The following is a 244664-nucleotide window of genomic DNA, read 5'->3' as shown; positions in this document are numbered from 1 at the left end:
TGTATTTGTGGTTGCCCACTTTGGGATGCCTGGCACAAACTTTTCTATCCGTTACTTTCAAATCATTCACACCTTGCAGACACAACTTTTTGACAAACATTTATTCAAAAAAAGAAATGACTAGTAAAGCATGAGGGTTACTGACGTGAAACTTTAAAATCACAGAAAAACTAATAAATATACTGCTTCTGAAATGCTCAGAACTAAAGTAGAGGATTAGTTAAACAATCTCTAAAAAACTAAAGAAAAAGAGGAATGAGAGAAAAGAGCTTTGCTCCTAACACTGAAAAAGAATAAAGTAGGTGGCAGAATTATTTATTTAGAAAAAGGAAGGAATTTAGTCCACCCAACAACTTCTCACTGAGATGGAGACATTTTTTTTATTGTGTTCTAATAAGCACAGTATTGCTTTCCAATTACAGCAAATCAGTATGTAAAGTTCCTACTTCAGTAATTTTTCTTTTCTACGCCTATCAAAGTTCATATTCAAATGAAAAATGAAAGCAGATCTTTTTTTCTCCAACTGCCCTGTTTAACAGAAGAAAGAGACAGAGTTTTCCCCGTGGAGTTTTATTACTTGCACTAGTAAAAGGAAGAGGCAACTGGATGTGTGGAAGTGGTGGGTGAGTGTGAATGCATTTGTGTGGCCAATCTGAATAAGCAACATGATGGTCTCACATCCATGGTCTTGGTCTTCTTTGGAGATGAGCTAGGGGATACTGAGATATTGTCCTAGCAGAAAAGAAAAAAACTAGAAAACTAGTTTTTCCAAGAGTTGGAGGATGTAGTGCTGAAAACCAGAGTATTTCTGTGGCCAAGCCACTGAAGTATGTTTACTTTTAAGGATTCAATTTGTCCCATTTATTTCACTTCTAGCACATGCTGAAAGAACACAGTCTCAGTGGGAACCTTGCAAATTGACAGATTTCAGAAGAAAAATATCTGCTGTGTTAAGAAGGTATGAAAGGAAGGAAGGAAAATGTCTATGAGGAACAGTATAGAATGAAGGATGTGCCTGTTTACTTTTCTAAGATGATACATTTTTCTGACAGTAACAAATAAAATAAGTTAGTTACTCCACAAAGACCAATATTAAGTAAAACGGATGCTTTTAGCAATTGAGTCAAGTATAACAAGATTAAAGTAATTCTTACTATAAATCCTGTAATTTAAATTCAATTATCTCAGGGACAAATCGCTCCACAAAGTTTTTCATAGATTCTATTAACTTAATGTGGAGTTGAAATTCTGGCATTGCTCTAATAGTCTTCCCACATTACTTTCAAGGGATCCCATCAGATGGTTTGCATAGCTATTTTTACTTTCTAATAAAGAAACATGACTTACCAGAATTTTTTTTTTTTTTTTTTTTTTTTTTTTACTTTAGTGTTATTTAAGTTCTATTTCTAATTTAATGAAATAGTCTTATTCCATGAAACAGCCATAGGGAATGGGAGAACTTACTTGGCTAGATGCAACCAAGCCTCATTTAGATAAATGAAAAACTAATCAAAAAGGACATTTCTCTATGTTTTAGATTAGAAGAGCTGAAATGTGCAGTGGTGAAGACTGGTGTTAATGGGTCCTGAAGACGGATATCATTGTGCCATTTACCACAGAAGTTGCATGTGAATTGTGTTTGGTTTTAGGAAAATATATTTTATTTTCTTACTAAAGAGTTGCACAGTTAAAAATTTTATATTATTAGTACTACAATGAGGTGTAATAAGCAAGTATGTATCACTATTAGGGACTTGCAGCTTTAAGGAGTTTATTACTAGAATTTACCAATCTGCATTACTGCTACCAAATAAAAGCATATCCAGGCATGTATACCTCTACCCTCTCCTTGATATTTTTGGACCAGCCATATTCCCAAGAACTTAGCTGATCCTAAAATCTTACTTCACAGTGTGGTGAAATAAGACTAGTCAGATTTTTCTGATGGTACTGGAAATCTCTCATCACTAGATGGAAGAATTGTGACTGCTGGTGAGGCCAGCCCAGTCCACAGAGTGTGTGGTGTGGTGAGAAAGGCAGGTTTTTCCATCCTGCTGGGATGCTGTGCAGCATGGGAGACAAATCTGTTTTCTCATGGCACTGTAAACAGATCCACCAGGCTGTGAAATACCTGAGGAGCTAAATTTGCCCTTGTGAGGAATGGCGTCATGAGGCAATGGGGACTACCAAATACATTTTTGGCCAGGTGAATAGAAAAAGGGCAAATTAAGGACAAAGTTAGAAGATGCTTTATGCTTTATGTTCTTCTGTACTACTACAATGTTGGAACAGTGTTATGATTTACAAGCAACTTTTTTTCCTGTGTGAGGTTTGTGAAACTTAGAGGGGGTTTCTTTTTTGTGACCTGGTGGGTGAAACTATGCCAGGTGGAAATGTTTGTGGTTTGTATGGAAAGTACCAATCTGATGAACCTAGAAGAATCTGAGCAGCTCATGGTCAGCCAGATTTATTAGGCAACAGTTTCTAAGATGAAAGCGTCTGAAACCTATGGAAACAAGCAGAGAAGGAGTTAAAGACAGGCAGGCTTTAAGTGATAATATTTGTAGACGTCATAAAGACCAAGGGGATGATAAACCATGAAAATGGCAAATCATTGGAAGAAATTATTTGGATTGACTGGTGAGATGAGCATAAGCAAATACATTTCTAAACAGAAAAATGCAAAGCTTTGCACTGAAATAAAAATTTTGTAGGAAATATATATCTTTATGAGGGATTCCTAAGGTCATGTCTCCATTTTGATGAAGTCATAGGGCTCGTGGTCGTTAATCAGCTGTGCAAGTTCTAGAGCCAGAATCAAATGGTAAATTTGATTTATGAGTAGAATTTCTGATACATGTGAGGAATATTTCCTGTGTACTCAGCACTGAGGTACGCACAGCTGAAACATGGCCTCTGGTTCTGTGGTCCACAATCCAAGATACACAATTACTGTTTAGGAAGGGTGCAGGGAAGACCCCGCAAAACACCTGAAAGACCTCAAAACATTCTTTATAGTTAAAGACTCAGGAAATCTGTCTTGATTAACATGAGAAGTTGAAAGATGATGTAAATCAAAGCTTGGAGGTCACAACACAGGAAAGAGAGCAAGGGGTTTCTTCAGTCTATGTATGGGCTATCAGAAACTCCATCTAAGTTTAAAAGTAGCACTAGAAACAAGGACAGATGTTAAGCCAATAATACAGTAATCATTGGAATAACACACCAAGGTTTGAGTTCAAAATTTTTAATCAGAAGACTGTGTATTGTTTCAAAAGAAGTTCTCATTCAAACTCAAGTGTATCTTATGAGTTGCCCCTTAGACAACTAAATAATCAACTGCCACTTTTCTCTTTATCTGTGTTAGGTTTACATGGCCAGATTTTGGTAGTGATAGGGCTAGAGGGGTGGCTTCTGTGAGAAGATTCCAGAAGCTTCTCCCATATCCTGCAAAGCCAAAGCCAGATGGTTCCAGGATGGATGTGCTGCTGGCCAAGGCTGGGCCAATTGGAAATGGTGTTAACACCTCTTTGATAACAGATTTAAGAAGGGAAAAAACAGCCATTGTGCAGATCTAATTGTGGCCAGAGAAGAGCAAGGGGAGGATGTAGGAGAGGAACAGCCCTGCAGACACCAAGGTCAGTGAACAAGGAGGAGCAGGAGGTGCTCCAGGTGCCAGAGCTGAGATTCACCTGCAGCTTGTGGTAAAGACCATAGTGAAACGTGTGTCCCCCTTCAGCCCACAGAGGTCCACAGGGATGCAGAGATCCACCCACAGCACATGGAGGAGCTCACTATGGAGCAGGTGGATGCTTAAAATGAGGCTGTGAACCCATGGGAAAGCCGTGGTGGAACAGGCTCCTGGCAGAGACTTGTAGACCTGTGGAGAGAGGAGCCCACACTGGAGCAGGTTTGCTGGTAGGACTTGTGACCCTGAGGGGGACCCACAATGAAGCTGGCTGTGTCTGAAGAACTGCACCCTGTGGAAGAGTGACCCACGTTTCAGTAGTTTGTAGAGAACTGTTGCCCATGGGATGGGTACACTGGAGAAGGCTGTGAAGAACTGTCTCCCATGGAGGAGACCCCACACTGGAGCAGAGGAAGGACTCCTCTCCCTGAGCAGCAGCAGGAACAACATGTGATAAACTGAACATAATCCCCACTCCTTGTCTCTTTGAGCCATTGCGGGAGGAGGTAGAGCTGGAAAGGAGGGACGGGTGAGGGCAAGGTGTTCTTAAGTTTATTTTACTTCTTATTATCTTGCTCTGATTTTGCTAGTAATAATTTCAATTAATATTCCCAGTTCAAGTCTGTTTTTCCCACAATGGTATTTGGTGAGTGATCTCTCCCTATCCTTATATTAAACCATGAGCCCTTCATTATATTTTCTCTCCCTTGCCATGCTGCAGAGGAGAGCGATAAGAGTGGCTTTGGTGAGTATCTGGCATCCAACTAGGGTCAACCCACCACAACAAGTAAAATCTGTAGCATATATGATGTATAACCTTTTCTGACCAGATAATCAACAGTGGATCTTCTGAGTTTAGAATCACAGAAATATAATATATTTTCTCTAGATTAGGAAAAAAAATCTATTTTATTAGAGCAAATAAGGGCATACAAATGTCCTTTTTCTGTCACAAAAGCAATATATTTTGTCATTAAAGGGGGTTACAGTAAAAACCAGAGACTAAGAATTCTACAACTGATGCACGTTTTCTGCATCTTTCATCTCATTCTTCCAATGATCTCCTAGATAGCAATGATTGAAGCTGTCTTTTTATTAGACATGACAGCTTCCACTGATGAGGATGCTTGTAATTCTCAGTGTAGAGTAGATGTTAAGATGAAATGTCTTCAATTCTCTAACCACAGAGTTGTTTCTCTGATAGACTACTCAGACAGTGGTTCTGTGATCATTAAATACCAGCTCTACACAGTTGTACATCATTTAGCAGTAGAAATTTGATAAAAATCAGGCAAGAGCATATGATTACATTTCAGCTGGTTTATCCAGAGCACACAGCACAGTGTTTACATTCACTTTACAATTTTATGTTGATTTTATGCTGGCTTCTGGAAGACAACATGAAGTTAAAGTTTCTTAGACAGAGAATTACTTGCTCCACATAAAATATACATTAATCTGCTAGGACAAATTCTCTTAAAATTCTTAACAAATCAGTGGAATGACTCTGCACCCGTATAATGAATTCTTATGATTACAGTATCTTTGAGATTTGACATTAAGTTCCCATAAACTTGATTCATTGTGTTGTTAAACCACAGTTTGAGGGCCAAGTTGGACTGAGAGCGTAAACAGAGATAGCAAAGAGTAATCTCATTGTGCCTCCTCTCCAGCAACAAATGCCAAGCCCTGGGATACCTTTGAATTTGCCAGTGATTTCTGAAAAGGTAAAAAAAAAAAAGGAAAGGAAATTCTTCAGCCATAACAGGAACACTTTCAGGAAAAGAGCTGGAGGTAAGGATGGTTTACTTTGAACTTGTTCTTTCAAAGTCAAGTTGTATGTCTTTAGATGTAGAGCATTATTTGGAAGAGGTTAAATTTCCTCCAGTTTGACCTGCATTGAGTTCTGCGGTTTGGGAGGATGCTGTGTGAGCTGGGCACAACAATTATTTTTAAGGATGGTAGTAGTCTTGGTAAAAGAATGATGTCAAAGAATGAATAACTTCTTTGTCAGCTGGCTGAACAGTTTTAGAAACCATAAAGGTGAGCTGGTTGGAGGTTGGGTCACAGTGATTATACTGTTATTAAAAGCCAAAAGAAGACATTGTGACAAAGACCTGCTTTGAAATTAGCTTGGGAGGGAGTGTTTCATAAAACCCAGGCAATACAAACATCCGTGTGGTCAGTGTAGAAATGGATTTTGGTGGACTGTTTTTTAAAGAAGAATGTCTTGGCCAGTCTGGGATTACAGTATCAGAATTAATGATGTAGGAAACATGAGAAACAAGAACTTTAAAAAGACTGGGCAGATAATGAGCACAGTCTTTGTGGTGTAATTATGGAATGAGACTACTCATCTTCATGGAGGCAGACAAAAATATCTCTGTGATAACCAGATCAAGTTCTGTGTCACTGCTCTACATTTTGAAAATTAATTTTAAAAACTCATTTCAGGGCATGAAATAGTCCAGAAAGGGGAATTTCACCCCTGATCTGCTGAATTTCACACATCTTTTATTATGTGAATCCACAAATGTTGATGTCTTTATGAAGAGCCATTGACCTCCAGGTAGATAGAACAGTGGCATGCCAACTCCTCAAAGCACAAAATTCAGTGCTACTAGGTAATCTTTGAAGGCCCTTGAAGGCCACTTAACAAAAATATGCAGGAAGTCTGATGGTCTTTTTCTTCTTTTACTTGGAGATTAAAGACCTCCATTCTCTTGTAGTTTCGAATGCAGAGTCTTTCATACACACATACAGTACCATAGGATAAATCTTGCCTGGTTTTTTTTGGCTTATTTTCATCCCACATTGAGAAAATACATAGCTAAAAATACTTTGGGATGCTTTCCAGGGAATACCACCCATGTGTCCCTCAAGAGACTCTTCTTTAATGTTCCTTAACCCAAATGGTATTCAACGTTTCCTGTGACAGACTGTGCCTCCACAAATAAGATGCATAAGTTCCCAGTATGAGCTGTGCACTGCATACAGTGGAATAATTGCCTTAAAAGAATGTTGAGGCTACAGAACGAAGCAGTCATAGAGGTAGGCAATGCCAAAATTAAGGCAGTCTGTGCAAACTCAATATGGTCGTTGTTCAAAAGCCTAGTCTGAGCCAGTGTCTCATCACATATTTTATCTCCTGATTCATTCCAGCTACAGGTACATCCAGCTATTCCGTGGATGAGAAGCCACTTGATATTTCTTGATATTCATCATTTGTAGCAACTCTTCTTAGTAGCTTATTACCTTACACTTGCTATCCAAAAAAAGAGAGGTCAGTCAGCATGAGCATGGCTTACTTGGCAAATAAAATTGACTCTGATCCTCTCTGGATACCTTCCCTCTGTGGTGTGGCAAAGCTGTGTTGATATCATCTGCACTTCAAGGAATTCCCCTGCTGTGTTTTTAAACACCTTCCTTCAAACAAGGCCCTGGTATCCCTAGCAGTGGAAAGCATTATGGAATCCAAACTACAAATGTTACCAGCAGTTTTTCTGTCTCACATAGTATTTCCTTCACAACTGCCATAGGAAGGAAAACTTGATTCTTACATCAGCAATATCTAGAGCAAGTTCTAGAGCTGTATGCCTTAAACTACCAGGTGGAGTTATTTTCTTAGGTGAAGCACAAAATCCTGCTTCTCAATGCACCAAAGCTCTTCAGTGAATATCCCTCCTTCCATCCTTCTTGGCTTCAGACAGCCAAATCCTATAGCACGGGTCCCAGGGAGAAGTAGATATTCATCTAAATACCAGGTTGGTGTTTTTTCTATGAGCCAGCAACCATAAGTACCAGGCTGCAGAAAAACATCCCAGCTCCCAAAGCCTTTGAACAGGGCATAAAAGACATTCTGTTTGAGGAATCAATGGAAAAACAGATGTCTAAATGGGTGCAAAGTGGTGCTGCTGCTATTAATGATGCAATTATTAATGATTCCAAGTATTTGGGATACGGTTAACCCTTTTCATAGACTCATCTAGGCATATAAATAGAACTTGCATGATTTGACTGTTTCCTAAGCCACACAAATGGCCTACTTTACATTGGGTTACAACAGATTCAGGGGCAAACAAGGCACTGACATGCAGAACTTCACAGAACCTCCCTTAGCATTAAAACAGGCAAAACATCTCTCCCACTCTCCCCTCTTTCAAACCTGCTGGGCTAATGGCAAAAAAAAGTAATACCGTAGCTTCAAGCAGCCTCAGACACTCTGCCCTGGTTGTTGCTATCTTTTGGTTTGGACTCTGAAGGGGTGAAGTAGCCCTTTCACACATCTTCTGTGGGGGTGTGAAGAAGACAAGTCCTACCAGCCTATTTTAAGTCCAGTGTCTTTGAGAGAGCGGAGGCTTTTTGGAGTAGAGAAGGAGAACTGCCAGCTTTGCCCTGAGCTGGTGTTTTCTACCTAACGATATTTCATGGATCTTCAAACAGGGCTGTGCAGAGGCTGTAAGATGGTTTCCCTCCCCACCACTATTTTCATAAGCTGGTTGTTTACTATGAGATCAAACAAGTTGCTTATTTGTGTCATACTAGCTCAGATATGACTCCTTCGAAGTGAAGCGGTTTACAAAGGTTATCCACAATTGTCTGTAGCCTCCACTTTCTTCAGGAGCCTGAGTAATCTGCAGTTACAGGGATAAGACTCCTGATAATTATCCCTCCAAAAAGACAGGGTAAAAGCATGCAGAGCCTGCCTAGTGCTGATAGCAATTTTACACGTTAAATCATTGAAGCTGAGGAAGCTGCAGCTGCCAAAAAAATGGGAACATTTTTAAATTAAGACACCACACAGACCCAGGAAAATTCTCACTTAGCAAATGAAATGAGGACAAACAGCAAAAGAGAGGTACTTCATTATTGATTTTAGCAACTAACTTTCTCTCAAGGGTGCATCAGGTTTCTTTTTATTTTCTAGCTGACTCTTGCTGGATGTAGAAGAGGGGAGAAGTGCAAGACCTCAGTCATCCATTCAAACCTGGTTCAGGCCATAGGTGTACATGGGAAGATCAGTCCCATCACTCTGATCCTTGTTTTGCCATAAAAAGGCAAGACTCCAGCGCTCTTCACCTTCTGTACTTAGGCATCTCCTTTCACACTTCCTCCTGCTTCCATGGAGCTGCTGCTTTTGAATTCTCCAGTGTATGACTGAGCTGCTGAGAGTTACCACAGGGGACTGGCACTACAATGTAAAAGTGGCACGCAGTTATTCAGCTATATTTATCCTGATGGGAAGGGAAGTGGAAGTAATGAGGAGAGGTATGTTGGCGGAACCGAGCAGCAGGAAGGACATGACATTTCAAAGGAGGGAAAATGCAAATGAGGATCTACTGAAGGCTAGTTAAAGGGAAGGGAAGACAGGACTGAATAGAGGAGGAGCGTATGTATCCATCAGACAATGCTGTGGTGTTGTTCTCTGTGCCTCTGCATAGCTTTCCCATCAACAAAGAATTGAAAAGAGTATATAGGTCTCTTTTTCACATACAAGTTTCTAATTCATTCAACCATACCATTCCTTTCTACCTCAAGCAAGCAAGAGAGTACAAGAAGACCAAAATAAATGAAAAAGTAAGAAAGACACTCTTTCACACTCTTGGCATCTTCAGATTAAATGTATCATTTCTGAAGCTCCATAGAAGGCAATGAAGCTGAAATTACTTCTTCATGCATGGATTACAGTATTGCATAGTGATTTTTAGGCATCCATAAAATGCAGTGTAAATAGTTTATGCTCAGTCCTAAGGGTGAGGTGCTTTGTTTATTTCTATTAGATCATGGTTATTCTGCAAGCTCAAGGAAATATCTGATTAAAAATTTTAGTATAAATGAGGGAATTATTTTGAAAAAAAAGGGGAAAATATTTGCAGAGTGATAAAATGAAAGTTTAAAATTACCTCCATTTGAAGAAAGCTGGAAAAATAGTTTAGAAATATACAATAGAATTGTGCAAGCCCAGGCAGTACAGGAAGAAATCAAGTTATTATACCCATTTTCATTTGTTCAAGACAGAAGAAAACCAGAATAACATGAAAGGCAGAAGACACATCATACCAGACAACTTTCTGATAGAAAATGGGCAATCCAAACTTGCTATCTTGTGTTCTTTCTTAGCTTATATCTGACATCCATCTGCTAGGTTTTGCTGTACATCACACCTACATAGGCTCAGTTCTTAGATTTTCTTCCTGAAGGAATAAAAAAAGTTCATTGGGGTAGAGGACAAATGGAAGTCAATAATCTTTAATATTGAACAGGCTTTATATTCAGGTTGTTTCATACCAAGTAATCAAAACAAAAAAACCACGAAAAATCGGATTAGCAGGATAGGAACATAAACATTGAACACAATAATAACAGATTTAAATTAAACACAAGTGCGTAAGGAGGCTAAACCTTTCAGTCACAATCTGTTGCGTTAGTGTAGATACACAGACTGGTAAATTCTGTGGTGTCTGGTTCTTAAGGAATAAATGTCACTTTGTGTCCTCTGACTGCATCTGAAGTCAATAAATCCATCTGCTGCCTTTCACGCATGTAGAATGCATTTTCATCCCCTCCAAGCCATGTTTGTTGGCCAGCTTGCTATAAATAAATGACCTGCACAACACATTCATATCTTTGAATTTCAGACATTAATTTAAAAATGCATATTGCGTCTCTCCCAGGTACAGGAGGAAAGGGAAGGACAATCAGCGATAGTCCTAAGGAGCTTCCCTTGCCATTATAGGTTGTCAAATGTGATTTTAAAATATTTGACAAATGATAAATAAAGACAACAGGTAATTTCAACAAGAGCAGTCTATTTTAATTTCTTTTTTGTGATACCTGCTCTAAGAGTTCCTGGTAGCGCTTCTGTAGACTGACAGAAATATGGAGAATAACACATCTCCTTCCATAAAATGAATGCAACATATTTATTTCATCATAATATGTTAACTTGTCAAAATTCATCTTCCTCATGCTACATGCCTTGATGCAACACAGTACTGTGTTGTCACCCAGCTCACCTAGAAGAAAAATTCCACATAAACCATTTTGTATCTTTTAATGCTTTGCCTTGCCAATTTTTCCTTTAAAGATGATGCCTGCGAGACATATTGTTTGGAAAAATTCTGAAGAAACCTCTTCCATTGAATCAGTCTTAACATACTAAACTATTTTTTATTTTTTACCTGTTTGCATTTTTCTTTTGATGCAAATCATATTTTCTGCCTTTTTTTCAGAGAAACTTGAATTTCATTCCAATTTTGAAGAAATTCAAGCCAACCAATTGTCAATAAAGAGTGTCCCATCTTATTAAAGACCAAAACTAAACAGAATTAGTGGTCGTTATAATATTGCTTCCACATGTAGTAGGGTTGCTTTTCTTCACTGATGTGAGCATGATTCCTTTTTTAGAATAATGCTATTGCTAAGACACCCACACAACTCCCCTCTTGACTTGCTGAATTTCGAACTTATGTTTTATATCAGGTTGTTAGGAATAGAAGCAGACTGAAGAGAGAATATTTTTAAGAGAAAAAGTGCTCTTATCAATCAAAAATATAAGGATGATCTGGGTACACTCGTGCCTCATGACTGAAGTTTCATCTCTTTGTTCGCATTTTTGGTGAGAACTGAAATATCCTTCACAAGAAATTGTGGATCTCAAGGGAGAAAAGAAGGGAAGAGACTGCAAGCTATTATTCACCAGGATGTTACAAAAATATCTTCCATGTGTCAAGTGGTACGATGTAGGTGGTGCAATTTGGTATTATCTTGCATCACTACTCGTCTATCACCACACTTTTAAAATCTATCCCTGTCCTTGGCATGGTGTTTACACACAAAGTGATTTCACTTTTTACTTTACTGCAAAACAAATCCAGATTTCAAAACAATTGAAGCAGCCCAGGATAGGACTAACTAATCTTTACTAAAATTTGTAGACTTACATATACATATAAAATGGGATTTCCAAATTTTTATTTCACAGACACTGATGGAGAGAGAAGTTTCTGTTTTAATAACCTAAAGAATAAGTTCGCAAATCTTTGCAACAAGGATTTAAAGAAAACCCATGCAGTAATATGGAACTGATTTTGGAGGTTTAAATTCAGTTATTCACAGAACTGGCTATTTTACAGCCTTCTCCTGAAAGTAGTAGGCAAAAAGCTCTCGTGGAACTTTGTCCTTCCATGACTGATGTAGCAATATGGGCTCTGGTTACCCAGGCAACTGATCAACAACTTCACCTTGGCTGTAAATGAAATGTTGGGAAGAGATTAAAGAAAGGAAACAGGAAGGAGGGAGATAATTTGAATAGAAAAAGTATAATGCCTAGGATCATGAGCAGGCAAGTAGTTTTAGTTTTTTGTCAATACAAGAAAAAGGACTTGATTCTTTCTACACAACAGTATAAAGTGGCATTTAAAGAGCTGCTAGGAGAGTTTCAAAGCCCTTACCTATTGAGTCTTACTGAAAATGCCAGATTTGAGTTATATAGAGGATAAAGGGAGTATTTTGTACAAAACAAAACATGCAGACATTATTATCTTCTGGCAGTAGGGAAGCTTTTAACCTGAGGAAGTCTAGATTGGATATCTGGGGCACAGCGTACTGTTGTGAAAATACTTAGTATTTATTTTAAAACTACTGGATAACACTGGAGGAAAACCTAGGGGTTTTTAACTTCATAATAGTGACTCTCTGATTCAAAGAGAGTGGATATACGTTATATATTTACTTGAATATTATCAAAGTTACAAAGATACAAAGATTAGGGACACAATTCTGTTCTTGTTTTTCATCTATTTTGTCTCCAGTCCACAAAGTTGGAATTGATTTTTTTTAACCCTTTTACAGCAGTAAAGTCCATGGGAACCTGTTTTTTACCTTGCACTGTAGAGATCCTTTGACCACTAGGGCAGAGAGGTGTGATGCTAGGAAAAACTAGATCTGTATGAATCCCAGTCTCCAACACTCTTCATGTTTCTAAGGAGACTAGAATGGGAAACAAGGCAATAATTACAAATAGTGTGGAATGAAGTCTTTAAGCTAAAAGCTCACAGAGCATGTGTGGATATGTGTGCATATTCTATAAGGCATCTCATCTGGGACACCTTGGCAAGGTAACTGAGAATTTAGAACAATAAAAAATTAAGATAATGATCAGTGGTTTAAAACTGCACTGATTGAAAGGTGCCTTATCTTTAAAGGGCTGCTTCAGGTGCTAAAGGGATTTGCTGTTATTCTCCACTATCATCAGCCATACTGTGTTATAACTGTTTCCAGATATAAATTTTTGCAGGAATAGCAAATACTGCAGAATACAGGTGACTGAGCCCTCTCAACTAATTGCTAAACTAACTATGAAAGTTCTAGGGCAGTCATGTGCGAAACAATATATTGAAGAAAGAAGGAAAGCATCTGAGGTCATGGAAGCTAGAGACTGAACATATGCTCTCAGCCTGATCCTCTTAGTAAGGGTGGACACTATCTTTGCTGTATAATAGGAAACTGTATCATCTCTGACATTGGTGGAACAATCACTATAATATAGCAGCCAGCACTGACACTGGCCTGAACACTGTGAATGTCCACTAGACTCACAAAAAAAGAATCAAAAGGTTCCAAAACAATTGGAATTATTTGTTCCACCTTTGAAGGTAGCCTTAATTTCTGATCATAGGAATTCCTGTCATATTTCTGTGAAGGAAGAAAGACTCTCCAACTGAATTATTCCATGTATAGAGAATTAGAAATTGTGATCAAGACAAGTCAAGATCAAGACAACTTTTTGTTAGGCAACAGTTGGAGTGTGCTTTGTTGTTACTGTTTTACAGCAACACCTGTTTTTTACTCTCTTGACCACTATAGGCTCCTACTAAATGCATTTTTTTTATTTTTTTTCTTGTGGGATGAAGAAGGCCCAAGGGGCTCTTTTCTGATATTTGTGTTTTGGCAATGGTTAATGCAAAAGTATCTCCTTGTGTCCCCAGTGAGGAGGAAAGCTGTGACAAAAAAGTGGGGCCTGTTTCTGAAAATAGTGCATATGTGTTTCTTTCCACTTTTATTAATTCAATTATTTTAGTGTGTGTGCTAGCAGACATGTAACTTCAGACTAAGGATTATCCTGTGACGGCACAAATTTGACTTGATGCACTGCAAATTCATAGACAAGATGTTCCTGCTGAGTATCACCAAGCAATCGTCTGTTCTTTGATCCCAAACTTCCCACCGTCTCTCTGTAGAACCTAGAATGCTGCTGCAAATACTGGTATTTGCATTAGAAAGCTTACCACACCTCAGTATGTAACCGAAAGTTAGCCTTGTCCCTTCTGTGTAGATTGGTTAAGAAGTTTTCTTGGGATTTGGGGAGTTTTATTTTAAAACTAAGGGCAAAACTTTGAGGAGCCCAAAGCATGGAGCTGACTTCTGCAGATTGTCTACTCTGAAACTGAGGAACAGTTCTCAGTGCACAGGCACAAAGTATTGTCAGCTGAGAGCACATTTGCAGGATCATTTCTCCTTTCTAACTCTGTTTAATTCTATCACTGAAATAAGGACAACGGGTCTATTTTTGGGTTTAAATGTAATTTATTATGTAATTGTTGCTCGGTAAATGAGTTTACGTGGGATACAATAGTACAGAATTTCAACTGTATTTTAAAGTCTGTGTTGCAAATCACTGTCATGTTTCTACTCGTTTAGGATCAGTGCTGTCAAATATTAACAATATACAGGAAATATGTCCTTCTTTTCAGGAAATGCTTGTATCATTGAGTCAGTAAAACTGTTTCAGCTTAAGAGAATCAGATTCAAATACCACTTAGAGACATGCCTAACATTTAAAAAAACAATAAATATTAGTGGTATATTAAGTGTTTGCTTAAATTTGGAAGCGAACAGATTAATTAGCTCTGTGTTAGTCTTCTTTCCATATACAACATGATATAACAGATTGATGAAACATTTGCTATTAAACATTTTTTAAAATATTTTCAGGACATGTATGTTCTGTACAATACAGCAATTTTGGGTCTTGTACAACACTGCACATAATATGTATCTGTATGTTCTTTGTATATTATGGGGGTGTATTCCTTGATAGCTTGGAGGAGAAAAAACAAACAAAAAAAAAGCTTATGAGGATAAACAACATTATTTCATTTTCATCAGCAGAGACCATGTTATTTGGTTTTGAATCCTAAACCACTTTATTTAAAATTTAAATTTATTTAAATTGAAAATATATATGGTATCACCAAACTGATGAAACTTATGATAGTAACCCTATACCTCAAACTGTCCCCTTTTCCTGCCTTGTAACTGGAGACAGGCTAGAAGATGTAGACTGGATTCTTTATTACAATTCAGTTTTGCTGGAAGGAAGAGGCTAATAGGAATGTCACACTTTCAGTTCCCATCATTAGGTCAGTATGCTATTTACTCTGCTTCTTTCTTTGTCCTTCTTGCCACAGGTTAATGGATGATTCTGGTCCCACTCTCCACTAAGTATTCAGTCCATTTATGCTTAGGAAGCTATATGAAAAAGAAATAGAGAATAACAATGTTGGATCTATGACAGCCAGGGATCTTTATTTATTCTCCAGCCAGTTTGGTGATTGATGCAATCACATTTATTGCTCCAGCAGGTATTTTCCAGATCTAAAGCAGAATATTTTCTGTCCTTGTCTTGCTTTGCAGAACCCCAACAGTAATTTTCCAGACATTATTTCCCTCTTGCATTTTTCTGTCATTTTGCTTCTCTTTCTTCCAGATTATTTCACATATTCTGACATAATCCAAGAAAACAACAGATGGCAACTTCATCCAAGTGGGTGTTATCCACCAGGACTGCAAAACAAGAGCTTGTTTTCCAGTAACTTCCTGCCTTTCAGGTTAAAAGTTGCAGAACCTACTGCAGTGCTCTAATGTGGGTCTCGAATGTGGGTTGGATTGTTTTAGGCAGTTAAGTCTGCTGTTTCCAGTAAAATGGGATGGAGCCCTGCCTTCCATCAAAATTTTGAATCCAACTTCACTGACTAGATTTAGATATGGGATTTCTAATGTGCAATGCATGAGTAGCAGTGATAATGCAGTCCAGCAGAAGAAACAGAGGTAGTACAAAGAAAAATAGAATGTTGAGAAGTTATGTAGTTATGTGGGAAACAAAAAACAGTTGTCAGATTAAAAGACTTGGAAGAGAAGCAGTAAGGGGAGGAAGGGAAGAGAGAAGGAACAAAGAAGGAAAGGAAGGAGGGTCAGACAAAGGAGAAAAGTGTTAGAGAAGGAAGAAGAATGGATATAACATATAGGAGATCACGCTGAACTCCTCCTGAGCAAAGTTCCATTTCTTCAAAACTTTAGGGCCTCCAGTTGTGCCAAAAAACCTCAATTAAAATAAATGCACTAAAAATTTCACACAATGAGGCACATTTTTATTGGATTTCTTTGGATAGAAGTGGGACAGTATCTGTGTTTTGTCCTGACAAACAAGTAAGGGAAGTTTTCCTTCTGCTCTTCAACAAAAAATATCCTTTTCATCAGCAAAGAGGGAGGATTGCAAATACTTAGAGCTACATATGGTGATTAGCTATTAAATGGGGAAGTAAGCACAGAAGCATGAGAAAATTTAGCTCAGGTCACAGATGAATTTTCAGCTTTTTTTTTCTTTTACTGGGCCTTCTCAGCCTACAGCTTAACCAGTACAGCAGGCTACAGCTAATATATGTAATAACTGCTACTGAAGAAAGTGGTATGTATTATTAAAAATAGTGTCAGAACACAGGAAAAAATTCTAGGATAAGGGGGAACTAGAATACAGGGCATGTCTATTTTGACAGCTGAAGAGGTTTCAAAAGGCTTACAAAAAAGAGCAATTCAAATTAGACAAAGATGTAAGCAGTTAGTTGGCTTCACCTCACCTGCCTTTGGGTGTCTAAAGAAGCCCATTTAAGCCTGAGTGAGTGAGGCAAAGTTCCCATGGGAAGGAAATAGATGTTTCAAAGTAACAGTTCATCTGAACTGTACCTGCCTTAGATTAAGAGGAACCGTTCTTTCAGGCTGTCTGTTTTTCTTCTCTAAGGTGGACCTTCTGCTGGCTGCTCAAACTTTGGTGACGTTTCTATTTGCTCAGGGTAGAGCAATACTAGGCAACCCAGGATATGCACTGTCACCACAGAAAGCATCAATACCTTGTTGAGATGAGGAAGACTATTGTACTGAGGTCTGTGGTGAGTGAACCCTAGCCAACACCTGAACACCCACACAGCTACTCATTTATCCTCCTCTCACATGAAACAGGGAATAAACAAGCATCTGTGTAGATATTTGCACTTGGCTAAGGTCAATTCACCACATAAAGTGGAACTGAGCAACTTTATGCATTGGTCAGTCTTGACTAAAATCCTCTATTTCACCTACTTGTCAAGAGGACTTTGTATGTTGATCAACCTGTTGAATAAAAAGATTGCTAAATAAATGTTTACGAACCCTGGGAGCTATAAACGCAATCTGAAATACTGCTATCATTAAACATATTTGTCACTACCATTTCTTCCATCAAGAAGCAGAAGGAATCTAAATGATGGCTCTTTGCTGTGGACTTGTTAATAATGACAAATCTTTACAGAACCAAGCAATAGGGTTTGTGAAATACAGATGTCATATTTTTAGTGGCAACTTTTTGCCTGAACTAACATACTTGGCAAGAAATTAAAATTAAATTACACATTCCCTGATACTGACAAGGAAGTAAACAAAGTAAAAATGATGATTTACTTACATACACATGCACAAAAAAAAGTTCGCTATATTTAGTTGTCTAAACACTTTTCCTGTTGGCCCCACTTAATTTCTTTGGTGATTTCAACTGCAATAGTTTGTTCAGTTTGTCTCCCTCTAGTGGATCGTGCCTTTTGTGTGTCAGTAGATACTTTTTTTCAATTTTCAATTTTTCCATCACTGGTACTGTGTGGCTATAATGTTATTATAATAATTGAATAATCTATACACAGCAATTACTCTATTTCATTCCTGATGACTGCATAGTTTAAACTTACATTTGTTCCTTTTGCCCCAGGTATCAGCTGTCTAGGCTACAATTCATGTAAAGTATTCTTCATCCTCTTCTCATTTAAAAAAAATACAATTACTGTATGGCTTTTTGGTCATTCTTCTGTCTTCTAGATGAGTTCAGGGACTGGATCAGTAGAGGCCTATGTAAAGCAGCCTTTTAAATGGTCTAGATTAGGACCTGGTGAAACAAAATAAAGCTAGGTACAGTTAAATCACTTCACAAATATGGAATGCTTTGTCTAAGCAAAGGCCTGTAGCAAGCATGATATTTCAGCAACAAAGATAAATATTCTATTGCTTGATGAATATAAGACAATATGGCCTAGACTAATCTTTCAAAGGATCAATATGTAATTTGGGGAAGAATATATTTAATTATAAACAACACAGAATCTGTCTTGGACTTATTTATATCATCTACATTGTGATCTTAGTGTTTCTGTGGTGGATAAGAGCCCTTCTGTGCTTAACATCTATTAACCACAGCAAAAAGGCTTATTTCCTTTCTCAAAGATCTTACACTACAAAAGATGGAGCAGCCAAAAACTGGACTTGGCAAAGGGAAGGTGGGAATGGAAGAAGCAAATAAGAATTGATAGTTGAACTGTTGCTGAATATTATTTGTATTAGCACAGGCTGTCAAACATCTTTGTGACTGCTGTATTTTATGGGCAAAGAAAAGTTTTCAGGTTTACAAACACAGATATGAAGAAGGAAAATCTCATGACCACCGGTACTACTATGTTTGAACGGGCACAACTCTTCCAGAGCAGAAGTTTCTTCCTGTGAATACATCCAAATTGTACTGTTTATTTTCTTTCCTTTTGTGCTTTGTATGCCAGATAGCACTGATAACAGATAACACTGTTCAAGTAGGACATAAAATAGATTCTGTTGTAATTAAGCAATTAACTGCACAATTAAATCTGAAGTTAGATAAGTGGTGTGAGCTGTACTTCACAACTACTTGTGAAATTACACCCAGGTTTATTTGTTCCCTGTTCACTGGACTCCCACCTTCCCTTCTTCAAATTCCTTCTAATACTTATGGGAATAATAATTAAGAACAACAGCAAAAACCCTCACCTCCAAGTTTCTGTATACTGAGATACTAAGCCACCACACTTTTAATTGGGCCCTTTCCAATTTTTGCCAATTCCCTCAAATGGCAGCAAGCTGATTCATCTTTCACCAGCTTAGAGAGTGGAGAAAGGAGCTCATACCCATTCCCACTCCCCTTGGGAGTCAACTTGGCAAGGGATTTCAGGGGTTGATCTGGATTGAAAAATTGTGTAAGAGGGCATTAGTACCTTGCCTTCCTTACCTACTGTACTCCCTGCTTCCATAGCACACAACACAGTGGTAATTAGATTGTCAGCCACTGTTTGTGTAATAGAAAACACAGCCAAAGCACTCTCAAGTTTTAACAAAAAAAAATCCTCTCTCCCGTGAACTTGTGTAATTCTTCTCCTTGGACCGATTCTGCTAACGCCTACCCACTTGAATAACTGTACTCATTCTTTGAAATCAAAGTATGACTGACTAGTTGCATGCAAACTGGCTTAAGCCCTTAAATTCTGAGCTTTTGAAGACAAAACTGCATTAGACATGCTTTGTGCTGCTCTTGAACTACTTTAGCACACTATGAAGCAAGGAAATAAAAGTAGAAATGGAGGTAAGGTTTTTAAGATGTCCTTAAACTGACCTTCAGAAAGAACAAACAATGAACACTGAGAGAAAATTTTTCAATGAAGAGGAATATTGTCCCAAGTGTAAACAAAAGCTCCACAATCCCATTTAAGCATTCTTAGAACATTAATCCATTTAAGATATTAGGACAGAAAAAGACCATTGCTGAGGACAGCAAGTGAAAGTTGAGATGAGTTGGGTTACTCTGTCCAACTCAGCGACATATAATATTTCAATTCTGAAAATACATTCAGAGGAATTGGAGGTCTTTTCTTATTTAAGAGGCTCCATTGTGGACTTAAAAAGTGCTTATTTTACCATATTGCCACTTGTAAAACACGGGAAAAAAATCCACCTCCTAATGTATGAGCTAACCAAGTACAGGTAGTTTAATCTCTTCATAATTATCATTTTCACATTTCTTTCACTTGTCATAAAATGGAATCTTCCCAGACAGACTGATAAAATTATATAGGTAGCTGCAGTACCTCAAAGAGAACAGGTGAAAGTAACTTTCATACTCATACACACTGAAACTCTGGTTGACCTAAATAGAAAGAGGTTTTTGTATCTCCTGCCTCTTTTTTTGAAGTCTATCCTCCTTTCATGCAGTTAATAACTCTAATTTTCAATTTGAAGTGTGTCATCTGAATGTAATGGAAAAGTAAAACAAAGAGCTGAAACAACAGCCAGATTGTTAAAGGTTTGTCTTTGCCTATTGCGTAAAAGATAATGCTGCTGTATTAAAAACACTAAGAGAATTCTAGTGAAGTTGGAGTTTTCCTGGAGGATCTGTGTCAAACAATCTTGTCCTGAGAAAGTGAAGATTGTACTTCACTTCAGATGTAGACTTTGAGAGATGAATGACAAACTTTCTCAAGGTCTTTTCTTTTAGAAAGAAAATCCTATCATGGCCTCATGACAGCTGGCTTGGCTTTTTTTTTTTTTTTTAATTTCTTACAAAATTTTTAGGCCATTCTTAAAAACAGAATTAATCAATTTTCAGTTTAAAATTCCCAGAAAGAAAGTAATCTCATTCATTCTAATTTATATTAAACACAAGAGATTATATTAATACTACTCTGTGGGATTTCAAATCTCAGACCAGGTCATTTAGAGCTATTTTAAATCTGTATTTTCTTACATGTATAGCCTGTGAAGGTTTTCATTCTGTGCTCATGTAATGCTAATGCAGTCATGACATGCAGGCCACAATTCCTCTTCCCACAGATGACAGCATGGAAGGCACAATTTCATGTATTTTATTTACATTGACAAGGTCGAGGAGTCAGGCTGCTGACTGTGAACTCTCCTGTTAGATGGACCCAGAACATATGCCAGCAGGGAATTCACTGGCAGCTCCCTCAAGCAAGGACTTGGGATATTAATGTCTAAATGGAACAGCTGGGTGCTCACCTCAGCTTTCCTTCTGGAATAAATATTTCACTGTGTGCTGCTCTGCCCTGTGACCACCCAGATGTGTTTACAATTTTACATAAAAGTAATGCCTACAGAGAGGTCAAAGGCTCAGGAATGAGGCAATAAGTATTTTCATCTTTTGGGAACATGTAAACTCCATAAAAGGCCTCAGGCTCTACTGCACTAATGTTGTAAGTTTTGCAGCTAGAGTATGGTAAAGCTGTATTCATTAACAGCAAACATGAGCTTGTGAGATTGCCTCACAGTTTATTGAAACTTAACCTTTGTGATACATTGAATTAACCTGCGCTTCACAGGGATGACACTGAATTATGGGGGAGCAACATTATTCCTGTCTTCAGGAAATCTGGCATTTTCTTAATGATTTTGGGTCAATGGCATATGCCACCAATGACACTTTGGAGGTTATTCTGTGCAATCCTCTGTAGACAGCATAAGGCAGTCTATGGAGACAATCATTAGGAAAAGCCAAGTTGTTTATAACTTAAGGAAAAAGGAAACCTACCATTTCAACATGAAAAGGGAGAATCATTGATCAGATTTTGCTTAGCTCTTAATGTATTAACAACTCTACTAATCGTTGTGGCTGCCTTTGAGCTGTGGGCTGCATCTGGAAAAGTTTTAGAATATAGGCAGATAAGACTGGGAGGGAACCAGTGTATTTTACCCAGATATTATTCCATTATACTGTCCATTCTGCTAACCAGCTTTGTGCACAGTTGCATAACACTCCAGCTATAAAGTCAAACACTAAATACAAACCTGTGAAGTTTATTTGGCAGATATCTTACACCAGTGTTGAGGTGGGTGAAGAAGATACCAGATTTGTTTTAGAGGATCACGACAGCCATGAAGGACACAGGAAGGACACCAGTGCCAGTGAACATATGTCTAATGCAAGAGCAGATTAATCAAGTAAAACACAAGCAAGTTGATACCCTACATTGATTATTAATGTGTATCAGAAATAGTGGGGCCAGCAGGACCAGGGCAGTGATTGTCCCTTGTGCCTGGCACTGGTGAGGCTGCACCTTGAATCCTGTGTTCAGCTTTGGGTATCTTACTACAAGAAAGACATTGAGGTGCTGTAGCATGTCCAGAGAAGGCAACAAAGCTGGCGGAGGGTCTGGAGCACGTCTTGTGAGGAGCAGCACGTCTTGTGAGGAATATGGAGGTCTTCAGCCCAGAGAAAAGGCTGCTCAGGAGAGAGCTAATTGCTTTCTACAACTGCCTGAGAGGAGGCCATAGCCAGGTAGGGGTTGGACTCTTCTCCCAAGTAACCAGTGATAGGACAAGAGGAAATAGCCTCAAGTTGTGCCAGAGGAGGTTTAGTTTGAATATTAGAAAAAAATTCTTCCCAAAAGCGCTGACAAGCCTTGGAACAAGCTGTCCAGGGACACAGAGGTATTCAAAAGACACGTAGGTGTGGTGTTTAGGGACATGGTTTAACACTGGATTTGCCAGTGTTGGAGTAAAACAAACACAATCTACAGGTCTTTTCCAACCTAAATTAGTCTATAATTCGAAAACACACATCCTTGAGTTCCTCAGATTATAATAGTCACTATCCAGGTACTGTCCTCTTTGGGAGGTGAGACAGCAACAGGATCTTCAATGTGTGGATTTTCTTGCTCACTTTTCTTGAAGGGGTCATTGTCCTGAAGTGTTAACACTATGCTAGGTAGTCCCTAAATCCACTAGCTCATACATGATCATTGTCAATGCATGCTAGGCTTTATCAATCTACGAATATCTGCGAAGCCAAAGAAATCCCAGTGTCTGGTCATCTTACTAATTCGCTATGAAAATTTTGTATCAATAGCAACAACAACAATATAGTTATATTTCACACATATTGTGATATATCAACAGTATTATCATATTTCATGTAACAATACCATTTTGGTATTTAATTCCTGAACATTTGACTTCATGCAGTTCTGAAATCACTAAACTGCTATATTAGTTTATTGTAACTTTTTTTTTCTAGAGTTAAAAGAAATAATAATTACAGAAATCAAATAAAACAACCCTCCTGCCTCAAAGTCCAAGTAATGCATTATCAGAAGAGCAGAGACGCCCCTACCACTTAGACAAACATCATGAGTGAATGAGTTCTACATATTTTCAGTGGATTTCATAACTATTTTTGTCAGTAGAAGAAAACTGAGGATTCCAGTGGTGCTCAGATGTAGAACACAGTGGTCATGGTCCTTTCAACCTCTGTCTTAACCTCATCCCTCGTTACTATTGAAAAACACCTGAAAGATGATAAAGTCATTGGTCACAGCCAGCATAGCTTCTTCATTACAGGAAAGTCCATTTATCAGACCTAATTTCCTTTTATAACAAGGTAATTCACCAGATTGATCAAGAGAAGCCTGTTGATGTAATCAAGAAGGTACATCAGAGTGTCTTTGCCACTCTGTCTTTGCCATTCTCTCTGGCCATGAAGGAAAAATAAGAGGGGGTAGCCTGGCTCAACCAGTGCAGTCTTCTTTTAGATCATCCTTCACATAAACAGAATATGTTGACCTACCTGTTAAACTATTATATATTTCCCCAGTTTTCAGAAGCTCGTGATTCACACGTACAAAAAGTGTCATCAAAAAGCATATTTCTGAAACCAGAATGACAGTCTTAGCAGAACTCTACTCCTTGATCTAAACCTCATGTTTGGTGAAGTATCTACTTTTAGAACTGTTTTCATGTGAGTAAAACTAGATGCAGATTTATCAAGCAGGACAAAGATTTTAATCTTTATTCTCCCCTCCACTCTCCAGTAACACCAGGGAAAGCAGTATGCATTTTCTTCATGTGATGTGGCTGCCCAGCCATGCAGCCTTCCCAGTTGCATAGGGCGTATGGCTGCTCCTGAATAAAACTTTGTCTTTTCTTTTTTTGAAAAGTGACTTAGCTATTTTTACCCAAGTTTTCAAAAGAAGCATTCTGCCTGCAGCAGAAATCCAGCATGAGAAATTTCTACTCAAACTGTTAAAGAATGGTAGGGTAACTACTGAAAACAGATGGAGTTTGGCATAAGAAATTGCAGATGCCATCATTCATGGCCTTTATACTCTCTAAGCATTCAAACTGCAACACATACTCAAATGTTCACTACCACTCATTTCTCATTTCTATTAACTTCTGTGTTCCTTAAAAAAAAAAAAATAAATACAGGCTTTTTGGTTGTAATACTGATCTTCAAGAAATGTACTTCCAAGTAGCTAGGGGCTATTAGGTCAACCTTCCACTCAGCAGCTAGGTGTCAAGAACCTCCCTACCTCAATGTCATTATTTCTTACAAAAATCAATGATGACTTTATGCTTACTCACGGTTTTTGTTCAGTGTAACAGTGCAAACAGCACAGAGAAACTCAGAGACAGAGGGGTATGAACTGACACCAAGAAAGCTAATGGATTGGATTTTAATAGAGACGGTTTTAATGTCTTGAAGGAAGTTGCCATACAAACAGATAGCAAAAATACTTAAATCCTTAACTAAAAAGGTAGTAATTATATATTCTGGAGTGAGAAATCTATCATAAACACCATTTGTAGAATGAATTATAGCACTGACTCTTGCTTATAAGAGTATAAGGAAAGAGGTGGATATTCTAATAACCATTACATTTAGAGAAAGGCATAATGAATGAAAGTCAGTTTAGCAAAAACTAGGAGATAAGACACTTTACATTAGAACCTCCACATCTTATTGGTGGATCCATTTCTTCCTTAATATCAACTTGTATTAAACTAGGGGACAAATTTAGGATTCAAGCCAACAAAGAAGCAGCTGTGCATTTCCATTTTTATCTGATTTATATTGTTACAAATCAATTTCATATAAGAGAAGCACCTTCTGGTATATCAAAGATTACTAATAGTGAATAATATTGGCTCCATGGAAATAATAGTTATATTTGTTCAAAATTTGTTCACAACAGAAGTCTGGCACTCTCTACATCTGCTATCTAAAGAAAGACATCAGTGGTTACAGCTAATTTGGGAGAACAACTCTAAGTTTTAATCCAAGGAAACTAATTCTGCCTAACTGAAAAGAAATTATACAGAAGTATCCTCTTCAATGGAAAATCAGTGGTAAGCAAGGCCTGCCTCAATGGCTTGACTTTCTCTGTTAGTATCACCAGATGGAACCCACACCACTAGGGAGTTCTCTGAATTCTAAGAGACTTCCCTTTTTTGTTTCTTCATATTCTCTGGACATAGTTTCCAAGGAGTTTAATGTTAGACCTGTGCTCTAAACAAAGCTTTAACAGTAAATGAAGACTGAATTACTCCTATTACTGCAGTCCAGCCATAAAATTCAGGCCTCAGTGCATTCAGTGGGAGATTTCCTATGAAGCTCAGATGAAGCTAGGATTTCATCTCAGCTTCTCTGTTCTTGTGTAGTAGAACTGACTACAACTAGGCAGAGGTGATGCATTGTTCTTTACAGTCTGCACCTGTGTCTAATTTAGTCTTGCAGCTAGAGCTACACAGCAAAATACTTGACAGCTACTAGAGAGAATAGTCTAGAAACTGTCAACTCAGAGGGATGCTTTTAGAGCTCTCACTCTGGAGTAAGTCCTTTTCTGTTTAATCAAAGAAAAAGTATTTTTGTTAAGAAACTTGACATTCTAAATAAGAGTGCTGTTAAGTCAGGGAATAAAAATATGAAATTGCTGTTTGTTACTGGTGCTGTAAATCTTGCTGAAAGCCTTCACAAACGCACCAGATGCAGACTGCTAAATCCTTCCACTTCATGACAGCACCAAACCACTGACGAAATCACGCATTCCACAGAGAGGATTGAGCAAGTACCAGATATGTAAAGCCTGTATGCAACAGTTACAATTAGCAAGTGAGGTGGATGCCATACTCCAGCAATAAATTACTATTGTACAGCCAGATAGAATTTCACACGTATACAAGAAAAAGCTTGATTCTATACATTCACACAATTACATTAAATTTTGAGTGCTGTCAGGACTGAGTGTATAGCCTAAAAACAACATTCAAGTTGTGAATCTAAGTGTTTGTGTGTACATGTATATGTGCAACAAAATTACCATCTGCATAATTATGCACAGAGATAACAATGTTTCCATTATATCTTTCACAGCAACAGTTTGAAAATCAGTAAGTATAGTTTTCTCTTGCTGCAGATGGAAAGCTGGAGGCTGAACTCCAGGCTGAATTTGAAGTTGTGTAAAAGTTGATTAATTCAGAATTTTAAGACAATGCTTTAAAAAGCAAAACATTTTATAGATACGTGACTCAGAAAGGGCTGAAATTTAAAGCATTTCGCTTGACAGGTGCATGTATATACACACACAGAGAGGTAAAAGGAGGCTTTGTACATTCACAGTGTGAAATTACTGTGAAAACATCGTGAATCTGTACAAAACTGAAATGTCTCCTTATTTTCAGCATAGCATAAACCTATTCAGCATTCAGGTGATGCACTGAATCATTTGCATATCTGTTGCTATTTATTCTTTTTTAAATAGCTATGACAAAGAGGAAAGATGTAGTCTTCTAATTTAATATCCCAGATTGCTGAGATATATTCATAAGCCACTCCACTGTTATTTTGCCTCACTGGCCTTCTACTCTGTTCCAGCAGACCTTCTTGTTACTTCGCCTATCTTTAGCCTCCAGCATTTGTGATCTCCAGCTTACAAGAAATTAGGGCAATATCCATAAAAGGATGTTTCAATTTAGTTTATCCTGCCTTAGACCCAGAAAACAGGTTCACAGACCTATATTAGGTACTAAGAATAGAAATTATACCTAACCAATACCCTAGCCAACAGGAAATGCTGAAGATGGTGAAATTTCACCTCTCGTGTTTAATGCCCCTAACGCTGAGCTACAGAAACATCTAGGACGAGACCAACATTCCTAGTTCGTAGTATCTTATGGGGATTTAGAAGTCTAGGTTGTCTATGTTTAAACTGATGCTTAGCTCCCACTTTAATGACTTTCCTTTGGGATAATTGCTCAGAGCTGGAAACATGCAGGAAATGGGAGGTTTACGGGAGCGAAAACCTCCCGGCTGAGACAGCCAAAACCTGAAGTACAGCTGATACAGGTGGTGGCTTCAGCTTTGTGGAAGCTTCTACTTCCACAAAGGTCCCTCTTTCTACTGGTGCCGAGATCCAAGTCTCAACTGGATTTTCCTTGGAAGTAGGCTTAGTTATCGTGAAAGCTTCGGCCTTCCACAAATTATTCTAAAACTTATTCCTGAGCTTTCACATAAATCCAAGAGCATTACTTTTAGCTGGAATAGGCCGGTTTTGAAGTCTATTTCTGCAACGTGACCTTTTACAAAAATCTCACATCTAAGCCAAACGTCACTCCGGAGTAACTCAAATTCCTCCTGAAGTACGACATGCCTGAATCCCGAGAAGGCAGGCGAGGGGCGGCCCTGGGGCCGGAGGGCCCGTGAGCTCAGCGGCGGTGGAGAGATCTGAGGTAGGAAATACCTTCGCCGCACGAATCCACCTCAGCCACCGCTGCCCCGCCTGGCTCTGCGGGCTGTTTCAAACGTTCCCCTCATATAAAAAGAGAACTCGCTGTCCTCGCAGCTGACCGGCACCGTCCCGAGGGGCCGCCCCGGGCTGCGGTGCCACGGCCCCGCTCCGGCACGTCCCCGCACCCGGCGGCACCGGCCCACGCCGGCCCGGCCCTGGTTTCCGGCGGGACTTTGTGCGGCGGCGCTTCCCTTCCCCCGCGCTCGGCCGGGCCGCGGCGGTCCCGGTCTCTGTGGCCCGGCTGTGCCCGTCTCCCCGCGGTCTCCATGCCGTCGCGGGTGCTGTGCCTGGGCGGCGGGGCCGGGGGTCCCGCTGCGCGCAGAGTCCGCCTGCTCCTGCGGCAGGTGGTGGGCGGCGGCGCGGCCGCGGCGCGGTACGGCCGCTCCGAGGTCAGGGCGCTGCACAGCTCAGGTAACTCACCCCGGCCCCCGGGTGTCTGGGCCCCCGCAGCCTCCCCCCACTGCCCCTGTTCCGGCCACAGCCCCGGCGCTGCCACCGGTCCGTGGGGAGGCCGGCGGGCAGGTACCACCTTGTGGGCTGAGGCTTGTCCAGGCTGCGCTGCCGCCCCTGTGTGTCATGCTCGTGAGTGCGGGGGGTCCGCAGAAGGGCAATGGAGTGCAGGTCCCATGAGGAGCGTCTGAGCGCGCTGGGATTGTTTAGCCTGGAGAACAGGAGGCTCAGGGGGGACCTTAGCACTCTCTACAAATCCCTGAAAGGAGGCTGTAGCCAGGTGGGGGTCGGCCTTCTCCCAGGTAACAACTGACAGGATGAGAGGGCATAGCCTCAAGCTGCACCAGGGGTGATTTAGGATGACTTTAGGAAGGATTTTTTCACAGGAGGGTTGATTAAGTATTGTAATGGACTTCCCAGAGACGTGGTGGAGTCCCCACTCCTGGAGGGGTTTAAGGAACGACTGCATGTGGCACTTGGTGCCATGGTCTGGTTGACATGGTGGTGTTTGGTCATAGGTTGGACTCGATGATCTCAGAGGTCTCTTCCAACCTGATTGATTCTAACCTGGCACGAAGGGAAAAGGGCAAGAGTTCAGTCACCGGCTTGCAGGGACGCTTACTGTGGCTCGTAAAAGCTCCTGGCCCAGGTGCTTCAGCCACAGTGAAGCAAGGGCTAGCCCTGCATCTCGTCCCTGTGAGAAGCGCCCTGCTCTGTAGTGCTTGTCTGCCACATCTTGCCTTGCTTTCTGTTCCTGCATCACATGGCTTCCTTTTTCGGCCGGGGCAGAGCCTCGGTGTTTGTGTCGGGGGCTGCCAGGGCTGGTGCGTGTCTGAGTGTGCTGGCAGCATATGGTAATGAGATAGAGGGTTGACCTTGAGCCTGCAGATGCCGTGAAGGATGACCTGAACTGCCCTGGAATATCCTCTGGTGACCTTTGAGACAGGTGATGGGCCTGTGCAGAGCAGAAGTGGCGTCTGGAAAGGGTGACATATGCCCGTGGTAACTGACACTTCTCAGGATGAACGCCAAAAGCAACAAAGCTCCTAAGTACAGAGTGAGTGATGAGCAGTGATCTGCAAGTGATTCTGATGGGGGAGTACTTGCTTAAGCTCTTAGTGCACCCCTTTAATCCAATTTCTCTCAATTTTAATATTTTTTTATCTGTTTATTGGTTGACCAGTTCACTTCTTTGTTTAGTTTCTGAAAAGTTACTCAAGAAGGAAGCCATTAAGGAATTGATAGCCATAAAATTTCTTCAAGAATTTGTGAATAGGTAATATTTTATTTGTGAAAAGTACTAAAAAGACTAGAGTTATTTAGCATCAAACAAATTAGGGTGAAAGAAAACAAGTTGACAGTGTAGTGAGTCAGTTAAACCTGAGACATCTCATTTTTTGTAGTGCTTCCAGTTTTTCTGTGAATTTGGGACCATGATATTAAGAATACTGGTGTTTTTTCCTGTTTTTGTTTTGGTTTTTAAATTAAGTTTTAAAATGTTTGCATGTCCTCTTGCAGACCCCTAGCATTTCTTTGAGGATACTGAAGTTATAAAGGATGATCTGAAATTTTTTGTGCTATATGTGATTTTACTATTTCTGTGCAGCTGCTGTAATTACAATTCTTGTTGTAAGCGGTGTTGAGATTGTATGTCTCTTCCATAAATAAACAAAATGTGTCTTAAAAAGCAGGAAGTTGTTAAGAGTCAACAAAACAGCAAATCGTTGTGTGTACAGTAATTTGGATGTAACATCCCTGCCAGGTCGGATTTACTGTCTGTCCTGGTACCTTTTGAGTGTAAAGGAGGAATTGTTGCCTGATGTTGTGCTGTTACATGTGAAAAAGCCATCCTTCTTAGCCTTTCAGCTCGGTCTTTGGAAAGAGAATGTGGCTTTCTGCTTCACTAGGGGCTGCGGAGGAATTGCTAAAGCTATCAAGCTGTAAAGCTTAAGAGAAATCTCAAAAGTGAAAGGGACTGCACGACAAAAGGGTAATGGGAATATCTAGGAAGTGTTCGGGGTTGCACAATGTAATTAATGAGGGAAACAATTTATAGTAGCAAATGTTGTAGAAGGCTGACTGTCGGAATAGTTTTTAGGGCAGGTTTCATGTTTCCTTCTAAAATACTAAAAAGTATCAAATTATTGTAGAATTACTTGTGATGAATTCATTTAAATGCACTATGAGCTGAACAAAGTGGAGTTCTACGTAGCTAAGTTCACTGTTATTTAATTATTTTAATCTATATGTAATATGAATAATTTTTAAAAAGCTGACAGAATACACAATATTGGAGTTGCTTTAAGGGGTTAGAGTGAGCAAATGCTGAAATTGATGTAAACTGAAGGGCTGGAAAAAAAAAAAGTGTTTCCAGTCAGATTCTACAGGCAAAGTAAGGTCTCTCCTGTGCTTTGCTGCTCAGTGTACATACAATAACTTATGCTTTGTCACTTCTGTAGACCAAAATATATACTAGCTACATTTGCTGTTTTCTGCAGCACTGCCTGTCCAGGTTCAGGACTCTTTCCTCCTTCCTTATATGAAATTTTTGGTCAATTTCAGTTCCTCATCAAACTTGTTTAAAGCCTAAAAGATCTCAGTAGTACATACAAGTGTATTTGCTGAGTAAAACACAGTCACTTGTGAAAATTGCATCACACTTCAGAATCCTGTATCGTTCATCATCAGTGTACAGGATCTAAATGATTGTGGTAAAAATCGATAATCTGAAAGAAGACTATGAATTTGACTGTGTGTGGGTTTTTTTCCAGGTTTATCATTGTCCAAAGACTAGAGAACTGGTTGATGATGGGTGTAAATGCTTTCTGGCACATTGCCTTTTCCAATTTTACCTGTGTCATTATCTTGTTGCAATTCACATGTTGGCAGCTGTGAGTGTATTTCTGATGATATTTTTTCACTGGCAAAACCTATTTATAAAGAGACTTAATTCTTTCTTCTTTCTCATGACATTCCTATAATTGTTCATTACCTCTGTAGTTGTACTTAGGGGGCTGCACTGTGGTGATTCCAGGGATTTGATTTATGGTAAGCCTTGTGTACGATTGTTCCATCAGCACAACTCAGAAGGCATCAACTGGAGATGAGAATTTTCAAAGCCAGTTGTCTGAAAGTTTGCAGAGTTATGCCTGTGTTATTTCAAATTATTCTAACATTTGGAAAAGAAAAGGTTCACGGTAAAAAAAAATTGTGAAATTGTGTATTTTATTAGACATGCTGATGTAGCTGGAACACAGAGGTGAAATGTCAGGTCAACTTCTGTAGGGCTTCACTTTTGGTATATGACTGGATATCAGTAAATAGTTTCTGAGTGTTAATATTTGCCAATTGTTTGAATTTTTTTTTTTTTTTCTGTTGAACAACAGTTACAGGCCTGATATGTGTTGATGTGTTCTACAAGTTGTGCCCAGCTCAATGCATAAGATTGAAGTTGTAGCTGCTTGGCATACTCAGGGACTCAGGATAGTTGTAGGCAATGTCATAGCTAATTTTAAAGCTGTTTTGTCAATTTTGGATAGCTTTTCAGTAAATGTGAAATTTTCAAAACATTTCTGTTGATTTTCAGTTGTAAATTCTTTTTGGTTGAAATACATTTTTAAAATTATACTAATGTATAATTACCCGTACATTTACAATTACAATGTAAATGTACGTTAACAATGTACTTGATACATAAGTTCAGTTTAGAATAGATAGTCTGTTTTTTTCTCCACTGAGCAAAATGTGCTTCAGAAATCTTTGTACAGTTTTAAAACACTCTGAGCTAATTTTTCACAAAAGTAGCACTGGCTACAGGAGATTGGAAAGGGAGCACTAGCGATGTGGTGGGCATCTGTTACCGTGTGACTGAGAGGAGCTGGTGGATATCGCTTTTTGCAGACAGCTAGCAGTAACCTCCCACGCATGAGCTTTCATGCTCACAGGGGATTTCAGCCATGCAGACATCAACTAGGAGGGCAATCTGGCAGTGTGCATGCACTCTCGGTACTTCCTAGGCTGTGTTGGTAAAAATTTTGTAATGCAGATGCCAGAGTCAGGGTTAATTCTTCACTCTGTCTGCTGCTTTCAAATAGGGAAGAGCTGTGACCAGTTTGGTCACAGGTGACAGCCTGGATCTCAGTGACTGGAGCACGACTGAGTTGCATATCTGGAGGAAGGTAGGGAAGGTGAGCAGCAGAATTAGGATCCTGGACTTGAGGACTACAAGCTTTCACTTATTCAGGAGATTGGTAGGTAGAATCCTTTGGATAACCACCATGAAGATGGAAGGTGCACAGGAAAGCTTGAAAATTTTTAAAGAAAACTTAATGGCAACTCAGGAATGAACCATGCAGCAGTAGCAGAAGTCCTGTTTGGCCAAGCAGAGAACTTCTCAATGACCTAAACACAAAAGTGCAATTAAGGACAGACAGGAGTGTAAAAGTGCAATTCAGTATGTAAGGACAAAATCCCTACCATCTTGCCAGAGTGCAGACACTTAGTCCAGAAGGACCCTGATGAACACGAGAGCTGGGACACCAGAAACCTCAGAAAGTTTAAGAAGTACAAAGATCTGCTAGTGGACTAAAGTGTTGTTGGGAAGGGACTGGCTGAGTAACAGCTTTGCTGAAAGGGCTGTGGGATTGCAGTGATGTCTTGTTGAATACAGCAGGGGAAGAGACTGCCTAGAGTGACTGTGGCACATCTGTCTTTGAAGGTTTTTGAGATTCAGTCAGACAGAGCCACAATCTTATCACTGGTCACCAGAGAGCAGAGATCAGTGTTAGATAAGATTCCTCCTTCATGTTGATGATCTTCTACTAATGCAGAAAAATGAATAAAAATGTTACCTTTCTGGAGTAAATTCCAAGGTTTTGGTTTCATGACACCTTGGACTGTAACCAGTACAGACACTCATTAGCCAGCCCAAAATAGACAACTGGAAAATCTAGTGTTAGCTTAAAACCTGAAAATTAAAAAAATAGAAGGTCTAAAAAGAACATTAAGTAGAGATTGAGTAATATTTAAATTTTATGTTTGAAGCAATTGCTTTGGTTTTTTAGAGGGAAAGACTTCCTTTTGTCCATAAAAAACCAGAACTTTAGTGGATGTTTTTGCTTAGCCAGGAGATAGATTTTGCCATGTCATTCATCTATTTCAGTCAGCAGCACCTGTCAGACTGCAGTGTCCTGTTGACAGAAGCTGAGCTCCACCTCATCTATGTGTGAAGGCATTGGTGGTCAAGGAACAATCCTAAGACTTGTGCGTGCAGGGAATAGGTTTCTGTCCCTCATATTCATGTGTTTGGGAGGTTTCCAATACTGATAGGAGGTGCAGAATAAGTAATAATGTTGCTCAGTGAATGTAGTGTTTGCAGCCATAAAGGCGGTCAATAAGAGCTGCTGTGAAATGTAAAAAAGAAGTTACAGGGCTGCCTTTTTTTTTTTTTTCCCCCCTGAATAGTGTATTTGGAAAAGTTAAGGAAAAAGGAAAAAATTGGAAAGAATAGTTTCTTTTTCTTCAAAATAAGTCAGCTCCTCAAGCATTAGTAAGAGCTGACACTCTTCTTTGTTTCTTCATGGAAGTGTGCTGGATAAATACCAGTTCAAAGCATAATTTTTTCCCCTCCTTCACATTAGAATGAAATTAAGACCTGGAAATACACATTTGAATATAATATAGATTTCAGCCTTTCCTTTGGGTGTGGTTTTATCACATAGAAATTATTATTAGCAGAGCTTAGCACCTTCACAGTTTTAATATGCTATTGCTGTTGCAGGCTCTTGAAACCAGATGGATGTCTGTGCACAAATGAATGTGTAATATACTAAAGAGAATGTGTTAATCTCACCTATTTTCAGGACTAAAGAGGCCAGAAGACAATAAATTCAGCAACCTGAAAACATAATGTTCCTGAGGCTTCATTTTAGTGTCTTACAAAGCACAGATAATACAAATATGATTTACACATGAGATTGGAAATATCTATGTTGTGTACTCAAAAATCTAAATACATGTATAGATGTCTTCAGGTTGTTTTCTTTTAGAGTAGGATTTCTTAATTTCTTTATTTTAAAATAACCATTTCAAATGTATTCATTTTATCCTTTTTTATTAATGTGTTATTTTACCAGAAAAATGGCAAGTAGAATAAAAGTCCTACTTTGTAAGTTCTTAATGTGTAGTTGATATACAATCTGTTTATACATGACCAGTGTTGCTGTCACCAACAGTGACACCACCAGTAGCAGTTTTTTATTTTCAGCATATAGGAATAAATAGTAGGATTAGGGAATAGTCTCTTCCTGGGAGGTGGAGCAGTGAGGAGGGATAGTTGGTGTGTGATACTTGCTAGCTTTTAAGATCAGTCAAACATGCCAAGTGCACAGTGAGACTGAATGTTCAGGAAGCCTTCTCACTGAGATTGTAATGTCACATCATCCATGGTGGGTCAGAACAAAGGTCCATCAAACCTACTGTTCCCTATTGGCCAACAGTGAGTAGGAGGTGCTGGGGCAGAGTAAAAGCACAGGGTGTTCGTGCAGGGGTCCCCTGCCAAACTGCCTTCCCAGCCTCCAGCTAACTCCTCAGCAGCGCAGGGGCTTAGAGCTGGAGGTGCTGCCTTTCTATTCAGACAGTAGAAGAAACAGACCTCAGAAAGAGGCCTAGAAAAGAACAAGAGCTCTAGAGCAAGCTCTTCTCAGTTACTGTAAAAAACAGATACAGACAATAATACTGTTTCTGTCTAAAGTGTAGGTCTAAAGAAGAGGGCATATAATTCTGTGCTCTGCAGTTACTGGGTAGCTATATGTCCATGTGTGAATTTCCATATTGCCAGAGGTGCAAGTCACACCTGTCTTTTTCAGATGCAGTAGAAAGAGCTCATTGCATGTATTGAGATTGTTTTCATATATATATTTTTTTTTTCCAGAGGGTCTTTTCAGGATCCTGTTACTGTTTTTGATCTTTATATGCTTTCAATTTTTGACCCCTATTGCATAGGCTCTCAAAAGACCTCTTGTGACTGCATCCTGTCTGCCTCATGAATAGGATGTCCCCTTTACCTTTTGGATTCTGGCCAATGTTGTTCTTGTTTTGTTTCAGCAGCCATATTTCTTTGTGTACATTGTGCGCTGCTTGAATCCCACTGTTTACCCCAAAGACTGTGGTATCCAAGGTCACTGTTTTCTCTGTGGGAGACAAGAAAGTGGAAGCACATCTTCACTGCAAGCAAGCATGATACAGCCTACAAAGTCTTCATCACAAAATCCTGTGGATATAGCTCTTGTCCACAATGGTGTGGTAGTAGCTGATGGAATGGGTTGGAGTATACATGGGTTGTTGCATAATTTGCTATGTAGTAAAACAATTTGTGATACTTGTGCTCAAATTATGTGTTTTGCTGATTTAACACCAGCATTTTACCAAGCAGGCTGTTATCAGTTCCTTGCCAGCTGGTGAAACACTAGAAAGAGCCTGTCCAGAATGACATCTCTGTTCAAAGTGTGTGGAAATGCAGTGGAAATGGGGTAACCAAACATGAGTTTTTAAACAAGTACAGAAGAAACAAATTGAGACGGGAAAATGTAGCCCAGGTGGAAGTGAGTGATAAGATTAGTGGGCTAATCCTCCCTGTGCTCATTTAGCTAGGAAAATGGACTCTGCTGTCTTGGTTTATTATTGCTAAGGTTCTATTAAACACTGCTAATATTTTTGCTTTTTGGACAGATGCAAGCTGAAGGCAACATTTGTCTCCAGGCAGCAACAAACCAATTAAAAGCTAAATATCCTTCATGCTCAGCTCTCACCACATCTTACATATAGTTCTCTCCCAGTCCATTTTTCATGAAAGTAGTGTCCATTGATGTCTGGAATACTTGTGGGATTTTTGAACATGGTTAGATATGTTGATCAAGGGTTAGCATGATACAGACTGACATAAATACCACCAGAAGTGATTTATTTTTCACCTAGATGAAACTTGGTTTTGGTTGTTGGGTTTTTGTTTTGTTTTAGTTTTTTTGTTTGTTTGTTTTTAAGGGAGTATAGAGAATCAACTAAGGCTTTAGTTGATTTAACCACACTAATAAACTAAGTAATTGGAGTTTTATCCTGTAGATGATATCATCATCCCAATGTATTGAAAAAGTTTGACATCTTGTTGTTCTGGCATCTTGGCCCTACTGGGTTTTGGAAGACTGTGTATGCATGAAATAGTATTTAGTATTGAGCTGAGGTGATTTCAGCTAGGAGCTAATTAATCATATACTCCTGTCTCATTGCATGTTGGCTGGGGAATTCTGCAAAAATAAATTGTCACTAATTTCTTAGGGATATGTAAGGCAACCCACTCTTTTTAGAATGTTAAAGTTGTTCCAGGCTGAGCTAATAAGAGAGATGGCAACTTTTGCAGGAAGCAATGGGCTCCTAAGGTGTTTTCATCAACTTGGAGGCATTTCCATAGACCCATAGATAAAGAGAATATCCTGAGCTGGAAGGAATCCACAATGGTCATCAACTCCTGGCCCTGCACAGGAATTTGCCCCAAGAATCCCACCATGTGCGTGAGAACATTATCCAAACACTTCCTGAGTTCTGTGAGGCTGTGACCATTTCCCTGGGGAGCCTGTTCCAGTGCCCAGCCATACTGTGGGTTGAAGAACCTTTTCCTAAATTTCGCCTGACACAGCTTCATGCCTCCATGTTCAACAGAGAGAAGAGAATCAGTTCTTGCCCCTTCCCTTCCCCTCATGAGGAAGCTGCAGACTGCAATGAGGTCTGCTCTTAGTCTCCTCCAGGCTGAAGGAGCCATGTGATCTCAGCCACTCTTCATATGGCTTCCCCTCATCCCATCACTGTGGGTAGCCCAGATTAAAAAGGTGTGATGGCAAAAATGTTGGTGCCCTGCCATGATCCCTATTAGTTGTTCCCCAGTGAGAAAGAGTGAGCTTGGAACTGCAGTAAAGAAAGGGGAAGGGAGATGATTCTTGGTAAAATAGTTTTTCTTTAAAACTCAGAAATGGGCAAAACACTGGGATGGCCAAAGACTAGATTTTAGTCCCTGCAGTGCCTGTGTCTGTTGTTCAGTGACTTTAATTTATTCAAGAGTTCCCAGAGACAGGACCAAGGCTCTAAGCTATTGCAGGACTTTCTTTTGGACTGTGTTTGTTTGAATGCTTCAGGCTGGAGAGGGCACAGTACTCATTAGTGCATTTGAAACAAAAATTTGGCAAGGGCCAGAAAAGGAGCTAAAGCCCTAGACAGCTGCCTAATTCTTAGCTTAGCCCAGCTCTGTTTGGAGCCATTCCATTTCTGGGCTCTTGTGCAATCAAAGAAGGGTGCTTAGTTCTAGCATGGTGAGTGTGAACTGCTTGGTTCTGCTTGCCCTGAGAGCCAGGGGTCAATCCTTGTCTGCATTTATATGGCAGTACTGCTGTTGCCTATGTCCTACTTTCTGACAAGCTGTATTGCTCCAACTGTATTGTTGCATAAAATGTATTATATTATATTGCATAAAATGTGGGAACAATCACCAGCTTACTACCTTTTGCCAATATTTTAGGGAAGAATGGAGGGCTGATTATTTAGACTCCAGAAGCAATGTAAAGATCCATGTGCAGGCATGTATATCGAGCTGTGAATCCCAGTCTCTGCATTCTAGTCAAGCCCTTCAATTTAGCAGGAAATCAGCTATAATTCTTTCTTCACTGCATCCTGTTTGTTACTGTAGGTGACTCTACTCTGGCTGTTATAAATCTAGTCCTTTCCCGTGAATTGTGTGAGCCATGTCAGAACCTGGGGATTCTAAGTCCTGTGAGATGAGCAGTAGCATCTGGGTATGCTGGAAGAGTACTGGATTTGAGTGCAGAACTAGAGTCATGGCTGACTGAAAGGAGAACTGCTGCATGTGTGGGAGGAGTTTTAGTTGCTTCTTTTAATTTGGACAAGCTCCTTCTCCAGCATCTCGCTTTCTGGTTCCAGCATTGGTCTTCCAAACTGTTTGGCTTCTTTCTTTGTGCTGGAGATAGACAATTATAGATTGGGTCCTCTTGGATAGAATAGACAAGGGACAGGTCTACAAGAGGACTAGATACTTGCTTGAGGTTGTTTGTTGGCTCTGTACTTTCTGCGGCTTACTTCTGATTAAAGCATAAACATGTGAGACCATTCCAAAACTTGGTCTCAGTTCGTGGAAAGGAGGTGTAATCATTGCTGTCGCAAAACTAAACACCTGGGCAGCAGTCTTACTCCAGCAATTCTCTCCATCCTCACACATACACTACAGTACAGTGGAGGTGGTGTTATCTTTAGCAGCAGTAATGGGAAAAATGTCATTTTGCTAGAGTCATCTTAGTTTCATGGTCTTGATGCTTGTGAACTCATTTGCAGGGCCCAAACTCTGGAAGGAGAATAGACTTTGGTGTACCCACCAGTCCAAACCCCATTTTCCTGGCTTTTGGTTGTCGTGCTGTTTTTCAGTGTGGCTACTGCTGTGTTGGTGCTTGCCCATTTCTGTACTGCAAACTATATTTCACTTTTGACTTCCATGAGAAAGTGCGCAGACCATGCCCTGCAATTTAATTCAAGCCTGTGGTTGCAGAAAGATAGATAAGACAGACAGGTCCTAGTGAAAAGACCATGAAGTAAAATGGCCAGATGCTTTATGTTTGTTGAAACCCAGAACAAGAAGTGTTTGGGACCACTCAAACTTTAGAAAGGTACCAGGTTCTGCAGCCATATAGTCAGGGGGTGCAGGAAGGGCCCACTGGCATGAATATGTCATTTTGTACCTCCAACAGATACTGTTCCAGGCTTCTTGAAAACTCAGGAAAATCATCACCCCTACAAGTGTTTGTCACTGATGGCTCTACAGGCAAACATGCTTAAGTTTTAATTTCAGTGAGTCAACAATGGTAGCTGGAATTGTGTTCTACACTGGGCTTGATTTCCATAGCTCCCAACAGCTTAAATTTCTAAGAGCAGCAGTAAAAGAAAAAACAGGAAAAAGTACTATTAATTAAATGTAATTTGTCCAGGTACCTGATCTACTTACTGAAAAGCAGCAGGGCCTAATTAGTAAACACAAACACATTAGAGGCTGCTTTGTGAACACATAGTCAGCCTCGCCACAGCAGGCCCATGGTTTGAATTTTAAGGACTTTAAATACTTCAAAGTATCCAAGTATGTAAGAACTAAAATACTTTATTTTCTTTATTTTAGGTGATACTGTCACTATTGGAGATGTGTCTTTTAAACTCAAAACACCGAAGAACCCAGAACTTGTTCCACAGAACTACAGTAAGGATCTGCTTTCCTTTTGAAGGAGTTTCAAGGCTTTATTCAAAAAATTTCTACTCACTCAGTCACCTCACTGTCTTTACTGAAATGATCAAAGAAATATATTTTGAAGAAACATGCAGTTTGGGGGAAGCTGTCTTTGCTTAGTTCATTACTGTATATCTGGTTCAGCTGGTTGTATAGGAATCCTAACTTTGAAGATAACCTGTCCCATAGGTCAATGGGACAGTAAGAGAATCATTTGTGTATGTTTAATTATTTTGTTCAAAAGGGTTCTTATCCAGGGATTACTTCTAAAAGTAATCTCAAGTTGTTTGGTCATAAAAACTGTGGCCATTTAGAATTACCATTCAATTGTGATACAATTATATGTCCTAGGAGTTTGCAGATGCAGATGCATACAGTGTTTTTCTACTTTTTTGATATTTATAAATCCCAGCTTATCACATAATTATTGTCAGCAAACATACAGATCTTTGTGATCCATCAAATCACAAAGAAATCAATCAAATTCATAATGAGAAGTCAGTTGCACAGTCATGAAAAATGCTACATGGAAAATACGCAGCCAATTATGCACATTAACAATGCACACACATGTAACTAAAATTGATTCACATTATCTTTTGATACCTTATTACAAACATCACTGGTTTGCAGCCATCCTTATTTCCTGACTGTTTTCATGTATTTCATGGAGAATACATCCTTCTTGAGCTTTTACTTTCGCACCATGGAACACAAGTAAATCATGCTTGTGTTGTGGCTTTTCTCAGTACACAGGCCAGATGTTTCCTGAGGATCCAAAATTATCAGTTGCCATTTGTTCAGTACTTTCACATGTAGGCTGCTGCATATCCAGAATGCAAGTTAAAAAACATCCACTAACAACTGATTTTTCCATTCAGATAAATTTGCAGACCAAAAATCAAGCACACATGGCATTCTAAAAGGGTATGCATATCTTATACTACTGTTTACACAGGGACAAGCACTGAGAACTTCCAATGACTGTTATTGCACAGTTATTTGGATGGAAAGTGGGTGGAATCATTAACTTCAAGTGGATTTGCTTTCCAGGAGCATGTCTAAATTCATTTCATAGCATTTTGAATCAAGAAAACTGGGGCACTGGTCTTTTTTGGATAGCATTAATAATATAAATAATAGACTTGCCACTGCACAGCTGGCAATATAAAAAGTTTATGTTGTTTTCTTAAGCAATAGTACTGCAGTTCATCAGACAGGCTTTAGGTGGTCCTGCTTGAGCAGGAAGGTTGGACAAGCTTGACATCAAGAGTTCCCTTCCAACCTCTACCATTCTGTGTTTCTGTGATTCCTGATTTTATAACTGGGATAGTAGACTAGTAATATCAGCATGTATAGATAATTGTTTCTTACCTCTGTTTTGTGACACAACATTTCATCTGAAATGTTTTCCCTTGGAGAGTTGTAGCAGAAATACAGAATCATAGAACAGTTCCAGTTGAAAGGGGACCTTTAAAGGTCATTTAGTCCAAACCCCTAGCAAAGAGCAGGGACATCTTCAGCAAGATCAAGTTGTTGAGGGGGCAATATTAAGAGGAAGATTTTGTTTGCTTTGACTATTTGACTGTTGTGAAATCTGCCAGTAGACTAGTGGTCCAGATCACTGATGTGCATCTGGACTGTGGGCTGCTGAAGTCTCATAGCACAGTAGGCATCACACTGTCACTTTCCTACCAGGTGATCCAAGGTACCAAAAATTTCCAGTGCCCTGTGCCAGCCCTTGTTACAGGGTAGCCTATGAAGAAAGGGTTATTGTTTTAGACTGTAACAACTCTTCCCAATCTTCATGAGTTCCCTGGGAATGCAGCCAAACAGTTGAGAAATACTGCACTGTATTATTACTTGTTACAGCTCCTTAGATAATAGCTTTTTGCTTTTCACCCTTTATTTTGTATGCCTCTTCTCTCATTTTGATCATCAAGAACATCAGTTGTCTATGCTAATCCACTTCACTTATTTATAATTCTGGTAGATTGATTTGCTTTCTTGTCTTCTGTGCTGTACTAAATGTGTTAATTATAACAATGCTTTACAAGTCACTATTACATATTTTGTTCAACCTGCACTTTTCAGCAAGTTAAATGTTGGCTCTAAGTTACGCTAACAGCATCTCTTTCAGTTCTTTGGATTGAGAAGGTAAGAGAGCTATGAAAGCATTTGGTAGAATCAAAGGAGAGATTTTTCTATTTAATGACTTTAGAAGGAAAAAGTAGTTGAAAACTGATAGTGAAAAATTATTAAGCATGGAACTGTAGAGAATAATGAGATCTTAGCTAAAATCTGATACCACATAATAATAATAATGTTATTGCTCCTAACATAAGTCTGATACCAAATAACAGTAAAATTTATTAGAATGTATGTGTTATTAGTAGTTTTTTGGGTTTTTTTTAATAATCATGACTGAAAGGAGCCTGTGTCATGTTTGGGATACTGTTGTTCATTAGCAGTCATCTACTGAAAGTAGGCTTGCTTAAGGTACAAAATTTTGCTTGTAAACCTAAGTTTTAAATGAGTTTAAATTAAGTAAGGTAGAATACTAATGTATTTCATAGCAAAAAATCTATTTCAAATACTTGAGTGCAGTTTCTTTGTGTATTTAAACTTTGAAATTTTTTTTAACCCTTAGTGTTTAAGTTCTTTGGTTATCTTACTATGGATAACAAAGATATATTCCTGTAGTGGAGTTAAGTAGACTGTATTGACTTCATGTTGATTATCATCTAGTTGTGAGATATTTAGAGAGTGTATGTGCATTACTTAACATATTTTTTTCTTCTTTTAAGAGTACTTCTCTTTTTGCTGTGTGAATGACTGCTGTAGGTACAAGCTGTTTTAGTGTAAACCAAATGGAAGTAATTGCATGTTTATACTAATTTATAAACAAAAACATCATATATTTTGAAAATTTATTTTAGTAATTAATATTAAATTTAAATTAAAAATGTACTTACCTAATTTATTTTAAACTAATATTAGAAATAATTATATCATTTAATTGGGAAATATCCCTGAGAAAGTCTCTGACATTGTAATGTTTGTAGTGGAATAAGAACTAATAGAAGGGGATTGAAGCAATTGCAATTTATTTACTAGTATTGCATATGATATTGTTTTCTAGCTCATCATTTATGTAGAGTAGAATGTTTCTGCTTTTGTTCTTCTGTCAGATAAAAGCCATGTTAAAATGTGGTGATGTTGAAAGTGCATATCTATAATTTGCAGCAAATTTTAGACATAACATAGTCTAAACTCAGCATTGTTTTCTAGGCTTAAAAAGAGCCTGAAAAATCTGAAAAAATCATAAACACAGTAAAGAATGTAAATGTATTATGTACCTACAAAACGTTGGATTTTTCATTTTGCCATATAATTGATACCAAAAGATTTCTTTGTGGTACCAAATTAGACTGATTTTAACTCCTTTATTGCACCTTATTAAATTTTGCAGTAATAGACAGGATAGGTACTGCTTCTTGCTCTATGTTTCCAAGTCTTTGCTTTTCAGGTTCTTTCCTAGATCCCTAGCAAGTTCGCTACAAAATGCTCCATTTTGTGTGTTAATGTGAAAAATTAGTTTATTTTGCTGTTGTTGGCAAATGGCTTTTTCTTGGAAGATGATAATTAAAGGTATATAAAATCTGAGTTATTTTTGTAAGTGACAAGTAGAAATGAGTCATGCACAAGGGAATTTTATTAATGGGATTTCTGTCATAACTGTGTCTGACACATTCTAGAAAGTGGGCACTTATTTTTGCACTGCTTTTTCTTTTATCAGTAAAAATAAGCCAAACACTTTAAAATTCTCACCATGTCTGAAGGCATGATTGTTTCTTTAATTATACTTTGCAGAAACTTTTTATGACTTTCTTTGGTAGTTTAGATCTAAGACTGAGTTGCAAGAGTGCACTTTTTTTTAAAATTTTTTTTTTTTGTTCATGACAGTGTACTGCTTTCCTTAATGATTTCTGGAAATGTTATGAAAATGACAATGTACTTGACATTTTAGCTATTTATTAATCTTGACAAAACGACTCCTAACACAGCTCTTCCAGAACATTTTGTTCAATGAAGTCCTCATTAGGGCTGGAAGAGGGATGTTCTTTTGGAACAGGGCTTTGCTGCTCTGTGAAGATGCAAGTGCAATTGAGAGAGTTCACATGCAACTGCATTGAATTGTGGAAGATTAATTTCAAACAGTGTCATTTTTGCCAGATATCCTCAATCTGAGCACCCCCCCCACACCCCTCCCAGTGTATGATCAGAAGTGACATGTGTCTAATACAAGGGATTAAGTGATGAATTTTGTAAGTTTTTTTTTCAGTTGAAATATATGAAACAGTAATTACTGTGAGGATTTCAAACAGAATGTTTGTGCCTGTAATAATCTCTATGTCCTCACAGAATAGTATGTGTCGCATATCGAAGCTGGGACTGGTGTATGTTTGGTTTTTGCTCTAAGTAGGCTCAGATTTTCACTGGAATGTGTGCTTGTTCTTTTTTGTGTTAACTTTACAACTGGGTGTCAGAGTGCAACACTTAGTAGAGACAGGTTGTATTGCAGGATGACTGTAATTTCATACTAACAAACACTTCAGTCATTGCATTTCTTCATTCCTAGCCTCAGGGAAGGTGTCAGAGATGATGATTATTTCAACAGTTTGAGTTTTCATGTGGGTTTCTAACTGTTCTACTATTTGGGTGTTACCACCTCATCCAGAATCTGAAAAAGGCTTTTTGTCAGTAGAGTTCTGGACATTTCACGTTGTTAACCCCATTTTGTCTGTACTGAGAGAGAGGCACAGGCATACATGGGGACATGGAAACATACAGAGGAGGTCTGGATGGAGCTCAGGGAGTTGTCCGAGCTGTTCCATGTCCTTCAAAGCAAGGTCAGCTGAACCCAAACTACTCCTGAGAGATATTTGTCCTCCTTGTTCTTAAAATGTGCTCATGATACAGATTTCAGAACTTCTCTGCACACTCTGCTCCAGTAATTAAGGATTCTTTTGTGACAAAAGCTTGTTGGAATGCTTCATTTAAGTTTTTTTGGGCATACTTTTAGTTGCTGGGGGTTTATTCTATCTAGCATAACCTTGGTGCAGAGAACTTCTTTTCTTCATGGTGATTCTGTCTTGCATATTGGAAAAGTTATTTCTTTTCTAGACTCAATTCAAATATCATATGATAATTTTTCTTGTTTTTTATCCTAGATTCTCTCATACATTTTGGTGCTGGCCTGAGCTGTTGTAGTCAAAAGCAGAAATACTATGTCACTCCAGTTGGAGTCTGAGCTATGGATAACTGTTCTATGTACTTTTCTGAGTAGCACATCCAGCTAGGAATAGTTTCACTTATTCCATGTCTGTGTTACAGGGAGAAACTTAGCCTTCAGAATCCCATTCAGGGCTTCTTCCAGAAAGCTATTTGATTTTACATGTTTCCTTTATATTATCTTTAAATTTCTACTCACATGGAGAAATATGATTTATCTGTGTGGAACTAATACTTTCCTGTGAAGTAATCAACTCAGAGGAATTGATAAATGAGTTTACGGTCTCATTCAAGAAGCAGCTTCTTCCTTTCTAAGCCCCTGCAAAAACTTGCAACTTGTTTCCTCAACACCGCAAGACTAAAAATTTTTGGAATGAAGAGTGTTCTCATGAAAAATTTATGAGGAAAAATAGTATTCCAGTGAAAACTGTCTGTGATGTAACCATGTTATGAGACTGAAAACTCTTTGGATTCTATGCATCAGCATAAAATGGAAAGAGCAGCAATGTTTTAGTTGCTAAATGGCAGCAGCTGAAGGCAGACCACATAGGAGTGCTTCCCTCTCTACCTTGGCCATGCTGCCTCCTTCACCCTGTCCAGGCCAACTCACTCACTTTCCTCATTGTCCCCTAGCCTGAACAAGCTGTGAAGTAAGTTTCAGTGGGGTAGTTTAAAAAATAAAATAAAAATTCCCTTTTTGAAATGTAATGTTTTTAGACAAAGACCTCCTTCTTTGTTCCTCCTTCCTTAGCTGTATTTTTCAGCTGCTGCTCCCTGTGTTGGATTTACTACAGACAGCCACAGACAGCTACAGGACTCCTCAGTTTTCAGATGGGAGAGACATCTTGTTCCTGTCATTAATTTTCAGCTCTCCTGAAACAAGGAGCCATTTTCAGACTGTGAGCATGCCTTGTAGTGAAGGTTCAGGGTATGCAGAGGTCTTTTTTTATTCTGCTGAAATTATGTATATTGATGTCTTGTGCCTGTTGGTTATTATGTGATTGACCAGAGTCACACAGGGACAGGAGTTCTGCTGTATTCTGTACTGCATCTGGAATAGGTATTCTTGGGAATCAGTTTACCTAACTGTCTGAACACTGGGAAGAGTTACATATTTCCTTCATTTATGGGATTTCTTCTGTAGGTGGGACACAAAGACTTGCCAGCAGATACTGTCTGGTATCTCCAAAGAATCTTATGGCTTCAGTGAGTGTGCCAGGAATTCAAATATGAGTGAACTGGAATATTTCCGAGGCTAGCGTAGCCATTTCAGTCTTGGCTTTATCAAAAGCTGATTTGTGGATCAAACAAGAGCAGCTGCTGTGTTTGCTTCAAAATCGATCTAAAATATTTTCTACTTTTCTTATTTGGGGATTTCTCTGTTCAGCTTCAGCTACTCCCTTTACAGAATGTTTGTGCAGATTCTGCTAGGTACTGTTCTACTTATCACTTATTACAAATCAATAGAATGCAATTTCTTTTGTTGTCTGTCCTTGGTACACAGGAATAGCAAATTGTAGCACCAACTACTCTCCTACATGTGCCAGATGGTGTCTTAGAGAATACACTGCAGAGGCTTGCTATGCACCATCCTGCAGATTAAGAATATAGGGCCTACTATTTAACTGCTGCAAATCAGCAGAGTGCCACTAAACAGATTGTGCAATCCCAGTTTGCTATTAGATGCTATCTGACTCATAAGGTAATTAATAAAAATTGCTGTAATATACTTGCTGATGCTTTCCCCAGTGAATTTGCCATGTCTTCTAAATGTCATAGAAAATTATTATATGATACTTGTGGTAAAGTTGGTATACAGCTCTTTAATAGAGAGGATTTTTTTTCAAGTCATATTAGAGAAAATCTAAAAGACTTGCAATGCAGAGAACACAGTACAAGTAGTCTAAAATTATATAAATGATATACAAGTTACTGTGTATATGCATCTGAGGCTGCTTTTGAAAAGCATAATGTGCTTTGGAAACTGCAGCACAGACTGCATGTACAAGAAAATATTACATTCTTCTAATTTAAAAAAGACAGCTAGGAAGGTGAAGTAGGTTTAGTATCTGAACAATGTACAGATATTACATGTTAGAACTGAAGGAACTGACAAGTGGAAGCTGCTCTCTCGACAGTTTACCTTAGGGAATGCAAGCTAGGAATTGTTGGTGTCATTTGTAACAGGCTTCCTTTGAGTTTGCAGATGCCAATGTGCTACTTTGTGATTGAAAACATGTATTATAATTGGTCTGGCTGTAATCTGTTTGTGAGGAGAATTATGTGAATGGGGAAGCAAGAAAACCTTTTTTCTACAAAACCTATCAATAAGGAATTGTCTTTTGTGATTTTTTCTCAAAAAAAGCAGGAAATTCTCAGACTATAAGTTGTATTTTTTAATAATGCTATTTCAGAGAATATTTGCACTGTTTAAACACAATGATGATAATATAAGTGCCCTTAAATTCCTTAATGTTTTAATTTCTAAAATTGTACATTATTTTGAGTGCTGTACACTCTTGCTGTTTTTACATGATAGTTTTTCTTGCAGATGCTGCTGAACATTCTAAAGTCCTGTTGCTATTTATGGTACTGTTTTGAAGTGTGAGCCAAGTTTTTTTCTTGAGACCATCCTAAAAATGAAAAAGATAGTTACACATATTAATGAGAATTATGCCAGAGGCATTTGTAGTCAGGCTTTGTCAAAGTAGGTTTTGTGTGCTTCTAATGCATGAATTTTGACATGAGAGATTTCCAAGCTTATTTTTCCACTGCAGCAAAGTACTTTTCCTCTTTTAAGAACAGCTATTGTAGAAATACACTGGAGGCACATTGGCTTCATCCAGGCAGAAATAATAATGGATATGAGATCTGTCCTAAAATTTTAATTGTATCTTAAAGATAATACTTTTTCTTTGTGTGGTGCTTTTCAAACTTTCATGCCTGTCCAGTAGCAAAGTTTGGATAATAATAATAATAATAATAATAATAATAATAATAATAATAATAATAGCAACAACAACAACAACAGTTATTCTGGTGTGATGTATTACCCTCTATATCCCAAAGAATATATCAAATAGGAACTTCCCTAATTGCCTTGAAAATCTTGTAGAAAGGAGCATGTTATTCCCTGTGAGGAATTTCTTTGCACTTGACCAGCTGTGTGTGGTATGATGTGCCTTGCTTTTGGAATACAGTATTTCAGTGAGGAAGACGAAAACATTTTACATTCATATGATCTCACCAACCATATATGAAAGATAATCCTGGACATGCTAATGACAGCTGTTCAGAAAACTGAACTAGACAATAAGGCAAACATGAAATGTTTGTTTACAATTAATCTGATAATCCTAATGCATAGATTGCTCACCTGCATGTGTATACTGTTTCTGTTCACACTGGTAGTAAGGATATTGTAAATTTCTCTGGAAGCAGATGATTTCAAATGAATTCCCTGAATGCCAGACCAAAGACCAAAACCTTCAGTTAGTTTTTGTTAAAGTTCTCCTTAATGTCCTTTATGCTTGAAAAATCTTGCTTGATTCTCACACACAGTCATTTAACGCTGTTCCTATGGTCTTACAAAAATGGATCTTAATTCTGGCTTGCTAAGATTCAGAAATGAACTGAACCTCTTCAGAACTGAGTGCCACTATTACCTGCTGTCCTTAACTCTGCCCTGCACACACTGGTTGCCCTGTATCAGATGTAACATTTGTTTTTGTAAATGTTGGCTTCTAATTGCACCCAGTAATTACACTGAGAAAAGGTAAATAACCAAGGATTATTTTGGAGATTTCATGGCCTCTTGCTCCTTTCTTACTGCATTTCAGCATCCCAGTCATTGCCCTTGAGCCTCCAGCTTCAAACCTCATCATTAATCTTGTCAGACTGTTCTGAAAGCAACCATACACATACATGCAAACATGAATCTCCCTCCTGACTTGCTTATGTTCACCTTCTCCTCCTGCAGTAGTGCTTTTTGCTTGTGACTGAGAAAGAGCCAGGCTTTGCTGGTGGGTATGTGAAGGACATTTCTGGGGATAGGGTGATGTATGGTTCCTTCAGTGTGCTGTCTCTGTATGATGCTTTCCAGTGCTGCCAACATTTGTATACATGTGGTAAAAGTTTTAATTTAATTATCATCAGGTTATTGCTTTTTAAATTAATGTGTATGATATTTCTTAATAGAAGCAAATTGATCTGCTTTGATTTGGATTTTAATTGTGATTTTGGAAACTGTATGGTATAAATGTAGTGATAGGACAAAGTATGGATTTCCTTCATAATTCCATGGTTTATTGTGTCAAAATATAAACAAGAGTGAAGTTGTCTTTTAAAAAATTAACAAATTAAGTTTTTCCCTGAATACTAGTCTTATTCTGGGGCAATCGGAGTTTTTTGGGGTTTATTTGAGCTTCACAATTCACAGATGGGCTGGAATATAGGCTGGATAAATATTTTACAAATTATATTTTTTACACATATTATGTAAATGTATTTACATATTATGTAAAATGTATATAATGTATTTATATTAACTGATGATGGGGAATCCACTCAATGTTGAATAATAAAAATGAGTCTCTATGTTGATCAGTTTAACGGGAAATACAAATCCACAACTTTTTTTCTGGTTTATGTTAGTTTTTTTTTTGAAGAATGAAGTTGTGCAGATTAAAAAAACAATGGGTAAGATAGATGTATAAACTTTTATATGTAAGTTAGGTAGTCTAATATAAACTCTGTGTGGAATTCTCTGCTTTTCAGCTGTCCATATTAGGGCAGTACAGCTTTGTGTATTTTAATTTTGGAGATAAGCTCAAAGAAAGTGTTGAATGGCTGGGCATCTAACAGTTTTCAGAATTTAATAACATGTTCTTATCTTTGTGCTTCAAAGTGACAGAGTCTCTGGCCCAGTCTGTAGTCCACCATTTAAGATGGATAATGCAGAAAGATCTTCTTGGCCAAGATGTCTTTCTTATTGGGCCTCCTGGGCCTCTCCGGCGATCGATTGCCATGCAGTATCTGGTGAGTATGTTGGTTTAAACGTGTTGGAGACGTTATTAATGTAAGTCATTCTTTTACTAGACAAGTAAATAAGTTTTTTCATAATGTTTCCTTTCTTAAAGGAAATGTCCTTTCCAAAGCTCAGTTTTTGTTATAGACAAATAGAAAGTGCAGACATTTTAATACATGTTTTTCTGCTTAAAATCCAGGGGAGAAAAAAAAAAAAAAGAGTTGGAAAACTGTGTTACCATATGCTATCACAAATGGAGAAACAGTTTGTTCTCAGCATTATGTATGTTAGAAGATTAAGATATCTGCCTAGTGCTACAGACAACAAATCGTTTTTGCTTCATTACATAAAAAAAGAAATGAAGGAAAGGATTTGGGAGGGAAGTGTTCTGAGTAACATTTGGGAACAGTTATTCTGAGTGATTAGAAAGAGTAGATGCATGTATGATCCTCTCTTGGAATGTGGGAAGGACGTGCCTACAGCCATCTGCATGAACCATGGCAGCACCATGTAAAAAATTTCATGTTTAATAAGTCAATGCTCTTAAATGATCAGGAGGGGAATGTCTGCCCTAAAATGTGATGTGGGTAGGACTTGGTCTGCCATGAGATATATCTGGATTCTGGTTGAACAGAGGAATCACAAATGGAGGCATATCAGTTGTCATAAAGATCAGACATTCTTATAGAAATGAAAAAAATGTTAATTCAAAGACTAGATCTCTGAGGTAAAGCATAGAAGTGAAAGCTACAATGTTTTGAACTTTGTAAAGGAGAGAAGATTTTTTAATTCAGCAAACTAGATGTACTATTTAACAGTTTGAATTCCTTAAAATAAATGGTAAAGAGTTTGGTATAACCTAAAAAGAGAATATGGAAAAACACCTGATATCTAGGCATAAGATATAGAATGTGTCTTGTTATTTATGCCACAGACTGTTTGCACTTGAGATCTATTAGAAAGGCTGAAGCTTACTGATTCAATGCCATGCCAAAAAGTTATTTGAAGGCCGGTCTTTCCATGTGAGCTGATACATGCTGTGGTGCCTTCAATGAAAATATATAAGCCTGGAAAATTTCTACTTTCTGTTGCTGAAAGCTACTCTGCATTGCTACACAGGGCTGATAGTTGAAAACCACTCTTTTTTCCACCTTTAATTAAAAGAAAGTGCAACTATATCTACTTGCAACATAAAGGAACTGGTGGCTTTGTAACCCAATAGGCACTGCAAAAGTGGAAAGGAAATAGTTTCAGTTGGGATTTATATCTTTGCTTTATTTTTTTCATATAGCTGTAGTTGAAAGCTGCCTGTTTAAGAGAGGTCTGTTAAATCAATGACATCTTTAATTGAGGAGTAAGGGCTAAGAGCATTTCATTGTGAATATGTTTCCTAAGCAGAATTCATGATAACCCAGGTATGGAAGTAGCAGAAATATCTGTTATAAATACATGGGGAATTGTTCTTATTCCTCTAAGATAGCAAATTCTATGTATACCTCATATTGAACCAAAACAAAGAAAACAATAACCTGAGGGTTCTCCTTTTTTAAATAGTGATGCAGAGTGCATCTCATGATAGCCAAGGAAGAGAGGGTAAGAATAATATATTTCATCAGTGTACTGGCAGAGCATGTGCAGGTAATAATCACAGCTGCATCGCAGTATAAGTGTTACTGAACTGTGAGAGTTGAATGTTTCAATCTTTTACAGAAAATTTCTGATTTTCATTTGTGACTTGGAGATGCTGGCTTTCTTTCAGAGTCCGGAACCAGAAGGTTAACCTACAGGATGTTACAGATGTTCAATGGAAAGAGTATATAGCTGATTATTTTGTTTTAAGAATAGGTTTGGGGAAAATAAAAGTTTATTGAGCAGAAATTCAAACCATTTTGTTTGAGGCGTAACACATTGTTAACATTTTAAAAATAAGAGATACTGGATTTTGTTCAGAGTTACTTCAGATCACTTTGCTGTTGCCTTTTTTGTACAATTTTACCATTAGGCATATTCTTAAAGTTCAGTCACTGGGGTTATAGTGTTATTTTGGCAATAACTTTAGACTGTTGTCTACAGGAGCTGACAAAGCGGGAGGTTGAATATATTGCACTGTCGAGGGACACCACAGAAACTGACCTCAAACAGCGACGAGAGATCCGAGATGGCAGTGCTTTTTATCTTGACCAGGCAAGTCACAATCACCTAGTCATTAATCACAAGTAGTTTGTAGGAAGTCATATTTTATGTTATGAAAAATCAGTATGTGGATTTACATGTTTCTAATCCAAGTAGAAAGTCTCTTGAACAATGATCTCATTATTATCATAAATGTTATCTTTACACAAACCTAAGATTACTCTGTCTATTAATAGTACTAGAGGGTTGATTTAGACAGACCATTTTTGATAAGAGTAAGATCCATTTTGTGCAAATCGGATAAGCACTACCCATCCTATGTCTCTTCCTCAACACTTGCAGCACACTAGATGTATTCCTGAAGTGAATCTTCTGATCTAGTTTAAAAGCATGTGTTTTATGACTGCTCTGTGTTGTGAAGCCCAAGCACAATAAAGGGAGACAATTTGTAGATCTGAATTGAAATCTCACTGCTGATCTGGAATAAAATAATGATTTAAACAGTCCTGCCATCTGTATTACCCCAGACCAGTAGCTGATTTACCACAGCCATAGAGTGACTCAGATTAGGTAAGATTTCTCTTTATAAGTTATCAATGGCATGTTTCCTTTCTGATTGTGCAGGTAAAATACACACTTCATGTGAAATGTCTGTTTTCCTAAAATTTTTATGGAAGTTAGGTTTCTAGTTATATAGGGTGGGTGAGTCTCTGTGATGTAGTATGAACTTAAAGGAGTTATCTAAAAGAGTTTTCGGTTGGTGATGCTATAGAGGTTAATGATATCACCATCATACAGGTGTTTCATGAGAAAAAAACAGAAAGCTTTGTTCTCTCTTTTAAATATTTTTCCTTTTTTTTTTTCTTTAAATTCCCAGTGATCACTTTTTCAGCCTCCAAACTTTGAAGAAACCTTTAAAAATATTTTCTTGAAACCACAATAAATGGTTTGAGCAGTGGAAGATCCTCAGAATGAAGAATTAACAGTTAATCTAAATATATTTCATTTTAGTTACTTCCTTCAAGTTATTTCATGCTTACCTGGAAATGTGAGGATTGCACAATAGGAGATAATTTGAAGCACTGTACTGTGTAGTAGGGCTGTAAATGGGTTCTCATTTACCAGAGGATAAGAGTATTTGTGTAGGTTGTGGGATTAACTCATGGACTAATGTTAGCTCCTCACCCGTCTGCTGTTACAGAAGCCTTATCCCTCACACTTGCTACAGGATAGTCAAGGTAATTGACCCATGGTGTAAGAGCATTAATTAACTAACATTTGTAAGAGCCACTGTATCGAGGACTGTAAGCAGCTAAAGATGTGAGATTGTCTGTTACCTCCACATATGTCTGTAGACTTTGATCCCAGTGTAAGTATGAGACAGCTTCACTTTGTATAATCTCTTTTGAGTCATCTCACTCCAGCATGAACACTTTAGGAAGATTTGCTTCTTAGGATCAAGGTCTAAGATGACCACCTTCCTCAATGAGTTAGAAATTTTCAGTTGAAACGTTTTTGCCAGAATCCAGCACAGCAGTACTTCAGACCAAGACTTTCCTTTAGCAAGATACCAAAGAACTAAAATCAGTAGGAATCATTGCATCTTTCCTGAGCTCATGTTTTACTCATCGTATTTATAACTAATGTATGTTTAAGCTCTGAATAGAACTTAGGAAAATAAATACTTGGTATTTAGATGAACAATTTTCAAATACTGGAAACATGAAAGATGAATCTCAGTGATATTCCAGCTGAAGTTTTCTCATCCTACATTTTAGTTAAAGATGCATAAAATATGGTACATAGTTATGTTTAGAACTATCATAGATCTAATTATTCCATTCTATTATTGAGCTGCGAAGTTTTACAGATTACACTGCTGCCTGAATTTCAATGAGTTTATTTAATGATTTTGAGGTTTGCAGATGCTAATTCAGAGCATTACAGAAGCCAAAGACTATTATTCTTTAAACTACAAACCATTAACTGAGAAAAGTATCAGTAGGAAGCCTTAACAAAATATTCTATAAAGAGCTCCAGTGGACATAGCTGAGACATAGAGAAGGTGAATTCATGTGAGGGACTGAAGATAGTAGACTCTGCTTTTCAAATTTTCATACCGTTTCCTTTCCTGTAGAATATCATGCTTGCTCTTCATGTCACCCAAGAGAAGATAGAAGAGCTTGAAAGTCTAGTTTCCAGAACATCCTGCATCTGAATTCTATAGGGTCAATAAAACTTACCTGTTGTTTAGGTTATATGAGGCCCTTTGTAAGGAAGTCATAATATGGAGATGTAGTTATTTTACACTTTGAATAATAATATACTGTAATAAAAACCTGGCATCTTTTGACCAGAAAGAACTTTAATTTAGTGGATCATCAGGTTTGCAGACACAGAAAGGTTTTCAAAGTTGTCTCTGAGTGACTTGAAGATGCTGTGGTTGTTTATAGCTCCACATTTAACAGTGACAGATTAAAAGCTGCAAATTATTATTTCAGAGGTTTCAAAACATCTGCTATATTTTAACATAAACTTATGGAATATGATTGCCATTACTTATTTAAAATATATTGGAGAGGTGTTGATTTGGAAGCAATTGTTGAAATTCCATATTGAAATATATATGGAAGGGCCAGCATATCAAACATCCTTGCTTATCAGCATTTCTTAGTACTAGAGTGAATCAAGTGGGAGCATTGGAGTTAGTTAGTTAGAAGAGTTATCTAACGAGGGAGAGAAAAAAAGGTTTTATTTCTCTCAGAAATAGATCATTAAAATAAAGGTAAACATTGAATTGTCAAATTCACTGCCACTTAAAATAATGTAAAATAAAGAACTTTTGATGAGATAATGGTGAATTATTTGTTTTAATTCATCTACTGACAGGAGAAGATTTGGGTTTCTTGTCTTTAGGGCGTTAATTTTGGCTTTCAGCTGGTAATTCACTGTTAAAAGCCTCAAAAATATCATTATTGCTGTTACTGAGCTAATTAAGTAACCTCTTGGTTTTATTCTCTAATTTATTGCATAGGTTAATTATATCATGTAATTAGTTAGAATTACTTTATATTACATAAATATTCAAATGGCACCTTCATATTTTACTTTTATTGACAGATGAGCTTGTCTTGCAAAGTGGTTTTCTGCTTCTATAACTCTAAGAGTTAAGCTGTCAACTTCATTGAACCAGTAAGAAGATTCTAATAGCCTATTGTATTTTCAAAAATTAGGGAATTTGGATTTATTTTTTTTATTTTGTTTTCCCTCATTTCTGATGTAGTTTTACTTTTTATTGTGTGTATACAGCTACATAAGTCACATCCCTGGATTCAACTCTTATTACTACAGCCTCTTAGATGAATAATTAATACATCTAAGGAAATCCTACATTCTTTTAATGTAGCAGGTGAATTTGAGAGAGCAGCTAAGCCACTTGGTTATGCTTGAGAGGTGTATTGCTCTAGGATTGTGTTGCAAACCACATTGTCCATAATTCCCATTTTTGTTTACCCTTTTTCTTCCAGCATTTATATTAAATGAAGGAAGCTCCCCAAACAAAACCATGTAATAAAGTGCACAGTCTTTTCTGTTCAAGACAAGAAGGCTAGAATAAGTAGAAAGATGTCATATGCTTATGTGCTGAAAAATTGAATATATGATGTCATGTTTTTGAAGATTTGCTGATTAAACTGTATCCATTAAGTGGATATATATGTATATCACTGTCATTTCTGTCTGTACAAAATTATCGCAGTATCTTTAAACTACGTAACATACTAATTTTAATACAATATTTTTGCATTCCTAACTGCACCAGCATCATAAGTTATACAATGGTAAAATGTAAATCTTGATTGTCAAGATACCAGAAGAATCATCTTCTGACATGGCTTGAAACACTTCATGTAGTAAACAATTAAACACCCAGAGTGACTGAAATGACAGCCTGAACTGTCCTGTGTGTAAAATGAACATAACATGAAATTCCCTGGAGTAGCACTACCCAGACTTGAGTTTGGCTTGGTTTAATCAAAGCAGATTAGAAAGGGAATTATAAAATAAGATGTGAGATTAATTGAATGAAATTATAATCATACTGGAGAGCAAGATTATAATATTTGAGAGAGTGTGTATATCTACATATGTATGTATGTTTGTGTAAACAGATAAAAAGCTTTCTATGTCTTCCTAAAAAGATGTGTAAGAACGATTCAGCTTTTAGTAAAAAATACCCACTGAGTGGAAATCATGTGATTTTGTGATTTATTAACTTTCTGCCTTGGAGGTAGCAGTGGGGTTTTGATGTGTTGGTAAGTTAGCCACAGCACATTGTCACAAAGTATAACTTCATGAACTGACTAACACTGCAGTATCTGTGTACCCAGAACAAGAAAAGAGATAGTTAAGGCTGTAGAAAGAAACAAGCAATGCACTCCAAAAGTGTGAATGTTTAATTTAATTATTTTCTCCAACACTGGAGACAAAAAGGGAAATATTAGGTAGAAATCAACATTAATCATTGTTGATGTTGACATATCTTTTATCTAAAAGAAGAATGCAAGTTAAGGACCCCTATATGGAAGCCTCTTAACTCGTAGAAATTATTTTGGTTTAATCATTTGCAATACTTCATTCATGCTTCTTAAAGTGTCAGCATTTAACTGGATTTGTTAGGCTAGCAGCTTGGACTCTGGTGTCTTATTTTGATGTACAGGGCATATAGATGAATGTCTGTGATGTAATGTGAGGAATATTAGGATTATGGATTTATAATTCGTTATAAAAAGTGTAACATTCTTTTTTCTTTTGTTTGTGTCTGTTACATGTATATTCCACTTCGTTTTCAGCTGTTATTTCCTACTATGGGGAAAGGAGAAATACTTCATAACATGTGGGTTCGTAATATCCATAGGCAATATGGACTTGATGGATGGTGCTCTAAGCAAAATGATTTAAGAGTGATAACTAACTTCATATTTTTTTTAGATATTTGTCAAGTATTTAACTTTATTTTTATTTTGCTACTCAGCAGGAAGAAAAATTTAAGTTGCCCTTCTCCCTTATTCCTGTACGGAAGATAAGACTTGCCTAGGTTGATTTATTTGTAGGTATTTTTACTAATAAATATGTTAAGAACTCAGTTTACTTTCTGCTGGGCCTGGTTTCTGGTCATGAGGCAAAATGTTTCACGTATCTGATGTAACTGTGCTCTCATAGGAGATACTTGGTGTAAAGCAGCTAAAATAGATGGACAAGGCAGGGACATAATTTCTTGTAAATACTGTTTGCTGACAATGTTGCAAAAACACCTGACTGCCGTGTTAGGGTAAGGGGTAATGAGAGTTAAAACAGATCACTTGATGTGTGGTACTTCAAAAATAGAAAATGAAATTGTCTGGAAGAAGTTGAAATCAGTGACTGGGGAAGCAAAAATCAATGACTGGAATGAAGGACTGTTCCAGTTCTTGTCACATTTACATATTTATGCTCTCATCATATGTTGATTCACTTCCTAGGGTAAACTTTTCTAGCCAAGTTTTCTGATTTGAAACTCGAATAAATTTAGGAGCTTGTTTCTTTAGCTGCTTTTCATTCTGTGCCATGGTAGAGCATCATGAAATAGATGTTCACCAGTTCAGGCCATTCATCCTCACTGAAACACTAACTACTGCAGACAGCTGGATTCCCTCTTTGGATACTAGCTAGCCTGGCTGACAGTACTCCAGTATACTGCAATTTCTCTGTCTTTTGTGGGTTTTTAAATAAAAAAAGGAGTGGATAACAGTATCTGCTCTGTAATTTTGCTAAACTCACAGGAGAAAAACAGCTATAAAATCTACCCAGAAAACACTTGATTAACTCAGTGGGGAGGTAGACTGAATAGTGAGGATGTAGTCCCCATCTCCATTACAGAGGGAGAAAAAGGTTGAATTATTTTCTAAGTTATCTTTTTAATTTGACTAATCATATTAGTTACTATTACACTGATTTTCATTAAATATGAACTTCACATTTGGAATATGTGGAACTCAGTATATTTGTGGCCTAAGTTGAAAAATGCAAAACTGTAGCTTATCATCATGTACAAAGTGAAAAATTTTGTAACAAAAGAGAGAATACACATTTTTGATGAATAGTAGGCCTGTTTGTCATCTCATCTTATACATTCATAGCTTTTTTATTGAATACATTTTATTTTAAACAACTAGTTTTAGTTTAGTTTTAAAAATATTTAAGGAAAAACATTAAGTTTTCATTAAAAGGTAACATTTTAGCTTTTCAAGTGGCTGAATGTTACTTTAGTAGGCCTTTATCTTACTACACAGTTTTTGCTGATACTTTTATTTTGGAGAAAGCCTATTCTCATATTCAGTCATTTACTGGCAGTCCTTGTTAACTCTGGAAGTCCCAGGTGACTGGAAATTGGCAGATGTGACACCTATCTCTAAGAACAGTCAGAGCAAATTTGTGATTGTAGGATTCTATTACTTCAGTCCAGTAAGTAGTCATCTAATTTAGTTTGGCCTAACAGGTTTCTAGTTTGTTCAGCCACTGAGGGAAAACAATAGCTAGGGAATTGAGAGGCCTTAAAACTGAACAAATACCTTGAAATAGTCTTTGATGGAAACATACCATTAGACATGTCTTTTACACATATCTTGAAAGCCTAGCAAAGGAGTTTCCTCAGTAGGAGACAGTAAAAGCTCCTAATATTCCATTCTGCTTCTCTGTCTTTTCCTGTTATCTTTTACTTGTTGAGTAGTTTTAACAATTTGAATTTTAAAGGTTTGATTAATTGTATTTGACTCATGGAAATTAACTTAGAAGATATCAATTTCCTCTGAGTTTTGTGATATTTGTTAGCATGGTAGGTTACAGGGACTCAAATCTCTCATCTATGGAAGACAGACTGTACCATGTATTTAACAGTTCAAGGTTTCTCAGCCTGCTGCAGCCAGTCTGCAATGTATTAGTTCAAAACCAGCCAAAGTTCTGTATTGTCTTTGCCAGACGGCTGCTCAGGATCTCTTTCATCATAAGTGACATCTGGACAGTATACTGTTGTGATGTTTATGAGAAATGAGTGGAAAGAATTGGGTAGATGAGTTTGTGTGGGATATTGTACGGGTGGTGGGAGCAAGATACTGCATTGGAAGGAACATCTGAAATGTAGGCTGCAGATGTAGCGAATCCTTACCTAATTAGTTCTTGTGTTCACTGAGTTGCTTGTGCTGTTGTTTTTCTAAGTTCTTATGGTTGCTGTGCTTGAGATGTCATTACAGGGATCCAATTTTCAGAGCAGGGGAAAGTCATCATCTAAAAAACCCCTAAAATGTACCTTTAGATGGCTCCTGTAAAAGACACAGTTACTGATTACTGTTGAGCAATTTCTAGCCTTTTAATTATAAAACAGTTCTGAAATGTAGCCTGTCCATCATATTCTGAATGATGCCTAGATTTAAAAAAGTCCTTTGGAGTTCCCCAAGAACCTTCCTCATGGATATCAAGACAGCCAGAATTTTCTGGTGTGCAATAAGCATTTTCCTGAGAGAAAAGAGCTACCACTTCAGTTCTGGTATGTGAAAACTATACTGTTAGAATTCCTGTGGCTTTACAAACTGTTTTGGTAAGCTATATAAAAATGTCTTCCTTTCTCCGATGTTTTTGCATTTCAGTGTGTGTGTTGCGGTGAGCTTTTTTCTCTTTCTTCCTGTTCTGACACTATATAACTTCATCCATATTCTTATACACTGTGATTTATGTCAAAATTGGGGTTTATAGCTTCATGCATTTGTCATATTTCGCACTGCTTGCCACGCTTAAGCTACAGAAAAGTCAATGAAAGGCTGCTTAGGGTTATCTTGGTCCTAAGGTCTTTTTGCCTTTAAAGACAAAATTTATTTCTTTGTAGGTGCAGTGTGAAACCATTGTAAGCATTCTGCGTAATACATTTGTTGCATAAAGGCATTACAATGAGAGCAGTGCTGTGTGGAGAGTTTCTGCTCCCAGCCTCTGGTAGCTGCAGGTATTCCCTGGAGCAGGTATCCAGGTTACCATCCTTCCAGAGCTCTGGGAGCACAGGTGGGAGGCAGCAGCATCTGTCCTCTGATGAGCAAAATAGTCCCCTTGCTGCAGTGAAAATCAATCTGAAAGTAAACGTTTAACAAATCCATCTTGGCTTTTTAACACGAATTAATATGTTTAATCTCAGATTTAGCAACAAGGTTACATGGTCTAAACCCCCCTTGTCAAATTTGTGGTTTATGTTGGACATTTAGAGTGAACAAAACTAAAGAGTGAGGGGGTCAATGCAAATCCCTCTGGGTTCTCATTATAGAATTAGGAAGATTTGTTTCTTGGTAGCATTTTTAAAAATGATTTTCAGCAACAGATTGTAAATTTACTTTTTTTCCTCTAATTTTTTAAAATATATTTTAGCTTCTATACCAATCCATCAATACACAGCTAAAACTGATGTTTTCAGAGGATGCCTTGTCATATGCCTAGCTTATTAGAAAAATTTACTACTCATTACCAACCAGAATGCAGAAATAGCATAATTCAGCAAGAGATATTTCAGCTGGCCTGGTCTTAAGAGCAGACTTTATGCTAGTTAAAACAAGAACTTTAGAGGTAGATGAAGTGTGCACTTACTTCATTGTATTATAGAGAACAATTTCCAGTGTTCAGGTATGCTTTGAAGATGGAAAAAGCACATCAGAGTAAATTAGTGCCCAGGGGGTGGTGGTGGTGGCGGTATCATTGTTATGAGGTGTCTTTGATTAGAATATAAAAAAACATGGCTATGCATTCAACCTTTCTGGAATCTTACTGTAAAAGGTGCATGTAGAAAAGCAAAAATAATTTGAAATTTTATTTTCCTGAGAAATAGAATTTTGAGTAAAAACTTCAAACAGTTTCCAAGTTCTGTACTTTTTCAATTTTGATCCTGTAAGCTGATGATCAGCAGTCAGCACAGTGTATGTAGTAAGCTGCTTCTCAAGTTTGCATTGCTAATGGAGAGCATTCTCTTTCTCAAAGTTAATGATTGTTATACACTTCCTAATATTTGCTGTCTACCTCTATAGCAGATTTTCTTCATATACCAGTTCAAGAGAGAGATTTTTGTTAGTACTGGAAGCCTGTTACTTCAGCACATCCATAGTGTGTGTGTCAACATGAGTCAAAAAGATTCTATGGATACTCAAAATATTTTGAAACCATATGAACAGAATGTGTATTTTCCTCTGGCTAGTAAAAATCAGTCATAAAGTCTTCATAGTCTTATAACATGCAGAATCCAACCGACTTGGCAAATAAATTGTTTGTAAAAGTTCTGCCTGTGTCTCCAAGCTGCATTTAGACAAAATAGCATTTTGTTCATGCCAGGTTTTGGACTGTCTGCTGGAGACTCAGGTTTTCTATTCAAGCAGGTTGGAGCAGATTTTTGACATGACTAATGACCTTCCTAGGGAAGAATGTTAGTAGAAAATTTGTTCTTTGTACACATTTTATGAGATGAGGAGAGAGGTGTTTTATGTCGCCTGTTAGGTAGTGTATGATGTCCTGAATTAAGAAAAAAAATTAATTACTTTTTAAAAAGAATTAGTGGTTTAGTGGAAGAGAAATAATCTGAGGTTTAGTCCTTGCTCAAGGAACTTATTCCAGGTTCCTCTGATACTGATTATGAGGCTAGATATAAAAATGGTTTCTTTTTAAGAAGGTCTTGATCTACATGATCTGGAGATCTGTACCAGGATTTATGAGTGCTGTTTTTCAGTAACATTTGCCTGAGTACAGATTAGATACATTAGTAATTAGGAATTGTTTCCATCTTAATAATGATGTGAAAAGTTCACTGTATAGTTAATTTGCCAGTTGTTAGTTATGCTTCTAAATTGCATAGCAGCATCTTAATTAGTCTTATGGTTTAGTGCTGTGGTGGTTTAACACCAGACAGAAATTAAACTGCAAATAAGCCTCTCCCCTTCCCCCTCTGGTGAGAGAGGAACAAAGTCCGAGTTATGGGTTGAGATAGCAATTTACTGAAAGCAAGCAGCAATGGAATAAGAAATGCACAGTAAAAGCAGGAAAACTAACAAATAAAAAAAAGAAAAAAAAAAAAAAGAAAAAAAGAACTTTATACACAAAAGGTGCTCACCACCTCAGCTTAGTTCTGGCTTCCCCAGACCAAGGCAAGATGGCGGGTGCTCCCACAGTCAGTGCTTCCCTTCCCTAGCTCTGAGACTGTGAAAAGCAATGATGGAAGGTCCCTTGGGAACTAGGTCACATTGCGCCGTGCCACCTGTTTCTTGACAGCTCTGCTGGACTCTGTTCCATGTGGCACTGCTGCTTTTGACCAGTCCATGCCTCTGGGGCTTGGTTTGGGCTGAGCTCCTCTCATCCTGGTTTTGCCACTTCCCACACTGGCACCGTGCCACACTGGCTCTGCTGAGGTTTGACTCTGTGCCAGCTCCACTTCCAGACTGCTTTTCCAGGCTCCACTGGGTTCAGCTGCTTTCATCACCCAGAGCTGTGCTCTCCTGAGGGATGGGAAGGGATGGGCAGGTGCGAGGGAGGGCAGGGTCCACAGGGCTGGTCCTGGCAACCGCTCCCAGGGAGAGAGAGTGGAGACAGTGTCCCACTCATGATGTGTGCTCACCTTTTACTTCCCCTGAAGCCATGCTTCGTGATGAGCTGTGTGATATGGAACAGCAGCCTGGCCATGCCCATGTGGTGCTGAGCTCTGACCCCTCTCCAAAACCAGGGCAAGTGTCTTCTGTGTCTCCTCAGATAGCTGAGTTAGTTGTATGCTCTAAACCCATGCAGCAGTTAATCTGTTGTGCAAAACTCATCTTTGTTTTTAATTTATCTGTATGCATGTCTTTTATACATCTTTTATATGTAATTTTTTGGTGGGCTATTTTTGTATTCTGGTGCTTCTTCATTATTCTCATATCTTCCTTCTTTCTCTCTGACCTATTTTTTTGGCATCTATTGTATTCATCAGAGATTTCCATCTAGCATTATATGTCAGGTTCTTCTGTAGGAGTTTATAGGAAACATGCTGGGAAAAGATTTCATTTGTTCTCACTTTGCAACTGTGCTTGTGTCTAAAATTGTGTTCAAATTATAGGAGTGAAAAAAAAAGACTTTGGTGTCTCTAACTGTTGCCTGTGCCCAAACCTGCTACATTATTATCAGCTTAAACCTCTGCAAATTGGAAGACAAAAATACATTGTATTTCAGAGTCTTTTACTGGGCAGTAATTATAAATATTAGATATCAAGTCTACTTAATGCACCTGAGTTAATGTCGTTGTAATAAAGTTGGAAAAAACCATCAGCACCAGGGGTTAATTTTACCTTTTGGCTCCACGTTAAGAAGCAGCCATATATAAACAACCAGTAAAGTAGAAAGGAACCATTTTCTAACTGCAAGTCTCCAAAGGATTAACAAGTTAATGGCTGCATTTTTATTCCGGTTTTGTACACCATATTCAGTCAGGGAATATATTTTTAAATTGAATTAATTCTTTTAATTTTATCACTCTCTTAAAAATCTGATTATTTGTGGCAATATTTTGCTTTCCTCATCCCTGTTTGGTTTCTACAGACTTAACATTCTACATTCTTACATTTAGTGAAACTAAAGAGATGTACCAAGGATGAGTTATGCTGGTGTATATTCAGAAAAATATAAAGAAATATTGGACTTTTTTCTAAACATCTTAATATAATCTTAAATGGGTAAAACCCCCTTGATTGTATGTTTTCTGTTAAAAATGCTATCCCAAAATTGTTTGGTGGTGTTAAAATACCCGAAAATGCAAAATACTATGTGACATCAAAAAGAAAGGATGCCACATATATTTATATATACTGTGTTTAGTTGAAAATTCAGCAAGGTTTTGTATCTTATTCTGTTGGTATAAAATACTGGAACTTATTTCTGTCAGTCCCTGTAATAGTTAGGCAGTAAAACTCCAGCTCATGAATGTGTAGTACTGTTTAGGTTGTCAGCTGTCAGCCTTCCTGATGACTACTGATATGTCATGTTGATTCTCACAGAAGTAAATGTTGTTTTGGGAAAGTTCTTGGCAGAACTTGGAGGTTCTTTTTCAACAGGATTGAATTAATTATGCAAAGTTTATTTCTATTAAAATGTGGGGCTTTATTTTTTCAAAAAAGTGTGCAGTTCGTGCAGCTACTGAAGGCAGAATCCTTGTTCTGGAAGGCTTGGAGAAGGCTGAGCGGAATGTCCTGCCAGTTTTGAACAATTTGCTGGAGAACAGGGAAATGCAGCTTGAAGATGGTCGCTTTCTCATGTCTGCAGATCGTTATGACAAACTTTTGCAGGTATGAAAACGCTATTTGAAATTTTCTTTTTTTTTTTTATCCCCTCTTCTTCTTGGTAGTGCTGGAATATTATTGTGAAGGAGAGAGTACTTAGGAGTCAAATGGGGGAAATCTCACCAAGGTTTCAGCATTTTTTTTTCTGTGTTGTCTATGTATGAAAAAGAATAGCCCGTGTTAACCTTTTATGAAGCCTGTTTGTTTCTAAAATGTGAAAGCCACTATGTAAGAATAACTAAAATGTCCTTGTGAAAAGATATTTAAGTTGAAATTGTTGCCATGAAGTTCAGGTAATGCTTGAGCATGGCAGTAGCCTTGTTGCTAAGCTTTTAAAATATTAGGATACCAAAAGAGTGAGTTCAAGACGAGTAACTGTATGTTCAGTCACTATATTGGTGCTGTTTCACCTCTAATTTACAGAAGTATACATGAACAGCAATCTAAACTATAGAAAATGGTTAGAGGCTTTTCCTTTGATAGGAAATGGGATTTCAGTTTCTGCTGTCATTACTGCTTTAAACCATTTTAATTTCTTTGGGCTTTGAGTCCCACTGCTTGGCTGGATATCCTTCTGGCTTTTTTTGGATAGTTTCAGTAGTACTTTGTATCTTAGTTCCATTTGCTGTAGTTTACAGTCACATACCTGTCAGTCTGACACCTGCTTCTTCACCTGCTTGCTCATGTTTCTGTTTGTCACACCTGTGGTAAGGTGTATGATTCAAACCCATGTGGCACAGCAGGGAAATTTGCAATAAGCCTTCAGTCACTGACCTCAATTGTATAAAGTTGCCTGCTGTTTTTAAGTACCATAGTGAATTTCTGAAAATATATAATTATTTCTTATGCCTTTCATTCGTGGTTAAAATTTTGCTGATCCATGCCTTTTAAAAAAATTTTTTGTACTATTTAATTAGTAGATGCAGTTACTAGAAGCATTATTATTTTTAAATTTCAAAAACTTTTAAAATACAGTTGTATTTAAAGAATGAAAATGAGAGTTCAAACTTAGATTTAATTGTAAAACATCTCTCTTCCTTTTAAACACTTTTTTAATGATTAAATATTTCAAAATGAGTACCTCAGGCACACTGATAATAGTATATGAATTAAATAAATCTCTTGCTACAGTACTAAATCTAATATTGTTATTTTATTGTTTGGGGACGATTGTATTATATAAACTAATGTTCAATTTCGCTTCTCCTGTGTGAATAATTACTGACCATTTAAGTCTGAAGGAAATGTATTCATCCATAGTCTCAGGGAGGACTTAACTGTGATGTGGATAGAGAGCATTTTTGTCTGCAAAGAATCCTTTGCTTGACATAGTACAACAATTAATGTCCTCACAAAGGAGACTATTTTTGTATTGTTTTATATAATAAATAATAATTTGTGGAGCTTCTAAAATGGAGATTTTAGCTGCCTTTACACTTAAAAAAGAGGGAAAAAAAAGAAGGAAAAAGCCTTGTTCATTGTAACACACTTCAAATACTTTAGAATAAAATGTATTTTGTGGTCAGTTTATTTTCTGTCCCTTGTAAAAGGAGTGTTGTATTTGTATGTTTTCACAAGATGTAATGCAATGTAACATCACAGCAGGCACCATAATTTCTAGGATTTTTGGTCAGAATGCTACAGGTCTGAAATTAATTAATATTTTTTATGAAAAATTAATATTTTTTTCTATGTTCATTTTGGGGCAACTTGTTTTTATCATCCACATATTTGACCAGTTCAAGTCTTCCTAGTCACTCTGCATGAAGGACAAGAACATTTGAGAACATTACCACATTTAGGCTGAAGGACTGGGGCTTTTAGTTAACTTGGAGCTTAGTCATTATTAAGTTTTTAATGACGCAGTGTGTATTTTTTTTTTCTTCCTGTTGCTTTGTTTTAATTTATTTAGGAGCATACAAAATCAGAGTTAGACACATGGAAGATTGTTCGGGTTAGTGAAGATTTTCGAGTGATAGCCTTGGGCCTGCCAGTACCTAAATACTCTGGTAACCCTTTGGATCCACCCCTTCGCTCTCGGTTTCAAGCGAGAGATGTTTATCATCTGCCCTTTAAGGTGAGTGTGGTAGCGGAAAACTGGATCGTTTGTATTGAGTAGAGATACAGATTCTGATGTTATGTTTTACTTACCTCACCTCTGAAAAGAATTCTTGGGTAATAAATTTATCTTAAAGTGCATTTTTTATATTTCCATATTGCATAATAAATTCCTGACACGCAGTCCTGGAGTTGCCATGGAATGCTGCAGCAGAAAAGTAACTTCCGTAACACAGCCGTAAAAGAAAGAATTGGATCTTTTTTGTTATCCTTAAATAAAATTAATTGTGTGGCAAGGAGCGAATAGAATCCTCATGTCTAAATTAGTGGGAAAGACAGAAAATTCTTCATATCGTGACCTGTGACCCACAGTATAATGCCAAAATTAATTTACTCTGTGATTTTATGTTCTATTTCCAGGACCATCTTCAGCTGTTATATTCAATTGGATCAAACATATCCCCAGAGAGGTAATTTTTCATAATTAAAAAAAGAAATAAAATTAATGAATGAAGAAGCTATGTCCTTTTAGGATTCCATGCTATTTTTGTGTCTCTATCACTGCATAGAGACCAGAAGTGAATATGTGTGGGCATATGCACGCACAGCTTTATGTATGCAGCCCTCATATAATGAATCCTTAGTTCTTTAGAACCTCAGTCACACCTTACTTGTGTGCACTCAGAAGTAGTTTCATCTTTTACTATGTTTAACTTTTGATGCTTTAGTATTTTAAATATGGATAGCATGTATAAAACTGTTATTATTTTTTCATATGCAGAATTTCTCAGCTCCTTTCTTTTGCTACAACTCTCTGCTCTGAGGAATCTTCTACACTGGGACTTCCAGATTTTCCTTTAGACAGCTTATCTGCTGCAGTTCAGATTTTGGTATGTGCATACACATTCTGTGAAACTGTATGGGTTTAAAATTTCTTAGAATTAGATCTAGTTTATTAATGTTTATTAATCTCTGGATAGTATTTTAACCAAACATATAGCATAATACTGAAGAACAAAGTATGGTATAACATAAGATTTATGTTGTTATTAAGTGTATCTTAGTGCTCAATTTATTTTTTTTCTCCCTCTGGTAAATTACCTTACCTGACTTCAGGACATCTAGGGTTTATCTGATGGCACTGAGGTAACAGATAGAGAGAAATAAAAACCACAACCTAAAAGTGCTTTGGATTTAATGTTACACATGTAAATCAGATTGATTGCATTACAAAGACACCTATTGCTCTCCACTGACACCTTAAAGGACCCAAAACAAATGTGGACATAGGAAGCAGTTAAATTGTATGAGATGAAGCTTACAATAGGTCTTTGGGCTGATTGGTGGATTTAGAGTAAACGGAAATGGAGGATTATGTGAAGATGCAAGCTGTGCACAATCTAAGTCCAGAGGGAAATAGGAATTGTACATCTGTGGGGTTCACAGTGACAGTTCAGGTAGGTCAGGACTAAAGCTGTGTCAGTCTTTCTGCTTTCCTGAACAGTCCTCTTGTCCCTTGGACTTTATGATTATGTGGTAAAATGTCAAAGAAGTCAACATGGGAAATGCCCCCTGAAGGAAGTCAGGGACATGAGACCTGAATAAAGAGAGAGGGGTTGGTGCCCTTTTGCATGCAGGAAGGTACGGTCAACCCAGCAGGATAGAATACCAGGAGTTTCTCAGACCCACTCTACCAGGTGCAGGTGTATGTAGAAGAAACTCTGGATAGTTCTCTGTTGTTTCACGTGCAGCCATTTTACCTATGGTACTACTCAGCTGCAGATCACTTCCTGTGTATTTTATTGGATTGTATACATTAAAGCATATAAATTATTTGTGTTACTGTGGTGCTCAATCCCCTCAGTAAGCTGGGTACTTACAGACAGAATTAGTTTTCTGAATTAGGAGTCCTACATTAGATATTAAGAAGTGAATAAAATTCAAGTTCAGTGAAATGAAGTAGTATTTGGAGGGCATTGGGAAAAAATATTGTTGGATTTTGAAATAAATTGCAACTTTTTATTCTTTGAGCCACAAAGTAAAAACTTATTTTTAAATGAATGCCAGATGGCTTTCAGAGTAACTGAAAGAAAATGAGCCCTAAGCTCTTATCTAAACTATGGAGTGAAGGAAGCATTTTATTTTGCATTAGAGGATGTGAAATGTTACCATTGTAGGACAGTGTCTTTTTTAGCTAAATGGAAACTGTTTATTTTAGAATTAGTTTTAATCACTTGGATTTCTTAGTTGTGCTCAGTGATTTCGGGACATCGTTTTTCCTTTGTATGCTGGGTTAGTGCCATACTCTGTTTCTAGCGTGTCTAACTGTTTAAAAGTGTGAGGAGAGTGCATTGTGATGAGTAGTTTCTTATGTTCTGTCATAGTCACACATTCACAAAACATAATTTCTTAGTTTGAGAACTGCTACCTGACAAAAGGGAAATTTTTTTATAGGGTCTTGTTCTGAAGAGACTTATTTTATACATTACATTGTAATTATTACTAATTTGAGATAATGTGGAAAAATTACATAGTATGTCTTTATACATAGATGGAGGGTTTTTAAAATGAAATAAAGGTTTTCTGGATCCTTAAAGCTGTACGTTTACTATAGTGCAATAAATGGTTTATTTCTACTGATTTTTTTTTTTTTTTTTTAGGTGGAACATTATAAATAGTGTTACTCCTTATAAATTCAATTACACATCTCATAAAATATGTGTCTTCTGGCTTCATTTCCAAGGAACTCTTCTTTCAGTTGTGTGCTTATGTAAATCCAAGTGTATAACTGAATATCAGTTAATTTTATTTTAGTTGTTTTATTTGCTTTGATGAAGGCTTAAAAAGATAGTGCCAGTCAAGTGACTGTTTTCCACTAGTGTTACACACAAGTAGTCCTTAAAAAATTTGCAAGTCATTATTGAAGCAAACAATCAATACTTAATTAATTAACTTAGGAAGTTTGAAATGCCTTTTTTCTACCAGGATAGGCTTTATGCATAGTGTCTTCAGTAGTGCCTTCAGTAGTCTTTCTTTATTGCTGCAGCAATATAGTCAAATATTTTTCTAGCTCAAGCAGCAATTGACAAAACAGTTAGTACTTAAATCTAACAAGGAAATAATAAAAAAAATAATGTTGGAGTTTTTTTCTGTAGAAAGTGCAAGCATACTCAGTTATTCTTTTAAAAACAAAACAGTTTTAATCACTGTTTAGAAATTTCTATGAACTGATTTGTTAAGTAGAATTGGTACAATATAATAGAATCAAAATTAAATACTATAAATTGCTGTGAATGTGTAGATCACTGTTGAAATACAGATTTCTTGTCATATGGTTTCTTTTCTAGTAGTACTGTGAAAATCTTTTGCCTGTGGTGGTATTTGTCTCTTGGTGATATTTGTCTTTAGATATATGAGCCAGCCACCATAGCTTCCATTTATGCACAGGAAAGAAAATAGTTCTTGGGACATAGTTCTTCTAATCTGCTTTAGACATTTAGATTATATAATGAGTTATATTATTATATATATTATTTAATTATATATTATATAATTAATATATTTAATATGATTAATTATAATATTATATATATAATTTAATGATATATATAATGAGTTACACCTGAGAAGTGCATGCCTGTTTCCACATCTAGTCAAATATTGCTTGTAGTGGTCTTTTGTATATTGCCCATACAGACTTATTTTGAGTTCAAAGCTGTGCAGAATATTTGGGTTAATGACTGGTGACAATAATGAGAATGAGAAGAATGAGCCAATAATTTTTTCAATTTTTTTAAAATTTGAATTAGGATTCCTTTCCTATGATGTCCGTCCAACATGTTATTGACCGGCTTTACCCCTATAATCTTTTCCTTGGAAAGGAAGGCAGGACTGCAGTCAAAGACATGTTAAAAGTAAGTATTGCACAATATATTTATATTATAATTCTAGGGAGTGATGGATTATGGCTAATGGTATGTCCTGGTTTAGGGCAAATTTTAAGAGGAAACTTCTGTAGTGGTCTTTTCTAGAAAGCAAATTCAAGCAGCCCCTTCCCCAGCTGGTTCGTGAAATAAAGCTCCTTTGAGAAAAGTGGAAAAAAGCCATTTATTTAACAAGCAAAGTACTCACAAGCATGGAAAAATGAATAATACTAAACAAGGGAACCTGTTGCTGCTCTGAAAAAATGGCAAATTCAGAGAGAGAGAGAGAGAGAGAGTCCTTGCCGTGGGGTGTAGTTCAGCTCACTCAGTCTATCGTCAGTCCCTCTTGAACTGGAAAATGCCGCGTCCTGAGCCCCGGTGGGCCACAGGTGTGAGCTCCTGGTGTTTGTTTCAGTCCAGTGCAGGACTGAACAGTTCCAAGGAAAAGAAAAACCACAGTCCAGGGAACTTCTCTGCCTCAACTGGCTAAAAAACTAACTAAAAGCAGAGAGCTCTCTCTCACTGTCCGTGCTATAGACAACACTGAAAGAGTGAGGAATGCAGGGGAGTGAAAATGCAGCTTCTGCACACACGAACTGCGCACCACCACTTCTCCCTCCCTTCATTCTTGGATCTGGTTTTAAAGGTGCAGAACTTATTTCTGGGCTAAACAGAAGAATGGGGATACAATTCAGCATCATTAAATCACCCCAGGACATGGTACTTCATTGTTCTGTGTAAAAACAGAAATCTTAGGTAAATTAAATGGCTACATTGTTGCTGATGCTTAAAACTTTCATAACATATTTAAAAAAACACACATAAATTAGTTAATTTCATTATAGTGAAAGGTGAAACCTCTAGGATCTTCGGAATATTTAGACCTCAGTTAAAGACTACAGAAAAGTTCTCATTATATAGTAAGTGGTTAATTAATTTGAAAGTAGTTACTTGTATGGTTAAGGTAGTCAAATGCTTAAAAAATCTTCCTCATCACTACCTTCACAAACTTACTATGTCAACAACTACATATAATCTTATTTGGAATTTTATTCTATTTGCATACTAAAAATCTTGTTAAGCAGTGAACCTTAAGAAACACAGAAAATAACTGGTTGTATTGAAGAATGTCTCTTTATAATGATGTTATAATAATAGCAGCTCCAAAACCGTATAAATTTTAATAGAGATTATTTTTTGCATTCTGTAAGAATGGTGAGGGAGAGCAGTCTAGCAGCAGCAAGACACCTCTTTTCTATGGGTCTCCTAAGAGTGTGCAGGTAATAACTGCCACTGAATACTTCTTTCTGTGTAAAAGGAAGGGCTAATCTTAACTGGGTGGTAGCAAGAGTTGAAAAAAAAAATTACTGGAAGTGTGCTGACATTGATGGATTAATTTGTGTATTCAATCATTTCTTAACATCAGATAACATTTAAAGAAAAAAACCCCAAATTTCAGAGGATGGAATGTAAAGTTTAGGTGTCAGACTCAGAGGTAGATATGGGGATGTAGTAATATAAGTGATAGCCTAATTTCAGGATATTTTCCCTTCCAGTCAGCTGTTGGAGCTGAAAAACGAGATAGGCAGTAGTTATGCCAAACAGGTAGTTTTGGCAGCTGTTGGATGTTGTGCATGTTTCCTGAAGATATCATATTCTTAAAGCACTGTCTTCCCAATGTTATCTTCAACTTTGAGAAATCCTTTTCTTATACACCTTGCTTACTGAGGCTACACCAGGATCTAATCATTACTTGTAATTCTTATTCTCAGTAATGAAATAATGTGACAAACTGACTTACACCTTCCCTGGGAATGAGGGTGGTTTCTTGGAAGTGTTTGTGGATGAGAAACTTGATATGACCCAGCGATGTGAGTTTTGAGCCCAGAAAGCCAGCTGTACTCTGGGCTGCATCAAAAACAGCTTGGCCAGCAGGTTGAGAGAGGAGATTCTGCCTCTCCGTTCCTCTCTGGTGATACCCCACCTGGAATAGTTTTGAAGAAAAAAGGATGTCTGTCAAACAGCTTTTTAATTTGATACAAATGTAACACCTTATTTCAAACCAGCATTAAAAAAGACATTTAAGGATTGCTTACTAATCCGGCATCATAAGTGGTCTTTAGAGGTGCCTAACACACAAAAGCGTTTACACAAGTGCTACAGTTCGAAGCATTCATTAGTTCACTAGCTTGCAACAGAAGTACTGCAATAAACTTGCCTGATGATCTGACTTTGTTTACCCTTATTTGAAGTTTCTGCACCTTGGCAACTGTATCAATTTATATTCTGATTCTTAAAGATGATCCTTACCTCAGAAGATCTGATGAAGGAAAATACGAGTTGGTTGGAATTTTGGCCTTCAGAATTATTCTGTACCTTCATGAAATACTAGCATGACAAATTATTTTGACTGACAGATGAACATTTGAAATATAATTGTAAAAATTAAGTAAAAAAGATATTTAAGGTTTTTCTCTGCAAGACCGAGATATGGAGATATCTCTGGTTTCAAGGAAAACAGCTTCCAGTTAAACATTGTCAAACAATAAGCTTGAGCATGTATGATGTGTTTCCTACAGCACTGGAGTTTCCTGTGCTCAACTGAGAAGCTCTTATAAAACTGATTGGCTTCATTTAGGCATGGTGGCAAAAAAGAGACTCCACATTTTCTATACTTATTTCTTCATTGTCCCATAAACTTTTAGTATTTTACTCCAGATTCATTGGCTGTTTTGGGTTTACTCTTCTAATTCTCACATGCTTTTTGTGTCTTTTTTCAGTGTGGGAAACACCCACAGTACTGAATGTGCTCGGTGGTTGTACTCTCAAAGCACAAATATTTTTTCCTTTGGAGCTATCAGCTTGAACATTTTATAGAGGAAGTTTTTTCTGGCTCAGCAGAAGTTTTTAGTGGGTTGTACATCCATTTTGTGCCATTCTGATTCCATTTCTGCCTATCGTAATTCTAAATGAAGAACTGTGTCAGAGACCTGGCTTGGTCTGAAAGCCATAGGCAGTTTTGTTTGCTGCACCTGTTCAGTTGTAAGTGTGGTATTTACTCACTAGTGTGAGGTTGTTTAAACTAGAGTATTCAGTTCAGCAATATCTATGTGATACATGTGGTAAGTTTTCAATTGGATGAATTTAAATTGTATAAATTCAGTAACAATTTGTGCATAGACATTCCTCTTCACTGTCCTGACTTAATGTCTAAAATGCTACAGAACCCTCAAGAACAACAAAGAACGCCCCACCAAAACAAAAAAATACCCAACCAATCAAAAAAACACCTTAGAAATTTTAAACTCCCAAGACCTTTGTGTACAAGTTCTGCTGTTACTGTCTCTAATTCCTTGTTACCCAGTATCCAGCATCTTTTGGTGCAGGTAATCCTGCTCACTCTGTTATTTTCTCTTTGTTGGATTTAGTGTACAAACAGTTGGCAATTTTGAATATATGCACCCTTGACTCTATGGAAAATGCCATTAACTTAGTAAGAATATTGGAATTTATTAATGAATATAAGAGTGGGAAGATTTGGTAGTTGCTTTCACAGAATTATAGTTGGAGTGTTTCTTGGAATCATACTTGGAGATAGTACTCAGTGGTAGTCCTGTCCTCTCTTGTTGTTTAAGAATTTAATGGTATCTGAAATAGACTCAAGTGTTATAATAAAAATGTTATTAGGTGTAGCCCTTTACTAGAGCACATTTAGCTTAAATATGTGTTTAAACATAGTATTTTTGTGCGCTTTTGCTCCAGAATGGAAATTTACAAAGTGATGAAGAGCAAAAGCTTTTATACAAATCCATCTCAGTTTTCTTTATAAACTTTAATAGGCAGTGCTATGAATCCTAGTAGTAACAATACTATATGCCTTTTAAGAGTGAATTTATATTAATGACTTCTGTTTAAAGAACTCTTAAGAAATCTGAGTTGGACAGTACTCTTTTTTCTCTTGCTTCTTACTCAGCTTTCATTCTGCTAAATAAAATGGCTCTATGAATTCAGTGGTTCCAGTTAATTTTTTTTGTGCATAAAGTCCCCACTATGACTCTCATTAACAAACAGTTTTTGAATGGTTTTGTGTTTTCTATGTACAGCAAAAATAAAGATTATAATGCTCAAAAGAGGATTGAGAAAACATATGTCCTGGTTTATGGCCTTGATATAACCAGAATATGCTGTAGGCTTAATTTGTACAGGTTGTCCTCAATTTTCATTCTATGAGGGAGCTATGAAACTAAGTAAATGCAATGTTTGCTGGTTATTTTTATTGGTAATGAGATGTTTAAATCTACAATTGGTTATAATGAGCTGCAGAGATAGGTGATCTATTATTACATGTGCTAAAGGTTATGGTTCATTTCTTGTGTTATTTTAGACTGTCAGGCTAAGACTTGGCAAAGTCACCATGTGACATTTTCACTTTACATCTGTCACTACAGTCTGAATAAGTAGTTGGTATACAATCTCTCTGCTTTGGTTTTAAATGTAAGATAAGTACACAGGTATCTGGAGTAAAAAGTTGAAGTAAATGGATTTAGGAATTCACATGCAATTGATCATGAGTATGCTTCCGGCATTATTTTTAGAAGGGACAGTTTTGACAAACAGAAAGTTGTATTTAATAATTAATTTCATCACCCCTGAATTTTACAGCGCTTTGAGCTTCAAGATTCAGAAAAACACTTGTTTCCCAGGAAGATTACTAGAGTAGAAAGTGTACATGGAAACAAACCGCTCAAGGCTGATGTAACTGTCCAAATTGGTGAAAAAGAAATGACATTCCAGGTATGAATTTTTATATTTATCCAACTATAATGTGTTTTTAAAAATCACTAACTTGTTTTCATCTCTTCAAGAATTCAAGAATTTGACAGACTTGGTACTAAAAGCCATTTGCATTGAATTTTTTTTTTTTGGTAGAATAGCACATGGTATTTATTGGTGATGCATTTATGTACTGGAACATTAGTGTATGGATACACATGATTTTATTTATAGATAAACTCATAGTTTCCTCCATGTGATTTATTACAGTTTGGATATAAAAAAAGCCTTTCAATTTCTCTTTTTTGTTTTATTGGATTGGAATAGCAGAGAGTACTTATGATGCTCTTAATGCTGCTTTCCCTTTTTCTTTTTGTAAGAAAATAGTCTGTCTTTGTTTACACTTCAAATAAAATCTAATGAGTGCTTGTTAATGTTCCAACACAGGATGTTGGGAAAATGGAACAAAGTAATCTCATCAAATATGATTAGTTTGAGTTTCTTCCAGTGAAGTTTATGACCTGCTAGGTGGTGAAATAAGTTCTTACTCAGGAAACAGATGCTGATCTGAGAATTTGAAGTTGATGTTGAATTTGGAGAGTCTAGAGAGTCTGTAAAGAAGGTGAATTAGTGGGAGTCAAGAGATTATAATATTGGTGAGAAATATCCTTAGAGAGTCTGTACCATGAAAAAATGAAGAGGGGAATAACAGCAAATGGGAATTTTTCAGGAAGAGTTGAGTCTGTAGGAACTTGATTAAATTCATTTCTGAAGCAAAGATTTTTATTTTCATTTGACATATAGGAAATAGATTCTGAAAGTACTATTGTGGAATGTCTCTCTTATGCTTTCTGAACAGGAGGGCATAAGAAGTTTGTAGATGAAACAGTTTCCAGACTAGAGCAGGAAGTGGAAATGGAGAGCAAGTGCCTTAACATGGTGAAAAATTGAAACTCCCTAAACTTTGGGTCAAAGTAGTTCCTTCATATTTTCACAATACTAATTGCTCTATCTCTTCCATGTTTCTCTGATGAGCAGTGAGTATTGGTGACGTTTTATTTGTCTCTTTCATGAACAGCCTGAAGTTCTTTGCATACCCCAATGCTGTAATTGTATTGATTCGCATTTTGTTAATTTTTTTTCATGAAGAGCGGGTGAAGGAATTTGTCTATTAGAAATTAGGTGCTTTAATTTTGTGACAGTTGACAGTTTCAAGTTTGATGGATGACAGTTATCATCAAAATATTACAGTAGCTTTGGACAAGCATAACCTAGTTCGCACAAAGCTTAGCATTATCACAGTATAGCTTATTTAGCATTTTGATTTACTTTTTTGTTCTTATAGGTTCCAGCTGGAACTGGAATGTTAAAAAATCATTCTCGATCAGATACTTTCATAAGGACTTCCAGCCATAATCAACTGTTGGCAGAAATGATGCAATCCCATATGGTTAAAGATATGTGTTTAATTGGAGGAAAAGTAAGAATTTAAATTTCTAGTCTCCGTTCTTCCCCGTGATCTTTAGAATGCAATCTAATTAATTTTTTTAACTTTTTAGGGCTGTGGCAAAACAGTTATTGCGAAGGAGTTTGCTGATTTATTGGGATACAGCATAGAGCCTATCATGCTATATCAGGTAAGGAAACTATCTTCTGATAATCATGCTTTAAATATGATCTCAAACAGAGACTTTCTCACAGCATTAAAGATGTTGGGTGTTTTTGCAAGTCCCAAGCTCTGTCAAGCTAAAGAGCGATGTCAAAGCCAGTAGTCACTCAGTACTTGTTTGGAAAGAATTGTCTGTCTTAGGTTGTAGTACACTCTAACCTCATGGCATAAGCTAAAAAATTCCAAGATTTATAAGTAGAATTAAGTAATTTTTTAGCTCTTCACACAGAGATCATATGTGTAAGGTTTTGTCCATACCCATGAGGAATGAAAGTGCTGAAATAAAATACGTAGTCAAGGGTCTCCTATGACCTTATGAGTCAACATAAACCAAATATAAAAGGATTTACGATTCTAAGTGATTGGCAATCCTGCAGGAAAACATTAGCATCACATTTAATGCAGCATACTGGTCTCTTTCTTCGATCCCTTTTCTGCTTTAATTTTTTCCCAGCCAGCATGGGGACCTCCAAAGGAAGACATGGGAGTGGCATCTGATTTGAAAGTGTACTGGCATGTGGGAAGAAACACTGACAGATGGGGGGTGAGGTTGATGGGTTGAAAAAGAGAGAGGAAAATAGAAAAGAGAAATATTGATGATGATGGTGATGATGATGAAAAAAGACAGTCCATTTTGTGTTTTCCTGCGCTGTTGAGAACCTCCCCAGACAGGATTCCGCTGCTTTTCCTTCCCCTCCTGTGTGGCTTCAGCTGATAAGGGTGAAGACTTTGTCTGCATAACTGGAGTCAGGCAGATGAGTTTTGCCCTTTTCTTAATATTTTAACGTGGCCAGGTGTGAGGTTAGGTTCCAGGGCTACATATCCTCATCAGTGTTATGTCATGTTCATAGTAATATACCTGGATTCCCAACACTGCCTACTGTCTTTTGTGTAGTGGCCTATTAAAACAGGTGCATGATTTCTGAACCAGAACTGTGTGTCCAGCTACTCTGCATACTTCTGTCTGTACTCATCACTGTAAACATAGTTTTAAATCATCTCAGAAAAATAACTTCTGCAACTTGACAAACCTGCTTAAGGGCAAGCATACCCTAATCCTTGTGTTGTTACACACAATGCAATATTTGGTATTCACCAGCAAAATTAAATAATTGTTTGCTTGAAAACATGGCCACTGTTTCTCAACTTCCTACTTTTAATTAGTATGGCTTTAACGAATATGAGCAGTCAGCTTCATTTTTGGAGTCACATGAGCAGAGTTGACAATGGAACTATTTATTTAGTAAACATCTTTCTTTGAAAGGGATCTATAGCTCCTATTAAAAAAAAGTAAAATCTAGGAAAGGATTTGAGGTATTTCCCACTGAAGTGAACCTTTCCTTTGGTTTCACCAGGGTTTGATCAGGCTCAGAGGGCAAAGGGGTTTTATAGAAAGGCTTTTGGTGATATCAAAACAGTATCAACAAATCAAATAAATGACAGATAGCTGCTTGTTCACTGTAAATTCCTGTGTAGCCAAGCCTAGGTAAGATCCACATATGTATCTATATATATAAATGTTTCCCAATGTACAATGTGTTACATAAACTCAAAAGTTTTAACAAAAAGCAGTGTATAAAAATAGTATTGAATGTTGCTGAGCTATAAAAAGAATTTCAGAATGCATTTGTTTTTCTTAAAATATATACCTATCAGGGGCTTTGCATAGCAAAGTAATAGGATAATTTAAGGATGGAATAAATGTTAAATTCATACACTAATTCAGCCGTGAAGATTATGAAAAGCTTGATAGTGCTGTAAATTAAGCATTCTTTTCTACTTTCATTCAAAAAAGTGTCTTCTGGTTGATTTTTTCAGAGAGACATCATACTGTCCTGAATCCATTTCTGAAATTAAGGAGACTTTTCTTTGGTCTATGGTTCTTATGTACTTTCTGATAATTTTTGCAGGCAGAAAAATGAATAGAGGTACATTTACCTTTGGTCTGAAGCAATAGCACCATTTCTCCTCAGGCTGACTGAAGAAACTAATGCTTGGACTCTTTTTTTATATATGTTTGTATATATATATATAGTCTTTACATTGCATATTTGCTTCGTTGTTGCTTGCAACTGAAGTTGATTTAAGGACTTGAGTAGTGTGAAAAGGTGTATCTCCCTATATTGATTTCACAGGAAAAATGACTCTAAAAGCTTTTATGTTGTGAAATGAGAATCAAATTTACCTAAAGCAAACCTTTTGGAACATAGATCATCTCTTATACTAACAGTTCACTGAGAGAGCAATTCCTGTCTCATTTGTGATATCTGACATCATTATATGGATTTCTCATTATATGCAGTTCCATGTAGGTAAATTGCTGAGAAAGGAAACCCGTTGTGATTAGGAAAGGTTTGTTTTTAAGTTGTCCCTTAAAGCAGTTAAGCAACAGCAAATGAGAAGCAGTAGCCAGCTAGTGCTTTGTGGAATGTAGCTAGGGAAGTTTTAATCCAAGTTGCTTAAAATAAAATATTTTCTTCCCCAAGGAAGGGAAAAAAGAAGGGAAAAAAGGAACAGTTGAAGTGATGTTATAACAGTTTTCCAGCAACTTGCTCCTTTTCTTCCCTAGCAAAGACACTTTTGTAAGGACATCACTAGTGTTTGTGTACTGTGATGTTTTTGTTTCTAGGACTTTTTTTTTTTTTGCCTGACCTCATAATTTTTCTTTACCAGATCCTTCCAGTTTTTTCTTTGAAAAATACTAACAAATGATGAGTCCAAATTGGCATGAAAAGCAGGAAAACATGGATTCTTCAACTCATAATTGCCAAGAACATGATTAGTACTTCAAACCATGAAAAATGGCTAGGTTGGAGACTTCTGTTGGTATAGCTGCTAGAGGGAGTGCAACAGAAGTTATCCTACTTGGTAACTTTTTTTTTTTCCCCCTGTATTCAAACTGCTCTAGAAAATAAACAACGAAATGTAAAACAGATAAGTTATATTGACTGTTACAAATTAAAATAAGCTTTTTGTTTAACAAGGCAATATATTGTTACCATTGCTTTGTCCAAAATAAGAGGAATAATTAATTCTTATATTTCAGTTAGCTCCCCTCCAAAGGGAGCCCATTTTAATGTTAAAGTATTATAAGATTAATTTAATATCCTATATTAAGTGATTTGAATAAAATTTATTAAAAATTGGTTTACAGTAAATAAATAAAAACAATAAAACACTGGGCAGCCACTTAGCCATAAAATAAGTTCATTACATAAATTGTGCAGGTGTTAGCAATGGTATTCCTTTTTAATCATCCCTTAATTTGATCTCATTCAACCATTATATAACAATGTTATATTCATGTTATATTTCAGAAAATATTTTGCACAACCTACTCTTCTGAGTTTATCTGCAGGAAATTAATGCATGGTTGTCCTTGTTGGAATTAGAGATGGACATGCTGTATAGCATACCAGGCTCCCAGTCAATTCCTACTGTATGTTGTTCATTTCTCTAGAGATGAATTATCCAAAGGTGTGTTAATTAAATATTCATTACAGCATTTACTTGCTGCTGAGTGCATCGTTCTTAAGTCCTAAACCCACATTTTTCTCTCTCGTCTATAAAAATGTTTCATGTCTAATACATTAATAAAATAGAAAGGAGTAACACCGCAGTAAAACAGTAGAAATTCAACAATAAAAATACAGTATGGTTTTGTAGATTTGAATGTGAGACTTTAAATTAGATAAATGTGGAAACACTGAAGGAACCAGGCTTTGTCCTGTTATTTTAGGGCTTTTAAGGAAATGTAGAAAAAGGAAATGATTCAGGCCATATGACGTAATCCATTCTATTTTTATTTTTTAAAGTTCAAAAGGTTTATAGTTGTGAAAAAGACATATGCAAAAGCTACAATTACAGTAGAAAATATGTTTTTATCTGATTTTGGGTTGTGTTCACAGCACAGCCTGAGGAAGGAATTTAGTCTTCCAGGTCACAAAATTACCATTATATCTTTATTTCTCTATTGCTTACCTGTTGTAATGGAACATCTAAAATATGTGTGCTGAAGGATATGCTATATTTTGTCTTTGGTTTTATTCCTTGAGCATTATTTTGTAATAGGCTATGTACTTTTGATAAAGATTGTTACGGGCTACTTTCTTATCCTGTTCATTATTCTGTGATGCTTCCACTGCATTTTCCTGCTGAGAGGTGGAATGTCATGCTGGATTGTGTTCAAAATTAATGATAAAATCTTTGCTTTTTCGGGTGGCTTCCATATGAAATAAATTATTCTTTTTGCTCCAGGTGTAAATTGCTGCCCCCTTCTGTACACAGGGCTGTGTACAAGTTGCCATATACTTGTGTTGTGTTGAAGGGGCAGGGGAGAGAAAAGCTTTAGCTCTTGTTTTGAAGAGGTGATATTGGTAAGCCTAGAACTTCCAAAGACAGTTTAGCATTTTGTGAGTAGTTTTGTGTGTGTATTTCTAATACTCTTTGGAAAAGTAATTGAAGATTTCCTGCAAATCTGTCTATATTCTTGGGAAGAGCAGAATGCATTTTTTTTAAATGAGAAAGCATGTACTCAGAAATTAAGAGAACAGATCTTAAATATATTCTGATGGACTGATTCTTCCAGGATATGACAGCTAGAGATTTGCTACAGCAAAGGTACACTCTTCCGAATGGAGACACTGCTTGGAGACCATCGCCACTTGTCACTGCAGCTCTGGAAGGAAAGCTTGTTCTTCTTGATGGCATTCATCGAATTAACCCAGGCACTCTAGCTGTGCTCCAAAGGTCAGGATGTGAGCTTGGATAAGTTGAGTGCATGTGATGTGTGTATTGAGTGCATGCATACTGAGACCTTAAGTTCCTGCTGGTGAATATGGCTTTGGAACTTCATGGATACCGTGAAGATCAAGCTGAGCATTGAAGTTTCATAGAATATATAGTGCTCATTTTTTTACTTAGGAGCAGAAGAAATTATTTAATTTTTTGTAAACCTAAAATAATACAGGAAATTTCAGTCTGTTGTAAATGAAGAGTGTCAGTCTGAATTTTGGAATGAGCTAGATTTTATTCTACGATTATGAAATCTAAAAATTAGTAGTATTTATGCCACAGTTTTAAAACACAAGATGTCAGAAAACATTTGAAACACTTTGAGTGCATTCTGCTTCTAAACAAGCATGTTATAGTATATGTTACACGCAACATACTTTATATTGATTGCAAAGATCTCTTTCTAAACATTATTTCATAATTCAATAAAAAATAAATTAAACTTTGCAAAGCAGTAATAGCAAATAATATGTTAATAATTATTTATATTGTCAGGTCAAATACTTATGCCATTTCATAAGTATGCATCATATACTGCCTTTTGCAAATCAAAGGACATAGTGAGCTTTAAAAGCAGGCTGTAGCAAAATAATTTTCTTATTTTATTATATATATCTGCAGAGGGACAGAACAGAGATTTATACTTGCCTGTTCTTTTGCCTTTCTATCTCTTTAGTCTTCCTTTCTGATACTTTCTGATTTTTAGTTCTCACATTCGCATACATTATAGCTAATCAACTTGGCATATCACAAAATAAAAGCTGTGTCTGTATGTATGTTAATCATTAAAGCCAGCTGAAAGATAGCATTTCAAGAAATAAAAGTATATTAATTGGTACAAGCATAACAAAAAACCAGTTTCATGCTATTTATGCACACTCCACTGGTAAGACACATTATTTTGTTTTTCATGTTCTTACCATATGCATTTAAACTTAAATTGACTACGTGCTAAAACGTATGTTATTTTACCTCCATGCCTGGATGCATCTTGAGTTGGTAGCATTTTCTATTTTTACTGAGGCATACATTAACTGAGATTGCTTCTAAAAGCACCCTTAGTTGTTATATGTATTACAAAAATTAATCAAAGGCAAGATAGAGCTTATTCTTTATTTTCAGATTAATACAAGACAGAGAACTGACTCTCTATGATGGCACCAGATTGTTAAGGGAAGATAGATACCAAAACTTAAAAGAAGAATTGCAGCTCTCTGATGAGAAACTGCAGGAAAGGTAAAGTATCATCTAAGACTATAGTATGCAAACAACATTTCAATTTTACAATTTTTCTTCCTAATAAAAAAACTGCAAAATGCTTTTCTATTTAACTGATTCCTTCTAATTGTTAAGAGAAGCATCTTTCAAACATCAGGTTCCTCCTGAGCTCGATTTCTTTATGTGGTATGGCAAAAATCATATCCTGTTTAGAGTGCTTGAACTAAAAGGAAAACATGCAATATCCTTTAAGAGAATGAGTTAGAAATTAAAGAGAAATTCTAAGTTGGTACAAAAATAGATATAAAGCTATATAACACTTATTTTTGGAGCATTTTATTAAAAGTCTTGGAAAAGAAAGCTAAAATCAAGTTAAATACTACTAGTTATTTTCTTTTGCCTCATGAGCTAGAAAGCTGGTATTTAATTTACAGCTAATATGGGGCAGGAAATCCTAAGGATGGGTTGGGACCCATTATGCTTATTCTCTTTGTTCCTTTACTTCCACTTGTCTGCTAGATACATTCCACAGCTAGAAATGTTTTCTAGTCGTCTGGGGCCATACCTGATACATGAACAAACACTGCTGACAGATTTTAGTTAAAGGGAGGGATATTGGTGGTTGTATGTCAGAACAAATGTTATCTAATATTCAGTAATATATAAGGAGCTAAACATATTGTGATTCTGAAATGGATCTAACCACTGAAAAGGCAGTTGAAATTTTATGTCTGATGTCCATGCTCGTATTTATGTGCAGGGTGTGTGTGTGTCTAAACTTTGAAGAGGCCTGGTGGGTTTATAGCAGGTGGGCATTCATGATGTGCCACATATTTTCTCTCATTTATCTTGCTGAATCTGATTTTTTCTTTGACTTCCACAGTCCACGCTTTAGAAAAGCTGCTTTTCTTTTACTTACTAGTTGTTTCCATATTTCTGGTTCCCTTTTCAATCAAAATACAGTGGGTTTAAAAAAAAAAAAAAGGCAAGAACTGCCCTACAAAACCAACAAAATACTTAAACTTCATTCTAAGCCTACTTGTCGCAAATCCAGTCTTCAGAGGCCATACACCTAGCTAGATGGTCATTTTCTGCATTTGTTTTATTTGAGTGAAAAACTATACATTAGGGAAGTGTTCCGTTTACCAAGATTTTAAGCACAGACTTAGAAAAGAGCAGAAAAAAGCTCCAAGGGCCCATCTGGGATGGTATCCCAACTTTGCATCAGACTTTGTACTATGAAATATATCTGTTGTGCCAGTCTCCTCTTTGCTCTGTGTTCATGGTCTTGTCCACGGTGCTTTCAGACAGAATTGTAGTGGCTGTACTGTTTTGCCTAGTACCCTTTAGTTCATTGAAAATATACTCCAAAAACCTGGACAGTTCATCACACATTCATCTTCAGAGCTGCCACTCCTAGTGGATCAAATCTCACAAGAATAGAGATTTACATCTGGATCCTGCATGTCCTTTTTTGTTCTAACGATGGCTGTTTTGGCAGTGGGCTCCCTTTAATCTTCATTATCTGTTAGACCCATAAGCACTGTCCAAGCTGTCTTCTTTAATGATTGTTCTGCAGACCCTTCTCTTTTGTGTTGCCTCTGTATCTACTTTCCTTTTCAGCCTCATTGAATAACCTTTTGGTTCATCTGTTCAGTGGTAATTGTGCACTGCTTTTGGCTACTTCAGAGGCTCCAAAAGTTGGGACTTTTTTGTTTTCCTTGAAAGTCCGTCTCTCCTTTAGATCTTGATGTGCTGCTTTTATCTAGCCACCTGAATAATTTGTAATTTAATGTTTCTGATTTGCTAAGCTCTTAATTTTCTGTTTGACTGACAGTGAACTTTCACTTTCTAATCCATAAGCAAAGGGTGTCTGTTGTACTAGACAAGAATGTATTTCAGATTAGTACTTGTTCTTAGAAACAAACAGATACCCCACTGTGTAGGCATTCTTATACCTGGAAGCTCAGTGTGACCATTTATCACCATCGTGGATGCAGATGAAAATTTTTGCTCCTGAATTATTTGAAGTCCATTTTGCTGAGAATCCTTACCTCCTAGGTGAAGTGTTCAATCTTCCCTTTTTTTCTGTAATGACTTATTTAAAAAAGCTAGGTTAAAGTAAAGCAAACATGTAACTTCTTCTTTGGTTTTGGCTTTGGGCCACTTCGGCATCACGACTGACTCCTCTATAGAGAGGGTACTGTTCTCATCAGCCCTTGAGGAGCTGAAGGTGTTCCAGGACCTCATCCTGGTTTTGGTGCCTTCCATATTCTGCAAACATCACTGCCTTTTAACTGACTCCAGGATGCAATGTCAGTAATTGCTGGTTGATTCTGGGACTGTATTCATCCTTGCTACTCATCCTTTTCAGCAGTAGTTACCAGTCACTGCAAACTTCGGTACCTTCCAGTGTTGAAGAATCCAGCAGAATTAATCCATCAAATCATATCTGAGGTACTGACAGCTGATTTAATCACAGATTTTAATCACAGTCTTTGCCTGCATTATATTGTCTTTGGAGAAGCTACATAGACTATGTTGTAATACAAATTTATCAGCAGATTGGTTGGGTAAATTCTTACCTAAATTGCAGCTGGGAGATGCTTTCCATATTGGTGAGAGACGTCTCTCTTCCTGCATGCCAGTGACTGTGACTAGTGGTCTTAGCTAGATTTCTGAAAATAAAAGGCAGCTTTACTTATCCAGATTTTCTGGATTTGACTCAAGTAATTTCAGTGCAACTGCTTTTTGCCAGGCCTGTGGAATATATGATGTCATTCTCAGTTTTGTTGGGACTGATTTTGCAATGTTGGAGTGACACATTTTGTACCTAATTTTCTAGTAAGGGAATATTAATATATTTCTGCAGTTTTCATGCCTTTAATCATTAGTATTTCAATAGTCAGAATACACATACGTGTAGTAGAAGAAAAAGAAGAAGAGGATCAAGAGGCTTGCTTGGGTTTTTTTACTTAAGGGATGGTATTTCAGATCATACTGTGATCTAGAGAAATCACATGCCTCTGTGTACAAGTACAAACAGTATTGCAGCAGAGAATGTGAATGTGCTTAAACCATGATGGTGTTATTAGAGCTGCTGGACAAAGAGGAAAGTATGGTTTGGTTTTGCAGATTAGAGCAGTATTATTCATAAGTTATATTTTTGACAACATTTCGAAGTTTTATTACTTTTGTAAGAGCTAATAAAATATATTCTGATTTTAAATTAGGTTAATTATTGTCATTGAATAATATGTTCACTATTATTTCATTATATATCCATACTTATAGAAAAATTTGCATTTTTCTAAGAAGGGCTTCAGGCTGGTGGGTACAATAGTTCTCTCAGGAGTGACAAATGCAAGCACTGCATTGCTCTTGGGACATTTTGGGATACTCCTTGGCCTGCTGAAAGTCTCTAAGCTACAAAGTAACTAGTGATGGCCACAGAGTCTTTTTCCTATATTTTTTATTATGCCCGTTTGGCTATAAAGTTAAGTTAGCAAATGGTCATAGAACACATCTGCACCTCTGAGGAAATTAAGAATTAATGTTTCTGAGTTTAATGAGAAGAAAAAAACCTGCCCTTGAGAAAGTGACAGATGGTCCTTAAAGATATTTTACACAGAAGGAAACTATAGCTGCTGATACCTTACTCATTTAATGATTGCATGATTCATTTCCCTGAACAAGTTCAGAGAGTAAGAGAAAGTGTGTCCAAGTAGTGTGCATATCCGAGATTTCTGCGTAGAATTTCTTCTGTAATTACCCATTAATTCCTAGAGACAGATACTGTAAAAGTAGCACACAGTCTTTACCAATCAAGCATTGGAGTGTTTGTTTGTCTCAGGATGCAGTATTTAACTTGTTTGTGTGGGTATACTCCCTCAACACACACTAATGCTAAGTTCTTGGTGTGGGGAGCAGAAAGGCAGCTACTACAGGAAAATCTAGGAGTAGATGCATAGTAGGAGAGTTCAAAAACTAAAAGAAGTTTCTCATAATGCATGGGTGGTTTTGAAGCCATTCTTTTCCATGTGGTTAGGTTGGAAGGGAATGCACAGTATATAAGACAAATATGAACTGTGGCAGGGTGTGAATTCAACCAGCAGTACAATTTTTAATTGCTTACATTTTTTAGCTTTTACTTCATTTGTTGTTTAGGGATTTGGCTTTTTTCCAGTTTAGTGAATTTTAAGATAAAGTCATCTGTTAATGCTAGACTGTGGTGGAATTTAAAAGAAACAGCATGAAAATAACAATAGGTCATTTTGGTCCTAGTGTTACAATAACTCCCAACTTAAAAAAAAAATTGTTAGAAAATGAGATTTATTAAATCATATTACAGGAAGACATAACCAAAAATAGTTTGATCTTACAAAAAGTGGCATTAGAAATGCTGTTCTGCATTTTATTTTATTTTATTTTATTTTATTTTATTTTATTTTATTTTATTTTATTTTATTTTATTTTATTTTATTTTATTTTATTTTTTTATTGAGAAGCTTCAGTTTCTCAGAATCATGGTCAATAACAAGAAAATCTTTCCTTACAATCACCCTCATCAATGTGTATGACTTTTTTTGTAAGAGCAGTGGTAGTAATCCTTGTCTGAAATTAAACAGTGATGTCAAAAGGACACTCATTTTATTAGGAGAGTGCTTTGCTGCCTGTGTTGTCAGTAAATGTTTACTAGAGAGATAGAGACTCTATGCATTAATCAGCTAACATCGAATTTTCTCCCTGTGTTTGAGGCTCATTAATTTAAAAGATACCAAGTTTTTAACAAGATACACTTTGCTTTGTCTTCATCTGTAAAACCCACGAGATTTCTTGTCATATCAAAGATCTCTTTTCTGTGAAGTACAGCTCCATGTAGGAGCTCTCCTTATTGTCTTCTTTTTGAGTCTTGATCTGTAATGTGATGGAACAACTTTGAAGCTCTTCAGTTGTGCTGATGGAAAATGGAAACTTACAGAGCACTGCAGAACTGAGTCATTTATGGTATTTGTTTAATAGTACACTTAGCCTGACATTTTCAGCATTGCAAACATCACTTCAAACAATAGGCTTTTGAAATAGCCAAATAGGTTTATTCATGTTTACAACCTGGAAACCTGCAGCAGTGGCGTCCAAGTCTAGAGAGCACATCAGTGAATTGAACTGGTATCACCAAGTTAGCTTGCCCTGACTTTGCATCTCGTCTCCTCCCACTTCTTTCCATGCCCTCCTTGGCTGTCCCCATCAAGCCTGTTGAGGGTAGTGACTAGGAGTCACTGATTGTTGACTGATACAAAATAAATGTGATTCCTTTCCCAGGAAATGATACTAAAGAAATAAGATTCCTTCACCTGAAAAGTTGACTCTTTCTCGTGTTCTCTTATGGTGTTGCAGAAGGGCCAGTATTTGATGAATGTCTGGATGAGAGTTGCTTTTTTACTTAGTAATGTTAGGGAAGTCTGAAAGTATATGTATTTATTCTATCTAGGAAATGTTTTCTTCTATAATAAAGTTGGCTAATTCCCAACTGTTCCCTGACCTTCTTTTATGCTTAGTGACAATGACATTCCCATTGGTTCCTCTTCATGTCATGTTTTCAGACGTCTAGTTCTATTTTTAACAATTAGGGAGTAGCTTCCAGGCTTATGACTTTCAGCTGAGAGTAACTCATACCACCACCTTTGTTTGCTTTGATACAAGAGACTGCTGTAATTGTCCTGTTGTATCAGAGGTGTATTGTGATGTACAGATGAGCCAACATTGCAGTAGGTTTGTCAATTTATGTCTTCAGTAATTTGTATGGAAAATGACATGGTAACAGCAGTAGAAACTGCCTAATCAAATTTCACTTGCTTCTTCCAAATGAACATCCTCTAATAAGAGTACTGTAAAATCAGTTGATGAAAACAGGCCCTTCTTGAACAAAATTTGATTGGCTTTTGTATATGATGTGTTACTCTATTGTTTCTGCTGCTTCTGGAGATCATTTCAGTTGGTCAAAACATGGTGCTAATAACAGGTCTGATCTCTGTGTGGGTCATTCACTTAAGAGTTGGACTTGATCCTTCTGGGTTGCTTTCAGCTCAGACTATTCACTGATCTCTGATGCTGTGATCTTGCAGGTGTGGTGATTAATGAGTACCAATGAGTTCCCAGTCAAAGGACCTGAAAATATTACCGACATAAGGGATACAAAAGATGTAGAGAAGACAAAGATATCAAAATCCAAGGCAGCAGTTTTTCAGTGCCCTAACATATACATCTAGAAGTTGTATATTTAAGTTTGTGTTGCAAGTTCCCATTATCTTCAGTGGAGTCAAGATTGTTAGTTACCAAATCCTCAAGTGAGAACTGGGAAACACTGACTTAGGCTAGGAAGTCAGTCCCATAAAGATTTAAAAACCAATAATAATAGAAGTACCTTTTACAGCTGGGAACAGCACATGTTTTTTCACAGGAAGCTGTGGGGGCAAATAGGATGAAGATGCAAAGTTCAGAACGGTATTAGAAAAATTTTTTGGGCAAAGAGAAATTAAAGCAAGATCTATCCTATAATGTCTTTGAAGTTATGGTTGAGGGGAACTGGAAGAATATGAGAGGGACAGACTACTGGTTGTAGCTAGATTTTTGTTCTTGGTTGATTTAAGGAGCCAGGATGGCAATTCTGAAGTTCTTGTAAATCTTATTTACAAGACTGGAGCGACCTGTCTCCTCATGCTGACTAAAACAAGCCAGGAGTGAAGTGATTGGTTTGGTTTTTGAAGCATAACTTTCAGGAGTGTTACGAAGTTAGACATACTAATCCAAGAACCACAAAGAGCATCTGTAAGGGCATGTTCCTAAACTGTTACTAAATTCAGCTCTTCACAGTATGTAGGCAAATCTCTACAGTGTCATCCTTTCTGTCAGTCTAATTCAGTAAAAGAAGTTACTCATTACTGCAGCTCCGGTAGGTCTTCTTTTGTCCCTGAGTTGACTGTGAGATACCCTGTTATAGGTAAAGCATTTGTAAAAGTCCATGAAATGAGTGAGATGTGCCCATTTCAGATATTTGTCCATCTTGAGGCATACAGGTCCTGTTGCAGATGAAGAGACTTGGGTATACTTCTGAGCATAAAACAATATGTAAATTTAAAAAGTCAAGTTACTTTATGCAGCCTGCATATTTTTTTAAAAAATAAAGTTGCATTGCAAACCATCTGAATATACTATGATATGTTTCACTACAGCAATTTATCTTTTTTTTCATCAGTTGTAAATATTAAATCTGATATTCATTCCTTAAGCCAGGTAATGCATTTTTAAACTCTTTTTTTGCAGGTCTATCTTTCCTATCCATCCTTCTTTCAGAATAGTGGTCTTAGCAGAACCTCCTGTCATTGGAAGTAGTGCCCAACAATGGCTGGGTCCAGAGTTTTTGACACTGTTTCTTTTTCATAATGTTCAATCTTTAAGCAAGAGTGAAGAAATTGAAGTTATTAAACAAATGGTAAGTACATTTAGGCACTTAGTGGCTATTGCTTACTGAACAGCATTATTTGCTATATGTAAAATATATAGCTATTTCAGTGTAGCATAAAGGAGCTGATTTTCAAAGCTTATCAAAGCAACATACCTGCTTAACTTTTAATGGCATAATTCTTATTTTAATATTAAATGCTGCTGTACTAAAAAAATACTCTTTCTCATAAAGCAACTCTGGCAACTCTCTGGTTATTGCATATGTGGAACTTGAATATCTTGCAGTAAGATTAATATTGTTTTTCTTTCAACCAGATTCCAAATGTACCCAGTGTTGCTGTGGAAAAGCTGTTGTCAGTAACACACAAGCTTCGGGAGACAAATGATGCCACAGTGAGCCTTTTTTTTTTCTTTTTTCTCTTTGAATTTACTATCTCCTGCTGCGACTGTCTTAACAAAGGCTAGGTGAAATGTGCTAAGCTATAGTGTTATTTCAAAGGCTGCCTAATTGGAAAACCATCCCCAGAAAGCTATTGCTGGCAATTACTGTGCTGCATACTATAAACTTCTGTGATTTATGATGTATGTATTTGGAAGCTCCATAAGTTTTAGGAATTTGCACTAATCCCAGAGAATCAAGAATAAAACACGTGTCAGCGATTTTAGGTGTGTGTCTCACAGTGAAACATGCTGAGGTACCTTTTGGATGTGTATGGATATAATCATGTGTGTTCAGGTATCTTTTTATTACTTCACTTTAGTAATTGGCAAATTGATAGCTGAAGTTATTGGGGCTTTTTGGCCATAGGAGCTATGTAGTAATTATAAAATGACAGTGGCAGCAGCAGAGATTCAGAAAATAGAAAGCTTCAGAACTCCTGGCTGCATTGCTGCTATAGGCTATTCTATTAAAGAAGTAATGTTAAGAAGAATAGGTTCTGCTGACCAAGTGACCACAGAATTCTTTAAAAATGCACAGTTAAATCACAGTGAGAAGAAAAAGAAATTATAGCTATGGCAGCTAAAACACAGCATGCCTTTGATAAGTAAAATTTAAAAACATTTTTAGTGGAATCCAGCAGTACCAGCTTAAATAGTACACAAATTTAATCCATTGTTTTTAGTTTTCATGATTTTAACATGGATAATAGTTTTTATAGTTTTACTATTTAAGAAGTTGAGAGAGACTGTTATGTTCTTTTGAGCTTAAAAAATTAAGTACAAAATTGACTTCTAGGTACACTGTTGGGACTGTCAATTGAGCTTCTTACATCTAATGTATAGATATATTGGTTTTGACATACTTGGAGAGATACCATGCCTGAATAGAGCATCACAAAAATCTTCTCCAAATATATGGATACCTACAGAATTGTGAAATATCTAAATTAATTATGTGATACTGAATGAGAACTGAGTCACAGTGTGGTTCCAGAGAGGATTCTTGTACATCAGCAGTGACATGAGACATGTTGGGAACATCACACCTGTGGAGAGAGATGGAATGTGTGCCTTATGTACATTTGGCTATTTATAGACTTGTCTAAGTAAATAAGTCTCTGCCAGAGATTATCCTGTATTATTAACCATTGTTTAAAATGATTTTGTTAACAATAGAATACCTGTAGACTGTTCATTCTGTGGGCGTTGTCTGCGTCATTGTAATTGTTTGCTTGGTTTACAATAGAATTGGAGACCACAATCAAGATCCTGTTGAATTAGATGCCTCAGATACATATTTAAAATATTGTCACTAACACAATTTTGAGTTTGCAGTTGTTCAATATAAAAAACCTGAACAAATCAGGTAATAGAGGAGGAAATTTTGTTGACAATACATTCAACTACCAGTTGGAAATACGCAGCTGTTATACAACTTTTCCTCAATGGGCCTATCCTCTATGAATAGTAAGGACAGAACATTTACTCTTCCCTTTTGGCCTTGCTTCAGGCATGGCTGAGTAGGTCTTGAGGTAACACGTGAAATGCCGTCATTTACATCACAGTGTTCACAGTGCTGGGTTGTAAACCATGGTTGTTCAGATGTTGCTTCATAATCTTCTGTCAGTGAAAGCAAGAGGAGCAGGAGTAGTAATCTTTGCAGTTAGCCCAATCTAAATAATTCTTGTTCATTGCTAAGAGGTATGCTTTGTCATTTGAGAGAAGTTCTGTGTGATTTCATAGAACTGACTTTTTTTTTTCTTTTAAATTTAAATGCCTTTTTGTCAAAACTACTGTTTTTGGGGGGACGGAATTGGTGAATTAGTGTTAAGATATTTCTTTTGCTTAAAAATTAATAAAGGGGAAGAAAGGCTCTGAAATTCATTAAGTGTTGCTTTTCTGTCTTTTTTTCCACTGGATTTAAAATGTCAAGATTTTTTTTTTCCCATTGAAACAGCATCATATATTAAGACAATTTTAATGCAGTTAGAAATCTTGTATAAACTTGTATAAGCCCAAATAAAACATTTTGAAATTATCTAATTAAAATATTTCATTTGACCCAGGCAAAACATGGCGTGACTTATCAGATCACACTCATTGTTGTGTGTTTCCTGCCAAAATAAGGAACCTATTTGTATTAGATACCTTCATCCGGTAGATATAATTATAGAATGATTTCTTTCTCAGTCTTTAGATCTTTAAATACATGGTTGCTTGTTTTGTGGTTCTGTTTGTTTGTTTTTTTAAATTCTGCTGTGTTTGCTTGAGGTCTGCCTTCCCTAGCATTGAGTAATTTCTATAAATCTTTGCTGAATCATGTCCAGTTTTTAGCATTTGTTTTAACATCTAGACAACAGCAAAGGACACAGTGTTCCAGTAATGACCCGCCCACAAGGCGTGTGCAGAGGTGATACAATCTCCGTACTGCTGCCCAGTGTTGTCTTGTTTATATGTCTTGAGAATCCTGCCAGACCTTTTTGCCAGAATGTTACATGTGGAACTCATGTTCAGTTTGTGAAGAGCGAATGAGTTTTTAGCACATTGATCCTTTCACAGTAGCTAACGTGCTTTTTTTGCTGATATTCATGTTAGGATGTATATTGCACATAGAATTCAGTTCACAGTACTTTTTTTTCTTTCTGTTGCTTATAAGTGATATTTTAAGGCTAATCTTTTGATGGCATAATGATTTCCATGACAGTGACTTACTGCAAAAAATACAGAATTACAGGCTTGCCTATTAAAGTGCACGAGTTGCTGTAGAAGGCACAAAGCATCTATGAATCAGGAGAAAAGTTGAAATAATTCCTTTTGGATTATGTTTTTCTCCTGACTTGTTCGCTCTAAATCCCTCACATGGATTAAATAATTAAACTACCCTGTATTTTTTGACAGGCACAGTCACTGGCCTCATTTTTATCTACTCGACAACTGTTGCGAATTTGTCGTCGACTGTCACAACATCCCGATGAAAGCCTTTATGATGCTGTTAATAAAGCCTGCCTTTCCAGGTAGAACTGCTAGTTTTGGTGGAAGTTCGAGGGCTTCTTGGTCAGTTGCTAACATGCAAGATAGCTTTTAATGTGTTTTAGTAAGTAATGCAATTGCTGTCTTGCTCCTTGAAGTTGGTAATTTCTTTAAAAATATTTCTGTGGTATTCTCAAACCTGGAAAGTAAGTAGAAAAGACTTGGAATGGTTTTCCCATCTTTATGAAGATATGTCATTACACTATATAAATTAGGTCATCATTATCAGCATTGCTTCACTGTCTAAAAACACTCAAAGCAGGGCCATATTAATGTCTAGTTTGACTTATGTTTCATGGACACTTGGTTTCAGTTCTAAAAGCTCTATCTAGAAAAGTTATGAGGGTTTTGTTTGCTTTGGGATTTTCTTTGTAGGCTTTGGTTTGTTTGGACTTTTGTGGTTTGGGGATTTTTTAGGGGATCTTCAAAAGAAAGCAAGTTGTTATCAAAAGGTTTGGAAAACTGAAAGGATCTAGTTCTAGACACCTCAGTGCTTACTCTTTCTCTCTGGAACAGAAGATCCAAATGAATTGAGTAATGAGAAAAGGTATTTCCAAAAACCGATTGTTTCTGTTGTGGCTCTAACTTGCAATGGAATGAGGACATTACATGCCTCCAGTTCTAAATCACCTTATATTACAACACTACTGTAATATTTGATGACAGTGAAGCTTTTTAAAAAGAGTACACCACCACAAGTGTAGTTTATTGCCTAAGAAAGAAGCTCAATTCCTCTCCTTGGGAAAAGGTAAAATGTAGAAGGCTTTTTGTGAAAGGAATAGGCATTCACAGGTTGGAGGTTCAAGTAAATCTTCATTTTAAATTTTAGTTTACAGATTACATTAGGTTTAGATTTTTAGATTACAGAACATACTGGTAACTTTAAAAAGAAAAACTCTTAAAATACAACCTCCCTATTATTCTCCTTCTTTTAGATTTTTACCAAACCTCGCCAGATCAGCTTTACATAAAAATCTGCAGGATTCTGGTATTGAATCAAGTCCAGTTGATACAGAGAAACTAGAGGGAAAGGATTACACATGTAAGCTTCTGCTATTTTTTTTTCTGCTCTGCATGAATGTTATTCAGAGTGCTAGATCATAAAGGTGTATTAGTTATCCTCAAAATTAAATGTAATTTGCTTCAGTTATATCTCTGACTTTGATCTATCAGAATGAGCTGCTGCTCTCAGTATGTTGTGTTGTCTGCTGAATTCCCTGCTCATGGAATTTTGTTTCCCATCCTGTTTAAATGTTTCTCAGTCTAGAAGATCCATGTCTCAGGCTTTTAGTACTGCTTTTTAATTTCTTTTCATCACTGATAGCTAGTCCTCTGTACAGTTACAACCTTAGTTTGATCTGTTTTTTTATTTCTCTGGTCTGTTTTTTTACAATTGCTTCTTTCTCTCCTCTATTAAAATCACTTTTCTGTTTTGAGATTCTTGTTACAAGTTTTGTGCTATCATTTGCTTTCATTCTGATACACACTTATTTGTTATTCTCTTTAAATTGCTGTCATAGTTGCATGTCACCTTTATAGAGCAGGTCTTTGTTTCTTTGACTTACCCAACTTGTACTCATTTGTAGTAGCCTTCAGGGCTATGCATATATTTCTGCTTCTGCCATTTTTCTCACTTCTATTTTCTCATTCCTATATGACCCCCTTCATGCTAGCTGTATATCTTTTCATATCTTCTGTCAGGCAGCATACTGTGAGCAATTTGCTGTTTTCCATTCACTATGTTTTTCCTTTTCTCTGCCTCACCACTGTTATCTCTGCTCTTGTTCTGTATGTTTGTTCCCAGTTTTGTGATGTATTAGATTTCTATATTTTTGCTGTTAGATCTTTGCAGTGGTAAACACATCTTTGGTTTTAATTCACGTGGATTCTGTTTTTATGAATTTATTAATGTGGGTGTATATAGAAGTACATATGTAGATACCAATATAGTAATGGATATATAGTTTCTATTATATACAGTATAATATGTATATAACTATATACAAATATCTATGCAGCCATATGTATATACATATATATTTGCATCTATCTATGCATTATCATATCTCTTATTCACATTTTATATATACATCTAAAGCTATGTATACAAAATAATTTGAAGTCTTGCCAGTCGTGTGATGCTACCTGCTTACTTTTTTTTTTTTTTTTTAATCTGGATACATCCCTAGTATTTATGTGTTTCTCTGTTTCACGTCATAGAGGCAAACAGCTTAAAATATCTGTCTAGAAATAAGGGTGTTTTCAGATTAAGAAATTAGTACAAAGAAAAATATTTTTATTGCATGTTATTATTTACATTTGTTGTTTTCCTAAGTACTGAATTTGTGGTTCTTTTGATCCAAGAATTTTTTTAACATACTTTTTCTCTCAGAGCTGTAGTTGAGGGATATTTCAACTATGCAGTGCTGAAAGGGAGAATCAGCAGTGGCTCTGTACTGTTGATGTGGGTGTGCTCTCCCCTCTCAGCTGAGCACCCACACAGCCACTCATTACCTCATCTTTGCACCTCACTCCACAGTTGGGCAGGGGAGGACAACAGAAGAATGGAAGTGTGAAATCTTGTGGATTGAGGAAATGTAGCCTAACAGTATTGGTGATGTTCCAGTAATACAATGAGAGTGTGAAATTAAACCAAGGCAGTGGTCATAACTTCTGCTGTTTCTTATAGTCCTTTTCCTGTAAGATCACCATTTCATAATTTATTATAATAGACTTCTTTACAGTTTTAAAGAGAATTCAATTTCATGATAATGCAATCTTTTGTAAATGGATACTCTTCCAAGTGTTGTCTTTATTTAGATAGAAATAATTTACTGCAAATCACAGCCTTGTTAAAATTTCTAAATAGTTACTTGGGAATGTTGAGTATTGATTGCTTGTCTGCTTAGAAGATGCTGAAAGAAATGTATTTGCTTGTTTCCTGAAAAACGACTAGGTGAAATAAACAATGGGATTCTGAAGATAGGGTCTGTGACCATGCCAATTTATAACTCAGCTGAGAAAATGAAAGTGCCAGATGTTTTGTTTTATGAAAATGCACAAGTAAGTACAAATCTCTGATTTCTGAGTTACAAGTTTGTTAAATGTATGCTAATGGGTAAGCTCATATATGTAGTAAATAATGTACTAACTAAATTTTAACAATATATTTTTGAAGTAGTTTCTTTAGTCTTAAATTTTTCTCATAGTATTTCAGACATGTCTTCATCCCTGTGTGAAGAGATTTTAACAATTGTGTTGAACATTTTAATTATGTTTACTGCTGCTGGACTGATCCACCCTTAGGGGCTGGATTGTAGATTGCATCCCGAGACTGTGTTTTACAGGTCTGTTGCATAAAATTGTACCTCCTTGGGGTGGGTTGACCTTGGCTGAACTCCAGGTGCCCATCAAGCCACTCTATCATTTCCCCTTCCCAGCTGGACAGGGGAGACAAAATAAGCTGGAAAACAACTCATAAGTTGAGATAAGGTAGTTTATTAAGCCAAAGCAAAAGTTTGTGTGTGCATGGTCAAAAAGAAAAACCAACAATTTAATTCTCTACTTCCCATCAGAAAGTGATGTTCAGCCATTTCCCAGGAAGCAGGGCCTTAGCACTTGGGGTGGTTGCTTGGGAAAGCAAACATTGTAAATAACAAATGCCCACACTTTTACTCCTTTTGTATCTGAGCTGATGTCATATGGTATGGAATATACCTGTGGTTACTTTGGTTCAGTTGGCCTAAGTGTGTCCTGTCGCAGGATCTTGCCCACCCCAGACTACTGATGGGGGGGAAATGCTGGGGAGACAGTGCTGGTGCTGTGCCAGCCCTGCTCAGCAGCAGCCAAAGGTGTGTGATCAACACCTTTCCAGCTACCAAGGGCTGCTATGGGATAGTGAACTCACAGAATCATAGAAAATGCTGAATTGGAAGGGGCTCGGAAAGATCATTGAGTCCAACTCCTGGCCCTGTGCAGGACCGTTCCCAAGAATAACATCATATATCAGAGAACATTGCCCAAACACTTTCTGAACTCTCTCAGGCTGGTGCTGTGACCAGTTCTCTGGGAAGCCTGTGCCAGTGCCCAGCCATCCTCAAGAGCCTTTTCCTGATATCCAACCTAAATGTCCCCTGATATAGCTCCAGGCCATTCCCTCAGGTCCTGTCACTGTCACCACAGAGCAGAGATCAGTGCCCGCCACTCCTGTTCCCCTCATGAGGAAGTTGTAACTGCAATGAGGGCTCCCTTCAGTCTCCTCCAGGCTAAACTGACCAAGTGTCCTCAGCTGCTTCTCACACAGCTTCCCCTCAAGACACTTCACCATGTCCATTGCCCTCCTTTGGACATTCTATAACATTCTATATATTAATGCCTTTCTTACATTGTGGCACCCAAAACTGCCCCCAACACTGGAGGTGAGGCTGCCCCAGCTCAGAGCAGAGTGGGACAGAGTGGGACAATCCCTACCTTGCCCAGCTGGCCATGCTGTGCCTGATGCCCCCCAGGACAGGGTTGCCCCTCCTGGCTGCCAGGGCACTGCTGGCTCATGTTCAGCCCCCAGGTCCCTTTCCACGGCTCTGCTTTCTGGCCTCATTCCTCAGTCTGCCTGTACATCCAGGGTTGCCCCATTCAGGTGTAGAATCTGGCACTTGTCCTTGTTAAACTTAGTAAGGGTGGTGATTACCCATCTCTCTAATTTGTCCAGGTCTCTCTGCGAGGACTCCCTGTCCTCAAGGGAGTCAACAACTCCTCCCAGTTTTGTATCATCTGCAAACTTGCTTGCTACCCCTTCCTGTCCATTCGTATCCCTTCCAAGTCATTTATGAGGATGTTGAGTATGGGACTTCCGAGCACAGAAAGTTCTTGAGATCTTTTGTATACAAGCTCAGGCATAGACATGAACACAGGGTTTGATTTAAGACCTTGGAGAAGGCTTCCAGATTAGAATCATAAGCAAGAATGTGAGTTTAAATAAAATACATTAAATTAGGTTGTAGAAAGTTTTAAGGTTTTAAAGTTAAGATATAGAAGGAGTTGGTAATAAGGTAATAAGGAGTTTAAGGTATAACAAGTTGTCTTATGTGTCATTATATGATTGGCTAAGAAGGTCCACACTGCGGCAAAGACATATAAAACAAAATAATTAACTGCTGGTATAAAAGTAGAAGCATTCTTTTGTGGCAGAAGTTTATTGGCTAATTAACCTTTAAGAAACCTTGTAACCTGTGGTGTTGCGACCACTGACCAAGAACATCTGGTGAACATGGTAAAGACGTTCTCACAACTTCATGAGCTGTAGAAGAATAATAAATCATGCTTTAAGATGTCTCCCTGTGGTCCTCTCAAAATCCTGACAGTTGTGGAGCACAGGGCTTAAGTTGGAGCCCTGTGGAACCACACTAGTGACTTATGTCCCCCCATTCACTATAATCCTCCATGCCCAGACTGTGAACCAACTCCATCTCAGCCAGACCCAATACACTTCTTTAGAATTAATATTGCATGTTTAAAAGCCAAGGTGAATAGTACTTAGTAAATTAGTTATTAGAGTTATTAATTATTTCTTTAAAATAGTTTAGCTTATTAATTTGACATAAGTGTCAATTAGTTCGTAGCAGTAGCAGTAAAGAGTGGTTAGTGAATACAAGGAAAAGGATGGGCTTTGTGTCTTTGGGTTTCTTGGTTTCTGTTTCTCCAGCACCCCTTTTGTAGAGCAGCTTTCTTCTCTATCTAGCGTGGAAGCCTCCAAACTCTTAGACAAAGGTATCCTTAGGAAGAGATTTACTCTCTTGGTTACCTTTAGAATATTTTGCTACTGGAAGGCGACACTGATAGCATGATCTTGTGAAATACTTTGCTTTTAGGAGCTTAGTGTGGGTTTCCATACTTTCTTTTTCCTAGTATTTTTTCATACCTCACTTTTAATTTTGCCCCAGAAAGACTATGTTACATGGGTATCACCATTTAAAGGTAATGAAAAGCCGTGCAAGGTGAAACAGATGACAGACTTCATCTTCCCTACTAATATTTCATGTGAGATTTTGTTCTGTGTTGCAATTTTGATAAAGCATATAATTTGTGTCTGTTGGAAATGAAATCCTGAATTGTTCTAGCGCTTAACACCTGCATTGCTTTTTCCACCTTCTTGGTTATAACTTCAGAAAACCGTAGACAAAACAGATTTTATTCAGGAAGCAGCAACCAAATACCAGTCAGGATAGGTGTTCCAATTTCTAAATGAATTCTACTCTTCTTTTCTGTATTGCTATTTTGTAGCTTGGTCATTCAAGTGCTGTAATGATCATTTAATAAAACCTGCTGGAAAACAAATTTGATTTGAGTTTAGTGCACTGCTTCATTACCTGAAAGGTACAGATATAAACTGAAAACAGAGAAAAAGATATGTCCTCAGCCTTTTGCAGTGCTGCACAGTATAATGAAACATACAGATTTTTGCCTTTGTATGTTTGGTCTTGAAACAATTCACATTACAGTGAAATCTAATATTGCCATGGAACAAGTTGTTGTTCCGCAACAGGTGGCATAGGGATGTAATTTTTTTATGTAATATGCCAAATACCATTTTCAGACAAGGCATTGGGGAGCATGGATAAATAAAGGTGATAGATGTGTCTACTTACAAGTTCTTTGCGTAAATAGCTACTATTAAATGTCTCCATGCATCATAATACAATGCTAATTTAAGTCCTGGTGCAAAAAAATGAACCAACCAAAGAAGAAGTATCAATACATAGTATTTCTTGTGGGTAAGGTGCTTTGCAGGGGAACCATACTCATATTTGTTCAATTTAGGATAAAAAAGTCATCAAAAGGACGTATTTGTGCCTTAGCAATAAAATATAAAAATGTAATCAGTGTGTGTGGTAAACTGTCTTCCTAGAATTTCTCCTGTATCTGGTCAAATTCATTCTCCTCAGTTATAAGTTTCTAGTCTATACACACGCCAAAAAATAAAATAATTTGCCTTTAAGTTCTCTCCTTAAATTGTGTATTGAGTATTCAGTAGTCTTTTGAAATGCCTGGTTAGGATTTCATGGTATTAAGCTGTGTTTACAAGAGTTTCTTTCCCCACCCCCAGCCTGTGTTCTAGAGAGATTTGGAAATTTAAAATATCCTTCACACAGAAACTGAGGGTTTCTATGCTCAGAAATTATAAGCAAGCTGCTGATTTTTAATTTTTATTTTAATCAAGTACTAGAGATGAGATGATACTGTGTTTATTTCAAGACAATCATTCATTTCTCTAAGTAGGCTGACTGACCTACTTACAGATGACCTATTTTTACTAGATACAGTGGAGAAATATACATGACTTTATTGCCACATTATCTTGAAACCCTTTCTATCCTTTTAAACAAATCATTTGTGAGAAATGAGATTAAGATTAAATGATGTACAGTGTGTGTTACCTTTTATGATATTGGATACTGGATATATGTAAAAATATACTTCCAGCGTTTTGGCTTCAATTAGGCACACATGAACTAATAATTAATAAATAGTTAGTTAGTTAGTTGAATAGTTAGACATAGACTGTAAAGCACATATAAACACTTTCAGACTCAAGCATGCATTTTCCTATCTTTATTTTCCTTGAAAATAAAGTTTGATTAGAACATAAAAAGTATATTTGTTATTAAGTTAAACCTGGTGTTTAATGTTTAATAAAATATATGTGTATAACTAAATCATGCCTTTTATTCTCTCTGATTTTTGTAATGTTCTACTAGGATATTGCTGGAAAATTGGCACAAACTGAAAGAAAGTTCTTACACTCTGGGTGACAGGCATTCAGCTAAACTAAAAGGAAACATGCAAGGAATGATTACAGACAATTACAAGTATTTAGGGAAATCAGGTGCTCACAATGCATTTGAGCAGAGGATATAAGTGCTTAATTGTTCTAGTCACTGGATATATTGTCTCTGCTATTACTGGCTGAGAAGCTCTTGCTATGAAATAAGTAGCTGTAAGTATAAAGTTCAAAAATATTTGGGCCCAAATCCTTGAAGCTAGGTTCCTGTTGTACCGCTGTCATTAGTGAATGCATAAACTTGAGAGTATAAAATCAAGTGAAAATTGTGGTTTTGTCTCTATAGCATATGATGGTAATGGAAGATATGCTCAAGGATTTTCTGCTGGGAGAACATCTTCTGTTAGTTGGCAACCAGGTGAGTTAAATATTTCTTGCAATGCATGGAACAACTCATTATTTAATAATGAAATTAAATCAGTTTTACTTCTTTTTAATTGCATTCATTTCTACTACTGAGGTATTTGGCCTGTTTTTCAATTCCTTATTTAACAGTGTCCAAGTATTTTATGGGCACACATTTGTGGAAAATGTAAATGCTATATATGCGTTTTATATGACTGTCTGAATAAAAAATCAAGTCATTAATCATGGAATAGTCTGAGTTGGAAGGGACCCATAAGGATTATCAAAGTACAACTCCTGGTCCTGCAAAGGACACCCTCAGGAGTCACTTGCTGTGCCTGAGAGTGTTGACCAAATGCTTCTTGAACTCTGTCAGGCCTGACCACTTCGCTGGGGAGCCTGTTCCAGTGCCCAAACACCCTCTCTGTGTGAAAAACCTTTTTCTGATATCAAATCTAAACCTCTCCTGACATAGTAATAGCTATATGTAACAGCATTGTCATTAAAATCTTCAGTTAATGGTTTTGGTTATCCTTCTTGACTATGTATCAGACCACTCCTTTAAAACTCTAGTGGTAGATAAGAGGTATACACTTCAATATTACCTAAGTCTTATTGATAGCTAAATATTAGTTTTCTCTAAGAGTGACAGATTTGTATAGTTCTTTGACTAGTATCTTTGCTGATCAATACTTGACTTTTTGGGAGAAATAACAACCTCACAATAATCTCCCTTTAGTTTAGCTCTCCCTTAGATAGAATACAATCATTTTTTAGCAGATATTTCTCTTTTTGTTTGCAATAGTCTTTAAAAAATGTTCTAACACAAAGCACTAATGATCTAACCAACAGGGCAATGAATATAAAATGCTAATTATTATTAATGTGTGTATATTGAAGTATAGTCCCATCTGTTTAGCATCCTTGTTATCAACTTGAATTTACAAAGATGGTGCATTTGAAACCTCTGTAGACTTTTGATGGATAATGCCAACTTCTCCCAAAGGTTCAATCTCTTCATAAATAAAAATTTATCTATTTCATAAATGAAACAACATCTATTTATTCTATTTCATAAGCAGTGCTGTCTGCGCCTGCTTCCAAGCTGGTGGTGAAAATGTTATGTAGTACAGATTGCTTGCAGCACCTGCAGTAAAGGAATAGCAGGAGCAGGCTGAGCCACAGGAAAATGGAGGCAGGGACAGAGTCCATAATGACAGCTTTTGCAGTCCTTTGGTGCCAAAGCAAGAGTAGAAGGTCTGGGGACAGCAGCTGTGGTCACCCAAGTGCTCAGTGGCTGCCAGATAGGTCCACGGTGAATGAGGCAAGTCTGAAATCAAGCTGGGAAGTCCAGTCAGTAGGTCTAGGCTGGGATCAACAAGATACAGGGCCAAGCAGAGCATTGCCACAGTGCAGGTTGGGAAGGAACCAAGGAATGGGCTTGAGTGTAAATGCAGCTCCCAAAGCATGGGGGCAAAAGGAACCCCAGCAAGGAAAACTATTTCAGAGCTGACCTTCAATACCAACAAGTAAAACCCTAGGCATGGGGAAAGAGCTTGTGTAGACCAGTGGTGGTCTGACATGTGCCTCATTTGGCAGAAAGTTTTGAAGACTATGAAAGTACAATTATTAGGATATAAGATATTTTTCCAGCAGCTGTATTCTCTTCTCTAGTAATTTAATGCATGTCATATTTTTTCCCATCTTTTGAGTCTCTAATTGAAGACAGCAGTAAAAGATTTGACTGGATTGAAGTATTGGAACATATTGCTTTGATTCCAGACATCAGCTCAGCTGTACCATTAAGTTGGAAAATTGGTTGATTTGCTGAGCTTTCTCTTTAGCAAATCAGCAATACTGTTGGTTTTTTTTAATTGCTAACGTAATTTTGAGTACTTCCAGGTTTACTCTTTACAAATTTGTTCCACAGTTTTTATGTGTGGCTAAGAAAAGGCCAACATGCCTTTTCCTTTCAAAATACTGTTTTTAAGCTTGAAGTGCTGTGGTTCTGAAAGACTGCTGCATTCTGCAGTCTTTCAGAACCACAGCAATCATTCTTCATTTCTCAGGAATGATCACTAACCATTTAGAAATTCTTTGGATAATTCCTTAAATATTTTACTGTAAATTTGTGCAGCTTGTGATGAATCATGTTCAAGTACTTTAAAAGAAACCATATTACATCAATTGCACTTCCATGCAGTATGTGGAGATACCTATTGAAAATACTAGACTTTTTATCCATTTTTTGTAAAGAAAATTATTTTAAAAACTGATTTTTTTTTTTTTTGTTCATTTACTTTTATCAGCTCAATCTGTATGAGAAACTAGGATTTTTTGATTCCTTGATATCACATCAGTGTGTGCCTGTGGTTCTCATTTGGAAGAAATAGATAATAATTTTGAGGAGATACAAAGTACTGTTTTGAGTTCCTTTCTGTTAAACTTCTTATTAGTGAATGAGTGAATCTCAGAAATTCAGTGTAATAACTGAAAATTCAAATTCTCTGAACCTAGGTATTTCAAAACATAGGACTAGCATCTATTTGAATGCTTGTGTCATTTCCTGGTTATTTAATTGAGTTGGCATTTACCTTAGGACATAATTTGGTCTTTCAGAATGATGACAGTAAGTATCTCCGTTAAACTGTAACTCAGCGTGCAAGGCTTGACCTGTAGTCTTTCTTTTGGAGTCTGGATTTGGTTTTAGTTGGTTGACTAAATGTGGTTTTCCACCTTTGCCTCTTTTGTTTGCACAACACATGAACACACACAAAATTCCTGTAAGCTTAAAGCCTCTGTCTTTGCAAAGTCTGTAAATTTGGTTTCTTTTATAAATCTAAGAGCTGACTGATGAGAACCCTTTTACCAAGATTGTTTTCAAGACAGACTGTGATGATTAGTGGTGGATGTTAGGGATTGGCTTTCTTAATGAAACTGGGGAGAGTTTGAAGACAAATGTTAGATGCCAACAGATATTTTTAGAAGTGCTCGGCTTCTGAAGTAAACGACTTTACAATGCTTCATTCATGTTTGTTCCCTGGGGCTTATATGGCCCAGGATTTCATAGCATAAATGTTTTGCATGAAATATAAATATTTGTTTACAATGGTTAATGATTTACTTTGGATGTTAACTGGAATGTGTTTCCATTTCATATACAAACGAATAGGTTTCTTTGAGTTCAGTGGATAAATAAGAATTTTCAGCTGTGAAATAGCTTCCAAGTAAAGGACATGCCAGTGCCTTAAATATGGGTTCTGATATGGCTTCCTGAGTGAGCCTGTAGTCTCATTGTGAATGAGACCATCTATGGCCATCTACAGTTTTTCAAAGCACCTTCAAAGCATCTTCTTTGGCTAAGAGTAAGAAGCTGCATATTACTCTCACACCAGCAGACAAAGAACCACAAGAGCCCCCAGCTAATTTAAATGTTGCAGTGACTGTTCACCCACTCAGTAAATACATGTCTTGCAGTGGCTTTTGAGCTTCATGAGACAGACTGGAGTAGAGATTCCTACGACCTAGGAAAGTAAAAACTAGGCTGTGTTTTTGTGATATTTTTCCTGATGGACAATATGCAGTTCATGGATTGGCCACTACTTTGCTGTCTTTTACTGTCTCCTTGGATTTTCTTTTGCAAATGCAAGATAAACTATATTAATAAATAGAATTTGTTTATGTGGAAAACCTTGGAAAATAGCACTGGCTGAAATGATTTCATTTTGTCTCACAATTTTAAATGTTAAATATAATATTTCCTGAATTGTTGTATTTGGAGGTATGTAAAGAGATGTGTTGGGAGCTTCCACCTTTATTAGTCATAGGTTAGGTCTTGGCAACCATCAGCTGTCTTTGAAGATACCAAACATAGTATTTATAGTTACATAGGACCTGTGCCTTTCTGGATAGAGAAGGCTCACAACCCTCTCACTTCCAAATTTATTGCCTTGAAGTTCTAAAACACCCAACAGCATGTTAAGCAAAATGGAAGTTATTTTATTTGGCATCACTCTGTTGCTGTGATTTATTGAGTGAGCTGTTCAGAGGTAGAATGAAGAATTCTATGAAGTTGCTAGATATTGTAAATAATCTGAAAGAAATCTGGCAGCACTTGTTAAAAGTTTTGATATGAAGCCACAGTAAGTAGACTACCAGAAAGAAGTGAATTATGAGTACTGTGTCCAGCCTACAAAGGTGATGTGTGGACTGGAGCATCTCTCTTACAAGGAAAGGTTAAGGAAGCGAGGCCTGTTTAGCTTGGAAAAGGGGATCTTGTCAATGTAACATCATTATCATTAAAATGATAAATACATTAAGGGTGGATGTCAAGACATTTGGGCCCAATTCATTTCAGTGGTGCTCAGCAACTGGATGAGGACAGTGGGAACAAACTGAAACACAGGAAGTTTCATCTGAATATAGGGAAAAACATCTTTACTGTGAAAGTGAAAGAGCATTGGAACATGCTGCCCAGAGAGGCCATGAAGTCTCCTTCCCTGGAGATTCTCAAAACCCTCCTAAGTGCAGTCCTGTGCAGCCTGCTGTAGGTTTAGCAGGGCACTTGGACTAGATGATCTCCAGAGATCCCTTCCAACCCAAGCCATTCTGCAATTAAAAGAACTTAGAAATGTAATGGCATTCTGGTACATCTGCTAATATATTTCCCTGACAGAAGAATGTAATTTCATCCTTTCTGCTGCCTTTCTGAAGCTGGGAGATCAACTTACATGAATTCTTGGGCTCACACTAGGAATTTATTTTATTCTTGAAGAATTTAGTAGGACAAATGATTGAGTCTTTCTTAAAGATATTTAAAATTACATGCTTGATTAGATCTCTTCTTCTAATATAATATTTTTATTCCTAACTCATAGTGAAATTGAATTAAGTACAAACCAAGAGTGTAATAATATCAGTCATTGAAAAACTTGAAATAGCAAATGCTTGACATTTCAACTTTTCTAGAAATAAGTCTTGTTTTCCTGCTTAAACTTGTTTAAAAATAGACAGTTTCCTCTGCAAGTCAAGAATGTACTATCCTAAACCAATTTTTTATTATTATTTTGAACATGAAGAAACTGAGCTCTAAATGTGCTAAATTGGCCCAAACACTATGATATTTCTTGTCTAGGGAATTAGGTATGACAGTTGTGGAAAACTTGGAAAATATTTCTTTGGCTTGGTACAGTCAGTGTGTACACATACGAGAACAGACATGCTTTTTAAAAGTGTCTCTGCTTACAGTATTGCTTTCTGCCTTTACACATTGAACTGAAGAACCAGAATTAAAAAATAAACAATTAATTGATTTTGCTTTTGGATATTTCTTCTCATAGATTCTTTTCTTCATAAACTTTTCATATGCTCCTTTCCATTGGACCACAGTTCTCTTACCTCACTGGAAATGCAATGATTGTATTTAGTCTGACGTGGTTGAAGGGCTCTGGTTGTACTTAAAGTCAAAAAAGACAACTCTACAAGCTTATCTAGAGCTACAGTCAGAGATGTATCCAAAGCATTCCATTCATGATTCCAATTAATTCCAGGGAATTAAGTTGATTCTTATGGTAAGATTTTCTTCTTTTGCTGTCACTATAATTTTTGTATGCCTCACAAGATAAACTTGTAATAAAAAATGAGATACTAAACCACAGAATGCTTACTTTTTTAATTGATAAATGCGTAGATTGCAGCTGGGGCAAGAGTTAAAGTCACTCTGCTTTTGGATAATTATTTAAATTTGATGCTAACATTCAAGGAAGGTAGCCATGATAGGGTCGATTGTAGTGGTCCTCTGGTAGCATTGTCTAGAGCCTGCTGTTGGCACAGCTTCTGCAGTTATTAAAATGCATTGTTCACATTTGTTCCAAGTAGGGCTTCTCAACACCTGGAGTGTATGAAATAATTCTGTGTAGGTACTACGAGTCACTTTGCTGATAGTAGTACATTTTTTTATAAAACCAGACAGAGATAAGTCCTCTGGTATAAAAATCACAGCCTCAGCCAAAATACATGCATTGCAAATGTCTTTGTTGACAGAAACATACAAGGTGTGGCCATGAAAGGTGGTTTGGTGCCAGACCCAGTGTTAGAAATGGCATGTTATCAAAGGTGTTTTTTGTTATCTTTATTTTCATATTTCAGCGAGAAGTTTCTGTGATAATGCTAATACAGTACTTTATATGACATTAGAAGTGGAGAACTCTTGACATGAGGATTCTGTTTACTAAAATTGTTAACTCAAATTTGTCTTTCATTCTCTAATAATACAATTTTAAAATTAATTATAAAATGAAACTGCTTTTTTACCAGTTTCAAAATTTGTTTCATTCTTTTATAATGAAACAGGTGCTCTGATATGAAGAAGGTGTGATTGCAGTGTTTCAGCTGAAGGGCAGTACTGAAGAACACAATATGGCAACCTCTTTAGCTGCTTTAGTATGACCTACAAATCATGTAGAAGAAAATAAAAATGAGTTGTTTGTTTGTTTGGGGAGGTTTTTTTGTTTTGGGGAGGTTTTTTTTGCTGAGAGGCTGGCTGTTAATTTCAAAAGCTTATGTCCAGTTCCTTTGGACTGTAACTTTATTTTCTTTATTTGGGCTGTGCAGAGGATAAATTTGTCCCACTACTGTCAGGTCTGCATCCTGAATTGCAAACTTCCTCCTGGGACTTATAACAACCTTGTTTTATTTGAAACTGCAGCTTCTGCTAGGAAATTAAGCCATTTTATCCTTGGTAGCAAGTGTTACAGTGTCAGAAGGATTTTTAACTAAGGGATTATTTTGCCTTCTAATTGCATAATTTCTTGTTTGTTATTCATTAGTGCGGATATTTACTTCCCATTTTTCTATTTCAGTTGTCCCATATGTCTGATGGAGTAAAAAATGTCTAATATTTACTTTCTGAAGTATTTTTATTCTGTTCAGCTGAAACACCAACACAGATGTTCTTTTCTCTCTAATTAGCATATGTTTATATTTCTGTTAAATTAAGTAACTGCAATAGTGTGTATATAAATAGCACACAGAAAGTATTAATGGCAAACTGGCTTGTCCTCTGAATGTTACCTTAGGCTGCAATAATTGCAAAATTATATGAGATTATGTTCTGAATCCAATCCAAGTTCAGCTTAGTCTTTTAGTATGTTTATGTGTGGGTGTCCAGAAGATCCAGCTTGATCTTTGATAGTCAGAGAAAAGGAGGGTGACTTTGTTGCCATTTTTGTAATTTCTTAAGTGGCTGTGACTAGAGTTGGTTTGGCTTGTTGTTTTTTTCCAAAATGTATTAGCATTTTCCATGTTTTGTTCACCTGAAGAAGACAACTACACATATTCTTTATGCCATGGAGGTTAGGTGAATTTGGAACAAACCTGCTCTTTTTGGCCTTACACTAATACATAGTATTTAAGCAACAAACTCATCTAAGCTCTTGTTTTTTGCAGTTTCTTAATAGTGGTAAAGAGCTTTCTCAATATCTTTGTATCTTCCTTTGTATTATATTGTTACTTCTCAGTGGAGTAGCTGAGACCAAGAGGAGTGGTAACTTGTCATGAAGTAGGAATGTAGAGGGATGGAATCAAAAACCTTTGATGTGAACTTTGCTCCAGCTACTTTTGCCAACCAGAGATTTTATGTGGTACACCACAGCCTCTGTGAAGGCACACAATGTACCCTCTGAAGCAGTTCAGTCTAGAAGTTGGGCAATGTTAACTTGTTTATAATAGCTAAAACCTGGTGGGAATGCCTTTTGGCTTTTAAATAGTGCATGCACCTTTTAAAAAATGCATGGTGTTCTGAAATTGAAGTATAATTAAATAAAAGGAGCTATGAGGAGAGTGTGGCGAGATGCACAGATTAAAATGAAGAAAGGGTGAGATGTGGTCATGGCACAGCTCCCACTGACTTCACTGGGTTGCTTTGGTAACTGTGCTCTTTCCCTTCCTCCGCAGTGGTCCTCCACCATGCATGTGTCCTCTGAGGATTCTCAGGAGTGAGGTGCTCTCCTCTTAATACGCTTTGTGATGATAAGAACAGATATGCAAAACCAGTTGTTTGATCTTCTTTCTATTGGAACGGGAGAAGAAGAAAAACACTAACAGTATTATTTTGTAGTTGGGAAAATATTTTTTTCAGGCATAATTCTAAGAATCTATCATAAACATAAAAGCGACATACAGTTAATTAGTATGTATCAGTTAAAGTAAACCACTTTCAGTTAATGCACATGAAAGCCTTTTTTTTTTTTCAATTACAGTAACCACTTTGTTTATTATTAAGTAAGTTTTACATTGATTCAGTATGTTGATCCATTTCATCATCTTTGTACTTGCCACAGTTGGCTGGAGTCCCACTCTGCACTGAAACAAGATAGGCAATCTTCTTGGGATCGGTACAGAAACTATGTGCAGACATCTGCCCAGCTCTCTTTAGCTCTCTTAGGAGAGGAAGCTGCTTTCAGCATGGGTGTTTTGTGCTTGACATTAGAAATATGCCTGTTTATTCACCCATTTATGATCTGACTGCAAGTAGCAGGAAACATATGTGAATAAAACTGTTTGTGTGTACCACTAGGGGATTCTTAGCCTGTTTCTGGTTACTTCTAATGTCACTGATAAAATTTCTGAACTTGCATATTTCCTCCCAGATGGGTATGTCCTATAAGTTCCTTCAAGAACCTGTGAGCACAATTTCATCCCCTTTCACAGCAGTGGAGAGCTGTTTCAGGTGACAGTTTTCAGAAACTACTGATGAAAGGTATTAAGTGTGATGCAGCTTCCTACTACACCTATATAAATCTATAGATTCTTCTGAAGAATCAGATGGAAGAAGATTTGTGAGGAGGCGTGTGGCAGAGCACTAACAGAGTTGGCTCTTCTGTGTGGGAGTCAAGTCTGCAGTAGATAGAATGTAGGTAGTTCTATTTTTGTCTTCTCTGCAGTATTTTTTCCCCTGCTCTCATAGTGAGAACTCTCCTTCTGTGATTTCATTATACATATGTGCATGATTCTCCATTCTTACAAATGCAGACAGACTGTGGTCCCATTTTAAGAAGCTTAAACAGTTTGCAATTCTGCAGCTGGCAGTTACCATCACTCAGCTAGAACTTACAGTCATAAATGTCATAACTTGCAGCTCTGAAGGCTCCTATTCTGTTTCAATGCCAAGTGAAACAGATTAGTGAAATTCAAATTGGTTTAATCTAATCTCTTAAATCTTTCTTCGGGCTATATTTATCTTCTGTACGCTGATGTGGACTACTAGATACATTCATGCAGTCAGAGTGAGAATATCAGCAGAGGGATAGTTTCCTGTCAAACAGCTTTTGGCTGGTCTGTAATTGAGTTTTTCATTCTGCTGTTTCCTTTTTCTTTGCAACATGTAGCACTCTCACTGGCATTCTGAGCTTCCAAGTCTGCAGACACCTCCTTGCAGGGGGGATAAGAATTTCTGCATGTGAGCTGTCATCTTGATCTGCATCTACATTAGCATTTCAGACCGGATCTAGAATGTACTTTTGAAGGGAATCTCCTTACTACAGTTTGGTACATGCTCATCTGTCTTAGAATGAGAGTGAAATGGGGGGTATTCCCCAGCAGCCCACTTAATTCGTGCTCTTTGATGATTCCTTCCCTGGGACCAGGTTAGACCTGGACTGAAATACCAGTTCCTAAAATGCTTTTATACAGTGCGCCAGGGTGTTGGCAACACCTAATTCACTGTCATAATTTTTCACAGCTTGCTAATGCAGATATCCTTCAATAGAGTTATAGATCCGTTTTATCTCCAACTGAATTCTGATTCCACCTGGGTCTCTTTTTGTAACTCCAGTGTAATGGGATCAACAACTATTACCAAAGCTGTGGCCAAATTCTATGGGACAGTTACAGGGTGTTTCCTATGACCACCAGGAATTAACTTTGCCTATTAAGTGCAATACAACTTCTAGCATTGACCTTGCAATACCTTTGTGAAATAAAATGAGTGGAAAAACTTGTGTTAGTTAAAGAATGCACAGTATGTGTGACATAACTCTAGGGACACAATCCTATTTCTGGTTATTTCTAGTAAGATAGATTTTGTGTATATATATATATGTGTGTGTGTGTGTATATATATATACATATATATACATATATATAATAAAATAAATGTGTTCAGAATTTTCTGAAATAGATTGAAGTTGTATGTACTATGAAGGAATATGGTGAGCATTCTAACCATTTTGGCAAGTTACCTTTTCTGTCTTTATAACTCTAAAACATGTACATCTGTATTATATCTTAATATTATATTTGTTTACTGCAGGGTGTTGGGAAAAACAAGGTTGTTGACAGATTCCTTCACCTTTTAAACAGACCCAGAGAATATTTACAGCTGCATAGGTAAGAATATGTTAGATTAACATACTTCTTGTTTTTAGTCAAATTTCTCATGTTATTACAACTTATGTTTCTGAAGTTTAATGTGTTCTTACTGTTTGAAAAAAGACTCCCTATTATGGGAAGTGGCACACAGACCAAAGGAATGTGTCTGTCAGAGGCAATAAACTGACAGGTTGAGAAGTGGGTACAAGAATGTGATGCAATCACCTTTCTTGATACACGAGGAAGTAGAAGTCAAAGTGCGCTTATGCTAAACTTTGTTCAAAATCAAGTTATATTTTGCGGTCATTTCTGGAAAGACTTCCCTGAGCATGAGGTATTGTGTGAGGGAAAAAGTGTTTGAATATATCACGCATCAGACAAGAAACATTTTGCATAGTAAAGGCTTTTTGGCTTTTCCTTTGGCACTCCTGCTAAGTTCATGTATTTCTTTCTCACTCATAAAAGCTTGGATTAGAAAATTATATCATAAGGTAAAAACAGACTTCAAGACAATAAACCAACTGAAAACAATTCAAAAGCTGAAATAATAGGAAATTATCTGCCTGATTTTTATGACATGAACTTGAAACTAATAAATGGAAATAAAGAATAAATATGTCTAGAAGACTCATTTTCAATTGAACTGAATCCCATTTCAGCTTTATTCCTAATCCTTCTCTCTTTGTTTTCAACTTCCAAGCTTCATCACCCTGTCTCTTTCCATAATCACTGTTTATTAAATAGTGCCAATAAAAATGTCAACCTTTGCTATTTTGCTATTAACAACACAGTCTCTGTAACACTTTCTCTCCACTTTCTCACCCAGGTTTTTGTCTTCAAATGTCCTGTACTTGTATTCCTGATATTTGGATAGCTCTATCTCATTACTTTTCTGCTGCTGTTTTCATTTATACTATTCTATACTTCTATACTATTCTAGACTTCCATCACTTCTATATGAAATACTGCTTTTGTGACCTCCTACTTTCAGCTTTGCATTAACTTTCCTGGCTGGAACAGCCACTTTTTCTGGATAAAATACTCTGACTTTTGCAAATCCCAATTATGTCACAAAGTACTACAGTATTTCTGTTCTTTTGAGTGTTCTTCAGTGAGATGTGATGAAGCAGAACAGTGCTTTCATATGAATTCATATAGCTCAGGAAAACATTGTATAAGCATCATGTTTGGGGTTTTCATGTGACTGTAGAATGTTGTAGCATGCTAGTTGAGACATCACTAGGAAGTGATGCATTTATTGTCTTGCTAATACAGTGTTCTGTAGTCTCTATAAGGTACTGCTTATGATTGCAAGGGTTTAGAGATAGGTTGAAGTAGAAAATGAAGCAGAAAATGGTGTGCAGTCCTATGCAGTTTTACAAAAATAATTAATGAATATAGAAAAATCAGAATTTTCTCTTTTCTGGATAGCATTTTGGAATGCTGTGTGAAGAACTCAGTCTATATAATATTTTGGTTATACTTTACAGGGTATTTAAACAAGGATTACAGTATTGTTAGTACACTCTTCTGGATTCAAAGCAAAGTAAGAGCAAGTTTGCAAAAAACCCAAACAGTTTCCTAGTAAGCTTTTTCATACTTTGTGGGGGAGATTCAGTCAGTAGCTTATGGCATACTTTATTATAAAATATTCTAGAATGTGCACTTCATCTTTGATAGTCCTGTGTGTTTCTTCAGGTTTCCTAGCTAGCTACTGGAACTAACTTTAAGCATGCCAAGGAAAGTATTTCTAAATATAATGATTTTAATGGTGCTTGTATACCTGAATTACTGATCTTGACAAATTTGTTGGAGTGTGTTTTTTTGTTGGTTTGGGGTTTTTTTATTGTCTTGATGAAAGAGTGTAAGGAGTTCTGCTGATCTAACTCTATGAATGACAACAATGACATTCAAACACTGAGTACTTACCTCAGAGGCAATAATCTCACATTTTATGTCTTGTACTTCAAGAGGATGAGAGAAGATAAAAGACAGAAAAAGGAGTATGTTTTTCCTTAAACTTCCTTTCTGATGTCTGTATTTACTTGCTCTACAACTGATTCACATGGGAAGGGTCAGCCTGACCTAAAGGTTTTGATTGCTTATGGAGGTTATAAATCCTTTCTCTTAACTTTTCATGCAGCATTTCATTGAAAAGTGTTAGTCTTGAAATTTTTAAGTCTTATAAATAATTTTGGTGCCATAAAGCAGAAAATCTTAATGGAAGGAAGCTGCAACTAGATTCAATAATGAATCCAAGAAATTAAGAAAAACGTGTGCTTATGAATTATTCAAAAAGTTGGCTGCTTTCTCTTGCATACTTCTTAATATTAGCAGCTGATCAGGAGTTGACTAGCTCTCTCATTGCATTAGTTGTGGGGTTATGGAAACAAGTAATAGGGCACAGGCTTAACACAGCTTCTTCCTTAGACTGCACTTTTGAAGTATTTTGCTGCTTTTCTGTGTTAAGAAAGAACTTTCATCTGCCAGGATTTCTCTGTCACTCCTTTCCTAGATGAGTAAGTTTTAGCAGAGAAATCCAAAATTTTGTTTATCTTCCTGGTATGGTTGTCTCCATTTTATTCACCCAGGACACCGGCTACATGTTACAGAATAAACAGCAGCTTTACCTTGTCCAATATTAAAGAACTTTTAAGAGTTCTTTATAGAAATTAAACATGTACTGCTTTTACAGCCAGTAACTAAAAAACTGTCTGTAAGAAAATTTTATGTTCTCCAAGCTAATGTGAGAGTCAAGTATTTGTGTTGCTCCTAAATTAGTGAACCCTGGAAAGACTCATTATTTTTTGAACCTTTCTGTTACTGCTTTTGCTATCTCTCCTGTGAGTGACGTAGAAAGAATTTTCCAGTGGTTCTACAAAAAAATATAAATCTGAAATTTGATTTAAACTAAATTGGTATTTCATTAAATCATGTAAATAATTTTCATGGACGCTAATAATCATAGAATCACAGAATGTGCTGTGTTGGAAGGGAAGAGCTAGGATCATCAAAGTCCAGCTGCTGGCCCTGCACAGGACCAAGAGTCACACCATATACCTGAGAACATTGTCCAAATGCTTCTTGAACTCAGACACACTGTGACCAGTTCCCTGGGGAAGCTGTTCCAGTGCCCAGCCTCCCTTTGGGTGAAGAACCTTTTTCTAATATCCAAGCTAAACATCCCCAACACAACTTCAGGCCATTCCCTGGGATCCTGTCACTGGTCACCACAGAGAAGAGATCAGTGCATGCTCCTCTGCTTCCCCTCATGAGGATATCTTGCTTTATTATTCTTTATTGTATATTTATGTTTAATTATATCTTGCTTTTTTTCATTCCCTTGTAATAATATCTTACTTTGAATTAGAAAGTCTCTAAAACCAAGAAGGTTCGACAGAAAGAAGAAAAAAAAAAGTAGAACTTTAGAGAAGATTCAGGCAAGAACACATGCCCTGTTAAGACTGTAAAATCCTTCTTAGCACTGATGAGAGCAATAGATAAGTATAAAACTGTAAGCTCCCATCTCTCCTACATAAAAATGTCAGAAGAAAGTATCATGAACTTTAAATAGTTGTCTCTTTTGATATGATCAAAGAAAAAAAAGACTAATTTTACTTCTCTTACCATCAAATTACTAATTTCACACAAAGAATGGTTTTGCTGGGGTAAGATGTTCTTTATCTGTCATTTAAACATTTAAGTTTGAATCTATTTGGAATTAAATCATACTCTCAAGCATTTTTTTATATTTCAATTAGAATAATTTCTCCTCCTTGCAGTTACTATTTTTGTGATGACTATATATACAGAATGACTGCATTTATTCTTTTGTTTTCAGTGCAAGCCTGATTTATTGTTCCAGTTTGGGGATTTTTGAAGGATTTTTTGGTTTTGTTTGTTTTGTTCTGTTTTGTTTTGTTTTGTTTTGTTTTGTTTTGTTTTGGGGACTGTGGAGAGACTTCTGATAGAAAGTTTCCTAAAGTCCTAGGTCCTGACTAGGAGGATGTAAACTAGTGACACCATTTTTTATGGCAGTTTCTGGTGGTGTAAATGAGGTGCTAAATGCATAGGCATGTGGATTAATACATACTCATCACGTTTTTGGAGTCAAATTTTGTTATCTGATCTTAGCTTTCATCAAAATACACTGCTACGCTTAATACAAAAGAATAAAAAATAAATATGTGTAGTTTATTCTGATATACTAATTTAGGCAACTGGAAAAATACTGGGGAGAACAGTGTCACCTCAAGACCTGTGAAAGCTGTCACCTCTGTTCTGCTGGTGTTGGATTTGCTTTAGGTCACATAGTCAAAAAGAGATACTGGTAACATGAAATCTCTGAAATTATCATCTGCCATCATGAGTTGTACTCTTAATTATTCTGACAGCAAACAAAAACCTCTCTGTCTTGGTAGTGCCTTTACAAAAACTCAACTGCAGAACGTCTGTGTTCTAAGAAACATGTTTGTTAAGTTCAGGAAGGCATGAAGTTAATTTTTTCATGTCAGAACCTATTCTTTAAAGTTTGGTGTACATTGTGCTCCTTAATTTTTTGAGATATTCAAAATCTGAATGCTAGACACTGTCTTGCATACTGTTGAGTACTTGGCTCTAAGTGGCCCTCTTTAGCAGGGGGGTTGGACTAGACAACATCTAAAGGTGCCTTCCAACCTCAACCACTCTGATTCTGGGATTTAGCAATTTATGAAAGGTAGCAGCTGGATGACCCCAGCTAGCTCTTGTTCTAGGTATGTTGTAGTAATATTATAGTCTTAAAAAAAAAAAAAGTTAGAATGAGTTTGCATAAAATTATATAATCCAGGAGTGGTTGTTGCATGGGGGAGACCATTTGCACAGTCCTTAACTGATGCTCAAATGTGTAAGTAGGAACAGTAGTTAAAGTTATGAGAATTAAGAAATGGTTTCAGACTCAACATTGTTTTCAGAACACAGTGTGTTAATGAGATTAAATTTTATAACTTCTAGACAATTTATTTTTTGTTATGATATGCATGTAAATAATGAGTTGTTGTTAAGTAGAAGTTTCCCAGATATGTTTCCAACTTCATGCTGTGTCAGCAACAGGTTAGCCGTAGCAAAAGAAAAATTTGGAGCCCACAATCTCCTCTGCAGACTGTCTATCACAGACATTCCTCTATACAATTGGAAATGATCAGAAATAAAGAGTACTGTTCCTTTTCTGTTGTGATGGGAACTTGGTTACTCTTAGCTAGTGGGAGAATTGGATCCCTCCTCTGAGCTTCTACAGATGTGGCCACTGAAGTCATGAAAAGTAAAGCTAGTCAACTTCAGCTCTAATGTTTTTGGATCTGCGTAAGAACATCACCATCACTTATAGAAATAGAAGCTTTTGATGTGTAGACTGCAGTGTAATCTACATCAATAATTTAGTGATGGCTATGAATGGATTTTCTGCTGCTCAAAACGTCAGTGAATCTGAAGAAGATGTGAAATTATTAGTTCCGTTCCATTGTTCTCCTGTGTATCAAGAAAATAATCTTCTAGGAAATTAGTTTATTGTGAAAAAAATAATATGAATCTTCACAGAGTCATATGACAAAAAGAGGGAATGTTTTTTAGTGTATGAGGCTTGTTCTCTATGGATTAAGAAATATAGAATAGCTTGTAAATACGATGTGATGGCTTTTCATGAAAATAGAGAATGTAGGAAGTTTTCTTAAGCTTTTGATAAAACAGGTTTTACCCCTAAATTAGGCATGTTAATTCTTAGTTCTCCATGTGATATCTTTTTCTTACAAGTTGAGATAACTTATTTTTCTAAGCATTTACATACAAGCTACAGCAATTTATCTTTGTTGTAAATGTGATGTTTGTCAATGGAATACTAACCGCTATTGAAATTCTATTTTGTATCTGATGATCTTACTATTCTCTTTCAAGATATTACACTATCTTGTTCTATATGCCCCAATACATTTCCTTTCAAAGAATTTGCTTATCACATCTTGCATTTGATATCACATCTTCCTGTCAGAGTTACTATATTTATTCTAGTGACTGATGATTGGAAAGTGTGATACAGGGTTCATTTTAAAAATCTACTGTATTTTGTGTTGTGCCTTTTCTAGTTCCCTAATAAATTACAGTAATCTGATGATCTTTTTTTCCAAAACTTACCTGAGTTTGCATATGTTATCCTTTTCAAAACAAATGTAATTTTGCTGTGATCTTTAACAATCAAATTAATGGGGAATTTGGGGTAGGAAAATGAGCTTGTGGTGTCCCTACAAGTAATACTTACTACAAGCTGTGCATTAATCTTTAGATCTTAATTTTCTTTCCCTCTTTTTCACTGCATGTAATCAGTATAAAATCTAATTATCTGTTTCTCCTATTGGGATAATTTAAAACTACCCTTTCAGCTTTATTGACTTCAGATTTTTTAAATTCTAATTTAAAAAGTTGTTTCAGAAGAAACAGCTTTTCCCAAGACACAGGTGGATAGTAGAATTATAGTGTAACTGTTCTCAGAATTGCATTTGATTATTATCTCTTGAAAGAATATGAGACTACATTAAATAAGTTAAATGCTGATATAGCTCTGCAGGTCTGTTTTTAAAAATGAATACAGAAAAGTTCTCTCTGCTATCTGCAGAGGTGATATAGCTCTGCAGGTCTGTTTTTAAAAATGAACAATACAGAAAAGCTGTCTTCATAGTGGGCTGTTGAAGTGTTCTATAACTGCACTGGTTTATTTCAGTTGAACACAACAAAGGCTGAGGGGTGGGTGGAGGTGTTGTGTTTTTGTTTGTTGGCAGCCAAACAACAAAAGTCTAGGTAATTTTTCCTCAGGATTCATGAATGTTTAGATTATTTTCTTTTAATATTGTACTTCATATAGTGTGTTCTTTATTATTTATATAGCTCATGTGTGGAAATAACTAATAAGATGACACATTTTTATCATGAAGATTTATGTTGTGAAGCACTGAGTGCATTGACTGTATAATAGGTGTCTTCATGGTTTTTTACTTGTTTTTTCCCTGTTTTCTTAAATGCATTTTCAGCCAATACAGAGTTGCAATGCAAAGCTTCCAAGATTTCATGCCAGCCGATGGTCCCTGTTTCCAATGTTAGCTTTTCATAAGCTGGCTGACTAGCTCTGCTATTGTCAGATTCCAGGTGTTAGAAAGCTACTTCATTTGTCTTTTTTGTAGGAGTTGAATTGAGCTTTAATATCCTGCTGCATGGCTGTTATAGAGAAATAGCTCAGGTTAGAAGACTGTTTTTTCATTTTCCTCCAAAGCTGAAGAAAGAGTTTCTCACTGTTTACTCAGTTAAATGTATTCTTACAAGCAAAAGGGAAGCTGCAGGGTGTCATGTTTCTCCATTTATGGATTTTACAATTAGGGTGAGTGAATTTTGCATCTTGTTTTGGCAGATGGATCACATACAAGTAATTGTGTAACTTAAGATTTAAGCATATAACATGAATTAAACATAATTCCCTTTGACCTTTCTTCTGCCACCTGCAGTCATACTGAGTAATCAGTGCCTTTATAGTCAAAATAATTTCTTGCATTTTAAACAAACCTATGTCCTGCTGAGTAGCTGTAGCAGCCTAGCAGGGGAAAAAAAAAAAAAAAAAGAGGTGGATTTAATTATCAGTGCATGCAGATAAGTCAAAAAGCCTTTACAGGGTCATTTTTAACAGGGCAATGAGACATCTGGTTGCCTGTTCAGATATTTCAGAATTTTCTAAACATAGCAGTCAGATCATGTAATGCAATGCCTCTGTGATGGGTTGGCTAAAGAAATTAATTTGTAAATGTCAAAATCATGCAGATTGATTCTTTGTGTTGGGATTTGCCTGCTCTTCATCAGGATAATCCATGAATGGATTAACTGACCAATTAACAGCTTCAAATGGCCTTTGGACTAATTATTTTTCAAATACTCTTTAAAATTAGGTCACAGCAGATGGCTATATTCATGTTTGAGTGACATGTAATTGAGAAGAAATACGTATCTTTGTACATAGGTATTTAGATAATAGATGCTTCACAGTAGTGAAGAAGAATTTCTAGAATATATATTCTGCATCTCTGATTTTTCCTTTCAACTACCAAAAAGTTTTGTGTGCTGAATCAGAAGGCAGCCAAACCTGAGCTTGGTTTATGTAACCACATTACCATGAGCAAGGATCCCTAAAATACAAGGCTGCCTTGCACAAACAATCTCTTACCCTTTTAGCCTCAGTGTAAGTACATATAGAAGTCAGGGCTGCATTCTTCTGCACTTGTCAAGATGGAGTAATTCCAGGGAATGTGAGTGTTTGTGATGTTAGCTGGGGCCCTGACACTGTGTTCTGTATTTGGGCATAAGCCTTCCTGGGGATTCAAATCTTAAATTAAAGTGTTGGAACACCTTTTGTTAAACTAGAGGATAACATCTAACTCTTTGAGGTTGATGGAAATTTCTCCTGGCACAGTTCATAGTTCCCCAGAAGGAAGGCACTGCTGTCAGTGAAACAGAAACTGTCACAGTAGTATGTTTGAGTCAGTCTGCAGACCTCAGAAATAGCTGCCTTTAGGGTAAGTAATGCAGCAGTAGCAAAAAATAAATAAAAGACAGTGATATGAACTAATAACAAACATGAGAATAATTCTCAGAACTCCTACTATGAATTGAGTGGTCCTGTCAGAGGAGTTGCTGTATTTCAGTAGTAAATATTTTTCTTTTTTTTCTTCCTTTTTTTTTTTTCCTTTTTTTTTCTTTTTAAATTGAGCACTTGTGAGAATGGCTTCCTTGATAAAACTAAAAGTACATTCTTAGGAAAGACATTAGTGAGCTTTTCATATTTTTCTTTTACAATCAGGTGAAGACAAAATCAGTTCAGTTAAGATGACAGTATATCAGGCAGTTTTTCTCACTCACTTCTACGTTCCCACATTCTTCCTTCTTTGTGTCAGACCTATTTTCATCTGGGGTGCTAAATGTTATGAAATTGGGAGGATCTGGTATTCATGTCTTTGTTAGACCCTGTTAGTTAATATAAAGGCACTATTATTTCTAAGTGAAAGTGAATTGGAGTTTTTAGTTCCTTTCCGGTGGCAATTTTAAGTGCCAGACATATTTTACATTTAGGAAATACTGCTTACTGTGTTGTTCAAAAATATTTCAGACTTAGTGTATTTTTATCTTAATATATTTCAGTGCCTTTACATTTACATAGTTCATTACAAAGTGGAAATTTAAGAAAAATCCCTGAGGAGATAGTTTATTTTTAGCCATTCTTTACTTTGTTTGGGTCATGGTAGGGTTCTGAAGAACAGAAATTAATGATATATAAGTGTATAGCATATGATTCTGAAAGGAAAATAACATTAATCTGTAATAACCCTTTTAAAATCATTCTTATATACATGTCTGAATGTAATAGTCTAAGCAAATACAGGAGTTTCACATTCACTTAAGTTATCAAGCCAATGGAATTAATATTTGACTTACATTTAATTTCTGTAATACATTGCAAATCTGCCAATATATTTCCTTAAATATTAAGGCCAATTATCAACAAAGCAGAAGAAAAATAAAATAAGAAAAAAAATTAGAAGACAGATTAAGGATGTCAAATTTTTATTTTAGTTTGATACCTTCTGTATTTTTTCTGATTATGCTACTTTTGTAATAGCATTTGAATGAACAGTTACCTCTTGTAGTATTTATTTTCCCCAAAAATATGTCAATTCTGTCTTCTCCAAAGAATGAGATCATCCTAAGGATTTGTGTGGGCTGCTGATTATTATGGAATACTGAGTACAATTTAGTATTCCGTATTAGAGGGTTATAAGTAATTTCTGCAGAGCCAGAGGATTAAATCACTCAGCAAAAGTAAAGTACTGTTTCGTGTTACAGTTAGACACCATGTGACATTTTTGTTTTTTCTGGTGTCATCACCTGTGAGCATCCACAGCATCACTAGATACCTTTATTTCCGGATGTGTTCTGTTCACTTTATTGTTTTTCATGCATTAGCTCCTAAGTGCAAATTTATGATCTGCAAAGCATCCTGTAATTCATCTTCCTTTACATTATTCTTGGCCTATGCTTCCTTGGTCCTCTCATTTTCTCACCTTTCTATTACCTTAAAGACATCACAGTTCAAATGTAACAAATTCTTCCCCTTTTTACCTTGTATTAATTGCACAGAACATTTTTCCATGAGTTATTTCTGACTAATTAGTACCTTTGACTGTGACCTTCATATAGGCTAGTACAGAATATATGAGTATAGAGTATATATTTAGTTTACACATTTTAAAATTCTTCTGCATCTTCAGCTGTATAGGCTTGAACCAGAAATGTTAACTGATAGTGGAGGTAGGCTGATACATACAATCTGAGACTTTAGTCCCTAAATAATGTGTCTTCAAGAAACAAAAATCATTGGTTTGTTGTTATTTTTGGATCCGTTATTGATTTCTCTACCCAGTGTATAAATTGGTTAGACACGCAGGATGACAGGAGAAGCTTTGTTTTTGTGTCCATGGTAGGATTTCTAAGATAATAGATTAGTGCTACTGCTTATTTTAGAGATTTAAAAAAATTGTATGTTGCAAGTGAATACAGTGTTAATATAACTATTTGGGACTTGACAGACATTTGATGGCATTAAATGAAATGAAGGTGGTCCTATCTTTGTAACCTTTCCCCTTCTGGACTGGGTTTAGATCAAGTAGATAAACATTAGAAGTCTCTCTGCCCTCTGCTTTATTCCTATGCATGGAAACTATAGGATAAATAAATTGTGGGCTTAAAGCTAAACAAGAAATTATTAGTTATTAGGGACAGAAATCCTGCTGACAGCAGTTTCAAATAAAGGAAATGTGCAAGTTATGCTCTCAGTTTAAAACTGTAATTGGAAGCTGGCCACTTAATAGTGTGGTGCAAACAGCACTGTTTGATTTCCTGTACCCATGGAGCTTATCAGAATTGTTGGTTTTTACAAGGTGTTGCAAAATTAAAGATAGAACTAAGTGGGTATTTGGAAGAGTGAGTCAGCTAGGCTTAAGCAAACAGTTTTGTTAAACAACACGGCTGTGAAAGGTAAGAGATTTTTGTCGCATCAAATGTTACATACAGTGCAAAGGTTACCAACCTTACCAATGGACCAATATGTGGATCTCAAGCAGTGTTAGGAGAGGTTCTCCTGATGGGTTTTGTCCTTTTGTGCTCAATCCATCTTTCTTTTGGCACAGACTAATCCAAATTTTGAAATACAGCTGGAAAGGGATGGCAAAACCAACATGCCCTAAGACTGAATTTCCTGTTGCCTATGAAAGCGTGGATGTCATGGGAACCTTCTGTCATGACCCACCTCTGGATTATTCTCTAGCTCTTTGGTCCCTCTGACCCCCAAAATAAATGGGATTGATTATACAAATCTTGACAAAGGTCAGGGCAAGTATTTTGTACAATCAGCAGAGGCTTTCCTTAGGTTATGGACATAATTTTTGTAGATGAATCCATTATGGTGATATCTGTTGCTTCACCTTTCTGAATTTCAACTGGTTTATATTTATCTGTACATTCCAAGATGATTAAAATAGATGAAAATAGTGTAGATTAAGGAATATTCTCATTAAAGATTGTAATTAGCATTATTTTAAATTTTTAGTAAAGATAATTGAGCAATTCAAACAAATAAAATTTCAAAAAGAAATCCTGCTTCTAAAGCCTGTGTCCTGTATAAGAGCTTATACTGTTCATGATACTGTCAAGCCAGAACTAAAAATAATTTAAGAATTGCACATTATTATTTGTTGGATTTGTTTGTTTATATGTTTTTTGCATGATGATATATGGAGAAGAACAGCTAAAATGGTAGAAATTCCTGTTTGTCACATAAATGACAGTTTCAGCATACTTAACTAGAAATAGTAACATCAATAATATGTCTGCATACAAAAAATACTGATCCTCTTCTCAGCGGTTTTGTTTTCAGGGTTTATGAGAAATGGAGAACTACTGTGAAAGTCTGGCAGAGGCAGGGATACTCACACTTGACCACTAAGCTGGCATACTGTTGTTGCCAGTTATTCAAATATTCTAAAAATAAGATATTTTTTCTTCTTAGAAAAAGAGACTATTCAGTTTTTCATTTATTCATTTTACATTTTATTGTAACTAAAATTTCTGCATATTTTTAATTAATACCATCTGCTTTTCCACATTTCAGGGATACCACTGTACAAAGCCTTACTCTACAACCTTCTGTAAAGGATGGTCTTATTATATATGAAGATTCACCACTGGTCAGTAGTAGCATTTGGATTTTATATTTGGAATGTGTTTGATTTTAAATGTTAGTAATTTGATTTTTCATGGCACATTGAGTGAGCATAGTAACCAACATTTTATTAATTTTTATTTGGTCACATTTGTCACATTTGCTGTGCCAAATGTGAATAAGATGATAATCTTGGGAGTCCCCACACACAAAATGACTATGGAAAATAATTTAGTGTTAATCTGACACATTCTAACTGGTAGAGTGGTATTTGCCTCCTTCTCCTTTATAGCACCTTACACCTACATGCTAAGTTTGGTCCAAACAGCTGTTGCAGCCATCCTTCAGTTCTTTCAGATACATGTTGACAGTCTAGATGCAAACTGGCTTTGCACTTCTCTGTCTGCACTCCAAGTCCTTCATAGTCAGTCTCCTCATTTCCCTCCCTAGCACACCTGTCCAGGAGAAGTGGAAACTTTATTGTCTCACCTGCCTCCTCTTCCTTCGCTTGGGATTTGGTCGTAGCTTATCCCTGTTCTGAGTCCCTTTCTTGTCTCAGTGCCAGTGAGGTGTCACTGCCGCTCACTCAGAAATCCGTAACACAGCTCCTTGTAGGGATTTGGCTGGTGGTGATGTTATGATTCCTTTCTCTTCTAGGTAAAAGCAGTGAAGTTCGGACATATTTTGGTAATTGATGAAGCTGACAAAGCACCAACAAATGTTACCTGTATATTAAAAACTTTAGTAGAAAGTGGGGAAATGGTTTTGTCAGACGGAAGACGAATTGTTGCCAGTAAGTAGAGCGAAAGCATTTTTATTGTTTACAGTAAAATGTGACATGTTGCTGGTTTTCAGCAATTACATTGCTCAGTAGTGACACAAAACAGTCCAAATGGATAAATTGTTTGTTGCTAAAAAGTTAACAATTAAAGAAATTAGTCATTTTCTTTACTCCTTTTGCAGTAGCCACAAAGGTTTACTTAAATTAGCATTCTTGTGGATTTTGCTGAAGAATTAAAAAAAGAACGGAACTCAGCAAAGTGTAACTTGACATCTCTGCTTCTCATTCACCATAAGAAACAAAGGTCTAGTTGATAAAAGTATGATCTTGTTTATGCCCATCTAGACAGTTGGGGAATCATTGGATCAGGTCTAGAATGAAGATGAGTATATCTAGGGTCAAATTGCTAAGAGTTTTATCTAATCAAGTATTGCATATGCTTACTTGATGATATGCTTACTTCATTATTTAAATATATCCTGCAGGATGAGAGTATCTGTAATTTGGTAGAATTTAGTTCATCTGCATTTCAGGAAATAAATATTTTTCATTATTTTTCAAATAAAGACCATATTTGATGGTGTATCTTGATGATACTAGACACCATACTTCATGCAATTAGCTTCATTTTAACAATATTGGGAATAATGATTGAGTGTAGCAATCATTCAACACTCACATGGCACACCTGAATTTTGCTTGCCATTATTGTCCTAGTTTAGGGCAAATTAGGGAGGAAAACTCCAAATTGGAATTTCCCCAGGGAAATTCCCCCTCCCCACCAACTGGTCTGGGGAAAAATAAATAAATAAATAAATAAATAAAAATTCTTGGAGAGAAGTGGAAAAAGCTGTTTATTTAACAGTAATTGAATATTATTAAATAATAAAACCTCTCACTGTTCAATGGCATGGCAAGTCTAGGAAGAAAAGTCCTTTTCATGTGGTGTAGCTCGGCTCGCTCAGGTTCTTATCAGTCCCTCTGGCGCTGGAAAGTGCCGCGGCCCAGGCCGTGGTGGGCCACAGGCGTGAGCTCCCGGGGTTTGGCTGGGTGTTCAGTCCAGAGCAGGCTTGCACAAATCCAAGAGAAAAAAAGGAGGGGGAAAAAAAATAAAGGTCCAGGGAACTCTTCTGCCTCAGCTAGCTAAAACTAACTAAAAGCCAGAGAGAAGCTCTGTCCTGCTGTCTGTCCGTGCTGCAGACACCACAGTCCAGGAGCGGGATATGTGGGAGTGATGTTTTTCCTTAACACAAACTGTGGCTTCTTCTTCCCCCTCTCATGCTCTCAAAGCCAGTCTTAAAGGTGAAGAACTTAATATATAACATAAACCAGACTATTTGGGATACCAGTATCATAAAGTCACCCCAGGACAATTATAAATTCTAGGTGGGCTTATTCTAAAATATTTTCCTAGCCAGATTTTTTAGAGGCAGGATTCCAAAACACCATGTACCACTGGAATAATGCTGAAGAGGAACAAGGTTCTGAATGGGGTCAGACTGAGTAGTTTTGGAGAACTAGAATCTTCACATGTGTTAAAGAATGCATCTCTGGCTTCTCACAAATTTTTGTAGTAACCAGGAGGAATTTCAGTCCTTTCTTCCCAGACCAAATAATATCAGACCTATATAAAATCAAATTTTATTCACCATTGGCTTCACCATTTTAAAGAAATTAAATATAAAGGGGACAGTTAGTCTGCACCCCAAGAATGGTGGATGCGTTTTTATGTTTTTTCAATTAAACACTTTGGTTAGATTTTTGTGAAACAAATCATGCAACTTTGAAATGAAACCTAGAAAACTCAGTTGAATGACATGTAAGAAGCTATTGAGCCTTTTGTTTTCCTAATTGTTCTTCTAATTCTAAGAATTTACTTAAATTAGAAGATTTTTTCTTATAATTCTGAGAACTCTTCACCTAATCTAATTATGTTTCTTTGTTGAGTAATGCAAAGCTTAAAGAGGCAAGTAATACATTTTATTTCTTTTCTAGATCATGCTCATGTAGATGGGAGAGAAAATGTAATAGTTATTCATCCTGATTTTAGAATGATAGTTCTGGCAAATAGGCCTGGATTTCCTTTCCTGGGTAATGACTTTTTTGGCACATTAGGTAAGTGATTCATATTACTTTATGATCTTTAATAGACTTCACTAATAGAATATCTGTCTTTATTAATTAGATTTCATGAGGAGAAGGGGCCCTTATGCATATTGATACTTTGTTTCACGTAAGACACTAAGACAATCATGTAAATTTACATATCTTAATAAAAGTGCCCGAACTTGCCCTGAAGGGAAAAGGTGTATGTGATCATCTGTGTTAAAACTATTTTGTTTTGTGGGATCTGGATGGACATTGCAGACAGAAGGTTATGGGAAATCTTTGTTAATGAGTGTATAGAGTATACAAATACAGCAAACAAATTAACTTAAGCTTGACACCTGACATCTCTCTCAACTGCTCACTATTGGTTTTTTCCCCATATCAAACAAGCCACAGTTCGGGTGCTGTCCTGTTTGGTACAAGAGATGGTAGCTTTCATTTCATTTCAGCAGTAAAGGCTACTGTATTTTTTGCTGCTAGCACTGTGAAAGTTACCTGCTTCTTAATCCTCATTTGGTTCTCCATGCATATAGCCATGTATGATAGTCGTAGTAAAATACATATATTTGACAAGATACTGAATTCATATCAGTGTTAGGTAAGGCTGTCCAAATTCCACATCAATTATTTTCATATCAACAGAAGCCTTATTTTGGAAAGCTCCTGGTAGGTCCCAGAAATTCTGTGCCAGCAAAGATTCCCTGGAGCTTCATCTCACAGCAAAAGCAAGAAATTGAGTTGCATAAGAGCAAGTGGTGAAGCATCCATTGGCCCATATAGTTGAGTGTTAGTCTAAGTGGGCTCTGGCAAGGTTGTGGCATTGCTGTTACATGATGGCTGTGAACTGAATACCCTCCAGACTCCACTGACTGTATTATCTAAGTTAACTTAGCCATTTATATGCAGGAACCTAATTTATGTGGTTTTGCCTGTTAACTTTGGCCATAATGATTATTCTGCAAGAAATAACATACTCAAAAAAGCAGGTGCAAACCCAATTTCGTATTACCTAGTAGGTCTTTGTTTTTCAGGTGAGGTTCCCACTGAATGGACATTCTCTGTCTGAAACTCACTGGCTCTGAGTTTCACCAAGCTATGTTGCCCCAAGAGAATTAGTTGTAATATATTTCTTTTTCATAGCCTATTTTCCTCCGTTACATGGACCTTTTAAGTAAAGCAAATCATACCAGTGTTACTGCTTTTGATCCACCTGGCAGAGGTGTGGTTGGGATTTTGGGGTTCTTTATGGATACTGTCTTTCCAGCTTAGGGTCTCTTCTGCTTTTAATTCAAGTTCTTTTTCTGCAGTATCTGATAATTCTTCTTTAAAGTTTTGTACAACTTTTTAGAGAATTTTTATGAATAAAATTGATTTTTAGGTTATATGATTGGGATCAATATAATGCCCATCTATGGAAAGAATATCATGTCAGATTTCTTACCATACTTCCAAGACAGGCAGGGAGAAAAGATAAATTCAGTATTTTCTCTAGACGTTTTAATTGGGTTTGCTTTAGGGCTTTCCTGCATTTCAAGATTTTCCTGCATTCTATTGTGTTTTGAAGGGGTTCACAAACAGGTTCCATTCAACCAGTTAGGTTTTCTTAAAATCTTTTTTCTCTTATTTTTTCCAGCATTCATTTGACTTGTGTTTCTTCTTGAAGGCAATTTCTCCCTTAGGATATCAGCTTCATTAAAATGACAAGAGAGATCTGTGTGTTTTCAGAAACCTTGATGTTCTTCATAGTTTGTACTTCCCATTTTTCACAGTTTTAACAACTTGGCACTCAGTATTTTTGGGTCTCATAATTTTTATTAAAGGTGCAGTATTAAACTTAAAGGGGCTGTTGTGATGATACTTCTTTATAAATAACCTAACTTTGTTTGTTTATTTTCTTGTTTGTTTTTTGTAGGGGACATTTTTAGTTGTCATGCTGTCGATAATCCCAAACCACAGTCAGAGCTGGCCATGCTTAAACAGTATGGTCCCAATGTTCCAGAGGCAATTCTGCAGAAACTGGTAGCTGCTTTTGGAGAGCTCAGGAGCTTAGCTGACCAAGGAATTATTAACTACCCCTATTCAACTAGAGAAGTTGTGAACATTGTAAAACATTTACAGGTACAGTATATCAGATTCGATTAAAATCTTGAGTTCATCAATACTAATGTTTTAATGCCTTTTAGAAAAAAGATGCCATTATTGTTTGTGCATTTTTATTTAATTCTTATGAAACATTTTACATTTTGAAAGAAGCATAATATTCAGATGTTCAGATAGTCAGAGGGTAAGGATCACAGATGTACATGGGCAAATAATTTTTCTGCATGTTTATTTATAGATAGAAAAAGACCTGTAAGCATGTTTTTCTACTGTGTGAGAACAAAAATCACATACTGTGAATACAGTGTGCAATGTTCATACTGGCCCTCATTATAAAATTCCTTATTTAAGATATACTGCTTCCAGGACAGTGCAACTGCTCATATTATTTTGCTATAAATTTTGTGGATTCACTCCTTTCCTGTGAAAAAACTAGTTCCTGCTGCATAACAATAATACATCCATAGTCGATTTCTTCTAAGGAAAATGCTAGATGGATAGAATTCACCAAGGGAATATGTAGGATTCACAATTACTTCCTACACACATTTAACTGTAAAACTGTGAGTTCTGATTTAATGATGATCTGGTTTTTAAGAATTACAGTAAAGTCTGACTTCTATCTTTATAAATTGAAAGATTTTTTTGCCTGAAATATTTGAAATATAAAATCATTTGAAATAGCAGTGCCTTTATTTTGTTCCATTTATAATCCTAAAGTTGGTAATTTGTTAATTTATAGACTGTTTCTTGAATTATTGCATCCTATATTTTAAAAAAATAGTGGAAATTAATGTAATTAATACAATTAAAATATAATTCCTCACAAATTTTGACCTTCTGCTGTTATGTTTTATGCTGCATAGTATAGCAGGGTTGCATGATAGTTTTTTGTTTGTGTTCGTGAACATATTCACACACATTCAGCCATACACACAGACATTCCAATCCTACAGGTTGGAATTACTGCTTTTAAAACCTTCATCTGGATTTCTGGGGAGGGTAGATTTTTGTGCTCTCTGGTCTTCAGAGTGTGAGAAGATCTCAAGACAAACTGGTACTACTATGATATCAATAATACAATGAAAAAATAGTGCTCTGTAACTTTGTACGAAGAGTAAAGATTCCAATCTAAAGGCTGAGGAATCCAGATAAACACATAAGCAAAGCAGTCTATTAGGATCCATTACCAGCTGGTAGGTATTTGTTTACCAAGCTGATAGAACATGTACATGCTGATATCTAAACACACAGTTGAATTCAAAATTCAAAATTCAAAATTACAGACTTGAGGAATATTTGCTATGCTGCTGAGAAGCTAATTTTTTAGGGTGTTGGTTAGATGAACTCCTTTTCATCTATATACCTTCCTGCTGTTCCTACCTTCCTTCCTAGCTTCTTTCCTTCATCATCTATCTCCAAGTAACCTGAAGTGAAAGTGAACCTTTCCAGTGCAGAAATATAAGACTTAATTCTTGTTTTATTTGAGTGTGAACAGCATCTAATTGAAGATTGAAAGAGCTGCATTGCTAATTGTCTTAAGGGATCTTACTGTCTGCTTCTGTCTCTTTCACTTAAACAGATTAGTACAGTCACTTCAACCTGGACATTGGGTGCAGTTCAGTGGGGAAGTTTCCCATCTGCTAAGCTTTCCCCACTTTCAAAGTGTAAATATCCAAATACATCTCCAATAGGCATCTTTGACTTGTTTTTAACATTTATTTTCAAGATCCCAGTCTCCTAGCAAGAATGCAACATTTTGTTTGCTGTAACTTGTTTTTCAATCTGAATAATAAAAAAACTGGGAGTAGCCAAATGTAAACAATGAATATAAACATAATGGTTATTCCAAAGTAAGAAACTTCTAGGTCTTCAGGTAGATAAAAAAGAGGAAGGAGGGAAATGAGTCAATAAAATTGCTGGTCCTTGGAAAGGAAGGAGGGAAGTTAGTCATGGTGTTAAACAATTTCCCTTACAGCAGTTCCACAGCCCTGCTCTCTTTGTACTATTGTGTTGATTTCTTTCACATAATTTCAGAATTTTTTTGCTTGTGTAAAAAAAGATTGGATATTTTGGAGGAAGAAATTGCTTTTGATTACTGCTGTCCGACAACATCTGAGCATCAGGACTAGTCAGTTAAAACTATACTGATTGCTATGTTATCAGCATGTTGTTAGGCTAATCTCTGACTCTGGCTTATTGTGTTCTTCAGCATTTAGGATACACATAGAGAGTGTAGTTACAAGATTATCCTCCCATAAAGATTATGCAAGTAGGGAACATGTAGTAATTCAGTTGTAGTTTAGACACTGTGCTCAGAGCTAGGTTGCCTCTATACTGACTTTTTCTTAGGGAAAAGTTTTTTTGGTGATGCTTGAGGCACCAGAATTCTGAAGATATTTTGAAATATTTTGAAGACCCAAAACTGCAGGCATAGGGAGAATTATCTAATGCAGGTACCTAACTTGATTGCTGCAACTTTTCCTCCTCACATACTGTATCAGGAATTTGGGTCTTGCAGCTCTAGTTGGCAGGTGACCTGGATAGAGCCTTTTTGTCTTGCTCACCTCCAGGTCTCAGACTGTCAAATGTCAAAAGCCTTAATAGTAGCTTATGGGTAAGCTCAGAAACTCTGCCCTTCCTCTGTTGGGTTACCATAAGATGCCTGTAACCAGGGTATGCTATGGCTGCTTCTTTGCACTCTAATATGCTGTTTTTCATGAGACCTTGGTAGATGTTAGTCAGGAAAGCCACATTAACCTAGATAAAATGGCAATACTTTTTTTACTAACTCTTTTTTAGTTTTGGAAAGCTGAGATTTTTTCTTATCAGTCATCTTTCTTGTTTATATCTGAGATTGCTTCCTAATAGTAGGCACTAGTATAACGGTTTTTGAGCAGTTAGTGTGAGTTAATTTTGTGGTAAGATAGTGTTTTTTGGTTTGTTTGTTTGTTTGGGTTTTTTTGGTGGGTTTTTTTTTTTAATGTTCAGCCTAATCTCAAAAGAAAACTACTTATCAACTAACTTTTGGCCAGTCACAATGGATCTCAGTTATCAATTTTCAAAGATAATTAGGCTTAATCAAAATCAGTGGTTTTGTGACAGAGAGGAACTGGTTGAAATTGCAGGGGGAGGATTCAGCTGTTTCATTTGGCAGCAGATGGTGCCTACTAAAGACACAAGTACTGGTTAATCCATTAGTATGTTTGTCACTCAGGGTGAGCCATAGACATGGTGCTTCTGGCCCTGCTGAAGGACAGCTGAGGGGGCACAGAGAGAGCTGGCAACATTCAGTAAAAGGGCATCAGGGGTGGGTGCAAAGGGAAACCAAGAGCCCAAGGAAATGAGCAGGTAGGCAGAGAGGTCTTAGAGTGTGCAGGGTGGGCCTTTGAGATGGTGCTGGCAGGATGGAAACAGTCGAATATCTGAAGACACCAAGATACATAGGGAAGTGAGCATTAATGAGAACACAAGGTAGAAGTCTGAAACAAAAAGTCTGGACCCATTACAGACTGAATACCAGATAATTTATCACTTTCTTTTCAGGGCAGTGGTAGTAGTACAGTAGACGTCAATGGGTATAGCATATTTGAATTAAGACTCTTGATTTCTACTAGAAAATTACTATTTTACTCATAGATTTTACACAAACTGTAGCAATACATATCCTCATGGAATGTTAGATCCATAAAAATATGGCTTTTTCACAAATTCAAATTCTGTATCAAATAAAGCATACAATATATAAATAAAAATATAAAATTGTTGAAGGCAAAGAACTATGTTACCTACTATTTTAAGGAATAGCCAAGAATCTAAGTTGTGACATAGAAGTGTTACTTGTAAGGGGAAGAATCAGTGAATGACAACCAGACTTGATAAGAAATCAATATTTTCTGTTGTAATCTCATTTTAAAAATCAATAGAAACCTAATGATTTTTTTTTTTGTTCAGTTCAAACCACAAACATTCAACCTTTTTTGGGTTTTCTTGTCTTTTTCTCATTTTCCCTTTAAGTGAGCTGTCATTTCCTTTCTTCAGTAAGCAGTTGTCCAAGCAGATATTAAAGAGGGATTGGATTTGTTCTGGTTGAAACAGGAGAGTTGTGATTTTTTTTTAATTTCTGAAGTAGAGGACCTTTGTACAAGTGGCTTGTGTTCCCAGAAGCCATCTGTTATACCTCAGGAAATTTTTTTATGGTGTCCTGCTGACACAAGAGGCATGGAACTATTGAGGCAATTCATTGCAGAAAAGCATATTGATGTCAGAAGTTACACAATGATTCAGAAAACTGTGGATATGCTTGGAGACTTCTAAGGAAAGCTGGATAATATTTGAAGTACTTGACCAAGGTTTCTGCAGTACCTAGTGTAGGGCAGGTGAAAACGTAGTTCATGAGTGAATTAGATATCTTGGTCCCAGTGTGTTGGTTATGCTTTGCACTGAGAAGAACAGAGAAAATGCAGGATTCATCATATGAATGTTGTTTGAAAATGATGCTTACTTTTGACTCACAAGTGCAATTAAAAATACAAAAGGTAGCACTTTCACTACTAAACATAGTCACAAACTTTTCGATTTACCTTACATGTGAAATGTTTATACAGTGTTTACTTAGATTAACTGATGGGAGAATGGGTTTAGTATCTGTTATCATTCAATGAGAGCTGAACATTGTAACAAGGCTGTAGAATAATTTTATATTATCCCACAACAACTTGTATTTTGCTAAGCTGTAGTGAAGTAAAACTTCTAATAGGTCCCTCTTAGGTTCAAAAAGCAGAACATAATTTAACATGCTTTTATGGCAACACTAGTACTAAAACATTCTGTGCCATGTATGCCATAGATAAAAAAAGGTTTGTGTAAAAAAAGCTTAGCAGTGGTATTCTAGTCTATCACAGTGACAGTGTCACAGGTATTTTATTGCCAAGATCAGATATTTATAAAGTTGAGAAAATGTTAAACTCTTAATGCTGATATTTGATTAAGAGTACAGGTCAAAACATTTCTGAAAATCTTCTGTTTTCTTCTGATTTAATTTTTAATCAGGATTCAAATATCTGTATTTTTAATACATTTATAAACTTCTCTGACACTTAAGTCTGTTTTTCAAGTTCTCTGTACCAGCCTAGCTCACTAATGGGGATAAAAACAATTATGACCACAGCTTCCTAAGATACCTCTTCACAAGTTTATGTTCATCACTGTAAATGTGCCATACTGAGATCGAAGCATCTAGGTCTCTGTCTGAGAGATCTAGTATTTTAGTGAAAAGCCTGTGGAGAAAAAGTGAGACATTTTTAAATGAAAGATTCTCACTTCCATCTCTTGCCAAAAAAAAGATAAATGTGTTAGGCAGTAAAGTTCTAGGATATACAGCAAATTGGTAATTATTTTTTGTAATTCTTTTTATTTGGTTTGCTCCATTTGCATCTGCAGTGGGCTAACCCTGGCTGGATGCCAGGTGCCCACAAAATCTATTTTGTCACTCCCCTTCTCAGCTGTGAAGAGAAAATATAATGAAATGTCTTTAGATCAAGATAAGGGCAGGAAGATATCACTCACCAATTACTGTCACAGACAAAACAGACTTGACTTGAGGAAATTAGTTTAATTTATAGCAAATCAAATCAGAGTAGGAAGATGAGCAATAAAGACACATCTTAAAACACCTTTCCCCTACTCCTCCCTTATTCCCAAGTTCAACTTCACTCCAGCCTTTCTCTACCTCCTCCCCTTCAGCAGCACAAGAGGATGGGGAAGGGGGGCTGCGATCAGTTCTTCACACATTGTCTCTGCCACCACTTTCTCCTTGGGGAGAGGCTCCTGGACTTCCTCTGCTCCAGAATGGGGTCCCTCCCATAGGAGACAGTCCTCCATGAGCTTCTCTATTGTGAGTCTTTTCCACTGGCTGCAGTTCTGCAGGAACTGCTCCAGCCTGGGGCCCTTCCACAGGGTAATAAATTCTGCCAGCAAACCTGCTTCAGCATGGGCTTCTCTCCACATAGGGCCACAAGTCCTGCCAGTAACCTGCTCCAGTGTGGGCCTCCCACAGCCAGAGATCACTGCCTCCTTTTGGCATATACCTACTCCAGCTTGGGGTCTTCCACCTTAGTTGCTTTCTTAATCAATGACATCAGTTTTTTCTGAGTGGTTTTGTGATATTAAAAGTTCTTCATTTCTCTTATTTGAACTTACAAAATCCTAGAATAGTTTTGGCTGGAAAGCACCTAAAAGATTTTCTAGTTCTAACCCTGCTGCTGTGGGAAGGGACAACTTCCACTAGACTAGTGGACCCATCCAACCTGTCCTTGAGCACTTTAGGAATGGGGCATCTACAACTTCTCTGAGCCAGTGACTCACCACCCTCATAGCAATGAATTTCTTCCTAATACCTGATATAAATCTGTCTTTTTACTGTTTAAAGCTATTCCCCCTTTTCCTATCACTACATGCCTTTCCAGTCTCTCTCCATCTCTCTTATAACCCATTTTAGGTACTAGAAGGTGTTATAAAGTCTCCTTAGAGGTTTCTCCAGGCTGAGTAACTCACTCAGCCTGTCTTCACAGGAGAGGTGCTCCAGCTCCCTGATCATCTTTGAGGCCCTCCTACGGACTCAATCCAGAGGGTCTTTCTTACGTTGAGAACCCCAGAGCTGGATGCAGCACTGTAAGTGGGGTCCCAGCAGCACAGAGTAGAGCGGCAGAATCCCCTCCCTTGCCCTGTACTGCTTTCAGTGCAGCCAAGGACACGTTTGGCTTTCTGGACTGCAAGTGCACATTGCCAGGTCATGTCCAGCTTCTCACTTTCCAGCACTTCCCAGCCCGTGTCAGAGCTGCTCTCAATTTGTTCATCTCTCAGCCTGTGCTAATACGTTGGGTAGCATGTGGTTACCCCAACCCAGGTGGAGGACCTCTCACCCAGCCTTGCTGAACCTCATGAAATTCCTGTGGCCCCACTTCTCCAGCTGTCCAGGTCTCTCCAGACAGCATTCCATCCCACAAGCATGTTAGCTGTATCAGTCAGCTTGGTATCATCTGCAAATTTTCTGAGAGTGCACTCAATCCCACTATGTCATTGATGAAGACAATAAGCAGTCCTGGTCCCAGTACAGACCCTCCCTCCCCCCCAGTCTGTACTGACCATTTGTCACACGTTTCCATCAGGACCTTGAGCCATTGACCACTACCCTCTGGATGCAACCATCCAACCATTTAATTCCTCATCCAGAATAATCAGTCCAGCACAGTAACAAATGTTTCATTTCTGTTAAAGGTACTAATGAAAGTCTGATAAATACATAGGGTTTTTAAATGTGCATAGCACATTTCAACTAGTATTTTCCTCTTAAAAAAAAAGAAAAAAAAGTTTGTGAATCTTAAGTGAATTTCTATGTCTACTAAAATCCATCATGACTTAAAATAGTTTTTGTTAACTAAGCAGTGTATTGTCTGCTTCTCTATATTCAACATTAAGAGTCAGAATTTTTAAATTAATTGTATGGGTGAATTATATGAATGTGTGTCTTTGTGTAGGATCTTCATGATTTACAGAAAGCAAATTTTAAAAATACAGGCTAGTATTAATTATATTCTCCAATGATTATACCATCTTTTTATGGGTAATGTGTTATGTATATAATGAGAATAATTCTTTAAACTGCTAATGGTGTTTAGTGTGAAATAATTGTCACATGCTTTTTTTGTTTAAATCAAGTTTAGTGTCAGTAATTTTATTCTGACTTGAAATGATGTCCTGGAAATAAAAAGTAAAATTACTTCAGCACTTGTCTTTCAATCAAAGTTACTGTTACAATTGTTCATTTTAGAAGTACATAATGATATGCTGTAACTTAATAGATAATCACTAAAAGAAGTTTGGTGGTCTGTTTCTTTATAGAAATTTCCATCTGAAGGACTTGCAAGTGTTGTTCGAAACGTATTCGACTTTGACTCCTACAACAATGAAATGCGTGAAATTTTATACAACACTTTACACAAATATGGGATACCTATTGGAGCAAAACCGACCAATGTACAGCTGGCAAAGGAGTAAGAATAACATAAAATATATGTTAAGAAGACATGTTTCTCATGATCACTTTTTATAGCATGTTATCTCGCTGCTAATTGATTTAAAAACAACTCGGAATTCTTGGAAGTCAATCCTCCACTGGTTAAAATTTATAATCTTCCAAATAAGTTACAACAATATAAATTATTTAATGATCAAGAATTTGCTTATTATTAATATTTAATATATAATGTCCATGTACATATTAATAGTTTGTAAGGTAAACAGGTATATCTTAATAAAGGGAAATACTTGTTTCTTCTCCTGTGTTTTTAATTGAATTGCAATACATCTCTGTCTTGTTACTTATCACCTAAGTCTACAGAAAAAAAAAGTTGTCTTCAGTGGTAGTTGGGTTTTGTCTTTGATGCTCACAGAGGGCTCTACAGAAGTATTTCTCCTCAATGGAGCAGTGCATGTAAGCTCCAAGAACAACTTTTGCATGTATCTGTAAATCACTGTTATTCTTTAAATATATTACTACTTGACATACAACACCATATACTTCTTTTGCAGAGGTTAGAATCAAAACAGCTACATTATGTAGTAATGTTCTCCCATCTTCAAGCCACCCCCCACTCTTTGAAGGGGCCTTACCAGAAAACTGGAGAGATACTTTATACAAGGGCCTTTATTGATAGGACAAGGGGGAATGGTTTTAAACTGAGAGGGTATGTTTAGATCAGATATTAGGAAGAAATTCTTTACTCTGAGGGTGGTGAGACACTGGAACAGATTGCTCAGAGTTGTGGATGCTCCCTCCCTGCCAGTGTTCAAGACCACGTTGGACAGGGCTTTGAGCAACCTGATCTAGTGGAAGGTGTCCCTTCCCATGGCAGGGGGGTTGAAACCAGTTATCTTTAAGGTCTCTTACAACCCAAAGTATTCTATGATTCTGGGAAACAAATGTACTACATTCTTCCAAAATTCACAGAAAACATGCTTAAGTAGATCATATTAAAAAGCAATTAGAAAACTTACTCTGTCTTGAGCTCTAATACCTTATTTATGAAGAAACAAATATTTCCCTTTTGTGGAGAAAGATTTATGGATATATGGAAAACTGAGTTTGCCACATGACATCCTTTATATTTGCTAAGGAGGGACTAATTTTTATGGCATGATGTACTGATAGTGATTCTGGTGTGGGTGAGTGAGTACTGGCATGAAATTGCCCAGAGAGGTTGTGTAGTGTCTCTTACTGGAGATATTAAAGAGCCTTTTGATGCAACCCTGTGCCACATGCTCTAGGGTGACTATGCTTAAGCACTGTGGTCCTTTCCAGCCTTACGCATTCTGTGGTGTTGTGCCCATGCATAGGTTTCTCCTGCTGCAGCACCACTGTTATCCTATCTAACATCCTACATCTAATTATTAAAAAAGATTGGCAATGTAGTGCCTGTGATGTACCTTTTAATTTTGATGACAGGACTATTACATGCCTGGGGAACCAGTATTTGAGCAATGGCAAAGTCTGTCAAATTGACATACCACACTTGAAACTCTTGCCATAATTTCTTTGCTGAATGTCACTTGGTAATTTCTATTTTAAAGAATTACAATGTTTGTCACAGTTTTTGAGAAATTTGCTCTTTGTATAATTTTAGAAGTATTAGATGTGGGAGAGTACTCTTTAGTAATGAGACAATCAGAGGTTTAGGAAACATAAGAGAAAGATTGCTGTAATTGGGGACTGCTCAGTCTAGAAGTGAGACGATAAAAGAAAAATGTAATTATATTGAATTAAAGATAATCACCTGATCATTTTGAATTAATCACTGAGGTTTTCTAGGACAGGTTATACCAAGGAAGATAGACAAGATCCCCACAAGATGCTCATCAAAAATGTCACTAGAGAGGCAGCTGTGAGTACATAATTTGTACACTGAAGGCCCGGGGAGGAGAAACTACAGGAGCAGTTCACACACAGCTGATAAGAGCAACCTTCTCTTAGATCTCACCATGCTGGGCTGAGCACTTGGCCTCCATGATCTAGCTGTCTTTGTCTTAGTCCCTCACTTGCACCCACTACTGCTGGCATTTCAGGTTCTTACCCCTCCACGGTAAGACAACCTTGGGTTTGGTCATGAGATTCACTCCTATGGAGTTTGTAAGACACAGGTAGATCACCTTGAATTACAGCCACATCTTTCAGATTTAGGCACAGTTGATTCTGTCTTGAGGTTAAAGAACATTGGGATAATCTCTCCAAATCTGTTCCAGCCCATATTGCAAATTACCATGATGGACTGACACACTGAGGTAATTTGGTATATATTGTTTGGAGTGCAGAAAAGGTACTGGAGTACTGACCTCTCTTGTTTTCCATGAATCTGAGAATAGGATAATGGTATCAATCTAGTCCAGCCCACTTCCTTCAGAAATGATCTAGGTTATTCTAAAACCTTACCTAATTTTTTCATGATTCATGCCTGAAGACCTTCAGAGATGTTGTACTATAACCTTCCTTGTTTCTAAATAGCCTTGGCACTAGAAAGTCACCTCTCAATCTTCCCTGTTTTTAAGGTCCCTGTTTGGTTTTATTTTTCTTTTATGCTCCTTGTCTTCACTTGATCTGTGTCTAACATTGAGTATTGGGTGTGAAACTGGTCAAGTTTGTTTTTGCTGGAGCCAAATACAGTAGTATGAGAGTACAAAATAGAAATGTATTGACATTTTAAAATCCCAGTATGTTTGCATTTTATACAATATTTAACTCATCTCTGGTTTTATTAACATAAATCTTTTTACATCCTTGTTGCAAAACCCTCCATAGCTCTCTTATCCCATCTTTGCTTTATGTGATCAACTTTGTCTACGTTTACATTTTTCTTACTGTATTGGATTTTTTTCAGATTGGTTTTATGACATGTGAAGATCACTTTCTGTTTTCAGCTTGTTTTCCTACCTGCTTCTTGGCTCTCACAAGATGGTAATCTGAAGGTGTGATTTCAAGGTTATTTCTGTGTTGTTCCAATGACAACATATCCTCACAGATGACTTCTGTGCCCCAGTCTTTTTTTGATAAACTTTAAAGACTTGCTAGCTATCATAATAAATTGCTCAGCAGTTCTATTAAGTAACATGAAAACTGGGGTAATAGTTCAAACCAATTTTGCCTCAGGGTGTTAGTCATACAACAGCAAAATCATTGTATAAGAATACAAATCCTGTACAATTAAATTTTGCAATACAGAAGCATTCCAGGAGATTCTGGGACAGGAAAATAGTTGTAGTGAAATGCTGACTCCTTTATACAGATCTCTAGCATGTCTTGGATTAAATTATTTGTGAATTCTTATTTTAATAAGCTTTGGAGAAGTCTGTCACCTGTTACTAAATCAAGAAGAAAACTTGTATAAATCAGAATTATTTAAATTGCTACTGCAACATAACTGCTGTAAATATAAAAAAAAAGAGACACACAAGCAACATGCTAAAATACAGGGTCTCAATAGAAAAATTATTTAGGTATGTGTCCAGCTGAAATTGCTGAAATCCAGGGGAAATTGAACAGATGCTTGCAGTGACCCTTACGAGAATTTTGGATTAGACTCGGCAATATACCTAGCCTTGGAAGGGAATATTAGATGGTGTGTAATGACCATTAACAAAATGATTCTTGCAATATTTGTTTTTTCAAGAGAGAAATTCATTTTTTGATACTAATTTATTTATTGGCAAAATTAGTATCATATATTAGACCTGTAAAGGGATGCTTTACTTGGTCTTTCTTGTTTTCTTCAGCTGTCATTTTTTTCCCAGGTAGGATAACCATTCTTCAAGGCACTGACATGTTCACTATTGTCAGGTGTTAAAATACTGTCTGTCTCTCCTGGTACCAACTGTACAAAAGTTTATAATTTTTCTCAGTATTGTATGTAAAGCAGATGGATTGTCTATGATGGTTTGCCAAGACATAGTAGGTAAAATGAATTATTCATGGTACTAACTCATAATCTTTCTTTAAGTGTACAATTACATTTTGTTTTTCCCATTAACATCTGTTATGTCATTTATTTCTGAATTCATGTTAATCTGCCATTTTGGTGCACAGTTCAGACCATCTGCAATTTCTAGGTAAAACAGAATTTAATCCTAATTCTGACATTTATCCTTGATGAAATTGCCATTCCATATTTTTCCTCCTGTCGCTGTTCAATTCAAGGTGCTTCCTATAACTTCAATATTTGTTTTGTATTAACTGGGTGTTTTATATGTAATGTAAATAGGTAAATTTTAACAGCTTTGATTTTCTCTTGAGGCTGTTCTTTTGTGTGGCTTTTTTTTCCCCGGGTAATCTGTAGTTAATTATTGGATATGTCTCATATCATATGTATCTGTTGATAAACACCGTGTGTTGCAGGCCCAGCTAAGGAAGGGGAATTGTCAGGGGACAGGAGTTTTAACATACAACTGTTCTGAATATCTACTTCAGAATGTCTTCTGAATGTCTTCTAATCAAAATATGTTTGGATAAATTATGGAGAACTGGTTGGCAAGGAATTTTCCTGATTTCAAGCTGTATCTTACTTAAGTCCAGAAAGGTTACGTGGGATGGAAATCTTTTCAGCTAAATAGAGCACAGGCTGTTACTGGAGACCTTGAATAATACATTCTGTGCCAGAACTGAGCTGGTTTACAAGATCATATATTAAGGAGCTTTGTTGCCTGTCGCAGTCCATGTCCACAGCTGTACTAATTTGATGTCTGGAAGTGAAGAATTTGCTTTTAGTGGAACTTGAGTTTTACAAGATTCATAGCCATCTTCTAGTATGTTCTCTGAAAGCTAAACAAATAACTTTATAAAGCAGGTTCTGTTGACTTTTTGAGCACAGTTATTTGATGATTTAGGTTTTTTTAAATACCCTAAAATTAATTTATTTTCATAAATAAAAACTATAAAATAGAAAGAAATCATGTTCTAAATTGTGTTCAAAGGTCTTACTTTGAAAAGCTTTCTAGCAGTACAAGAGAATTATATTTTAACAGATCACTTTGCCTTTGATGGCTGTTCATGCAGAAGTTTAGGCTAAATAGTAATTTTTTGTAGAATTGCCCCATCATCTGTAGGTCTTGTGCAATCGCTTTTCTGAACAAAATACCTGCCTATATATATTTCATGGACAGCAGTAATCATGTAGAAAACCAAGATTGAAAATTAAGGGTGAATAAGCAAAAGCAGTTTTGAATTTTCCTTAAGCAACATGAGTTTTGTATTATGAACTCTGCTTTCTGTTTTATTCTGAAATTCAGACCTACATTTCCCTCCTCTTTGCCATTTATGATGACTTGCTCTGCTGCCTCAGAGAAACTAAATCATTCAGAAACAGGGAAGAGAACAAAATCTCAAAAATCTAGGAGAAAGTATAAATCGGTTTTCCTGAGGGAAGAGAGGAACTATTAGCAAAGAAAATCTCCAGAAAGCTGAAACAGAGTGGAAATGTTTATTTGGGAATGCAGTGTGCAATTCTGTTGCTATGAAAAGCAGGGTATTTGGTTAGAGCTGGTTATTAACATATGTTTTGTTTTAAATTTTAATAGCTATTCATGATTTTCAGATCAAGAGAGAACTGGAGTAGTGATTTCTGTCTCCCAACCCACAACCCACACGTAACACATGATCATTAGTAAAGTTGTTGATTTCTAGGATGTTGTCCATGGGAGTAATGTGTAAGGAATTAAAACTAAAGTCCAAATCCTTGTGAAAGCTGATGTTCCACTGAGTTAATGGGAAATAACTATTGCTGATTATAGGCATATCAGAGATTATGCTACTCAGAGTCTTAGAGCACAAAGAAGTCGCCAGGGGTTTTTTGCACACAAGACATCTTGTGCCTCAAGACATAGCCAATGCTTTGCCAACAAATCATTTAGAAACCCAAATGGAAGCCTGAAGTAAAATTCTAGTTCATAGACATCTAAACTGACACTTAGTCTAGTGACTTGACTGTTTGCCTGTTTTTCTTGTTGCACGAATTAATGTATCTAAGAATTTTGTATATGTTGAAATACTGCATCATGAATGTTTTTTCCTAATGATTTTGAATGTTGTCATTTGTCATGTAAAAACCCCATGTACTTGGAGGGGTTTTGGTTTTGTTTTTGTTTTTTAATCTGGCTTAATTTCTCTTCATTTGGGAAGAATTTTGGCAATACTAGCTAAGTCTATGAATGGAAAAAATGCAGAATGAAGTGAGGAAAAATGCAAAATTAATCACTCTGCAAACATTGATAACTGTTGATATTTTTAGTCAGGCAACAAACAAACAGAAGAATCTCCTGGTTCTTTGACTAAGAGAGGGAATTAATGAAATACTCCTTCCTCATTATGTGCCCAGTGGCACACTGCTGGCAGATGGCCATTTATTTATCTCTGAGCACCAGTGATCTATAGCATCCAAACCATTTTCTGTTTGCAAAGCAGTCTTTGGCTGTCTGACTGCATTGGCAGATGGTTCAAACACAGAATGGTGATGAGGCTGAGTGAATACCTATGATTTCTGGCCTCTGGTTGCTTGAGATTTGGTATGAATATACCATTAAGAAATGTTAAGACATCTTTCCTGAATGAGTAGCAAAGATTAAGGAATATCTTTATTCATTCGCTGACTTTTCCCATAAATTCTTAGGGGAAAGATAAAAGTAAAATTTTCTAAATTTTTTACATAGTCCACCTGTTCCTTTAATTATGTTTTTTTTATACCTTCTTATTCTGAAAATAATACAGAAAAGAAATAAAAGAACCTCTAATATGTAAAAGTGCCAGGTTGGTTGGTGAGGAGAGGGAAAATAATTGTAATAGTAGGAACAAGCATCATTGGATAGGACAGAAGAGACCAAGCAGATACTTTTAATAAACAGTCTAAGAGAACTTCCTTAAAATAGACTTTGAAGATATTTATAGAAGCTGGGAGAAGGAATGTCTTCTGTTCTCTTGCCAAGTCCTGTAGCTGTACAATAATGTGCAATAGCGTGTAACACAGAATGCTGTTTTGATAGGAGATCTCTTTAGGAGCAACTGGTCCCAAAGAAAAGAAGCCAAAAGTTATGCGTTCATTAGCTTGAAGGTATCTATGCCAACTAATGAATTCAAACTGCTTTCAGTGGCTCTAAATCATTTCAGAGGAAAGAAAGGAATATTATGCTATCTGTAGTTTGCTGTGATGCTACATTGTCACACATCAGCATTTTCTTTTCCTGTGTAAATGAGTTTTGCTGTGGTCCACATATTTCTTCCTTAGATAAAAGATACAGAAATGAAGCAGTTAAACCAAGACAAGCAAACGTGGCTTTTGAAGATGTCCCTGTCCTTTCTGTAGATTGTACTGGCCAGAAGGCAATGGGATACCCTCATGTCTGTATTCCTTTGCCTTTGTTCATGTGAGCAGTGTTAAAATAAACAGAAATAATTCGCGGAACTTTCTTTGTGTGGTTAATGAGCCACAGTGCTTACTGTGCTTGTTCTGCTGGTCTTTTAGAACAGTGAGCAACTGACAGGAGTTCCTTAAAGGGGTGCTGTCACAACCTGCCTGATCTGAATAAAGCAAAGCAAGATAAAATAAAGCAAAGGGTTTGGATATATCTCACATAATTCACACTGGAAAACTTTTCCTTTTGAGGCCGTATTATATGCATTGCTTCTTCTTTTATGATACTGCATAGATTGTGTCTGTATTAGTAGTCCAGAAGGCTAAATTTTTCGTGACTTAAAATGCAAAAAGGAATGAAATATTTTAGCAACACTTTCTGCAAGAGAGTCTCCAGATATATTTCATTGGAAAAATGCAGTTGTCTAAATTATTAATTCCATATCACTTACTGGTTAATAAATGTAAAAATTAATTTGTTCCTACATTATTTGACAGACTGCCATTACCAGATCATAAGTTTATGGGCTACTGGAAAGTTGATCAGCCAGGAAATGCACAAAAGAAAATGCTGTGTCCATCAGAAACTCAAAAAATAGATGTAAAGGTTTGTCTTTTAATATTTTTTTTATTGATATAATACTGGTTTTATGTACTGGCATGTGACAAATCTAAAATGTGATTAATTTCTTCAGGAAAAAGAGTGTATACAAGGCATGGTCCTTGTCACTTGTTCCTGGAGTTTTTACACTGACTAGAAAAATTACTGGTTTTGTATACCTAGCCCTCACAGCGTAAGATGTATTTGAAAATCACTAAGCTTGGCCAGAAGTTACTGAAAATAAGTATTTATAAGGATATTGAAAATACCTTATCTGAAAAAAACTTCATAGCTGTTTTGGATGTTCCGGGGTGGCTAGTTACAGGCCCCAGATCTCAATTTTTGGCTGAGATCAGAGACTGAGAAGAAAGCTGTTATCTGTTTCTATTTTGCCTTGAGCTGAAGTCTTGCGGGTCTTTGGCACTAGCAAGTCTGAATCTGAACCTTTGGTACAATTTGATCTGCAGCCAAAGTTTTAAGTCCTTTTCAGCTCTGAGTTTTTGGCTTAACTTCAGTATTTATTACTCCAGTGAGTAATGAAAAATCTGTACTTCTAAGGTGGTGTATGGGTGAGATTTAAACTTTATATAATAAGAGATTGACATCTAATTTCTTTGAAACAGTAATATTCTGGTATTTTCCTTGTATAAACTGTGTTTTGTCAGTACATGATATTTCCTCATGCTACTAAGTGATAATGGTTCCAAACCATAAAAAGACTAAAGAGGAGAGGCACAAGGTTTCTATACTGTAAAGTAAATGGTAATATGGACATTCAGAGAGTTTATAGAAAAGGCATTTCCTTTTCCCTTTAATTTTTAAGTAATAAAAAATTATTTCATAGCTTTTTTTATTGTTAATAGTATTAATGCTTGAAGAAGACTTCTGTATTTTCATAAAGAATAGGGAGTTGAATACTTTAGGAAGCCTTCATGGTTATTATTTGTTTTAGGGCCCTGTGTACTTAAATATTCAAGGATTTCCACTGGAACGGCATGAAGCCAGGTCCATCAGTTTCACAGAAGAACTTGCTTATTGGACACTGCCTTTAGAAGAAATTAACTTAGTTTGTGATGTCACAGTAACAAAAGGTACAGTAAGAAAAGCTACTGACTTTTGTAATGATCTGCAATGTTACAAAGAGATGAGATGAGATGTCCTGTAGATGAGGAAGGACTGGGCTGTTGACTTTGTAAGTGCTTGCCAATAGCCAGTGGCAGAATATAAAAGGGCAATATGAGGGATTTCAAGTGTAGTAACAACACTCCAGTGTATTTACAACTGTGTATTTCAGATATGGTTGCAGTAGAGCATAGGAATAATACTAGGAATTGTAATATGGGAATTAAAAATATACAGTATGGGGGTAAACTATAGGAATAATAACTCACCTTTTTCCACTTTTTTTTTTTTAAAATAGTAGATGAAATGCAAAAATCCCCTGGAATTGACACATAATTTCACCGAGTCATTGTGGTCATTGTAAGGACATGCATCTTTCTCAAACTAAGAGAAAGATGTGTAATTACAGTAGAGCGCAGCCACAAAATTGCAAGTTTGTTTAATTTGTGAGTTCAACACTGCATTACTTGACAAAAACAAATCTTTGACTTTTCCTCTCTCAGTTCAGTTTTAATACAAATCTTTTAACTTGAAGAGTGCTGTGCTTTTTTCCTCTGTGCTCATACTGATTCTTTCTCACCAGACCAAACCTGCCTTCATTTCCTCTACAGCTTATGTCCCAGAGGGAATTGCACCATTGGGAATATTTATAAATGTTTCTAGGGTTCATCATTAAGTATGTCTTGATGCCTTAAGTTTTTAGCTTTTATATTTTTCAGATCCTGTACTGCATTAGTTTATAACACTGAACTCCATACGGAGTGTTAGTGAAGCTTTCATCACATTTTGGTCAGACAAAACAATCCTTCCAGGCCTGAGAGCCAAATGAAAGGGGGTGTGGGGGGAAGCAAACTAGGGGAATGTGGCTTCATTACCTGAAGCTGTAATTGGACAATTAACCCCTGATATGCAAATTGACTAAACTTAGATATGTCTGAAAAACTCATGACCATCATCCATCTTGGGTGTAGCCTCTGCAAGGCTCCTGCACTGCCCAAGGTGTATCTGTTAAAGGCCTTTGATAAATACCTACTTTATTCTCTAACTCTGTCTAGCCACTGTTCTAGGTAGCCATTCCAAGGCATTAGTGGAAACGTTATTATGGTATTGTAAACAGTTCTTTAATGATCAATACTGGAATGCTGCTTTTTCTATTTGCAGTCCAAGTTGCAAATACATTAGCATACTTCCATTGAAACGAAACAGAAATTAGGTAGCTTTGTATTGGTTTCAAGAATTATCTGAAATTATTCAGGAAGGTGGTTTATATGAAAAGTTCTGTACAATGTTTGCCTTCAACCTATGTTAATTATGAATATTAAATTAATAATAAAATAATTTAATTATTAAATACATTAATTTAAAGGGATGATAGGATAGAGAAAGAAGAAGAAACAAGATTATGAACAAACAAAATCAGATGAACATACTATCAGCTGGCAGACATGACTGCAGTCATGCCTACACATATGTGTCTTGGATTTCTTGTTTAGAGTTAATAGTATTGTGGCAAGGTTCTTCCTGTTAACATTTAATTAATATGAATAGATAATTTCTCTTTATCTCCCTTGTCAACAGTAGTAATTTTTCAGTACTTTTTACTGTATCGTCTTCCAAATTTATGATATATCTATTTCCAGAAGACAAATGCACAAAGTCAGTAGCCTTTCACTATTTTGTTTTCTTATTTCAGAAGAGGAACATGAAAATATTCTGTATGTTACTACTTGCAATCCTGTTTCCTTGTACTTCATGAACATTTCTAGTAAGACTGGATACTTTGTGGATCTTTATGACCTCTTCCCAAGAACAGTTGGAAGTGTCTGGCAACCTCTTGTGACTGCAGCACCACTGGGAAATCCACTTAAAGGTCAAGTGGTTCTACATGAAGAGGAGGTAAAAAAAATTAAATTCCAGCTAAGTGTTTAGTCATGAGCAAAGCAGTATTATTAGGGTAGGTCACTGGGGATTCTGCCTCTATAGACTGGACAAGGCTACCTCCTGCTGAGTGTTCTCTTTTGCTGTACTTGTAGCTTGGGAGTTGCTCTCAGCTTTAGTTTTTTAAATGGAGATTTTCCTCTTGAACTCTTTAGCTGGACAGTGTCCTGTTCTATTCTTAAAGCTGAGTTCTACCTGCTTATCTTCTCTTACTGATGGAGGGAGATTTGCTTTATGGCAGAAAAGGGGGAGAGTGGGTCAAGTTCAGGAGTCTCAGTCAAACAGCTGTGTTTACAAAGTACAGAGTAAAATGTTTTATGTAAACTTAGGGTTTAAACTTAGGGTTCTGCTCCAATCTTGACCCCCTTTTACTTTTCAACTAGTATGTAAAAGACAAATTTTCTAAGTCACCAAGTAAAACATTGCTAGTATTTGCTCCGTATTTATTTTGTAAGTCCTTGTATTTCCTCTTCTGTAACCTGTGAAGTGTCAAGACTAGAAGACTAGGTAAGCCTTGACAGCAACAATGCAAATTGAGAACTACTAACAATTTCAGTGCTGGTTTGACTCAAATGCTTTTTTAAAGACAACTGTTGCTTTCTTTGCACTTTCCCTTACTATCCGTGAGCTGATTGTAACATTTCCAATTCAAAACTTCTTTGTCCAGGGGTGAGAAGAGACAAGAGTATACACTGGGCTGCTGCTGTTCATTTTTTAATATAAATAATAATTTATTACGCTACCTACCAGGCATTGTGGTTTGACACAGGCATTAAATCTGGTAATTACTGTTGGCTGCTTTTTCCTTTCTTTGAATTTCTTCTGTCGATTTTTCAGTAGGTGAGAGACTTCAACTAGAAGAACTTTTCCTACACTGAGTTAGGGTGTTAATAGTTTTCAGTAATTTCAGGTATTTCTGCAATAATGTTGTTCTGGGAACATTTGTCAAGTGTTGATGCCACTTTCTGGTGTCATATACTGCAGTTAAGCTCAGTGCCTTATGAGAAACACAATTCTGCCTTTGGTAGAACTGCCTATGCAGGTGCAGCTGCCTATTGGATACTTTCCATTGCAAACTGGAAACAATATGATTCTGAGGTTACCTGCTTGTTGAACAGCTATAGAAGTACCATATGGGCTATTTTGAAGTGCACATAGCACTTTTTTTGGATCTAAATAATTCTTGGCTTCCTTTGGTGAAGCTGATGCAGGAAACTAAAACAGATGGCAGTCTGTCTTGTATCTAAGAATGTTTATAACGTCTCACACTTTTTAATATAAAGCCAGCAATATTCTTTGCATTCCAAATCTCAAAAATTCCTACCATTTTGTTTTGAACCAAATCACGGTGGCATCTGGTGTCAGAAATGAAGATTATTCCATGAATCTTTAGATAATGATCTCAGAGTTTGGTTTTGGCTATCCTCATGGAGTATGTCTTTTAGTGATGCTATGATAGATATATTTTTCAGACTCTGAAATAAAATCTATTCTGTGGAGAGACTGTGGTAGTTCAGTGTCCCTTTCCAGACGACTTCAGTCACGCTGTAACCTCATGTTTTACTCTGACAAAGCTTAAATATTGCCAGTTTTAGACTTGCATTTCTTGGCAAGTGCTACAGGTGAATACATCTTGTCTGTAAATAAGCCTGTTTTACACTGGAAAATAATACAGAATTAAAATATTCTGAATGTTTTGCATTATCTTAGGACTTTTTACATATTTTTACTATTAAGGTAGACCTTACTCACTGTCTCTGAAAATGTTTCATTTAACTACAAACTTGTTTGCAAAAAGACCTCTTCTTAGGGCACCATTCAAAAGCAATTTTAGACTTCTTGACAATTTAAGCAAGCATAGACAGAAAACAAAAAAAAAAAATGAAAAATTATTCTCTTGTATGTTGCATGCTCATATCAATGGACTACATTTGTAACTTATTTGGGATTGGTTCTTAAGCGAGGCACTAAAACATAGATTAGATGAGTGCTGCTGTTGTAGACTTCATAGCCACTGCTGTCCTTCCTTATGTTGGGGTTCAAGTGTTAGGATCTCTAGCTCCCACTGAATCACAAGAGGGATTCTCAAGAAGTGTAATTTTTCCACACAGAGCTTAGTTTTATTCCTAGCTCTTCCTGCAGTGAAGCCATGGAAAAATTCTGTTCTCTGTGCATCTGTGAAATAAGGTGGATGTTGGTGTGTATGGAATTTAATACATTATCATTGATGTTAGCAGGTAAGCACATGGTCAAAGATAATAATCTGAGTACCTTCTTTATTTGCTGGGAGAAAAAAGGTAACCTGAAGAGCATTTCATCTCAGTTAAAGTAAACATGTTTAATGGCCCTCTGGAAGTGCCTCTCTCCTTCTACTGTCTACAGAAGGAGGCTTGGCATATAGTCAAGATGGCTACATTTGGGTGTACTAAGATCACTGGCAGGCATAAACTCAGAACTTGCAGCATTCACTTGTTAAGAAAAGTAGATTAATGGCGCATCTGCATTTTGAGCAAGGCTACAAGAGTTAGCTGGTTGTGCCAGGGTGCATCAAACAAAACAAGAAAAACAATAACATAAATTACATATTTCATGCTTTAGAGATTCATCTGTGTGTAGTTGCAAAAAGACTAGAAAGTATTAACAATATTTGTAGAAATAAGCACTTGCTTATTATTAAATTTTATTTATTTATTATTTATTATTAAATAAAAGGGCCACTTGACAACTGCTATTTCATAATAATCAATATTACCCATTAATTAGACAATACCAAAAGCAGCTTTTTCAATCTTTTTCTTTTAATAAAGGTCTTTGGAGATTAATGTTTCTGACTAAGTTCTAAAAAAGAGCAATTTTAAATGGATGATAGCCTTATTGGAAAAGATGAAATGATTATATCATGGCTCTTCAAATAAGCTTGTGTGTTTTATCTTGTTCCCAGATGACATCCATCTCGATTCAGCAGAGCCCTCCAGTGAAATAAAAAGAGAAACCACCATTTCTTCCTGTCCTTTTAAATAAAAATTTACTGAAAGTAAACTCCTCAGGGATTTAACTTAATGGCACAAGTGGGAGATTTATCTGATTTTAAGCCACATTTACATCTTCTTGGAAGAAAGGGTAGATGATTTTATTCCTCATGGTCTCAGTGAGTGCAAGCTATTTTGACTCTATCTTTTTTGTTCAAACTAAACTCATAGACTTTGAAAGAGCTCTGCAGAAATCTCAAGTAATTTCTTTGTAAGATGGGAATTGCATTCATCTTTCAAAGCAGCAATACCTCTGCCATCTGTCCTCCCCACAAGTACTTCAGGGCATACTCTTATTTCCTGCTAAATCTTTGTGCCTTCCATATGCACTTTTCTTTCTGCATCTACCCTTTTCACTGCTCAGAAGGAGCCCAAGTACAGAGAGAAAAGAATTTTGATAACTTTTATGCATGATTATATATGGGGTTGTAGGAGCAAACCGCTCATGGAGAATTGATTTGCCCATAAATTAACAGCACACTTCCAGGATTTTACAAGAACTTTACTGTGTTGAAAGCTACAATTGGACAAACAGAGTAACCTACAGTCTACCTCACAAGCTTTGTTCAGGCAGCGTCCTGCCAGCATTCTTTAACTCTGCTTTTATCTTTCTTGGCCAGGAAGTGGGGTGGGAAGGGAGGGAAATGCTTTTCCCTGTCTCACGTGCTGCTGCAGTTCTGTCAAACCTCTCTGATAACAAGGAAGTGGGGGAGTCTGTGGCACAGAAACTGACACAAAGATCCACTTCACTCACCATATGTAGGTGATGACAACCATTTTTTAAAAGGTTTCTTTTAACAGTTTGTGATCTGGCCTGAAGTACAAGTGAGGACCTGAATATGGAAGTACCAGTAACACAGTAGTAGTAGTAACTTCTGTAACCTCTTGTGTCCATGATATTCTGATGTATGTCTTCAGAACAAAGGGTGTATTTTCCTATTTTCTTCAAAAACTAGTTCTCTTCTTTTTTTGCTTATATTATATAAGACTTTCCTTTTCTATGAGTTCACCTTGTAGTAAGGGTCTGCTTATATAGAAATGTGTGCACCTTCCATAGAATGAGAGAAGGCTCATTTTCCATAAGCACAAAGCTTATACCACTGCTTATTGTTCTCAGTTCACTGAAATCTCAAATACAGTACAGTCTCCCAAATCATGTGAAAGACACCACTTGCATTAAGTAAACACCAGTATTCCTCTTGCATACATTTACCTACCTATGAAGATATGACAGCTTGAGCCCCAAACCACAAATTCTTTAGCAGACCTTTTCCAGTTAAACCTGATGAACAGTGTGTTTATGTTTGTATCTGTGCCTAATATTTACAGTGTCAGGATTGTTATGTTTCTATCACTCAAGGGGTCTTTGAGTAGCTCTAATAGAAAAGGTGGGGCAGGAGGCAAGAGGATGTATGATTACCCTGCCAAGCTAAGGATCAGCTTCAGTCTGAAGCAGACAGTGCATTTGCAAGCCTGCTTCCTCAGGACATGAACATCGAGGGCAGAACAGATCAAAACTGACAGTGAATTTGGGGAGATTACTAGAATGTTAAACTGAGTTATTTGCACTGTCCCACTCTGAATCTTCCCCAAGCTCTCCCCTCTGTCTGCAAAACCATAAGGAACAACTTCCCATACCAGCAAAATGAAGTCACAGCCCTATTTGGTTTTAAAACTTTTTAGAGGAAAATGCTAGCTAAAATAAAAACAGCAGTAAGGAAAGGGAAACTTTGTAACTAAAAATAAAGACAAGAATAAATAACAAATCTTCACAAGATTGGTTATTTCATCTGTCCAGAGTTTGGAATTCCAGGCATTGGGGTTGGGAGGTCGCCCAAAGGTTACTTTTCTCCCAGTCAAGAACAAACAGAGCGGAATTGCACACCAACGTCTTCTCCCAGCCCACTTGAAGAGTTGCCAGAGCTGCTCTTGGATGTGTTCACAAGTGACGCAAAAATCTATTCTTAAACACAGACAGAATATACATCAGTCACTTAGCACAGAAGGAAACCATTAACATCAAAAGGGGTGGAGTAGAAAAGCTTTTTATACTACCAACTGCTCTCATAAATTTAACACTAAGTGGAAGAACGTAATTGATTTGTATGTGTTCTTTATCTCACGTGGAAGGCTGATGCTGTTTCAAAATTGTATAAATGAAATATGGCAGAAAATCAAAATCCAAAGCAAATGTCCTATTTTTTTTCCTGAACCGTGTTTCTATAATTTTGGTTTGTAATACATAAGCAAGCTTCTTTTTTTAGAAATATTGAACTTGAACTGAAATTCCCAAATGCTCCAAATAACACGATAATATTTTAAATGCTTTACCATATTTAACTTCAAATTACTGTCATTATTAAAGTTAACTCTCACAAATATTTCTAGTGAAAGTATGAAGAGTACCCAAAAAGAACAAAACTGCTGTGACTCAGATTGTTTGTATTTGTTTTATTTAGGGGAATTTGTGGGAATTTATGTTTTACTTCCTTAACGTCTATTGTGCGTTATTGCACATGTTGTACGTAGGCAGTTTACTTTTAGTAAGTCCTTGCAGAACCTAATGTCCTTGCAGAACTGAACATTTCCTTGAATGGCAAACAAAATATTGAACCCAAGGCTTAATTAACTTATTCCTTTGTACCTTTTGAATTTCATTTGATGCAGTTAAGGTTGGCCCTGAATGATAATTGTCTTAAATTCTTAGTTAAACACATTAGGGGCAGCTTTAGTACTTTGCAAAAAGATGTTTAAAAAGCTCACATCATTTGATAGCATGTGTTGACCCTTGGGCATCAAGTGACAAATGAGAAATCTGAAGTTCAAAATTTAGCACACCATTTTTTCATGTGATACGTGGAGATTTGCACCATCCCATCTGCTTCTGGGTCTCCATCCTTTTGAGTCATCCTGCAGCTGTCCTACATCTGACACTAAAAGTTGTCAGAGTGCAGGTCACAGAAGGATTGTCACACCCTGGGATATTTGATAGGCTTCACAGTATCAGAGGAATGAACTTGGAAAGAAAGTACTAAGCCATTTCTTCTTTCACCAGTTTGTCACCTTTAGTGGGACTTAAGCAATAGGTGAAATAGAAATTTGTTAAGAAAACATAAAAAATGAAATTAAATATTTTAGTGACTTGATAGAACTAGTCTCTTATCTGTAGCTGCATCTTGGACATGTAAACCATACTAGTCCAGTTCCTAGAGAACTGGAAGTGAATGTGAGATGTATAGATAAAATGCCGTGGAAAAACTGTAATATCATTCCAACCCTTGCATGTATTTAACCTCTTTAATTGAGTTTCTCTATGAACTTTGAAATGAACCAAGAGAATCCAGCTTACATTTTGCAACAAAATCTAGATCATCTTTTCAAAATTACCTAAGTGGCTCGAGTTGCAAAAATGCTTCAGATAGATTTGTTGTAGTCTCTTAAATGAACTTGAGATGTATGTGGATCTGCTTTTCATTTATAGAGCAATGTTGTGTTGCTGCTGGATACCAGAAGCAGTGCCCTTCGCCGTCTTTTGCTCTCACCAGATGCTCAAGACACTCCTAAGAGAACATCTTGGTGGAACAGTAAAGAAGAGATGGTGAGGAATAGTACCTGCCCCTATTATACTAAGCTTTTTTTAAAAGCAAATGTCAGTATTGGAAAAACTGGATCATTAAGTTTTTTCTGGTTTTACAGCCCATTCATTTAATTTTTTACTCTTATGTATGTTTAAATGTCTTACACAAAAAAGAGCACTATTATGGACTATTGAGATAAAAAATATAAACAAAGATATGTGTCTTTTAAATATCCCATTTTTAGGGCTAGAACTGGAAATAATGGAATATTTTTTACAATGAATTATGTCCAAAATAATGAACTCAGTTATGATACAATCTATGACTAGGAACAAGGCAAGCTAGATAGCATTCTGAGAAGTAATTAAAGCTGTGGATTCTTTTAAATAAAGGAACAAAAACTAGTACACTTTCAGAAGAGTCAGGGAAACTCTCTGGGACAAATCTAACAAACACTAATTGTCCTATGATGTATTTTTATACAGAGCAACTACAAAATGTGCCGAGAGTTTTCACACAAAAACTGGCTTGTGTTCTACAAAGAAAGAGGGTGAGAGTAAATTATATCCTTGTATAAAATTGATTTCTATCAGATCTCCTTGTGTATATCCCTATCTGATTACTCTTTTCTTGGCTTCCAATTTTATAGAAACCACCTTATTGTACTGGATGTATTGGAGGGTCAAACTCACACCATCTCACTTCCAATCAGTCTGAAATCTGTTTTCCTGGTGGCTGAAGACCGGTGGCTCTTGGTAGAAAACGAAACAAATAAGTTAGTTCAGCCTGGTTTTCTTGATGGCATTATTTGTTGTTTGTGTCTTGTTTGTGTTCAGAAGTTTCTCTCCTGGTCTCAAACTTGGTTTTTCCTGTTTGTGAAACTGACTAGACTTAAAAAGTGGGTGTTCAATATGCAGATTTGCTGTGGTGAAAATGCAGGTAGACTTTTAGAGTAGGAAATGAAGAGGATATGCCAGCCTCTGAAAGTCTAGACTAGCTCTGATCATATGCATATTAATATTAATTTTACTGATGTGATACTGATCTTTAGAAATGAGAATGTTGGTGAACCTATATCTGGAAATACAGACATGTTGTCCAGAGTTAGCGTCTGCTTCCTCTATTCTCATGGTCACATGAAAGAAATGTTACTCTGCTGTCTCATTTTTATAAGTGCACAGCAAATGAAAGTGTGTAAATAGTTACCAGAAGACAAATCTGCACTTGCTGGCCTACCCTTTCCTATCTCATAGATGTTTGGGAAATGATATTTAGTTTTAGCAAAAGGTGTTGATAGCCTTGTTTATATAAATGTAGAATGTTTTCACTGTTTCAGATGATAAAAGTCCTTGTTTAGAGTGACAAGTTTAATCAGGAATTACTATAAATGTGTATCTTTCACAGGAAATTTCTTTTAACCAAGCGTGCCCATATGGAAGCTCAAGACAGTGAAGTTTGCCAGCTGCATGCATTGAGTGAAGAGCCAGCTGACGTGGGATTTGGCTTAACAACAGGTACTGAATGCAAGCTTGGCTGGTTCCTTTTTTTTTTTGTTATTTTTGTCATTTCTGTTTGCAGCTGCACAAACAAGGCTTTTTAAAGGTCTGAGTAACCATCTCTCTGATTCTGTTTTTTCCTCCTTATCATGTTTGGTTAATAATAACAGCTTTTCTTAAGGCATGGCACATTCCATGCTCAAACTTCAAGTTGTTTGAATAAAGCATTTTTGTTTCATTGTAGCATTCAAGACCCTCAGTCATGGACTTACAGCAAACAGACAAACACGTTGAATGGAAAAGGAAGCAAGACAACTAGGCAGGAATTAAGACAGGAATAGAAGGGAGCAAATATCCTAATGATTCCAAGCTGTAAGCTCCTGCAGGTCTGCTACTTACATTCAGATGAGCTAGAAAACATTTCCCACCCCTTAGAAAAATACAAACCACCTACTGTTAAAACAGAAGTCACAGTTTCTGTAGTTCTGTTGATAGTGTGCAGGAGGCCATTGGGGCCATCACATTTGCATTTAAAAAATAGGGGGACTTTGATCAGTAAAATTCCCAGATGGTGCTAGGTATTGAGGCATGTCTTTGTTACACAGTAAGGCAGAAATCTGCAGTGGTCATCATTCTGTCTCTCTATTGAAGATCTATCTTCAAATCTGATAGCATTTTCAACCCTGAGCATTTGATTGTGGTGCACAAAATCTTTAGTCTGTTTTGTCTAATAAGACTGGAAATACACATGTGCATCCCACCTAAGAGTTCATAGGTTTTGGTCATTCTATATCAGAGACAGAGGAAACAGACAGAGAAACCACTTTATATCTCTTAAAGAAGGAACAAGTTTTATTCTGGTTCTTGTGGCTAGCATAAGTAAGAAAAATGAAATTAACACAGTGTAAAGATGGTAAGATAAAATGTTATTGACAAATAATAGGGCTTCATTTACATAAACAGCAACCAGGTGGATACCAAAAACTAACCATAGCCTAAATATCTAGAATCCTTTTTAACTCTAGTACAGTTTACTCTACCAATTTATTAAGCACTATCAGAGTACAGTAGTTTCTTTCCTCCCACTACCTTATTTAGAAACGATTCTGGAGTATCATTCCTCAGATGGATAGAAATGTTATTATAATTTCCAGTCTCAAAGTATTTGTGGGCAGTTTATTGCTGCATGCTTTCTGTGTTATTTTTATCCTTTGTTATCTTGTTTTTTCTCTTCCAATCTGAAATGTTATCATATCCCCTGTCCACCTTTTTCCAAATAATCCAGCAAACTCCAAATGTAACATCTTCAGCCTGTCGTTGTTCTTTGATGCAGAATCTGTCACAGGAGAACTAAAAAAAGGTAGACCAGTGTGGGTTTACTGCTGACCCAGACCATTTATCCTTTGAGGGAGGAAAGATTTTTCTCCCACTGCCATGTAAACAAGATAGTCTTGTGCCCATCAAAGTGGAAACAGTGCAGAACTAAAGATAGCAGGTTCTGACTGTTGGTAATTTGAGGCAAGGTAAAGGGCTCTCACAGATGCACAGAATAAAATTCAGTTTTTCTTAGCTTAAAGACAAAGAAAACCAGACCATTATTTAACAGAAATGCATTACAAACAACATTATTTAAATTGCAAAGACAGCAAGAGAGTCACTAAGAAATGTCACATTGACACTGTCCAAACCTATATTTTGCCTTTTGGTACATTTGCATTATAACAGTTTTCAAAGTGATCGTATGCTGTTCTGTTCTATTCCATAGGCTTCCTGCCTCATTTGTACAGGAGAGGGCAAAATTAAGTGGTATAAGCAACTACAAAGCTACTATTTCCTGATTTTAAGTACCTGACTTTACAAAAATAGGATTACTTCTTTCTCCTCTGTGTTATAGTACAGTGTAATCAGATCTGCTTTTCAGTAATTTTATGCTCAAAGTAATAGTCAGTGTTCAGTGCTCAGCACTCTTACAGTTAATATTGTTTCCTATTTCACATCTGGATATAATGACTTTCATTTTGTTTAATTTTCCTATTTAGTGTCAGAATTGTGTGTGCCTCATGCAGTTTCAACTGACCAGCTATCTTCAGAAAACCTCAGTGCAGCTGTGGGACAAAAGATCAGCTCCCCCAACAGGATCTTCTCAGATGAGCATAATTATGCTACTATTGTTATTGGTTTCCCAGACCTCTTGGTAAATACTCAGCATTATTGTACAATGAAATAATATGGTCTCATTTATTCTGTAACCCGTTAAGCACCTGTTTACCAAATGATTTGGAAAAAGAAGGGAATTGACAGCAAAGGACAAATTCATGTGGTGTACACTATTTATTATGGTAGTCTAATCTAGAGGGTTGTCGGTGTTTTTTTAGGTAATAAGAAATGGGACAATACAATGTCTAGCACAGACAAAATTCATTTTTGGTGAGCTCTGCTCAGTGCTGGCTAGAGTAATATTTTCTTAATCATGTGTTTTTACAGTTATTTAATTAAGCATAGCCTCTGAAAAAAAGGATATCAGTATAATTTTGAACTGTTCAGTGTGAACTTCTTGCCCAGTGTGCAGCAGGTAGCAAGACTAGATTAAGGAAAAAGAAAAAAAAATACAGAAAATTATAGCAAAACTAAAAAGTTTCTTCACTACTGAATAATGTAGCTAAGTGTAAATACTGCATATATGTGTGCTCACTGCCATGACAGACATAGAAAAGAACCAGAAAAGAAAGTGAAACTTAGCATTCTAATGACTAGGGCTGTTGCAAGGGGTAAAGACAAACACAGGGAAAATACAGGTATGTTTAATTCTTTGGACTTCTTTTATATTTGCCACCTAATGGTATGTAAAAAGATAGTGATTATGGAATAAATAATTGTATGTGATGTTTATTTGACAAACTGGGGCAAATTCAAAAGTGTAACTATTAACAGACATGAATTTTGGGAAAGCCAAATGACAGAAGAAAATTCTTTGCAAATTGCAAAATGATTAAAAAATATGTTTTTGTCAATAAGACAGTCTTTGCAATTAGCTTTTGAGTTTTCCTTGGTTTGATTTTATACTACCAGGTGGTTTATACAAGCTTTTCATATTACTTACAATAGATGTGAGTTAATTGTTGGAAAAAGGAGGTGGTCTAGAGGAGGGAATACTAAAGAAGCTGCACAATTCAATACTAACACACCAAAGCGTGTGGTGAAGCATTTTTAGCTCTGCCTGATTCATAGTGAGCTACCATCTTTCCTCTCGCATGTTTTAGATATCCATGTGAATTTCAAAGGGGTAGTGCTAAGGGTGAATGTAAGACTGGACAACAAATCCACTCCATGGGGAAAAACTTCCTTTTCAGTGTTTAGTGCTGGTGGTGTAGGTGTTTAGCATGAACAAGGTATCTGAGCTCCTATTTGTAATAGTAGTTCTCAGTTTACCAAACACTAAGACCTTCAAGATGATTTTTTTCACCAGGCTCTTCCAGCCATAGTGGGAGATTAAGCCACTGGCTTTCATGTGGAGGCCTACATTTAAATCTCTGAACCTGGAGCTAAGTCCCAGCCTTATTAGCTTTTAATTTATTACTGAAATATCTGTTTGCATTTATCTATATTAGTGGATACTTAACAGTTTTTTACATAGTTTGATTCCAAATTATGTTATTCCAATGCTTTCTGCTCCTGGTTCAATTAAAAAAAAATAAAAATAGAAAAAGTTGATTCAACTTCAGATCTTCAGAGCAACTTGATGCCTAAAACTCATGTAGATGGTCTGTTGGTTTTCATCCCTATAGGAGTTTTTGATGACAAAATAGTCCAGGTCATTCCTTGTCATGTGGTAGCATAAGAAGTAACCACAAGAGCCACATTCAATTCAAAATTAAATAAGAAGTGGAACTTTTCAAGAAGTGTTTGTTCTTAGATTTAATAATAGTAAGGTTTTCTTCAGTAGACACCTTCTCTCTTTCAGTCTCCAAGTGAAGTGTATAGCTGGAAAAGAAACTCCTCTCTGAGTCACAAACGTGCTTCTCCTTCTGATCCACTTTATTATGGAGCCCAGAGGAAAACAGGAGCTGCAAAACAAACCAATTGTGTTACTTTATTGGCTTCTAATCAAATAGTCCGAATTTTAGCACCCGGAGATGTGCCTCTGAAAGACATTTATCCAAAAGGTAAGAGGTTCATATACTTGTGCTGCAACACACTTGTTTTTTGTTTTGTGATCTGCTATCACTCATTAATTTTTCCTGAATGTTCTTAAATAGTCACAGAGCAAGTATTTGAGAAGGAATGAGTGTAGTTGCACTTAGTTTTAAAATTATTTGAATCTTATTAGCATGCTGAATTATACTTCTGAGGAATTAACAGGGTATCTACACTATGGATATCTCAGTAGATGGGATTTCCCTCTGTCTGCAGGGGAAACCCAGTAATAGAATATGATCATTCCAGTTCAGCAGTTGGCCTTCACCAGTATTTCTAGCTTCTGCTCAGCATCACACAGAAATGCAGTGATAAACCTGTTGTATGACTAACTCAGAATTCTATCTTCAGCAGGGAAAATAAGAGAGATTATTTTGGGAATGCATGTGAGCCTGTCCACTTTCCCTTCATACTTTCTCAATATTTGCTCTTATTTTGCTGGGGATGTTGCAGAGGACATCACTGCCTCAGGCTTTAAGTCTCCTTTTATGGAGATTTGTTGTCCACAAGTTTATCTGGTGTCTCTTTGAACCTGTGCCCTTCCACAGCAAACTCACAAGTTCATGATTTTTTGTGATCTACTGATCTCCTACCAGATTTATCAGGTGCAGGCTTGAGTGAGTTACAGTTCTGCATTCACCTTAACCATCACTTTCATGACTTGGCAAACTCCAGTCACTCCTGCCTTCTCTCCAAATTGAAGAGACCCAGACTATTTAGTTCTTCTCCTGTCCAAGAGAATGTTGCATGAATGACATTCACATGCAGCAAAACCATCCTCCGTTCTGACGCTAATAAAGCAGGTGTAGGCTATAGGTCTTCAGATTTTTTTTGTGCTGCCACACCAAGCTTTCTGTTATCATTATAACTTCAGCTTCTTCAAGCAATAACTAAAAATGTACTAATGAGTGCTAAATAACAACATTTGTGAGTTTTGCATTAATTACCTTTAGGAATCTCCAAAGTTTACTCTCAAAAGAGAAAATGCCCAAAATATTTGTGTATGGTAGAATGGCTTGATTTCATCAGCACAAGAAGCTATTCCTGATTTAGTCTCTGTGTGAACTTTCTGTCCTAGAATAAACATTTTATTCCAAATTAACTCAAACAGAATGAATGATCTAATCTGCCTATCCTCATTTAGCACAGATCAACTTCCCTATGTAGAGAAACCCTTTATTTATTACCAAGAGGATAAAACATTTACTTGACTAAGAAAACCAAGTTAAGCATATCAACAAGGTAGAAAATTTCAGTTACCTCCTTTTATAACTGAGGGAAAGATTACCTCTTTAAAAGATTAAACTTAATAAAATTAGTTGGAGTTAGAATCTTGGAACTAATTATACAACTTCAGGCTGTTTAATCTTCTCATACTTTGTAAACTACAGAAGGGTCAGCCTGGGTCACTTTTTTTTCAGGCCTTCATAGAAATAATAAAAAAAAAATCTGAATCTGAAGTAGATGTTTTAGAAGGTAAATCTTCTGAGCTTTTGTTAAAATTAGTTTACTAATTTGGGAATGAGGGAGGTATCTTCCCTCAGTGCTTCCAAATGATACCTAAATTGAGATCTTGACTGCTATTTCTAAAAGCCTTTTAAGTTGCTGGGTTATGTAACACCTTGTATTGCTAGGTTATTATAATTAAAAACCAGGGGACATTCTTCATGAATCCAGGATACTAGTAACATGAGCATTATCAGTCTGAGAATTGGCTTCTGTCTGACTAAGCAGTTTTATTTTTTTCTCTACTGTGTTGAAATATATGAATTTAGCTTTAAATGTATAGAAAATTGTATGAGATTTGTATAGTGCTTCATGGCCATTTAAGTTGAAAGATTTCATGCCTTGAAGATCTTGATCATTGATTTTTCTTTTCTGGGCGATGTTTGAATTCATGGATTAGAAAGACTTACTTTAACTGAACTGTGTTTAATATAACCTTACTGATTCAATTAAATAGGACCTGAGCAAGATTATAGATTTTCTGTACCATAGCCTTTTTCAGGACTTTTTCAAGACATTTCCATTTATCCGTTAATGGCTGGATTTTCTAGTGGAGGAGGAGCTATGAGGGAAATCCTATGGCAACCTGTGCTACTCAGCATGTCATGAAAAAAGTTAAAAAATTAATTAACACTGAGGTAACAGTGCTGATGATAATGGTTATTATTCATGGTAGGAAGGATTTACCATGAAGAATTACAAGAAGGACTACAATTCTGAATGCAGTAAAAATAACAGTTGAAAATCAGTATAGATAAATATATGGAGGAAGAAAAAAATCCTAATTCTACATTTAAAAAGATGGGGATGATGAGAACATCTTAGAAGCATTATTTTGCTGTCATGATAGATAGTTCCATTAAGACAGCAGTTCAAAGCTCAGTAGTACTTGAAAAAAGCAAATCAAGTGTTAAGAATTACTGGGGAAGAAACAGAAAAAAGCAGAGAACCTCTTTGTGCTGTTGTACAAAGTTGTCCTTAACACTGTTCAGTTTTGGTCCTCTGTCTCAAGTTGGGAGAAGGCTGAACTAGGATGAGTTCAGAAAAAGACAATATGGATGAGCAAGATCACATTGGCCAATCCTCAATGTGTGAAGACAAGATCAGAGAAGGACATATGGTAGAGTTCTACAAAAATATGTATGGCATGGAGATGTGGAAAAAACCAACAATTTTGCACTCAGTACCAGAGTTAGGGCACAACTAATGAAGCTATTAGGAGATTCATCAAAACAAACAAGACAGAGTTCTTCATAGGGTGCTGACCTGTGAAACAGCTTCCCAAAGGATGTTGTGAATGGTGAAATGTGGATCCAAAAGAAAACTGGACAACTCCTGGAAAGTTAACTAAATACACAGATATGAAAACATAGACACCAGATTCAGTTTAAGAAGCCCCTAGATTGGAACTGGTTGGTGATTCATGGAAAATGCTATGTGCACTTGTCTGTTCTCACACATTTCAAGTGTCTACTCTTGGAGACAGGTTACTAGATTAGAAGGACCTAGCATTGCCCTTGTTATGGCACAAATCAAAAATATTTCCAAGTGAAAAAGGGAAGACAGAAAAAGAGAAGCATGCGTCTTTGTGCTCACTTGGAAGGTGAGATAATAAGGCAGTAGCCCTTATGATGCCCATTTGAGATTCTGTTCATGCAACCTTCTCTGCTGGGCTGTTGTTTCTTCTGGAGTTTGCCTCTCAGTCTCACTAATTGACTCACTATTTGATTGAATACACGTTTAACTGCTACCAGTTGCTACTTAACAGTCTTGGTCCCTTGTAATTCAGTGCTGCTTATTCCTAATTGTGCTCCATTGTTTCTGTATTGGAAACCCATAGTTACTTACCTATGAAAGCTGCATTCTTCCCTGGGAGATGGTAAAGTGAAGCAAAGACATCCTGCTACATGAAATCAAGTATGTGTCAGTCCCTTGAAGTTCTTACACTATTGTCTTCTGTTGCCTTTGAGAAGGTGTTTTATATTTTTGATTTTGTTTCCATATCTATCAGATTTTCTTTCCTATCTTCTTGGACAACTGGTCAGTTCTGGCATACAGCCCTCCATTTCTATTAATAATTCAAAGTACTCAGCCAAACTCTTGCATACTCTGATATGTATTACTGAAGCTGTTCCAGGAACAATAAGCAGAGAAATAATTGCCTATACGTTTTATTGGAACTGTAAACCAAATCATAGTTATATTTGAAAAGAAATTATAACAAGTAATAATTTCCCCAAAGACTGCCAAATAGATGTATGGACACAAACTATAAACTCAGACAAGCGATCATGGCAAAATCCAGCAAAGAAGAATTAATGTTTATTCTAAAAACAAGACTGTAGAGATGAGGCACTGCTTGAGATCAAATATTTACTTTGGTTCTTAGCACTTTCTATAGATGAACATAAAGTAACAGCCTATTACTGAGTGTGCATCTCTGTGAGTATGACAGTAACTGGAACAATATGGCGTGTAACACACAATTTTACCAAAATAGTCGTGGCACATCATCTGGTCCACCTGTTTACATAAGGGCAGGATGACACATGTAGTCTCTTAACTGGTATTTGTCAAACAATTGGCCTATTGCATTGCTTCATTCTCCTTGCATTAAGAGAAGCTTTCTGTTGTATCCATCTTTTCTTTCTCTAAACAAGACTGAATACTTCATGTCACCTTCACTCAGGATAATACTGCTCTCTTTATAATGATCTTCTCAGTAGGACTGGATGTGTTTTTTTAAAAACCCTCTGTTTATACAAAAAAAAAAAAAAAAATCCTTGCATTTGTCCTTAGAGCCCATCTGTTCTGACCGCCTTGTCATCCTCAGGACTATTTCATATCACAGAAACACAGAATGGGTAAGATTGGAAGGGACCACTTGAGGTCATCTGATCCAATCTCCCTGCTCAGCAGGGTCCTCTAGAATATGTTACTCAGGATTGTGTCCAGACAGTTCCTATCCAGGGGAGGAAACTCTACAACCTCTCTGGGCATCCAGTTACAGTGCTCAGTCACAATCACAGTAAAGTTTGTTCTCATGTTCAGGTGCAACTTTCTGTGCATCAATTTCTGTCTGTTGCCTCTTGCCCTGTTGCTTGGCACCACAAAGCAGAGCCTGGTCCTTCCTCTAGCGCCCTCCCTTTAGATACTGACAGACATTGCTGAGGTCCCTTCTCAGTTTTCTTTTCTTGAGGCTGAGTAGGCCCTGGTCCCTCAGCCTTTACTCATGAGAGAGTCGCTCCAATCTTCTCATCATCTTCAGAGCCCTCCACTGGACCCACTCTGGGAGCTCCATGTCTCCCTTGTACTGAGGAGCCCAGAACTAAGCATTGTACCTGTTTTCCTTTAAGTGTGATGTCTGGAGCTTTGCACAGCTGTTCTTCTCCATCGAGTTTTGGCAGAAGAACAAGCTGCACTTCTTCATGTCTGATGTTCATGTTTCATTATCAAGATTCTTGACTGCAGGTCTGGGGCCTAGCCAGAAGTTCTTGTGTAGCATTTAAACATTTGATTGCCTTTTTGTATGCTTCCTACTCTGCCATCCTTTTTCTGTTTATTGTCTTTAATTTGTTTGCCTTATGTCCTTTCTCTAATTTATTAACTTAATTTGTAATTCTTATCCCACAGTTCCACCTTTTCTAGTTCAGTATCTGTCCTTGTTCTAGATCTTCATCAGAATTTTTAATGTGTATCTTGTTCTTTGTTACTAACAAAAGACAACATATTTTAAAACAGCAACAAAATCTAGGGGAAACCAAAAGTGGTCTTTGGCCCACAAACCTGCATTTTTCCAGAGCTTTTTCCCCTGTTTCTGATGTTCCCATTTTTATGAAGATGAGCAAAGTCAATATATGTGCTACTGTAGGCACGTATACTATAGATATATAAATACACTGGATATGCATAAAGTGCTGCTGTTATTCTGTGTGCTACTTTGAGTATTAGATCTCTTTACGCCGCTGATCTTACTGGTCTTTTCTGTGTGTGCTCTATGAAAGCATCAGCACTTCTACAGGTAAGGTCAGATGCCTTCATTTCAAAGAGGTGAAAGACACATTGTTTCAGATGAAAATCTCAACTTGCTTTTATCTTGTGACAATGACATTTTGTATCCATACTGAGCAGTGTGATTCAGGCTGTGGTTTCTTTTCTGAAAAACTGTTTCAATTTTCTCCATGCAGATTAAAGTGAGCTCCTAACTGGAAGCCGCTTCTGAGCCAGGCACCATGTACTCATAAATTGGCAAAAGCCAGCGTAGACACACAAACACAGATTTATTTCTGAAGGAAGGACCATATATTAGCTGTATTAATTAAACTGTCCATAAACAGAATATTTAATGCTTGATATTCTAGAGTCTATAAATTATTAAACCTTTGCATACTGAGAATCTGCCTTCAAAAAGAGTGGTTCAATTTCAGGGAAGAGTATTTAGCTTAGTATTATTGAGAAGTCTTCAAGTGGAAATCATAAACACAATGTTTTGAAATGTTCCCCAATATGCTTTTAAAGTCAAATATACAACTGACATTATCTTCAGTGACAGATCAAAGCAATGAGTGAGGTATTGCCATAAAGCTTGAATAGTGCTTTTGTGAGCAGAGCTTTATTTGTATGTAATTTTGACATTTGCCATACAAATACATTGTTCTTTTGTAACTGACTGTCTGATTACTCACTATGGTAATAATAAAACAATTCCTTATTTGCAAGTTATATTCCTGTATTGAATAAGAAAGCTTATCATTTTCTGACAGGTACTGTATAATAAAATGTTTAAATTTAATCTGCTAAATGTGAATGCAATAACCAGTTAATCATGCAGCTGGAAAATAACATTTGTTTGTTTTCAGATGTCACTCCTCCACCAGCTTCTGGATACTTGGAAGTAACAGATCTTAATTCAAAGAAAATCAAATACATTGCAATTCCTAGGTAACTGATTTTATTGATTAGAACACGGTCATCTTAGAAGAAGAGCAAAGAGAATTTAGTGTCTATTATTACTTCAGGATAAGCAAATATTTCCTTTGATATGGAAAGTAAGACTAATTCATACCTAATGTGAAATTATGCAAACATCGCAGTACATTTTTGTCAACATTATTTATGTGTTTTACTAGGTAATCCTGATGAAAATGTAGCAATTAATTAGTAAATATGAAAGGTAGCTTTATCTTCTGACTGTCATTCCCTTTGTTCCTTCCCCCTCTTCCACCCGCTTTATTCTCAACCCTCCTTCGTTTGCAGTCTTTATTTTCTTTTTCTTTTACTCAGTCTTTAGGATCTGAGAAAGGCAAAATGATGCAGTGCTAGGTCTTAGGAAACTTGAAATCGAGTTCTGGTCCAACATAAAGTTCACTTTAAAAATATTTTGAGCTTTTCTGTGGTTGTCCCTTTGGAAGGTATATATTCCAAAGTATCTTGCATGATACACAAGTATCTTGTACGATAAATTAAAATAGCCAGATTCTATGGCTTCTGTTTGGTTTTAACATCTGTCTCACAAATATAGAGAGTATTTGCAAATGTTTTATTGTATAAAGATATATTTCGGTCCCAAATTGTCGTTTTCTACTCTAATAATAATAATAAACATTTTTTGTTTTAAATTGCACTCTCTCCACTTTGCATGTTTAAATAGTACCTGTATGAGACTCACACATGAAGAATTTTTTTTTTATACTATTTTCTCAATGTTGATTTGGACAGTACTTATTCTCATTTAAATTCATCCTGGTTCATTAATAATCTGGGGGAAAATTTAATTAATAGACAATTATTTTTGCACTGTTCACCATTTATAATTGGTCCATTGGCCTACATTTTACACAGTCATTCAAAAATGAAAGACATTACCATAAAAATAGTAAGGAATTACTTTATTTTTCAGTAATTTATTTTTCAGATTTTATAGTAGATAGCAGAAATTACAAAGCCGTATTTCAACATTAGGACCCTTAAGCTAGCAATAGGATTTAAACTGTGTATGGCAGATCTGAGCAGATGTCCAGATTTAAAAATGTTCTTCAGTAAGAACTGATGAGTAAAGTAAGTTTTCATCATATATGTATGAACAGTTCTCTGTTAAAATCTAACAGCCTTTCTTCCTTCTGGCAAAGTTAGCCTGGTCAAATGCTGAGATAACTCTTTCTGTTGAGTTAGTACATGGTGGTTTCAGTCATAGGTAGAAGCATATGTGTTGCTCCTTATATTTTTTTTTTAATTATTAATTTTGCCATTAGTGCAGGTTGTCAAGTCATTTATGCGTGTAATTAATAATACTGATAAATGCATAGATTCTTCCCTACATTGTCTAAATTTCCCTTCTTATTATGTACTTATTAGGCCCTGTCTTTCAGCAGTAAATTTTTGTCAGCAAGCTGACTCTTAAAAAAACTGCTACTATTCTCTGTACATAAAGCTTGTGACATTGTTAAATGAGTATTTAAATCTTAATATTTTACAGTAGAGAAAGGTGTTACTCTAAGTTGATGGAAATGTATTTTCCTCAGTGCTCAGATCATTGTCTCTCTATTTCTTTTTTAGTTCTATATTTTTCTGTAGCATTTTTACTTCCTTTATATTCTTATTAGTTTTTTTCCTGAAGACAGACTACTTTTAGGTAGATCAGCTACAGCCATGTATCTAAACTACAGCAGTGGTTTTGGCAACATATTGCCTTTCAGCCTGGTCTTTTATATTGCTTCTTATACATTCAGGTGTCTTTCGGTTATGTCCAGTTACAGTAGGTGGAAAGATTCAGATAAATAGTGGGTCTGCAGGGCTTGGTTATAGTCTCTCATGAAATGAGGGTGTAATTTAATTTAATTGTCACCTTAACTGAAGAAATTTTAATTGCAGCTTCAAGAAAAATCACATTAATTCTTGTTTTTCAGGTCACAGTCTCTCTCTCCATATACATCTTGGCTCTCCAAGATCTCAGATGCTGATGCCTTGCTGGCACCGCTGGGCAAAGTAGGTTTGGTTACTGTGGACATGGGAGGAGGTGTGAGGCTTTGGGAGACTGGGCTGGAAAGCCTCCAGCGGTCACTGCAGGATTGGAGGAACATGATTGGCCAAGAAGATGGTCGTCCTGTGCAGGTAGGACTTCTCAAAGCTGAACTGGAAAACATAACAAAATAAGCTATGGAAGAGTTTTCAGCTGGGAAAGGAGTTGAGGGGAGAGCTGTGTTGAAAAACACTGTGAAATAGAAGTACACCTGTGAGAAAAATTTAATAGACTTCTTCCCTGAAAAAAAAGAGGCACAGTAGCCTAATTTAAAAACATTTTGTAACCCTGTAATTATGGTGACTGACAGACTCTTTGTCTTACGCTGTTTGTATTTTTGCCAAATTCCAGTGCAATTAAATGCAAATAAATTCTTTATCTCCTACTGATTTTTAACTGTAACTTTCAGAATGTAGAATAATGAAATTAATTTTTAAGAAAATTATATACTTTTCAAGAGTTCAAGTTCTTGGGAAAAAAAAACATTTGGCTTTTACTTTGAAAAAGAAACTTGAAACCTAGGTGAAAAATGCCTTAAATTCACAGTAGAGCCTTTGGCTATTCTTGATGGATTTCTTGATATTTCCCAGCTGAGCAGAGTTGCAAGGTTCTCCATACAGCCATGTTGTCATGTGGAATGTTTAGGCAGATGCTGAGAATACACAGCATATACATGTATGGTGTGTGTGCATGTATGTGTGTATATATGAGTGTTAATGTACTGGCCAATATGTGTGGTCACCAGTGCAACACAGAGGGAACATTCAGGACTGTTCAGATGCATCTTTCATTAGAATGGGAAAATAGAATGAGTATTCTTAATTAGATCTCTCTCTGGTTTTGGTTGGGTTTTTTTGTGAATTAGATATATTAGGCCAAAGCATCTTTCACTTTCTTTTCCCACTCTTAGTTCCCTTTCTGCAAGACGTTCTGTGGTTACAGAGACTTGGGCAAGAACTGAGGTGTTCTTGTTACAGGACCTCAGCAAATGCCATTCATAAAAGTCATGGGAAAAAGAAACTGTTACCCAGTAGCACCTTTGTGCTTGATACTTGTGGCTTTGTCAGTGCCATGGTCATTGCCAGTGCAGTAGCACTAGCACCATCTTATGGTCAGATATAGCCGGTTTACAGCAGCCCAGGCAGTTTGACTAGTTTTAATAGTTATTTTTTTCCTTTCTCCTTTTTTTTTTTAATAACTTGTTATTTTATTCAGCAACATTTCTGTATTGTCAATAATAGCCAAAAAATTATTAGACAATACTGGTTTGGAAAGTACACACCGTAAGAAAATTTAAGTCAATTAACTAGAAATCTCAAGTAGCCATTTTAAAGAAGGCTAAGAAGCTTTCCCACAGTCACAAAGCAGTTTTCAAAAGCTGCTGTAGGCTTTCTCTCCACTGACAGTCAGCCTCACTAGTAGGCATACTCTAGGGTGCAGTCTCCTTAGAATATCTTTCTTTTCTCTTGTGTCAAACCAGTGGTTTGTCAGAACTGAAATAACATGCTCTTTGACGTGTTCTAAAGGGCTGGAACAAAGCCTCCTATGTGATATTCTGAATTGCATGATTATCACTAGCTTCTGTTTCCCTGCTTTACTTTTTTGCTTTGCTTTGAATAGAAAGATAACAAGACCCAAGAAGCTTTGTTTACACAGGCATTGCAGAGCAATAAGAAATAAATTAGATCCTTAATTTTATGTAATCTCAAATAAGATGATAGATGTGTAGCTGCTGTGTAAACTCTGTACTTTGCTGATTGGATATGATGGCCTTCACCTTTCCTACTTAATTTCTCAGTAGGCCTAGACATAAAAGCAGTACTTTATTAAGGCATTCTTTTCTGGAAACGAAAGGATCCTATTACCTTAAAAATATGTTCATGTAGCTTCCTTGTGTAATTGAGCATAGAAAGAACATGTCTCCTAATCCAGGGGCAATTACTTTGCTAAGAATGCTGCAGCTAAGTATTTCCTAATACCTGTTTTTGCAAAATTGGACACGTTTTGCAGCCATGTATCGATCTGATCTTTCAAGTGTATAAAAATGACCTCCTTTTGTGTAATGTTTTGTGCGCATGCTCATGTTAAGTAATTTGGAGTCTAATGAGGTTTCTCTACTTCTTCGACTAAACCCATAATTTCCAATCATCTTGTAGCAGAAACTCACTTTAAGAGAATTGTCAGTGTTACACCCACCCACCTCCAATTACCCCTTCCCTTAAAACTGCCATTGCTGCATCCCAGAAAACTGCCACAGGCTTAGAAAAGCTTATTATCCCTTTGTGTGGTGTTCTTAGACCATGACCTGTGTTTATGTGGTTGGGAACCACTGACCTGCAGAAGCACACACAATCTCTTTGAATTTTCCTGACCCTTTAGAGAAAAAAAGAATTAAAGGTCATTCAATACAAATATAGTTTCAAAGAATTGGAATCAAATCTTCCACCAGGCTTTGGGTGGAACTATTGGTACTGTCTTTCTGGGCTGCATTTTTGCTTTCACAAACATGTTAGCTCTGAGAAGGAGGCTGGATATACATAAGCAATGAAACAGAGGAAAACAAACAGCTGTTCCACTTGTAATCAGTAATTAGGCTCCCTTGATAAAATTTGTGGCAATCTTCAAAACAGTCAACGTTTGTTTTGTATTGTTGATGTACTCAGCAGAGTAGAAACTGCTGAAGTCTTGAGGCTTCACTAAATTAGTTTATCAAAATATAGTATGTGTTTACAAAAGCCGGTATTTATACAGTTAGGTCAGGAATTTTGTCATTTATTGAAGTTTTAAACTCAAAATAATACTACAGTATTCTGAAATTATTAAACTGGAATATCCAAAATATAAAATCTTGACAAAATACTGTATTTCCTAAAGCTGTGAACTCTACTCCAAAAACCATTGAGGTTTTTCACTGTTTGGTACCTCTGACAAAAACGTCACTTCATTATCAAATACCTGAAGGGAATTTGAAAAGCAATTTCTTTTTAAATCTTGCCCTAAAAGTTTCATGGCAATAGGCAGACACTGATAAGCTTGTGTTACTTTTTTCATCCAAGGGTTATTGATGGAAATTAAATAGAACACTGGTTACATTCTGATATAGTTCAGATATTGTCTTTAAGTAAGCATTATTTAGAGGTATGTCTCATTTAGATAAACTATGATGCTTTGATAAAAATAATTAAAAGATGCATCATTTAGAGGTATTTCAATAGATGTTAAGGCATTTATCTGTGATTATTAGCAAAAACATTTAGTTCTGTATTCACTGCACTTAATGTTTTCCTGCTGTAAACTGTTGTCCAAAATGTTTCATGTTATGTACTCAGAATTGTTTTCAGAAGTCCCAGGACATATCCAGACCTGTAGAGTGCATAAAAATGTACTTAATCAAAGATTGCAAAAGCTTTGTCATCTAGTTTATGCTAATATATATCTGAACTCTAAATCGAATTCACAACATTTTTTGAAATCCAGGTGTAGTTTTGGTCTAGGTAATATCACCATGCAAAGTGACATGTTGAAGCTGAACATACTCTTGTTTCAGTACCAAGATCTTCTAAATAAGTGATCTGATTGATTAAAAAAATAATAATTCTTGTAAACTAAGGCTTTTTAGGGGTTTATTTGGGTGAGGGATTTTTTTATGTCTGTTGTTTAATATACTTGTGGAACCTGCAGTAGTTGTATCATCTCCTACATGCATGAAGTGTGTTTTTGAAATTGCAGTAGTGCCTTCTGTTTGTGGCTATGTATAAAGGCCTAATGAGTCGAGTAGTTGTGACTGCAACTATTTTGATTTCCTGTGGACTGTTCTCTCTCATTTTCAGTATAGGAAGCCTTCCTCATAAACATTCGGGTACTTAGAAATTAATTCATATTTACATCTAAGTGAATAGTTAGCAAGGAAAAAAAAACAAGAGACTTCATTCCATTTTCCTGTCATTCTACTGTCCTAAAACAAGGTCACAATTTCCTGGTGCATCCCAGATCTTAAAGGTCAAGGCCTGCTTGTTCTACAATACTCTTCTTCTTCAAGGATGGATATTGCTTATTTCTTTTTGGCCTCTGACAGAGCCTCACTGTAACATAAGTGTTCTGTGTAATGTGTGTTTTTCCTCAGAAACTTAAAAAGCTGAAATGTTTGACTCAGGTCATGTCTTCTATAACCCTAGGAAGCACAGTTGAGTTTCTTAGATGATTCAGGTTCAGCCGATATGATGTCAAGATCATACAGTGTAGGACTGAGCAGAGCAAAGATACAGTACATGTGAATTAAGTGTGCACCAGCTGTTTAAAAATAGATAAAGTACATTTAGCCGTGAGCAAATGCACGTGCTGTGTAGAACCTGAATAATACAACATCTACATCATGCCAGCTCTCTAGTCTGAAGCCTGATGGGCAACACTCAGCTTAAAAAATTACATACTTCTTTGTAGGTGTGTCAGTCCAAAGGAAGTGTGTGAGAGAGACACTGACACCTTAGTATGAAACCAGGCCCTTCCAAAGAAAAGGATCAGCCTGGAAACATTTTCTTACATTTTTTCCTCACTTTGGTTTTGTGACTTCACCTGACATAAAGGTTGAACTGGAGTCAAAGTTGAGTACATTCCTGAAGTATTCATAATGCAAAAAATCTCACATTTACTGTTAAAGTTAAAAGAAGCCAATCACATTAAATTAGGTGAGGGTGTGCAAATGCAGCTGAGTGTGTGTATGTTATGTGTTGACACACAGGTACATGTATATATCTGCACACACACACACACACACACACACACGTGCTCATTTTTTTTTCCCAGTTGTCTTACCTCAACACTGGTTCTCTTGAATTAGAATTACCTGAAGAGATCATCATAACTTGACTTGTTGTCAGTCCCACAGGGACTGTATTTCATAATGAGCAAGAATTGAAAGTCAATTTGGATAATGATCGTCTTATTCCCTTCCTTGAATAGTCTCATTTATCCCATTTGTATTCCATGCAGCTAATCATGTAGAACTCTACATTAAATATTCACCCCTTAAGTGAACTTATATTTTTCTATTTTATTGAATGCATCCTTTTTTTCTCTTGTTTTTTTCCGAAGCTGTACTTTAAAGTTCAGGTTAATGCAAGTCCACCTGATGATATTTATTTTTTTAGGTTGGATATTTATCTAAAGAATAATTAGTTCAGGATTTTCAGTGATTACAACTTGTTTATGTTTACTGCTCAGAATCTACTTTAATCTATACAGATAGTTTGGGGGTTTTCTCCCTTTTTAAAAAGTGACATTGTACTTTATAACGTAACAAAAATCCAGCCTTTTCCTGATGTTAAGACTGAACTGGGAAAAGCTGCAGTTCTTTAATCGAGACAAAAGCATGACCTTTAGCAAGAGTGGCCATTTCTTCTCCCCACCACCCTCCCGCTTGCCATTTTCTACTTTGCACCAAGCAGTCTTTCTGACCACACGAGGGCATCAGTGGGCTAGTAACAGTCATTTCCTTCAGCTTTTCAATACTTTCAGTGCAAACCCCAAGAATTACGAGAAATACATGCAGTGGATTGTTACTCTAAGTTTGGAATAACCATATGATGGCATTCAGCAGACCTGCACAGTATCCTGAAAATCTTGAAATACTGCAGATTGCGGAGTTACCTAATCAGTAGGTGGATTCCAAGGTATAGTTTGATAGCATTGACAGTTCTGAGATCCATGAGCCCCAAATCCATAGTTTAGGTCTGTGATCTCTTCGTAGACCATATTATTTATTCAGCTGGGGACTAACAGCTGTGTACCAGCCCTTGAATGAAGGCATCTGAATATAGGGAAGCATGAGACTGGAAAGCTGTGAACTCACAGAGCTAAATAAATGCATATCTCTACAAGTATTGATGGGATAAAGCAACTCAGATAAAGATCATTGGTTCTCTGTCAGGCACCTTTTCTATAAATTTTCTCAGCTTGGATGAGGCCCTTATACAGAAGCACTGTACAAACATGTCTAAAATATATTATCTTTCCTAAGGAGATCTTCCAGTCTAATTATAGCAGACGGACAAAAAGCAGGAGGGGAATAACCTTAACTTTCTGTTAGAGCAGACTGATCCAGCACAAAAGTCCCTTTTCATCCCCCAACCTTTCTGTGGAAGCCCAGAGTTCTCAGGGAGAAAATATTATTACCTCAGCACATTTTTGAAGATGTCAAAAAGTCTGCAGCAGTGCACATTGCTGACATAAAGGTTGGAGCTCCTAACACCAGTGAAATCCTGCTGTCCCAGGAAGACAAATGTATACTAATAATTATGTCTTTAAGAAAGTGATTCCCTGATTAGTGAAAGGACAAACATAGGGAAAATTAAAATAATCTGATATGCTTCCGTAATGCAAATTCTAAGAGGGTTTCCTTTAGAAAATAAAACAGTGTAGTAGATATTAAAAAACTTCTGCCTCTGCTTCTTAAGGGTAGTGTTGACAAGGTCCTAGGTATACAGAAAATCAGGCTTTTCTCCTTCTGCATATAATTTTTTTCAACTTTCTTTTTACCCTATGGTTTTCAGTCTGGACTATTCCAAACTGAAATATTGTGTTCACTTATCCAATCTTTCTAGCTGCTGATTATTCACAGTACTCCAGAAGAAACCAAATTCGGTGTTTTCTGAGTTCATTGATCTGGGAGGTATGTAGTAGTCATGACTAAGCTAGATATTATCTGTCTCCTCTGATAATATTTCATAGTGGGTTAGAATACTAAAAAGATGATGACCTAACACCTTTGAGTTGAACAGAATTGACTAGGGAATTTTTATTAAAGACAGAGGAAAAATGGACTTTACACAGGTGCTTACATAACAAAAGATCCATTAGATGGTATAAATGTAATATATTCACTTATTACTATATTTACTTTTCCAGCTTTTAAGTCACACAGTGAATATATGTGGGCAAAATATTCTAATGCATCTGCTGTGCAGAGTGTTTGAGTTGGTTCTTCAAGTGACAGCATTTATTTCAAAAAAGAGCCCACAGCAGCATTTTGTACAGTGTGTTGTTTTTTTAGTTGGTGTATATAAATTTCATCTGTAAGCCAGATATAGCTTTTTATAAGTTTCACTCCAAATCTCCATCTCTTCCCCATCCAGGTTCACTTTTCTAAAATGCCATCAGTTATGATGCTTTCAACAATTCAGGTATTTGAGACAAAAGCTTAATGCCTGCATGAATTTTAAATGCTACTTTCAGAATTAAATGTTCACAGGAGTCAGATGATGCATGAAGCTTCATTAGCTCAGTTTGAACTCTTGCAAAGTTTTACAGACAAGATAGAAAATCAAAATGAAGTCAAATGGAAAAAAGAAAATATATTTAAAGTTTCGTACTGCAGTGCGATAAACGTTTTTTTTCATTTCAGGATACAGTTGAAGAAACAATGCATATCACACATTTTTATTGTCTAAGACCGAATATATTTTCTGTGGAAAAATTACTAGTGAACTCAGTTTTGTGCTGTTATGTTATGTGTAGCATAATAGAAATTATGCTATTAATTTTTAGTATGTAGGAAAAAGCTGCACATTCTATGGTACAAGTGAACAAAATAGAAGCCATTAGAGGGGGTTTTGCCTGTTTATGCCTTTCTCTCACTAGTTGGTGTAAGATTATTACACCAATTATTATTAGATTATAGAACTTTCTTTCTCTCTTTAGTAGAATCAGTTTTACGGTAGAATTTAAAGCCACAATGGAACAGGCAGGTTAGACTGTGATCTCCCTGATGTGGAACTTCTTTGCTTTTTGAGAATGTAATGCATATATTCATGCTGCTGATAAAGAATGTGTTAGAGGAAGGTATGTTCTTGTGACCTGTTAAATGCAGCCTAGGATAATATTGAGGGTTTAAGGTTGCAGTAGCTCAGGAATAAAAGAAAAGCAATTATTTTGTTTCAGGAAAACATCAATCTTTTGCACATCTGCAGAAGTACATTCTGCATTCCATGGAATACATTTCCTAATCCTTTGTGCCACTGTGGGATGGATTACTTAATGCATTTTTCACATGGAATACAGTTGTGTTTTGTTAAATCTTTTTTCATAATAATGTATGAGACTGAAAGCAGGTTTGTATTGATTTTGATAAAGAAATTACCATCTCCCAAATCACCCATAAGGCAAAAATCTACAAAGTTTTCCCTTCTTCTCTTGCAATATTCTTTTGATACATGCTCAATCTTTGTCTACAGCACATGATAAAGTGAGCTAAAATACTTTGTAGTCTTTCTAGTAGGTTTATATTCATATAACTAATATTTTACAGCAATAATTTAGTGCCTCCTATGGAAAGTAACCCATATTCTTCACTGACAGGAAACTGTCCTGTTTAATATGTTTTATGTTAATGAAAAGGCAAAGTATCAGATTAACTCTTTCCTTCCACATCTCAGACATGTTTTGATAAGAGTGGATATATTCTCATTTGGATCTTGAAAGAATTGTTTCCTTTATGATAAAAAAAATGTAAATGAAGAATGGGATCTTGCCAGCCTACATCTGCCTACTTTCCAGGACTGTCTGATCTTGCAACTAATTAAGCTAATGCACAGTTTCTTAATTTACATTGAACTAAGCGCCTGAATTGTATGAATTTTATTCTACCTCAAATCTTAGTGCAGACATTCTTTTCCCTATTCTCTTCTGATCAACAGTAAAAAACAACTAATAATGCAGTATTATCACTAATAGTAGAATATGTGCTTGTGAAAACAATATTTGGGTACCCTAAAATTTTCTTTTTAAAGATTTTCCTCCATAAATATTCTTTACAGCTGTAAATACTGCAGCTGTGTTCCTGTTTGCTTGTATAATTTTATGCATTTATTCAGTTGTGACACATGAAATCCTGCTGGTTGCATCTTTAGTATTTGTGTCCTATGTGGAATGATCCACTGAATGCTGAAAAGAGCTTAGTAGAGACGTTGATTCCTTGTCACCACATGCAACAAGGAGGAATTTCATTTATTTCTATTATGAAGATGGAAAAGCCTGTAAGGAATGCCCAGCTCTGCTTAAACATTCCCAAAAGGATAAGAAATACTTGATTTGGGGAGGTTTGAAGAATGGAAATATAGACTATTTTTAAAGCAAAAATTTAATCCCTTTACACCTGCAGGATGTTAGACTGGAATCAAAGTGGGTTTTTCTGTTTTTTCCACCTTTCTGTACTACCTGGAGTATTTAAATAAGCACTGTGTTTTATGTGAGAGAATTAGATATGAGTTCACCCTGTCAGGGCCAGAAATAATTAAAACTAAGAGGTGAAAGGTCTGCTCCCCTGTACATGAGGCAGCTCACTCCCATTGGAAACCAGAGTTTCTTTGCCATTCCTGAGGCAGAAACTTGCTTTTGTTGCTGTGAGCCCCACAAAGGAGCTTTCTGGCAAGCAATCCTGAATGGGAGGCACTGACACCTCCTGTGCCCTTCAGGAATTTTAATGAAGTTAACCCTGTCAGGATACAAAAGTAAACTGCTCTATTTAAAGACCATCCACTCTCTGGCCAATTTGCAGTGTTGCAGTGTCAGTTACAGGGCAGGATGGCAGGAATATCTACAACCAAAAAAATTATCTGCATCCCAGTCAGCATTAAGGAAAAAGCCCTTCACATTTTACTGGAAGCTGTCACTTGTTGATTACTTTTCTACTCAAAGCTAGAAATACGTTCAAGCTTGTCTGACATCTGCTTACAAATTCTAAAAGATATTTCCTAACCTGTAACCGTGAGTTCTCTTTCTACCAGCAGTTAAATCTGAGTACATGTTCTGACCCTTGTTTTAGAGAGTCAGCTTTTTACACAACTGGAGGTTTGGACACTGAAAGCTATTGGCTCAATCTCTTGCATAAAGCTGCCAGGAATAAAAATTTCAAGTGGGACAAGACAGAAGGAGATGAAATTCCCTCTCTTTCCCTGTTTCCACAATAAATACAACTTGAGGAATTTTAGTCTTTAGTTAGTTGTAACAGACTTGAAGAATGAAGAGCTGGTGTATGACTTAAAATACTTGGTTGCTAATACTCTAAAACATGAATGACTGAATAATAGATCTACTGAAATATTCATTTCAGCTGACTTTGCTAAGTGTCTTTTACTTATTATATTGGATACTATTATAAACATGTTTATAATAGGGCTATTATACATTCAATGCAGATGTACTTGCTAAGATACAGAAGTGCACAGTTGTCCTGCTTGTGACTCTTATTTAAATGGTGAATCTTCTTTTTAAAGATTTTTTTTTTCTTCTCAGTTTTGCTGCAATGTAGGATTAAGATTACTGGATGCTAAAATGTCACTAAGGTCACCTGCACAAAATCAGATGAAGCTAAATTTGATAATGCTTTTGGTCAGTTTTATTCAGAGAGCCAGAGAGATTCTTTTGCCATGCATTAGAAGAAAACTAATTCTGAAATCAAAAGGGAAGTACTGTATTGTAAAAATAACTCATATGTTAGAATGAAGTATGGATATGTGTGGAACATCGATAATTTTAATAATAGAGTACAGCTTCTGTCTTTATAATTCCCACGCTTTTATTGTGGGTTATTTTCTAATGGGTTCATGCAAGCTCTTTTCTTCCCATAGCTGTGACTGTGTCTTGTGGGGGCAATTCACAGTGTATCTGGGTCAGCTGTGTGATCCTCAACAAATACAGCCTCTGTCTCTCACTGAGGGATTACAAAAGTGTCAGAAGTATGCCAGTGCTTCTTACTCTCCAGGGGTTAATGTTATTAAATTAGATGAATTCACATCAGAATTCAATGAAATTCAATCCCACATTCACTTAACTGGCATGAATGTGATTCTACATCCACTTCCAAAATAGTTAAAATTTGTTTAGTACACAATATATCATAGTTTATGACCAGCTGAAGTCTAGACAAAACTACCAGCCTTTGACTCATCTTCACAGTGGTCACTATTACAGATTGGTGTGTTTAATGTCTGTTTGGCATAAATGTGGCACAGATGTGAAACACTTGTTTTCTCTGTGTTGTTGAGAGCAGTAAATCATGTAATGGACTTTTTTGAGCCTTTTTATCTTCTTCGTGCAGGATAATAAGATCACTTAGTTTCCAAACTGAATGAGCTTGTATCAGTTTTCCCTATGCAGTTCACTCATAAAATCCCAGTGTTGTCAGAAAAAATAAAATAAAATAAAAGTGTAGCCATGTAAAAACCATTTTGGCACACATTCATATTTTTTGGAAGGAACTGATCTAGAACAATTTCATATACCATGTATCTTTCACTGAGAGTAAAAATCAGTGTTGAGTTCTATTCCTACCTGGCTATCCTTACTGTCAGGAGTTAATGGATGTATAAGAGGCAGAACCAGAAAATTAAGTCAAAGCATTAACAGGTCGTGGTATTTGTTGTTGCTTCTTAATTTCCCTTTTCTTAAGCACTCCTTTCATGCCATTGCCTCTTAAGAAAAGCACATTCCTTTGACATCTTTCTGACCTGAACTGTTCATATTCTCATCCAAAATTTTTGTTTGTTTCATTGAATTTGGAAGACCTACAGAGCCTGCATCACAAAGTCTTTATGAATGTACCCATTTCCTATTGCTATAAGTGCCTGAGAATATAGAAAGAAAATGAGAGAACAAAAATATTTGAGAATGGAGACTAAGATCATTGATGATTACTGAAAATTAGGATTCTAAAGAGTATAAAATAAGAATCATCTATTGCAGGAGAGGATGGCAGTTGTGCTTCTTGTGTGGTGAAGACTTTGAAGAAAAAGCTGCTGAACCAGGGAATGGGGGAGTGCTTTCACACTGTGATTGTGAATCACCAGTATATGTAAACAGGGTTAGACAATGACAATTACAATTGAAACGTGTGCCTTGAATGTTTTGGAAATAGTGGTTATTTTGGAAATCAAAAGGAACTTTCAGAGGGAAAAATTCAGTTTTCCAGATATTCTGCTCTGACCTGTGCCTCATAGCTGGAGCTGAAGGCTGCAAGACTGAATTTGTGTGTTGTTTCACAGAGCCATGATATGCACACCAGGCAGTATGGAATCTGCACAATGATGCAGTAATGAATAGTGCTTTTCAGTGCATGTAAGGCTAGGAGGAGCACAGATTTCTGTCAAGAAGCTGTGGTTAATCAAAACTTGTTGAAAGAAACAAAGTTCATAGAAGTCTGCGATTAGATTCAAATGGAAAATATTCAGGAGGGGACAGGTCAGCTTTTAAGCAAGGAAATTTATATATTTGAAAAATACCCATCACAACAGTAATAGAAAACTCATTGTAGAAATTACTGTCAGACAAGCTTGGCAAAGCTAGTGTGGATTTTAGGTTTGCTCAAGTCCTTTGTCTGCTTTTAGTACTTGTTTTTCTTGTCTTCCTTCTCACTCCAGACAAACTAAATATTTCCTGCTGAGCATTCTTCAGTTTCTCAGGTTCCTAATCCATCCAGTTTTGGATTCTGCTGCTTAAATCTACCTTTCCAATAGTTTCTAATGTCAAGAATTCCTCCAGTCCTCAGAGGGGTGACTTACCCATGGCTCTCCCATCTCTTTATAATTTATCATACTGAAGAATGTATCATTGTACAAAAGTTTTTCTCTTCAGTTTTTTCCTCATCCTCCCTCTGATTTCATGTCAAGGCTCTTTGATTTACTGTTTATTTGTTTGTAAATATATCTTCAATTCTTATATAGGTATTTGGTTGTCTAACTTCTAGTTTATAGAGGTGCTTTCAGAGTAGAGACGATTTGTTGGCTGGAAAATTACCTTGAAACTTGTAAAATTACCTTCCATAGATATGGGAATGGGAAGGAGAAAAGTCTGACAGGTCACTAAGGGAATTATCTAAAGCTCAAAGGAAAACCAGAAAAGTACATCCAGAAGATTCTCTTCAGAGGATTCTATGGTGTGCTAATATAATGCAGTTTCTAAGTATATGGTAAATCTGAAAAATAATTGTCCCAGCAAACCAGTGCTAATAAAAATTGCTTGTTGAAGTATTCAGAGTTAGCAAAATTCTACAACCTTTTGTCTGCATAGGTGATACTTAAAAGAAAAATAAATTAAACTGCTGCAATTCACTGGCATGACATTTACATCTGCTGGTGGTGTTCCATTCCAGTATTATTGAATTTTCAATTATTTTATCCATTCAGCCATTAACTATACATAAAAAGAAAATTAGTGAAGAATTCTTAAGCTATGATGGATTGTAATCCTTGTTTCTTTTGTTCTTTCTCAATCAATTTTTTTCAAAGTTTTAACAGAAATTAAATGTTGGATGTTTGGTGTCCTGTAAGAAGAGAAAGCAAAAAAATCATTATGGGATAGAAGATTTTCTATTAGCCACATGCCATTTTGAAGTTACAAGTACTGGATTTAATCAAATCTGATCAGATCAATACTGTTGTAAAATAAGTTTCTATTAGAAACATGTCTAGTGCATGTGTACTAGAAACACTATTTGTGAGCAACTAATACTTGAGAAATATATATGTGCAATAATGCTCTTTTGTCTACAGACTTTTTCACTGAAGATTTAAAAAATGCTTCTATTTCAAAATGTCTAGTGGATTTTTTAAATGGAAAAACTTGACAAAAATAGAATACGACATTTGCGTTGCTGATTATAGTTATGTTTGTTTCATAGAGCTTTCTTTTACAGAAGGAATATTTTTCTATAAAGAATATGTAAGCATGAACATGTAAAATTTTTGCCTAATTTCATGTTTCTCATTATAGAATAATGTTTTGATTTGTTTCATGAAACTGGAACTATCAATTTCATTTTATAACTTTGTTTCAAACTCAGCAATTTTTGTTAACCAGTGTTTCTGATCGTTTTTAAATCCACCAGTTTTGCAAAAAAAGAATGGTTTATTTTGGAGGAAATCTCTTAGACCAAAAAAGTATATAACCATAAGGATAACATGCTGTTTTGGTTACATGTTTCTCCCTACACAAATGTTAAATGGATGTAATTTATCAGATTAGATCTTGATTTTACACTCATGACATGGTTCACAGAGGATGTATTGTACCTCTTTGAATTGATATAAATTCTGTAAAGGGAAAGAAAATTATGCTTTGAATAGCTGCCAGGACAGTGTTGTTAGACCACATGTTTTCAGTTCAAAAACATGTGTGGAATTCATGTCAGCAGTGAGTCTGCAAGACAGTGAATTCAAGGATTAAGCTGCTGTACAGTGAAAACCCTGATAATACCAGTGAACTTCTGAGAAGGCAATAAATTGTAGTTATTGAGACACATAAATTCATTGGAGAATTAAATGTATTACAGTAGATAAGAAAAAAAGTTAATTTTAAGTGGTTAGAGACACTAATTTTCCATCTCAGTCATGGGGTTTTGTTAAAAACAAACATAAAGTGGCACTAAATTATAGAAGATTAGTAAGGGGCAGTTCACACATGATTCATTGATTTACTACATGACTCAGAGTTAATAATGAGAAGGAGTATTTTTGCCTTCAGTCACCCACTTAAATCCAGCCCCAGCCTAAAGTGACTCAGCCCTGACCATCTGGCAGCTGTTGGATGTTCAGCTGTGCCGTGAATCGGTGGTGAAAGTGCCCTCAGTGGACACATCTAGAAAACCCAGCATGGGAGAACTTCTGTGGTCCATGAAGTGATGCTGAGGATTGCATGAGTCTGTTATTTGAACCGGCCATTTGCTGACCAGTCTCATCTCTGTAGCCCCTGTTCATGAAACATCCATCTACCCATCAACAGGGAATGTGGGACTGCAGTTGGGTGCACATGAAATGTGTAAATGGATGTGAAATGCTGTGCATATACAATAAATACTCTGAGAAGTGTTTGAGCTGCAGGTTATTCTGTTTACAGGGGGATTTTGAGTTATGTTGGGCAGTTATCAGCAAGCAATTTCTAGTGTGGATATGAACAGAATGTAGAGGGGTTCAGATGTGGCAGTAGTCTTTGTTTGGGGGTCTAATGTGCCACTCAGGAGTCCTGGTTTACTCTGCTCTGCTCTGAGGTTAAATGTTGCCTTTATTGGTGGTGGTCCTGCAGCTACTCAGCACATCTAGTATGTTGTTATTATTAGGTTGTTGGGGTGTTTTCTTCACTATAAGAGATGTTTACATCTCTCTTTCTCTCTTACAGATAACGATTGAGAGGGAAAGTGGTTTGGATGTCAGCTCCCCTAAACATGGAAAAGTGGATCCAGACAACATGCCACATGTTGGTGGAAATATGTGGGCTGGTGGAACAGGTCTTTCATTGATTCATGTTTTGTTTTGTTTTGTTTTTAATGCATCATTGACAGATACCTAAGGGAGATGCTATGCCAGTCAAAAATGGTTTAATACAAAGCTGTCCTCTGCCTAGAGCTATTTTACCCAGTACAGGATTGGTTTATTGTCAATAAAAGAAGAGAAAAGAAATATTTGTCCCAACAAACTATAACACAACTATTCCATGGGAGTTCTTCTTTACCATGATAGCTGTTTGGTTTTGAAAACCTTTGTCGAGAAATATTTCAACTGGGGATTGTTAGCAACATTTTTAGAACATGTGTAGATGACAGTGGAAGCTTTAAAGAAAATGTGGTTTTATTTTTTTATCAAATGTATATTCCTAATGGTTTTTTATCTCGACCATCCTAGGTGGGAGAGATACTGCTGGGTTAGGTGGCAAAGGTGGGCCTTATCGACTAGACGCTGGCCACAGGGTCTACCAAGTATCTCAAGCTGAAAAGGATGCTGTTCCTGAGGAAGTTAAGAGAGCTGCTCGAGAGATGGGTGAAAAGGCCTTTAAACAGAGGTAATGTGAAAGTCTTTTTTTTTTCTTTTCCATTTCCCAGAAGAATTTGAAAAAGATGGCTGAAAAGGATTTTCTTTCTTAACTGCATTTATCAGCTACCTTACCCTGTTCATTATCACTTAACAGAGATTACCAGCACATGTTTAGTGTTCTGGACAAGATGTGTGGAATGTTTTATTGAATTAAGCCACAATGTTAAAATGACTGTGTAATTTGGTAGCTAAAACATAGCTAGATGGAGAAGGAGATTGAGGTAAATATTTATCTTTTTAAAAAGAAAAAGATTATATGTAAATTTCTTTGAATTATGATGAATCTAGATTGTATGTTGTTAGGAATTAATGACTTAACAAGTGTCTTTCAAAATGGACCACAACAAGCACATTGTTTCTTTTTGAATGATCTATAGCCAGATGGTTAGAGCATTGTGCTAATAATACTGTGGATTTGATCCCTGTATGGGCCATTCACTTAAGAGATGGACTTGATGGATCCTTGTGGATCACTTCCACCTCAGAATATTCTGTGATTCTGTAATTTGAACTATTAAGCTTCAGCAGCTGATTAACACGAAGAGCAGGTCTTCCCAGCATGAGTGTAATGTGTGATTACTGATCAACCCTTTCCCAGAATGTGCACAGAGATTCAGATTTCTTCTACCAGCTGAACTCTCAAGTCAATCTCTAGTATTTTGTATTAAAAAAAGCATTCCCCCCTCTTCAAAATTGCTTCTGAGCTGCTTCATAATAGAAACAGTGGGTATATATGGTCTTGGATACTGTACATCTGTCTGTGCATATGTCCATATACACACCTGGCAGGCTTTGAGATGAGTTTCTACTGCCTGTGTGTGGTGATTTACTAAAACAGAGAAAAGGGGAAATTCCTGGCTACTGCAGCATGCTGTGGGAATAGTGCCGCTATGCTCTGTAAAATCTGGGTATCTGTACATGAGGTAACAATTCCTGTCCTGCAAAACCCAAGTGGGCTGGCATGTACCAACTGCAAGTGTAGCCTATTATGAAACCATATTTGATTGAATTATTATTCTGTACCATTTGTATAGTTGTGGGAACTAACAGGTAAGAATACAGAGGTTGGAGTCCACAGGCTGGCAAAAAAGAAAGGGAAACTGCAGATTTCACTGCTTTGTTTATAGAGGGGAAAAGAGAAATTTTGTATAAAAGCTATTGATGCTTTCCTGGCTAGATAGTATTTCTATTGGCAAACATTTTAAATTGCCTTATTTGACAAAAATGAAATTAACAAATACTCTGGGATAGATGCAGTATTTTCAATGGTATTTTTCTGAATTACCTTTCACTTTGGACTGATGTAGGATGCAACAAAGTAAAACGCCATGTGAGGTTCTTTTTGTTTGAAACAAAATATTTCTTTTGTAGATCTGAAGATACCAAACTCTGTTGGCAGGATTCACAAAATTAAATGTGCGGCACTGAAAGTTCCTTTTTCCTACCTCTAATGAATAAGAGTTGGCTATAATGACTTTGTGCATGCAAAACTGTAAATACAAAAAGACATCCTGATAGAGACAACAAAGATTTGATGTTTGATTTTAATATTATCTTCAAAGGGTTGGTCTAAACAGCAGTTCTCAGGTAGACTTTATGATCCAGACAATTAGCTTGAGATAGTGTTATAAAAACTTGCCATTGGAAATAAAATTAGCCTATACATACTTTACTATCCATTTATAATTCAGTTTAAAACACAGTACTTTTTCAACACTGAGAGTGAGATTATGCCGTTATGAAGTGCTTGTTTGAAATGGGCTGGGCACAGGCCAGTAAATTTTAGCTCAGGACTGAACCTAGCCACATGCTGAGGGGTGGGGTGGGCAGGTACACAACTTCTGCCTCTCTGCACGATGTTGGGTCATGACAAATACTGAATGATGAGCACTCCCAGCATATCTGCCTGTTGCCTAGCTCTTTCTTCACTGTTGGATCTCTGTAAATACATTCCAATGGTAAATGTCACCTGCTAAGATATGTTGTTTAAAAGGTGATACAGAACTTGAAATAGACACATCTTTGCTTGTAAAGAAAGCATGCATTTGTTTTCATGGTGCAGGTGTACTCTCTGTTACAGGCCTCTGGACAGGATAGTACATGACTCATTTTTTATGGAGGGAGCACGTTTTTGTTAGTGCTTATTTAAAACCCTATTGTTTCAAGGTTTCTTCATTTAATGAAGCACCAGCATAAGTATTTGAGACAGTTACTATTTGTAGGTCTTCAAGGACAGATTTTATAGTGTGTCTTTACTTAACCTTTGTGTTGAAACATGAATCAGGCTGTGTCTAAAATACTCCTAACAGTGAAGTAATGAATAGACACTCGTGATCCTTTTATGTACAGATAGCAGCACCTGAGACAACAAAACCTTTCAAATTTGATCACATTTTTCAGAACCTTTGATTTACTTCTCAAACTTTAAAGCAGATTAGGAGAGAGTAATAGATTAGTAACTTCAGTAAGTTTTAATGTGATACAGTCCCTGTAGACATTGGTGAACATCTGCCTTATCAAAAATTCAAAAGAGCAGCTGCCACTTCTCTGATTCGTCTCTTCTGTGTGCTGGTTGCAGTCTAAATTTCACTTAAAGTAAATTTACTTAAAGTAAATAAACTTTTACTTTACATAAGTAAATGGAGGATACACTTGTTTCCTAAGCTGTTCTTAGCTTCTTGTTCTTTCCTTTAGATTAAAGGAGATTCAGATGAGTGAATATGATGCATCAACTTATGAAAGGTTCTCTGGAGCAGTCCGACGTCAAGTTCAGTCACTCCGCATCATCTTGGACAATCTGCAGGTAATCTTAGATTCTCTGATAAAGGAACACAGGTAGGTCATTACATTAGCCCCCAAATACTGTCCTGCTAATATTCTGTTAACATCTGGTGGTCATACCTTTGAAGGCTAAAAGCAGGTTCAGGTTATAATCGGTTAGAAAAAGCAGTTTCATATTGCTGTTTTAAAATACAGCCTACAAGTGGATCCCAGTGCTCATCTCTGAGTTACAGTATTCCCATTCCACACCTTACGGAGATTACTTACTCAGGAGCACAGTTTTGTGACAGAAAATGTTACTACACATGAAAAGAATTTGTGAAGATGTGTAGAGCCCAGTCTTTGCCTTTACCTCTGGTCCAAAAGAGTATTTTTTAGCTGCGAAGTGCAAATGCTATAGATTTTAAAAGAGACACCCACTCCATGTAGGAGTTTTACTACATAGGCAGCTGAAAACATGGATTTTTCCCAGGTTTGTTTTTAACTTCTGCTAACAGAAATCAATATAGCCCAGATCTCCTAAGTGGAAACTCACTAAAATGACCCGTTTGCCTTTCTTCTGGTAATTGGTGTGGTGGTTGCTCTGGGATTTTTTAATATTAGTGTTCATAGACAGGGTAAATAAAATTTTAAGTGCATTGTTTCTAGGAGGCATCTGCTAATCTTCAGTGAAAATTAAAGGAAAAGTGATTTACTCGTTATAAGACATATTTGATTATAAATATTTCTGTTAAGGGCTACTAACCACTAGTGTATATATACCTTAGTTTATTAGTCCCTGTGCTGTGTCTTAACCAATAAAACTGAAATACAAAAAGAAACCCCTCAGTATGATAAACAGCCTCCTCCTGAACAAAGAAATCCAATCCCCTGGTATTGCAAGTCAGAAGGGTAATATTTCTTTGCCTTATTTATACCTTTAAGCCTTTATAGCTACAACAGTATTACTATAATCACATATATACACAGAGAACCATTAGCCAGTTTTATTATGAATGTACCAATTCAGAGAACTCCTCCTGTAATGAACATTTAAGTTGTTCATGATTAGGTGATTCATGCACTTAATATGTGTCTCAGTTCAGGACACAGACTTTTGGCTTATAAGGACAGGTCTTTGTTGAGAAGAAAATCAGATGTAAATCTGAGGGTTTTTTCTACAACATTTATATCTAGGTGGATTTTTTGCCATGTTTTTAGTACACACACTATTGGAAGCACACTCTGGGTATAAAATCAGTAAGTGAATCTTCAGTTTTAAGTCTTTGCATTATCTATCCCTTGGAACCAAAATTCTTATGTTCAGGGATCATGTTAATCATAATAAAAAAATAATATATTTTAATATAAGAAGGTATGTCTGCTTGCTTTTTTTAAAATGGTCATTTTAATGTCAAGGCAAAGTCTTATAAGCCACAGTGTTTTATGAGACTTTGCTAATTTCCTGCCAAGACCTGTAACTGCTAACCACAAAGTTAGGAAATTTATGTAATTTATGATGAAATAAATTAAATTAAATTAAATTAAATTAGATTAAATTAAATTAAATTAAATTATGATGAAAAAAACAAATTACTGAATTTGAAAAAGCTAGGAATAGAATAAGAGCAATGGTGAAAGAAAATAAAAGAAAATTTGTAACTGTATGAATTTTTATATAGATTTTGGTAAGATGAACTAGGAAAATGAAGATAAATTATTATAGGAGTTACTTAATCATTCCACATATCTCAAATAAGAAACCAATGGAAAAATCCATTCTAGTAAAATTTGCAACCCAGATGTCTATGTGTTTTTAACTTTGTGAAAATCCCACATTACCTTTTCAATAGAGAGAGTGTTTGGCTTTTTAAGAATGTTTGAGTTTGCTTAGTTTCAGACTGTGTTCAAATAATTAATCCATGTTGTTCCTGGATTTTCCTGCATTTTCTCCTCAATATTGTTAATTTTGTTGGTTTTTTTTTTAACTATTGTTAATTATTTATTTTTATTAATTTCGTTAATTTTAATTATTTATTTTTATTGCTATTTTTGTGGATTTGTTTAAAATATATTCACTTGATTAAATTTTATCTCCCTAGAATCAAGAGGCTGGGATTCAGGTCCAGTTGTCTATGGCTCGCAAAAAGTTAGTAGCAGCAGAAAAAGATTTTTGGAATAGGCAGATCCTTGAAAGTGATACATAAACATAGTCTGAGAATGTAAATTCATTGTTCATTTTGCTTTTTATAACTCACTGATCTCTGTCAGCTCTTTGAACAACGTTATCAAAACATAATGAGATTTTGTTTATCTTCTGTAGAAATAGCAATGCCAGAAGTGCAGGAAATCCTGTCACTGATGGGCTCTTTCTTCTCTCCCCTGAAGCTTGTCTGTCTGAACTCCAAATTCAAAAGGTTATGGTCAGTCAGTCACTTAGACCTTCTTCAATGTTAGGTGACTTGCTTTCCAGAAAGTACTACTCTCATTATTGATTATTGCAGAGAGAATTAGGAGCAACTGTCCCTGTCTGAGATGTCTGAGCACCATTTAGGCCCCTACATTTAAACTGGGCAAACCTGAGCCTGAGTGACTGAGCCTGCTGGGCACTGTCTGCTTTACACCATGCAGGAACTGTCTAGTCATAGAAGCAAGAATAAAATAGTAGCAGTCCTATAATTAGCATGGCTTGGAGAGTTGGAAATATGAAAAACCCTGAGGCCTGTCAGTAGCAGTTTTGTGATTTCAGCAGCTAATGGAACATTTGTGTAATGTTTTCCCAGAAACAAATGCAGACCGCAACTGGCAGTGTTTAATACATCCTCTACCATTACAAGCTACATATTTAGATGTGATAACTTCACATACACAACTTTTTCTCTGACATTTACAGAGATGTAAAGTCACAGCTGTAATTTTTTTAATTATAAATTTAATATACCTATGACATCTTCCAGTGAAAAGAGTTACTGTAGTGGCGCACTGTGATCCATGAAAATGTATCAGAGAACACAACTGGCTGAATTCTCAAGCTCAAAAATCTTACCCACTTTCTCCTTTTGTGATTTACTAAAAGTCTGTGATTTCCATGTTTTTTGGAAAACATTGTTTATGTCTCCCATCAGGAAACATCTGTAAAGCCTTTGATTTTGTTAATCAAAACATTTTTCTGTGGCTTTGTAGTCTTTCTGCTTACTTATTTTCATGGGCAAGTATTCTATTAATCTTGAGCAATTATAGTCAGTAGTCTGTAGTCCAGAACTCCTCTGTACACCAAAACAAAAAACTCATACATTTTGCTTGAAGCAAAATCAAAGATTCCGTGAACCTGAAGAAGTCATTACCTGCCTGTTCAGACTATACAAAACTGTAAAGATTCATCCATTCAAATCCTAGGCCTGCACCTTACTGAGGATTTTTGATGTAAGATTTCCTGCTCATCAGAGAGGAATTGATTTTCATTCCTGAAAATCAATGTTTAAGGCAGTTTGTGTCCTTCTGGATATTTGATTTTCCTCCAGTTGCTGACCAGCAATTTGCTAAGAGGGCAAAAGCGTTATATGTACAGAAATTCAAAATTGTCTTTCCTTTTTGGATTTCCTACTAGGATGAGCAATTTTAACATGAAGATTTAAAGAAATTAAATAAGCCATAAACACCATATATATACAGACTTTGTTGTCTCTAGAGGGATCTTATGCATTATGAACCTATCCTACCTCATGTATGATGAAGCTATCCTTTGAGAATATGCTTAAACATGTTGCTTATGATATCGTAACACTTGAGTCTTCAATCTTAACTGCATGCTCTGTGTACAGGAGTTCCATGAATATTTGAGTTCCTGAATTGTAATGTATTTTCATCAGGTCGGGCTGCAGATAACAGATGTCCTTTTAACTAGAACAAGTGTTTAGTGGACTGTCTTTTGAGAATCACAATTTTAAAAGTAGGTTTTTAAAATACATAATTGATTTATACTGTCAATATTGTTTGAAAAGCAACTGTTTACCATTGCCTAAAGTGGATGCTCTTTAGTTTCACCTTTATGTCACCCAATGACTTTTTTTCTATTCTGTGTCAATTGAAAACACCTAACAAATGGTCAGTTATGTGTGTCCCTTCAGTTGTATGTATTTCTGAGCAGGCTTGCCACATTTTCAGCATATTTGGAAGGGTTAACATTTCTGCTGTTCACAGTTAAACTCTCATAAATGAAACTACTGAAAAAAGACCAAGTTACAGAGGGAATATATTCTTTGTCAGTGTTGAATTTTCTTTCAGAGAAGAAGACCAGGACAGCTGTGAACATGTGTTTGGATTTTCTTTGACTTATGCCAAAACTATCACATCATTACAAAGAAATTAACGTGTATGTCATGTGCAGTAGGTCTTAAATTGTCTAACACACACTCACATCACTGACTAAGATTTTTTTTCTTTTGTAGGCCAAGGGTAAAGAAAGACAATGGCTGAGACACCAAGCTGTTGGAGAGCTAGATGATGCCAAAATCATTGATGGGCTGACAGGAGAAAAAGCCATATATAAACGACGTGGAGAACTTGAGCCACAAGTAAGTATCCAGCAAGAACCAGGGAAAGGTGGAAAAGAGCTTGACTAGTTTGCTGATTTCATAGTGGCTCTATAGTGTCTGTGCTTGGGGTTTGAGTAGGTTATATGGATGAGAAACTCAAAAAAATATCTCTAGCTTGGGATGTGCCTGACACAGAGGCAACCACAGGATGGAAGGTTTTCTGTACCTCTTCATATAGTGTTGCATGAATATTTCCTGTTGGCCACCCTCAGAGAGAGGACACCAATCTAGGTAGTGTTAAATTTTGATCCAATGTAACAGTTTTTTAAATTCTTATTTTGTATTTTAATGGCCAGGAGGCAATTTGCAGAAAACATTTATTTTGTTTGCTTTTACAGAAAAAAGGAAAATATTTTCTCACTAACTTAATTTTTGTTAACAAATATGTTGATCCCCAAGGAAGTTTTTTTAAAAAAAAGTGGTTTACAAATGCATTTTACTTATTCCATGGTATATAAATAATTTCAACTTCCACAGATACTTGGATTTACAAGAATAAAAATTATGATGAAAAAAAAAGGGTGAGGAAAAGCGATTAAGATATGATAAAGCTGACTGTCCTATGGCCCAACTCAGCCAATCCTCTTAGAAGGCTTTACAGTTAGACCTATGTGAGTCAGCAACAGAGAAACCACTTGAATCAGACCAACTAAACCTGACCAAAACTAGTGGGGCTAGTCCATAATACTTGACAGTAGTACTTAATGTCAGATTGCAGTTTTTAAGTACACTAAGTTTTTTTTGTAAATGGCTGAGTACAGCATCTTTTTGCATGTCAGCTACCCACATGTGATAAATCCCTAGTATTATTTTTTTATGCTGTTTGGTCCTTACATTGCTTTGAATGATTTATGGAATTTGGCACTGTTTGTGTGAAAGATCAGTAAGGGAAAAGTTATTGAATCCTCAATTCTCATTTGTTTCAAAACGTGTTTACTCAATGTATCAATTTTAATGCTTTGGAAAAATTACTCAATTAGGCAAAAAAAGGCACCTTTAAGTGCGTGCATAAAAATCAAAATAAATGTAGGATTTAATGGGCCTTCTCTTCTTTTGTTCCTGGGAGGACAGGGATGTCACAGTCTATTGAAAGAATAGTTAAAAGAATAAAGTACACAAATCCTCTCCAGGTAAAAGGAACATTTTAGCTATTTGTTTATATTGTGACTGGTTATTTTGTCAGATCATCCTTAATAGCTTCATACTTGAATCCAGACACATCTCATTGCATGCTAAATAAAACACCTCCCTTGAATGTACTGTGCCAAAAATTGTTAGAACAGATGGGATTTGTTTTCAGGAAAAAATAATGATTTCAGCATTAGAATGAAGATGGAACTAGTAGTTAATCAGAACAAGATTTCAAACATTTTTGGAATGTTCTTAACCTCAACAGACAAGTTTTTACAGTCATATACAGTCCCTGTTAGTACAGCACATGAAGGAAAAGCATTTCCATCATAAACCTCATCAGAAAGAGTAAATTTAAGAGTTTCTTTACTGAAACAAAATGTTAAGAATCAAAACTGAAACAGAAAAAGTATTTTTCTGACAAGCATGTGTGGAATTTTTTGAGGTATTTTGTTTCCAGTCATTGAAGGTGCAGGAAAGCAAAGAGCTATCTCTCAAAGAACTGGTTTGAAAGAGAAAAATAGCTGTGTTTTTGTTTCTGAAAAAAAACACACCAACAACAAAACTGAACAATGTTTGCTGGATAAAATTTTCTAGATTTCTGAAGTGTATTGGGTTCTCTGTCTGGAATATTTTATCTTTACTGATGTTCGGCTTTCCCATTTCTACTGGGTTTAGTTCTGTTGTGTTTCCCTGTTAGCTGGGGAGCCCTCAGCAAAAGCCCAAGCGCCTGCGCCTGGTGGTGGATGTTTCCGGCAGCATGTACCGCTTCAACGGGGTGGATGGGCGGCTGGAGCGCTCCATGGAGGCTGTCTGCATGGTCATGGAAGCTTTTGAGAATTATGAGCACAAATTCAAGGTAATTGCAGCTGGGCTGGGAGCTCTGTGGTTATTGCACAGACTGTGTGCAGCAGTGGAAAAAGTGTTTCAGCAGTCAGTCTAGCCAAAGAATATTATTCATTCCCACAAGGAAATAAGGACATTAATCTATTTCTAGCAACCTGAAAAATAATACTAGTGAAAGGGTAAGAAACATTACACATTTCACCAGGGGAGTATTCAATCTAAGATTTTGATTTAGTGAGATTTTCTGGGTTTTTTTTCTGGTTTTATCTGTTTCTTTGAGAACAAACACTTCAGCCGACAAAACACAAGTAAATATGAGCTTCAGGACATGCAGAGGTACCACGTCCTTCCATCCACCCAGAGTGCACACAGCAGTACTTGGTCATGGGAAGAGACCAGACTTCTTTGTCCCTTCTCTCTTCTAGCTAACTAAAACCTTGAAATAATTTCTTGTACTGAAACATACTAGGTTCCAAATGTTATTTAATGGTAGCCTGAAAATTAAATGTAAATAAGTGTAATACTCCTTTTGTCTCAGTAAGCCTAAACAAAGTCTATGCCATGTTATTTTAGCCATAAAGAAGACAGGAATGGCAGTCTTCAGGTAATTCTGGACGTACCCTGTGTTTAATGGATGAACAGACAGAATCCACAAATCCACTGCCTTTGTTAAAGAGCATATCAAACATAAGAATTAAAATACATCTGAATAAAATGTAGAATCTCCTAAGCAAATTTAATAGAAACTTAGTCCAGATCAACTCAGTCAGGTCTGCTTCACCTTGTTCCTCCAACAACATAATTCTGCAGGTTTCTGTTCTTCCACAGAATCTCATGTACAAAATCAAGCATGTGCTTTTAGAATGTCTTCTAAAGTACAATCATGCACACTTCTATTTTTCAAGAGAAAAGTCTATAAAAAGAGACAGGCATTATGTTTTTTCCTAAGAAAACAAGACGTGCTACCATCTTCTTTGGCAGTAATGCTTTCTTGCCCTTAAACTTTCTTAAACACAGCATGCTGCAGAATTTCAAACAAATTTTGGTTTGAAAATATGGTTTTGATCCCAAAGTCACCGCATTCCTGGAAACAGAATAAAAATAGTCTAATCCTGTTGGAGGAAAGTGCTGTAACCATAAACTTCTATCTTAGCCCAGAAAAGCCATGTGGGAGTTCAATGTAATTTAAAAAATAATTGGAAATCAGGGCTTTACTGGTTCTGCTGTTCATGTATCTCCTGCTCACTGATAATAGAAAAGTTAAGGACAAATATTTACAGTGACAGTGCAATTATACAGCATGATTTGTGTAGCTTGGTAAATCAGATATATCTGAGCGACACACTGTATGGCAAAATGCAGGATCATCCCCACAGAAAAGTAATGGGCACAAGGATAAATATCATAAACTGTAGTGTAGTCAACATGGTTTTGAAAAGCCAAGTAAGGTATCTATATGTGTGTGACAAGCAAGGTTGGTTGGTTGGTTGGTTGGTTGGTTGGTAGTGATGCCAAAGGCACCTTGGCCAAAAGCAATTGACAAAATCCCTCGTCAGAGACTTTGGGGGATAAAAGGAAAATCCTTAAGAGAAAGAAAATATTGATAAAATATAGGAAACTGATTGGTTATTTTTTAGTGGCTCAGTGGTGGAGCTGTATTGGGATCTGTGCCAGAGTCCATGCTGTTATGTTGTTCTATATATCTCTAAGTGATCTGTTAAAAGGGATGAATACTGAGGTGCCGGAAGTTGCTAATTATGTGAAGTTATTTGAGAAAATAAGAATGGAAATCCAGCTGTAAGAAGCTGGAGAAGGACCTGGACATAAATGATGACTGGGAAATAAAATAGTGCGTGGTTTGAGTGCTTTTAGATGTAAAGTGCGGCAGGTGGAAGAAAATAATTTTGATTTTAAATTGAGAAAGTCTCAGCTTTCTGTGAGGCCTCACTCCCAGCTATAGACTGGTGCCCAACAAAGATATCTTGTAATTATGTTGTGTGGTTCTTGTCAAAAAAGCTAATAGAATGTTCTAAACTATTACCAAAAGAAGAGAGAAGAAAGGAGAATGCATGAGAATGTTGCTATAAACATCCATAGTGCATTCACATTAGGAGTAATGTGTGCAATTTTGCTCCCCCATCTCACAAAAAATCTTGTAGCACTGAAAAAGAAGAGGGTAACAAAGATTGCAAAGGGTGTGGAAGTGCCCCTGTACAAGGAGTGACTAAATAACCAAACAAGTCACTTAGTAAGAGCAGCTCAGTGTGGAGGAGATAAAAATCAAGGAGCCAATAAAATCTTGACTAACACAGAAATGGTGACCAGGGGACAATTGTTCATTATGCTCTTATTTTAAACAATGAATTATGTTACATTCACACAGCTGAGGAAAATGACTTAAAAAGCGATAACACTGGAGAAGGATATAGCACAATGGCAGATAACCATTTGTCCTTATTTCTCGTGCAGCTCTAAAGCTGAGAGCCCAGAACACTCAAGTGCATGGTAAAGGAATGACATGTAGAACTAGACATGCAGCCAGTACATTGTGGAGAATTAATTAAGATCATTGCAAACTCTCTTCAGTTCTGAGATTTTAAAATCTATGGTCAGGCTTCAGAGAGAAGGAATGGCAGTGATTTTTTTTTTTTTTTAACTATCTCTGACTCCATTCTGTACAACTGTTGACACTTTGCATGATGCTGCTGATTTTTTCCCAGGACAAAGCTGAAGGTTTGGTATGTCTGCAAAAATAGCATACATTTCTCATATCTAAGGGAGGAGCCATTTGAAAAAGAAGAACACACAACTGTGTAGTGTGCAATTAAAAATCTGCAGTTTATCATTTTTTTCTTCCTTCCTTTTTCTTATTCTCTTCTTCCCTGGTTTTATAAAAATAAAGGCCTTTTTTGGCCTTCAGATATGCCTTCTGTTATCTGTTCCTGTTGTAGCCCCATCTGCATGGCTCACAACAGCATATGCTACAAATTTGAGGGGTATCTTGTAAAACAGGTGTTGAACCAAAGGGATCATCTAGCTTGTTAAGCAAAGGGGATTTACATAGTAAAGTTCTCTTCAGCTGTCTAACTGCAGTGCAGACTTTGAAAAGCAATTCCTGGCTTTTGCTCAGGATGACTTTTCTGATGCTGCTTAGTTTACTTCTCTGCTAAATATGGTTGTGAATTAATCAGATGATCTGGCTTTTCCTTGGCTGTTTTATCCTACCCAGCTTGAGTTTTCCCCATGGGTGGTACCCCTTGGTATCAGGGATGATGTTGACTGTCTGATGATCTTAACAGCACTGAGTGAAGGTAGAAAATAGTTTCTTCTTGCCTTCTTATACAGGAGAGGTGAGTATTGGGTATGTGACAGCACCAAGCGGGTAATAAAGTTACCTTTTATAAAGTCAGACAAGTGCAGCAGGTATTTCTCAGCTTTTTATGCTCATGTGGGACATCTGCCCTACTTGCATTTCCCATAAGTGCAGATAGTGAATCATTCCTTGTCAAGGGGAAAACAGGAGGCTCATCTTCTGAATAGCCCATCTTAAGTGCCAATTGTTTGAAAATGCACAGAAGGGCAGATTATTCTCTTTTTTATCTGAAGTAGTACTATGTCTGTCACAAACTGTATGTTTTTATATCATCCCCGATTACCATGATTTGCACACATTATGGCAGATTGAGGAGGCATGTCCAGTAAATTATCCAGCAGCAATTTTATGGAGCCTTAAAAATATTGTGACCCAATAAATAGCATATTATGTAACTGGTGGGAAAATCCTGAATTGTTATTTATAGCTGTATTAAAGAGGAATTGAAGATTTTATATGCCTCTTTTAGCATTCTGTGTTTGTAAAATTTACTGTGGAGGCAACACTGCTAATTCAGGAAAAGAAGAAATGGTCCACGTTTGGCAGAATAGTTTCTTTTAAATAATAAACAAAAGGTTTGAAATAAATTCAGAAAAATAGGAAGTTCAGCGTTGTCCAAAGAAGAGATGAATTTATAAAGATCTAGCCCTCCAGCAGAGTCTAATCCACACTGCCTTTTACATTCAGCACACATCTTCTTTCAGCTTTTTAAATGCCTTCAGAAATGAAACCTTTTGGCATGGCAGCTGCAGAAGACAAAGTCTTCCATTTTACCCATTTTAGGCAGCAGCAACCATCCATTCAGTGCAAAATGTGACAGTGGAACAGAGATTGTTTTAACCTTTCCCTATGGAAAGAAACCAACAAAATGATGCTATTTCAAGATACATGTTTACATGTTGTGTACTCTGAATAGAGGGCTCCTTGTCTCAGTGTACCTGAGGCTATTGGAAAACAAGCTCCTGTGTACCACAATAATCTATTATTTCAATTAAGCTGCACTACAGCAAATGTATTTTGCTGCTGGATTTGTCTTGAGAGCCTTTGCTTGCAATTTCGTAAAACAAAACCAAAGTCAGTTCCAAGTAAGATTGTATCTTGGCTTTTCTCTCACTCATAACTCCATCCACATAAATCCTCCTTAGGGAATTTATAGGGAAAATAGCATCAGATTTGATCCTTGCTTTTCACAGGCCCTTCTTCTGTGCTTATCTTTAGCTGCTGCAAAGGAAGGAAACTGGTTTTGACACAGTCTGCATGCACCTGCATGTGTTGGGGTTCCCAGTTGACCAGGACTGTGGAGCTGTCTGCACCTTTTCTTTACAACAAGTGCACCAAGATAATATGAAATCACTAAGAATTCATTTACTAGAACATAAAAGAGGGGGTGATAATCATTTACTGCAAGAAAGAGATTTTAATTCTTTTCCATTTCAGAGTGAGCTTTGCTCCAGTTTTTCTCCTCTCCCAAAATCTGTTTTCCTAAATTTTGACAGACTCCATACATTCCACTGGGCAAATATCTCCCTTCTGTCACCTGTAGATCTTTTCTGTGAGCCTACTCTCATCCCCTTCTCAGGGATGGTCTCCCACCCTGCAGTCTTATGTTGATTTAAGTCAATCCAAGTCAGTGCAGCTACATTCCCTTGCTGTGAATTCATCCAACCTCAAAGTTTGGGGAGCTGAGCTTCTCACACTCATTAGATTTTGGCTACTCCTGGTCCTTGACCTGGCTTCCAGAGGGATCAGGGGACCATGAGGACCAGTGCACGAGGGCTGTTGACCACAGAGTCTCTATTCCCCCGCACAGCAAGCCCTCACTCTGTTTTTCAGGAGGCCCTACTTGACCCAGAATGCAGCAGTCAGGATTAATCAAATAGCTACTTCTTCCCTGCTGCCTCACCACACATTTTAAAATCACAAATAGCATAGTAAGCTGTCAGCAAAGAAACAAGGAAACTGATAACATCTGTTAAAGATAAGCATGCATATTGAGTGCATGCATGGGCACACACAAAGAACACTAAGCAGCTCTCTGAGCAGGGAGCAGACAGGACATGATGTTCTCAGGTGGATGCCTTTCTGTGCCTGCAATAGTTTGCTCAGATCATTTCAGCCTCACCTTGCCTGTAACCAAGTTGTCTGTTCCCACCTTGTGCAAGAATGTGGAGGGGCCCTACTGTAGGGTCAACATCTAGTGTTTCATCTAGGAGATAGAGCAATTCCCCTTACACAGGCTGTCACACTGAGTTTAAACTCAGACTGGTTGAAATGAAAGCTTGTTCTGTTACTGGTGTATGTCAAGAACCGCAAGGATATTCCCAAACAGCAAAGTTTGGCCTATTCCCATGAACTCAGTATGGCAGAGCTGACACAAAGACAGCCAGTGGGAGACATCCATAAAGCCAGGAAGGGGCTTTCTATGAAGGGATAGGCCTTTCTACACAGGAGAATGGCAGCATTTTGCTTTACATAGTTTGTTGATTTCAAAGTGATACTGAATGCAAAACTGCTCAGCAGAGGATGTGCAAGGTTTCATAATTAAGAGCCTGCCCTGAAGATGTGTGGGCATTTCTGACATTGCATAAGAACCACGAGCACTGTATATTTTCTGCTTCATTAAACCTCTGCTTTATTTAGTTCCTCTGATTTAAATAGTCTCTAATTTTTAAAACAATACTCATGCACACATTCCTTGTGCATGGTTCAGGTTTTATTAAACAGGATATATTCCTGTTTTATTTAGGAAGTATGTTGAATGTAACCTCAGCATTATTCTCAAAATTTGTATATTTTCATTTGCCATGTGTTCATATCCATCAAGAAAGAGTCTGAAACATTATTGGTGATAAGAAATAGGTTTTGAAGAGAAAGCATGTGGCAGACTAAAAGCTTTACATGAGGCTGGGTAGCAAATACTAGACATGTGAGAGCTGAGGAGAGCAGAAATGGGAAAATCCAACAGAGCAGAACTAAATGAGATTGTGTGAGGAGTAGATTATATAAAGATTTCTTAGGGGAAGGAAGTCTGGTTTATGTGGAGCTGTCACAAAATGGTCTGACCCTGGGTGAAATAATTTACAGTATGTGGCACGTTTGCTCTTTTACAGAGCAAGGTGTCACCTTTTAAAGTGTTGTTCCAGCTGCTCTAGCTTTCTTTTTATATATTTATAAGCAAATTTGTGATGTGGAAACCAAAAGAGCTTTGTCTGTAAAGACTGCCATGTCTCCTCTCTCTAGGACCTGACTTATACCAAGTAAAGTGTTTTTCAATAGGTAAGAAAAGACAGAAAAACTTTGAGGAATAGGCCTGCCTTTTACCAAATTATTATGTGGGAATTAGGGATGGCAAACCCAGCAGGAACCTGTAATAGTACTTGAAAAAAAGGAAACAGAAAGGTAAAATACCGCATCAGGGCTCCCTGTCAAGTAAAGACAGGTCTGTGCCAGCTAGGCAGGGGAAAATCCAGGCATGTTCATGCTGAGGAATTGCCAGCTCAGGTCTCTCTGGGCTCAGATTCTGTACACTATGCTCTCTTGCTTGGTGCAGACAGCTCTTAAATACATTTTTGTCCTGCTCGTGAATTCTCCCCGGGGTGACTGCCACATCCACAACACAAAGGGCAGATCAGGACCTTGCCATAACTCAGCTTGTCTTGGTTTTCATGTAACAACAAGGAAGCTCTCACATAAAACAGAGGCCTTTGCAATACTGTGTTATTTGTTCAACAGGATATTTGAACTACTGTGCTTCTACATGTCAGTTTTGCAGCATCTCGCAGGAGAATGATGTGCACACCATCTCCTTTGAAAACATACAGGGGCTCTTGGAATTTGCTCCTCTACATACTTTCAGCAGTAGCTTTGATCTATTATGCACAAAAATAAGGAGTGCTGATTTTCAAGAAAGGGGACTTGTAATTTTTTTTTTTTTCAGAGCAGAATGAGGTCACCAAAAAGATTCATCAAACAAGGAGCTACTCTCAAACAATGTGCTTCTTGTTTGTCAGACTCAAGAGAATGAAAATTGCTGCTTTAAAATAAATACATGGACAATGTGAGAGGGCAAGGTCTTGATACTCCACATCACTGCTCTGTAGTTGGTGGGATGATGTGAAAAACAAACCATGGAAATAAGGAACTGTTCCTTCATTTCATTATTTAGCAATTCTTTCCTATGTTTTCGTGTCAGTGAGAAATTGTGAGTAGTTCCCTTAAGCAGCTCATAAACAGAAAAAGGGAACAGTTGAGGTCTTTTGTTGAAAATTGCAAATTGCCTTTGATCTGTCTTATGTCATTGTGAGCCAAGGGCCACTTGTGACTAACAGGTGACTGATGATGTTTCTGTCTTGTAGTACGACATTGTTGGACATTCAGGAGATGGCTTCAACATTGCTTTGGTTGGGAGTGACAAAGTTCCCAAGAACAATAAGCAAAGATTGGAGATTCTTAAGGTAAATCCTACTGATATGTGATGCTGGTAATTAAGGATATTATGACTGCAAAGATGAAATTATAGGCAGCTGACAGAATGCAAAACATGAGGATGGTAAAATAAATACAAGAAAACAAAAATCTGTGTATTTGCATAAAATTGAAACAGGACCTTTCAGAGACATGGTAGAAAACAAATTGTGCCAAAATAGTAGAAGCTGGGTGTGCCTTATTCTGGACTGCTGCACCCTAAACATGTCATTTTGACTACCTGTCAAAGGATAGGGGAAGTTCGAAAGATTATGCAGTGATATAGATAGCTGTGTCCAAATCATGTGATATTATTAGTGCATAAGTGACTCATTCAAAACTGTAGAGGGATAGCAGGTCAGTGATTTAGTCTGGTACCTTCAAGAAGTTATGCATCACAGTAGCATTGGGAAAATGTGTCAGTGCTAAACTGGAAACATGTTAAATCACAATGGCAAGGTGAGTGTATTCACCAAAATTTTTTTCTGTAGTAGGATGAATTAAAATTGAGTATATTGTAGGATTTACCAGGTTTGCAGCTTGATAGGCTAGAAGCATGTATTTGAGCTTCCTTCAAAAACTGTTTTTAAAATAGCTTCTTTGATTATAAGAAGCTGATTTAGTAACATCTAAAATTCCTGGCCTTCTACATAGATAACAGCTTCCTCAATTAATATGGTGTATTTATTTTGTAACAACTCAAACAAAATGTTTTATCATTTTTAAATGTGACTGCCACTGTCAGGAATCAGATATTTGATAATAACTAAGACACTACTAGGATTTGGAAGTCCAGTGCAAATGACGAACATGCAGGAGCCGTTCATAGCATTAGGAAACTAAGCCCTGTTTTCTTCCTAAAATACATAGGAACGTATCTGTTCAAACTGCAGCTGACCAAAGTATTTTACCTTCCCTAAGGCACAGTCTAATTAAGTCCCTGTGTGGGTTTTGATTGTTTGACTGTGTTTTTAAGAAGTGCTGCCTGTCTTAAAATATGACATACTGTGTACAAAAAGCTCCATCTTCTTTTGTATCTGGAGCATTTCTGATGGATCCCCTAATACAGAGGTACCGAGTATTTACTCCCTCCAGTGCTAGCTGAAATGAATGCTTGCTCCTAAAGTCATCTTACATGTTTCCATGTGGTTATGCTGTGCACACAGACCATGCATGCCCACGCTCAGTTCTGCATGAGTGGAGACCATACCTTGGAAGGGACAGAACATGCCATTCGGGAAATCGCCAAGGAGGAGGCCGATGAGTATTTTGTTATCGTCTTAAGTGACGCAAATCTTGAGCGTTACGGAATTCAGCCGTCAAGGTTTGCACAGGTCTTGACCACCAACACTCAAGTCAATGCTTTTGCCATATTTATAGGATCCTTGGGAGACCAGGCAGATAGGTAAGCGTGTTTGGTTTATGGCTAGTACTGTTTGCTTTCATTCAGCATAAATCTAAACTGTGCTTTTATTGCGGTATTTTTGTTCTCCACTGCAGTGTTGGTCAAAGTATCATAAAGTCATAGAATGGTTTGAGTTAGAAGGGACCTTTAAATACCATCTATTCCAACCCTCCTGCCATGAGCAGGGACTTCTTTCACCAGATCACAGTGTTCAAAGCCCCATCCAACTCAACTTAGAACACTTCCAGAGATATGGCAAACGCAATTTCTCTGGATGATCTGTGCCAGTGTGTCATCACTCTCATTGTAAAAATTTCTTCCATATCTCCAATCTAAATCTACCCTCTTCCAGTTTAAAACTGCTACACCTTATCCTATCATTACAGGCCCTGGTGAAAATTCTCACCATGTCCTTATGAGCCCCCTGTATTTATTGAAAGGCCTCAATAAGACCCCCCTAGACTTTCCTCTCCAGGCTGAGCAACCCCAACTCTCTCAGCCTGTCTTCATAGCAGAGGTGCTCCATCCTGCTGACAATTTTTGTCTCCAACCTGTCCACGTCTTTCCCATGCTGAGGACCACAGAGCTGTACACAGCACTCCAGGTGGGGTCTCAACCCAAGTGGAGTAGAGGGGCAGAATCCCCTCACTCACCCTGCTGGCTGTGCTGCTTTTGATGAAAGAAAGCCAGAGTACCATTGGCTTTGTGGGCTGCAAGTGCACATTGATGGGACATATCGGAGTTTTCACTCATTTTTTCTTACCGTTATCATTATGAATGTACCGGCGCGAAGCTGTAGCTTCTGAGTTGAGTCAGGGAAAGACACTGGCTTGTGGATCCTGCAGACATCCCTTATAGCCAGCAAGTTCAGAATAATCCTGTGCATCCAAAGGGAGCAGCTGATTCCATCCTCCTGCTGCAGGATGTGCACTATACCCTTATGTAGTGACACCATGTAATCATAATAGAGATGTGGTGCATTTGTTATTGCCCAGTATATGGTTCCAGTGTGTGTAGACCTAAGAAAAGAGGTTAAAACAAAAGATGCTGGTCTTAACTGGTCTTCCAAACAGCCAAAAATTTGACTCAGATATTCCCCTTGTGTTAGAGACATAAATTCTTTGGAATGTCTGAGACAATATGCCTAAGTTTAGTTCTACTACATAATTTCACTTTAAAATGTTTGAGCACAAGGGGGAAAAAATAAAATGTTGTGCCAGGTGTTATTCCAGGTTCCACATCCACTGAGAACCAGTACCTGCAGCAAAAAGCTGGTATAGCCACAACTATCAAGTATCTTTTCTGTTTCTGTTTGAGTCCTCAACTACAGGAAAGCGAGAGAAATCTGAAAGGGAGCTGGTGCTCAAGCAGTAAAGGGTTGAAAGATACAACTGCACAGACACTGTGAGTTGTGGCTGCAGGTCTGTACATCAGAGCTGTGTTATTCATCAAAACAGACTCCATTCTAGAAGATTACAATTACAGAAAGTCTCTTTACTTTTGATAGAAATTAAAAAAAGAAAAAAAAAATCTTTGACCATATCCTGCTGTGTAAGAGATCTTATAATGGCCTAGTTCACTGGGTATGGAAAATGCACACAATGCTGCCAGTGAAATGCATTTCTATGTATGTGGAAGTGCAGAATTAGACAAAGCCTCCCTGTAACTTCTGTGGGGGAAGAAGGGAATTCTCTGTTGCAGCTTTTTTTTAAAACTAATTTTAAAAGTGAGAATTTACTTAGCATTGGAGGAATAGTGTAGAGCAAAATCTCTTGTCAAAAGCAGAGAAAAAAATAAATCCCAAGCCTGCTAACTGGACATGAGGGAGATGAGGTTTGTAACATGCATTTAATTTGACATTTAAGGTTGGGTTAAGCTGTAAATAAAAATGTGTCAGGTTAATATTGGCAGAAGAATACACTTCTGTGGTATCTGCAGTGATGTCAAAGAAGACATACAAAGACCACTGTTAGAATAATTTGATTTGTTGAACTGAAAGAGCTGTGGGTTCATAGTAGTCAATTTAGGATAAGTATCTTCATTTCCAATGTAAATCTGTACCTGTCCTTAGCAAACCAGTTGTGGTGATGCCTCATGGGATCACTGGTACCTTGATCAAAATGGGTTTCTGGCATGTCAGAAAGAGGACATGGGTAGAAATTTCTGGAAACACTCTTGTTTGTGTTGCTGAAAGGAACTCTATGCCCTACCTGCCCTCAGTGTTTTCTCCCTTTCTTGCTTTCCAAACCTTTAATTGCATGGTGACAGCAATGTGAGGAATTCTGTCCTCTGGTAGGGAAGCTAATTTGAGGTGGTAATTGTGTCTTGTCCCCTCATTCTGCTCCTTAGGCTGCAGAGGACACTGCCAGCAGGTCGGTCTTTTATTGCCATGGATACCAAAGAGATCCCTCAGATTTTGCAGCAGATCTTCACATCTACCATGTTGTCAAGTGCCTAAGCATCACTGATGGCACCAGGTGTGAACTCAAAGAGGAAACCTACTCCTGCTGGAGGTACAAACCCAAAAGCTGAGGATAAACACAATTATTAATAAAATACAAACCCTTCTCTAATCAGCCAAGCAGCCATAATCTACATGACGTCCAGGTGTAAATTTTCCCCCAGAATCTCTTGAGGGATTACAAAGAGCTGCATGGGGGCAGAGGATGGCAACAAAATGAATGTTTTTCCAGAGGGACAAACAAACAAAGAACAGTCTGTGATCATTCCTTTGCCTGCTATGGAATCATCTCACCCTGTTTCATTAAACATGGTTCACTGAGATTTGGTAATCCTGTGCAAGGCACAGATCCAGGCAATCTGTGTCAGTGTTTCGTGTGCATATGTTTGAATGGGTGGTTAACTCCATCTCTGATTTAAACAGCACTGCTCTTGCCAGGCAGGAAATCCTTCCTTCCTTTCCTGTTGCTTTCTTGTCTTGATGGGCATCAGGGCTTCACCCTGCTGCTGGGAACAATGGAGCAGTTTGGAAACACTGACTGTCACATGTAAACATTCATTATCTGATCAGGCACGGTGCTCCAACTTGTCAGATCTAGAGAAAGTGGCTGTTAAGAAGTGAAGCAGCACAAAAATAGATTGGTTCAGTTCTGCCTATGAAAAGTAAGAGGAAATGGTCAAAATGCTCTTAAGAACCCAAGAGGCAGCGTTTCCAAGGAGGGAATTCCTGCCATGTCTCCTTTGCACAGCCAGTGATGCTGCAACCACCTCACTGTTACACAGAATCCCTGGGATGGCCACAGCACATGGGGGTGACTGTTCAATCAGGAGACAAAAAAATTACTTGTGATTTGCTAGAGTAGGTTCATGGTCTGTTTTTCGCGGATCATTTGAAGGTGAAACTGGAAGAGAGGTTTAGGCATGAAAAAATAAGTTGTTTTTTTTTTTATAAAGGAAGAGAAAAAAGTATTTTAGCAAGATATCTGTGTTAGAATGTACTTAATATCCAAGTCAATTGCAAAGACTTATTCTATGATTCAATCAGCTGGTGTTTGTCCCATGAGGCAATAATTCCTCTTATCTACTAAAGAAGAGATATTTTGTAGTTCTTTGGGAACAGTGGAATACTCGATGCATTGAATGTATGATTTAATTAAGCTGGTGTGGGGGATGTGCATCATCACTGATACTCTGCTGATATTAGAGAGTAACCGAATAAAAGAACATTCAGGAAGAGCGCTTATAAAAATCTGAAGGAGGAATTGCAATTCTTTTAATATTTTTCCTAGTTCTGCAGTTGATCAAGCAGCACCTTGAGCAGTATCTTCAGAAGGGAGGAGGCAAATTAATTTGGTCTCATTAAATACAACCATTGCTGTTTTAAGCTTATGGTGGTCATTCTTTACTTCATCAGTCCTGCAGCAAAAAATCTTAAGCAGAGCATCAAAAATGTCCGCTGTTTAGGATGTTTTAAAGTCTGATCAGCTTTCAAACTCTTAATGACAAGAGGGGACGGAAAACATTTTTCAAAGTCTTGTTTGCATTGTTATGATAACTATATAAGTGAAAACAAAGAAATTGAAGATGCAGTTCCTGTTTGGAGAGAAAGGAATTGGGAGGAGAAGGTTATCCCTGGCTGGGACAAATGCACTTGTACGCACATACACACAGATGCTGCTACTAAGGGGAAGTGCGCTTCAAAATAAAAGTATCTTGGTCCTGTAAACATATGATGAAATACTATATGCAATAAAGAATTGATACATTAATAAGGCTCTTACTAAATGTGTGTTTACATGGAAATCCCTTTAGCAAGTCTGCCTTTATTGCCAGCAGTCCTGATAAAAATAAGCTTTTTCTTGTAATTAATTAGCAAATGCACTGTACACTTTCTACCTGACCTGTGTGGACAAACTTTCTCACCTCAGATTTACATGCAGTAAAATACTGCTATCTTTAACATAAAAAAATTAGTGTTATTTAAGGGAAAAACTGTGATTAATCCAGTTTTAAATATTTTGCTTGATTTTGTCTCTAAATTATACTTCATGTATAAGAATAATTTACAGTTACCTTTCATTACAGTTACATAATTTACAGTTAACCTTTCTGTAGTGTTTGGTTTTATTCTTTGTTTCAGGAGATGTCTGTTGTGTTTCAGCTCTTGTTCCTTGGGCCTATAGAATACAGCCATGTCCAGGGCCAGGTCTGGCCATGAGGGTGGGTGGAAGTTCTAAACCTGCCCTCTTTCAGTTTCCCCTTGTTCTGTTGCCACATGCCCTTGTAAAAAGTCTCTCTGCAGCTCTCCTGAGCCCCCTTTAGGTACTGGAAGGTGCTGTAAGGCCTCCCTGGAGCCTTCTCCAGTCTGAACAACCCCAGGTCTCTCAGGCTGTCTTCACAGCCTGGAGAGATGGCCCAGCCCCCTGACTATCTTGATGTCCATCCTCTGGACTCACTCCCACAGGTCCGTGTCCTTACTGTGCTGGGGCCCAGAGCTGGATGCAGCACTCCAGGTGGGGTCTGTCAAAAGTGGAGGGGAAGAGGTACTGCAGTGGATTTGGAGAGAAAGTGAGAAGAAGTGAGTAAAGCTTTTTTTAAAATTTTCAGCTCAGAAGGGAAGGGTTTGGATTTTGGCTTTAATAATATTTCATTGCAGAACATATTTGACCTGACAGTGTCTCTCTAAATTATAAAAATTCAGGGCAAAATTTTCCCCAGGCCATACATCTCTCACCTGCTTTAATGCCCATCGCTACCCCAGGGAAATCAAAGCAACTGTGCTTTTCCCTGTCTCACCAGGACTTGCAGTATTATTTCACTGCTCAAAAATTCAGCAAACACTCCTCTTTCATGTTCCTGGGATTTGCAGAGCTTCCCAATATGCATTTATTTTTAATTAGTGGAATGCTTAAGAGTAACATGGTTTTGTCTGGCTAACAGCACCAGTGGCTGCTCTCATTGCAATGCAGGCACCAGCTTTGTCTGTCACTCATCCCTTCTGAAAGCGTGTTAAGGTATTTTTCATCTCTTCTCACAGTTTAATAAGGCACTTTTGCACTCATCAGTTTTTATGGAAAGGCCCTGTTTCAGTGAATGAATAGAGCTGCCAGTTGGAGCAGGACCTGACCTATCACTAATGCGTTAATAGAATTAGTCACATCAGCAGTAGTGATTTTAATTACCTCTTGTAATGCAGATTTTGGTCTAATTCTGTTTCTATATGTAATGTGTTCATACCCACTAGCCAGTTAGTAACACTACACAGTCTTTTAGGATTATTATTTAACTTGGTGCAAAAATTTAAAAAAAATAAAAGAAACCAGAAAGTCCAAGCAGATGAGATTTCAGTCAGAGCAAATGCAGGTGATGTCTCACTCAGGCATGTGAGATTATTTACAACAATTTGTAGCAAACAAATCCTCCTACAAAAATATAGCTTGCAAGGCAAACTGTTCAGCTGAAGGATTTCCTTTTCTAGGAGACAGACTTTACACCACCAAAATAAACAGGTAACAAATTGCTTAATTCAGAAGTGGTTCTGTTTTTGAGATTGCTATGTTAATGTGAACAGCATTGTCACTGAATAAAATGTTTAAAGTCAGCTACATTTTCTGGGAAATAGGTGTATGTGGGAAGATTGCAGAAAAGATTCTACATTCTCCAGGATGAAGGTGATGGTGGGTATTTTTCAAAGACAAGGACAAAATTATAAAATTTGAATATCTTAATTTTCATGACCATCTATTCTCCACTTTTTGACAGGACAAACATATGAAAATGAAAATCTATTTTTAAAAAACAGATACTTTAACATTACTCACAACATCCTTAGTCTGAACATCTGGCATGACTGCATGCAGAAAAATTCTGTGTATCAGAACACAGGTCTACTACTACACTTGTGCTGTGATCCTAGTCAAGAAAAATCTCATTGCAGTAAATATACGGAGAGTTGGAAATGTAAAAAAAAACTAAAATTTCAGATATTGACCCTGTTTTTTCCATCCATCACATACAGTTTTTCTTTGGATGGGCTGACCTGTGCAAATCCAGGTAGGGCTGGAAACTAGACCCAGACTCTGGTTGCCTGAGGCTGTGGATCCCTTCCAGCTGGGTGAAATCTGGCACCAGTGTTCCCTCAATTCCAAAAGAAACATAAGGAGAGAGACCAAAAAGAAGAAAAAAGGACAAATTCCTCATTTTCAACCTGCTCAGCTTTCTGAACTGGCTTGACTTGAGCACCAAAGCAGGCACGATCAGGATGGAGGTGAGAAAAGCAGATGAGGTAGCCAGAGACACCTACCAGGCACAGCCACAGCAGTAAAATTACCCCTATGGAAAACACCAGTGCCAGGCCAGGAGTGGGCCCAGGGGAGGCACACTGGGCTCACAGAGCAGCACTGAGGTGCTGCCATGTCCTGGCCAAGCCCCACTGTGGGCACCAAGCAGCACAAACCCACCCTGGCTGAGGATGGGCAGGCTCAGAGATGGAGCTCAGCTGCCAAAGTCGGCACCACATCAAAGCCATGAGGGCTGATCCTCAGGCTTTGGCCCTTCAGCTCTTGTGCTTAAGCCTCCTCATCAGCAACAGGCATCAAATAAACTTCCCAGACACGTGCTCAGAACAAACTGAAGCTTGTTAACCTCATGGAACAGTGGCATGGGGACTAGAATACAACATCTATGTTCCCTGCATATAAATTGCAGGAGCTTTCTTTTTAAACACATGCAATTTCATTCTAGCCAAGCCAAAATTTATTGGTCCCTGGAACCTCTTACTGAGGGTGGAAATATTCACTCAGCACCTATAAACTAAACAAATCTCACAAATATGAAGGAAAAAAAAAATCTTTTTATATCAGAACTTGATACAAAGCCCATTCTTAGCAACAGCCTTTTTCAGTTCAAATCATTAAATGAATATTTTATATGAACTACTCAGGCCAGGCTGAGTGAGATGACAATATTATATGCAGACTGTGGTCTGGAAAAAATCCACAAATAACATTCATGGTTAGGAAAATGTGTTATACTGAAGGGTGATATAAAGAATGGTGTCCCACATATTTTTGCTGTCGTCATGACTAAATCATGCCCCATGCCGTCTGCACCAACATCTGCATTTCAGCTTGGATTGGTTCGGCATGTGCAAGATCACCACTTTGGTTTCCAAGTTTATAATTATAAATAAGTTGGAGGTTTTTAAAGAAATTTATTTGTTAAAAGCAGGGATGCTCCCCTTGAGTGCTGCATTCAGCAGCAGAAAGTGTGGCAGAATTTTGATGCACCAAAATGACCATATTTTTTCAGAATCATCTGAAATCACTCTGCATGTCTCCACTACTCCCTACTGTCTCTAGTTCCCTTGGCTGCCTTCTTCAGGAGGGTGAACAGGGAACACTGAAACTCTGTCCTCCTTCTCTGCTGTACTGAGTACCTCACTGCATCCCTTTAGAAAGTCATGTAGGAGTCATATACTGTGACCAAAACAGCAAAATCAGAGTAGCGATACAGCTGTCATAGTCCCCCTCACTCCCTCAATTTTCTGACATGACCCATTTTCAGTGTGGCACAGTTCCCAGAGAACAAGCCAGATGTGAGAGGAAAAGGGACATCAATTCATCAATACATTTGTAATTGAGGCCCTGGAAAAGGACCATGTTTACCTTTAAGCACAGATTTCATGGGACAAGGGCTGTGCAGGCAGGCACAGACTGGCAAACCAGCCCCTAGTGAGGAGATGTTCTAAACTGGCTGTCAGCTTGGTATCTGAGGGCAGCAATCATATTAGGAAGAGCAAACAGTGGAGCCCATGCTCGCCCAGGGCCATGCTGACCTGGAACACAAGGGTATGCCACACTGCAGCTGCTCCCCGTGTCATCACTGACTTCTCCTCTGCTGTTATCTCCTTGTTTGAAGAGGACAGAGATTGTTTCCTGCTCTTGTTGTGATTTCAAAAATTTGCTGCAAAGGTTGTATCTGAGCACTGAACAGGCATGGACTGATAGAGCAGTGAAGTGGGGGCAGTCACTGTAAGTGCCACTGAAAAAAATTTTTAAGTTGCCTTATTCTCTCTTATTCTCGCATTTTTAAGTCACCTCAATTGCCATTGCACTCAAAAAGGTATCCATGCCCACAAAACAGCAGATTTCCCTCTAAGACCTCAAAACTCTCCTTTAGCACCAGCTCAGAAAAAAAAATATCATCCTCTCAAATCACTCCTCTCTCTGCTGCAAATAGTACTATAAAATCAAGGAGCCTGTGGGGTCTAGTCTTTTGCAGGCAAGATAGGTTGAAAGCAGACAGTCTTAAAACACACAAAATCTGGATTAGTACAGCAGAAGCCCCACACTCCAATATTCAGGAGCCAAGCCCTGAACTGCAGCATCCATACCCAAACATGGGCCAGCATTGATGCTGCTTGTGCACTGCATGCAGAGAAGTAGGAATTATTTTGTTAAAGCTTTGATCATGTGGTATTAAAGCTCTGAAGTCATTAAGGAGTTTATAAAGCAATGAAAACACAGTGTCCTTTCTCCTCTGTTTCATCAACTGAGAGTTTTTATCCTCATGCGTATCACAGATAGATCACTCAGTTAGAACTAGATAGTGACAAAGGTCAAAATATCATTTAAAACGGCATCTTAGAGTGTTAATCCAATACGTGGAATCACAAAATATAAGCAAAACATTTCCATAAATGCATCTGAATGATTTACAAAACAGCTGAAAGATCCCAGTGTTTGCTGAAAAGCAGCTCACAGCCCATTAGCCTTTATCTTCTTTCAATCATCCTTCCTGTGTAGTGCAGCTCCTAAGGGGTGTCTCAGGAGAGACAGGCAGTCTCACAAGTTAAACACAAATTAAATCTCACCCACTGGCACCTGCAAGCCCCCTCCACGAGACCCTGCACTCCCTTCTCAGCCTCTTCCGGACGGTTTGGCTAAAATATTGCACAAGTGGTTTGCTAAAACAAGACACTATAATGCACACCAAGCATCTGCAGCAGGTCTCTGCATTGACACCTAAGCATGACCCTTGCAGAGAACTGTCACATGAGCCTCTGAGGACTTATTGGCACCCTCCACACGGCATCTGCCCCAAAATCCGTTACACAAATTGGAGCCAGCACACAGCCACAGGGGTTTAAAGGCTTCCTACTCAAGCACAGGTGTGTGCCCTCATTAGTGTGCCTCATTTGCAGGGTGAAAAAAAAGGAAGTAGCAGTGTTTCTCTGTGAAAACAAAAAGGGAAAAGATCTTTCCTTTCACCACTGCCACCAAAAATGAAGAGGGAAACCAGGAGAGAAGTTATTTATCTAAAATAAATGAGAGCAGAAATAGATGTGAGGGGCTGGCTAGAAAGAGACAGGAAACAAGTCAAAGCCAAGCTGACACAAACAAAAGCAAATGGCCAAGAATAAGTGTGCCAGGCACAGATTGAGGCAGAAGAGAGCCTAAAAAGGGCTCTTTTCTCTCTCTATTCCTCTCAAGTGCTGTGGAGAGTGGCTCTGAGTAGGTGTCAGGCTCCAGACTTGGCGTCTCCATCTCCCACCCAGCAGCTCTGCCCCAGCCACCCTTGGAGGCCCAGGCTATGCAGGGCAGCATCTCCCTGGGCTTTCAGCTGAGAGCTGCTCAGTGCACGCTTCAGAAAACAAACACACCTCTTCAGAGGGCTTGAGGCCTCCTGTCTGTCAGCTCAGCCTGTAAAGCCCAGCCTAACTTGAGATAATGTGAGACAGCAAACCAAAAGGGCACTGAGTTCTTTCTGTGCCATGGAGGGGTCTGAAAGCAGCATTATTTAACTCAGTGGCTGCTCCTAACAAAAGGCATGTTGTTGCTCTGGATGACTTATTCTAGGAAAAGCATATGTGTGAATGTGGGAAACTTGGACTGGCAAGGCAGTGAAGGTCAAAGCTTAGTCAATTTTTCCTCAAAACAGGAATTCAACACTACATGATTATAAAAAAAAAAACAAACCTCACCAATTCCCTTTGAATCACTCAAGTTTCACACTCTTGTACAAAACTAGGTAAGCATCACTTGTTCCATCCTTAAATATTTTTTAATCTCCAGATTTTCAGGTGGATCTGGACCCAAGCCATAAGGGACCAGTCTCCAGTCCTGAATCCCCAGTTCCCTCCAGACTCCAATATGCACTACTGCTGACTTTCCACCATGTACATAATGAATGATGCAGCCACAAACATTGTCCTCCACTGCCTTAGGGTAACAGCTCCCATCTTACACCATTCCTTCCCATTTCATATCTCCTGCTTTAGCAGGATCACTGCAGGTGGGAAGAATTTGCTGAACCTTATTGATTGAAGAATTAAAACCTTATTGATAGTTGATTGATATTTTCATGTGCGTACTAATCAGCCAGCCTTGTCCACGCTAAGGAGGATGTGTCAGTGTGCTCAAAGTAAGGTGGACATGCCTCCTACAGGAAAGGATGGTGAAAAATGGAACATGCAGAGACTTTCTCAGCTTTAAAGTATTATGATACAGGATTACATGAGGTCAAGACAGGAATTAAGATTCTTGTAACAAACCCATGATTAAAACAGTTTTAATTTAACAAAGGCTAATGCATACAAATATTTAAGTATTTGAGAATCCCTTTCTAGTAACTGAAACTCTCAAGTATCCATCAGTCATGGAGCCTTGGTTAACACTGAAAAATGCCAAAATGAAGCAAACTCCTCAGGGAGTCAAAGACAGAAATTCTATACATAGGCATGAAAGTAACTTGTTCCATTACAGATGGGGTTTGAGCATTACTTTTGTGGTTCGGATGCTGTGGTGTTTGTGAAGACACAGCTGGTAGTGTTGTTTAACGCTTTTCTGAAAAGCTAGTTATTTTATTAATATTTATTTGATCTGTTGGTGATTGCTGCAAAGCATGCCAAGAGATTTGCTTATGGAAAAAATTTAAAGGCATGAGACACCGCATGAATCACATTAACCCCTGCACAGCCAGAGGCAATTATACATGTTTGTACCAGGTTTCACACAACCTAATTACAACAAGGTGCTCTAGGAAAAGTCCAGCTCCATCTTGCAGACCCACCTGAAGATAATTCTCTTTATTTAGGCTGATGGGCTTTGTTAATTTATGTTATTTGTATCTCATGCATATTTTAAAAAAAAGAACAAGATGAGAGCAATCAGAGGATTTTGGGGGTTCTCTTCCCTCTCCTAGTGGGCATGGCAAACATGTTGGCTCCAAGACTCAGAGGCCACCATGCTCCAAAGGGCAGCACAATGGCAGATCTCTTGTGGGGTCTGAGAGGGTCAGCTCTAGCCCCCAGCATGCAGATACACAGGAGGAACCAAAGGGCACAGACAAGTAAGAAGCTCAATGAAATGGCTAATCCATCGTCATCCGAGCTTCTGCTGGCTGTTCAGCAGGATGCCAGCACACGCTGACCATTTCTGCTTACACTTAGAACCCACAGTCAGTGGTCAATTCATTTTCATGCAATCCTCCTCCTTTTCACCACAACACTGTCAGAAAACCCTTACAATAAAAAAAATTCTCTATGGCTTCTCCAAATGCAAGGACAGAGTTTGGCATTAAGCCCGCAAGAGATTCAATTTGTAAGCAGACGCCTCATTGTGCTCTTGCGGTCACTGTCTGGGTTTTGTGAGTTTTGTCGTTGTAAAGCACAGCCTCCTTTGTCCAAACAACTGGAAAAATGAGGAATATAATAAAAATAGCTGAAAGACCCCCTGCCTTGGAGGTAATCCATCCTCCTCTGGGTACAGACCACCAGCTGCTGCCCCATGCCTCTCAAGTGCCAGGCCAAATGGAGTAGCTCACCCTTACCTTGGCTTTGGAAACACCAACACGACATAGATCCTGCCTCCTTCTGTAGGGCACTGGGCCAGGGGAGGCTGGTTGTTGGCACAGAGCAACCCCTGAGCCCACTTCCCCAAGGCCACATCCGTGTTTCTAGTATTTCCTAAGCCTCAGGAGTCCAGGAAATCCCAATCACTAACCAATCTCTCATTATCTTAAAACCAAAAGTCCTGTTAATGGCTTTACCTCATACTCTGCAGCTCTGGAAAGTTGCCCAGCTCCTTCTTGAGTTACTTACTTCAGCTGATGATCTTGGCAGGTTTTTCCCCAAGATCTTGGCTACTGTTCCTTGGTGAAACTGTGCAACCCTCTTGTTTTGTGGTTGTCTGTGCTCAGGCTTGACTCCACGGGGCATTAATTCCTGCAGCCGTTCACGGACTAAAAGCTGAGCAGGCAATTAATCAGTGCAATGCATGGAGGCTCTCAGGCACCTACAATCAATTAATGACTTCACCATGTGTTCATTAGTTAAGAAAATCTTTCCATGCATTTGTGATAAAATCACTGTGAGTGGTTAAACCTGCTTTCCATAGCTTAATTTAAAAACTAAGCTTTATTGCAGTGGCTCTCCCATGGCAGAGCTGAAAGGTGCAGCCCTAGCTCCTGTGACTCCTTTAATAAAGTTTAATAAAGTTCCCATTTACAAGCATCTCTTGTGCCATTATCTGGCATGAGGTACATGAGACAAAACCCTTCAGAGCCAGCACCTTTATTAAAAACATTATTAGGGTTTCATTTGGGGCTCCTTTGAAGGTCAGTGGGATTTAATGACCCTCCTTGCTTTCCACACCAAAAGCTGAGCAGGAGCTGTGCAAACCTGAGGCCCAGCCACGGACAACTGGTGGAATTAAATAGCTCCAAGTTTCAAGGCAAGACAACATCCATCCAGAAATCAGACAGGCGTGTAGGATGGGGTCTGAATTCCCCTAGGATATGCATTTGCACCAGATAAGACATAATGAGCTTCTACAGCTGTCTCGTGGGTTTGGGCTGAGTTCAACCATTTCTGAAGAGGAGACACTTTTTTGGAGTTGCATCCAGTCAAAGTACCCCATGATTTGCCCTTGGGGTATACCCACAGAGAGGTTTCAGCCAGGTTCAGGACTAACCCCATCAGTTCCTGTTGCTTCCTCAGCTGCCTTTTAAGACAAACTGTGCAAACAGGGCACTGGAATGCTGTTTTCAGGAGTCATGGACAAGCCATGGGGGTGCTCATGTCAGCTGCCACCATCCCCAGTGCAAAACCCTAGCACTGGCACTGGTGACAAGGACATTTGAGACTAAGCTGTATCTCCTAAAAGAGAGAAGTGGGATTTCTTTATCCCTCCTAAGACAAAACAGAAACCGTGATCTCAGATAATTTGAGCAATCTTTGCTTGCAGACAGGTTCTTTACCCTGCCACGTGTATTCATAGAAGACCATTGCCCCACTGAGCCAGGTGGGTTGAAGGACTTAGAATTCTCTTGGCCACCACTCCCAGGCAGCCGCTGTCTCTTTGTCCCGAGTTAGCAGCAGAAGCAAATCTGGGAGTCGTGCTCAGCGCACGCCAGCTGCTGCATAATGACGCACGGACAAAGGAAACCCGTGTTCCCAGGCCTGGCATCTCCCAGCAGAACAGTCTCCTCTTTGTGGCTTCAAAGAGCCCAGCACTATTTACAGCACTCCAGATTCTGTTCTTCAGCAGTTTCATGTTCATTGAAAAACAACTTTCTAATTTTGTAGTGCCGCACAAAAAGCACAGACGGGATGGATTTGTCAGCTGCTCCTGCCTGTAAAAAAATAATAATTTTACCACCAAGTCTTCCTTCACCAGACTCTTTCCACCCCTTCCCCAATACTCTCTCCCACCAAGAGCTTCTTCAGCTTCTGCCTTTGCAGGTGGATGAGTACCTTGCCTCTGGAAGAGCACTTCATCGAGGCAGTGGTTAACACTGCAAAGGAATGTACAGGGCAGGACTCACAGAAAGTCATTTTACATTTTAGAGCTTGGAAAAAGCTGTGAAGCCTCATTAACAGATTAATATATCTGGGAGCTCCTGTGAGATGACAGTGCAGCTCTTGACATTCTGGGAGGCATTGGTTTGTATTTATGGTAAATGCAAGAAGGGGCAGCATGTGATTTGCAGCATAGAACCACAGATTTTGTGTTGGAAGACACCAATCCCCTGCCATGTGCAGGGACAGCTGCCACTATACCAAGTTGTTCAAAGCTCCATCCAACCTGGCCTTGAACAGTGCCAGGGATGGGGCATCCACAGTTTCTCTGAGCAACCTGTACCAGTGCCTCACCACCCTCATAGTGAAGAAATTCTTCCTTTTATCTATCTAAATCATAAATCCAAAATTAGTGCCTCATGACTGGGGAATGTTTGAGGGGAAGGTGAGGATTAGGTCACAATGCTGTGGAAGAGCTACAAAGGGGCTACAAAAATAGCTGGAAATACCTGTATGACTGTCACTGCTTACCATGAACCTACATACCTGTCACAATATCTGCTTGAGAAGCCTAAAATGAAATCAAAGGCTTATTTGAAGTCCAGAATTACTTACTGCCCGGTTCCTTAAATGTCACACTAAAAGAGTGCAAACTGAGAAGTTCCTACAGCATTTCAGAAAGAAACTTGTCTAGATAGTAAACACCAACAAAGACAGAACACCTGGCAAAGTCAGAGCCACCATGCCTAAGTTGGTTATATCTAAGAAACACTTTTATTTTTCCACTTCTGAGCTCAAACTTACTGATTTTGGAGCCCTCACTTTTTATTCAGAAGTCTGCTTTGAGAAGTTTCACATTAGGTGAGATTTCCCCCTTTTTAAGCAAAGCTTCCAGCCCTTCTAGTTTCAGAAAAAGTTTTTAAAACATGACACAAGTCAAGCAAAGGATTAAAATGCTGTAATAATTTCTGATGTCTGCCCTGAAATCAGGTTTGAGACAGTTTGGAGTCTCTCCTTGATATGTTTTGAATACTTGTCATAGCTTTAGCTTTAGCTTCCTAAAATGTTCTTGTCTCAGCAAGGCAGACAAAAACATGGATGACTGTTTGACCTGAGCAGATCAGATACACCGTCCTGAAAGAGAACATGACTTTTGGCTCAGTGTGTGTGTCCTCAGCAGTTTGCTATTTGACCTTTCTTAACAAACAGCACTTCAGCAGTGAGACTGGGAGCTATTCTGCAGGCAGTTCTTTGAGCCACGCTGTCATTGTTCAATATTTAAATGTCCTTTTAAAATGCTCTCCAGATTTCATAATATTCACAATTGAGTGTTTGCACCTTCCTCACTGGGCACATCCTCAAAGGCTCCTAGTTGCATGAGTCTTCTTACCATGGAGGGGCAAGCCTTGGACCAGCAGTTTCCAAGGTTTTCAAAAGTTTTGCTAAATCAGTACGAACTGGTTCTGGCTGGAACATTTTATAGCTGTGGTGTTCTGAACAGCTTTTTTCCTCCCTTTGTGATGCATTAAAATGTGAGACAGATGATGAGGGGGCTGGAGAAGGTACTAGAGCATTTCTAGTCACAAATGGGGGAGATGAGAAGCTTGGGCCAAATCTGCAGACAGCATCCTCTTTCCAAGTCCAGAACATTTTATTTTGGATTCAGAGGTTTTAAGACAATATCAGCTTTCACCAGAGGTGATTCAGGACCTTGGGGTAAAAGAACAAGCATCTGGTGTCCAAGGTTAACAAGTTATTCAGGAAGAAGCACAGGTCCTTGGAGAGTGAGCATCAGAATATAAAAATGAGGGAACATGGCATGAAAAGCTCAGCAAAGGCAGCAAGATATGCCATAAATTAATAATCAGATCAACTATCCAAAAAACCAGAATTAAATAAGATTCAATTAGTTAAAGTTAAACAAGTATGCAAAACAAGGGTAGCAAAAGCAGCTACAGTTTTAGATCCCCTCTATGCTGTGCATTGGAAATGACCAGGTGGAGTCAGCTGGAGTCTCTTCGGAAGCCTTTCCATGCACTGCAAAGATTTTATGATCAGTTGCTGCCAATATTCAGTCACAGAGACAGGTCTTCACCTCAGATCTTGGATACTGTGTCCCCAACCAGCCAAAGACTAAGGGCTTGGAGCAGAACATTGGGGGGAATCCTGAGGTGTATGCTAAGCACAGAAAATCAGAGTAAATGCCCATGACAGTGCCTTTTAATGCCTGTCTGACATGAGAACTCGATACAAAACAGAGAACTTGGATGTGGCCTGCAGGGATCTGAGTAACTTGGCCCATACACACTGCATGGGAGAGGAATTTGGCCCAGGATACACAAATCCTCTTCTCAAAGTCAACCTGTGTTTTAGGGTGAAAGAAACCCAGAAAATGTTCCAAAGGGAATCACAGCTGTGGACTGCACCAAAGAGGGTGGAGGCAAACCTCCAGTGAGTCACATTCTTCTGGAAGAGGGATTCATGCTTGCAAGGAACCTTTATTTTGGGCAAAGTCAATCACTCCTGAGTCATGCCAAAGCAACACCACTCAGATGATCAGGCAGAGAAAAATATCCACATTGCCTTTCCTAAGCAGAGCAGGTGGCAAATGCAGAGCAGGTGGCAAATGCCGTGCAGGGGAGTGACGATGTCCATCTGCAGCCCTGGTCCTCTTCTCTGAATCCTAAGGCCCAAAAGTGGAGGGAAGGAGGTGGGAAGAGGCCTGGAGTTCAAACTGGATCAGTTTGCTCCCCAGGAGGGATGTGGTTGCCCCTCTGCAGTGACTCAGGGGTCTGGAGGGCTCCACCCTGGCTCTCGTGCAGCTGCCAAGACCAATTCCTCCAGCCACAGAAGAGCCTGCCAGCCCCGATTCCTGGGGGCAGGAGGAACTCATCAGTGGCAGCGAGGGAAGAGGGGGGTGCTGGGGGCAGCAAGGGGGAGCATGGGAGGCAGGAGAGGAGAAAATTAATTTCGGGCAGAGAGGGTGTCTCCAAAGAAAGCCAGAAAGCACCTACACATAGTATATAAATAAATACCTTCCTGTCCCTAATTTTGACACTTGTGGAAATAGACCTTTTTTGCTGTGCATGCTGGTGGATCTGGGGGTGGATCTCAGCAGCTGCAAGAGGAGCACACACTCCTCAGTGACTCCCTTCATGTCAGGATGGAGGGGAGGAGAGACCTGCAGATGTCCACCCACTGTTCCTTCCCTCAGCTCCTGCACATCCAACAGTGAAAAAGCCCCAGATATTGGCCAACTTTAGCATCCCCAAAAACATGGCAGGAGTCCTGCCCACACACACCTCAAAACTCTATTTCCTTTCACAGGAGCAATTTCTACCCTTCAAAGATGGAAGCTTAACAAAAAGCCATAAATGGTATCTACTGTTTCAAGATGTTTTCTAAAGAGAAAATACCTGTGTGCACATAGGAGGAAAACCCTTCTGCTCAGGCTCAGGGACCCAGGAAAAGGACCCACATCAAGCCCATTATTTCAAGCCAATGTTATTTTCCTAGAACTGGTAGGGACTTGAGTTAATCTGGCTTGTAGATGGGGAGAGGCTCTCATATGGGGTCAGGCACAGGAACTCAGTGTCTTTAGAACAGGCAGTAGGCCTGAGCATGATGCTGGCAGTGAGTCAGGTCAGCTCCTCATCTGGGCGGCTGAGGTTTCACAGGACGGAGTCAGCAACTTTCTCAGCTCCCGTTAAAGCACAGAGTGAGCTAAGTATGAAAAAACAGCCTGAAGCCAAGCCTCTAAAAGCTGAGAATACATAATTTGATGCGAAAGTAGGTCTTGATTTCTATTGAGCTGGCTCTCTGGTGCACATTCCTGCATTGGCTGCTTCACATTGCATCAGGCAGGAGAGTTACACTACCACTTGTTCTCTGCTTGCACTGTAGCTTGGTTCCTGAAGCGGCAAGCCAACAAGCCAGATAAATTCAAACTTGCCACGCAGAGACGTGTGTTAGTGTTTGGGTGTTGCCTGGGCAAACTTCCATTAAAAGCAGTTTATTTTCCCCCAAGCTTTGGCAAGGAAGTAAATATGCTAAAAGGGCCAAGACACACATGGCCTGTCCATCAGTTTCTTCCCTCTGGATGAATGACATTAACACTATAATCCATCCATCTGGCATATCTGAAAATGGTTCAGGATCCATTTCTGTCAGCCCTCCTTTGATGATTCCAAATGAGGGTACCCAAGCCAGAGGCACAAGGCTTTTAGAGGGGTTTCATCCTACCAGTCCTACCATCTCCTGAACCTCCCTTCACCTGCTGCTAGATGGAGGAAGAATGGTTCACTTCATATAGTAGAATTTGGGGTCAACTTTCCTTTAAACCAACAAACTAACCCCAAAAAGGACTGGATACTGTACCAAAAAACTTCAGCAAAACTTAGAAACCATTGCTGAGACTTGCTTGTGTCTGCAGGGAGCTAGACACAGCAGAGGGTCACTGTAGGGCCCCAAAACAACGGTGGTTTTGCTCCTGGGAAAACCCAGCATCTTGGGGTCATTTCTTCACACAGCCAAGGTGACAGAGGCTAGGCCTCATGGGGCAGCAGAGAAACACTGACCTGGTTAACACTTACACATGCAGACAGTACATTAACATGTACTTTTTTTCCATTTCTTGTCTGGTTTCATGAAATTAGATGGAGGCATCACACCAGGCTCTGCATATAGGCTAGTAATACTCACTACACTCACCACATGAACTGGGGTTGTCTGGAAATCTTACATCTTTTTTTTCCATTAGGAACAAGAGACTTGTAATTCTGGCACTGAGATGAGATGAGGGCATCGGTTTCCATGCAAATCCCTATGATATCAGTGTGATTATGGGGGAAAATAAAAGTTCAAAAACAGGAATTGGAGAAAAGCCAAAGAACAGGAAAATGAGAGGCTGAGCCCTTAATTGAGCAAAGCTGAGAGAAGCCACTTTTCCTGCCTTCTGCCTTTAGCATGGTCAGTTTGGAACCACACATCACTACCATGTAGTAGTGTTTCTTCTTGATAAAAAATCTACATTTGCAAGGCTGGCAGGTCTTTCATCCTGCCATTTGGTTCTCACAAAAGCCAGGAAAATTTCTTGATCTTGAAGGTATTTATAACTTTCAAAAAATACAACAGAACTGGTCTAGCTTTAAGAAATGGTCTGTAAATAGTAGAGGAAACACCTAAAATTATATTAGTGATTTAACAGACACATACTGCAAATGCATTTTTATGTACAGATATAAAGCAGGAATTGCACTTTTGGGGTCCCAGTTTCCAGTCTGCTAGCATGGTACTGCCTGCAGACACACCAGCTCCTGTAATTCTGCCTCTGAAAGCTCTTCAGAGAGCTCTTTTGTTGTATGCCAGAAACTGAGAAAGCAAATCATTACAGCCTGGCACCCTCAAAATCCTACCTCGCCTTTTCCCTGTTTATGCAGCTTCACCTCTGCTACTTTTTTAAGGACCTACACCATCCTACTTCAGGCCAGGCTTTTATGTGTATGCATATCTGTGCACATCAAACCCCCAAAGGAAAGGCTTTCCTCGAGGAACTGGCTCAGTTCAGAATCTGTTTCCCATTTTGGACATCGTCATCACCACACCAACAGCTCACCCCTGCATGGAAAGAGAGAAGAAGACTGAGAAATAAGAGCTGCCTGGAAATTTTTCCATCAAAGTCTAGACACGTCATTATGGGGAAATAGCCTGCAACAGAGGTGCTCTGAAAGTAAAAATTCCTGAATAAAAAAATGAGCTCAAAGAAGGTTTCCAGAAATGTTTGGGTGATTTTATTCTCCCTTCCCCTCGTTTTATGAGGTGCTAACAATGGTATGTCACAGGATAGCACAGAAGCTTAACTGTCTTACTGTATTTTGAATATCAGCCAATAATCAGAATCAATTCAAACCACCTTTTTTTTTAACATCAGGCTTTTGTTACGTGGGAGCCAAGGGACATTTCAAAACAACTATGTTATTCAAAATACATAAGGAAGTCTGCCTCATTGGCTTGGTAATGTAAAATTTATTTTTAGTCAAAAAGAAGTCAGTTTTTTGAAAGGTCACTGGAAAAGCACAATTGGCAGATTCTGAATGACTCCTTCTTATTTAACCACTCAGTCATGAAGACTAGGGAAGAGTGGCAGATGGTCCAGCCATCATTGTGAGAAATGCTTGTTTTAGTCTTAAACATGAGTCCATATACTCATGTGAGCTGTTGTGGATGTGTCCTATTAAAGAAACACTAAAACAGATCTGAAAATTTAAATGTTTTTCAATCCAGATTGCCCATTGTTTGGGTAATTCCCCTCCATCCCTATCCCTGATAGAGATAAATAAAGTAGCACATACACCAGGGGCCATCCTCTGAAGCTGAACCATTTAATCACAAATTAAAAAAAAAATCAGATTCCAGTAAGCTGTGTTTTGGTGCTTGCTGCTGCTCTAGCATAGCCAAGGTGTGTGTAAGGCTGCAGCTGAGCCAGGCAGGGCAGGGAGGGACAGGAACAGAGTCACACCACAGCCTCCCTTGACCACTGAGAAGGGATGTGATGAGGGAACTGCTGCCCCTTGATGGACAACAAGGTGCTGATGATGCTGGGGAAAGCCATAGTCTGTGAAACAACCTAAATGCTTACACACTTTTCCTATGGCCCCACAAATCAGGGGGATGAGGCCAGCTGGGATGCAGAAGGTTTAGAAACCTGGAGAGATGAGCAGGGTCTCATTTAGCTCAGCTCTGGCTCTGCTTGCTTTCTGCCTCTGAGGTAGCAAGAGGCTCACATCTCTCACAGTTCTTTCCCAGAGAAGACCATGTGAATTTTGAGCCACAAAAAAAAGATGGAGGAAAAGAAATCTGCAACCTCTAATTGTGTCTCTCAACTTTCCTTTTTCTGTGGATGGACCAGCTGTCAGACAGCCTGTAATGCCCATCTTGTGGTCCTGTTTGGGAAGACCACTCTGTAAAAAGGGGTTTGTTAGATACAAAGAAATGTAGAGGGAAGAGAACTATTCATGTGAGGTGTTTTGTGTTAGGAGATACCTTTACTGGTGGAGGTGCATTTCAGTAATGTATTTCATCAGGGATCATGTATTTCTTTATACCTTCGTGGTTGGTGGAAGTGTAAAGAAACACATGGTCCCTGATGAAAGCATTACTGAAAACACTGAAGAAGGTTACTAATGGTTTTTTGACAAGTTTCTTGAAACTCTGTAACTTTTCTCTGCAATCACCTGGGCTGGAGTTACCTGGTTGCAAGTTCAGGAAAAACTCACCAAGCTGGTTCTCTTAATCTCATTCAGCAAGGGCTCACAAATGTCAGACACACTTGCTATGACATTTCCTACAAGATTATTTAAAGATGAAGTGCTGTGAGCAGGAAGCCCTAATCCTAAACTCAGCATTAATGCAGTCTTTGGATCCCTGGTGGACACGGCCAGCCTCCTCTGGCCAAGCACCAAACTTTCACCTCTCCCTCCAAACTGTGGCTGCTGCATGCTGGAGAGATCTGCCCTGAGCTTTATAGTGGCATTTATTTATTGGAGCATGCCAAAGTGCTTTGAGGCAGCTGATGTATGGCTGCTAATGTGTAGTAACTACTGTTGTATTAGCAGCACATTGTACCAGCTGTCAACAAAATAAATTATCTGGGATGCTATTTGGAGACTAAGAGCTGAGCTGTTCTGTATGGCCTCTGAGAAAAACAGGTATTCTGCTTCACATCATAAACTCTACACATAAACAAACATAAAGCTACAGTTCATAAATCAGTTTTCCAAGAGCATAAAACTGCTAAACTATACACAGCCTTGAGAACCAGTCTATGGAGACAGATTGCCAGCATCAGAGTTTAATGTTGCATGAGAGTCCACTGAAGTCACAGCTTGAAAGCACAAAATATTTGTGGGTATAAACTCTTTAGCACCGCTCTGTTGCCAAACCCAATGGGGGGAAGAGCATCTAGTCCCATCCACCCTTGTGAATCACCCTGCTTCTCACAGAGATGGAATAAAACCAGGGGACAGCACGGCCGTTCACTCAATTTTAACTGAGATACTAGGCTAAATGTCTCCTGAGGTGTTCTAAATAGTGTTCAGAAACTCCTGCCTGTGTTGCACAAGAAAGCTGACACATCCCAAATTTATATACTTTCTGGAGCTCTGAGGGAGCCATCAGCCCAGCTGCACACTGACACAGAGCTAAATCCCAGCCCACCTGCAGATTTCACCATGGACTTCAGCAGCATCCATTCCATCCTCAGCCACTGAGCCACACATTACAGATAATTAACCTAGAAATTGTCTGCAGCTGAGAGAGTCACTGGCATAGTCCTAGAATGCATTTTTTTTAAAAAAAAACAACCCCAAAGCTCCAGATATCTTGCTACAGCAGCAGGGCTGGGCTGACTGAGCATGGGGCAGGCAGGTAAAGGATTTGAGCTGAGCTGCAGATGGGGAGCACTGGTGGGAGGCAGCAGAAGACAGAGTGTGTTCTGGGGGTACAGAAAGCCAAAGGGCACGGCCCTGGGGTCAGCACCGTGCCACTCAAGCACCATCCTGAGCCTCCCCATGGTTCCCTTGCTCCTGCCCAAGGAGGCGACTGGAGCTTCCCACCCTGCCTAACACAGTGGGAATGGGCAGGCAGTGCGCTGGCAGTGGTGAGGATGAGGAGTGCCCTTCTCCTGCAGCTTGTTCTGGCAACTCTGCTTCAGAGCACAGAGCTCCCATGGGTTCATCCTGTGGCATCCCACAAGGGCTTAGTGCCCAGCACCTCCCGCCTGGCCCAGCAGCACCGAGCCCCAAGGGCCAGGGCTGAAGCAAGCTGCTGTGCTTGCACAGTGCAGAGCCCCAAACACAGGAGCTCTGCCCAGCTGGGTGTTTCTGCCTCTGCTCTTCCAGCCCCACCAGCTGTAACACTTTAGGGTCATTTGTAGGCAAGTTTATTTGGACACCTACACTTTTCTTTAGTCAGTGGATTAAGGAGCCCAAGTGAGAAACCTGCTTAGCTGTAGTGATTTACAATATTTTCTGTAGCAAAGGACCACCATTAGGGGATAATTCAGTCCCCCCTCCTTTCTGTAATGGCTGGCAAATGAGCCAAGGGCAACATCCTAACCTCAGTGGTTTATGTAAGTGCTTAATTCAGGCTAAATTGGTCCTGACCTGATTCAACAGAGTAGCAAGATTTTTTTTTTTAATGTGAAGACTACATATATACCACAATATTTTAATTCTCTGGGTTTTTTTAAGACAAGGGCAACAGTTTTAATTAAAACTAATGTTCTGAAATACACTACCAACAGAACCAAAGCAATTGGTGTTACAACCATCAGCTGTGGAGAAGGCAACATTCACCTCCAGTCTGAAGACTATTTAAGCATCCTCATGCCTCCCAGAGAAAATGGTGAGCTCTGATGCCTTGGGAGAATGGAGGCACAGGCCTCCAGTCTGTAGCTTTTAAAAGCTAAATCAATAAGTATTTTAGCTTTCCAAACACAGGTGTGAAAGAGCAAAAGCGACCAAAGCCCTGGGGTGGCTTTGTAAAAGCTGGCCTATTTTAATCCCACAGGTCAATCTACAGCATTTGACTGTTAGCTCTTTTAACCTCTAAGAAAGTAAAGAACCCTGAAAAGATCTGGTTTACAGGTCTGTTTTACAGTTTAGAATCTAAACTGATGAGATGTAGCAGCTAAGATCATCTCACATTATTGTAAAGTCATCTAGAGAGTTAGAGCTATTGGACAGGCTGCAAAAAATCAGTAATGTAGCAAGTAACATGGAAATCAGGAGATTTCCCCATTGAGAATATGGATTTTGTGCTGTCAGTGTGCAGAGCTGGATTTAGTTCAAGAACTGCTGCAGTCATATTGGCTTTGCTTCCAAACATTGCAACTCTGGAAGTTTCTCTTCAACATCTTCTCCAGCAGATGTCATGTCTAGCATCTTCAGATGAATTAAATCTCCCATTATGGCACCAGTGGTGTAAATACCACTCATATGGTCAGCTGGGTTCACCTGAGCCATCTGAGATGAGCTCCAGAGGAGACCCATGCAGGGTGGACCTTTCCCACTGAATTCCCACTGTGAATTCCTGATGCTTCCCAGCAGGCAGAAATGTCCTGTGTCAGTTTTCTTTGCAAGCATCCAGTACTGAAACCAAGGCTTAAATTAATCTGTGAAGCTCTGAACATGGATTCTCCTGCCCTCTTTGACCCTTCAGATTAGGCAATGCTGCTGGGAATCAGTTCCACACCCAGCATGTACAAAAAAAGCCCATAACAGTAACAAAGAAGGGAAGAAGGCACCAGCACAAGGGCCATGGGAGCCAGCAGGGGTTGAGCCCTTCCCTTACAACCAAGCTCCATTACTGCCAATGCAACCGTTTTCCTCCCTTCTAAAAACTCACCTGGATGTCAGTGCATCAGCAGTGGCTACAGATGCACAGGCAACCCAGGAAAAACATAAATACAAATCCCTCCTTTGTCTGGTCTCTCTCCCTTATTCAGGTTACCAAGCATAACGTGTTACCCGGTATCAGCTTGCACCAAGGGCACACAGAGTCAACAGCAAACCCAAGATAAGATACATTAGCTCAAGCCTTGGTGGTGGAGGGTTAAACTAATCCAGTTAAACTTGAATTTGCAGTAGGTAAAGAGCACACGTGCAAGTAATTGTTTCACCTCACCCTCCCCAGGTTAAGCTCTGGCAACACATCTGCTTAGTCTAAGCTGCTCATTTCCATTTCAGGGTGCCTGGTGTTGGCACAGCAGTGCTGAGACTCTTCTGAATTCAAACTCAGCATTGCAGCATGAGAGGGAGGTCAAAACAAGGACTGAAAAGTCAGCCAGGCCCATAAGGACAGTGCAGTCTCCAGCAATGTTCCTTGGGGATAAAGCATGACAGAACTTTTACCAGCAATGCATTTTTCAGTGCCATATGTAATCAGATGATGAACTTAAGTCATAAGCATCCTCCAGTGAAATGACATCTATGTTAGTGCCTTTCTTCTGACACATTGAAAATTGAACTTAAACTGGCAGGAATTCAGATAAACAGCTCCACAGAAGATACTCCCAGATTTGCAGCTGATGATCTCCAGATCTGCTGTATAAGCAAGAAGTCTCCACCTGTTCACGCATAAACAAGATTAAAAAACCCAAACAGATGGTGACTTAATCCCCATCTCCATCACCACTGACGTTAGACAAAATGAGGAACACACCTCGCTAAAACCTTTACTTACACCAGAAAAACCTTCAAAATTGGGTGTCTGTAAGGACAAAGTATTGCCATTCCAAAGCACTGCACATTTGTACTGATTTCAACCTATAAAGGGAGACATCTGACTTTAAATACTGATTATAGGCACAGAGTATTCAATAGGATCAAGCAACATCTGAATATGCAGAAGTGGAAAACTCATGCCTCAAACAATCCAACCTGAGGAACAGAGGAGCAAACAGGGGTCCATCTCCCACCGCCTCAGGATCCCTTGAAGTGGCCACCCCTTTGTTCACACTATCAGCTAGCACTAAAATATAGAAACATAGACAAAGCTGCTGCTGCTATTCCTGCAGGTTTAAAAACATGCTTATCCTAAGCATGTTTCTGAAAAGGGAAGCACAAACTTGTCCCTGCTGTCCCGGTTCCCCTTTCCTCAGCTCCCGCTGAAAGGCACAGTGTCTCCACATTTAATAGAAGTCCTATACAAGTCAAAGGAATCCCTTCACATCTGGAACTGAGCAGGAGGGGCAGACATCCCCCTCAAGTTCCACAGAGGAAACAAAAAGCAGTAATTGCTCCTGTATGCTTACAGCATAGTAGCAGTGAATTTTACACTTCCTGTGACACAGGAGCCTCTGAGAAGGTCTCAGAGCAAGGAGAAGGACATCAGTCTCAAACCTGAATCATAACTATTTCCTTCACAGATCTGAAAGTTAACCTACTGCAAGCATGAAACTTTACCCTCCTAATTAATTTCACTCCCTTTCTAGTCTAAGGGACAATTTACCAACAGAACCTGCAGTAGGAAATGCTGAAAGGAATGTTTCTTCTCCAGGAACACACTTCACCACACACTGTGAATGCCTGACAGAAGGAAAAAACTCACATAACAACCTCAAGACTCTTTCAGACTGATAAAAATGTACCCAGTTCAGAGTTTTTATTTTCTTACTAATGAATAAAACTGGGAGAAAAAAAAAAAATAAAGTTGTGGTGTTTAATAAAACCCAAATATTTTGGTCAATTTTTAGGAAATGTAAAATCCAGGGAGATAGATCTGCAATATCCTTATGGTGTTCCTATTAGGGATACACAGTAGGTTTTCTCCAAGATGCAGAAGGCAGGTCTAAGTGTCCTTTAAGGTCCCCTAAGCAGGTAGCTGTGCCACAGGTACACACACACTCCAGACACTCTCAAAGATAACACAGCAAGGGAGCACAATAACTGAGCTGTTCAAGCAACTGCTCACGAGACAGCTTTGGTCAAAATTAGGCAGGAGTTCAAACCAGCCCAGCCCCAGCTCACTGAAGAGACTGGAGAGCACAGACAGCAGAGCCAGGTGTAATGCCTGCAGCAGCAGGAGGAGAGCTCACATAATGGCATTCCCAGAGCCTAATGCATATGGAAAGAATCAGGTTCCTCATAAAAGTACAGGTCCACCTTCCCTCTCTCAGCAGCACACTGATCTGAAGTCTTTTCAGAGTTGTTGACTGTTCCAGACCCAAGGGCTGGTGTTAGAACCATCCAGACACAAGTAATTTCTCAGTGGTACAGGACCTCCATACCTTTGAACTGATGAGCCAAAATGTCTGACCTTCAAATAGTGAGTGCTTCATGTCAAATGGTCTCAGAGTTTAAAACCAGCTTTTACACAGTGTTTAAAAAAGGTGTTACTGTTCAAATGTCCAGTAAGTCTTATTTCATTTGTATTAACACAAACCTGAAGTAACAGTTTGACCAAATTTATTATTTTCCTGATTGTATTAATTTTACAGAGTACAAAGCTCTCTTATTTAAGCAACCACATTAAACAAGAATAACAAATTTTGCCTTACAGGAAATATACCATTATTAAGCTATTTTGAAACATGTTGTTTTCAATAAGAGTTTAATTTGCACTTATATTTCAGAGTTTGAATGTTCATAGGAAGCTTCCAGACATCTGGATTCCAGCTCAGGATTTATTTGCATACAAAAATATATTATAATGGAAAAAAGCATTAAAGTTTTCAACTATATAAAATTACAAATATATTTGCATAAAAGCAACTTTAAATTAAAATTAAAATTCAAGCTATATTTTAAAGCAAAATACAGCTCTAACATTTAAGTTAACTTATTTCATCTGCTGCAAAGTGAAAAAAAAAAAAAAAATAAAAACCACCAATGTTGCCAGTTAAATACTTGTAGGAGTCCACAAAGGTTATGTTCAGAGGATATCTTGGGGAGCAAAGTTATCAGACAAGGGCAGCAGTTCTCACTGATTGATGTCACTTATCCTTCAGAGGACATTCACATGCAAGCACAATGTTGAAAATTCATTTCACATACCTGAAAATACAGAACAAGAAAGATCATTAAGTTCTCTATTAAATAAGATTGCATGTTGTTGACATATCAGACACCTTGCTAGACTGCCTGATAAGCCGAATTACGTGGGGTTTTTTTAAGTTAACATGAAAGCTGAAATGCTGATGTGCAAAAATGCCAAGGCAGGTACTGTTCTAACAAGTGCATTAGGTTTGAAATGGTATCTGTACAAAGTTCTGTGTAACCTCAAGCATACCTACAACTCCTCAAAAATGTGATGATAAATACCAGATGGAAGTTGGACTTCTTCCTCACTGTACAGTGGTAGTGTACAAATGAAACTCTGCTGAGATCACTGGAGATTTGTCTAGTTAGGATTAATAAAAAAATATATAAAAAAGAATAAAAAAGTCATACCAAAAATAGAAGCACAAAACCACTAGAGCAGGTGGTAGTTCCTGCCTTCACCTTTGATGTACTTTTGCAAGGGAAAAATGAAACCTACATATAACAGGCAGCCCCTTTAGAGCTGCAACATGGCTGTGCAAGATACAGCAGTGGAAATATTTACCTGTCTGGCCTTTCATTGTCCCACACAAACCTTCTAAACCTTGGACTTTTTTCAGAAGAGTGATCAATTCCGTTTCAGTGGTAAAGATGGAGTTAGCTCAAGCTTACATCCACAACAGAATACAGGAAACTAGAAAATGTATTTTAAGTATGAGAAGTGAAACCAGGATTAAGATGCAAGTAAGACAGCAGGGAAGCAGGGAGCTCATAAGGGCAGCTGTCTTGAATTAAGTGCACATCTTCCAGAAATACAGGGAAGGGAAAATACCTAATGAATACACAAAACTCTCAGTTCACAGTTTGAGAGAGCTTTGTTTATGCTGCTTTTTAGGTCTAGTCCTACAACTTGTTGGTTTGGGCTCTATAGCCTTGTTCCACACAAAAAAAAAACTTCAACCTGAAACACAAAAGAAATGGTATTATGTCCACAACAGAAGAGGATGAAGCAAAAGGAATAGGCAGAGTACATGTTTGGCAATAGGTGGCCAGATTTTTGTTTGTTTTTCTTTAAAAATCATAATGAGAAATTCATCTCTGTAGCTGAAAGATACAATTTCTAGATAGTGGCAGAAAAAGTGATCCATATTCCATTCCTGGTAAAGACAATCACAAACAGGATTTTGACATTAAGTCAACAGATACAGATATCTGCTCCTTAATTCTTTCATAAAGCAAAGCCTAGAACAAAATGTTTTTTCCTCACCTAAGGATACTCCTCCAGTTACTTAGTTTTACAATGAAGAAATAGATCATCAGTTTTCAAACTGAGTTTTGAGTATTTAAGAAACTGATGTTTATTTATTGATCCACTGTCAAGGAGGGATCCTTGACAGGGGTGAATTGCAGCTGACTCAGAGGTGGGACCAGGGGTTCATTGAGTTCAGCCTTTGTCACACAGGCTAAACTTGAACATACAGACAGTCTGAATTGAGTCTGTTCTTATCCAGATAATGATCCACAGGACTTTAGTTTAGTTCTTATCCAGATCTTATCCACAGGACTAGAAAACTAAAATGAAGCCACATCATAGAAACTATTTATATTTTTCCCTTCCCTCTTTCCCTATAGATTGGTCTTCAACACTCTTTGTAACAAGTACCAAGTGAGATGCAAAAAAAATCTACTCACTTTCTAGAGTCCTGTCAAGATCAGCAATGAAGTCCTCCAGTTCTTTTGTGTCTCCAAGCTTTGCTGCAAAATAAGGGTCAGTACTTAGGCATGACATTTTCTCTGGCTAGAAGAAACTCTAGGAATGTACGAGCCTCCAAATAATTTTCAGAGGTACCAAACATGCTGTGGATTATCATCAGCAAAGCTCAGTAGAGTTGCTGCAATGTCCAAAAGCACTTAGAGAACATGGGAGAGTGAACTGAAATTCTAGCTTTGATAGTTTTCTATTTGACAGAAGCAACACAAAGGAATACTTTCTGTAGTCTCCTTAAAACGAAGGGGTTGCAGTGAAGAATAAAAGATACATATCGATTGATCTATGTCTTTGCTACTGTGGCCACCTTTCCTGTTTCATCTCTTCAGATGATGCATGCCCCCAATCAATCCAAATGAGCTCCCAGTCCTACTCAAATCTCAGCCCTTTAAAATCATGTCAGTATCACGGGTTTGCTGTACTGCCAGATGCTTTGATCTTGGTCCATACACTATAAATTTGGAACCAAACATCCACCAAATTTCCCACTCCTGGCAACACCACTGGTTCCGTTCAATGTAGTTTTTACAGCAAGTTGCTTCTTTATCTCATTTCTGAGATCTTTTCCAAGTCAGTTCCAACTCCTTCTGTCTTCTCATCAAGAAGAACATTTTGTCCTTTAGTGTAATTCTTTGCCAAATATTTCCTGTCAGTTTAACTGAGCTCTTTTTTTGCTACTTCAGAGAAACTGTTACTAATTATTTCTCCCTAATATACCACGAATTGAAAAGAAAGCACTTGATTTGTTTTTTTGTGACTGGTCACTGTGGAAAAGGTATGAAAGCATTGAACACACAGCTGAGGAGAGTAGTTGTAACAAAAGCACCATGTGCTACACATGTATGAGTGTTCACTTATTGGATATGTCTGCTCCAGAGCTAATCCAAATTAGCATGAATGAAACACTGTCCTTGGAAGTCAGACCAGCTGCAAGACAGAAGCCTCTCTGAAACAGCATAGCTTCAAAGGAGGAAGGAATTGCTGCTACATGGCTTGTGTAAGCACTGTGTGAGGTCTGTATGGATCTGAGCAATGGTGTTAAATGGCAGTACATGGCTTCAGAGGAGTCCCTCTGCCCCTGCATTCGGGCTGAGCATTTTTATAGAAAAATGGGACACTTAAGCCACTTAGTTGCTTCAGTAAAGAAGTAACACAAGTTAATAATTAATCCTTATCAGCCAGAAAACAAATTTTTTAGCTCAGTGTTTCAAAACCAAGAGAATTTCCAGGCCACCTGACAAGTGCAGATACAGAATGCTATTGCCATTTACAATCAAGACAGCAATAATTGGAGCTGTAGTGTGCACAACAGTAATCCTTAGTTTTGTTGTCATTAAAATAAAACCAAAAAACCAAAAACAGCAACAAAAGTAAAACCAAAAAAAAAAAACCAACAAAGCAAAAAAACACCAAAAGAAAAAAAAGTCCATGCAAACATGTGAATCCTGGTTCCCAGCAAGAAGCCCATATAATTGAGGATTAGGAAGAAATGCCAACAGTTAAAATTAAGATACCTTTACAAGGAGTTACAGAAGGGGATGGCAAGCTTGGAGTAGATGCAGTTGAAGAGTTGAGCTTTTCATCACTGAGACTGAAACTATTTCTGTAGAGGGAATCTGCACCTGTAAAAGAGCAGCATTATAAAGTAAATTTGACACCTTTTGCAAGCTTGCAATATAATTGAAACCCAAAATGCAGCTTTTCCTAAACAGACTTCAAAGTCTGTAGAATTCAAAGTCCCCAAAACCAGAAAAGGGAATAAATAAATCCTTTATTGTTTGAAGGTTTCTGCTCCCACTCTTACTATTAAAAAGAAAGCAGCCCTAGTCTCAATCCTCATCCCCAGTAAGGAAAGTGTTAGCTTGCCCTGAAGTCAGCACCATTTGAAAAATGAAACAGAAATTATGATTATCCCACATCAGCAAAATTAGACCTGGTAGGACCTGCCTAATTCACAATATTCTGGGAAATTCCATTACCTCAATTTTTTGAAAGTTACCAAAAAATCCTGAATAGAGCGCTCCGGGACAAGGACAGCCCCCCAGGATAAAGACTATATTTAGTGATGTCCTTTATCCCCAAAGCAAGTGCACTCCTTTCTCCATTACTCACATCACTCTCACCCATTATCACATTACTCTGCTGCTTTAGGTATGGCATTTTTAATTATTTTATTCTGTGACTGTCTGGAGTTCACGAAACAGTACACTGGTACACAAAATATCTTATAATCTTATTTTAGGTGATCTTTCAAAGAAAGCCTTATATGTCCTGGAAAGGAATAGAAAAGGCCCCAATACCATTTTGATGTTCTTGTATTTTAGAGGAGGCCTTAATCTCAAAAAGCATCTTGACATACAGGGCACCCAAGGTATTAATCCTGGCTCCACTGGAAGGAGGCAATGTCATCCTGCTAGAGACACTAAAACTGCTGGTCCTGCAGCTTCAAGCCAGTGGCCTGAAAACTGCAGCTCTACAAAAAGGCACCACTGTGATACAAACATGTCCATGGTCTCCATGTACTTGGCACATTGCCTAGGACATCAAGGTGTGTCTTCATATACAATGCAGAAACTAGACAATTTTAGGCAGAAAAATGGGGGGAAAAAGATAAGCTGTTTTAAAATTAGCTCCTAAAAACAGAAAAAAAAATAAAAATAACCTAAGGGTGAAAGAAACCTGTTAGTGTTCTGTAATGATGTGTGTCACCAGTGCTGTACTACACATGAACCCTGTACATTAACTGATCCTTTCTCTCCATTAAAGGTATGAAAAATTTCCTCTGAAATCAGTTTACAGACCAATTACCTACTAAGGCCACATTTTTTTCAGCCAAGATGCAAACCCCAGTGACTAAAACACAGAATGGAAAATTCTAGCTGTTCAGGACAAAACTCCCACCATCACTAAAAAAGCCAAGTAACTTGTAATAGCTCACTCAAACAGAGCTGTAGCCAAGACTGTAATTCACTGAAACACTGACAGAAGAGACCAAAGATAAAACACTTTTCAGGCTATTTATTTGAAAAGAAGGGAACAAGAAATTTCCCTTAAAATTCATATTTTAAAGGTTTTAGAGCTCATTGAACTAATAAAAAACACAGAGATCTATGGTTATAAATCTGAGAATATTTTTAATGTCAAATCTCTACTCCTAACACCCAGACACCAAATGTGGCAAGGCTGGGTTAACATGAGAAAATGTTATTTCATACTGGCTTCCACAAACCTTATGCTGGGAAATATTTACAACTGGGCAAAGATAAAATATGACAAAACTGTTGCTTTAAATCTCTGAATGTTTTCTTTCTAGTTTCAAAAGGTGAAGTGTTTTCACAAAACAGTGTTATCTTCTGATGGGTTATAATAGTTTCAGGAAAATATCAACATTTATCTTTCTCAAAGTAAAAATATACTTTAGCTACTGACTGTGGCTTATTCATGCCACCAAGCATCAGAAATTCTAGTGATGTAAGGAGGAATGCATTGACTCCACCAGCAAGGTCACCATAACTGCTGAAAACAATGTAGTGTTAAAAAATACTTATGACATCCACCACAGAAAAATATCCTCTTTGGCAAAGTGTGGCTGTAGGGCAGAAAGCTCTGGGAAAAGGACACTTCAATCTTTGCTCTCTACCAGCTGCCAAGGCCAAGATTTGCTCATTTACCTCCAATAATGGCCCTTGGAAGAGTTCCACTGCTAGAAAAATACAACATCCTCTGCAACCCAATAACATGGGGCTGATGCCAGGGATCTCATTGCTGCTGTCCTTCCTCATCCAGCTCCTTCACTCCCACTGCAAGTTTGTAATTCATTACTTATTTTTCACTTTGTACATTGATTCTAGTCCCTGTGTTTATATATATAAACTATGCCACTTCAGCTGTTTAAAAAATAACAAAAAATTCAAATAGCCTCTTAAAAAAAAAAAAAGCCTTAAAATCTGAGAGTTTTATCAGGGAGTTGATTTGCATCAGTCAAGCTACACTGCAAAATTAGGGGGTAAGAATAAATATGGGTATCTTTTATTTTGGCAAAGTAATCTGTAGTTAGTACAACTTTACTGTTCCAGTATATGGTTAAACCACAAAATAAACCATGGCAACACCATGTAAATATAGAAATGCCCCCATGAAATGAGTAATTGAAAGGCTCTCGACAGTAATGGACTGAAGGAGGAAAACCTCAAACTTTTCATTTTAAAACAGACGATGGAAAAGTTCAGCTGTGTAGCTTCTTTAATATAATGCTCTTTCTGGTACCATGGCTCAAGGTACAATTTTGAAGAGCACTGGAGTTGGTAAAATTTTTACTGCAGTTTTCAGTGGGGAAAGTTCTAGGGGAAAAGTTTAAAGCACATCCCTAAAGCTTTCAGAGAGAAGCTTCACAAGCCCACTCAAGTGTCCACAAACCACGAATTCATTATAAAACAGGAACTCAGCCCTTAATGAGCAGACTGCACAACTAATTCCTAACAGAACATAGCCTACTTGCTAAAAAAGCAGAACAAAAAATCTGGAAACTGTAATGTCACCAGTAGAAGTGAGAAATATTTATGATACAAAAAGCCCGTTTCACAATGCGTATGTTTCAGCCCCCACGGACAGTGTTCATTTTTACCATCACCATCACCACAGTTTCTCTTGGCTGCATTGTTTATTTTTGTGGGGATTTTGCCTAGCTAACAAACATCTGTTCCAATACTGACCAAAAAATGACACCTTTTCTCTACTGACACATCTAAGCATCATTTAAAGGATTTCAAATTACATAGCTATAGGGAAGGCTCTAGGAAGCCTGAAATCCAGATGTACAAGCATGTCTTCTCATTACATACAAAGCTGACCTTCCCACTCCCCACCATGCTTACGAGCTACGAGGCAGTTTCCAACTCCAGCCTACCCTCAACTAATCTTCATTTCTAATGAGTAAGGGCAATGGGTGTGCTGGAGGGACAAGAATGGGAAAACCTATGAAAAAGTGCTTTTCTCAGCACACTGAAACACCTGTGGAGAAGGCTATGCACCTGAAACTTCAATTTTTTCTTCCCCTTGAACATACCAGTAACGTAATAAAAATTTATTTCTCAGATCATTCAATAAAAGGGACTTTCTCTAGAAGAGTCTCACTTCACTTTTTTTTTGTTATAAGCATTTTATTGTCTTCTTGTTTGAGGCAAGCCATTGGAAGTTCACAGACACAATCTACCTCCTTTTTATGTTACAAGGCTGGCATTTGCTGCAGAGACCAAAGGCTCATCTACTTCACATCCTGTCTCTCACAACAACTCACTGCAGATGCCTGTAGAGGAGCTTTAGAGTGGTGCAGCCACACAGTGGTAGCTGCAGGATGAGCTCAACCAAGTGCTCTCAATGCACACACCAGTCTCTGTCCTGAGACAGCAGTGGCACCAGCCCAAGCAGTCCCCAATGGCCCCATCCCTCCTGCTGGGATTTTATCAAGTTACTTTTGAGTATGTGAACTTGTAATACCAATAATACCTTAAGGCAGTATCTTTAACTGCTCATGAAAGAAATAACACCTCATTTCGTTGAAACATGCTAATTTAACTTGATTTCCTCATACTGGTGAGGTAGCAGTCACTTTCCTAATGTCACTTAGGATTCTCCAGAAGACTGCATTGTCCCCACCCAAAACATCTCTTTTTTGCCTGATAGTCCCAGACTACTTAAGCATTTGGAAAATATTTTACATCTTCAATAATTTCTGTTGCCTTCTTTATGGTTACATAGACTGATAGTGTAAACAGGTTTTTTGGGGTGAGTGCAGCAGTACTAACAGTGGCTGATGCCAGTGATCTCTGGACAGCCTAGGCATTAGCATGAGCACATGGAGACATCCACAGCCACATCCATATAAACACAAGTGCTGGCACTACACAAAGCACTGAGTGTTAAAAGATCCTGCTCAACCCCTACAGATGTAGGGGTTAATGTACTTAATTTTAAAATCATGAAACTAAGAGTTCTAGATGCACTCAGGATTTCTTTCTTGTGTTTAAAAGCCATGAGGCATTGCTCAGAAACCATTTACTTACCACTAAAAAAATAACTACAAAGAAACACTGCTGGCTGTATGAACACAAGAATTGAATTAATAAACTTATTTTGCAATGCATTTAACTGAGAGGCAGGAAGCTGAACCTGCCTCAAGAACACCTGGAACTACAAGTGTCCAACATTTCTGGCAGCACAACAGATTACGATGTAGCTTCTCAGTGTTATTGTAACTTTGGCCCAAGAAACAACAAAGCACTTCTCTTCTCAACCTCTCAAAATCTAGCTTCCCATTCATTATCCTAAGCCTAGACTTGGAAGACTGTCCTGACACTGCCATATACTGTACTGGCACTGTGCACTGGCTGGGCATGCATTACACAGGCGAGCCTGCACTCTTCTTTGCAAGCTTATTCCGACACAAGGAGACAATGCTGTCTGTAAGTTCATTAATACAGCTGCATCTACACTAGCAGCTTCTGCCAGCACAGCACTCTCTAGCACAAATCCTCCTTTATCACAGCCAAGATACATGGTGAATAGCAAAGAGTTATAAAGTATTCCCCAGCTTAGAAGCCCCAGCAGAGTTAATAACCTAAAGAATGAAGCTGCTAGACTCCAATTCGTTTGAATACATCAAGCTGAAACATAGCTGGTTTCAGTCACAACTCACTCAGCCCAGAAGCTCTGGAATGCTGGAGTAGCTCAGCATTGCAGCATGATTTCCAGCACTGACCCAGTCAGCTGTGGTGGTTCGTGTAATACGCGTGGGCCGAGATGATCACACACATCTGCACGCGTGAGCCTCTCCGCGAGCTCTGGAGCCCATTGTGCTGCCAACAAGGCTTCACCACAGCCCAGCCAGACCTCGTCCAAAGATCATTTAGTCAAATGACAGGACAAGATGTGGGAGAACAAAGTACTATTTCACCCGTTTTTCACAGAGTCTTCAAAGCCCTACCTTTTCTCAAGAGGCAGAAATATGTAATATAAGAATTTAAAGCAGTATTTTTGGAGCTAGCTGCCTCAGGAGATCTTAAGGGTAACAGAATATTTGCAGGATTAACTGCATTGACAGAGATCTTCTGCAAACTTTTCTGTTAAATTAAATGGGCTCATGCTCATGGCAGAAACCCCAGGAGAGTAAAGGTTTTCCTTACCCTACTAAGCAGTACTGCTCAAGTACAACCACTTGATATCTGTTGGTAGCTTCTCATGACTCTGAATTTAAGGCTGATTCGGGGACACTGAAACAAACAGTCGCAACAGTTTAAAATGTTTCCTCCCCTTACAGTTCCATCCCTGAATGGAAAGATATCACTGCAGGAGTGGCCAAAAGATATGTAAGCCTAACCTTCAGCCACACCACATCAGTTAGGAGGATTAGATTGAACAGCAAACAACAGATAGCACTGAAACACAATAGTCTGAACTGTTCTATACACGCCTGATAAAGTGTACTTGCAATAGTCTTGGCACTGGATAACAGGATTTTTCAAAGATGTAAAGAACCTTCATGAACAAGATGATCATGCAAACGACCTGCAGATGATATGGCTTTTAAAGATTCGTGTTATCAGAACTTCACTCTTTCAGCCCAGTTACCCCTTGATTCTGCAGTGGTATTTTAACCTAAGCCTTATCACAGGAAGAACAAAGTCATGAATTCAGCACTATACTGGCTAACACTAAATTGCAGAAATCAAAGGGAAAATAAACTCAAGAAATACTTGAGTTTGAACCAGAAGAACCTGGGTAAGTAGGCAACTCCCTGCGTTTATTCTTAAAATAGATGTAGGGAGTGTAGCTGGATTACATCAGACACCAGAGCCTGTGTTATAAAAGGAACTCTTCATAAATCCACAATTCCTCTCCAATCCTACTCTAACTTCAAAATAAAAAGCTGACTGCACCGAGTGACTTCTTTAGGAAGAAGTGTTTTGCCAGGCCTTTCCCGAGTCACAAACAGAGCTAGCTGGTTTTGTTTCCTTTCCCTTAAACATATCCTCACAGACTCTGGTGCACCCTCCTGGTGCCCTATATGCCAGTGTCCAGAAGGCAGTGATTTTGGCTTCTCTAGAGACACCTTTCACATGATGCACCACCAAGGGAGGGACTCAGGCATGGGACAGGATTTGAAAACTTGACAAATTCCTCATACAAGATCTTTGAGGACTTTGTATAGAGCCATCAGACCCTGTCTATCCTACTACTCCACTACTGTCTTCAGCCTAAATCCATGCAGATATATCACACAGATTTTTATTTTCCAGATCTTCCTGAAGATCTGATCTGCCTGTTTACATGAGCATGCTGTTTTCTCACCAGGCCCTCTGCCATGCCAGAGAGCACTGTAACCTTCCTCCAAAGATCCTTCTTGCCAATTCTAAGAGAGCAATTTTAGGCAGTTTTCAAGATTAAAGTTTTTTGAACCATAGCAGATAGCTATCTGTAGTTACTTAGCATTTCTTCATACAAGAATAGTAAGTTCTAGATACAGGGTTGGGGTTTTTATAATTTTTTCAACAGTAGACTATTTTGGTCTGTCATTACAAGGGTCTCAATTGTGTGACACAGTAAGTGTATGTGAGAGGTTGACAAATCACACCAATACACACTGCACAAGAAGTAGTAGCACTAGGGCTGCCAGTTTGACTCAGTAAAGGCAGAACTTCACCTTACACAACCTCAGCCATCCAAAAGAAAAACGTTCAGTCTAAATTGGGCACACAGTTTGAAATCCTCCTTGGAGGCAGAGAGATTCTTTGAAGGAGTTCTACACTCACTACATTATGAAACAGAAAAACAGCATCCTGGCGTGTGTATTTCCACAGAAAAAAAACCCAAAGGCAGTGCTAGGCAAGGTATCCAAGTTCAGGGGAGGTAAAACAATATCTGTCAATGAATTGAATTAAATGATCCATGTAATCCTTGGATGATGAAATAAAGGGCTCTGATAATGTGAGGATCTGTGCTCTCACAGCTCAAGTACTAGGGAGACAGCATTAGTGTTTAAGCACTAAATCAACAGAAATGCACCTCGAGTCCCTGAACTGATAAAGAGGCAGAACAGATACTAGAGGAGCAGTCTTATTATAAATACTGCAAAACAGGTAAGTTTCACCAAACTTCCATATAGTTTGGAACTAAACCTAAAAAAAAAAAAAAAAAAAAAAAAAAAAGAAAAAAGAAAAAAAGAAAAAAGAAAAAAAGAAAAAAAGAAAAAAAGAAAAAAAGAAAGCCAAACCAAACACAAAATCCAGACCAACTGGTTGTAGTCTGCATTTAGCAGGACTTACTTCTGAGAAAGTGACCTACTGCTCTCTTTGAGAACAGCGGTTTCCAGCCTCACGATCTGCAAGAGGAAAGATGTTTTCTCTCCCTGATTAGTAAAGTCAGTAAGAGGGGTTGAATTCTTTTCCAAATTAGCTAGAAAAAAATTTCATTTCAATTCTTTATTGTCTTGCTCCAATTAGCTTCCTACCCTTCCTGTTCCACGTTCTGCACACACCATAGGTATCTATCTAGTGTAATTGGGCACAAGGAAGCTTAAAGTCAGCACTTCTGAAACAGCCGTAACCCTGTGTTCCATCCAGATGGATGATGGATGGATAACCATTCTTATAACGGGAAATCTGGGTGAGTTTCCACCTGTTGTGGGAAGCGCGTTTTGGCTCGCTCTGTCCGGATGGTTCTGGAGACACAGCGGACAGTCCCTGGGAAGCTGAGAGACATTTTTCACTGCGGATATCGGCACGTCCCGGTGTCCCGCAGCCGGCTGGCAGCCCCTACCTTCTCCCACAGCTTTTTAGGCTCTACTCCAGCAACTCTCCCCTCTGTTCAGCGAGCAAAACCAGCGGGGCCGGACCGTGCATCCCTGCGACTTCTAAGCCCAGAACGTAAAGGAGAAGGCGCTGCTTTTATAGAAGCAGACGGGGTCCCGGATCCCTGCCTCTCCCGAAGAGGGTGCTGGTGTGACGCCCGCTCTGGAGCCTCGCTCCCGGCCGCCCCCCGCACAGCCGGCACGGACGGACGGACAGACGGACACTCACTCTCGGAGTCGCTGAGGCCGCTGCTGTCGCTGACGCTGGCGCTGCTCCGCCGCTTCATGCGCTCCAGGTGCTCGCCGTAGAAGAAGCGGCGCCGGCCGGCGGGGCAGGAGAACTCGGCCAGCACCGCGTCGAACTCGCCCAGCGCCTCCGCCAGGCCCCCGCCGTCCTCCCCCGGCGCTGCGGGGCGGCGGCAGCGGCGTCAGAACCGAACCGGACCGGACCGGACCGGACCGGACCCGCCCGCCCCCCGCGCCCCCACCCCGGCAGAGGGAAAGGGAGGGAGGGAGGAGAGAGGAGGGAAGAGATGGGCGAGAAGAGAAGGGGGGGAAGAGAAGGGGTCCCGCCAGCCTGTCCCACCTTGCCCCGCCGGGCGCTGGGCTGGAGGAGACTTCATGGCGGCGGGCGGAGATGCCCCAGCGCCGCTGCCGAGCCTCTTATAGCGCCGGGGCCGGGAGGGGCGGGCCGGGGCGGCCCCGGGCGGTGCAGGTGCTCCGGGCCGGCTGTCCCAGAGGCCGCGGCCCCGCCAACAGCGCCAGCGCCAGCGCCAGCCGGGAATGCCGCCCGCGGCCGCCCTTCAGAGGGAGCGCGGCTCCTCGGGAAGGGTCGCGCTGCGCTAAGCCCAGCCCCGGCTGCAGGGAGGGAGCGCCACGGGAACACAGGACTGGGGCAGCCTTGCCCAGCCCCAAGACTGCCGGCAGGACGGGGCACACAGCGCGACCAGGAGGCAGCAGCTCCCTCGCAGCGAGCGCCCGAGGCTTTGCATGCGACAGCAGCGCTGCCCGGCCACCCCCGAGATCCCCTTCCTTCCCCATCGCCACCGCACTGGGCCGGCGTCTGTCCGTGGTTATTGCCCTGCTCCGGACATGGGTGAGCAGCGGGCACCGCCCTGGGGGCAGCTGGGCCACTTAATTCCAGAGGATGACCCGAGGGGAAGAGCAGGTGGCAGGGGACACGCAGGGAGCGCTCAGGCAGAGGCAGTCACGGCCCCAGCTCCATCAGCCAGGGTGTTCTCCATGGAGTGCCTTCCTTCTTCTTAGGAGGAGGATTCTAGCACTTGTCCTGAAGACAAAGCAAACCTGATGTTTATAGATGCTATAGCTGCGGAGTGTTGCTCTTGTGCTGTCTCTTGCTCGTTTTAAATGTAAGCTGTCTGAGCAGCTAAAGTACCAGTCCTGTTAAATACTCACTGGGGAAGACTCTCGTATTTAGTTACGGCCAGACATACTGAAAACAGAGATCAGGTGCTGTTCCATGAGAATGCGTCAGCAATTACGATTATGTTTGTGTGCTGATGAAAATATTTAGACTTAGAAGAGTCAGGGAAAGGTAAGAAAAAACATCTCTGAAACTTTTTGACATTTTCAGACATGCTGTCATTGCTCCTGCAAGATTCAAAATGAGAAAAACAATGTCCTAGACAATAAAACAGATTTGTCCACCTCTCCTTACTGGCTGATATGGAGGCAT

At 37.7% G+C, this 244664-nt stretch overlaps 2 protein-coding genes and 1 long non-coding RNA gene across 4 annotated transcripts; 1 reads left to right on the top strand and 2 right to left on the bottom strand.

Annotated features, from left to right (window-relative positions):
- Positions 1 to 14255: 14255 nt before the first annotated feature.
- Positions 14256 to 27445, bottom strand: LOC111934690 (uncharacterized). Its single transcript, XR_002867405.2, has 3 exons — positions 27379 to 27445; positions 17743 to 17936; positions 14256 to 15220 (listed from the first exon to the last, which is right to left on the bottom strand). It is a non-coding gene; the product is annotated as an uncharacterized LOC111934690 (long non-coding RNA).
- VWA8 (von Willebrand factor A domain containing 8) lies at positions 27275 to 207787 on the top strand. 2 transcript variants are annotated; one of them, XM_086881203.1, is made up of 45 exons: positions 27275 to 27367; positions 39098 to 39175; positions 49404 to 49534; positions 51597 to 51707; positions 63851 to 64018; positions 65925 to 66089; positions 66491 to 66540; positions 66852 to 66960; positions 69880 to 69984; positions 74656 to 74787; positions 76112 to 76246; positions 76326 to 76403; positions 81024 to 81184; positions 82352 to 82465; positions 89771 to 89939; positions 90227 to 90304; positions 93251 to 93366; positions 94318 to 94424; positions 96339 to 96445; positions 101506 to 101577; positions 111874 to 111950; positions 124162 to 124237; positions 124870 to 125005; positions 126989 to 127108; positions 129015 to 129220; positions 137105 to 137256; positions 145147 to 145255; positions 146202 to 146340; positions 148065 to 148267; positions 154820 to 154936; positions 155402 to 155466; positions 155566 to 155691; positions 156321 to 156430; positions 158452 to 158606; positions 160374 to 160575; positions 166972 to 167053; positions 169018 to 169222; positions 184293 to 184401; positions 184796 to 184952; positions 187679 to 187787; positions 192193 to 192318; positions 194171 to 194329; positions 202045 to 202143; positions 203320 to 203558; positions 205908 to 207787. In XM_086881203.1, coding segments are annotated over exons 2-45 (5496 nt in total). In that variant the 5' UTR covers positions 27275 to 27367; positions 39098 to 39174; the 3' UTR covers positions 206017 to 207787. The 2 variants fall into 2 exon arrangements, with proteins under 2 accessions (XP_086737329.1, XP_086737327.1); XM_086881201.1 differs by lacking the exon at positions 27275 to 27367 and adding an exon at positions 27532 to 27837.
- Positions 207788 to 230766: 22979 nt separating this feature from the next.
- On the bottom strand, positions 230767 to 243660 carry RGCC (regulator of cell cycle). Its single transcript, XM_086881200.1, has 5 exons — positions 243555 to 243660; positions 243198 to 243374; positions 234639 to 234746; positions 233049 to 233111; positions 230767 to 231371 (listed from the first exon to the last, which is right to left on the bottom strand). Exons 1-5 carry the CDS (start codon positions 243589 to 243591, stop codon positions 231364 to 231366), a joined length of 393 nt encoding a protein of 130 aa, XP_086737326.1. The 5' UTR covers positions 243592 to 243660; the 3' UTR covers positions 230767 to 231363.
- Between the last annotated feature and the right edge of the window lie 1004 nt (positions 243661 to 244664).

This window comes from Cyanistes caeruleus, chromosome 3, assembly GCF_971803275.1.
Source record: "Cyanistes caeruleus chromosome 3, bCyaCae1.hap1.1, whole genome shotgun sequence".
Classification (NCBI taxonomy): Eukaryota; Metazoa; Chordata; class Aves; order Passeriformes; family Paridae; genus Cyanistes; species Cyanistes caeruleus.
Note: the sequence above shows the minus strand (reverse complement) of the source record. Positions and strands in the feature narration are given on the sequence as shown.

Bases quoted from the DNA above. Each gene is read 5' to 3' on its own strand.
- VWA8 (XM_086881201.1), top strand. From the start codon at position 27,693: ATGCCGTCGCGGGTGCTGTGCCTGGGCGGCGGGGCCGGGGGTCCCGCT. The intron at 81,185-82,351 runs GTCAGGATGTGA...CTTTATTTTCAG, and splicing joins ACTCTAGCTGTGCTCCAAAG to ATTAATACAAGACAGAGAAC. The intron at 167,054-169,017 runs GTAACTGATTTT...CTTGTTTTTCAG, and splicing joins AAATACATTGCAATTCCTAG to GTCACAGTCTCTCTCTCCAT.
- RGCC (XM_086881200.1), bottom strand. From the start codon at position 243,591: ATGAAGTCTCCTCCAGCCCAGCGCCCGGCGGGGCAAG. The intron at 243,375-243,554 runs GTGGGACAGGCT...GCCGCCCCGCAG, and splicing joins CCAGCGCCCGGCGGGGCAAG to CGCCGGGGGAGGACGGCGGG. The intron at 234,747-243,197 runs GTGAGTGTCCGT...GCTCTTTTACAG, and splicing joins CGGCCTCAGCGACTCCGAGA to GTGCAGATTCCCTCTACAGA.